The sequence below is a fragment of the Phocoena sinus genome, chromosome 16 (assembly GCF_008692025.1).
Source record: "Phocoena sinus isolate mPhoSin1 chromosome 16, mPhoSin1.pri, whole genome shotgun sequence".
Taxonomy (NCBI): Eukaryota; Metazoa; Chordata; class Mammalia; order Artiodactyla; family Phocoenidae; genus Phocoena; species Phocoena sinus.
The window spans coordinates 6,965,437-7,170,545 of NC_045778.1; the positions used below are offsets into that span (position 1 = coordinate 6,965,437).

The following is a 205,109-nucleotide window of genomic DNA, read 5'->3' on the forward strand; positions in this document are numbered from 1 at the left end:
GTGACTCAGTTACATGTATATATATTCTTTCCCATTGTGGTTTATCACAGGGTATTGAATATAGTTCCCTGTGCTCTACAGCTGGACCTTGTTCTTTATCCATCCCATATACAATAGTTTGCCTCTGCTCATCCCAAACTCCCAATTCTTCCTCCCCACCCCTCCACCCCCTTGGCAACCACAAATCCATCCTGTGTCTGTAACTCTGTTTCTGTTTCGTAGATACGTTCATTTGCGTTGTAATTTAGATTCCACATATAATACAACGGGCTCTTTCCAAATGACTTCTCAGCTGGGATGCTGCACAGCTGTCAGCCCAGACCCTGAATCCGGGAATGGTCAGAGTCAGAACTGAGTGCCCATGAGCGGGACACAGGTGTAGTCCGAGGTTTGGGAAGCAGCCATTGGTTATGGGTGGATGTTGGGGGCGGTGGCTGAAGCCCACCAGTGGACACCAGTCCCCAGCAGGAGGGTCCTGGAGGCGGCAGTCTAGGCCAGAAGCCAAGGTCAGTCATTCCGATAGCCTGCGTGGGTCTGACGGCTGAGCTAATGAATTGTGCAGAACTCCATTCTCATACTGAATGGGTTTTGTTACACTGTCAACCCTGCCTGAGAACTTCACCCAGGCTCATCTGAAAGGGACCTGACGTGGGGGCAGCAAAGGACTTGTGCTGAAATCCTTCCAAGTGTGACCTCTACACTGACCACTGGCACATCTTCTCTGTCATCCACCTCGAATCCCCATCGGGGTTTGTTGTTTGTTTTTAATCCAAGTCTTTACCCTGCCAAGCACTAGGGAAAAGTAGGATTCACCCAGTTAAGAGCTGACAAGAAGGAGTCCCTACATGTGGGCTTGTGACCCTGCAGCCCAGAAGGGCTCACACTCCCCTGGGTCTCCCACGTGCCCACTGAGCCCTGAGGTGGGAGACCAGACCCCAGGGCTGGAAGAACCTTGTTTGGCTCAGAGTCTGAGCAGAGTCCTCTGCGCTGGGGAAGACTTCACACTGAACCACTGCATCTTGTGACTCACAGTACCAGAGGCTGCTCTTAAGAAAGGAAATGATGACGCTTCCAGCCCTCAGAGGAGATCTGCGGTCGCTGTAATCAGAGTAATACTCTGTTCTATTTCAGTGACACAGGGTCACATTTTCCTTTAAACTGAGAAAAGTCACGTCAGGCGTAATCATACCACCTCCCTCCCTCTCTTTCCCATTCTGCCTTCCTTCGCTCCCCGACACGCTCCTCTACCCTTTCCTCTATTTTTACGGATGTGAAATTCACATAACACGCAACGAACCATTTTAAAGGGTATGACTCAGGGGCATTTCGTGCATTCACTGCTGTGTGACCATCATTCTTCTCTGGTTTCAAACCCTTTTCATCACCCCAGAGCGCCCCACAGGCAGTGAGGGGTCACTCCTGTTTCCCCTTCCCCCAGGCCCTGGCAGAAACCACTAACCTGCTTTCTGGACATTTCATATAAAAGGAAGCATACAATATGGGACCCTTTTTTGTCTGGTATCTTTCACTTAATTTTCTATGTTCCAGGTTCATCCAAGTTGTCCAGTATAACAGTACTTCATTCCTTTCTGTGACTGAATAACATTCCATTGTGTGGATATGTCACAACTTGTTTATCTAGTCGTCTATTGATGGGCATTTGGGTGGTTTCCACCTTTTCCCTATTATGAATAATGCTGCTATAAACATTCGTGCACAAGTGTCTGTGTAGACATGCTTTCCTTTCTCTGGGGTGTACACCTAGGAGTAGAATTGCGGGGTCATATAACGCCATGCTTAACATTTTAAGAAACTGCAAAACTGTTTTCCAAAGCGGCTGCACCCGTTTGCATTCCCACTAGCAGAACAGGAGGGTAACTCTTTCATCTGATGAAACAAAACAAAATTAAACCAATTTGCTCATCGTAAAACACTGAGTCCGCTAAGGACATTTAAATAACCAACCACCTTTTGCAATGACTCACCAAGTGTGGAAAGGTAAGCCTGAAACAAATTCACGCAGCTGGTCCACAGCTTTCCCTGAAAGGCAGAACAAGATGCTTTAGAGGGAAAAGACTGCGCACAAGTTGTTTCTCATCGCGTGCCGGCTCCCTGGTCAGCTGCTCTTCTCCACATTTTATTCTGGCCCATCAGCAGGTCAGCTTAGCTGGACGCCCACTGAGCAGAGAACACTCAGCTCGCCAGCTGGTGGGAAGACACATGGGAAAAGATGCCGGAGGTATTCAAGGAGCATATGATAATGCAGACAAGTCTGAACTGACAAGACAAGGGACAGCGTTTTAGAGCTGGCAAGGACTGTGAGATCTCAACTCAAAGTCAGGCACAAGGCTGGAGTTGAGGAGACTGAGCCCTGTCCCCCAACACCCCCCAGGTTCATGGACTTACACCTGGCCAGTCAGCGGCAGGGGATGAGAAGTCAGGCCCTCCACGGTGAGAGCAGCCCCGGTTCACTTTGCCAGGGTTCCCGGGCTTGTCCCACGACGCAAGATGAGGAGGTTGGAAAATGCAGATCCCTCAGTCCCGCCCAGACCAACTGGACCTGGCTCTCTCAGAAGGAGATCTGTGCTTTTAATGGTTCTGATCAGGAAGCTTGGGGAACACGTCACCAACTGCAAATAAAACGATAAGGCCGATTTAGCAGCACCAAAAGTGCCTAGTTTGTGATTTTCGTGTTGATATCGCCTTGCGTTTGAGTGAAAATTGGAAGTTATTATGTTTATTTGATGTGTGGTTTCTGTTCGAGTCTGCCTTAGGCTCTGACGGTCTGACGTTTAGTCAGTCTACGGCATGCGCGCACGGGCACACACACGCGTGTACACGCATGCACACACACACACACACACAGAATGGAGGGTTACCCCACCTCTTTTAACCCAGATTATAACAACTAACCTCACTGCTCCGTACCTTGCTTTGAAAACAAAACTTTAAGTCCCTCATCTAAATCTGATAATAATTACTGAGAAAAATCCTGCATAGTAGGTTTTTAAATCCTGGTTTCACAGATGAAGAAACTGAGATTCTACAGGTCTCAGTTACTTGCTTAAAGTCACGAAACCAGTTACTGGTTCAACTGTGCCTCCCCACCCTCAAAGGTTATGTGGGTGTTCTAACACCCAGTAGCTCAGAAGGTGATCTTATTTGGAGACAGGGTCTTTACAGAAGTAGTCAAGTTAAAATGAGGTCATTAGGGTCTTATAAAGTGGGGAAATTTAGACACAGATACCCACACAGGGAGAACACCACACGAAGGTGAAGGCAGACATCAGGGTGATGTGTCTACGAGCCAAAGAACGCCAAAGACTGCCAGCAAACCACCGGAAGCTAAGGCACAGCCTGGGACAGACTGTTGCTCACAGCCGAGAAGGAGCTAACCCTCACAACACCTAGATCTTGGACTTCTACCCTCAGAACGGTGAGACAATATGTTTCTATTGTTTTAAGCCACCCAGGCTGTGATCTTTTTTTTAATTGCTTTTTTTTTTGTAATTTTATTTTATTTATTTATTTTGGCTGCGTTGGGTCTTGGTTGCTGTGCACGGGCTTTCTCTAGTTGCGGCAAGCAGGAGCTACTCTTCCTTGCGTTGCGCGGGCTTCTCATTGCGGTGGCTTCTCTTGTTGCGGAGCTCGAGCTCTAGGCGTGCGGGCTTCAGTAGTTGCGGCACGCAGGCTCAGCAGTTGTGGCTCGCAGGCTCAGTAGTTGTGGCGCACGGGCTTAGTTGCTCCACGGCATGTGGGATCTTCCTGGACCAGGGCTCGAACCCGTGTCCCCTGCATTGGCAGGCGGATTCTTAACCACTGTGCCACCAGGGAAGCCCCGGCTATGGTCTTTTGATGGCAGCCCCAGCAAACTAATACTCCAAAGAGAGGCAAACCTGGGTCTCTCCACATCTGACTAGAGCGTGCATGACCAACTCAAGAAGCCCGGAGTGTAGCGGGGACAGACGTAAGCAAAAGCACCCGGCAGTTCTATGACAGCTCTGTGCAAAGCCCACGGGAGCACAGGGTAGGCATGTGGGGATAGGAGGCAGGGGTTTTAGAGGCAACTTCCAGCAGGTGGAGTCCAGATGTGGCCTGTGTCAGTTCCAGGGCTATGATCTAGAATGCCGTGCAGCAAGCACACGTTGAGGGCTCATGGATCTCACCATACACACATGGGTCAGCGGTCCCATGGACAGTGGAAAGAGAGGCCTCTAGGAGGCAAACACACAGTGTTCTAGCTCCGTTCTGTCTTTGGACAAGCCACATAGTCTCCAGGGCCTTGGTTATTCCAGCTATAAAACTGAGAACATCATACCTTCCTACCCTAATGGACCAGATGCCCACTTAAGGTCCACTTATGAGGTTTATGTCTGGGAGAGGGTGGCCTGCGAGTAGGGCAGTGGTTCCCAAACTTGGTTCAGTCTGGGGAACTATACAGATTCCAGGCTTCCCTCTCCCAGAGCCTCCGATTCAGAGGTACTACCACAGAATGTACATGAAACAAATGCTCTCCATGCGATCCCAGTGGGCTGCCAGCTGCGGGCACCACTGGGTTAGTGAACACTGCTGTGTAAAACGGGGCCAGCCAAGGTTCAGATATGAGACGAGGCATTTGGAGATGCTGTCATCTAACCTGTAGAGTACTGAGCTAAAGTTGACATCGGAACACAAATGTCAAGTGTGTGGTGATGTCCAAGGCTAGCTCCTCATGAGGAAATGAACGCACTCGGTAGGAGTGAAATGATCCTTGTGTGTGTACCCAAACACGCACATGTGCACAAACACGTGTGTATATATATATATATATATATATATATATATATATATATATATACATACACACGCATACATACCTTGTGCAGTCGAAGGGCCGTGCTACAAAGGAATCTGAGAGTTACCATGAGCAGGTCTGGGGAGATGATGAGAGCTCTGTCGGGGTGGGTGGGGAGGTGGGAAAGGGCTGGGCTGTAACTGCAGGATCCACACCCAGAGCATGAGTTAAAATAAACATTGCTGTACCAGAGCCAGGGAAAATTCAGGGCCTGGGGATGCTAGCAGCGTGAGGGCTGCAAAAGCAGAATCCAGTGAAAGATGTTTAGGAAGATTTTTGTCACCATGAAATGACATGCCAGGCCTGGTGGCTACTTGAGGGGAGTCACGGGGTCAGAGAAGAGGGTCTGATAAGGAGCCCTGCGGAGGCGCATCTGAATGGGGGCCGGGGAGACCTGAGGCAGGTAAATGGGGAGACTGGGTGATTGGGGATGGTGCGGTGGAGAGTGTTGACCTAGAAGTCGGAGTCTGAGGCTGGGCTGGTTGTATAGGGATGTGTTAACAGGGACTGGAAGAAACATTCTGAAGTTTTAATCAAGGGGAAGGAGTGTTTAACATTGTCAGATACAACAGACACACTTAATTTAAAGAAGCTTGTTCTGGGACTTCCCTGCTGGTCCAGGGGTTAAGACTCCGAGCTTCCACTGCAGAGGGCGCGATCCCAAGTCGGGGAACTAAGATCCCACATGCTGCACGGCGTGGCCGAAAAAGAAAGAAAACTAAATAAGCTTGTTTGGGCGTTAACTGACTTGCTAACTCGATCACTAGCAGTCTATCGCATTCACCAAGTAACATATAGGAGTTACAGGAAAGTAGATTTGGGGCTCAATATAAAGGATATCAAACGAAAATATACTCCAAAATAACTCTTTATAAATAGAACCAGCTGACTGATCCCTTCTGGCTGGGGCCTGCCTAGGTTAGGAGTCTGGGGAGCAGAGCTGGGCTGGGCAGTGAATTTACTCTAAGTCATCCAAGTGAGAAAAACCAAGATGTGAACACAGCCTGTAACCTCTGGAGCATTTAACCTTGAAATGTCAGATGACGGAAGCAAGGTTCAGACTTCAAGTCCTAGGGTTCAAGGCAGGTCAGGTCAAAGCAGCACTGGAACCAGGTGGGAAAGCCCAGAGCTGGAAGCCGACCTGAGTCTGGAGCAGAGCAAGATCCAAGGCAGAAGGTCCCAGGTAATCGCCAGCTGGACACGTGCTGTGTGTGATTGGTGGGTAAAAGAAGCTTACGTGTCCTGGCAGGATGGCTACATAATTTGTGAGGCCCAGTGTGAAATGAAAATGCAGGGTTGGGCTTCCCTGGCGGCACAGTGGTTAAGGATCCGCCTGCCGATGCAGGGGACACGGGTTCGAGCCCTGGTCCGGGAAGATCCCACATGCCGCGGAGCAACTAGGCCCGTGAGCCACTGAGCCCGCGCGTCTGGAGCCTGTGCTCCGCAACAAGAGAGGCTGCGACAGTGAGAGGCCCGCGCACCGCGATGAAGAGTGGCCCCCGCTCACCACAACTAGAGAAAGCCCACGCACAGAAACGAAGACCCAACACAGCCAAAAATAAATAAATAAATAAATAAAATTTAAAAACATTAAAAAAGAAAGAAAATGCAGGGTTTCCTTGCTGAAAAACCAAGAATTTCAAGACAGCAAGAGCAGAGCATTAAACCAAGTGCAGGGCCCTTCTGAGTGCGGGTCCTGTGCAACTGTACAGGCCGCTCACCCATGAAGCTGGCCCTGGGCGTGGGTTAGGTGTGGAAGGAAGGCAGTGAGCCCCTGGCTGTGCGTGTTGCAGCTAAGCCCGCAGTGGCAATGCCTGTGCTGGACAAAGCAGCCCAGAGAATGCCCACTAAAGCCATTCCAATGCTAACAGTCTCATCCTACCAGGTAAAAACACCCTGGGAGTCTGTAGATGGTGTCATGTGTTCCAGACAAGTCAGCCAAAAAGGCAAAGCCAAGGTCCCTCAAGGCCCATGTCTAACAATCCAATTGCAGGCTCCAACCCATGTCATTTTCTGCAGCCTGTCCCAGTCAAAGACTACAGCTCGGCTGTAATTGAAACAGGAGAACAAGTACAGTAGCAACGGTTCAAATAGCCCTGGGCAGGTTGGGTTCAGCTCACTGCAGTCATGACTTTCCTAACGTTTTCAATAAATTCTTGGTGCCAGAGATCAAAGGCCTCTCATTCTTTTTGAAGGGTCTATATCCTTTCTGTCACGCACAGTGATGCTGACAGGTGGGAAGAGCAAAAGTGACAATGAGGTAATTGGATTCACGCTCTGATGTTGTAACACTCCTGCCTGAGCATAGATCATGGGGGAAAGTACATTCAATGTTCAATCACACTCGGGAATCTAAGCAAACTATTATCCCTTCTCCTCCTGGAGGAAAAAAGATCTGAAATGTTGAGGTTAGCAGCCCGCAGATATAACTTAGAGGTCACACTTAGAAGTCAGTCTTTTAGCCATATGTGTGTAGACACACACACACACACACACATATGTGTATATATATATATATATATATATCTGCATGTATGTGTTTATGCATATGTATACATGTATATATGGGTATATGTTTGTATATATGTAGATGCATGTATATATATTTATAAATATATACATGTGAACATATATTTATATTTCATATATGAAACAGTGACAAGAGGTATGGCTATGAAACAGCTTCAGTCAGTAATATGTATTTCAGGGAAAAATAATATATTAAAGATGCTATAAACCCAGTTCTGAGAAAATTCTCACTTATATGGGGAAAACTGATTTCTCCCATGTCTGCCAGCAGCTGGGGTTGAAATCACCTAAGTGCAGGTCTCAAGCTTACTCCTTGCCGCCTGGATTTGCCAAGCCATGGGGTTCGTAAAGCATGTTTCTTTCTCATGCAAAGAGCCAGGATCTCAAAGGTTAGGTGGAAGACCACCAACTGGTGAAAAACCACCTCAAAAGATTTTTGAGGCCAAGCTGTCTCGAAGCGCTGCACCGACAGAGTTATAACTTAGTTTTATTTATGCTCTGGTGGTATTTTGACTCCAGAATAAGGACCGGGTGTCTTCACAGTCCATTTTCTGCATAGGTCTGATGATGCACGGTTTAGACAAATCAGATACTGAAACAGAAAGCTGAAGAGCATGAAAGGGATCTTCCAGGGGTTTCCTTGTATTAAACAGAGGGTTGGGACTTCCCTGGTGGCGTAGTGGTTAAGAATCCGCCTGCCAATTCAGGGGACACGGGTTCGAGCCCTGGTCCGGGAAGATCCCACATGCCACGGAGCAACTAAGCCCGTGTGCCACAACTACTGAGCCTGCACTCTAGAGCCCGCGAGCCACAACTACTGAGCCCACGTGCCGCAACTACTGAAGCCCGCTCACCTAGAGCCTGTGCTCCGCAGCAAGAGAAGCCACCGCAATGAGAAGCCCATGCACTGCAACGAAGAGCAGGCCCCGCTCACCGCAACTAGTGAAAGCCTGCGTGCAGCAACGAAGACCCAACGCAGCCAAAAATTAAAAAAAAAAACAGAGGGTTACTCTACAGATAGCAGTATTAATGGTTTTCATAGATATAGCAGCAGTATTTCAGGCCATTTATTATTTTTACTTTAACAATTTGTCAAAGATGTCGATGTGTAAAGAGAAAGACTGAGGGAAACTGCACACACATTTATTTTACTTCACACCAACTGGACACCATTTGGTTTGGTCCTTGTGGCCATAGTTTACAGGTGGCACTCTTTACCAAGAAAGAGGGACTGAAGTTACAGCTATTTTAGGAGAAAATAATTCTTTTTCTAGATAGTCTTAACAAGCAAAGCCTACAAAGTCATGGTATGCATAACTGCATGTTTAAAATGATGCTAGAATAAGAGAAAATCAAGACAGAAAAAAATATGAAGACACATTAAACTTAATTATTGTTTTTCCTGAAAATCAGTCTAGCTGTTTTCATTTCACTCTTCGACTCTGAACTCAATGAAGAAGGCAGTGTTGTTTCCATGTTTGTAAAGTGGTGACTGTTGCTTGCAAAATGGGGCCCTGTTCTCTAAGAGCCTGTAACAGACGACCTCCAAAGGGATGGAAGAATAAATTAACGATGGGGTGGTAAATGCTGGAACAAGAGAATGCTGATAGTTGCACAACACTGTGAATGTACTTAATGCCACTGAACTGCACACCTTCAAATGGTTACAGTGGTCATTTTTATCTTGTGGGTATTTTCTCATAATAAAAAAGTAATCAATGCACCTCCATCAGACACTGATTCAGAAATGAAAATTCAGAAATGAAAAAAGAATCAAAAGCTCAAAGCTGCCCAAGTCCATTATCACATGAGTCTATATACCGTAGTTCATAGATACACAAATGTTATGAGCAAAATCACATCTACTCAAGGAGAAAGAACCGCCGCATACATTGTGGTGAGCCTATCAGGCTGGCATTACATCTGACATCAAATTAGAATAAAAAATCGAAAACAATGACGAGACATTATCAAAAGGAAATCCCCTAGACTGGCAAAGGGATCTGTAGGGGTTGGCAAACCCGTGGCCCCTGGGCTGAATCAAGTCCCATTGCCTGTTTTGGTGTTGCCTGGGAGTTAAGAATGGTTTTCACATTTTCCAGTGGTTGAGAAAAAAAGCAAGAGAAGAGTACTGTTTCATGACACATGAGCATGAAATGAAATACACATTTCAGTGCCCCTAAATAAACCTTTACTGGAACACAGGCCACCCCCGCACCATTCCTTTAGGTACTGTACATGGTGCTTTCGAGCCGTAATGGCAGATGTCAGTAATGGCGACAGAGACCATATGGCCTGTAAAGCCAAAAATATTTTCTACATGACCCTTTGAGCCATTTGCCGGCCCTTGCTCTGGAAGGTGGACAGTACTTCTAGATGAAGGTGGGCCACCCCGGAGGGGACCCACCTCAGGGCCAGACTGGGGGACCCCTTCTTAAAAAAGCCACCCTGCAGAGAAATGTTCATCAAAAGGGGGAATCCAGTTCAGCACCCTAGAAGGGCCTGCTCCATGGGGCTGCAAGGCCAGAGGCATAGCGGATGCTCGGAGAGGATGGGGCCACCGTGGTATCAACAGCCTCACCTGCCCTGTGCTCCAACACACCCTCACCTGCATTTCTTTTTTTTTTTTGAAGTCAAGTTGACTTACAATGTTGTGTTAATTTCTGAGGTACAAAGTGATTCAGTTATACACATATATACAGTTTTTTATATTCTTTTCCATTATGGTTTATCACAGGATATTGAATATAGTTCCCTGTGCTATACAGTAGGACCTTGCTGTTTATCCATCCTATATATAATAGTTTGCATCTGCTAATCCCAAACTCCCAATCCATCCCTCTCCCTCTTCCCCTCCCACAAGTCTTTTCTCTATGTCTGTGAGTCTGTTTTTTTTTCATAGATAGATTCATTTGTGCCATATATTAGATTCCACGTATAAGTCATATCATATGGTATTTGTCTTTCTCTGTCTGGCTTACTTCACTTAGTATGATAATCTCTAGGTCCATCCATGTTGCTGCATGCACTTTTTCTTTTCTTTTCTTTTTTTGTTTTTTTGGTGCACTGTGCAGCTTTCAGGATCTTAGTTCCCCGACCAGGGATTGAACCTGGGGCCGTGGCAATGAAAGCACCAACTCCTAACCACTGGACTGCCAGGGAATTCCCACACCCTCACCCACATTATCTGCTTCCTGCTTTCTTCCCTTTCAAAGCTTCTGTACATGTGTGATAGTCAACATCCCAGGTATAGCAGCCTTAGGAGGAGGAGGGATGGAAGCATAGCTGAGGACCTAGTTGGTGCCCAATATTTAAATATTAGCTCTTTGAATCTTCCCCACAACTCTCCTAGAAAGTGGGCATTATTAGCCCCACTTTGCAAATAATATTAGCTACTATCCCCGCCCTTTTTTTTCCTGAGTGATTGCCATGGTCCCTGGCATTATTCTATGAGCTGTATATAAATTAAATCATTTCATCCTCAGAACAACTCTACGTATAAGTACAAGTATTATACTCATTTTACAACTGAGATCATTGAGGTCAAGGTATATTAAGTAATTTGCCCAGAGTCGCTCAAAAAGAAAACACAGGGTCAGGATTTGGACCCAGGTACCCTGGCATGGAGCTAGGGCCTGAACCGTTCAGCTGGGCCGTCTGCCACTGCAAAAGTGCCAAGAGGTTCTGGATTTTGCTAAGGAAACACAGATGGTAACAGCAGAGCAGGTGGCATTTCAGTTCTTTCTACCGCTTCTTAACTGATCGTAACCCAAGACATGGGAAACCAGAAAACGGCCTTCGTTTGTCAAGAGACCACTACGTTTTACGATTCTAAATCTCCTCTTCCGATGCCTAGCAATGGGGACAGCTGTCGCGGTACTCTTCTTAAAGCAGAACTTGACTGGTAATAAAGTGAAAACCTGTCCTTTTTCTGATCAGGTTGACCTTCCTGATCTGAATTGGAATACAGGCTTTTCAACCAGATCTTTTCAGAACCGAGATTGATTTGCTGAAGGAGAAAAAGAAGAATATCAACTCTGTTACTGTTGTACATAAGACAATGACTACAAGAAGACCAACTTTCTCTGATAGATGAAGTTTATCCAGAGACAGAGAACTTCTTTGGCTCCAAACAGGCTAAGAAGGCTGAAGGAATCTTCGAGGGAAATTTTCTGTGTATGGGACGTCCCTGGTGGCACAGTTAAGAATCCACCTGCCAATGCAGGGGACACAGGTTCGAGCCCCGGTCCGGGAAGATCCCACATGCCGCGGAGCAACAAAGCCCGTGCGCCACAACTACTGAGCCTGCGCTCTAGAGCCCACGAGCCACAACTCCTGAACCCACGCGCCACAGCTACTGAAGCCGGAGCGCCTAGAGCCTGTGCTCCGCAACAAGAGAAGCCACCCAACGAGAAGCCCGTTCACCGCAACGCTTTATAAAAAAAAAAAAAAAAAAAAGTTCGCTGAGGACACCAGCTCAGCACAATGGGTTCCTGCAACTCGTGTCTGCCTAAAATGGATTGCAGCTTGTCAGCAGCTCCTTGGAAGAACCACACGCCTTGGAATGATGGGGAAGACCAGATGCAAAATGCCAGCACGCAGAAGGAAACTTTGTTTCTTGTTTCTGGAAGCGTCAGGGGGGTTGACTCAGCAGGTTAAAGACAGGCTGGCCCCGCAGGTGTCTCCTCCCTGGTTAACAGCACCTCCTCCCCTCCCACCCTGTTCCCACCTGGCACCTGCAGCGGAGACTGAGACGCCCCAGGGCCTTGCCTGGGACAGTGAAGCAGAGAATGAATCGTCAGAGGCATTTTGCAGGTGCAGAAATGCTACCCGGATGCAAACAGGAATATACCGCTAAGGTGACAAGAATGTTGGTGTGAATAACATCCAGGGGGACCCTGCGGTTTGCATTTCTAAAGTGAAAATAAAAGATCAGAAGCCAACAAGGTGGCAATGAGATCCTGTTATGTGCATAAGAGCTGGTATTCATTTCAGCCGGCTGCACTACAAAAAGATGTGAGAGCTACTTTTTGTTTTAAGCTTCAATCATATTCCTTCCACCCTTGTTTCGATTTTGCCAACACTTACTGAACAGCTAATCTGAAACAAGTCCTGTGCCAGCTTCTGGGAGAACAGGATGAATTAGGCACAGTCCCTGACCACAAGGAGTTCAAATCTAGCATCTCCTGCAGACCTCTGAGGGGTCAACCCCGAGTGTTGTACTTGCTGAGTTGTGCTTTTGAGGGGAGAAGCACAGCAGGCTGGGACTCACAGCTGCCACCCCACAGTCCCAGGGTCCCCCTCTGTCCTCTGTTCCCCACCACACTGAGGGTGGAACAGTTTGCACAGCTCTGTAATCTCAGCCACAAAGAGCAGCCCCACCCTTTGTCCCGGTGAAACTCTAGGTTGACCTGTAACTATGGCCACACTGCAACCCGGTGCCATCTGATAAGGACAGAATTCAAAACAGCGCTCACAATTCCTGCCAGCATCAGGCATGAACATCGGCCAACCTACTCGGTCTGGGCTGAGCATCGTGTGCAGGACCCGTGAAATGAAAAGTGGAGGCGAGAACTCAGCCGCCACCTAGAACAAGATGACACGCACTCACACGCACACTGGCATCCGCACGCCCTCTCCCCGGTGCTTTGACCCAAGCACTTAAGTGATTCCATCCCCAATTTCTAGAAAGAGGAGGCAGTGCTGAGCACAGTGCTTTGAAAAATAAACATGAGCAATTCAATAGCTTTGCAGAGAGGAGATCAACAGGGCAGGGCTGGCTTTCCTCTGGTTCTTGCACAGGGACACGCCCAGCTGGAGTTTGTACAAGAGTGATCTCCAGCCCCTGATCCTGGGAGCTGACTGGGAAGGTGTTTAGAAAGTGAAAGCTGCAGGCATCATTTGGCAGAAATGACTGGAACCCAGCCCGTCTTATATCAGCTGTGTTCCAAACACACAGAGAGATGTTCTGAAACTAAGCTAGTTTGGCAATCATTTTAGGGTAGCAAAAGAGAAGGAGGCTGGTTACTAAGAACTTCCCAGAATGCCTGGTGGTCTAGGCCTTGCCATGAGGGCTTTCTGTGCATTGTCTCATGGAATCCTCACCACCACCTTCTGAAGTGATTACTGTTAACATTTCCATTTCACAGAAGGGGAAACCGAGCTTTAGCGAGGTTAAGCCCTTTGCCTAAACGTCACGTATCCCTGCCTCGTGCTTGCCCACCTCCTCCTGCCAGCAGGATTGCCCCTGCTGTTCCCCTGAAGTGGCAGAGGGTGAAGCACAGACCGCCCAGAGGGTCCTAGCCCCGCCCAGAAAGGCCTAGCCCCGCCCAGAGAGCCCTGGCTCCGGCATGCAAGGAGGAGGGCAAAGTGCATTCACGTCTTTGTACTTGGCAACAAAATCTCCCTTCCCCGTTCTTTTCGGACATCGGGTGCATTCAGCTGAGATAACCCTACCCCTCCGTTCCTGGGTGCAAGTTTGAGAGGAACAGGATATCTATAGTTTCGTATTATCTCCCCACAGATTAAGACTAACATCATGTGCTTCTTGGTGTGACGCACTAAGATACGGTTATGAAGCATTTCTGCCAAAACACATCATCTGAACCTCATCATGAGGAACAAGTGAGACAGGCCCAGATGAGGGGCACTCTGCAAACTCTGCAGGAAATGACAGGAGAGACAGAGCCAGGCTGAGCGGCTGTAAGGTGACCCGGTCACCGCAAGCATCACTGGATTCTGGAACAGGGAAGAGCAATTTCTCTAAAGGCCATTACTGGGTCAGTTGGTGAAATCTGAATATGGTGTGTACATTAGATCCTATATTGTATTAATGATAAATTTCCTGACTGCGACGATTGTATTGTGGTTGTATAAGAGAATGTCCTTGTTCTCAGAGGCAAAGGGCAAACTAATACGATTTAACTCTCAGATAATTTAGGAACAATAACAATAATGATAGCATGTACAGATAGAGAGAAACAAAAAGATAAAGCAAATGTGGCAAAATATTAACAATCAGTGGATCTGTGCCATTTGCAACAAGATGGATGAAACTAGAGGGTATTATGCTTAAGTCAGACAGAGAAAGACAAATACTCTATGTTATCACATATATGGAAACTAAAAAATAAAACAAATGAATAATTATAACAAAATCAGACTTACAGATGGAGAAAACAAACTAGTGGTTACCAGTGGGGAGAGGGAAGTGGGGAGGGGCAAGATAGAGGTAGGGGATTAAGGGATATAAACTACTATGTATAAAATAGATAAGCAACAAGGGTATATTGTACAGTATAGGGAAATACAACCATTATTTTGTAGTAACTTAAAAAAAAGAGAAAAATACACCAAAACATTAAGAGTGAAATTGGCTTATGTTTTTGTCTTTTGCTCTTCCTATCAGTGCTAAAAAGTAAAAAAGTAACAATAATAAAGAATAAAAAAGCTAATAATAGAGGGAAAAAAACATAGTATCTTGTAGAACCCATAAGGTGGTTGCTCTTAAAATCCACTAACTGTGTAGGTGGCTGAGAGCAATTAAACAGAAATGAATGACTACAGAAGAGAAAGCAGGTTTGGGGCAGGGAAGTCATTAAGTGCAAAACCCACACAGAGCGCCATGCACATGCCCTAGGAAGACCAGAAACCACTACAGAACATTCTGGAGTTCTTCTAACCTCCTTCCATTTCTAGGTCCTTTCCTGGATTTCACAGTAAATATCCACAGCCAGAACCATCACCGACATGGAATCCCAAAGGGAGACAATTATCCAACAAGCAAAATAGATGGCTCATTCACTTTCGGGTCCTGTCTGTACTGACAGAAGCCACTGGGTGAGAGGTAAGAGTGCTTGACTCTGCCTGTCTGTCTGTCTGTCTCTCTCTCTCCACACACACACACACACACCCCATCACACCGTCACACCGTCACATCATCCAGGGTTCTCCTGGTCTGAATCCCCATAGGCACGGATGTAACAGCACGGTGCTCTCTGCCTGACATGCTAACCACCCGCTACCCTGAGAAGCTCTTCTGTTGGGAATGATACAGTTCCCACAAGTCCCTGTGACAACCACCCCAGAGGTGAGAACAGGAACTCTGCTGTTTCAAGGCGGATAGGCTCAAAGGGCTATCTTTGACCACAGTTGTTCCTTGAGGGATAGAAAAAGCTTAAGTTGGAGGTTATTTATAGAGAGAGAATATTAACAACCCAAAAGTGAATTAGCAATCTGGAAGTCAAAGCTTGGCGAAAGTGATGACCAATAGCTCGCGGCTGGGGAAATTAGATCAAGATATCCACACCTTGAAAGAGGAAAGAGTTGGAAAATCTGAAAACAGTTTCTTGTGGCCCATCAACCAAAACTAGTCCAAACATGATGAGGAACAGGTCAAAGGAAATGAACTCAGGAATTTGGGCCTTTTGGAGGCAACCGACTTAGCTAACTGGAACTGGTTCCTGTTTCCCCTTGGAGCCTGGCAAGGCTGAAGGCGGTGAGTTTCCCACCCAGCCTGCTGGTGCAGCACAGGGGCCAAGCTGGATGGGCCTGGCTGGGGGGGAGCAAAGGGGCTCATATATCCTGCAGAGACGACAAAATTTTGGAAGGGAGGCTTCAGGTGATGAAAGTTTCGAAGCACATGAATGCAGGTTTAAATATTTCTCTCTCTCTGTTTTTTTATTGAAGTATAGTTATTTACAATGTTGTGTTAATTTCTGCTATACAGCAAAGTGACTCAGTTACACAGATGTATTCTTTTTCATGTTCTTTTCCATTATGGTTTATCCCAGGAAATTGAATATAGTTCCCTGTGCTACACAGTAGGACCCTGTTGTTTATTCATTCTACATGTAATAGTTTGTATCTACTAACCCCAAACTCCCAGTCCACGGTTTAAAAGAAGGTTTAAATTATTTTTAGGTGGCTGCCAGTGAAATGTTAAATGTCCTCTGGGACTTGATGTAATTCTCTTTAGTTTAAATCTCACATTATATCCTTGCTGTCCTTTGCCTCCACACTGCCCATTAACTGTGACCTCAACCCAGCCCAAGTTCTTAAGATCATTAAGGTGGACAAACTCATATAAACATCCCGACCAGAGTGAGTAACCGCAGGCCCACCTTCCGAAGGTGCCATTATATATTTATATGAAACGTACAATAACAACCCTTGTGTGTTATTGACCTGCCTGTGTTGAAAGAGAATGTTTTGTTGAGGGGGCTGAGTGCCTGGAAGGAAGTTGCTCAATCTAAGTGAAAACCAAACCATGGCTTTTGTTTCCTCGGGAAATTTGCAGTAACTACTTCTCTATAATTAGTGAGCATGGGTTTGACCAAAGCCGTCACCCAGACCCCGCCTAGCATGTGTAGACATGAGCAGTACACAGGCTGGGGACATCACACTGGTCATCTTTGCCATCCTATAGCCATGGATGTGTTTGAGTCTTGGAAGGAACCACCCAGTCTGGGGGGTTCTCAAATTTTTTTCTAAGTTGGGGTGGGGGGGCTGGATTGGGAGTTTGGGGTTAGCAGATACAAACTATTATATATAGAATGGATAAAGAACAAGGTCCTACTGTAGAGCACAGGGAACTATATTCAATACCCTGTGATAAACCATAATGGAAAAGAATATGAAAAAGAATATATACGTATAACTGAATCACTTTGCTGTACAGCAGAAATTAACACAACATTGTAAATCGACTTTACTTCAATAAAAGAGAAAGAAAAAAAAGAAAATCAAAATTTTTTCTAAGTCTACTATGGATGGAAGGGAAGGGAGGGGAGGAGAATGGGGGAGGGGGAAGAGGAGAAAGATGAGAGTTTGGTTCATAGCAGGGTCACTTCTCTCTGTCGCAGGTTAACAGGTCCACATTCCAAAGGGGTTCCAATGTCGATAAAAGGTAATTAACAACCATAGATTAGTCTTTGCCATTTCACGGATGAGGAAATGAAAGTCCAGAGCGGATGAGGAAATGAAAGTCCAGAGCGGTTAAGTGGCTGGCCTAAGGTTGTGAGTTACAGGAAATGGCCGAGGCTTCTGACTTCAAGTCCAGGGCCCTTTCTCCCTACTGCACACCACCCAGTAACAGCAAGGACAGACCAGTGACAGGGGCTGTGGATAAGTCTCCTGACGGGCAGATTGACAGGGGATCCAGTGATCAATTCTCTATCAATTCCTACTGCACAGGCAGCACTGTGCCGACTTCTGCGAGGCACAGAAAAGGGTTTAAGTCATATCACCTTTTCCACAAGGAGCTTACTCTGTATTTTCAGAGATGTGACAGATGTTCAAAACATGTAAATATCAGTGCAAATCCAGGATGGTGGAGCGCGGAAATCACCACCGTGGGAATCAGAAGAGGGAGAGCGCTCTTCGAGGAAGCCCAGTGGGGAGGCTCCCTGGGGGAGGTGAGCCTGGCGCTGAGCCTTGGAGGAGCGCAGCCCTGGGGACCCCGTGAGGACAGTGTCAGCTGCAGAAATGGAGGGGTCATGAGGATATAAGGGAGTATCCTGGCACTGGGATTTGTTCACACTAGGAAATACCGAGAGAGAAGGCAAAGAGGCAGGAGCCAGGGGGTTGATGCGCACCCAGAACTCGGTGCCGGCAGACAGAGGGAAGATGAGGAGAGACGTTGCTCAGAGCTGCCTGGACCCATCGGCTTCTCCATCCTCTACCCTCCCACCCACTGATCTGCAAGTCACAGTAAGGCAGCATCCCGTCGACGGCCACGGCTGGGTCCTTAGATCAGACTTTTATCACCCCACCTGCTCCTGGTCCTCTCACTGCTGCTCTGGCCCCTTCTAATGGGCCCCAGAATTCTCTTGCTAAAAAGCCAATGCTGGGCTTCCCTGGTGGCGCAGTGGTTGACAGTCTGCCTGCCGATGCTGCGGACACAGGTTCATGCCTCGGTCCTGGAAGATCCCACGTGCCGCGGAGCGGCTGGGCCCGTGAGCCATGGCCGCTGAGCCTGCGCGTCCGGAGCCTGTGCTCCGCAACGGGAGAGGCCACAACAGTGAGAGGCCCGCGTACCGCCAAAAAAAAAAAAAGAAAAAAAAGCCAATGCTACCATGTCCTCACTCTGCTTTAAGACCCAAGGAACCCACTGTCTGTAGGATAAGGCCACACTCCTTTGCAGGGCAGACCAGCCCCTGCATAGTCTGACCACACCTACTTTATGGCCTCTTCCCTCCTGTATCCTTGGCCCCAGGCTGATGTCCTTACAGCCCCTTCCTGTAAACCACATGCAACGCCCTGCACAACTCTCTGAATCCTCCATGCCTTTCTGGCATAGTACCTTATTTTGTAGCTAGTCTTTGATTGTCTTCTAACTTTTCTTTGAAACTCACCTCAAATGCATCACCTCCTCCAGGAAGCCTCCCTTGCTTGATGCTCAGGTTCCTGGCCCTGAGCTCCAATAGCACATCGTTGGGCCTATTCTGTTCCCATTTATTTTTTGTTTGTTTGTTTGTTTTTTGCTTTTCCTTTTTTGGCCTCGCTGTGCACCCATGCAGGATCTTAGTTCCCTTACCAGAGATTGAACCCATGCCCCCTGCAGTGGAAGCACAGAGTCTTAACCACTGGACCACAAGGGAAGTCCCTGTCCCCATTTGTTTAAATATCTACCTCTACAAGGCAGAGCTGGGAACCCAGGGCTGATTCTCATTCTGTTCTGCCCAGGGCCTGATGTGGATCACGGTTCACAGAAAACTGCTTAATAAATGTCTGGTGAATGAATGAATAAGTGGAGGAGTATGAGAGAGGGGTAAAGAAACGAAGGCAGATTTTCAGGTTATTGGGGTTAAATGAGTAGAAGACACCATGGACAGATGTGGTACCACAAAAGGCTCGGGTTTGCCTTGCTGGGGCCACCCCCTCTGTTACTGACACCTCCATTCTCTAAGGCTGGGATTAGGGGTCCAGGAGGGGTATCTCCGGCCCCAAGCTAACTTCAGTGATCACAACAGTGGAGGTCTAACATACTTTAAGAAGATATTTTGATGCTAAAAGCCCAAACATAGCACAGTAAATCAGAAAGAAAAAATAAATTTAGCCATAATCCCATGACCTCAATACAATCACTCTTTTAAATTTTTTTTTAATTTATTCTTACTTATTTACTTTTGGCTGCGTTGGATCTTTGTTGCAGTGGGCGGGCTTCTCACTGCGGTGGCTTCTCTTGTTGTGGAGCATGGGCTCTAGGCGCGCAGGCTTCAGTAGTTATGGCACGTGGGCTCAGTAGTTGTGGCTCGCAGGCTCTAGAGCGCAGGCTCAGTAGTTGTGGTGCACGGGGCTTAGTTGCTCCGTGGCATGTGGGATATTCCCGGACCAGGGCTCGAACTCATGTCCCCTGCATTGGCAGGTGGATTCTTAACTACTGCGTCACCAGGGAAGCCCCAGTCAATTACTCTTATTTTTCACTTTCCCTTCCAGTCTTCTCCCTTATGTCTTGTGATGGTTAGTTTTAGGCATCGTCGTGACAGGGCCAAGGGATGAACTGGTGAAACATTACCCTGGGTGAGTCTGTGAGGGTGTTTTGAAGGAGATTAACATTTAAGTCAGTAGACTGAGTAAAGATCTTTCTCACCCTCGCCGGAGGGCATCATCCAATCCATTGAGGACCAACCTTGATAGAACAAGAAGGCACAGGAAGGGTGAATTCTCTCTCTCTCTGTCTCTCTCTCTCTCTCTCCCCTTGAGCTGGGACATCACCTTCTGCCCTTGGACATCAGGCCTTCAGACTCAGGCTGAGGCTTACACCATTGACCCTCCCTGGTTCTCAGGCCCTCAGATTTGGACTGAACCACACCACCAGCCTTTCCAGGCCTTGCAGATGGCAGACTGCGGGACTTCTCAGCATCCATAATCCCAGGAGCCAATCCCTCATAATAAATCTCTTCCTCAAATCAACACGTTGTACAACTTAAACGATGTCATATGTCACTTATATCTCAATAAAGCTGGAGGAAAATCTCTTTCCATATATCTATACACATCCTATCAATTCTTTTTCTCTGGAGACCTCTGACTGATACATGTCTATCATTGCAGTTGTCATTTTCTTAAATATAATATTGGGTTGGCCCAAAAAGTTTGTTTGGATTTTTCCACAACATCTTACAGAAAAACCCGAATGAACTTTTGTGGCCAACCCAATATGTAAGCAAAGTCAAAATTCCTGAGATGTCTTTGATTTGCTTCCCACTGCTCTGCACGGGATGGGTGCTTAATAAGTCATTTGAGGCAGACTGGCACGTATCTTGAGTAAAAGCTTTTCTCAGAGGCAGTGTCACCCTGGCGTGACTCTTCCAGAAGGAAGCTAGTGAGAACATCTCTCATCACTTCCAGCCTTCTCTTTCCTACCTCAAACCCACTTTTTCCCTTTAAATCTTTTTTTTTTTTTCCAGCTTGTGGGATCTCAGTTCCCTCACCAGGGATGGAACCCAGGTCCTCCACAGTGAAAGCGCAGAGTCCTAACCACTGGACCGCCAGGGAATTCCCTCCCTTTGAATCTTATTTTTATTCCTTCAATCAGTCATTTAGTCAACAAACACAAGTGCCGACTGCAGAGCGGGCCCCCGGCTGGGCCCTGCGCTCAGTGCCGGGTGTGTGTGTGGGGGTTGACTGCCTGCAGCCCCACCGCTCCCTCGAGACCCTGGATCAGTGGCTTGTTATTCAGGACTTATCCAGCTCCCAACTAGGAGTCCAGGTGCACCCAGGCCCCTTCTTTTGTGTGAGCTGCAGAAACAGAATTGTCCAGCTGCCCCGAGAAAACCCACAGTTGAGATTGTGTCAGCAGGCCTCTGTTCTGTTTCTATAAAGGACAGCCTATTAGGTAACAATCCATCCCAAGTGGAAAACATGCCTTCTGTAAGGCCTGAAATGAACTCTTGCCTCATCCCCCTTCAAGCCCACAGTCCTCTCCCTCTGAAACAACGAGGTTGACCAACTACAGGGAGTCTCCAAAATGTCTTTTCTAGCTTTAAAGAAAACAGGGACTCTAGCCTCAGGGAGACAAAAGATGACACTGTGTGAGGGGAGCTCCAAGGAGTGGGGATGAGCCAGAGGGGCCCTCGTCCCAGGTGGGAAACCACCGTTCCCAAACTTCCAACTGCAGGGAACGTCTGGGAGGGTAGGCTCGGGAAGGCCAAGCTGCCGCTGCACGGGGCTCAGAGGAAGGGATTGCTTGGGTGGAGGCGAAACGCTACACCAACTGAGGAGGAATTCATCTCCAATCCTGAGACCGAAAGAACCATGTTCCCTGTGATGGGGTGGGGGGCACCTTGGCCTCCCCATAAACTCATGAACCTAGGATGAGGCAGGAAAGAAAGTCACACTTCTCATTCACCAGCACTCTTACAGGGAGGGTGGCTGAGCAGGGTGTCCTCCAGAACTATGGGCTTTCTGTATGCATGTGGACACACACACACACACACACACACTGTTGTGGGCTGAGCTGAGTCCCCCGATACTCATGTGTTGAAGTCCTCACCCCCAGAACCTCAGAATGTGACTGTATTTGGAGACAGGGCCTTTAAAGAGATGATTTAGGTAAAATGAGGTCATTAGGCTGGGCCCTAATCCAGTATGACTGGTGTCATTACACAGACAGACAGAGGGAAACCATGTGGACACAGCGGGAAGACGGCCGTCTACAAGCCAAGGAGAGAGGCCTCAGGAGAAGCCAACCCTGTCGACACCTTGATCTCGAACTTCCAGCCTCCAAATCTGTGAGACAACAGATGTTGGCTGTTTAAGCTGCTCAGTCTGTGGTGCTGTGTTATGGCAGCCTGAGCAGACTACCACACCGTTCCCACAAATTCACACACACACACACACACTCTCATACAAAAATCACTCACACACGTGTACACAGGCTCACGCAGACCCACACACTTACCCACCATCTGCACAGACACACTCACGAATCCTCACCTCCCAACCCCACACCATCTACACAACTCCGCTCCCTTCACACACTCACACACGCTGCCTGAGGCCAGAGACTCAGGCTGCGTAGCTCAGGCCCACACCGAGGCCAGTTCCCTTCCTCGAATAGTGGGCTTTGCTCTCCATCAAGCTCACTCCTCTCATCCCGGGCCCTTTGCCCGGACTCTGACTTCCTGCATACTGACCCTCCCTGGTGCCTGGCAACGTGCTCTCCTGTCCTGACCTTGGCCTGCACCAGGAGCTGGGAGGCCCAGACTCCGATGAGCACGGCAAGGAGCAAACATTCGGAACCTCAGGATTCTCATCTCCAAAATCAGCGTTTACGCTAGCACAGCAGTCCTCAAAGCGTGGCCCCAAGACCAGCAACATCAGGACCACTGGGAACTTGCTAGGAACGCACACTCTCAGGCCCCATCTGGACCTACTCATCAGAGCCTTCGGGTGGGTGGAGCCCAGAAGTCTGAGTTTTAACACGTCCTTTGGGCAGTTCTGGTGCAAGCCAAGGTTTGAGAACCACTGAACTGGGCGATCTTTAAAATTCCTGCTAGGGAATAAACCTCCCAGACTAAGCATTAAGTGTGGTCATTATGATGGGTGCCTTCAGTGTGCCCAGCCCTGTGCAAACATTAACTCTACAACAACCCTCTAAAATAGGTGTCATTAAACATATTTTCGAGATGAGTGAAATGAGGGCCAGAGAGGTTAAGTAACTAACCAAGGGACACACAGCTGGAGGTGAGCCAGAGGAGGAGTTGCACCAGGGCTCCCTCACTGTGTGGTCCCCACTACTCCACCTGGGCTACCACAGTGACAAGTACCTGGCCTGCTGTCAGTTCTCAGTGGAGGTCACTCACTTTCTGGGGGTCCTATGACCTATGACCTGCTCTTCCCACCTTAACCAACGTTGCCAGCCTCCCTCACCGCTCTACCTGTTACGATACCTTGGGGCTCTCCCCCACCTCCCATCCCCTGTCCAACACTGAGCCCTGCCTTCCTTCTCTTTCCAAGGCAGTGGCTGGCGGGGCATCACAACTGTTCCACGGGTTGACACCATTGTTGGAACCAGCTTGGCTCCTGAAGGAAAGAGGCCAGGCCTAAGTTCAAGACCTGTGATGGCCTGAGAAAACACAGCCTCTCCCCGCACAACGTCCCCCAACAGAAAAACCTCCTGCAGGCAATGTTGAGACTCCCAAGGCCTTGATGCTCACAGTGCAAAAGCCTGGGGGAGAAACAAGGTTTCCCTAGTGTTTCCAGAGGTGAGGCCTGGGGCACGTGGGCACTGAGCAGAAGCAGGGCCCCCCACGGGACTGGTGTGAGCAGGGAAGCCTGGCCGCCCCGAGGCCGCCCTGCCTGGTCCCCTAACACCATCACCCTGGTCGCCTGAGCAGTGCATGGCCAGGCTGCGCCCCACGAGGAGGACAGACGTCTTGTCTGTCTGCACTGCTCTATGCTTAGTTTTTACATATAAGAAGAGCCGAGTCAATATTTGTTGACTGAATGAATGGATTCTTGTTCTATCTACCAGAGTTTACATCAGTGCAGCTTTGTATACACGCGTGTACACGCACACACATGTCCTCACGCTCCGGGGCTGGTGGAGACACCAAGGGGAGCAGAGAGTCAGGAAGCAGGACAGGGCAGCCGGGCAGGGGAGGCTGGTGCGGAGCAGGAGGAAAGCACAGAGGGACAGAGTGGGTGGGAACGGACTGCTGCACAGCTGAGGCCAGTAAAAGGAAAACCCAGAGGCTTCCCTGGGGGAGCCGCGGTTAAGACTCTGTGCTCCCAACGCAGGGGGCCTGGGCATGATCACTTGTCAGGGGATGAGATCCCACATGCATGCTGCAACTAAGAGTTCACATGCCACAACTAAGGAGTCTTCAAGCCACAACTAAGGAGCCCACCTGCTGCAACTAAGACCCGGCTCAACCAAATAAATAAATATTAAAACAAAGCAAGGGGGAGACCTTCAAGATGGCAGAGGAGTAAGACACGGAGATCACCTTCCTCCCCACAGATACATCAGAAATACATCTACACGTGGAACAACTCCTACAGAACACCTACTGGACGCTGGCAGAAGACCTCAGACCTCCCAAAAGGCAAGAAACTCCCCACGTACCTGGGTACGGCAAAAGAAAAAAGAATAAACAGAGACAAAAGAATAGGGACGGGACCTGCACCAGTGGGAGGGAGCCGTGAAGGAGGAAAGGTTTCCACACACTAGGAAGCCCCTTTGCGGGCGGAGACTGTGGGTGGCGGAGGGGGGAAGCTTCGGAGCCGCGGAGGAGAGCACATTAACAGGGATGCGGAGGGCAAAGCGGAGAGATTCCCGCACAGAGGATCCGTGCCGACCGGCACTCACCAGCCCGAGAGGCTTTGCTCACCCGCCGGGGTGGGCGGGGCTGGGAGCTGAGGCTCTGCCTTCGGAGGTTGGATCCCAGGGAGAGGACCAGGGTTGGCGGCATGTACACAGCCTGAAGGGGGCTACTGCACCCCACTTAGCCGGGAGGGAGTCCGGGAAAGTCTGGAGCTGCCGAAGAGGCAAGAGACCATTGTTTCGGGATGCGCGAGGAGAGGGGATTCAGAGTACCACCTAAATGAGCACTAGAGACGGGTGCGAGCCGCGGCTATCAGTGCAGACACAAGAGATGGACATGAAACACTAAGGCTGCTGCTACAGCCACCAAGAAGCCTGTGTGCGAGCACAGATCACTATCCACACCTCCCCTCCCGGGAGACTGTGCAGCCCGCCTCTGCCAGGGTCCCGGGATCCAGGGACAACTTCCCCGGGAGAACACACGGCGCGCCTCAGGCTGGTGCAACGTCTCACTGGCCTCTGCCGCCGCAGGCTCACCCCGCATCTACACCCCTCCCCCGCCAGGGCTGAGTGAGCCAGAGCCCCCGAATCAACTGCTCCTTTAACCCCGTCCTGTCTGAGCGAAGAACAGATGCCCTCCGGCGACCTACACACAGAGGCGGATCCAAATCCAAAGCTGAGCCCCAGGAGCTGTGCAAACAAAGAAGAGAAAGGGAAATCTCTCCCAGCAGCCTCAGGAGCAGCGCATTAAATCTCCACAATCAACTTGATGTACCCTGCATCTCTGGAACACGTGAATACACAATGAATCATCCCAAAACTGAGGTGGTGGGCTCTGGGAGCAACTGTAGACTTGAGGTTTGCTTTCTGCATCTAATTTGTTTCTGGTTTTATGTTTATCTTAGTTTAATATTTAGAGCTTATTATCACTGGTAGATTTGTTTACTGATTTGGTTGCTCTCTTCCTTTTTTTTAATATATAGATATATATATTTTTTTCCTTTTTCTTTTTGTGAGTGTGTATATGTATGCTTATTTGTGTGATTTTGTCTGTATAGCGTTGCTTTTACCATTTTTCCTAGGGTTCTGTCTGCCCTTTTTTTTTTAAATATAGTTTTTAGCTCTTGTTATCATTGGTGGATTAATTTTTTGGTCTTGTTGCTCCCTTTTTTCTTTCTCTTTTTTAAAATTACTTTTTAATATTTTTATTTTTAATAATTTTTAACTTTTTTACAACTTTATTTCTTTTTATTATTTTTTCTTTCTTCTTTCTTTTTTTCTCCCTTTTCTTCTCAGCTGTGTGGCTGGCAGGGTCTTGGTGCTCCAGCCGGGTGTCAGTGCTGTGCCTCTTAGGTGGGAGAGCCAACTTCAGGACACTGGTTCACCAGAGACCTCCCAGCTCCACATAATGTCAAATGGCAAAAGCTCTCCCAGAGATCTCCATCTTAACGCTAAGGCCCAGCTTCACTCAACGACCAGCAAGCTACAGTGCTGGACACCCTATGCCAAACAACTAGCAAGACAGGAATACAACCCCACCCATTAGCAGAGAGGCTGCCTAAAATCATAATAAGGTCAGAGACACCCCAAAACACAGCACCGGATGCAGTCCTGCCCCACAGAAGACAAGATCCAGCCTCATCCACCAGAACACAGGCACTAGTCCCCTCCACCAGGAAGCCTACACAACCCACTGAACCAACCGTGGCCACTAGGGGCAGACACCAAAAACAGCAGGAACTACGAACCTGCAGCCTGCGAAAAGGAGACCCCAAACACAGTAAGATAAGCAAAATAAGAAGACAGAGAAACACACAGCAGATGACAGAGCACGTAAAAACCCACCAGACCAAACAAATGAAGAGGAAATAGGCTGTCTACCTGAAAAAAAATTCAGAATAATGATAGTAAAAATGATCCAAAATCTTGGAAATAAAATGGAGAAAATACAAGAAACGTTTAACAAGGACCTAGAAGAACTAAAGATGAAACAATGATGAGCAGCACAATATATGAAACAATTTTCTAGAAGGGATCAATAGCAGAATAACTGAGGCAAAAGAATGGATAAGTGACCTGGAAGATAAAATAGTAGAAATTACTGTAGAGCATAATAAAGAAAAAAGAATGGAAAGAATTGAGGACAGTCTCAGAGACCTCTGGGACAATATTAAACACACCAACATTAGAATTATAGGATTCCCAGAAGAAGAAGAGAAAAAGAAAGGGACTGAGAAAACATTTGAAGAGATTAAAGTTGAAAACTTCCTTAATATGGGAAAGGAAAGAGTCAGTCAAGTCCAGGAAGCACAGAGAGTCCCCTACAGGATAAATCCAAGGAGAAACATGTCAAGACACATATTAATCAAACTATTAAAAATTAAATACAAAGAAAAAATACTAAAAGCAGCAAGGGAAAAACAACAAATAACATACAAGGGAATCCCCATAAGATGAAGAGCTGATCTTTCAGCAGAAACTCTGCAAGCCAGAAGAGAGTGGCAGGACATATTTAAAGTGATGAAAAGGAAAAACCTACAACCAAGATTACTCTACCCAGCAAGGATCTCATTCAGATTCGACAGAGAACTTAAAATCTTTACAGACAAGCAAAAGCTAAGAGAATTCAGCACCACCAAGCCAGCTTTACAACAAATTGTTAAAGGAACTTCTGTAGGCAGGACAAGAGAAGGAAAAGACCTACAATAACAAATCCCAAACAATTAAGAAAACGGTAATAGGAACATACATATTGATAATTATCTTAAATGTAAATGGATTAAATGCTCCCACCAAAAGACACCGACTCGCTGAATGGATACAAAAACAAGATCTGTATATACACTGTCCACAAGAGACCCACTTCAGACCTAGGGACACATACAGACTGAAAGTGAGGGGATGGAAAAAGATATTCCATGCATATGGAAATCAAAAGAAAGCTGGAGTAGCAATTCTCATATCAGACAAAATAGACTTTAAAATAAAGACTATTAAAAGAGACAAAGAAGGACACTACATAATGATCAAGGGATCGATCCAAGAAGAAGATATAACAATTGTAAATATTTATGCACCCAACATAGGAGCACTTCAATACATAAGGCAAATGCTAACAACCATAAAAGGGGAAATCGACAGTAACACAATCATAGACAGGGACTTTAACACACCACTTTCACCAATGGACAGATCATCCAAAATGAAAATAAATAAACACAAGCTTTAAATGATATATTAAACAAGATGGACTTAATTGATATTTATAGGACATTCCATCCAAAAACAACAGAATACACTTTCTTCTCAAGTGCTCATGGAACACTCTCCAGGATAGATCATATCTTGGGTCACAAATCAAGCCTTGGTAAATTTCAGAAAATTGAAATCATATCAAGTATCTTTTCTGACCACAATGCTATGATACTAGATATCAATTACACGGAAAAATCTGTAAAAAATACAAACACATGAAGGCTAGACAATACACTACTAAATAACCAAGAGATTACTGAAGAAATCAAAGAGTAAATCAAAAAATACGTAGAAACAAATGACAATGAAAACACGATGACCCAAAACCTATGGGATGTAGCAAAAGCAGTTCTAATAGAGAAGTTTATAGCAAGACAATCCTACTTCAAGAAACAAGAAACATCTCAAGTAAACAACCTAACCTTACACCTAAAGCAATTAGGGAAAGAAGAAGAAAAGAACCCCCAAAGTTAGCCAAAGGAAAGAAATCATAAAGATCAGATCAGAAAATAAATGAAAAACAAATGAAGGAAATTATAGCAAATATCAGTAAGACTAAAAGCTGGTTCTTTGAGAAGATAAACAAAATTGATAAACCATTAGCCAGACTCATCAAGAAAAAAAGGGAGAAGACTCAAAACCAACAGATAGAAATGAAAAAGGAGAAGTAACAACTGACAGTGCAGAAGTAGAAAGGATCATGAGAGATTACTACAAGCAACTCTATGCCAATAAAATGGACAACCTGGAAGAAATGGACAAATTCTTAGAAAATCACAACCTTCTGAGACTGAACCAGGAAGAAATAGAAGCTATAAACAAACCAGTCACAAGTACTGAAATTGAGACTGTGATTAAAAATCTTCCAACAAACAAAAGCCTAGGACCAGATAGCTTCACAGGAGAATTCTATCAAACATTTAGAGAAGAGCTAACACCTATCCTTCTCAAACTCTTCCAAATATAGCAGAGGGAGAAACACTCCTAAACTCATTCTATGAGGCCACCATCACCCTGATACCCAAACCAGACAAAGATGTCACAAAGAAAGAAAACTGCAGGCCAATATCACTGATGAACATAGATGCAAAAATCCTCACTAGCAAACAGAATCCAACAGCACATTAAAAGGATCATACACCATGTTCAAGTGGGGTTTATCCCAGGAATGCAAGGATTCTTCAGTATATGCAAAACAATCACTGTGATACACCATGTTAAGAAATTGAAGGAGAGGGCTTCCCTGGTGGCACAGTGGATAAGAGTCCACCTGCTGATGCAGGGGATACGAGTTCATGCCCCGGTCTGGGAAGATCCCACATGCCACGGAGCGGCTGGGCCCGTGAGCTATGGCCGCTGAGCCTGCGCGTCCGGAGCCTGTGCTCTGCAACGGGAGAGGCCACAACAGTGACAGGCCCACGTACTGCAAAAAAAAAAAAAGAAATTGAAGGAGAAAAACCATATTATCATCTCAATAGATGCAGAAAAAGCTTTTGACAAAATTCAACACCCATTTATGATAAAAACCCTCCAGAAAGTAGGCATAGAAGGAACTTACCTCAACATAATAAAGGCCCTATATGACAAACTCACAGCCAACATCGTTCTCAGTGGTGAAAATTAAAAGCATTTCCTCTAAGGTCAGGAACAAGACAAGGTTGTCCACTCTCACCACTATTATTCTACATAGTTTTGGAATTTTTAGCCACAGCAATTAGAGAAGAAAAAGAAATAAATGGAATCCAAGTCAGAAAAGAAGAAGTAAAGCTGTCACTGTTTACAGATGACATGATACTATACATAGAGAATCCTAAAGATGCTACCAGAAAACTCCTAGAGCTAATCAATGAATTTGGTAAAGTAGCAGGATACAAAATTAATGCACAGTAATCTCTTGCATTCCTATACCTTAATGATGAAAAAATCTGAAAGAGAAATTAAGGAAACACTCCCATTTACCATTGCAACAAAAAGAATAAAGCACCTAGGAATAAACCTACCTAAGGAGACAAAAGACCTGTATGCAGAAAACTATAAGACACTGATGAAAGAAATTAAACATGATACAGATAGGTGGAGAGATATACCACGTTCTTGGATTGGAAGAGTCAACACTGTGAAAATGACTTTACTACTCAAAGCAATCTACAGATTCAGTGCAATCCCAATCAAACTACCAATGGCATTTTTCACAGAACTAGAACAAAAAATTTCACAATTTGTATGGAAACACAAAAGACCCCGAATAGCCAAAGCAATCTTGAGAAAGAAAAACGGAGCTGGAGGAATCAGACTCCTGGACTTCAGACTATACTACAAAGCTACAGTAATCAAGACAATATGGTACTGGCACAAAAACAGAAATATAGATCAATGGAACAGGATAGAAAGCCCAGAGATAAACTTACGCACATATGGTCACCTCATCTTTGATAAAGGAGGTAAGAATATACAAATGGAGAAAAGGCAGCCTCTTCAACAAGTGGTGCTGGGAAAACTGGACAGCTACATGTAAAAGAATGAAATTAGAACACTCCCTAACACCATACACAAAAATAAACTAAAAATGGATTAAACACCTAAATGTAAGGCCAGACACTAAAAATCTCTTAGAGGAAAACATAGGCAGAACGCTCTATGACATAAATCACAGCAAGATCCTTTTTGATCCTTTCTGACACCTCCTAGAGGAATGGAAATAAAAACAAAAAGAAACAAATGGGACCTAATGAAACTTCAAAGCTTTTGCACAGCAAAGGAAACCATAAACAAGACCAAAGGACAACCCTCAGAATGGGAGAAAATATTTGCAAATGAAGCAACTGACAAAGGATTCAGCTCCAAAATTTACAAGCAGCTCATGCAGCTCAATAACAAAAAAACCAACAACCCAATCCAAAAATGGGCAGAAGACCTAAATAGACATTTCTCCAAAGAAGATATACAGAATGTCAACAAACACATGAAAGAATGCTCAACATCATTAATCATTAGAGAAATGCAAATCAAAACTACAATGAGATACCATCTCACACCAGTCAGAATGGCCATCATCAAAAAATCTAGATGCTGGAGAGGGTGTGGAGAAAAGGGAACACTCTTGCACTGCTGGTGGGAATGTGAATTGGTTCAGCCACTATGGAGAACCGTATGGAGGTTCCTTAAAAAACTACAAATAGAATTACTATATGACCCAGCAATCCCACTACTGGGCATATACCCTGAGAAAACCAAAATTAAAAAAGAGTCATGTACCAAAATGTTCATTGCAGCTCTATTTACAATAGACCGGAGATGGAAACAACCTAAGTGCCCATCATCGGAGAATGGATAAAGAAGATGTGGCACATATATACAATGGAATATTACTCAGCCTTAAAAAGAAATGAAATTGAGCTATCTGTAATGAGATGGATAGACCTAGAGTCTGTCATACAGAGTGAAGTAAGTCAGAAAGAAAAAGACAAATACCGTCTGCTAACACATATATATGGAATTTAAGAAAAAAAATGTCATGAAGAACCTAGGGGTAAGACAGGAATAAAGACGCAGACCTACTGGAGAACGGACTTGAGGATATGGGGAGGGGGAAGGGTGAGCTTTGACAGGGAGAGAGAGAGTCATGGACATATACACACTAACAAACGTAGTAAGGTAGATAGCTAGTGGGAAGCAGCTGCATGGCACAGGAATATTAGCTCGGTGCTTTGTGACAGCCTGGAGGGGTGGGATAGGGAGAGTGGGAGGGAGGGAGACGCAAGAGGGAAGACATATGGGAACATATGTATATGTATAACTGATTCACTTTGTTATAAAGCAGAAACTAACACATCATTGTAAAGCAATTATACCCCAATAAAGATGTTAAAAAAAATAATAATAATATAAAAAAAATACAAGCCAAAGTTTGAGAGGAAATATTTGCAATTTAAATAAACAGTTAATATCCACAAAAAAAAAAAAAAAAAAAAGAGTCATGTACCACAATGTTCACTGCAGCACTATTTACAATAGCCAGGACATGGAAGCAACCTAAGTGTCCATCAACAGATGAATGGATAAAGAAGATGTGGCACATATATACAATGGAATATTACTCAGCCATAAAAGGAAACGAATTTGGGCTATTTGTAGTGAGGTGGATGGACCTAGTGTCTGTCATACAAAGTGAGGTAAGTCAGAAAGAGAAAAACAAATACCGTATGCTAACACATATATATGGAATCTAAAAAAAAAAAAAGGTCATGAAAAACCTAGGGGCAGTATGGGAATAAAGACTCAGACCTACTAGAGAATGGACTTGAGGACACGGGGAGGGGGAAGGGTAAGCTGGGACAAAGTGAGAGAGTGGCATGGACATATATACACTACCAAACGTAAAATAGATAGCTAGTGGGAAGCAGCAGCATAGCACGGGGAGATCAGCTCGGTGCTTTGTGACCACCTAGAGGGGTGGGATAGAGACGGTGGGAGGGAGGGAGACGCAAGAGGGAAGAGATATGGGGATATATGTATATGTATAGCTGATTCACTTTGTTATAAAGCAGAAACTAACACACCATTGTAAAGCAATTACACTCCAATAAAGATGTTAGAAAAAAACAAAAAACAAAAAAACTGAGCCGAGGCTAAATGAAAAGAATCACAAATTGGAAATTGGGCCTGAGAGCTGATCATGCTTGAGGTCTGCTTACAAAAATGATCATTTGTGTTGAGTACAGAAGGGTCACTGATGAGACCAGAGATGGTCCCACGCCTGTGAACTTTGCTGACAGTCTGGACTCAGACCCAGCCGTCGGGTTGCCTTGTGGGCAGGGCAGGGCAAATCTGGCGGGATCTAGAGGTGCATCGAGGGGGGTTTTGTGGGCTGGACTTGCACCCTAAGTGACGCTAGGTTTGGTCTCACTTACTGTTTGTGGACGAAGCTTTTCATTCAGGGAAACATTCTGCATAATCTTATACCCGGGGTGTCTTGCACAAGATGTCCTTGCAACGTGACCAGGCTGGGGACCCCACGCCTTCTAAGTCCAGGTTAAGACCAAGTCCTGCTACCCGCAACTCCTTCTCTTCCCCTGGGCTTGGCACCTCCGTCTTGATGGATCATCTGGTGAACCCAGGTAATTGCAGGAACCGAGGCCCAGCCCTCAGCTGAATGGGCCTGGCTCGTCTGTTTCCCTGCAGCCACTGTAGTCTTCTTGGACGGTCTGGAACTTGGAATAGGTGGGCCACTGCTGCCTTCTAGGACCTGGAAAGGGCTACAGAGAGCACCTCCCAAACCGAAGGGCACTGCACACGAAGCCGAGCAGCTCCTTTGCAGCATTAACCTCATGTGTGACAAGTGGACACACCGCAAGCCGTCATGCCACCATGGGCAGGTCCCTCAGGGCCTGTCAGGAGGAGACTGAGGCTCGGAAAGATGGAGCGACACGGCCACCAAGAGGGCAAGCCAGGGCTCCAGCTTGTGTCTTGTGGCTCCAGGTCTGTGTTCCTTTTACCCTGCCATAAAGCCCCGGTTATAAATGACGAGCACGGTTCCTGGACAAACTGCTTCACTGGAATTCAATCCTGGAGAAGAAAAATGGCCCCTGCGATGGGTTTACTCGGTCCTGGAAGCTGCGTGGCCTGTGTGATCCAGCCTCGTGAGCAACCCTCCCGCTCATGTTGTGTTCCTGGATTAGGGGTGATTGATGCCAGCTGAGGTTCCCACTGAGGCTCCGTGCAGAGCGAGTAAGATCACAGGTGTTGGGTTCCTCCCACTCAGCACAGCCAGGCAGATACCTTCTTATATCCTTGTGAAGCAAACAACACATTTTATTGTGACAGTACCTTTACTGTGAAGGGGTGAAGGGGGTCAAAAGGTACAAACTACCAGTTATAAGATAAATAAGTCCTGGGACTCTAACATACGGCATAGCGACCACAGTTAATAATACTGTATTGTGTATTTGAAAGTTGCCAAGTAGACCTTAAAAGTCCTCTTCACAAGAGGAAACAAAATTTGTAACAACGTGTGGCGACAGATGTTAACTAGACTTACTGTGGTGAGCGTTTCGCAATATATGCAAACACTGAATCATCATGTTGTACATCTGAAACCAATACAATGTTATATGTCGATTATATCTCAATAAAAATTTTAAAAAATAGCTCTGAAGTCTTGTCAGTAATAATATACAAGCACTGGGTGGATCTTTGAGCAGTAAATGAAGAAAATAATACGGCAAAGGGAGTCTAATCACTAATAAAACCCCTGCTAAAATTCCTAAATCCCTTACATTTTCTAAGGACTTGTTATAATGAGCTGGTAATACATTGCCCCAGGGCAAGAGGTCAGTTTCATCTCTGCTGAAACTCTGGATGAGAAAGTAAATTCTTTAAAAACTAAATGAGTGACCAACAACCTCTAGCTTTTCAAAAGAGGAATTATTCCTCAGTTTAACACTGGAGCTTATCAGCAGCAGGTAAAGCTTAGGAAATCAAAATATTAAAGGACTAAGCTCAGAGCTGGGATGACCGTAAAACCCAGGTGAAAACTGCTAAAATACGGACTTAAACTGGAGGGCAGCTTCTGGCCTTTGAAGGGGGCAAGTCAATGATCTGACCTTCTCTGCAGAGCCACAGGGCTGCTGGTGAGCCGTGAGCGAGGCCCAAGGTGGCCCCTTCCTCCCCAAGTCCTCAGACACCCCAGAGTCCTCCCTGAGACAGTTTGCTTTGTTCAAGCCTACTTTGTTTCATTTTCCACTTTCCCTTTCAGGTCAGAGTCAAGGGAACCCAATATGAAAACTGTTACAAAGCCTTTCAGTGAATTCCAGAGCAGACCTCACACCATACAAAATACCAATTTCCCTTAAGATAAGGGCAGCTGTCTCAAATCCTTTTTGGAATAAGGTGAGGTATAAAATATTTATATTCCCTAAATAGAATTATTTGTCCTAAAATAACATAAGTAGACCTACCTCTGGGCAGAAAGCCTCACGTGCAGACAGGCACGCCTACCTGTTTACACGTAGGGCCACGGTCTCTGCCAAGAAAAATAACCCCCTCTGTGAACAACACGCTGTTCCCTCACTAGGTCCAGTCACCAGAAGAAAGTTCTCAACTGCCAAGGGTCTCCCCAGGCTTGCTTTTAGGTCTCCTGTTGCATTGACTCTCTAGCTCTGTTAGGTGAAGACTGGATGTGGTCCAGGAGGCTGTCGGCAACACGGTGGATCAACCGCACAAGTCGGATTCTGCCTAGACCTGTGGCCCATGTGTTTTCCATTTAGTGACACCCACGCTACCAGCACAGCGGCCAATAGCGCTCACGGCAGTGGTCCAGCCTCCACCCTGCATCCGCAAACCGGCCCTTGGCAGGACTGGGCAGGCCGTTCCCTCCGGGTTTGCATAGTCAGCACCCACTGCAGAGGCAGGGACAGGGGTCTTCTTAGAAACCTGCTCCTGGCCCTACAAAGGCAAAGTGGCCTCTCTTACGATGCTCTTGGGTGGCAGGTGTGGTTCCAGAGAGGGACACTTGCACCTATTCCACTCATCTAAAGAATTAAATCTGTGCGTTCAAATGCTCCAACAAGTCCCACCCACGTACAACTCAGTTAACTACTTCCAACAACTCACTCACAGTGGTCACACCGATTACCGGACTCCCCAGAGCTACCACCGGGAGAAGCTTCAGAGGGCTGTCAGGGACACGGCCACGCCAGCAGATCGTCCAGCCACCTGTCATGGCCTCGGTGCCCAGAGCTGCCATATTTCGTTCCCGACCCCAGCCATTCTGATCAGAGCAGGGGTGGGGGACAGCTGGCCCAAGGGAATAAGACAGAAATGATGGGGAAAGCAACCGAGTGGGAGCCACAGCAGCAGCTGTAAGAGAGGAGAAGGGAGAGCCAGGGGGCAGCAGACAGAGCAAGCTTGGCGGAGAGCCAAGGGCTTTCTAAGCCCATCCGCTCTGGGCACTGCTGACCCAGCTTCCCTTGAGCACCTGCGCTGGTAGCCATTGTCCTGAGGAGACTGAAGCATCTCTGTGTCCTCTGCATCTCCCAGGACACTGGGGACCTGGAAATTCATTACTGTAAGAACCTCCTCCATAGCTGTTGGATGCTCTGGTGTTAAGGGCTGAATTGTGTCCCCCTAAAATCGTCCGCTGAAGTCCTAACCCTCAGAATGGGACCTTATTTGAAGGTACAGTCTTCATAGAGGCCATCAAGTCAAAATGAGGTCATTAGGGTGGATCCTAATCCAGTTTGACTGGTGTCCTTATAAAAAGGGGGAATGTGGACACACACACAGAAAGAATGCCATGTGAACGTGGAGACGGCCGTCTACAAGCCAGAGAGGGAGGCCTGGAATGGACTCTTCCCCAAAGCCCTCAGGAGGGACCAGCCCTGCCCACACCCCTCCATCTCAGACTTCTAGACTCCAGAACTGCGAGACAATAAATGTCTGTTGTTTAAACCAGCCATTCTGTGTGCTCTGCTCTGGCAGCCCCAGGACACTGACACAGCCGGTAGGGTCCTCTGCCTGGCCCAGGGGCCCTAAAACCAGCACAGTCCCACATCTGCAACCACTTCAATTCCAGCCCTTTAATCTCTGGTCCCAAAATGAAACCTTTGCTTTTGTGTTTTATTTTATTTTATTTTAAACATTTTGGGACGACCGTAACGTGCAGTTTTAAAAGTTCGTAAAAATAGTTTTCTATTAAAAGGCAGAGGCTCCTGGCCTCTTGCCTTCCCAGATCTGTTCCACTGCCCAGAGTCAAAGGGCTCTGATCGTTCCAGTAATTAGCTGTCGGGGGCCGGCATGTCTGAGCAGAGTGCTGACTTGTTCTCTGCTCCAGGAGTTCCCTCGCTGAGAGCATCCCTTGGAAAATGCCAGAGAAGGCGAAAGGAGATGTCTTTGTGCGGAAGCAGGACTGCCGTAAATAGTCTGCTGGCTTGCTAATGGGAGTCAGGCGCTTCAGAAGGGGACGCTCAGTCCCCAGAGCTCCTGTGGCTCCTGTCACAGAGCAAGGACAGGACCCAGAGCAGACCCTGAGCTGGCCAGACTGGAGATCGTGACCATCTGTCCTACCAGCACCTCTGTGCCCCTCCCCCAGCGCGGTCCCTGGCTCAGAGAAGACCCTTGACTTGTAAATATCTGACGCTAATGGTTGTTGCAGGGAGAAGTTACCTGACGCTTCTATGTGTCTAGTAATTAGTTGGCAGGGGCTGCTCTTGCTCTTTTTTTTAAATATAAATTATTTTATTTTTGGCTGCGTTGGGTCTTCGTTGCTGTGCGCGGGCTTTCTCCAGTTGCGGCGAGCGGGGGCTACTCTTCGTTGCGGTGCGCGGGCTTCTCGTTGCAGTGGCTTCTCTTGTTGCGGAGCACAGGCTCTAGGTGCGCGGGCTTCAGTAGTTGTGGCTCGCGGGCTTCAGTAGTTGTGGCTCTCCAGCTCTAGAGTGCAGGCTCAGTAGTTGTGGCACACGGGCTTAGTTACTCCGCAGCACGTGGGATCTTCCCGGACCAGGGATCGAACCCGTGCCCCCTGCATTGGCAGGTGGATTCTTAACCACTGCACCACCAGGGAAACTCTCTTGCTCTTTTTTTTAAACAGACTTTATTTTTTTAGTTATTTTGCATTTACAGGAAAAACTGAGTAGAAAGTGCATAATTCTCATATACCCTTCACACACACACACACACACACACACACACACACACACACACACACAGTTTCCCCTGTTATTAACATCTTGCATTCGTAAGTGTGGTACACTTGTTACAATGGATGAGCCAATATTGACACACTGTTCTTAAATAAAGTCCATAATTTACGTTAACGTTCACTCTTGGTGCTGTACATTCTATGGGTTTTGTCCAGTGTATAAGACAGGTATTCACCAACACAATATCATACACAATAGTTTCATAGCTCTAAAACCCCTCTGCACTCTACCTAGTCAGCCTTCCCTCCCTCCCCACCCTGAAACCACTCATCTTTCTACTGCTCCACATTTTTTCCTTTTCCAGAATGTCATATAGCTGGAGTCGTATAGTATGTAGCCTGTCAGATGAGCTTCTTTTACTTAGTAACATGCATTTAAGTTTCCTTCATGTCTTTTCCTGGCTCGATAGCTCATATCTTTTTAGCACTAATATTCCATTGTCTGGATATACCAAAGTTATTGATCCATTCACGCACTGAAGGACATCTTCATTGTTCCCAAGTTTTGTCAGTTATAAATAAAGCTGCTATAAATATTCATGTGCAGGTTTTTGGGTGGACATAAGTTTTCAACTTCTTTGGATAAATACCAAGGAGCATGATTGCTGGATCGTATGGTAAGAGTATATTTAGTTGTGTAAGAAATGACCAAGCTGTCTTCCAAGGTATCTGTTCCATTTTTGCATTCCCACAGCAATTAGTAATAGTTCCTGTTTCCACCTCTTTGCCACCATTTGGTGCTGTCCGTGTTCTGGATTTTGGCCATTCTAACAGATATATAGTGGTGTCTCATCTTTTTTTAAATTAATAATTCCCTAATTATATATACTGCTGAGCATCTTTTCACATGATGTTTGCCACCTGTATATCTTCTTTGTTGAGGTAACTTTAGATCATTCACTTTCTTGCTGTTGAGTTTTAAGAGTTCTCTGTGTATTTCAGATACTAGTCCTTTATCAGATACGTGTTTTGCAAATATCTTCTCCCAGTCTGTGACTTGTCTTCTCATTCTTGTGAGTCTGCTCTCCTTTCAGACGTTCAGGAGGGCCAATGAGGACAGACACCCAGTATCTCCAGGGTGCACTGTGTGTGCCCACACTCACTGGACAGCAGGCTGATGTATGGGGCCACATCTAGGCAGTGGGAGAGAGTTTGGGCTGGAGGAACATGTATTTTGGGTGGGAGTATGTCAGATTCCACTGCACTCGCTCTGTCCATCCATCTGCCATCCACCTGATATGTAAGGTGTGCCTGTTTTATACCCTGCATGATTCTAGGCATTAGGAAAGCAAAGATGAGAAAAACAGAGCCCTCGCCTTCAAAAACCACACAGGCTGGTCTGGAAAGTGGACAAAGAAATAGGTCACTTCAGTGCAGGATGAGAAGTGCCCCATAGAGGGAAAGGTGGGTGCAGTGGAGGTGGAGAAGGCTGTTGGGGGACGGCAATGACAGAGGGAGAAGGAGAATCAGGGTGAAGGTCTCGCCTACTCTGCTGTCTCCAGGGACCCCCAGGGCAGCATGAGGGAGCATCCCCTGCCAGCTGAGCCTTTTGCGGGCGCGTCCAGGAGCTTTCCATCCCCAAAGGGCAAACAGCAGGCCTCTCCACCCTGCACTCTCACTGTCACTGCCGCAGCTTCCTCTTTGTCACTTTCACATGGTCCCCAAACAGGAACTGCTTCAAAGCCCTGAGTAGCTGCGGGTGAAGCTGCCCTGGAGATGGGTAAGGGGCTTTCACACCCCAGGGCGGACAACCGACAGCTCAAGCTTTAGGGCAGCAGCTATGGCTACCCTCATGGTCAGTCGAGCAGAGGATCCTGGGGCAGGGAGGGACAGGTGCGTTCCCTCAGGTGAGCGCATCTTCCTCCCCCACCCCCTCCCCACAAGGCGATCCTCAGGAGGGTGAAATTACCGCACAGTTAGTACAGTTGTGAAGGGGAACCAAGGAACTTCCCATTTGCAAGGTTCTGCAATCAGCAATACGGGGGAAATCTTTCCCCATCTTTCTCTCAACTAGAAGTTCTTTTAGTTGTAAAGGCAATGCATGCTTCTGGTAAAACATTCAGTGACAGCAGAGCACAGTCTATGCTGAAAAGTTAAAACCATTCTCACTAGCCCACCACATCACTCGCCCCAGAGAGGACCATGGTTATCAATTTCTCGTCTCCTTTCAGACCTTCCCTAAGTGCAAAACACACGTCTCTAGTTGCAGGGAAACAGGCAGTCAGATACAGAGTGTTCTGTGACCTCCTTATTCACTTATCTCTACATTTTGGACATTTTCCCGTGTTACTACTGATAACCTGATTCACCTTTTGTTTTTATCAATCCCTTGTCTGTTTTTTAAGGCAAGTGCTATGCCAATGAAAGGCCGTAAAGTAGAACTGGCTGGGGACTGTCAGCCACCTTAGTAGCAAGAAGAGCCCACAGAGTGAAGTGGAAAGAGCATTAGACAGATCCAGCCGGAAATTCCAGCAGGCATGCTGTGTCAACTTTGTAGATTTCTTTACCTCTCTGGGCTCCCATGCCACAGCAATAAAATGCAGATTACGCTTGATTTAGGCTAAGGGTCAGAGTGTAATAGTTGCTCAAGAATTGTAGCTCTTCTCGGGGCTTCCCTGGTGGCACAGTGGTTGAGAATCCACCTGCCAATGCAGGGGACACGGGCTCAAGCCCTGGTCCAGGAAGATCCCATAGGCCGTGGAGCAATGAAGCCCGCGAGCCACAACTACTGAAGCCCATGTGCCCTAGGGCCCACGCGCCCTAGAGCCCGTGCTCCGCAACAAGCCACCGCAACGAGAAGCCCGCGCACCAAAACGAAGAGAACCCCCGCTCGCCGCAACTAGAGAAAGTCCACGCGCAGCAACGAAGACCCAACGCAGCCAAAAATAAATAAATAAAAGAATTGTAGCTCTTCTTAAATACATGGAGAGACATCCCATGTTGATAGATTGGAAGCCTCAATGCTGTTAAGAATTAAGCAATTCTCGGGAATTCCCTGGCGGTCCAGTGGTTGGGACTCCACGCTTTCACTGCCAAGGGCCCGGGTTCAGTCCCTGGTCAGGTAACTAGTCCCCTGAAAGCTGCATGGAGGAACCAAAAAAAAAAAAAAAAAAAAGAATTAAGCAATTCTCTCCAAATTGATCTACAGATGCAACTCCATCCCCAACAAAATCCCATCAGGGCTTTTTTTTTTTCCCCCCCCAGAAAACCTGCAATGGTTCTCACCCTGCAAATTGGAATCACTGAGTTCTGAAAGAGCCGAGGGATGTGGAGGCTCCTAGCTGGGGGCCCTGCGGATTTGCAGCTGGTGTCGGTGGCCTTTCTGGACCCCACGTGCCCTTTGATTCCCAGGAACTCTCCCACTGGTAGGAATCGAGGTGGTGCATCTCACACATGTATTAGTTTCCTAGGGCTGCTGCAACAAACTAAATGGGATTTATGGTCTCACAGTTCTGGAGGCCAGAAGTCCACGGTCAGGGTGTCGACAGGGTTGGTTCCTTCTGAGGGCAGAGGAGGAATCTGCTTCTAGCTTCTGGTGCCTTGAGGGTCATCTATGGTATTTTCTTGCAGATGTATCACCTCAGCAGATACCTCACTTCAGTGTTGGCCTCCCTTTCACGTGGGGTTCTCCCTGTATGTGTGTCTATCTCTGTGTCCAAATTTCTCTTTTTAATAAAGACACCTGCTCATACTGGATTAAGGCCCACCCTAAAAGCAAAGTTGTAGTTATCTGATGCTACCAAGTGTGTCTGGTGCTGCGTCCCCAAAGACTCCTGTGCAGTTGGGTCCTTTGAGCCCCTCAGTGACGGCTTCGTGGAGGGTCCGGTGGACACTGCTGCCCTGGTTAATCACACGCGGAAAAGCCCGATGATTTAGACGTAACTTCACTGCTAACAAACTGTTTCCTCCGCACAATTCTTGTTCACTGTCAAAAGTGAACACTGCAATCGTCTTCAACTGGGAAAAACTCACTGAGCTGGACCCTTGTGATCTGCACATTTTTGGTACATATGTGATTCCTCGAGAGAACGTTTACTTAAAAAACAACTTTATAAAGACAGATAAACCATGATTACCACTGAAGACCAAAGGATGGTCATTATTTTAGAATACCAGGGTTAGTGGTAACTTTTTTCTTGTGTCTATTCTTCAAGTGTTCTGTAATATCATGAAATAACTTGTATTAAAAATTGGAATAACTTATCCTAGATAGAAATACCCATTGCCACCTCTGTCCACAGCTTGTCACAGATGTGGCACATATTTGAAAATCAGGGGAAAGGTTTTACTTTAAGATATTATCTAATGATACACAGACACACCTCTTTTATCGTCCTTCATTTTACTGCACTTCAAAGATACTGTCTTGTTGTGGTTTTTTTACAAATTGAAGGTGTGGGGCAACTCTGCATCAAGCAAGTCTATCGGTGCCATTTTTCCAACAGCATTTGTTCTTTGAGTCTCTGTGTCACATTTTGGTAGTTCTCACAGTATTTCAAATTTTTTCATTATATTTGTTATGATCTGTGATTAGTGATCTTTGATGTTGCTATAACTCACTGAAGGCTCAGATGATGTGTAGCATTTTTTAGCAGTAAAGGTTTTTGTTTTTTTTTTAATTTATTTATTTTTGGCTGCATTGGGTCTTTGTTGCTGCGCGTGGGCTTTCTCCAGCTGTGGTGAGCGGGGGCTACTCTTCGTTGAGGACCGTGGCCATCTCATTGCGGTGGCTTCTCTTCCTGCAGCGCATGGGCTCTAGGACCGCAGGCTTCAGTAGTTGTGGCCCATGGGCTTAGATGCTCCGTGGCACGTGGGATCTTCCCGGACCAGGGATCGAACCCGTGTCCCCTGCATTGGCAGGCGGACCCTTAACAACTGCACCAGTTGGGTGCAGGGAAGCCCAGTAAAGTATTTTTTAACTAAGGTATGTACATTGTTTTTAGACATAATATGATTGCACACTTGATAGACTACAGCATAGTGTAAACAAGACTTCATATGCACTAGGAAACCAAAAAATTGCTTTAGTGAGATATTCGCTTTATTGGGGTGGTCTGGAACCGAACCCACAATATCTCTGAGGTAAGCCTGTCTAAATCTTTCTACTCCAATTGGCTGATATGATTTCATAGTCCAAGATTTACAATGACTTAAGAAAACGAATGTGTTTTATTTTGCTTTCCACGAATCCTTGCTAGCATGTAGATTTCAGATTATCTATGGAAACAGGACTTAGAATTCTTTGTCTCTTTTTTCAGTTTTCAAAAAGGCTCTGGTATCATTGATGGTAATGGGGGTGATGATACATGTCAGAACCTGCCTGTTACTTCAGTTTTACTTTTGTTGTTTTTTCTCCTGGACCCTTGAGGCAGGGGCCAGACTACACACCTGGGCATGGGGACGAGGAAAGGAGGGGAGGAACTCAAGAAAGCCAAGAGAGGCTACTGGCTCCATGCGGAGAATGTCTCAGAGCTGTGCCCTCCGAGGGCAGGAGAGGGCAGGATGAGAGCCGTGAGTGGGTACCAGTCATTCTGGGAGGAAATCATGGGCCAGTCCTGCCCTCTAGCCTTCCTGCAGGGTAGGCAGGGGTATAGTTCATAATTAATGCTCATTCAAGGCCTCAGGGATGGAGTTCTAGGAGTCCCACGCTTTCCTGTCCCCCTTAAAGAGAGGCCCGTTGTTGACAACCCTGTCTGAGATTCCTCAGAGTCCCCTGACCTTTGCACATCCTCTTCTTGTTGTCTGGAATGCCCTCTCTTCCTTTATCTGCTTCGCAAACTCCTCTTTCCCTTCAAGACGCAGCTCAGGTCTGGCCCTCCCAATCCTCCTGTTTATCTCTGAATCCTGCTTCTATCCCCAACATCTGGCACAAAGTAGGTGCTCAAGGAATGCACAGGATGAATGAACTTTCAGGCAAGACGGTTGGATTATAGAGACAACATGGGTTCTGGCACTGGAGAGAGGTCCATTTGCATGTCATACCTGAAATGCACTAATGGTGAGACCTTAAACAAGAGACTTAACCTTCCTGTGCCTCAGTGTAATCACACAGGAAACAAGTATTTACACTGCATTTCCCACAGTTTAGCTAAGGCGAAAGCATTACGTGAATTTTTAAAGTGCTTTGCCAAGGTCAGAAATAACCAACACTTCCTGTGTTCTTGTTGCACACCAGGCACTCTCACCTCCTACCCCAGGGAGCCCCACCGTGACTATGAGATGGGTATTCATACCCTAATTTCAGACAGGTGCAGGGACTTGTCCCAACACGTGGCGGACCCAGGCTTCACCCAGACCCCTCCCACTCCTGGAACGCACATCTGCTTGATGTACCGCAGGAAGGGGCATATCCGGAAACAAGGACCCCAAAGAGCTCATCTCCAACTGGTTATAGCCGAAGGGCCAGCAAACCATCCCTCACTTATGAATTATTCAAGCCCAAACCCGAAACCCCAGTGAACGTTTAAACGCACTAAACGCTGCTGTTTATCTCAAACTTCATAATCAGGTTATGTTTTTCCTCTCCCGAAGGATCCCACTTGCATCTCAATGGCACAGGGGTGTTTCCCACTCAAATCAGGTTATTTCCCGGTAGGACCAAGTGAACCAGGACACAAAGCAGTTTCAAATCTGATCATTTGCTAAGATGTATTCCATGACTGGCAGAGACCAGGCAGCCGCTCTTCCTCTTCTTGTTTTTCCCTTTGAGTGGAAGGAACCAGTTGTTTCTCGAGAGAGGAGAGCCTGCCTGTTGCTTACAGGTTGTGTTGAAGATCCACTCTGTGTGTCAGCCATGCACGGCAGGGTCAATCAAGGGTTCAAGTTCTGCGGCTGTGATGTGCTGCCCAGAGAACGGGATCCTGCTTGCTTTGTGACAATTCACATTTTCCAAATAACAAAACTGGGTAAGGGCCAGGGCAGTGCATGGTTTCAGGGCTTTTACTATCAGTCATCCCCAGCAAATGTCAGTTATCCATTGCTCTGTAACGAGTTCTCCCCAACACTGGGCTGAAAACAATAATCATTTTATTATTATCTCTCATGGTCATAGGTGTGGACTGGGGTCACCTGGGCTGTGCTTGTGGGATTGCTGTCAGCCAGTGGCTTGGGCTGCACTCGTCTGGGGGTGTCTTCTTACCTGCATGTCTGGTAGCTGATGCCTGCTGTCGGCTGGGACCTCAGGATGGGCTGCCAGCCCAGACGTGTGGCCACCCTGTGTAGCCTGAGCTTCCTCGCATCGTGGAGGCTGGGTTCCTAGAGAGAGAATCCAAGAGGACCAGATAGAAGCTGTTCCACCTTGCAGGCCTGGCCTCAGAAATCACACCGTAGTCCCTCTGTAGTCACAGACCCCCCCCGTCCCCCCAATTCAGACAGGCAAAGTGGTCCTGCTTCTCAAAGGGAGGAATGTCAACATCACATCAACACAACATCACATCAACACAACATCACATCAACACAACTCTTTAAGAACACGTGGGATGGGAGATGGTGCCGAGGCCGTCTCGGAAAATATTATCTACAGGGTAGAACCTGGACACGCTTGGCCTCATGATTTCTAGGTCAGTGCTTTAACTCTAGTTCATGCTGCTTTGGGAGGTATGTGGGGTAGTAAAATTGACTACCTATAGATCAAACCCTTCTATATGGTAAAGAAACCACAAAAACAAAACCCCAAAATCCCTGGGATATATTATTTGCAATATCTATGACAAAAGGCTAATTAACTTTAAAATGTATAGGGCCCTTATAAATCAGTAAGATTGTCCCACTATTTTTAAAAACTAAGGACTTGAAGACTCAATTTACAAAAGAAATGAAAACAGGAGTATACATTTAAATAGTTCAACTCAACTAAAAGAATTAGGTTTTAATAAACAACACCCCCGTGGGTATCTTCTAATTGTCAAAGATTAAAAAAAAAAAAAGAGAAGAAAAAAAAAGAACCACCCAAAGGCAAAAACATAGGGAATGGGCCCTTCCAAACACTCCTGCTGGTGGGTGTAAGTTGGTACAAACTTTCTGAGGGGCAGCTGGGCAGTATTTATTAAAAGCCATAAAACTTCAAATAATAGTGAGTTGGAATTTATCCTAGCGAAATGAATAAGGACACTTTGGTACACCTGAAACTAATACAACATTGTAAATCAACTATACTTCAATTTAAAAAAGGTTTAAAAAATAGTGCTGTTTATGTGCACATTTAAGTGGAAAACGAAAATATCTAAAAGTATATTTAGCAGGATCCCACTTTTCTTATGTAATTTTTACAAAATATATATAACAATTTTTAGAACATTTCTGGGATAAGATACCAATGTATGAATGAGATGATTGCTGAATAATGAGATTTCTGGTGATTTCTTTTTCTTGTACCTTATGTTTATTTTCCAGTTTTCTAAATGCAAATGCATTAAATACGAAGAAATAATAAAGTAAAATAAAGTAAAAATAAATTTCCACTTAAAATATTTTGTAAGGGAAAGGTGGGAAGGATGTGAAAGCATGGCCTTTAGAGCAAACCAGATCTGGAGCAGGACTCTGCTCTGATACAAAGTGCATGGTCTTTGCCACGTTTACTTCACTTTGGGCCTCAGTTTCCCGAGATGACCAATGGGAGCAGTAAATTCTACTTCACAAGGTTCTAATGAGGAGGGATCCCATTTCCCATTACATTCAGTAAAGGAAATCTTCTCACTCCAGGATCCCTGCTGAGCACTCTCCCTTCTTTCATCTCTTAAAGGCCTGAATGTTGGAACTCATCACTCAGCACCACTTGGTACCCATGTTGACTAAGCAACGAGACACACTTGTGGGTGAGGACAACGTCTTGTTTGCGAGGGGCCTGTTTTGTCTGGAATTTGCCTTGTATTCTGTGTCATTCTCCACTGAGGTACACCGGGAACCTGGTCCCTGAAGAGAAGGGTACACTCACGTGTACACAGAGGCACACTTAGGAATACTTCTGTGTGTTCCTCGTCACTGTGTATTCCTCATGTCATGTATAGATGTCTATAAATGCTTACTGAAGAGAGATGACAGACTCACAGACAGAGAGAACAGACTTGTGGTTGCCAAGAGGCGGGGGGGGGGCGGGGGGGAGGGAGAGGGATGGACTGGAGGTTTGGGATTAGTAGATGCAAACTATTATATATAGGATGGATAGATAACAAGGTCCTACTGTAGAGCACAAGGAACAATATCCAATCTCCTGGGATAAACCATAATGGAAAAGAATATGAAAAAAAGGATGTCTATATGTATATAACTGAGTCACTTTGCTGTACAGCAGAAATTAGCACAACATTGTAAATCAACTCTACTTCAATTAAAAAAAAAAGACTGGGAGGAAATGCTGGGCTGTTTGGGGGAAATTTGCAATAAAATGTAGAGGCTTGAACACATTTGGGACACTAACATTTAGACTTCCTTTGGTAGCAGGTTAGGCAACTGACTTTTAAGAAAGTTCGTTAGCAGGACGGTGGGAAAGCTTGAACCCCTCTTCTTTCGGGGGAAGTTACGTGAGCGGCCAGGCCTGGGAACCTCAACACCCCGCCCCCATGCCCAGCAGGCATTGAGAGGTGTATCCTGCCCTCTAGTGGTCTCTTCTGGAATTGCCTCCAAGGAGAAACCTTGACGCAATGGGGCTGGAGAGCTCTCACGCTGTCGTCTGGGCCCGTCTACCTTCGCCTGTGCTTCAAGCAACCAGGGCGTCATTCTCAGAGCCTGTTTTTCAAGGCTTTTTGGCCCTTCCATCTCTTAATTGCGTCTTGTTTGAACAAGGGCCCCTTGTAAGGGTTCTTCTCCAAAGTAAGGGGCCCTGCTTTAGGCATCCTGGCTCAAGAGGTAAGGGAGCCGGCAGTGCTGGACCTCAGAGCCATAGCTGGGCAGTGACCGCTCCGCCAGGGGGGCTGGGGCCCTGCCTCCACCTCCTTCCAGCCCTCCTCAACCTGCTTGCTCCAGGATCTGAGAAAAGAATTTTGCAAAACCATGTTTCCTCTTATATTTTTATTCAGAACATTTTTCATCATAGGTTCGCTCAGTTATAGAGAGATATAACTTCAGGTGTATTGTCCATGTTGGTATTTAAAAAAATAAAACTGTTACAACCACTCTACAAATGTACCCAGTGAACCCCAATACAAGAGCATTTCCAATCTACCATCAGCTGCTGAAAAGAGCTGTAAGCCCTTTAGAACGTCCTTCCCATTCCCCATAAAATGTTATTGTCATGTGATGTGTTTTTGTCCTGGAAAGTCTTTTATTGACTACCTTGAACTGAATAACCCAGACCAGAGGGAAGGGAAAGGATGCCGGAGTGAGGCACCCCAGGGGGAGGGGCAGGGCAGCCTGTCAGGTGGTGCGGACCCACACAGCAGGGAGCAGACAGGGCTCCAGGGCCAAGGAGCAAGGCTGAGAGATGTGCAGGGCTGCATCCTCCTCGGACTATTTTCTATTGTCCTCAATTCCCTTGCTTGCTTCCGGAGGGTCTGTCACCCTCAGCGCAGTAGCTGGGGCAGTACTGTGGAAGGAGCTGAGGGGTATGGGGAGGCGGGGTCTGCTCCGTGCACTGCCCTCTCCTCGGAGGCCTTTGAGAAGGAAGACGGCAGTAATGAGCCTGGGAGGCTGCAGGGGGCACATGGGCATCAGCGCCAAGGACAGCAGAGGTCCCCACGGAGCAGAGAGGAACACAGACCCACAGGCTCAGCAGCTGGAGGGCAAAAGACCTAAGACAGCTGGAAATGCCAGAGGCAGGAGGTATAGGCCCCTTCCCAGTACAATCCCTGGCCAGAGAGAGATCAGCTCCTGAGGGAATGTGCCTGAAAGCCCCTCACCTACTTCTGTTACGAGACCATTCATTTCATGCCTTCTGTAGTGTCAGAAATTCTAAATGTTGGGATTTCCCTTGCTGGTCCAGTGGTTAGACTCTGTGCTTCCAGTGCAGGGGGCACGAGTTCGACCCCTGGTCAGGTAACTAAGGTTCCGTATGCCACAAGGCGCGGCCAGAAAAAAAAAAAAAGAAATTCTCAATGTTAACATTTCTATTATCTGAGGCCCAACACCATATGTGCACATAACAGATACTCAATGCGTGGTGGTAGTTTTTAAACTAAAGCCATGAGTGGATAAATGAAATAGTGGAAGTCCTCTTGGGCTTAGTAATCAGACCCCCAACATTTATTCCTCAGGTAAGAAGAGTTAGCTGCTATACGTATTAAAATGAAATGGCTTAATAGAGAAGGAGATTCAATTGGCTTTGAGATTGCTGATCAAAGCAACTATATTTGCACAGTGTGTCTGTCTTTTAAGACCCAACATCTTATTCCCAATGAAAAGCCTTTCTGGATCAGTTTTACCCTTATTATTTCTTTTTTTTTTTTTTCTGGCCACACCGTGCTGCATGTGGGACCTCAGTTCCCCGACCAGGGAATGAACCCGTGCCCCCCTGCAGTGGAAGCACAGTCTTAACCACTGGACCGCCAGGGAAGTCCCATTTTTATTGGCCTCTTAAACTGTGTGTGTGTGTGTGTGTGTGTGTCTGTGCGCGAGCGCACACACGCAGGTAAATCAATCATTGGAAGCATCAAGGTATGGGGTGTCCTTTCTCTCTACACCCTAACCCTCTAGGACTACACCACTGGGACTACATTGGTCCCAGGAGGGCTGTTGTTGGAATGATGGTGAACAAGGTGTGAGACCGAAAAGACTGGCAAGGCCATGCCTGAGGGCAGAGGAGTCCCCACTCTCACCGCCCCCAGAAGAACTCAGAGCAGAGGCTGGGGGAAGGGAGGTCAGGGCCCGGCGGGAGTAGGGGAGTGGCCCCCGAGAAAGGGCAGTGAGGGAGGAGGGCAGCCCACCGACTGCCTTGTCTCCCTCGGGGAGGGGAGAACAGCGCAACTTACCCGGTCTGCAGAAGGGCCGGGGAGCCGCAGCGGTCCAGGCAGTCGGCATGAGGAGGCTGCAGAGTGACCCCCGAGGATCAGGGGACCAAAGACACCCACGGAGGGAGACCCTGGGGCAAGAGAGCCTCAGAGCACAGCAGCACCCCCGGAGGGCCACTCGGAGGGAAAGGCTGGAGGCATCCTAAAGTAGCACATCCACAAGCTCCAGGTGTTACCAAACACAAGTTCGTGTGCCCCATGCATAGTGAGGCTAAATAAACCAAACCCGTGAAGTGAAACAGGAGGGAAGGGGGCAGGGCACAACCTTTAAAAGGATGACATAGCCATTGAGGACACGACAAAAACTGGTTAGAACCGATTAGGCCCAAGATGGTGGAAGATTCGACTTCCGGTAGACCTCGAGCCTCATTATGCACTCATTGTAATATATTAGCATATGATAATCACGCGCGCGCGCGCCATGATAGTTCCGAGGCTGACCATAAAAGGCCAAAAAGTGGGCAGTGGCCCAATTCCCGGAAATCCCTGCCCCTTTTCCAAAACAATTGGAATAATCCTCCCACTTGTTAGCCTATGAAATTACCCAGCCCATAAAAACAAACCACTCCATATTTCGGAGCCGCCCTCGTCTTTTGAGATGGATCGCGTTCTGTCTATGGAATGTGTATCTCTCTAAATAAATCCACTTCTTACGTCTCACTTTGCCTCTTGCTGAATTCCTTCTGAGCTGAGACATAAAGAACCTGAGCTTCATTAAGTCCTGACACCAGGTGTGCGATCTCAATTAAAAGACAGTGGGTTAGAATCCCATCTGAGTTGTGAGGTTTCAGGAGTTTGGAGCAGAGAAAGGTTTAGTGAAGGGCCAAGGAGAACAAATGTCTTGTGCTCAAGAACCCCGAACTCCCCGATGGTTTTGGGGGTGAAGTTTTTAAACAAGCAAAATTTGGGGTGAGGGCTGCAGGGTGTGTGTTCTTTCTTCTGATTGGTTGGTGGTGAGGTAACAGGGTAATGTTCCAGGAATCTTGTGCTCAGCCTGAAGTTACCATCCTCCACCTGGATGAGGGCCTTAATTCCCGCAGAACTCAAAGATATTATGTATATCCCTTGAGGAGGAACCAGGATCCTGCTTTAATGGCTACACTATAGTTTCTTGACTGGTCCTCTTCTGTTTTTGCATTCCTTCCCTTCCCTGATTAGTAATTGTTTGAATCTGCCCTGTGGTACTCGGGAAGGTCTAGGCGGCTGAAGTCTTTATCCTGTAAATAAGAAACTGGGGACAAAAAGGTTTTTGTGCCCAAGAGGACCCCATGGGGTCCTGCTCAGTTTCACAGGGAGCTTAGATTTGGGTCTGGGGGAGAACCTGAGGAAGGATGGGGCAACGATGCTCCTTAATATAACTGAGTTTGACCCCAGAGTGGCTGAGCAATTACTGTAGTGAACTAGAATTCCCCGGAGTGAGGAAATTAAGTTTTCTGCCGTTGCAGGCTCTGCACCTGAAAGTCAAAATGAGCTATAAAATAAATAGGACTTTTGGGTACGTTTTTCTGTACATCTGTATAATTCATACCTGCTAGTTACACTGTAACTAACATGTATCCTAACTGGACACAAGTACACGTGAGGTGTGGTTATAAAAAAGCTTTTTAATTTTTTTTTTAAACTAAACTACAAACATTTAAAAACATACTCAAAAGGAGATCATAGAGTTATGAACTTACGTGTCAGTTAGGGTTTGTGCTCGAAGAATGTCACCTGCCATATCAGTAAACAAAGGGTTTTGCTGCCATCAGTCACTGCAGCCACCCTGGACCATGCACCCTGAGGGGATTCAGGACGGAGAAAACCAGAACACTGGCCCTAAATACTAAAGTGCATATCAAATGAAAAATTTCAAGAAGCCCAGATTCTTGCATCTTTCCATACATGGAAAAGCGCTGAATTCATTAACTTGCGATGTCTGGTTTTCTTTAGTTCTTTAATTAACAGTAATCTTTTGATGTTCCAGCTCCCTGGGGGTTTTTCTGTTTGCTTTTTGTTTTTGCAAAAACTATCCGGCTCCTCCCTTGCCTCTTTGGAGCCGAGCCTCAGAGTGATCTGAGAGGCTGTGAAGTCCTCAGTTAAGTCTGCTGAATAGTACATAATTCTCAGCTTTTAGGCTGTGCAATTTTTTTTCAGTCGCAGTCTCAAAAGCCAGATGTACCCATGTTAGGATAATATGAGGGAAGTTTAAAGTTATGGCTGGGGTGTGAGGAACCTCAGAGGGAACGGAGCAGTCCTAGGGGAAAGTGTCAGGAGGCTGTTACCTCCCTGAGGTCCAGAGACCAGGGAAGAGAGTGGTTCCTGGGACCCTAGCAGACAGCGTGGGAAGGGGGACACCTGGAGAGGGGCAGTGACCTTCGGTGGTCAAGGGGTAAAGATAACCTTCAGCAAGTCGGCAGGGAGAGGGAAATAAACATTTAGATTCACTCTCCTCTCTCCCTCCCTCCCCGCTACGAAACCAGGGGGCAAGGGAGACACAGATATCATCCTTAGATGGACAGGCCTCTTGGGGTCCAGCTAACCAATAATCTTAATTCCATCTGCAAAGCACCTAGATTAGAATCTTGGAATCTTTAGAATTCAGCCAACCACAACAATGATCAGCATTTTGCCAATCTTAGGTAACTCGCCTTTCTTTAAATTACAGTGTATTTTTAGAAAGCAGGTTTATTGAGATTATAATTCATATGCCATACAATTCACCCATGTAAAGTGTACATTCAATTTTTCTTGGTATATTACATTAGTAATTTAAAAAATCGTGGTAGAATATATATTACATAAAATTTGCCATTTTTAAGTGTACGTGTCATTAAGTACACTCACAATGTTGTATAACCATCACCACTATTTATATCCAAAACTTTTTCATTACCCTAAGTAAAAACTCTGAAACCATAAAGCAGTAACCCCCATTCCCCTTGCCCCTAGCACCTGGTAAACTCTAATCTACTTTGAGTCTCTATGAATTTGTCTATTCTAGGTACCTCACATAAGTAGCATCATATATTTGTTCCTTTGTGTCTGGCTTATTTCATTTAGCACAGTGACTCCAAGGTTCATCCATGTTGTAGCATGTGTCAGAACTCCATTACTTTTTTTTTTTTTTTTTTTTTTTGCGGTACACGGGCCTCTCACCGTTGCGGCCTCTCCCCTTGTGGAGCACAGGCTCCGGACGCGCAGGCTCAGCGGCCATGGCTCACGGGCCCAGCCGCTCCACGGCACGTGGGATCCTCCCGAACCGGGGCACGAACCCATGTCCCCTGCATCGGCAGGTGGACTCTCAACCACTGCGCCACCAGGGAAGCCCTCCATTACTTTTTATGGCTGGATATTATTCCCTTGTATGTGTACACTAGATTTTGTTTATCCTTTCATCTAGTGATGGAATCTTGGGTTATTCTCATGTTTTGGCTATTGTGAATAATGCTGCTATGAACATTGGTGTACAAGTATCCGTTCGAGCTCCTGCTTTCAGTTTCTTTGGGTGTATACCTAGGAGTGGAATTGCTGGATCATATGGTAATTGTGTTCAACTTTTTTTTTTTTTTTTTTTTTTTTTTTTTTTGCGGTACGCGGGCCTCTCACTGTTGTGGCCTCTCCCGTTGCGGAGCACAGGCTCCGGACGCGCAGGCTCAGCGGCCATGGCTCATGGGCCCAGCCGCTCCGCGGCATGTGGGATCTTCCCGGACCGGGGCACGAACCCATGTCTGCTGCATCGTCAGGCGGACTGTCAACCACTGCGCTACCAGGGAAGCCCATGTTCAAATTTTTGAGGAACTGCAAAATGGACTTCCTTGGTGGCTGCACCATTTTACGTTCCCACTGGAAATGCACAAGGGTTCCAATTCTCCACATCTTCCTCAACACTGTTATTTTCTGTTTTTGTTTTTGATAGCCATCTGCCACCCTAATGTGTGTGAAGTGATATCTAATTGTGGTTTTGATTGGCTTTCCCCTAAAGGTTAATGATGTTGACCATCTTTTCATGTGCTTATTGGCCATTTGTATATCTTCTTTGAAAAAATGTTTATTCAAATCCTTTGTCCGTTTTTGATTGGGTTGTTTTTGCTATTGTTATTGTTGAGTTATAGTTCTTTACATATTGTGGATATTAACCCTTATCAGATATAGGATTCACAAATAGTTTCTACCCTTTCATGGGTTGGTTATCATTTCACTTCTTTTTTTAAAAAATATTTATTTGTTTATTTATTTATTTGGCTGTGTCAGTTCTTAGTCGCGGCACGCGGGATCTTTGTTGCCGCATGCAAGATCTTTTTAGTTGCAGCATGCGAACTCTTAGTTGTGGCACGTGGGATCTAGTTCCCTGACCAGTGATGGAACCTGGGCCCCCTGCATTGGGAGCACAGAGTCCTAGCCAGTGGACCACCAGGGAAGTCCCTCATTTCACTCCTTTGATGCACAAAAGTTTTGAATTTTGATGAAGACCAATTCATCTTTTTCTCTTGTTGCTTGTGCATTTGGTGTCATATACAAGAAATCATTGCCAAATCCAACATCAGGAAGACTTTTCCCTCTGTGCTGGCCTCCAAACAATTAAAAGCAGCAATCAGAACCCACAAATCTGACTTTTGGAGAGCAGTGTTGTTCTTATTGCTCACCCTGTCCCTAACAAGCTGCACTAGGAACGTGGGCTGCTGTCCCCACAGCTGAGTGTCTTGGGGCTGAGGGGTGGGTGATGGTTGCCACTATTAAGAGGAAATTGACCAAAATGTATCAGCCTTTCATCAAGCTCTCTCCTGGCTGCTGCAAGCATTCTACTATAGACACAGAGTTCCGAAGTACTTTATTCAGAAGGCTCCTGCCAGTTCAACTGCTGTTTTGACAGATGGATAGATTCCTAAACCTTCCTACTCCACCATCTTCCCTGACATCACCTTTACGATTTTATGACCAGAATAAAACACTGGAAGTTTTAGCCCTAACATAAGTTGTACCTGTCAATAAATCCACACTGGCAGGCTGTAACTGATTCCACTATGGTGCCATTTTACAAGCAGGCCCTGACGTACCAGGTCCCTTCTCTACAACAACTTCAGGTCTGAGCACCTTGTTCCTGCTATTTCTGAGCCCCCTACACTCTGTCCAAGTCAACGGTCCATTCTCATCCCCCCAGGGGTCAGCACGGGTGGCACTTGCCATTGGTGGCAGCTTAGAACAGAACGGGGGTCTCACTCCGTGGCCAAGGTCAGGAAGGTATCTTTGTTCTTTCTGGACATGAGGAGGGGAGAAAAACACAGCTCATCTTCAGAACTGAATCAGGAAACCCTATTGCCTGTAGCTAAAATTTTTCTAAAAATGAAAACAATGTTTGGGCTTCCCTGGTGGCGCAGTGTTTGGGAGTCTGCCTGCCGATGCAGGGGACACGGGTTTGTGCCCCGGCCAGGAAGATCCCACATGCCGCGGAGCGGCTGGGCCCGTGAGCCATGGCCACTGAGCCTGCGCGTCTGGAGCCTGTGCTCCGCAACGGGAGAGGCCACAACAGTGAGAGGCCCGCGAACCGCAAAAAAAAAAAAAAAAGAAAAAAGAAAACAATGTTTAAAAGGGTGACTTGATATCCACAATAGAATTAATTTTTAAGTCAAATATCAGCCCCTAAGTTCAGGGACTCACTTGGGAAACAAACCATCCCTTATAACACTGGGGACTAAATAGGTTTTGCAGATTATTAAACGGCTATCTTTCCATTGTGAATCCGCCTCCCGAGATTAAATATCTTCATTCATACAAGATAGAGGGAGATTTTTTTAACAAAAAAAAAAATTTATTTTCTGCACTAATATTTATACAGCTGTAAACTCAAATAATCATCCAATACTTGTACAAATCTGGGGAACAGTTAATAAGCACCTTCAATGGTTTCCACAGTTTAAGAATTTATCATTTACAAAATTTTAGAATGAGTTTAGTAAAATGAATAAGATAGTTATAAACATTATACAAAGTCATGACAAAACATTTGATATAGAGGGCTCAATATGGAATGATAAATATAAAATTAAACTAATTTATGGGGTTGGGCTATATAAAAGACCCATGTGTTCCCCAAACCTTGTGATTCTTGGGGATATGTCCCTCTCAAAACAAACTCCAATTATTCAAGGAAAGGCTCTCTTGATTCAGGTCTCATGTACTGCAGAAAAGGGGGTGGGAGGGGCTGAGTGTCCTGAGGTTTGCAGATAAGAAGAGGGGTCTCTTCCTTAAGGAGAAAAACAGGCATATTCTTCCATGTCAAGTGTATAAGTGTTCTCTGGCAAGGACATACCATTTTTTTCTAAGAGTTTTTCTCATTGCTATTGTTAAATCCCCTCCTCCACCCTTTCTCTTGGGCTTTCCATTCCTGCTCTTGGTCAATCTCTTAGAGATACTTCTGAGTCTTCTCTACTCCCTTACCCCAATCTTTACTGACTCAAATTCCTTAATCTCAGCTTTCAATCCAAAATTTCTATCATTTTAGGACTCTGGGAAGCAGTTGACAAAAAAAACAAGCAAACAAAGGAAAAAACCCACTAGCTATATATAGTCAGGAGAGGTTTTCTAAACAAACTGTAGAAACATACACATGAAATGTGGCAATGGTCCTTTTAATTACACCAATGAGCAATAAATGGTCTGGATCACTAGTATAAATATTCAGTTTGGCCCTCCTGGATTGTGATTTTGCATGAGAATACAGCCAGCAAGGGCCATGGATAGAGGGAGAAACAAAGGAGAAGAAAGCTTATGGTTGATTGTAGATTGGATCTCATGGGTGGAGGCCAGAGGTGAGGGACTATAGGGGGTGTCATCACTGGTACCAGCCCCAGCCTGTGTCTCAGATGGGTCTCCATTAGGAGGCTGGACACAGGTGCCAGCCGTGGGGCTGTGCCACCCCAGAGACCAGATGCTAGGATCCAAGTGCTCTGGTAATCTTTGGTATAATTTAAGGCACATCTATAGAATCCCCATCCTCAAACATCTGACTCTACACATTGAAATTCCTACTACAGGACACTCCTTTGATTTGAGCATTTGACTACCAAAGACTACTGCTGAAATGCCAATAATTTAGCTGGGAGAGGCTTCTCAGTATCATCCACCAAATACCCATGTATCCTTCGGACAGGGTGGGTTTTGACCAAAAAGCAGGGCTTGCTCTCTATAATGTGGGCCTTGGGCAGGATGCAGGTGGTACAGAACTCTGGGGTTAAAAGCCAGGAGTATAAAGAGGGAAATCAGAGCACCAAGACGGAAGTGTGGGAGGGCTAACTCCCTCCTTTGCTTACAGCCTTGCCTAGACAATCCTGGCTGGTGTGTTCAGCAGCTGACGGGATGATGGGTATCTCAGGGTGAGGCTGAGCTCGTAAGGCCACAGGGAAGGGGCAGTTCAGGCCTGGGGAGGTTCTGCTCACCACTGGGGTGTTAAGGTTGGGGAAAGTTTCCAGCACCAGGATGGGGCATATAATCTTCACTCAGGGCTGTATAAACTTGTCTGCGGGTTGGGGTCAGGGAGGTTTTCTGTCTTTGCGTAGGAGTAGAGGCTTTCCCATTCCAGAAGTGCAGGGCATATGTTTTGGGGAACAGTGAGGGCAATGCTGTTGGGGCTCAGGCTGGGTTGGCCCTGGACCTGGTGGCCACTTAGCCACCAGGTCAGACAGTTTTCAGTCTGGACCCTTTCAAGTAGGGTGTTGCTGTGAAATACTTTAGAGAGCGAATGAGGCACTCTTGTCTTCATTTCCGCTCGATACAGTCAACGCCCAGGGTATTGTCAGGGCAACGGCAGGTCCTGCTTCCTGGGGTGGCCAAGCAGAGGTGGGTGCAGCCACCATTGTTCACTGAGCAGTAGTTGTGACCTGGAAAAGGCAGAAGTCAGCTCAACAGCTAAGAGAGTGGCCTCCATACTAGACCCCTTTTTGGTCTCTGGGAGGCCAAGCTTGTAGGGGCTCCTGGGGAACAGGGAAGGCTGCACAGGGCACTCAGCTCAGCTTATGTATCGGCTGTTTCCTCATCATTAAGGATTTGCCAGATGTGCAAAAACCTTGATTCCTGATCTGGGGGCTATGCAGATTTACCATTGAAGCTATTAAACAGATCTCAGGGAGGGTTTTCCAGCTCTGAACAGAACATGGGGTTGGAATTTTAAAGCACAATGTGTTCTTTATCTAGCTTGGCCACTTGACTGGGGGACAGGAGGGAAACCAGGAAGGAGGTTGGGTTAGGGGAGAGAATTTGGAGAGGCAGCCTAGCATAGACTCAAGCCAGGCTGCATAGCTCATCCCTGGTTCTGCCATCGTGAGCATGATAAGTGACCGTGTGACTCTGGGCAAGTGGCTTTCAGTTTCCTTATTTATAAGGTGAGCATAATCATAGTACCTACCTCATAGGGTTGCTACAAGGATTAAGTGAACGAGTGGATACAAAGCACTTAGTATGCTAAGTGACTTAATATATGTGATATACCTAGCTCACAGTAAGTATCACATCCATGTTTGCCTGGTAATTATTATTATTATGAATTACTGTTGTTGCTCTCAGGCCAAATGGATGGATTTTAAAGCAGCAGAGATCCTAACACTGATGTTCCTCCTTGGAACCTGAAGACCACCTACTTTTAGACCCAGCCCCAAGAGTCGATACTTTTCCTCACCCTTATCCTCTATCCACTTCATTCTTTAACATTTTCTATTGATTCATCTTGGCTCACCTACTCAATAATGAAGACCCATGACGGAAGGGACTGTGTCTCACCTGCCACGTGATAAGGGCTATGAGAGGCCACACAGGTAGCAGCCGGAGTGTGGGCTCTGAGCCCCAGAGTGCTTCCAGCCCCCTGACCAGCTACAGCACAGGTGAGTTACCTTCAGGACACTGAGACAGGGCCGTGGTGATGCCATACAGCCGGGTCTGTTTGTGGGGATGGAAGGAATCCGTCTCTCTGGAAATAGCAAGATCCACAGCGACCACGGAATTCCTACAGAGCACCAAAAGATGGGAGGTTAAAATACATCTAAGGTCTTGAACTTTTCTCTAGGGGGCAGCCTCTTTTGTTGTTTGGAGGATAATTTGGAGGCCATAAACAGATTCACTGGCCTTGCTTCCTAGCCATCCCTCCCTCTTCCTAGGATGAGACAAGCGTGCAGTTCTCTGGCTTCTTAAAAAAAAAAAATTGGAAAAGGTCAGCTAGCTCTTCCCTCCGGCTCTAAATTCCAAGCTGGGAAATCGACTTTCGATACAAATGCCCTTGCCACATCTGCTTGCTTGGTTTAACCCCACCTTCCTGCAGGAAGAGCTGGTCAAGAAGCGGCTTTGGGAATACTGCAGTTTAAGAATTAAAATAAAATAGGGGCATGGAGCCCACCAGCCAAGTGACCGAGATCGGCTCCTGGGGAGAGAATAGACATGCTCAGGAAGTCCAAGCCTGCACTTGAAGCTGCCCATCAAGGAGCATCCAGATGATACATGGCATCCCCTGCTTCCCTAGAAGCCCCGCCTCCCATTCCTTGCCCTCCTCTCTGACAACCAAAGGGCGAGGCAGAGGGGGCACCTCTGGAGGCAGGAAGGTCAAGCCAAGAGGCCACTTGGGAAGGGCGTGGCCTCCAGAGAGGGCGGCAGGGCAGGCCCCCCGGCCCCCACGCTCCAGCTGCTGACGTACGTCTTCCAGTCTGTGTAATAGAGATTCTTCCCGAAGCTTGTAACGGCGAAAGGATACTGGAGCCCTTCAAGAACCTTGCGTCTGCTGGGCTGATCGGGCTTCAGGCATTCGGCCCGATGGGTGCCTGTGTGGGGCAAACACAAATCGTCCATTGTTCACACAAGAAATGGGCCCTTTGTGTCCAAAAACGAGAGTAATGAGGGCAAGGGTGAGAGGGAGCGCTACAGGCTCCTATCCTAGAGAACACAAGAGTTGCTCTTCTAAACTGGAAAGTTGTCTGTTCATCCTCCCTGGCCCCTCATTGATCAACACCCCCTCCATCCAGTACCCATACCTGGTTCTGATGGGGAGACAGAAGCTGGAGCAGAGGAAGAGCACCCCGTTCCACCAGTTCCCGGAGACTTAGGAACGATGCCATCTTCCAGCTCCTGCTCAAGCCCCTCCTCCTTGAAGCCTCTCCAAACCTCCCCTCCCTGCATTCAGAGCCCTTAGAATTGCCGAGCTGCACAGCCTCGCATCAATACCCGCATCATGACCAACTTAAGGCTTGGGCTTTCACTTAACTGTGCACGCTTTACTCCCTGCATCCCCCGTGGCACCCGACAGTGTCTAGAACAAAGCAGGAACACAAGAGAGACTTGATGGATGACTGACATTCCTCCCCGACCGAGCATCTTGCCCACATCCCTCGCCTGAGGGACACCCCAAATCTGCCCAGGCAGGAGCACACATCAGGGCTGCATTACTTTATCTTCCTTGGCCTCAAGTCCTGCCTAAGCCCCTGGGGACAAGCGGGAGCTACAAGAATGTTAAGTTGTGACTTGCTTAATAGGTATCAGGACAAAGGACAGGCTCTGGGGGTCAGCAAACTTTTTCTTAAAGGGCCAGTTAGGAACTAGTTTAGGTTTTGTGAGCCAAGAGGCAAAAACCCAGGACATTATATAAGCATTTATATAACCTTTTATTTATTTATTTTACAGTATCAATCTATTTTATTAATGTAAACAAATATTTTACTGAAAATGCCAAGGTTTAGTTTGTCCCCAGTCTGAAAGGTGGGAGTATTTATATCAAATTATTTGGTCTTTGGGAGAAGACTTGACTGTACTGTGAAAATGAATATGACTAGGCTGAATGTGTGATTTGTACTACATTTCTGAGATGTTCAGATTCTTGCGTGTGAGATATAAAATGAGCCTAAGCAGGAGTGTGAGACTAATAAATCTGAGCCAACTAGTCTGTCTGCAAAAAAGTCTATGGATTGAAAAAACTTTTAGATAGCTCTAATGACAACTGAATTAAGTTGTCTTTGTCTTAAATCTGAAACTCTGAAGCATCCTATAATAAGAAATTTTGCATTACCACTTGAGCTTGCCTAAACAGTCTTATAAAAATGAAAATTAAAATACAGTGTTTTGGAGGCCTCGGTGACATCGTATTACGGCGTAGTACTCAGTTAGAAATGACCATGTAGATTATACACTCAGTAAATATGGGTAGAGTCCAGAGCACACGATGGCACTGGTAACTGCAGGCAGGGCCCATCAAACTTTGCTTCCATCTTTTAAAGCATTGTACACAAGTACTATTGGATGTGGAGGAATGAGACACCTTCTTTATATCTTTGAAAGTTCTTTTCCCTTTATTTGGCCCTTCTCTTCCTATGTGAGGTGGGAACTTGCCATGGAGGCCTCCCTGTTTTCCAAGAGGCAATGAGAATGCATGATCCTGGGCTGCTTCTTTAAGGCTCTTCACTGGGGCTTCTTAAAATGCTTGAGGGAAATGAGTAGGAGAGAGGGAGGGATCGATAGGGCATGGTTGATGCAAGATGCTGATAATTTTGTTGGTGGCAAATAGGAAGCTGAAGCTCCACCTACATTTTTCTCTCTCCAAACTCCAGAACTCCACACTCCAGAGGCCCTCCTTTCCACGTGCTGTATATAACCTTTTAAAATGTAACATTTAAAAATGTGAAAACCGGGGCTTCCCTGGTGGTGCCGTGGTTAAGAATCTGGCTGCCGATGCAGGGGACACGGGTTCGAGCCCTGGTCTGGCAAGATCCCACATGCTGCGGAGCAACTAAGCCTGTGTACCAAAACTACTGATCCTGTGCTCTAGAGCCCATGAGCCACAACTACTGAAGCCACAACCACCGAAGCCCGCGCGCCTAGAGCCCGTGCTCTGCAACAAGAGAAGCCACCGCAACGAGAAGCCCACGCACCGCAGCGAAGAGCTGCCGCAACTAGAGAAAACCTGTGCGCAGCAATGAAGACCCGACACGGTCAAAAATAAAAACAAATAAACAAATTAATTTTTTTAAAAATGTGAAAACTGTTTATAGCTCCTGGGTTATACCAAGGAGGTTGGATTTGTCCCAAGGCTGTAGTTTGCTGACCCCTGACCTGGAAGATTAAGAGCTCTCCCTAGACTGTGTCAAGCCTAGAGAAACAATAAATTTCAGAGCAAAGATATGCAGCTATTGTTTGTGCAGGAAAAAAGCAGTTATCTTAAGCTCTCTTCCCCATAACAGATAATCTTGATAGTAAAGGGGGTAACAATAATTGTTTGGTAAAAAACAAGGCACTGTTCCAACCCCAGGAGCCAGGCCTGGGGCTTTCCATCACCTGCATCCACCCAGCAGAGTTGAGATGAGTAGGCGTCAAAGGTCAGCCCGTTGGGCAAACCCAGGTCATCCTGCACAAGGATCCTCCGGTTTGTGCCATCCATGTAGGAAGTTTCGATTTTGGGGCTATCTCTGTTCCAGTCTGTCCAATAAAGATTCCTGGAGGAGGAAAAGGAGGAGAAAGAGGAAGAAAAATATGAAGATGCATGAGAAAAAGTTCACTTAGAAAACACTTAAGACTCACAGACTTGGAGAATGAACTTATGGTTACCAGAGGGGAAGGGTTGAGGGGAGGGATAGTTAGGGAGTTTGGGATTGACATGTACACGCTACTGGTGGCGCAGTGGTTAAGAATCCGCCTGCCAATGCAGGGGACACGGGTTCGAGCCCTGGTCCTGGAGGATCCCACATGCCACAGAGCATCTAAGCCCGTGCGCCACAACTACTGAGCCTGTGCTCTAGTGCCCGCGAGCCACAACTACTGAGCCTGTGCTCTAGAGCCCATGCACCACAACTACTGAGCCTGCATGCCACAACTACTGAAGCCCAGGTGCTTGCAGCCCATGCTCTGCAACAAGAGAAGCCACCACAATGAGAAGCCCGCGCACCGCAACAAAGAATAGCCCCCGCTTGACGCAACTAGAGAAAGCCTGGGTGCAGCAGTGAAAACGCAACGCGGCCAAAAAAAAAAAAAAATAATTAATTAATTTTAAAACAATGGATAACCAGCAAAACCTACTATATGGCAGAGGGAATTCTGTTCAATATTATGTAACAACCTAAATGGGAAAAGAATTTGAAAAAGAATAGATACATGTATATGTATAACTGAATCATTTTGCTGTACACCTGAAACTGACACAACACTGTAAATCAACTCGACTCTAATATAAAATAAAAAGTTAAAAAAATAACAACAAAAAAAAAATTAAAAAAAAAAACTTTAAAAGGGGAATTCCTTGGCGGTCCAGGGGTTAGGACTCCACGCTTTCACTGCTGAGGGCCTGGGTTCCATCCCTGGTTGGGGAACTAAGATCCTGCAAGCTGCAAGGTGCAGCCCAAAAAACTTAAAATAAAATTTAAAAAATAAAGCTCATTACGGAAAAAAAAACACTTATAAAGAACCCATGGTGAAGACATTAGCAGACACTGAGACACAGAATGGCTAAAAAGGATCTGCAGGCATCAAGACATTTTCCTTTGCAAAGACCCTTGGATTTGGCTCTTCACTTGAATCTTTCTGTTACTCACAATTTCACTCCCCTTAAACATAAGTTACATATTATATCTCAGTTACATATTATAAGTTACATATTATATATTATATCTCAGTAAAACTGTTTTAAAAACCCCAGAACGGGCTTCCCTGGTGGCGCAGTGGTTGAGAGTCCGCCTGCCGATGCAGGGGACACGGGTTCGTGCCCCGGTCCGGGAAGATCCCACACGCCGTGGAGCGGCTGGGCCCGTGAGCCATGGCCGCTGAGCCTGCGCGTCCGGAGCCTGCGCTCCGCAACGGGAGAGGCCACAACAGTGAGAGGCCCGCGTACCGCAAATACAAACAACAACAAAAACAAAAAAACCCAGAACACCATAACTGACATAAACACATGGGAATAATTCCCATATGCTGTCACCACACAGGAAGGCACAGCAGACCCAGGGGATGAAGCCCAGGAGCAAGGCTGGCAGAGGCAGTGGTCAGGGCACCTGCTGTCAGGCAGGCGGCTGAGTGGCCACAGAACAAGAGGTGTGGTCTCAAAGGGAAGGAGTCAAAGCGTCAAGGAGACACGGGCCTGTAAGATTTAGAGCTTGCAGTAAGGGAAAGGGAGAAAAAGCACTGATAGGCTGACAAAACCCATAGGGAGGGACTCCAAGGTGTTCATGCTGGGTTGGCCCCCAGGAAGGAGCCCCAGGGGGACATTTATGCTACCTTGATACTCTTCTGGGATCGATACAAGCCAGGTGTTGATTCACATTCAACCCAAGTGGAAATATCCAATTTCTGAGCTGTCAACTTACAAAGGCTCTTGGTAAAAGGTTGGAAAGTGGAACACAGTATCAAGTCCATGATCACACGTAAACATACTGCCATTTCGCCACGGATATCTGTGAGCCACCGACTGTAGACTCACTCATCCTAAACCCATTCATTTCAGGAGAGCAAGGCTGGAGTTACAGCCTAACGTTTGAGAAAATCCACAAGGGCAGATGCAAATAGAAGAGACGCACACACGGATTTACACAAAGATACCCTCTCACGGAATCCGTCACGATGCCTCTGGGATTCACCAAATCAGTCTCAAACAGCACCCGGCGCTGGGTCCCATCCAGCTTTGCAACTTCTATCCGATCCAGGTGAGAATCCGTCCAGAAGATGTTGCGGCCAAGATGGTCAAGAGCAATGCCTTCTGGGCTTCCAAGATCTAGAAGCAAACACCAAACATTCCCGATTTTTTTTTAAAGCAAGTAAGAGGAGGTTTTTCTGATTACTCAGTGCTATTTCACCTGGCATCCAATCCTTGCACCTTGAAAAAACAAATGGGAGTGTTAAATGCTTGTTGTTTAAGATAAGTAACACTTAGTGACAAATTGAAAAATGCTACTCATTCCCTCGATGGACATCCACCCTGTGCACTACATTGGGAGCCAGGCCCATAAAGATGCTGAAGCTGTGGCCCTGCCTTCAAGAAGAAGCCCACAGCCAATCACAGTTCAGACTGAGTTCCAGGTTCTGTGGGAACATGAAGGAGGGGCACTGGACTCAGCGTGGGGAGACCAGGGAAGGATTCCTCGGGAAGATAACACCTCCTAAAGCTGGCTCCTGCAGAAACAACAGGACTTTGGCAGGCAAAGATCCTGGATAAAGGTTTTCCAGGTAGTGGGACCAGCACATAGGTCTAAAGGAAGAATAGACATGGCCTGAAGTAAACCGTATGTCATTTTGCATGGCTGGAGACCCCGAGGGTGGTGGGTGGCCAGAGATGAAGTTAGGATGCCCGTGTTAATGAGCTTAGAGCTTATCCCTTATGCAAAGGGGAGGCACAAGAAGATCTGAAGATGGGAACAGGACAGATTTACCTTATCCATCAATGGGGAAAAAAGGTCATTTCAGAGAAATAATATATGCAAGAAATCACAGCTGTTATTACTTTTATACAAGTATTAGGATTACAAAGAAGGGGTGTCAGGAATTGTGAATAGCACCCAGAAGTCCTACTAGGCTATAAGCAACTGATTTCCAAACCAGGGGTTGCCACAGCCTCAGCTGACTGCAATGGGAACCTTCAGGACCCACCTAACCCAATCAGGAGTTCAAGACTGCAATGGTTTCCTGACTAGAAATACAATCAAGTTAAAAGCTAAAACCCCACCAGGGTTTTACTGGTGTCATCTGGGATTCTTTCCCCTCTGCTGATTATAGAATCGAAGGTCATCTAGTACAGCTGGAAGTGGAAACAGGAAGGGGGAGAGCCGAGGATGGAGCTAACCTGCCCCAGGGGCCTGGAACGAGGAAACCAACCCAGCACTGTTTTTTTTCTTCTTTCTTTCTTTATTTGGTTGCATCGGGTCTTAGTTGTGGCAGGCGGGCTCCTTAGTTGTGGCTTGCAGGCTCCTTAGTTGTGGCAGGTGCAGCACTGTATTCTTTCATCAGTAGAGAAGCAATCCCGACCTTCAGCCCCCTCCACATCGGCTTTCACTAGACCCCTAATACAATCATGACTGTGAATGCTGGCAATGTCTAAGCCCCCTCAAAGGACCCCCACCAGAGGAAGTTTATTAAGAATTAAAAACAGCAGTTTCTAATTTTAAACAAGTTCTTCATTGTTCTAACCAAAAGTAAAGATTTATAAAGTATTAAAATATTTTCCATGTCCCTAGAGGCAAAGAGATGGTGAGACTGAACTCCAAAGGCCCCTTTCAACTTTCAGACAATATCAGAAGAAATCATTCTGGGGTATATTTGGAATGAGTACATCCTGTCTGAGAGGCATGAGCTATTCAACACACACAGAACAGTGGGACCAGGGAAGGCTGTTCAATGAGCGTCTCTTTACAAGTTCCAGGAAGGAACTCCATGTCACGTTGTCTCTTTATAAACAGCCCTGCTCTTGACGTCAAACCCAAGAGCAACCATACCTCCTTCCCCAACCAGGAAAATACTTTATGGGATAAGGGGCCAAAGGAAAGGCCTGGAAAACCTCATCCTTTGCTGTGAGTCAGGGCAAGATGGGAAGACGTCAGGGCAATATATTCCACACTGATTATGTTGAAAGGAAACAGATGACGATACTTATCAAAGATAGTTGGCTAGGACTTTAACCCAAGGAAAGACAGAGAAACCCAGGATTCAGACGTTATGAAATTAAGAAGAAAAGAAAAAGAAAAGATACACACTGCCATTTTCACTCACTAGGAATGTACCAACACATACCATGATGAAGATGTAAGTGGAAGTTTCTTTCTCTCTTTGTGAAATTAAAAAAAAAAATGTATCCCTAGGGATCTTTCTTCTACAAAGATCACATTCTGATTTAATTCTGTGTTTTCACAGTGGGCTTTTGTCTGGAATGTTTCTTACTGAGCTTAAAGCTTTCTTGGATTATCAGTTCCAAAAGCAACAGGAAATAGCAAACGATGACCTACTCCCCTCTTCCACTGGGTTTTGAAGTTAAATCACAGATAATAGCAACAATATTTTTAACAGTGATAAGATGCAAAAAGGCATTTTCAAACTTCTGTTCATTAAAGCAAGCCATGAAAACTAGCAGACATTATTTAAATAGCCGACTGGATTCCAGAAAAGGATTTGAGGTCTCTGTCCAAAGTCAGACATATTTAACTCAACCTCAGTTTAATTCCTGCTACATCATCTCTTCTGAAGGAGCCAAGGAAGGAAAAACATGCCCCAGGGGCTACTCCACAGGCACAGGGACCCTTCCAGAGTACCAATTTCTAGGGAAATGTTAAATTGGAAATTAGAAAATCTACACTTGGCCCCAAGTAAAAAGAAATACCAAAGAGGCTCATATATTTTAAGGATGTATCTTTGACTTGAGTGTTTTGCAGAGGAAACAAGGTGATTTCACACAGCAAATATCATTGGCATGACAATGTCTTTTGACTGAAAATACCTGCAAGTCAGCTCATGAGTCACAGACTTAGTAATGTGTAATATTTGACCTTTTCAGTACAGGAGAATTTTTACAGGCCCTTGGATTTTTGTCATAATGGACTTGAATCTTGATAAAACATATCTACCTAAAATAGCCTTGGCTTGTTGAAGGTAGGCATTAACATTAATAGAGTCCTCGGCTTAAATCAGCATCCATAAGTTAAGGAATTGAGGTTAAGTGTTGAGGGGTAAGCTGTGCCAAAGTGCCATGTGCTTTATCATCAGTGATGCAACAAAAACAGAAATGTCTGTAAGAGTTCAGCCTGATTTTCTGTACTCTTCTGGCAATCTGAGCAAGGTCCAGTGGGGGTGCGGTAGAAGAGAGGAGACCCACCCCACCATGAGATTACAGGTTGAAGTGACAACCCTTCAACTGGAAAACTGTCTTGCGAACAGACTCACTTCTCAGGGACAATATTTGCCAATATGCTCGTGATCCTTCCATCTTTACGATCTATCTGCTTAATGCCTGATGGACCACCCCCCCCCCCCCCCCCCCCCCCCCCCCCGGGCAGACAGTCTGAGAATCGGTTCTAGGCTCAGCAGCCAGAGGGTGAAATGTATATCCAAACTGGATGGTTGAGTTTGGCCTTTATTATTCCTTAAAACTGGCTATGGAAGCTTTCAGAGACAGGCATGGACATTTACCCTGTTTTAATTTTATTTTCCTTAGGCTAGCAACAAATCCCAGCTAAGGTGTTCATGATTTAGTGATGAATCCTCAGAGGACTCTTCAGAGAAGGCTGGAAAGGGCGATGTTTGAGGTTGAGAACCCAGCCCCTCTCAGATTACCATATCCTGTAACCAACCATACACCGCACCCCTCCACTCTCTCCCAAGAGCCACGTGGGCTGCTAGAAGCAAAACCCAAAAAGGAAGACTGACATTTGCTTGCCCACCTTGTCGAATGATGGTGCTTGGCTCTCCACCATGCAGACTGGCTCTCCCAATGGAAGGCTGACTGATGTCGGTCCAGTAAACCATCTTGTCCACACAGTCGAAGGCCAGTCCAATGATGACTTTATCCTGGAAGTGCAGACCAGTGGTGAGAGTGGTCCACCTACTAGTGAGTGATGATGGTGGGATTCTTTCCTGTGCTTAGAGGCATTTAGATACCTTTTGAAATGAATTGTCTTCAAGTCTTTGTCTTTTTTTTATTTTGGCTGTGCCATGCAGCATACAAGATCTTAGTTCCCCGACTAGGGATCAAACCCATGCCCCCTGCAGAGGAAGTGCAGAGTCCTAACCACTGGACCACCAGGGAAGTCCCTCTTTTGTCCATTTTAAAAATTAAATTATTGAGTTGAAGGAGTTCTTTATATATTTCAGATAAAAATCTGTTGTCATACACATATATATGTATGTATGTATATGTATATTTTTTCTTAGTAAATAGCACTTTTTCATTTTCTTGGTGTTTTTGGAGAGCAAAAGTTTTAAATTTGTATTAAGTGCAATTTTATTTTTCTTTATGGCTAATGCTTTTTGTATATCATCTAAGAAATCTTTGCCCAACTGAAGATCATAAAAATTAAATAAAAGACATAAATATTGGAAAGGAAGAGGTAAAATCACTCTATTTTAAGACTATGATTATTTATATAGAAACTCCTGGGAAATCTATAGTAATATTTTAACTAAAAATTGAATCTAGCAAGGTTGCAGGATCCAAGGTCAATGTAAAATTGTATTTCTACATACCAGCAAAAAGTAGAATTTTAAAATAATAATGTTTATAATAGCAGCAAAATATTTAAGAATAAGTATTTTAAAATGTGCAAGATTCTGTACTGAATACTATAAAACATTGTAGAGTGAAATTAAAGTAAGACCCAAATAAATGAAGAGATGTTAGTTTAATGGATCATAAGATTTAATATTGCTAAGATATCCAAAATAGAGTTTAGGATATCCCTAAATAGAGTTAAAGATCCAGTACTACCCATATCAAAATCCCAGCAGGCTTTTCTTTTCTTTTCTTTCCTTTCCTTTTCTTTTCTTTTTGGTAGAAACTTATAAGCTTACTCTAAAATGTACATGGAAATGCAAAGTGAGGCCCTGGGGACCACAGAAGTGTAAGACCAGGATGCTCTTTTACTGGGAGAATCAGGGTTATCAGCAGACACCTGCCCTCCAAAAGTCATGTCATAAAGGAACAGAGATCCTTACCATACACCATATACAAAAATTAGCTCCAAATGAAGCAAAAGTCTAAATGTAAGAGCTAAAAATACAAAACTCTTAGAAGAAAACATAGTTGAAAGCCTCATAACATTGGATTTGGCAATGATTTCTTGGATATGACATCAAAAGCAAAAATAGATAAATTGGATCTTATCCAAATTAAAAGCTTTTGTTCAGTAAAAGACACAGTCAACAAAGTGAAAAGGCAACCAATCCATGGAAGGTGATAAAATATTTGCAAATCATGTAACTGATAAGGGGTTGATAGAATATATAAAGAACTCCTACAACTCAGTAACAATAAGAACAAAACAACCCAATTACAAAATGGGCAAAGGATATGAATAGACATTTTTCCAAAGATATATAAATTGTCCATAAGTATATGACAAGATGCTAACATCACTAATCATTAGAGAAATGCAAATCAAAACCACAATGAGATACCACTTTACATATATTAGGATGGCTACAATTAAGAAACAGAAAATAATAAGTGTTGACAAGGTAGAAGGGAAATTGGAACCTTTGTGCTCTGGTGGTGGGAATGCAAAATGGTGCAGTACTAAGGAAAACCGTATAGTGGTTCCTCAAAAAATTAAAAATGGAATTATCATGTAATTCCAGGTCTTGTTTATATACAAAAGAAGTGAAAGCAAGGACTTGAACAGATATTTGTAAATCCATGTACATAGCAACACTATTCACAATGGCCAAAAGGTGGAAGCAGCCCAAGTTCTCCACTGATGGATGAATGGATAAACAAAATGTGATACATCCATATAATGGAATATAATTCAGCCTTAAAAGGGAAGGAAATTCTGACACATGCTATGATGAACATGGATGAAATTTGAAGATATTATACTAAATAAAGTAAACCAGTTACAAAAGGGCAAATACTGTATGATTCCACGTATAGGAGGTCCCTAGAACAGGCAAATTCATAGAGATAGAAAGTAGAAGGGGATATACATTAACAAACGTAAGGTAGATAGCTAGTGGGAAGCAGCCGCATGGCACAGGGATATCGGCTCAGTGCTTTGTGACCTCCTGGAGGGGTGGGATAGGGAGAGTGGGAGGGAGGGAGACGCAAGAGGGAAGAGATATGGGAATATATATATACGTATAACTGATTCACTTTGTTATAAAGCAGAAACTAACACACCATTGTAAAGCAATTATACCCCAATAAAGATGTTAAAAAAAAAAAAAGAAAGTAGAAGGGGATGCAAAGGGCTGGCAGGGGAGGAGGGAGTTTTTATTGAATGGATCCAGAGTTTCAGTTTGGGATGATGAAAAAGGTTCCGGAGATAGATGGTGATGATGGTTGTACTTAATGCCACAGTGCCATTAGCTACAGTTAAAATAGCTAAATGGTAAAGATAGATAGATACATACATACATACATACATAGAAGAACAGACAGATAGATGACACATAGATAGGAAGGACACAGTGAATATTTATAAGGTTGTTTCAGCACTCTCCCTCCACTGATCCCATCTCAATTTCCTGCTTTTCATAGCCTCATTTGGCATTTAAGCCTCTCCCCTTGGTCTTGGGGGAAAACGACTTTCACACGGAATTTAACCCACTCCCACTACCCGGGAGTGTGTGCTAGTGGATATGAGGAAGAATGATGATTACCCCTTGAGGGATTTGTGCTTCAGTGAGGCAACAGGAAATCACAAAGATCACTTACACATTTGTTCAGCAAATATTTTTCAAGTGCCAAGCACTGTTTGGGATCTGCAAATACCCCTGTGAAACAAACACCTCCACGAAATAGACGGACAATTTCTGATCTTGCTGTGCTTATATTCTTCGTGGGAAGAGATACATCAGACATAGAACATGTACCCTGATATACAATGTTTTGAGTAGTGCTGGGTGCCTGATGAAAGACAAAGCAGGGTAGGTGGAGGCTTCAGTCTGGACAGGGCAGCCAGGACAGGTTTCTCTAAGAGCTGGTGTGCCAGCAGAAATTCAAGTGACATGTGGCAGTGAACCGTGCAAGTGTCTGGAATGAGAGAACTCCAGGCAGGGGGACAGCAAGTGCAAAGGCCCTGAGGTGGGAGTGTGCATGGTGAGTTGAGGACCAGCTAGAAGGCCAGAAGGCTGCAGCCGGTGAGTGAGGGGGCAGTGGTAGGGAACGGGGTGGGAGAGGTAGCCGGAGGCCATGGAAAGAACTGGATTTTTTTCTGGGTGAAGGGAACCCATCAGAGGGTTTTGTGTTGGCGAAGAACATGAATCCAATCACGGCTGCTTTGCAGGAGGTTTTTGAAAAGCATTTTTACCATGGATGGACCTAGAGATTATCATCTCTAGTAAGTTAGTCAGAAAGAGAAAGACAAATACCATATGACATCGTTTATATGTGGAATCTAAAATATGACACAAATGAGCTTATCTATGAAACAGAAACAGACTCACAGACAGAGAACAGGCTTGTGATTGCCAAGGGGGAGGTGATGGGGGTGAAGGAATGAGAGTTTGGGATGAGCAGACATAAACACTTACATGGATAAACAAAAAGGATAAACAACAATGGATAAACAAGGTCCTACTGTAGAGCACAGGGAACTATGTTCAATATCCTATGATAAAACATAATGGAAAAGAACATGAAAAACAATGTATATATATATTTATATGTATAACTGAATCACTTTGCTGTAGAGCAGAAATTAACACAACATTGTAAATCAACTATACTTCAATAACATAAATTTTTTTTTTTTTTTTTTTTTTGCGTTACGCGGGCCTCTCAATGCTGTGGCCTCTCCCGCCGCGGAGCACAGGCTCCGGACGCGCAGGCCCAGCGGCCATGGCTCACGGGCCCAGCCGCTCCGCGGCATGTGGGATCTTCCCGGACCGGGGCACGAACCCGCGTCCCCTGCATTGGCAGGCGGACTCTCAACCACTGCGCCACCAGGGAAGCCCCATAAATTTTTTTAAAAACAAGCATTTTTATTTTGCAGACTTTTTTTGATCATGTTTCCTCCCTGGTCAAAAAGAAGAGGGGGTATGGCAGTATGCAGAGATCCATGCAGGAAGAGAAAATAGGGCAGGTGGGAAAGACAGGGGAGTAGGGAAAGGAAGATGAGAAGAAAGTAACATTTCTACCCGGAATCTTTACGCAGGCTCTGCAACCAGCACTGAGCGGTAATGAGGATTCCTGCTGGACTTTCATCTCTAAGAGCTGGTAGCCCACTCGCTGCTACTTCTTCACTCCTTAGAGGACCCTGACGGCCCCCACTGCCCTGGCAACCCTGAGTCCACAGCCAGAAACCTCCACCAGGTCTCAGGTTTGTTTTCCTGGCAGGAGGTCAGGATCCCAGACAGAAAAGCTCCTCAGAAGTGTCTGACCTCTAACTAATGGACAAAAATTCCCCGACTCACAAAATGCATCTTTGAAGCTTTGAAAAGCTCTGGTTACTTACTGCCTCTGGGCAGACAGGCGCATCTTGAGCTGAGTGGCTGCCGAAAGATGAGTCACGTTGCTAATTTAGCAGGGATGGCAACATCAAACCTGGCAGATGCTCGCAGACAAGAGAGCAAACTCACATGATGCGCCCACCTGAGGGGTCAGATACCAAAGGGGTCTCTCTGGAAGTCCTCCTGTTTCTGCTCCCACCCTTGAGCCTCACGGGGGTGCTTAGGAATACAGTGGCCCCATTTAGCGGTGGACACCCAGGGTCACACAGAATGAAGACGTCCTGGGTCCAGGGGTCCAGCCCTGGTCCCTGGGTTGACTGCACCCCACTCGTTGCTCCAGGCCATTGAAGCAGAAATTGTCACCAAGTGCCATCGGCCAGCACTCACCGGGGCATGAAGCAGCGCCTTGGCTTCCGTCTTGATCATGGTGTTTCCCTCCAGGGGGAAGTGCTCTATCTTCCCGGTCTGGGCGAAGAGTAGGTGGGTCCCAGGTGGCAGGGGGATCACGGCGGTAGGAACTGAGGGTCTGTGGTGAACCGGGGGAGCCACTGTACTCAGACCTGGGTGGTGGGAGATGGCAATGAGTAAGGCCCCCGTGCAGTAGGAATGCACAAACGCACACGTGCGGGCGCGTGCACGGACTCACACACCTGCACCCACACCGGGTCACGTCGCCTCATGGCACCACAAACAGCACCGTTACACGTGCACGTTTAATATCCGAAAGCACAAGGAGCAGAAAGACCTCAGTCAATCAAAGGGCATTTGCGATGAAGATGATGCAGGGCCAGAGCTTAACATTAAAGGTCGACTGGAAAAAAACAATGGCTCAGTCTCCCCCTTAATGGAACTAACCTGGCTATCGGTGCCCCGCTCTGTACACGGGCTGCAGCAGTGAACAAAAACAATGCAACAGTGGCAGCCCTGAAACCCTGGCCACAGGGAGCTCGCACCCCAGCAGGAAGCTGCTGAGTATTTTCATGCTCGAGGAGACCATCTGAGCGGACTAGCCCAACTCACCCCATCCCACGGGGGTGGGAGGGTCTCAGACGCCACAAACGGGAACACAGGCCTTCTGGGCTTTCCAGAACGAAGTGATGGGCAGGGCTAATCCTCCCTCAGACTCGGCCTTGCCTCCTACCTGCTGACCTGGTGACCCAGCACAGCTCCTGGCTCACCTGACAAGAGAACGTCCCAGGAGGGGACAGGCAGCCTGTACTGCAGGTAAGGAACATGCAGTGGCTGTCGGGAAACCTGGGCCCCAGACCTGGCCCTGACACTCGCTTTGTGGACACGTCGTGGACCTTCCTGGGCTCGTCTCCTGCTCTCTGAAGTGAGAGGACGGGACCAGGTCATCACTGAGCTCATTTTCCTTGCTTTTCTCTTGTCCATCTTGCCTGTTATACCCAATCAATGATATAAACCAATCTGGTGGACCTTTTTAATATCTCTGGAATCTATCCCCCCAAACTCACTGCCAGCATCTCAGGTCAGACCCTCGCCATTTCTCACCTGGATTAATTAGAAATACTGCAATTAATTAATTGCACCCGCCTCTCCACCACCAGGGCCTCACTCCTCCCTTTCAGCTCTTCTAAAACTGAAACCTGGTCACATCAGCGCCTGCTCGAAACCCTTCCTGGGCTCCCTCAGGACCAATCCAGACCCCTCAGCGGGGCACCTGATGTCCTTACCTCCATTCTGCTCCCCTTCCACAGGACACAGACCCCCTGGGGGTTTCTTTCCTGCCTCTCCGCCTGTTCCTGCTGCCTGGACCACGGGTCTCCTCAACCCCTTCTCCCCAGCGCAGCTGACTCTGACCCTGCTCTAAACCTTGGTTCTCACAGTACTGCTCTGCAAAGCCTTCCTGGGCTAGCCCGAGACCCCCCCAAGCCACTGTGCTTCCTGGCCCACCTACTCTCTCTTAAGGTTCCTTTCCCTACCCTGCACCTGTTTACCTGTCCTCTGAGGTTCTGGGGCTGGCACTGGGGCTTCCTTCTGTGGGCTGCCAGCACTGACCACACCAATCTGACACTCAGTTAATGCTGGCTGACTGGCGTAATGAAGATTGTGAGTGATCACTTGTCACTTCCTTTTTTCTGGCCGCCCCTCGCAGCATGTGGGATCTTAGTTCCCCGACCAGGGATTGAACCCACGCCCCCCTGCATTGGAAGCGTGGAGTCTTAACCACTGGACCGCTAGGGAAGTCCCTGTGAGTTATCACTGCTTACTCAGCAGCCTCTTAGCAGCTTTGGGAAACTATCTGGTAGGGGATCAGTTTATGATTACTAGCTAAATGGAGATTGGAGAGGCAAGGATTGATTGTATTAGATTTTGGTAATTTGTGACAATTACCATTTTCTACGCCTGTGACAGAATTTCAGAGCTGAGAAGCATCCTAGAGATTATTTTGCTTGAATCCGATGTTGAGGCCGAGGATGCTGAGACTCAGGCAAGTATCTGTCCAGTGTCACAGAGCCTGGCCCCCAGCTCGGCGCCTTCCGTCATGGACTGTCGCAGAACTATGTTGCAGAACCCTTTGCGGCTGTTTGCTCCTGGAGTTCTAAATGGACCGAATACCTAAAGGTCCAGGAGCAACTGTGAAAGAGGCAAGTGTACCAGGAAGAGAACAGTTCCACGCCTGAGTAAGCCCCTCCATGCCTGGGGAGGGGCTCCAATTGGTCTTTCCCATCCCTGCGCTGTGTGCCAGTGCAGAGCCACTGGAATGCTGGGCCACCCACTGCAAGGTTTACCTCGGGGACCCCTGAGCACACATCCTCTCTGCTACCAATTGCAGCCTCAATGCAGCGGGTCCTGCCCATCATTTGCACAGAACAGGTTTGCACAAAACAAGAGGAGGAAAGGCTAAGAGGGAGGAGAGGGAAAGTGGGGAGAGAGATGGTGGGGATGGGCAATGGTGGGGAGATGGAAAAGGGGGCTGCAGAAGGGAGAAAGGGAGGGGGGACGGGCTTCGAGCCAGTGGTGCAGGTCAGGATTTAGGGCAAGCAGAAAGTGCCGAGTGCACCTTTGGCAAGGGTCCCCAGCGATGCTCGCAGGTGCTGAGACTTCCTGTCTCCAGCACTGTCCTCTGACTTACACGGTGGCCTCATCCCGGGCGTGGTCCTGGTGCCCTCCACCTCGCGGCCGTCGCGGTCCACACACCAGCAGTAGCCAGTGCTGCCGTGGCACTGGGTGGGCGCGTAGTATCCGTGCTCATCACACTCGGGAACAAACAGTCCCGGAGGCCGGGGGCGCTGGGGGTCCACCGCCCCGAGGATGTGTTCTCGTTCATGCTGGCATCGGGTTTTCTCCACTTCTGTTAGAGAGGCGAGCAAAAGAGGGGTCATCAGCTCAAGTCCCCATATCCAACTCAGAACCTCAGGAGCTGCCTGTTCACTACTGAGTTTTGTTTCATTAATTTAAAAAAATGTTTAATTTATTTTTATTGAAGTATAGTTGATTTACAATGTTATATTAGTTTCAGGTGTACAACATAGTGATTCAAAATTTTTATAGATTATACTCCATTTAAAGTTATTATAAAATATTGGCTATACTCCCTATGCTATGCAATATATCCTTATAGCTTATTTAAAAAGATTTTTTTAATTTAATTTTTATTTTATATCGGAGAATAGTTGATTTACAATGTTGTTAGTTTCAGGTGTACAGCTAAGTAATTCAATTATACATATACATATGTCCATTCTTCAGATTCTTTTCCCATATAGGTTAATACAGAGTATTGAGCAGAGTTCCCTGTGCTATACAGTAGGTTCTTGTTGATGGTCTATTTTATATATAGTAGTGTGTATATATTAATCCCAAATGTTTTATTAATTTAAAAAAATTTAAACATCATTATTATTTAGTGAATTTAACGGTCAAGAAGAGTATATCTACATTTTCTTTTCCTTCCTAGGCCATGTTTTTTTTCAGTTTTGAAAAACTGAGGCAAACTGACATAACATAAAATCAACTCTTTTTTTTCTGGCAGCACCCCGCGGCTTGTGGGATCTTAGTTCCCCAACCAGGGATCAACCCCAGGCCCTCAGCAGTGAAAGCACCGGGTCCTAACCACTGGGCCGCCAGGGAAGTCCCCAAATCAACCACTTTACAGTGAACAATGCAGTGGCATTAGTACAGTCACAACGCTGAGTGACCGCCTCCTCCCTCTGGCACCAACGCATTTCCTCACCTCAAAAGGAAACCCCAGACCTATTAAATGGTTGTCTCCACTTCCTCCTTCATCCCGGCCCCTGGCAACCACCAGTCTGCATCTGTCTCTATGGATTTACCTATTCCATTTCACATAGATGGAATCATACAATATGCGACCTCTTGGGTCCGGCTGCGTTCACTCAGCAGAATGTTTTCAAGGTTCATCCATGTTGTAGCCATGTAATAGTACTTCATTATTTTTTTTTTTTAAGATTTTTTTGTGGGCGTGCAGTACGCAGGCCTCTCACTGTTGTGGCCTCTCCCGTTGCGGAGCACAGGCTCCGGACGCGCAGGCCCAGCGGCCACGGCCCACGGGCCCAGCCGCTCAGCGGCACACGGAATCCTCCCGGACTGGGGCACGAACCCGCGTCCCCTCCATCGGCAGGCATACTCTCAACCACTGAGCCACCAGGGAAGCCCTAAGATTTTTTATTTATTTATTTTCTTGGCTGCACCACGCGGCATGTGGGATCTTAGTTCCCCGACCAGAGATCGAACCCGCGGCCCCTGCAGTGGAAGCTCAGAGTCTTAGCCACTGGGACCGCCAGGGAAGTCCCAGTACTTCGTTCTTTTTTGTGGCTGAATAATATACTATTGCACGGCTACACCACATTTTGTTTATCCAGTCACCACTCGATGGACAGCACTGACATTTGTTTTAAGAAATTTCAAGTGTTTCTTAAATTTGTCCTCTTTATCATCACCAGCTTCTTGATTACCCACACCGAGTCTGGGTCAAAGATTTGGGGGACCAAAGATCACAGGGCACATTTACCAACATTTGTATGTTTCCTTTTAATTACGTGCTAATGTTTGGCATGAAACATGGCCTTTTGACTGTGTAACTCAGATCCCAAGGCTGGGAAATACTGCTCTATCTTTGGGAAATTGCTGATGAGAAGCTATGAACTGGAGTAAACTCCCATGTTTATAGAGTTGTAAGTGGCAGAGTTGCAGCTGCTTCCACCCTGGCTAGACTCCAGCCACCACAGCATCCAGCCAGGCCAGCGCTGCCATCATCTGTGCGGCAACCGCCACCCAAAGCGATGCCCAGACACTGCCAAGAGCCACTCTTCAGTCAAACTGAACCACGTCTGCCGCCCCTCTCCTGCGGGCCTTTCCATGCGCCGTTCATTGTGTGACTCCCCGCCCAGCCCCGCCTCCTGCCCGGTGAATCCTTCAAGAATCAGCTCAGCCATGTGCTTCTCGGGCCCTCCAAGAGCTCCCAGGATGATCTGGGCTCGCCCGCCCTGTGACTCTCATCACACTGATACTGAGACTCTAAGGCTGTTCCTGGTCTGTCTCCCTGAGCAGATTCTAGCCTCTGAGAAGGTAATGAGGGACTGCATCCCCTTAACCTTGACTTACGAAGCCCCTCCTGGGCTGGAGTGGGGGTGTTGTTACCCATCTGTTACTCATGGGAATAAACCCCAGGCCCTGCCCTCAAGGAGCTCCCAGTCTGGATGGAAGGGAACAAGCAAACACACAGTAACAATCCAATGAGTCAGTGTCTTGACACAAGAGCCCAGGACACAGCACGTACACACAAGAGGTCCTCTCTGTAGGGCTTGGAGAGCAAAGGCGTGCTGGAGTGCGTTTTTTTGATCTTTACTGGAAGATTGTGGTTATATAATCGAGGGCAGGGCTCCACTGACTTTTCCCGCTAAGGAGCAGAGAATAATTATTTTTGGTTATATGGGCCATATGGTCTCTGTCACAACTCAACTCTGTGGATGTGGCATGAAAGCATTCAAGTTTAATACATATTGTAAATGAATGAGTGTGCCAATAAAACTTTATTTACAAACAGTGGGCCAGATTTGGCCTGTGGGTCTGTAGCTGTCAACCCCTGCTCTAGGGCATTGCTAGTTACGTTAGGGAGAAATCTTATATAAATACTCTAAGTAATATATTAATGTGTATTAATAGATTACTGCGTTCATAATATATATATTGTAATAATAGAGTATATAATAATATATTACATATTTCACAGAATTTCGTGTCTGGAAAATGTTTTTGATCCTCAGTTCCACCACTTCTGGCCCTGTCAGCAATGCTGGCTGACCGGCGACGGCAGGAGTAACCAATCCCACGGTATTACTTGAGACGTGAGTAGAATGTGATGAGACAATGTGAACGGCTGGAGTTTTAAGTCTTGCACTCCAGCATTCATCTGTGACTGTATCTACACCAGATGACAGACGGAAAACAGGTCTGTGGGCCACAGATAATTTCGGGGAGTGAGTTAAGCTAACGTGTGTCACCGCTGCCATAACACGTCAGCGAGCAGGGGCCGTCCTAGGCACTGGGCATGTGGGTGCACAGGGCCCGGGGCTGGGCTAGGAATCCAGAGACCCGGGTTCTAGCGTTCATCTGTGACTGTATCACACAAGAGATCCTCTCTGTAGGGCTTGGAGAGCAAAGGCGTGCTGGAGTGCTTTTTCTGATCTTTACTGGAAGTTTGTGGTTATACAATCGAGGGCACGGCTCCACTGACTTTTCCCGCTAAGGGGCAGAGAATAAATATTTTTGCTTATGTGGGCCATATGGTCTCTGTCACAACTCAACTCTGTGGATGTGGCATGACAGCATCCAAGTTTAATACATATAGTAAGTGAATGAGAGTGTGTTCATCCGTGACTGTATCTACACCAGGCCTTCACAGTGCATTCGGTGATGTGTTTCCGATGAATGTTTAAAGTGCCTTTGTGCTGCCAATTCTCATGTCAGCCTGCTGAACGTGGCTGGCCCCTCGATTAGAAACAGTGAGCCTGCCAGAAAAGTGTGTGTTGAACCTGGGAGGGGAAACTGGGTCTGCTTTCTCTTTTGTCCCAGAGGCTAATATAAAAAACAAAAACAAAAGGCCCTACTGTATAGCACAGGGGACTATATACAATATCCCGTGCTAAACCATAATGGAAAAGAATATGAAAAAGAATGTATATATGTGTGTAACTGAGCCACTTTGCTGCACAGCAGAAATTAACACACTGTAAATCAACTACACTTCAATTAAAAAAGTAAAATTAAAAACAACAACAACAAAACGTATTTGTTGTAGGAAGAGCCAAACAAAGATACCAATAAGCCATCTGGTTGATGATAAAAATGTTGGTTTTCTTCACTCTTGGATGTAGGGCTTGTTTACTTCCTCAGTATCTTACATTTGTACAGGGCTTTAGTTTCTGTACAAGCTGTCTATGCTCACACATCGTTCACTTAATTCTCACCATAATCCTATGCAACAGGCAGCTACGGTTTTGACGTCCAATGAGAGAACGGAAGCTCAGACTGGCTTCCCCAGGCCACAGCACTAGCGAGTGGCTCAGATCAAGCTAGAACCCGGGTCTCTGGATTCCTAGCCCAGCCCTGGGCCCTCTGCACCCACATGCCCAGTGCCTAGGACACCCCCCACACACTGAATGTGTTATGGCAACGGTGACACACACAAGTTAGCTTAACACACACCCCAAAATTGTCTGTGGCCCACAGACTTGTTTCCCTTCCATCAACGTATGTATATGGTGCCGCCTTTCCAGCTAGAAAACAGGCTTGGTATTCTGTGTACTGTCAACCAAATGAAACTTTTAAGGGAGGAAGGGGTACCTCCCTTGTACGTGGCTGACAGTTTTGGGTTAGCCAATACACAAAATCTCAAGTGATCTAGGATTTCCAGTGGAGCTGTATCTCAACTGTATCTTAAGTGCTGTATCTTGAACTTATATTAAGGTGGGGGAGACCTCAGTTGTGACTCAGGAAACAGAATTTCAAGTGTGTGTTTGTTTTGGTTTTTGTTTTTTGGCTGTGCTGCGTGGCTTGTGGGATCTCAGCTCCCCGACCAGGGATTGAACCTGCGCCCTCGGCAGTGAAAGCACCGAGTCCTAACCACTGGCCCGCCAGGGAAATTCCCCAAGTGTGTCTATGGAGAGCTGTGATATCACTGTGTTCCCTGGGATGGCTTCTCAGCCTGGCCCACAGCAGCCCCTGTGGGTGCCTCCTGCTCAAGGCTCCAGGCTCCCACAGGGAATGTCTCACTGTGGGTGGGGTGGGGAAGGGCTAATAAAGACACGTCGGCCTTGCTTCTGGTTGATAAAATAACTGAGGCAAGATTCTCTTTGTTCACCTAGTTTAATCTGCTCCGGGAGAGGAAGCATTCGAGACCTGATACTTACCCAGGGAACAGCAGGGAGTCTGGGGTGACTCTTCTCAAATTGGGGACAAAGAGAATGAGAGGAAAAGGAAATAGATGGAGAAGAAGAAAAGCACAGTTTTTGTCTCTTGATTTGCATCCCATTCCCTTGCCTGATTAAACTTCTTCCTAGGTGTTAATTCAAATAAATAACTCTTGTAGCCTCTGATATACTCAGTGGGATGGAGGAACTTGCTGGCGGCGGGGGGGGGGGGGGGGGGGGGTTCTGTTTATTCAACCTCTTCCTGCACAGTCCAGCCCCCTCCGTAAGGGGCCACCTGCTCCCGGTGGCACTGCCACACACACGCATCTTGGGATGAGCTAACGTGGGCGTGGTGAAACCATGCCTGGTCTCTGTTGGGTTTGAGATTTTGGGCTCCTAGCCTCATCTCATTCGCTGCCAAGTGGACCCTTGTTAGTCCAAGATTGCCAAGTTTCCAAGAATGGGAATTTACAAGTAAAAGAACAATACCCATCTGATGTGAGGTTTACTAAGGACACCACCACAATCTCCACCACCGATGACGATGATGATGGTGGTAAAAAATCTCTCTACTTATGAACTCTCTTCAGGTCCCTTCCCAACATTTGCCCCCAATTCTTACAGGACTGGTGAGGAAGGAGAATGCCCAGAAAGGGGGAAATAAACTAGCAATTGGCAAAGGGCAAAAGGGGAGGGGAAGGCAGAAAGGTCATAAAGCATCAGGAAGAGAAAATGCACCTCTAGCCTGTGTGCCGTCTCATCGTGTGAAACTGTGTCTTTGGGTTTTACTCCTGTCTCCTCGCCCCACTCCCTGCATCCTTCCTCTCCTGATACCCCATTAGTGTAGGCCCCTTTTTTTTGGGGGGGGGCCCATTGTGTGGTTTGCAGGATCTTAGTTCCCCGACCGGGGATCGAACCCGTATCCCCCGCAGCGGAAGAGCAGAGTCCTAAAAACTGGGCTGCCAGGAAATTCCCTAGTGTGGGCTTTTTAAATTGGTGTATCTGTCAGATCAGGAACCCCATAGACCCTTGAATCATTTATGTATTTGTTATAAGCATTTACTGAAACCTCTGCGAGCCAGGTGCCCTGCAGGCTGTGGGCATCGTCGCTAGATACGAGGGCCCTGGGAGTTCACAGGACCCCACCAGGGTAACGCATTGTGAGAAGTGGCTGGTAGTGGTCGAACAGGCTGCTTGGGAGCCGAGAGGAGGACCACCTCGGTCAAGGGGTCACCTGACACCGAGGGCAATCAATCTACACCCCTAATACTCTGCGTGGTTGAACCCAGTGGCCTGGGTGTAGGACTCACCTCAAGCTGGAGGTTTTCAGGCCGTGCATGGAGGAGGATAAAGAAGCCAAGAAGTTCAGGATATTGGTGAGGGTGGTGACATGATGCTTCTTGGGGTTACGGTGAGAGGACTTCGAGAAAAAGAAGGGATGGAGAAGCTGACTTGGAAATGAGGCTGTGTGAGGCTACAAGGCAGGGAGGTGGTGGCCAGAGGGGGCCACGGGCCTCAAGACCATAGGAGTTCTCCAGCCTCTGGGCGCCTGGTTTTCGGGATCCTCTACGCCCTGACCTCACCTGAGGCTGCTTAACAGTATCTTGTCCCCACTGTTCCTCCCCATCTCCTGTTCAAATCCTACCCATCTTCCAAGGCCAAATCCTACTTCTCACGCTTTCCCTCACTTCCCTAGCCCACCTGGATCTCCCCTCCCAGCCACTAGTTGCCACTTACAGACCCGCTATAGTTTCAAGCGCTCTCTTTTCCTGCCCAGGGACAGTGTGAGCTCCTCCCGAGCGCAGACATCACTGTTTATGTGCCGAGTACAGTGAAAGGCACATCACAGATGCTTAAGAAATATTTAGCAGTTGATCTTGGCTAGTTAGCCAGGTGCCTTGGGCAAGTTAGGTAGCCTCTCTAAACCCTCATCCACTCAATGAGGTTAATCGTACCCCCAATGACACATACCAGCCAGTGATGGAGAAAACTAAGAGGTGTGGTATCCTGGACACCAAAAGAAGAAAGTGTTTTAGGCGGGAAGGTGAGGTCAACTGTACCAAGCGCTGCTAAGAAACGGGGGCGGGGCTAAGATCTAACAAAGTGAAGGTCATTGCTGACTTTTACAGGAGCAGTTCCAGGGTGGGGAGGGCGGTTGGGGGACGGTAGGGCAAAGCTGGCTGCAGTGGTGAAACCGAGCAGGACCCTGTGTGGCTCCTGGGCACAAAAGCCTTCCTGTGTCCCCCCATTTCTTAATTACAGGAAATAGGCTTCATTCAGCCTCCAAGACCTTCCCTGAGTTCCAAGGGGCAGGTTCAGACCATTGCTAATCAGGGAAGGGAGGGGATGCAGAGACAAGAGAGGAACAGTCAAGAAACAATAGCGCAGCCTTGGGGCAGGGTCCGGGTTCCCCCTCAAGGGATACACAGAACAGTATCTTTTAGCTGTTTTGCAGACACTGAAACCCTCACCAGATGGAAGAAGTTAACTGTTGGCTGCCCACAAGCACATAGACTCCAGACTGGTTGGAACCAGAAGGTTGATGATGCAGACTCCCGCTTACCTCACCACCAACCAATCAGAGGAAGGTCCACGAGCTGATCACACCCTCTTTGAACCATTGCTATAAAACTCCTCACTACTCCCTCCAGGTCAGGACACACAGTATTGAGGGCATTAGCCCGCTGTGTCCCCCTTTGCCTGGCAAAGCAATAAAGCTCTTCTTTTCTACTTCACCCAAAACTCTGTCTCCGAGATATAATTGGGTATCGGGGTACAGAGGCTGGATTTGGCTTCAGTAGTTCAAGAGGGAATGGGAGGCTCTGGGAAGAGGGTAACAGCCTAGTTTTAGAATCTAATTACAGACAGAATAGCTACAAAAGCCATGGGCAACATTTACAATGAAACGAGGTGACCAGGTTGTCCTATAAACCCCCAAACACAAGCAGGGGTCACAAAGCCCCCCTGGTGTCAGTGTCTGTGTAGAGAAAGGAGAGGGAAGTGGCAGGGCATCTAACAGTTCTGGGAACAGGAGAACCCAAAGAGCTAACAGGTGCTCAGCTGGAAAGCGGGCCAATTTGAAAATGGCAGCTGAAACTTTGGAGGGATTTTTCTACTCCAAGGTGGAATGTAAAGCCAACAGCAGCTGGAAGATCTAGCCCCTACTGGGGAGAAAGTGCTGGGAATGGAATCAAAACTAAGGAGGATGAAGATGGCACGTACAAGGAAAGAGAAGGTCCGGCAGGGGAGGGGAGCAGAGCCAGGAAATTGTAATGTAAGCTGAAATATTTTTAAACACTTCACCAAAAGAGCAGAAGAGGAAGCTCTGTGTCACTAGAAAAAGTTATCTGCACCAAGCTTCTTTCAGAAAGTTCAGGAAAACTAAAACTCTCATAAAAATGAACAACAGAAAAGTATGGAAGGCAAATTCAACACAAAGTTACTACAAGGAAAAAGGATATAAAAGGATAGTCAGGAGTACAACAACCCTACAGAGAGTGAAAGCTTGCCAAAACAATGTGCTAACGGATCAAAACTGTAATCGTCTATTGGGTTGGCCAAAAAGTTCGTTAGGGTTTTTCTGTAAGATATTATGAAAAAACCCAAAAGAACCTTTGGCCCGCCCAATATTTCAAGTTAAGCGAAAAGACAGTAGAAAATGATTAAAAAAACAGGAAAGAACAAAATGAATCAGCATTTGAAAAACTCAAAAATGAGGCAACAGAATTCAGGAAAGAAGTAGAAACTTTTAACAAAGAATCATTTCAGGAATGAAGACTCAACTAGACGGAACACAAAGTGAATAAACAGAACAGAGTATGCCTTAGGAGAAACAGAAGGTGGAAGCAAGGAAAACGTTTAAAGAAAAAAAGAAAGGATATCAAACAAATTTAGGAGATTCGGGCGAATACTGGAGACAGGCAAAGAAGGTTCAATACGCAAAATGAAGTCCCTAAAAAATAACCCAAAGCAAAAGGAAAGAGAACAAATACTAAAACTAAAATTCCAGAAAACTTTCCTGAAATTAAAAGATGCGAAATGACAAACTGAAAAAGCACACCGTGTAACTAAGACCCAGAAAAACCAACACCAAGTCATATTCTAGTAAACCTGTTGAACTTTTGAAGGGAACTATGCAAGAGAAAGAAAAAAAAATCCTTTGGGCGTCCAGGTAAGAAGGGGGAAATTATCTTCCGATGATCATTTGCCCTTTGGACAGCCATGCTTTATGTCAGAGGAATATTTGAGATAGTCAGAGAAAGAAAATGAACCAAGGAATACTGTTTTCATGAGCCCTTCCCAAGAAATTTACTAGAGAACAAGCTTCTGACAACCAAATAACTAGAGAGGCATTGACGTAAGGACTGGTAACAAGCAATAAAGAGTGACTTGCTGAACTAAGACCCAATGAGCGTTCGAAGTGAGAGAACATAGGGACTTCCCTGTCGGTCCGGTGGTTAAGACTCCATGCTTCTACTGCAGGGGGTGTGGGTTTGATCCCTGGTTGGTTAACTAAGATCCCACGTGCTGCAGAGCGCAGCCAAAAAACAAAAACAAACAAAGTGAGAGAATATAGTAGGTGTTGGTTACACGTACATGCCCAGGCAATGTAGATATAACTACAAAAATAGGAGGGCACGTGCAAAAAATTTTAATTGTTCTAAGAAATTGTATTGGTGGTATGTAGTATTTGAATTCTCAGCCTGTTATGTGTGTAGTGAAATAAAGTAAATACGGACTTATGGTCTATTCTAATTCTTACATCCACTGTGCCCTTGAGAACCAGAATTCTCAGTGTGGAAGAAAGGAGATATGGATATAATCTAGACGGGGTAAAGGAAAAACGCTGTGGTCATGTACCTGAATTGGAACTATCAACACGGACTCATGAATTCCTAGCTCTGTCTGAACATTTCTACTACTTAGATTGTGGTCCTGCAATGCTATTTCCCACTAAAAGAAGAGCTTCATGGAAAAAAGGCTGGTTCTAGTTCAGAGAGCAAGGAATATATTAAAGACCACAGCAGACCCTCTGTATCTGCAAGGTTCCACATCCTTGGATTCAACCAACTACAGATCGAATATATTAGAAAAAAAATCCCAGAAAGTTCCAAAAAGCAAAATTTGAATTTGCCACACAATTTACATAGCATTTTCGTTGTATTTACAACTATTTACATATCATTTACATTATTTTTACAATTTTTTACATAGCATTTACATTGTATTTATAATTATTTACATACCATTTACATTGTATTAGGTATTGTAAGTAATCTAGAGATGATTTAAAGTATCGGGGAGGATGTGGATAGGTTATATGAAAATACTACACCATTTTATACAAGATATTTGAGCATCTGTGGATTTTACTATCCTCAGGGGTTCTGCAACCAGACCCCCATGGATACAGAGGGTTGACTATACTAGGATCATGTCAAAAGGACCAGAGGCCAAATTGAAGAGGTTCCCATGGGCCAAAGATGGGACTCTGAATCACAATGAGAATAATGATTACAACCAATCGATACCCATGAGTCTATAATGCTATTAAAAAACTAACAATTAATTAGCAAACTTCATTGGCTAATAAGTAATCAATCTGTTATCTTGTCAACCAGTAAGAAAAAAAAAAGGGAAAGATCCAAGCATTTATCCTGCCTTTTCTTTATGAGATGTACCACTGGGCATCCAAAGGGTAGATGAGGGTAAGCATTTCTTTATAAGTAGTCCAACTAATAAATGAAAAAAAAAACCCCACCATGATGATAGAATTAGACTACTGCCATTTTGTTACCCACTAAACATTAATGGACCTAAGCAATGAGCATCAATTCCAACTAATAAAGGAGAAAGAAATGATAGAATTAACATCTTACCATTTGCCACTCCCTGGAAATTAATGGATCTAGGACATAATCATTAATGGCTCCTAACATCACCTGGAGTGAGACAAGCAGACTTTATGCGCTTCTGATGTAAGGTAAGACCACCAATTGTCTTGCCAAAAGGACTGAACCCAAGTCTGATCAAGTCTCTGGACTCAGCTGCCAGTTTGCAGATGACATGGAAAACAGAGGAGCGTGTTGAACTGCCCCAGACTGTGGGAAACTACAGCTCAAAAGTCTTGGGCTCTTCAACAGATAAACTTCAAGGACAAGAAAGGGATGGCAGGGAGAACTAGAGATAGAAAAACGAGCAACTCTAAATCTATAGTGTCTAGGAATGTACATGTACGATGAAACAAGAAATGCAAGGAAGTGATTTCTGTGAAGGTGATGTTGGTGGTTACTTTTGGAGAGAAGGAGAAGGCAATGACTGGAACAGAGCACCTGCAGCAGCTTCTGGGGCTGCTGGTAAAGTTCTATTTCTTGACCTGAGTGGTAGTCACATGGGGGTTCACCTTAGCTATCCATCCTTGAGCTATCCATCTGTTCTATACGACTTTCTGCATCTATGTTTTATCTTACAATAAAACGGTAGAAAAAAGGAGAGAAAATGGGAGAAGAGGAAGTGGAAGTAGAACTCCAGACAACCCTCATGAGGAATTAAACACTATAAAAGGGAGGAGGAATGGGACGGCAGTTGGGGAGGGGTGGAGGCTCAAGGGAAGTCCTCATTTGTGTCTTTTTTTTTTTTTTTTTTTTTTTTTTTGCGGTACACGGGCCTCTCACTGTTGTGGCCTCTCCCGTTGCAGAGCACAGGCTCCGGACGCGCAGGCTCAGCGGCCACAGCTCACTGGCCCAGCCGCTCCGCGGCATGTGGGATCCTCCCGGACCGGGGCACGAACCCGCGTCCCCTGCATCGGCAGGCGGACTCTCAACCACTGCGCCACCAGGGAAGCCCCTCATTTGTGTCTTTTAGATGAGAAATGGCTTCTCTGCAGGCTGACTGGAATTATCCAGTAGAAATGGAAAGAATAACCATCCAGGATGGGGGAGGCTACCGCAGGAATGGCAATTTCATCTCAGACAAACAATAATCTGGCACATTAAATTAATGTTGATTGGAAATATATGATTTGACATTTGGTTAGTATTTAATATGCAAATGTGTTTTGCTTTTATAGTTATAAAAGACGTTGATACCTAGATTTCTCCATAATAATCTAAGCCAACCCTGGAGATCTTAAAAATGTTTTTCTTTCAAAAAGGGTCTTACGCAATTTTGAGAAAAGTTGCTTTAGAAAATTCTTTTCTATAAAGAGTTCAAGAAACCTTTTGTAAACTAAGAAATTATTCAGACCTCATGTTCCTTATTTACAAAATAAAGGAGATGAATTACAGAATTTCTGGAGCCCTTTCCAGCTCTCAGTGGGAAATTCAAGTTTTCTAACAGTGGGTTTGCTTGAAACAAAGTGCAAACTGTAACACAAACAACAGACACAGAGCAAACAAAAGGTACATGTTAAATTCTTCCTCAGTTTTCCTCCCTTTACAATTGTATTATCTTAAATGTTTTCCTCTTTCCATGCAGCCTTACTTTCTGAACTCTTTAATTACCTTTCTGTCTATAAATGGCTATGGATCTGGAAGCAGTAAGCTGGTAAGCGTGCCTGGTGCCAAGTGTAAAGAAAAGTGATCAAGCATCCCCAGGTTTGGTACTTGTCCTTAAAAATTCGGGCTTTACATCTCTAGCCCAGGATTCTTCATACTCCTCTTTCATCCTCTAATAAGCTCTCCTATATTCCAAACCTCTACCCAGTTCCATTCCCCCAGACCTGTCACCTCCTCATATTCCCACACTTAGGTAGTTCCCTTTCATACTGTAGGAGGGTTGGCCTGTGACTAACAGTATCAGCAGAAGTGACAGCATTGTCATTTCCAAGGTTAGGTTACAAAAGACTGTGGCTTCCATAAAAAAAAGAATGAAATCATGCCATTTGTGGCAACATGGATGGACCTAGAGATTATCATACTAAGTGAAATAAGTCAGAGAAAGACAAACATATATCACTTATATGTGGAATCTAAAAAAAAATGATACAAATGAACTTATTTACAAAACAGACTCACAGACATAGAAAACAAATTTATGGTTACCAAAGGGGAAAGGGGTGGGGGAGGGATAAATTAGGAGTTTGGGATTAACAGATACAGACCACTATATATAAAATAGGGAAACAATAAGGACTACTGTATAGCACAGGGAAATATATTCAGTAACCTGTAATAACCTATAATAGGAAAGAATCTGAAAAAGAATATATACATATACATATATATAACTGAATCACTTTGCTCTACACTTGAAACTAATACAACATTGTAAATTAACTATACTTCAATTTAAAAATGCAAAAAAAGAAAAAAATCTTAAAAAATTTTTTTTTGAAAAAGACTGTGGCTTCCATCTTGGGCACACTCCCCTTCCTTACTTGCTCTGGAGGGAGCCAGCCCAGGTCTTAAGCACACTTAGGCAGCTCCGTGGGGAGACCCGTGCTATGAGGAACTGAGGTCCTCCGTCCAACAGCCCATAAGGCCTGCCAACCACCATAGGGATCCTTCAGCCCCAGATGAATCTCAGAGAAGATGGTAGCCCGGCTAAGGTCTTGACAACAACCCCTTGAGATACCTTGAACCCAGATCACCCAGCTAAGCCCCTGAAATCCCTGCCCCACAGAAACTGTGAGATAATATACATTTACTGCTTTAAGCTGCTAACTTTGGGGGATAATTTGTTACACAGAAATAGATAGCTAACATGGCAGCTTTCAAACTTCCTGACCACAACCCATAGAAATGCTTTCCACTCTGCAATTCAGGACACACACGCATGCTTACACATACACACACATGCACACACTCAGCCATGCACTAGACAAGCATTCACAACTATTATTTCATGAAACAATACTTATTCTTACTGCATATATTCGGCATACTCTATTTTCCTGATTATTGTTTTCTTTTTCGTTCCATTCCATTTTAAAGAAAATGGTAATAGTGCCCCACTGAGCTAATTTCACAATCCACACATGCATTTTGGGCAAAGAGTGCAGAAGGACAGTGGGGAACAAATCATCATTTTTTTGGTTTTGTTTATCATTGTCTGATACTGCAGTAGCCATGACCTTAACTGACACACCCCTAAAGCTAGTTTAGTTTTTTATTTTTTTAAACTAGCCCCTCTGTATAGAGTAGGTACCCAAAACTGCTCAATGTCTAATCCCTACACTTCATTATGTTTGGTAATAGGAGTCCAGATAACACTACACTTAATTTTTCATTAATATTTCATTAACTATATAGTCACACAAAATTTAGAAAAATATGATGAAAACCTGTGTTCATATTCCAGCCGGGAAAAAAAAAAACATTAGAAATACAAATGCAGACCTTGTGCAGCCCTTCCCAACCCGAATTCCCTCTCCTACCATAGAAGTAACCTTTATCCTGAAGTTTTTGTTTCTCATTCCCATGCATGCGTTTTATAGTTTTATTGTATGTTTATACATATGCAGGTTTCTTTTCATACAGGCTTATATTTCATATAAATGGGATCATACTGCATATATCCTTTTATGACTATTTTTTTTAATACGTAAGAAGTAAATTTATTGAGAGAGAGACACACTCCGTAGACAGAGTGTGAGCCATCTCAGAAAGTGAGAGTCTTTTATGACTTTTTTATGCCCAACCTGCTGTGGAGATTTATCCATTAACTCTAGTTCACTCAGATTTATTTATTTACTTATTTATTATTTAATGTGTTCATTCATTCATTTATTTATTTGCTGCACCTCGCGGCTCGCATAATCTTAGTTCCGCAACCAGGGACTCAACCAGGGCCCTTGGCAGTGAAAGCGCGGAGTCCTAACCATGGACCGCTAGGCGATTCCCTCTAGTTCACTCATTTTAACTCCTGTATATTATTTCATGGTATGAATTGTACCCAGACTCATTTGTCCATTCCTCCTGCTGGTAGTCACTTAGATTTTTTTTTCTGTTATGAACAATACTCGATGGACACATGTATTTCTAGTGTACATTCTCTCTCGAGCATATAAATAGATGTTGAATTTCTTAAGGAAACTGGGTTAAATACCTAAATAATCCTAGCAAAGAACTCTGATTGGTTTTATCCTTGTCCCATTTTTGTATCCCAGACTACAGGTCTGGCTTTGTTTCTGTTTAGTCAATAGAGCCTCGAAAATGGGGCGAGGTGTCGGGTTAAAAGAACAAAAATAAAAAATGAAACATCTGCTTCCTTTTGAACTGGAGATGTGAAGGAAGCCTAAGGAGATAATGCCTTAGTCATTTTTAATAGCTGCTGGAATGTCTTAACTCAAATTATCATGAACTTTTCTCTGTGTAACCTGCCTATCAGAATCTGTGGGGAGAGCCGTGTCTTTTACCCATAATTTCAGGAACAAAAGGCTGATCCTGCCTGGGTTCATCTAGGCTGGGGATCAGCAAACTTTTTCTGTCAAGGGCCAGGTAGTAAATATTTCAGGCTTTACAGTCTCTACCACAACTACTGACCTCTGTCTTTAAGGAATGAAAACAGCCATAGGCTATTCATAAACTAGAGCATGAGTGTTCCAATAAAACTTTATTTACAAAAACAGGCAGTGGGCCAGATTTGACCTGCAAGTCATAGTTTGTTGAGTCCAGTCCTAAGCAGAAGAAAACAATTTAGACCAGCAATATGTAGTATTGTATATAGAAATTTAAACTTTAATCTGATATTCTTCTCCTTTTAGATGGTCAATTATCCTAAAAACTGGTCACACCCAGTCCTGTTGAGAGTGCCAATAAATAATTATCAATACTATTATACACTGCCGGTAGGAGAGGTGCATCCATTTATATCCTCAACAACTATAAAGAGCTATGAGCCCCAACAGCGGCCACGTACTCCACAGCATACTGGGGACATGAAAATAAAGTACACAGGCACCCTATGCTCAAGGCACTCAAGGCTAGTGAAGGGAGGCAGACATTGAAATGGCTTGTAATTGCTCAAAAAAGTGATGAAATGGAAATTTCCATGTATCTCTTATTGAAACATTGACAGTGGCATAAATATATTTTGCCAGCAACAGCAGCAGCAATTAAAGTAAGTAACAACTCAACTGGCTAACTGCAGTCGGAGGCGTCAGATACATCCTTAATCTCATGACAGGGTACCATGTGATTTCAGGAACTGAATCCAGGCTGGAGTCCATCGGGCTGACCTGGGTTTGAGACTTAGTTCTAGGACTTACTACCCCTGGGACCTTGATTGTGCTTTTATCTCTGCGTTTTAGCATCCTCTATGTAAATGGAAATAGTAATGGTACTTACTTTAAAGAGATGATTACGAACATTACATGAAATAGTGTAGGTAAAGCACCCAGAACACAGTAGGCTTCACGCAAATGGCAGCTAATTATACGTATTCATTCAACAGCATTTGTTGAGTGCCTCCTAAGTTCCAGGATCATTCCAGGTACTGAACTAGGGCTATCATTATCCTCATGATCTAATGAGATACCACGAAAGTCTCAACTTTAGGGCTTCCCCGGTGGCGCAGTGGTTGAGAGTCCGCCTGCCGATGCAGGGGACACGGGTTCGAGCCCTGGTCTGGGAGGATCCCACATGCCGCGGAGCAACTAGGCCCGTGAGCCACAACTACTGAGCCTGCGCGTCTGGAGCTTGTGCTCCGCAACAAGAGAGGCCACGATAGTGAGAGGCCCGCACACTGTGATGAAGAATGGCCCCCGCTTGCCACAACTAGAGAAAGCCCTCGCATAGAAACGAAGACCCAACACAGCAAAAATAAATAAGTTAATTAATAAACTCCTACCCCCAACATCTAAAAAAAAAAAAAAAATTCTCAACTTTAGAAGCTGCACAGTCCAGGTGTAATAGGTGGTACACCCAATTCTGTGGAGTCCTCAGCCTGCCTCTTCCCACAACTGGTGGCCCTTCACCTCCTCCACCCCACCCCAGCGCCATTCCCCGTGACTCTTAGGAATCTGTGATGGTTAATTTTAGGTGTCAACTTGACTGGGCCACAGGGTGCCCAGATATTTGGTCAAATATTACTCTGGGTGTTTCTCTGAGGGTGTTTCTGGCTGAGATTAACCTTTCACTCTGTAGACTGAGTAAAGCAGATGGCCTTCCCTTAGGTGGGTGGGCCTCATCCAATCAGTGGAGGGCCAGAATTGAACACAAAGGTGGACCCTTCCCCGAGTAAGAAGGAATTCTCCCTTCCTGATGACTTATGGATGGAACATGAGCTTCCTCCTGCCTTTGGATTCAGACACTGGCTGGGTCTCCAGCTTGCCAACTACAACCCCTGGGACTTGCCAACGTCTATAGTTGTGTGGGACAATTCCTTCTGATAAATCTCTTTAAATATATTTCTCTCTCTCTCGCTATATACACACACACACACACACACACACACACACACACATCCATTAGTTCTGTTTCTCTGCAGAACCCTAATACAGATAGCTCTTACCCTGTATTGCTCAAGTCACAGGGATGACCAGCCTCCAGGCTGCCAGCACAGTTCTGATCCAGGTGTGGGACCCCCAGAGTTGTGCAGTGTGCAACCCGCATTCTGAATACTGCAGCTGTACTCTGATCGCCCACCTCAACTCTCCACGGAGCCTCCCACGTCCCCACCTCGCCTTCTCTCCCAGGGCCATGTACTCAGTACTCATGGACAAGGTAATGACCCACCAACTCCAAACGTCCCCAACACCTTACCTCCAGGCACGCAATGGAAGCCGTCTCCCTGATAACCAGGTTTGCACTGGCACGTGAAGGACCCTGGAGTGTTGTAGCAGACGGCATCAGGGTGACATCGGCTTAGTTGGCATTCATCCACATCTGCAAGACAGCCACCAAGCCCAGGGATAGTGAGATTCCTTCTAGAATTCCTAGTTTCCAGAATAATATAAGCCACTCGCTCAACTTTTGGGGACTCAGTTTCTGATCTGGGAACAGTGATTTTGGAACTCATCAAACATTAATCATCAAAACACTAACTCCTCAATTTCTATCCAGTGTATTTACAAATGTGTTTCCCTTTGATGTTTTCATGAAAACTCAAGCATGCAAAAGGAAAAACGAGAGGATTTTTTTTCATTATTTCCTTCTCATCATAAACGAGAGCTTCAGAAATGTTTGAGTTTGGAGACAGATGATTAACTGCTTGACAGAAAAATCTCAAAGACCAGAGAAAATTCGCATGTTCAGTAACAAAGAGAAAGTATTTCAGAAATTATAATCTCTTAGAGAAGCTTGGACTTCCCAGAAATACTCCATGGTATAACGTTAAGTAATTTTGCAAACCAGGGGACCGGGGAACGGTGTTCAGTTATTTCACTTAAAATTATCTCTAAGAGCACCCTGGCTGCCAACAATGGACTGATCTGAGGTCTGAATTTTGTGGAACCATTTATTCTCTGCATCTGAAGTCATTTATTCAAAAAGGGGACTTCACATTTTTGGAACACAAGATTAGAGCAGGCCAGGTGAATGACTGTATGTATCTTATTAAATAAAAGGCTGGACTTTAAGCTCCATGTGTGTAAGGATTGTTTGTCTTTTCATGAAAGACAAACAATCTCCTCAGTCCCTAGCAGACAGCAGGTGTTTAATTATTGCCTGAACGAGCAAGTGACATGGAACAGAATGGTACAGGGAGGACAAGTGTCTTCCCCAATGAGAACAGCCCCCCAAAGAAAACACATAATTCAAATTACTAGAGATACAAAATACAGCCCATCTACTCAACAGAGTTGAGAGAAGAATTCTCTCTTTTTTTAAAAAATTTTATTTTATTATTTATTTTTGGCTGTGTTGGGTCTTTGTTGCTGTGCGCGGGCTTTCTCTAGTTGGGGCGAGTGGGGGCTACTCTTCGTTGCAGTGCACGGGCTTCTCATCACGGTGGCTTCTCTTGTTGCGGAGCATGGGCTCTAGGCGCGGGGCTCAGTAGTTGTGGCACATGGGCTCAGTAGTTGTGGCTCACGGGCTCTAGAGCACAGGCTCAGTAGTTGTGGCGCACGGGCTTAGTTGCTCTGCAGCATGTGGGATCTTCCCGGACCAGGGATCGAACACGTATCCCCTGCATTGGCAGGCAGATTCTTAACCACGGCGCCACCAGGGAAGCCCGAGAAGAATTCTCTTGAATTTGGAGTTGAGTCAGTAATTAGCATGTGGTAAGTATCACCCAGGGAATTTTTTCAGGTTACACAGGGAGGAAAGTCAGAGTGACCACGTACCTTGGCAGGCTCTGCCATCCCCAGAGAAGCCTGGCAGACAGGAGCAGGTGTAGGAGGAGCCTCCCAAATAGATGCACTGGGCCCGCTGAGAGATGTCACAGTCATGAAGGCCAGTCTCACAGTAGTTGATGGGGCGCTGGTCCACGACAGCTTCAGACAAAAGGTTGACACGCAATGTTTGGAAGAGTCCCCTGAGCAGTCCCAGGGCCCTTCCAAGCAGAGTAGTCCACTAAGGTGGACCATGCCTGGACCCCAGACCTCCAGACATCTCTTCAGGTTCATCCCTGCTCCCCGCTGGATGGTACCCCTGGCTCTCCTCCTGTTTCCTCCCACCTGGATCCCACCTCTGATAAGTCTTCACAGCCTGCCACTGCAGGGGGTCAACCGGCCGACTCTCGACCTCAGCTTCGCCCCAGGGCTCTGTCTCAGGCCACTCTCCACACCTGGTCCCCGAAACCCAACTTTCCCTTCATCTGGATGTGGAGGTGGAATCTGCAGGTAGACACGCTTCCCGCGGCACCTCTGTTGGTGGAGCGTTTGGAGCTGAGGATCTGAGACTTCCACGGTATCTTTGCCCTCGGCTCACTGGGCGGGTGGAATATTCACTACGAATGCCAAAGTCACCCACGTCCCACCAAGGAAGGTGAAATAAACTTTCCCAGGGAAGTGAGACAGGGATGGTAGAATGACTGTGGGCCTCTGGGGTGGGCAGCCCTGGGTTTCTACTAGGTGCATGAGTCCACCATATGGCTTTGGGTAAATCATATAACTTCTCGGAGCCACAATTTCTTCCTCTGTAGAACAGTTATGACTTCCAGCTTGCCAAGCATGGGGAGGCCCAGTAGATGGGACTATTATTTTCTAAAGGGTCCTGATGACAAGACTCAGAGAATGAGATTGTAGGAAGTAGGCATGTGACATAGAGGCTAGAAAATCATACCCCATCTTGTGCTGTTGCCTCAAGATGAAAGTCAAGGACTAAGGTCTAGGGGGTGATTTCCAACAGCTGGTTCAGATACTCTGGGGTTTGTAAGGCACTTTAACTTCTGGTCTTAAAGCTCTAAGGCCCAGGTCAAAGTCCTGGCCCTCACGATGCCAGAACAGAACACTTTCTTCCTGCAAGGAGGCCCTCAGGGTTTAGATTATCCTGGATACAGGAGGACTCCTCAACTTTATCCTCAATGAGTCCTCCCAAGATTAATTCCAGTTCATCCTGCCTCAAGTGCTTCGGCAGAGAGAGCGCCAAGCACTGTCAGGGGACAGGTAAAGAAGAGGATCCTCTTCAAAGGTCTGCGCCCATGAGAGGTTAGCAAAGTACCGTATTGGTGGATGGAGGCCCAGCCTGTGGACTCAGCTGTTTAGACTCCTGAAGTTGGACTGTTAACTAACTCCCATGGGACAGGGACCATGGAACCAAGTCTGTGGGCCAAAGGGTTACTGGATTTTAAATTGCTACAAGTGGTCCAAATTTCTTTCCACACAACAGTAGCCCAGATTACACTGAACCAAACCAAGGACACACTGTTTCCTTGGGCCACTCCTGTCTTCTCTCACTTTTCATCGTTTCTAACATTCTTCGTCTCTCCAGGGTCCTCTTTCCCCCAACTCCTTCGGCTCACAAAGTGTGAAAGGGACACTCTCGGAGAAGTGGGACCAAAAAAAATGTAGGGGAAATATACCCAGACAGAACAACCAGGAAAGGAGTCTCACTTCTCTTCCATAAAATATTCATGTCATTAGAGTGCATAAGTGACCATTTTACACATTGTGTTCGCTCCAGCCTCACTGTGCCCCACCCTTGGTAACAGGGGAGAACCTTGCTGCAACATGGGTAGGTCCTAATGTCCCCTGCCCTGCCATTACCTTCACCTTTGCTTCTTTTTTTTGGCCAAGCCGCTTGGCTTACAGGATCTCAGTTCCCCGACCAGGAACTGAGCCCCGGGCCCACGGCAGTGAAAGTGCAGAGTCCTAACCACTGGACCGCCAGGGAATTCCCACACCTATGCTTCTATAATCCTCAATCCCTTCCTAGAAAAGGGTAGTTTATAATTTAATTTTTTTTAATTTATTAATTTATTTATTTTTGGCTGCGTTGGGTCTTCATTGCTTTCCCTAGGCTTTCTCTAGTTGCGGTAAGCAGGGGTTACTCTTCGTTGCGGTGCGCGGGCTTCTCATTGTGGTGTCTTCTCTTGTTGTGGAGCACGGGCTCTAGGTGTGCGGGCTGCAATAGCTGTGGCTCGCGGGCTTAGTAGTTGGGGTGCACGGGCTTAGTTGCTCTGTGGCATGTGGGATCTTCCCGGACCAGGGTTCTAACCCATGTCCCCTGCATTGGCAGGTGGATTCTTAACCACTGCGCCAGCAGGGATGCCCCTATAATTTAATTTTTTAAATCACGTTTTCCTTTATGTAAGACCATTTTTCACGCCAGAGCAATTTTCTTCTGAGGGAAGCTTTAGAACTTTACAACTCCAAACAATTTAGTTCTACCTTTTTCATTTTCAAAGTATACAAAGCATTTTTTTTCTTTTTCTTTCTTTATTTTTTTAACATCTTTATTGGAGTAGAATTGCTTTACAGTGGTGTGTTAGTTTCTGCTGTATAACAAAGTGAATCGGCTATACGTATACATATACCCCCATATCCCCTCCCTCTTGAGTCTCCCTCCCACCCTCCCTATCCCACCCCTCTAGGTGGTCACAAAGCACCGAGCTGATCTCCCTGTGCTATGCGGCTGCTTCCCACTAGCTATCTATTTTACATTTGGCAGTGTATATTTTTAAGCAAAATATACAACAACACGAAGGAGACCTTTTCACTGATTTACACAAGAGCGGCCACCAGCACATCCAGCTGTGCTTCCCTCAAAGGCTCCTAACCCCGCAGGCTGGCAATCTCCTACAATTCTCACACTGCCTGTCAACTAGCAGGGGTACAGGGTGGGAGGGAGGGGAAAGTTTTGGAGAGGACAGAAAATCAGGCTCAAAATGGGATTTAAAACCGGTATGGAGGTTCCTTAAAAAACTAAAAATAGAATTCCCACATGACCCAGCAATCCCATTACTGGGCATATACCCAGAGAAAACCATAATTCAAAAGGAGACATGCACCCCAATGTTCATTGCAGCACTACTTACAATAGCCAGGTCATGGAAGCAACCTAAGTGCCCATCAATAGATGAATAGATAAAGAAGATGTGGCACATATATACAATGGAATATTACTCAGCCATAAAAAGGAACGAAATTGGGTCATTTGTAGAGACGTGGATGGATCTAGAGACTGTCATACAGAGTGAAGTAAGTCAGAAAGAGAAAAACAAATAACGTATATTAACGCATATATGTGGAACCTAGAAAAATGGTACAGATGAACCGGTTTGCAGGGCAGAAAGTGAGACACAGATGTAGAGCACAAACATATGGACACCAAGGGGGGAAAGTGGCGGGGTGGGTGGAGGTGGTGGTGGGATGAATTGGGAGACTGGATTGACATATATACACTACTATGTATAAAACAGATTAACTAGTGAAAACCTACTGTATAGCACAGGGAATTCTACTCAGTGCTCTGCGGTGACCTAAATGGGAAGGAAATCCAAAAAAGAGGGGATATATGTATACGTATAGCTGATTCACTTTGCTGTACAGCAAAAAACACATTGTAAAGCAACTATACTCCCATAAAAGTTAATTTTAAAAAATTAATTATAATTACATGGTCAGTTGGGGGTTTTACTTTTCTAGCTCCTGCATTTCTGAAGAGAACCCTGGACTGTGACCTGGCATGGGCAGAGCCGAGGAACTGCCCTGAGATGCTGCCACCCAATGTGACATTGGTCCCCGAGAGACACCTGCAAGGCTGGCTGGGGCCAGGAAATGAGACAACGCGGAGAAGGGAGGTGATGCCAAGAAGGAAGGACAAAACGAGGGAAAGAAGCCACGTGTTACAAGGAGAGAAAAGGGCGGGGAATAAAGAGCCTTTAGGAGAGTGGTTTCACAGCCTCTAGTTACTTTAAGTTCTGAGAAAAAGATCACAAAGATGAATGATTCACAATAATTTTTCCTAGCAACATGACAAGAGAGGGAGGGGGAGAACAGGAATGCTGGGTGAGCCAGGCTCAGCCTTTAGCCTAAGCCCAGCCCTGTTCCCCCGACCGATGGGCAGGTGCATGGTGCCGTGTACTGTACAACTCGGGGTCCCAACCTGCCCATGCTCCGTACAGGCCACGTATCACAGGGGGCAACTGTATCTACACATAAAGGTGATTTGCAGGCCAGCTGAGGCTCTTTTCCTTTGTGTCAGCATACTTTGCACATTCCAATTAACTAAAAGTTTGCACCCAGTGGAAAAGAGAAAGTCACAGGCTTGCAGAACATGACAAAGATGGAAATCCACAAAGCAGCCCCTCCCCTAATGGATACCCATCCTCATGGAAAGACAGTCACCTCTGGCCATCCACACACCCTGCATGAGCGCCCAGCCCCTCACAGCTGTCAGGACACAGAGCCGGCCTCCTAAACCATCCAGATTCTTTCCTCATCCTTCCCTGCTCTGACCTGACAGACATCCGTCCCAGCCTGGGCTTCGACCCAGGACATAGCTTTAACAAGGAATTCCGGGAGAGTGAAACTGACCAGTAAATTATCCAGTGAGGAGCCAGACTCTGTGCGTGAATGCATTCAGGCAGACTTGGTTTCAGGCAGTGAGCCATCTCTCTATGAGGTAAGTCTCAAAGGAGCCAATTAAAAGAGGCAAAAAGCCAAGTGGGATGGAATTGCACAGGGGGCCACAGGCAGGGGGAGAATCAGGAAACCTAGATGCCAGGTCTTGGTGGAACTTAATGATCTTCAGGTGGTTTTCACACTTGCTTCTGAGAGGCGGGAATCCATTATTCAAACAAAATCTTACTCAGAAATTGATATACAGGAAAGTGAAATAGTCCTTGCCTCCCCACTGGCAGATCCGGGGGCATCTCCAAGGGCTCCACGGGACACAGGAAGCCCATGATGCAGTCTAATCACCTCATTTTACAGGTGAGGAACTGAGGCCCAGAGAGGTTGTCTTCCTCAAAATCAAATGCCTAGGAGTAGACGTTTGCCCACCACCTGTCCTGCACCCCACCCTAGCCCTTCCGTGAGGGTGGATCCCAGGAATGGCTGGAGACAGAAACTGAGGACACAACATGCCTCACACACGTCTGCCCCAGGACTGTCCACGTCACCACCCAAGGGGTAAAGGATCCACCACCAAAGCTTGAGCCGAAATGTAATGCAAATGGTGCTGCCACAAAAAATAGATCTTTGAATCTCCTTCATCTCAAAAAGCAGAGAAGGAAGTCAGGCCAAATTCACAGAAATTGTTGTTCTTTATGGAAAAAAAAAGAAGAAGTAACTTTAGCAGAGCTGAAATCTCAGCTCTGTGCAAAGGGGACTGGCTGTCTCTCAGTTCACAGATGTTTGGGTCATACTCAAAATATGAGAACGGCCTGTTCCCTCCGCCCTCAAGACACCATCTCACCCTAGGACCTTGGCGGCCTCATCTGAATTTCAAGACAGAGCAAACAGAAAGCATGCTAGGGTTTAGTAAACAGCAAGGAAAGGAAAAGGAGATGGTTCACTGATGCAGTAAAAGAGGAATCTGTTTTAAATTGGGAAGAAATGTTGAGTTCAGATGGCCCCTTTAGCATGCTGCCCTCCAGACCTGGAAATCTCCAAGAATCTTTGAACTTGAAATTCTTGGAAACAACAGGTCGAAGTGCAGCAGTCGGAAAAAGTGGGGAAAGTTAAACAATCTGGCTCTTTGGAGTTGGCCCATCACCATCATCAGCAACCTAAAGTATAATTAGCCTAATTAATAGGCTTAACTTCTAACTTTGATAGGCTATGAAGTTATGCTAGTACCCGTGGCTTGTAAAATGGAAATACGTAAATAGAAAGGCTCCAAGTGGAGTTTTAGATGTAAATCAGGAATTCAATCTAAGGCAAGTAACGACACAAATGCCTATAAGGTGTTCCCTCCACGTGAATCCCAAGGCCACTAATTATAAGGAGAAACATGTCTAATTGTTTGAATAGCTATTAAAAGAATAATGGAAAGAATTAAAAGGAATTTTATAAGGAGGGAAAGGTATTACCAGCGTAGACAGGCAACACTGCTTATTCCTTGTACCTGTGACTCTCCAGGCAGTCGGAGGGAAGGAATGAAGTCTGATTCACCTTTGTAAACTGTCCTCCCCAACAGTACAGGGAATCTTCCATCTCAGCCAGGACAACTACCTGGGGCAATACCATTCACACAGGTGCTGACATACGTCATGTGAATTACTCGTGTTGAAAAGTCACCCACAGAACTTACCCACACACGTTCCCTCCTCTGAAAACCGGTAACCCTCCACACACTCGCATCGGAAAGTTCCTGGGTGGTTATTGCAGATTGCGTGGCTCCCACACACCGAGGGCTGCTCTGAACATTCGTCAATATCTACGGCAAAAAACATGTTTTTAAGACTTATTTATTGATTTATTTATTTTTGGCCTCGCCACTCAGCTTGGGGGATCTTAGCTCCCCGACCAGGGATCGAACCCAGGCCCCCTGCAGTGTAAGCGCCAAGTCTTAACCACTGGACTGTCAGGGAATTCCTCCCAAATTTTTGTTTGAATGCAGACTCTTAAAAAAAAAAAACAAAACACCTTTTCAAACACCACTAAACATAATAAAATAGAAAGCATTTTGGCATGCAAATGGATCCACTTTAAAACACACCTTTTTATATTCCAAAAATGATGTCAAAGAAATCTTTTTTTCTGTGCATAATTTGAGAGTGATCCCAAGGCCCGCCTCCTAAATAAATGTGGACTCCCCGCTCCCCGCCCAACCTGCCCTGCCTTTTGGAGTTAGTTGCTGAGCCTGGTGCCCACTAACATCAGATGGGCAAATACGTGTTAGAAAGACGTGCAGACAAGTCTCCAGACTCTGAATAAGGTTCCTAAACTACAAAACGTAATTAAATATGCTCTTGTTCAAAAATATTTCCTTTCTCCAACGATAATGACAAAGCAAAGTGGGACCGTTTAAAGCCTAATTGTGACTCTTGGAACGTTATCCTGAGCTTAATGCACTAACAGGAAAACCATTAACTCATAAGATTGTGAGCGATGCTCTCCCACAGGACAACACTGTGGCCATCGCGTGGGGTGACTGGAACAAAGGAACGTATGCTCCGGAGCTGGACACAGCTAGGTTCAAATCCTGCCTCCTTTCCTTAGCAGCTTGTGTGGTCCCGGTCAAGTTGCCTCACTACTCTGCCTCAGTTTCCCCATTGGTGAGTACTCACGCTACTATTCATCTTGAGGGGTTCTACTGAAGATTACAGAAAATGGATGTAAGCCTAGCCTGCTTGAGAAATGTACCTATTGGGACTTCCCGGGCCATCCGGCGGTTAAGACTCCGTGCTCCCAATTCAGGGGGCACGGGTTTGATCCCTGGTTGGGAAACTAAGCTCCTGCATGCCACGGGGTGCGGCCAAAAAATAAGAAGAAATTAAAAAAAAAAAAAAGAAATGTACCTATTATTATTATCCTACACTACCAGCCACAGGGGTGTTCCGATTCTAGGAACATAGCCCTCAGATGGCCACTGGCATTGGAGGCCAGTCTGTGGCTACCACTACAGGAAGGCTGGTTGGCCCAGATAAGAAATCAAGCTACTCTGTCATCACCTGGGTCACCTGTCCACTGATGGATTGAAATAAATACGGTCACACAAGATCCTTCTGTGCCAACCTCACTCTCAGAGTGCACAGGTACTTCTGGCATTTTTAGAACTCTTGGAGATGCGTGTGAGGAAGATTTTAGAGTGGCTGAGACCACACAACCCCCTCCCCCTCTCAGCTGCCCCTCCTCAATTCCATCATGTGCATCTTCCTCATGCCCCACCTCCGATGGCCAGTCCAGCCGGTCTCTTCACTGGTGAGGCAAAAGCCCTGCTGGCTTTTTGGACTACATTGCACAAGACAGGCATTTTTGCCACTTCAGCCCCGTAGCTGGACCTATACTCAGAAAAAAACCCAAACCAAATGGCATTCAGCTTTTGAAACTACACTGCAATATAAGTTTCTGTGACGTGTTTAAGATACAAGACCTTGGGGCTTCCTTGGTGGCGCAGTGGTTAAGAATCCGCCTGCCAATGCAGGGGACACGGGTTCGAGCCCTGGATCTTCCTGATCCCACATGCCACGGAGCAACAAAGCCCGTGAGCCACAACTACTGAGCCCATGTGCCACAACTACTGAAGCTTGTGTGCCTAGAGTCCGTGCTCTGCAACAAGAGAAGCCACCGCGGTGAGAAGCCCACGCACCGCAACAAAGAGTAGCCCCTGCTCGCTGCAACAAGAAAAAAGCCCACACGCAGCAAGGAAGAACCAACACAGCCAATAATTAATTAATTTTTAAAAAGATACAAGATCTCATATCACTTATATGTGGAATCTAAAATTTGGCACAAATGAACCTATCTACAAAACAGAAACAGACTCACAGCCATAGACAACAGAATTGTGGTTGCCAAGGGGGAGTGGGGGAGGGGGAAGGAGAGGGATGGACTGGGAGTTTGGGGTTAGTAGATGCAAACTATTACGTTTAGAATGGATAAACAACAAGGTCCTACTGTATAGCACAGGGAACTATATTCAGTATCCTGCGATAAACCATAATGAAAAAGAATATAAAAAAAGAACGTATATATGTGTATAACTGAGTCACTTTGCTGTACAGCAGAACTTAACACAACACTGTAAATCAACTATACTGCAGTTAAAAAAAAAGATCTCAGACCAGAATGCAGCTCCAGGCACAGCTGGAAGGTTACAGAACAAAGCCCCTCCCAAGGCAGCCTCTTAACGAGCTGGAGCTGGGATGGGGGTGGAGGGATATTCAGCAAGTGTGGACTTTCCAGCTCCATCCACCAGCTGCTGCTTCAACAACACGGGCGAAAAAGATCATTCTGATTCACTGTGTTCTGCACTACAGCTCTCAGAGGACACTACAGGCCAGATGTCTGGACACGCTGTGCAAACTGCAGGGATCCACGGCTGAGGCTCAACTACCAAAGCACAAGAGCACAGAGCAGCAGTTTTCAATCAAAGGGACAGAACGCAATCACCAGGGGAAATTTTCCAAGCTTCATTCCACCCCTAGAAGGTTTATGGAAAGGGAAACTGCGTGTTTCTAGAAAGCTTCTTAGGTGATTGGAAGGACGCTCATCCTGCACACCGTACCTGGAGAACCACGGCAAACAGGACCTGGGGGCCCGTGGGATGAGGGAGGGGATGGTCCCCTAGCACTACCCCCACCTCCACGCAGGTCTACACATAAAATCCAAGCTAGGCCACTCCTTTTCTTTTAGAGCAAAACCCTAGCCATCTCCCTGCTATTACTTCACGGTCCTTACCGTTTGGAAATTCTTCCTAATGCCTAATTTAAACCCTCCCTTCTGTAATTGGAGGCTAGGACTCTAATCCATTCTTTAGTAGAAACAGTGAACTAGTGATAACTGTTCCTTATAAAAGATCACAATATCTGCTTGAAGATTATTGTTCTTATTAGTCATGATCTGGTCAACGTCTTCACTGGGAAGAGGCTTCCTTTCACATAAATCATTCCCTAACCCAACAGGAAAATCCTGGATTATTCTTGTAATCGCTGCTTCCTTTTTGACTTTTTTTCAGAGTGGCTACTTTTCAACAACTCTTAAGTTTCTCTAAAATGTGTCCTTTTCATAAACACCAGGCTCTCACTGGAGAAGAGCCTCGGGATTTATTTGTTAAATGCCTTGAGCGCACTCAATGAGAGACTGTGCAAAACCCTCTCTTACAGCCTCCCAACTGAGAAATATAGGGAAGCCATTCTGTCAGGCACCAGAGCTCTTGTGATTCAACTGGAAATCTCCAAATTAGCTCGCAGGGTCACTCTGCAGTGTCTAATCAAGCCCAGCCTTACTTTGAATGTCATCTATCATTATATCAACGCTACACACACTGAATGAAAAAGGCTCACCCTCATTCTCTTCAGAGGCACTTTCCAGGTCAAAATAATATGTGAAGTGATCTGCTTAATGCAATTTCCTATCAACAGCCCAGTGTCTCAATGCATTAACACTACGAGGCTTATTCTCGTGACCCAGAACAGAAAGTAGCCTGACTAGGAATATACCCACATTCCATGGTGCAAATCTGCCAGGGCAAAAGGAAGTGCGCACAAACACCTGTCTTCCTGGGCCAACACATCGGAGGGGTTTCCACGATAGCAACAGATTCCATCCATAAAGCAGGGCTGGTTGTGCCTTGGGAAAATGAAGCAAGCAGTCCCACCACAAGCTCAGGCACCAAAAGCAGAATTAGCCAGAGGTTACGGGTCAGCAGGTTGGGGTAGCTCCACGTTTTACTAATACAGTAATTCCCCTACATACGAATGAGTTCCATTCCAAGAGTGCGTTTGTAAGTCCAATTTGTTCGTAAGTCCAACAAACTTAGCCTAGGTACGCAACTACCAAAAGCATCTATATACCGCTGATTTTACGCATGCTTCCGGACATCTGGCTTTGAAATAAAGATACTGTACTACCATACTCTATACAGTACTGTACAGTAAAGTACACAAAAGCACAACCACTTATAGAGGATGCACGCACGTGACAGTGTACACCAGACACGTGAACTAACTTACATGACGGGACACGCGAACGCACATTTGCAGCTTTGAAGGTTCGCAACCTGAAGGCTTGTATGTAGGGGACGTGCTGTATTCAGTTGGCTTATGAAGCTGAAGCACAGCTACATAAAGACTAAGGAGGTATAGGCTTCCGCTGGAGAAATGGGGGCACCTCATCCCTTCGTGGTGTCCATCACCATCACCATCACCATGGCCTGGGAGGTCTCTGCTCACACACACACAGTACCACAGTTTCAAAGTGGCCTGAGCCAATTTAGCCATTCAAGACTGTTGGGCTCTTTGGGGAAACACCGGGGCAACTCTGATGATCAGAGGTGAGTAGGAACTATGTCCCCTGCCCAGTGGTACGTTACAAGGGAAGCGAGTCTCAGATTGAATTCTACCACACGGACCAAGTCCTCAGCGAGCTGGCTAAACAGTGGTACAAGCTGTTCCCGGAAGCCCAGTCCCTGCTCTCCATCCTTTCAGACGTTCCAATGAGCACCTCACATAAATTTCACTCTGAAGTAACTGCAGCAATACCCCAGCAGCAGGATCTGCTAACCTTCACGTGAAATCAGCACACTAAAGCTGCCATTCACTGGAGGCATCCAATGGATTCAATTCAACGGATTCCGGACCCAAGGCATCGTTCCCAAATCCCAAGGCTGCTGGGCTCCCCAGATTCTTATGCCCCAGTCATTCAAGGGGGCTGCTCATCATTCTGGCCAAAGAGACATGTGCACACCCCCCATTTCACTAGGGAAGCTTACTTCTAGCACTCCTTGCATTTGCTGGTGAGCCCCTGTGGCAGGTTTAGGAAGCTCCGACATTCTTACCCTAGTTGCCTCTGCTGTATGGACTCTTCATGGAGTCAGGAGTCAACTAACTGCCTTTTGACGGTGGATTAAAATTTAGTAACAAACATAAATATCAATCTGTCTACGTGAAAGTATTTAAAGTGAAATTATAAGCAATAAAATAAGTACAATGAAGACAGTATAATACACGCACTGGAGTCAGAGACTCAAGGTCCAACGTTCCAATGTCCCTGGCTCATCTGTAAAAATAGGAATAGACCTCCCAGCCATTAGGATGGCCGCTATCCAAAAAAACAAAACAAGTGTTGGCAAGAATGCGGAGAAATTGCAGCCCTTGTGCACTGGCGATGGGATATAAAATGGTGCAGCTGCTGGGGAAGACATATGACGGTTCTTCGAAAAAAAATCACACACAGAATTGATGTGACCCAGCAATTCCACTTCTGGGTATATCCCCAAAAGAGTTGAAAGCAGGGTCTCAAACAGATATTTGTACCCCATGTGCATAGCAGCATAATTCATGACAGAAAAAGAATTGAAGCAAAAAAAAAAAAAAAAAAAAAAAAAAAAAAGAATTTAAACAACCCAAGTGCCTATAGACAAATGAATGGATTGAAAAGAAAAAGGAGTATGCGTATGCCATGGAATATTTCACAGCCTTCAAAAGAAGGGAAATTCTGACCCAGGCTACAACATGGATGAACCTTGGGGCCACTATGCTAAGTGAAAGAAGCCAGATACAGCAAAGGACAAATACTGTATGATTCCACTTACACGAGTTACCTAGAATCATCAGATTTGTAGTGGTTGCCAGGGGCTGGCGGTGGAGGGGAGGGATGGGAAGTTGTTATTTAATGGGAATAGAGTTTCCGTTTTGCACATGAAAAGAGTTGTGGAGATGGATGGTGGTGATGGTCACACAACAATGTAAATGTACTTAATGCTGCTGAACCGTACACTTAAAAATAGTCAGAATGATCAGTTTTATATTATGTGCATTTTACCACAATTAAAACTAATGTTTAAAAGACAGAAATGAAAGAATCTATCTCATTAGAGTTGCTGAATTAAATCAGTTAGGGTTTGTGAAGCACCTAACACAACAACGCCTGGGTACATCGCAGCTGGAGTCATATTACGTGTGTTATAAACAGCGCTGACTTCCCCCTCCTTCAAGCCCATGTATTCTCGACGTGAAGTGGAGTGTGGCCTTATAAATTCTACTCTGCTGCTTAGAGTCAGGGCATCTGACCAGATGAAGGAAGGGCCAGGACCCCTAACATCACGGAGGGAACACAGAGCGTGACCATCAGTGTTTATCTCACCGGTGCTGCCTCTTCCTCGCCCCTCTGCTGTACAGGATCTGTTTCTGCAGCCCCCCACCCCACTGCCCACCACCACCAAGTCAGAGTGGACGACTGTACCGTAGCAGGTCTGTCCGTCTCCCCGGAAGCCGATGGAACACTCGCAGGTGAACTGGGTCCCGGGGCCGGGGCGACAGGCTGCATTGCTGTCACACCCATGAGTGCCGATGTAGCAAGGATTCTGAAGGGCATCAGGGGAGCCGTCTGTGAAGGCAGAGACATTGAAACCCAGTGACGATTCAGAAACTCTTATTCCTCCAGAAACCCCAGAAAGTAAGGCAGGACTGATGACCAGAAAACCCGCCGACTCCTGAGTCACCTGGGGGTCACCTGAGGCGGGCTCAGCAAACTACATCCCTTTGGACATTTGTCTGTTTTTGTAAATAAAGTTTTACTGGAAACCAGCCACACCCATTCACTTGCATACGGTCCTTTTGTGCTACAGTCACAGAACTGAGAGAGACTGCACGGCTGGCAAAGCCTGAAATATTTATTGATACTGTCTGGCCTTTTAAGAAAAAAATACGCCAACCCCTGATGCCTGGAGCTACAGCTGTCAAAGGAAGGGGACAGACACCTGCCCTCCTGCTTTATGGAGCTGAGGACAAACTCGACTAGCTGGAGAAGTGACCTGGGTACAGAGGGAGAATCGAAAATAACTGAAAAAGAGAAAGACCTTCACACCTAGACCCCAAATATACAGAACCCCTAGGGCTTAAAGATTTGGATGATGTGAGACCTGACACTGGGCTGTCCCACTAGCTGCAGCTCCTTCCACGCAGCCAGAAGCACCCCAAGACTAGACCCCGCCTCTCGCAATGGGCAGAAAGCTCGTTGTAGGCTCCGTGCCTGACTTTCAGCAGATTTGATTAGGATTTCCCCAGGCCCTGAGCACACAGTGAGTATCAGAGTGTTTTAAATGCCTGGCCATCCATAGGCACATGACAAGATGCTCAACATCGCTAATTATTAGAGAAATGCAAATCAAAACTACAGTGAGGTATCACCTCACACCGGTCAGAATGGCCATCATCAAAATATCTACAAACAAATGCTGGAGAGAGTGTGGAGAAAAGGGAACCCTCTTACACTGTTGGTGGGAAGGTAAATTGATACAGCCACTATGGAGAACAGTATGGAGGCTCCTCAAAAAACTAAAAATAGAACTACCATATGGTCCAGCAATCCCACTCCTGAGCATATATCCAGACAATTCAAAAAGATACATGCACTCCTAGCAGGACTATTCACAATGGCCAAGACATGGAAACAACCTGTGACATGGAAACAACAACAAGTGAACTCATCTAGGAAACAGACATAGACTCACAGACATAGAGAACAGACTTGTGGTTGCCAAGGGTGTGGGGGAAGGACAGGGATGGATTGGGAGTTTGGGGTTAGAAGATGCAAACTGGGGCTTCCCTGGTGGCACAGCGGTTGAGAGTCCGCCTGCCGATGCAGGCGACACGGGTTCGTGCCCCGGTCTGGGAGGATCCCACATGCCGCGGAGCGGCTGGGCCCGTGAGCCATGGCCGCTGAGCCTGTGCTCCTCAATGGGAGAGGCCACAACGGTGAGAGGCCCACGTACTGCAAAAAAAAAAAAAAAAAAAAAAAAGAAGATGCAAACTGTTATATATAGAATGGATAAAGAACAAGGTCCTGTTGTATAGCACAGGGAACTATAGTCAATATCCTGCAATAAATCATAATGGAAAAGAATAAAAAATAAAATAAAAATAAATGCCCGGCCATAGGCAGCTGCAGCCCTTGGATGGTCTACTCTTCAAGGTAACTCAAGGATTATCATTCTTCTCTACCCCAAATGGAATAATGAGGAGGCCTTAGGTTAGCAGAACAGAGACAGGTAGGTTTTCTAAGAATCATAAATGACAAGACATTTATTTCTGCCGGGAGCTATTTCAGCATAACTTTCTTCTTCTTACTGAGAGTAAGAGACAAAAAACAACATGTCAAAAGCACCGAGAGAGCCGTGCAGGCAGACCCACACAACGCCCAGTCTGAGCTGCCACCTCTTACCCCTCACAGGACCAATAGAGTTGCTCAGAGCATAGCGCAAGATCCTCTCCTCCTGGTTGTACAGGACAAACACGCTGTCCACTGAGAGCTGCTGGGTGCTGGGCAGGGCCGGCTGCGAGTCGTCGTGGACGCACTCCTGGAAGGTGATGGTCTGGCGCCACTGGTAAGTGTGGACGTGAGAAGGGGCAGCGCCATCCCGCTCGGGTTCCGTCACTGTGTACTCCCGGGTGGAGGATGATGTGATCACTGGATGCGGGAGGGAAGCAGGGAGACAAGGCAGGGACACAAAGGAGAGATCTTGAGGATACAAGAGGCTTAGTCAAGGGCTCTAAAACCATCAGCAGTATTCTCTGCCTATACTGCTACTAGATGAGAGATCGGACGGAACAGGATACGTAAAACTATTTATTTCAGCACTGGGACTCATTCTGCCACCTAGATTTCCCATACTATTATTGATGTTATTTGCATTAGAAATAGTTACTGCTTTTTCTCATCAAGTGCTTCTCTATAAGTTCCTAAGTCACCCAGAACCAACCCAGAGTTTAAGGCTCTGATGGAAAGAGCACGGGCTTGGAGGGAGAGACACCTGAACTCACACCTTGCCCCTTCGCTCACAAGGTGTGTGATCATAGGCCAGTTACTAACTTCTTTACCCTCTGTTTCCTTTCCGACATGGGCTGGGGTGAGGATGAGATAATGTATGTAAAATTTCTGGGATCAAGCAGGCTAATACCCTTATTAAGACACACCACCGTTTACGGAGCATTTACCACGCGACTAGCAGAGTGCTAACTGCTTTTTATGGGTTATCTCACTTAGGATTCAATAAATAGAGGCTGCTATAAATAACCCTAGATTAAACGGTTCTCTGATATATAAAAATGAGACACTAATAGGTTTCAGTAGCCAATTTCTATAAATTACTAAAGAGCCGTGAGCAGATCTCAATAGAGACGGGAAAGTCTTCCCCACTTAGAAGACAGCTCGCTTTTCACCCATACAATGAAAATCTCAACTTCCTATTTTAAAAAAAAGTATAGAAGACTCTTTATATCTGTGTGCTCTGTGGTAGTTCATAATCAAAGCCAGAGGATACATAAAAGATTAGTGTAAGCTGCCTCCTGTCCAGCTCCCACGTGCTGGGCTGCCAGAAACACCATCTGGTCGTAGCCTGACTTGCAGACCGGGGTGCTGCGGCTCCTTGCACCTCCTACTCACCCACTCGTTTTCCCCAGGAGAGCCGGAGAAAGCCACAGAGCCATGGGAATTGGTACGACCATTCTGGATGGCCATTTAATAAGGGCCTTTAAAGAGTCTCCATTGTTTGACTCGGCACTTCTATTTCTAGGAATTCGGTCAGAAAAGAATCAGAAATGTGGTCAAGATTTATGATGAAGGTGATTATTTCAACTCATTTTGAGAAGGAAAAATTGGAAATAACCTAAGCTTTAGAAAAGAGAATGGTTTACATTGATAGCCATACAACAGAATGGTAGAGATTCATTAAAAAGTGTTTGCAAAGCCTAGAATGAAACTATCAAGTATTCATAATTTGATGCTAACTGGAAAAGTGAAGATACAATAATGCGGTATGACTGAAATTATGTAAATAGAAACTATATACTTGACTGTAGAGTATACAGTAGTATTACATCAATGTTAAATTTCCTGATTTTGATGAGCGTACTGGGACCGTGTGAGAGGATGTTCTTGTCCTGAGGAAGAACACGTGAAATATTTAGGGAATGATGGATCACGGTGCCTACAACTTACTCTCCAAAAAAACCCCATATATATATATGTATGTACGCGAGAGAGAATGATAAACAAATGTAGCAAAATGTTAACAACTGGCGAGGCTGGGTAAATGATATGTGGAAACTGCTATTTTCAACTTTTCTGTAAATTTGAAACTTAAAAAGTACATACAGATGTATATTATAATAAAATTATACTGTTTTGAAATTATATAATATGGTGAGATTTTATGTTGGGGTATTATTTGTGTTGGTATATATACATATGTTGGGATATTTTTTACATGGAAGGAAAAGGCTGAAAGGAAACACACTTAATCTAATAATAATTGTGTCCTGGTTTTACATCTGTAAGTTATGCTTATTTTCTTTTCTGCCCTCAATTCTCTCCAATGAGTGTACACGATGTCTATTAGAGAAAAGGTGATTTGTATAAGGTACCCCCTGCACTTCCCTCTCCGAAGGCCAGGAGATAGCATAAGCTCAGGGCTGGAGCCTGTGGGTGACGCTGGCCCAGGACACGGCGCTGGCCCGGGACGCGGCGCTGCGGCTCACCCTGGTGGGAGTAGTGGTAGAGCTCCGTGTAGGGCTCGATGTGCACCGAGGAGCCGAAGGTGATCTGCGGCACTCGGCCCTCCAGCTCCGTGTCGATGGTCAGGTGTCCGTGCTCGTCAATACCGCTGAACTGCTGCTTAATGAACAACTTGTCCGGGTGCCCCACAAAGGTCACCTCAGCCTGGCGGGTGAATTCGCCCCCTGCAAGGCAAGGTCAGTCTGTCACGTTGCTGTCAGGGAAGCCACCCTCATGCCCACCCTGGGCTCACGGCTGGGGACAGGCTCACACCTCCTCTGCAGATGCTTTAGTTTGATTAGTAGAAATGGGGCTGCTGACACCAAGGACAGAGCTGGGACATCCATATGGCCCAACTGAGTCACGCGCAAGAAACAGAAGCTGCTTGCCAGCTGCAAACCAGCATCTGAGATGGGTGGGCTCATGGCTTGTGCTGGAAAAAGCAGGGGATAGGAGTTGGACTCCCAGCTGTGCTGGGTACTGGTTGGGTGAGCCTGAACAAGTTACTTAACCTCACGGGAGCCTCCATTTCCTGATGATGAAAAAGGGATACAATCTGTCTTGGGGAAATTAGATAAGTACGTTAAAACGTTCTCTGCCAAACATCGTGCGCTCCAGGACGTCGGCTGTGGGAATGACTACTGTAAGAGCTAAGCCCTGGTCAGGATGGGCCACTTGTTCAGGGCAAACTATCACCAGACCCAGAAACCATCCTAGGAGCACATACTAAGGTGCTGGCTCAGGATCTCCCCTTGGTCTGGGCAGGGAGGCAGCCCCCGACAAGCAGGAAAAGATACCCCCCCTTCTTCCAGCTTCCTCCCTTTGCCACCTTTGCAGACTCCTGATAGCAGAGCTGACAGCTATTTCATGATATGTGAAAAGTACATGAAATTTACATTTCAGTGCCCATGAAGAATTTCATTGCAACACAGACATGATCATTCATTTGCATATTATCTTTGGTGCTTTCGCTCGACGACAACAAAGTTGAAGACAGTCCGCTACATACGGATGAGTTCTGTTCCGAGAGCACATGCGTTAAGTCCAATATGTTCATAAGTCCAACAATGTTAGCCTAGGTACCCAACTAACACAATCCACTATCTAGGACTGTACTGTAATAGGTTTACAATACTTTTCACACAAATAATACATAAAAAACAAATAAACACAAAAATAAAGAAAACATTTTTAATCTTACAGTACCGTACCTTTAAAAGTACAGTAGTACCAGCTACATCGCTGCTGCTTTTACGCTTGCTTCCAGACATCCTGGGCTTGAAATGAAGATACTGTATTACCGTACTCTATACAGTACTGTACAGTGAAGTACACAAAAGCACAACCCCTTGTAGAGGATGCACTCACGTGACAATGTACGCCAGACATGTGAACTAACTTACGTGACTGGACATGCAAACGTAGGTTCGCATCTTTGAAAGTTCGCAACTTGAAGGTTCGTATGTAGGGGACTTACTGTAGCTGCAACGCAGCCCGAATAGCCTAAAACATTTAGGCAAAGCTTAAAATATTTACTAAATGGCCCTTTGCAGAAAAAGTTGGACAACTCCTGCATTATAGCCCCCAGGTCCCAGGCAGATTTCCAGCTGATAACACAGGGGCAGTTAAGAAGGACCATTGTAGTAACAAAGATTTGCTGTTGTAGGGAATTTGTAAAGACTCCCTCAGCCTCCCTGAAGTTGATGTAAGTTACAAAGGACCATCCATTTACGTCAACCCATATTCAAGGCAACACCAATATGAAATGCTGTGCAGCCAAGGAGTAGGATCTGTGGATCTGGCCACAAAGCTCAACTACGTCTGCAAAGGGAAGAGCATGTGTTTGCAAGAGAGCCTGAACATCGTTATGATACTCAGGGTACACATGCCTGTGGGAGAGGGAGAAAAAACATTGGGCCATAAATAAGGTATCTTATACCCTTTTCAAATATATATCCTCTCCTTTCTTAAAACGTCCACATTTCAGGAAGTTAGGTATTTATGTTCTGTAACTTTGGGAGGGGTGTCTGTGCAAAGCCTACAGACGCTGCTCTCAGCTGTGTTTTCACGGTAAAGCCGTGGCTGAAGCTACAGTGAGGCTAGGGGTGTTGGAGAAGGCAGGTCTAGGTAGTCAGAGGCGGCGGCTATGTACCTGTGCCCCAGGAACAGCAGGCTCCAGGTCCTGGGAGCGGCCAGAGATGAAGGATACAGACTCCTCCAGCCAAGCAGTTCCAGGAAAGGGCCTCCAGCACAGGGGGACCAGCCTCAGCACAGCATGGGAGAGGCCACCACTGCTCCAGGGAAGCATCCTCCTCCGCTCCCACCCACCGACAATCTGCCCACATGTCCCCTAAAGACTGAACTTTCCCCGACGGGACACGGTCTCTAAGCAGCTCCAAGGAAACTCAGCTTTCCTAAGACTCGTGAGGACTATGCTTATCAGGCTGACTTTACCAGCTAGAAATGACAGGTTCCTTTTCTCCAAGCAGATACTGAGGAAATGTCAAATGTCAGTTTCATATTAGTTGGGAATTTGGAGGCAGGCTGGATAAATACAAGAACCCCCATACTTTGGGTTGTGAGGATATAGGAGCAAACATCACTTGCTCTGCCTAAATCTAAATCTCCACCCTGAAATCGCTCCCTGATCAAAATGCAATTCTAGACAGTCTTAGTTAATGTATATTAATTGAAAAACTTCTTGATAATTTTACCTCAACACCTTATTTCCAGAGCCACAAAATGCTTATCGGTAAGTTACTTGCAGACATGGAGTTCCCTTTCCATTCACCCCAGCCCGTTAATTTTAAGGTCTGATGTCAGTTACCTGTGATGCTAAACCCATTCTTGAATCCATCTTGCTCCACGGCAAACATCCATCCAATGATGCCTCCAATAGGGGCCAGAGGAAGCAGAGAGTACCCGATGGTCTCAGGAATGGTGCTGATGGCTGTGTAGGAGCGCCCATGGTTCATTACCACGTAGGAGTGGAGGTCCGTGTTCTCAAAGACAATGGGAACTTGGCTGTTCCCCACAAAGACCTTCCCTTTCACCTTGCCGTTAACTCTCTGGGGGGTACCTGAGTGAGAAACAAAGAAAGCAGGCAGCCCTTCAGAATAGAATAGTATGTCTGGTAGGCTCTGTACCTATAAAAGCAAAGAGCCAAACAGTGCTAGGGTAAAGGGCTTTGGGGTAAGGGAAAGCAGCTCTTCCTCCCAAAAAGGCAGTTCCTATGGCTGTGTCTATGAGCCTTACAAATTCCAATTTTCTTCCTCTCTTCCACGCTGATGGATAATGGACAGCAGAAAAGTGAGACCCATTGTTTGATGGAGGAAGGTCTGAGGCAAATAAAACGATCTCATAACAGTATCATGGGTGGTCTAGAACTAGGTGACACAAATGTCTCACTTTTGAGAGTATCAGGGACAGAATTAGTCATTTCACTGGGACAGTAGGGCTAAACTGGATGGGACATTTGGTTGCCTGATCTGTAACACATCTTAAAGAGCATCTCCGGCTCAAACACAGGACTGCCAGTCTGAGTCCTGGACCTTCACTCAAGCCAAGCCAGACAGAAGTGGCCACAGCGGATATCGAAGGCCCCACAAATACGCCCTCTGACCCAGAACCAGCTTGTGGGCTGGGGTGTGTCTATTGTTGATTGCTCCATTTAGCCAACTGGGAAAGATGTGAAACTTACTATGGCATATTTAAAAGCTTTCTTCATAAATTGCTAAATAGTATATGTATAGGACACCATTTTTGAAAATCACATTAATGATAAAAGTTAGCATACACTTAGGGGCAAATATCTGAAGAGATGTACACAAAACTGCTACCAGTGGCTAACTCAGGGCCATATGGTGAACTTTCATTTTCTATACTATATATCTCTATAATGTTCAAATATTTATAACTTGCATATATTACTGTTTAATCAGGAAAAGATAAGCTCTCAAGAAATTAAGTTGTTCTTGTATTTGAATAAGAAAATTGAAGGTTACCACATGGCCCAGCAATTCCAGCTCCTAGGTATATACCAGGAGAACAGAAAACATATGTCCACACAAAAACTTGTACACGGATGTTCTTAGCAGCATTATTCACGACAGCCAAAAAGGGAAAGCACCCAAATGTTCATCAATTGATGAATGGATAAACAGAATGTGGTATATCCATGAAATGCCTATTATTTCGCTAGAAAAAAGGAATGAGGTACCCGATACATGCTAAAACATGGATGCACCTTGGAAACATCATGCTAAGTGAAAGAAGCCAAACACAAAGGTCCCACGTTGCAAGATTCCATTTATATGAAATATCCAGAACAGGAAAACCTGTGTTGACAGACAGTAGATTAGTTGTTGACAGAGACTGGGGATGAGGATAAATTGAGGGTGACTGCTAAGAGATCCAGGGTTTCCTTCTGGAGCGATGAAAATGCTCTAAAATTAGAGGCAGTAGTTGCACCACTTAGTTAATATACTAAAAAGAACCAAATGGTATACTTTAAGTGACTGTGTTACTTACATCTTTAAAAAAAAAAAAAAACTGAAGCAAGAGGTAAGTAAGTCACCTTGGACTGTTCAGGTTTGATGTAGAAATTCTATCACTCACTGATTGTACATATCGTGTTTCTCTTCCTAGATTATAAATGTCTAGAGACAAGACTTTCCCACCCAACTCCCTGGCTCCGTCTTAGCAGAGGTTTCTGTGCACAGTTAAGTTCTCAGTAAAGTTTGTAGAATAACCTGAGACAAACGAGCCCTCATCTGAGCATGGTCACCAGTGTTCTGAAGGCTTTCTGCTGTGTTCAGTATGCCTTAGCTGCTAAACGGGGTCACTGAGGGACTCCCCTAGCGGTCCAGAAGTTAAGACTCCACGCTCCCACTGCAGCGGGCATGGGTTCCATCCCTGGCCGGGGAACTAAGAGTCTGCATGCCATGCGGTGCGGCCCCCAAAAATAAAATAAAATAAAATAAAATATAAAATAAACAGGTTCACTGACAAGCCAAGGCAGACTCGACACAGAGTATTTCTGCAAACAAACTATGTCATTACACTGGGGGATGCTGTGAAGTTAGAAGACTAATATCAAAAAATGCCTCCCCCAAACAATTACAGAAACAAGCAGGAAAGCCAGGGGGAAGGAAACCAAATTTTTTTTCCACCAAACTTGGAGCTAGAAAACTATTTCAAAAGTAGCAAGACTCCAAAAGAATATTTAAACCACAAAACTATGACGGGGCGTGTACAGAAGGTGAAAAAACGTAGCCGAGCAATCTGTCACATCTGAGCTTCCTGCCAAATGCAACCTATCGGCATTTTCAGTCTGATATCCGGCACAGAAAGAGCTAATACGATTTTTGCTCTTTGAGAAGAAAGGTTCACTGTAGACTGTGGAAGCTGCTCCCAGGGTGAGAGAAATATAAAAGCCAAGCCTAAAACAAAGCAGCAAAGGTACACCATCCCTGGGGCGGTGGGCTTTGGAAGCAAACAGACAACACATTTATAAACGTTAAAAACATCCCGCCAAATTGATACGCAACGTATCCAAAATTTTCTTTCGTTGCTGCAGATAGCATTTAACCATCTAACTGTGACCTAGGAGGGAACTTTTTTATTTTAGCAAATTAAAATAACTGATTTCACTTTAGCTATGGCAGGGGATCTGAAAAAACAGAAAAGCATTCCTCCAACTGAGTTTTATTCAGTTGTATTGTGTGAAGCAGTTGAGGTTCCTCATTAAACACGCGAGGAAAATGACAGGTGACAAGTGAGGTGACTTGGCATCTGAAGGAACAAATGTTCAGTATGGTCGGTTTGGGTTTTGTTTAATTCTGGTTTATGGCCTCAGGTTCCCATAGGTCTCCCTCTCGAAGTAAACTCTTATCCGGACCCTCTAGACTTTTGCAGAGAAGATTCTTCTGACCCTCTGAGAATGTCAAGACTGGTTGGTCCTTTTCCGGGGGCAGAGCTCAGAACTGATGCCAGCCCACTGACGCCAGCTGAGTCCCTTTTGGAGTGGGCCCACAATGGGTCTGGGCTCCAGAGTTAGCTGTGATGCACCTGTTATGCTCCTCTATCACCACGTTGGGATTCCAGGGGCATGAGGACAGGTCTTTACCCGCTACATACTTTGGTTTCCACCAGCCCACTGTGGCCTTGCTGGAGTTGAACCACCATAAGGATGGTCTGAGTGATGCCAAAAGAAAAGGTTTGAAAGAAGTGGAGGAAAATGGGGGGCACTGACAATTCGTGGTCCAGGCTGCATAATTTCAACACTTCAGCCTTTGTCTCACGCTATAGGGACAGTTGTGAAGATGGGCTCCCAATGGCCGTCATTTCAGAGATGGAGAAACAGCATAGGAAAGAAAGAGACCTCCCCTTATTAGAAAAAAAGGACACTCCCCAGGACCACACCCCCAGTAGAAAAATACAGGCAAGAACGGGGAATGAGAGATCAACTATCATTGCCCGACTGAAAATACCACCCCCGTTTAGAGATCTAGGTAAAGGAACGATTTCAAAACAAGCACCAAGGGGCTTCCCTGGTGGCGCAGTGGTTGAGAGTCCGCCTGCCGATGCAGGGGACGCGGGTTCGTGCCCCGGTCTGGGAAGATCCCACATGCCGCGGAGCGGCTGCGCCCGTGAGCCATGGCCGCTGAGCCTGCGCGTCCGGAGCCTGTGCTCCGCATAAGGGAGAGGCCACGACAGTGAGAAGCCCGAGTACCACAAAAAAAAAAAAACCAAAAAAACAAGCACCAAAATAAAAACTCCACTCCTCCCCCTTTCTCCCCCTTCAAAGGGAACAGACAGAAGCAAAGTACCTTCTGCAACACACTGCCGGCCGTTCCCCGTGTAGCCGGAAACACAGCTGCAACAGAAGCCGGTGGCAAAGTCCCTGCACTCTGCATGCACAGAGCACTGGTGTCTGTTGTTGGCACACGTCTGGCGGGAATCTGTGTTGTAGCTGAAAACTGCTTGGAGAGAACACAGCACACCTGTAAGCGCTTCACAGGCTCTGGACCAGGAGGCTTTCTGACCCTACGCCCTCAGCTGTGCAAGACTTGACATCTGCTCAGGCAATTCAGACCCAGGGCTCTCTACCTGTAGCCACTTAAATAGTATAGTGGTTCTATTATTCAAACCACCCAAGCAAGTGGGTCTAAAGGGAGTTTGAGAAATCACAAGGGTGAATTCTTTAAAAATGCTATAATCCAATGTCCTCAGTATCACGGAATCAATATTAGGTGACTGCCACCCAATGTCAACCTTAATATGGCATCCATCTAATGTCGTCAGATCCGCTTCACATTTTGGGCAGGAGGGACCTTAAAATTTTTTTAAATTATCTTTTATTGTGGTAAAATATCTATAACATAAAGTGCCATTTTAACAAGCTTAAAGTATTTTTTAAAAATTCTGACCCTTGGGCTTCCCTGGTGGTGCAGTGGTTGAGAGTCCGCCTGCCGATGCAGGGGACGCGGGTTCGTGCCCCGGTCCGGGAAGATCCCACATGCCGTGGAGCGGCTGCGCCCGTGAGCCATGGCCGCTGAGCCTGCGCGTCCGGAGCCTGTGCTCCGCAGCGGGAGAGGCCACAACAGGGAGAGGCCCACGTACCGCAAAAAAAAAAAAAAAAAATTGACCCTTTCTTCTCACCAGGGGATAAATCCTGAGCTCTTGAGTCAAAAGCTAGTTAGAAATAATTCCTCAGTCATACCCGGTCTAGAAGCCTCTGACCCAAGAAACAAGAAGAATTCCTCCCTATTTTAAATGTCTCCCTCCCAGGTTCATTTTATTGGATGATGAACTAGCTCATTAAACTCAAAAATCCAGGGCAAATTAATTTGGGATGAAGTTCAAAAACACAAAAGGGGATGAACTTTTATAGGGGATAATGACCCACTTTATAAATGACTGTTATGAGTGAAGAGAAAAGTAAAGTTTAACTCCAGGAAGATTCCATGAGTCCTACATACCCAGAAGGGAATTTCCTGTATTTATAAAGATGGCGTTTGGAGCTGAAAATACTTGGGCCCTGAGCTGAACGCATGTGATGCTACTGATTGCTTAAGCCCAGCTCCCAGTGGGTCTGTTACGGTCGACGTATCTTTGGGTGACTATTCAAATCACACCAGGAATGCACTGCTGGCTACAGAAGACTGACCTTTCTAATAAAAACAGTGAAATAACTGGGATCGAGGGCAGAAAAACATCTCTTTTAAACACAGTTGGGGTTCAAATCCAGGCTTTTCTTTTTACTAGTACCAAGGAATATACAACCATAAGTTGCTGGGGCTAGCTATGCTCTCATTCAAGTGATGACTTCACAAATGAGAATTTCAGAGACATGTATGTGGGGTGAAAGCAGGATGAGACTCAAAACTCGCCCTGAAGGTAAACATATGTGCCGGTAAACATATGCAATCCATCTTGGGGCGACCACTCTGAGGCCCAGCTATAAGAGCTGAGTGCGACGTGCTAGGTGTCAGCATCACCCCAGGAAATCCAGGGTGCCATGTGTATAAAGGGAGCCCTGAGACATGAACTACGTACTCATCATGTCACTAAGGGCAGCTTCTCCGTTTCTGTGCCTCAGAGGTAAGTAAGCACACTACCCCCGGCCACCAGATACTGTCCATGCTTTGGGATACTCGATAAGAACATCCGACTATTGCTACGAGACAAATCACAAGTAAGGAGAAATAAAAATGGGTGAATAATGTGGAACTGAGTAGATGTTTTGAGGGCCTTATGATAACTTCATAGCTGAAGCAGTTGTGCGTCACAGTAAACATCATTTAAAGGCTTGGACCGTCCCCTTGATAGGAATCTTAATGGATTATAGGTCAACCTAAAGGGCAAAAAAATAATGAACATAGTCTAGTTCAAATGTTTTTTATAAGACAAATCAAAGCATGCTGGGGTTCCAGTGGTTTTCCCTGAGAATGTAGCAAAAATCTGATATAATACGGTTGATTACAGGATATTGTACTTTAAAACCATCCTCAAAAAGGGGATCTGCTTATTTTGTGGTTTTAAACGTTCACAAACTAACTCTGATACTGAGAGGGCCCGGGAGGAAAAATCATCAACCATCCTCCTTCCAAAACCAAGAGGAAATAAATTTCAAAGATAAACCGTGTCAATAGCCAAAAGAGCTTCTAAAATGTTTTTTCAGGTGGGTGAATATACTACTGATCTCAGAAGTCACAAATAAGGAAGGAAATCTGACTATCAAAATAATTCGAAAGCACTTTTCTCTTTAAAACAGAAAAAAAAAAAAAAAAAGAAAGAATAATAGAAGACTTGAAAGAGGACATGTTCTACAGTCTCCATAACCCCAGCCCTAATGGCCAGATCCCTTGGGGTCTCTGAAGCCTTCGGGCCCATCGACCGATGTTCTGCAGCTGTAAGTTCCACCCCTCCTTCCCCAGGCGCTCATCCTTACAAACCACCAAATAATGCGCACAGCTGACACCCTGCCAGCAATGCTCCCCTGTCTGGAAACCCAAGTATCCAAGAAGGTACCACCTGCAACATAAATGGCCTTACCAACTCCTGTTTCCTCAACTTCATCCACATCTATGACCTGTGGTTGCTGCTGGGGAAACCTCTCTGCTGGCAGCTGGAAAGATCTGGTCCTCTCCGTGGGAGGTCCAGGGGGTCTCTCAGTAGCCAGGCGGCGGGGGGGCAGGTCACTGGGCACGTTGTATGTGCCAGTGTCTCCCCTTCTCCGGGCCTCATAGGGGAAGGATGTGGTGCCCGTGTCCTCCAGGCTCAGAGGTGTCACCGAGTCATAATCCTCTTCATCATACTCTGCTCCATCGTCCAATCCCAGGTTCACGTCTGAGGGCACCACGCCACTGGCCGTGGCCGGACTCCCAATCTCAAACACCCAGATGCCCTGCTGCCCAGAGTTGCTGCTCCTAGGGGGAAGGACAGGCTTCTTGGAAACAGGCCAGCAACCCACAAACAGCCCCCAGCAACCAAGCAGAAGGAGCCCTGGGGATCCGTGTCAATCTGAAACCCAACGCCTGCTTCTGCCCACAGCCTCGGTAGAGGATGAGAGAGCAGATGCAGTCCTGCCTCGTCATCACTGAGCTGAGACCATCCAGGGGGATATGCTGAGGCTGTATCCAATGGGCACAACCCTAGCAAAGGCTTAGTCTTGGCCACTCGAGAGGCACGCTTCAGGGACATTTTCAGGCCTTAAAATGCAATTTATAGGAATCACTGGTCATGTGCTTTACCATATAAGCAACCTGTTGACCGGAGTCATCCATTTTCTCAGTTATTCTCTTTCCAGGGCATGGTGTGATATGATAAGAAATATGTATTTGGTCCTTGTCTCTGGTTCCGGCATACAATCCCTAAAATCCCTGTTATCTCTGGAGTGATAAGAGTGTCTTTTTGTATGCTAATGAGATGGCTGGTGGCTGGGGACCCTGGGTAGCTTCAGGATGGGGGCTGGTCACTAGGAAGAATAAGGCTTGGGGCTTCCCTGGTGGCGCAGTGGTTGAGAGTCCGCCTGCCGATGCAGGGGACACGGGTTCATGCCCTGGTCTGGGAAGATCCCACATGCCGCGGAGCAACTGGGCCCGTGAGCCACAATTACTGAGCCTGCGCGTCTGGAGCCTGTGCTCCGCAACAAGAGAGGCCGCGATAGTGAGAGGCCCGCATACCGCAAAAAAAAAAAAAGAATAAGGCTTGATTACAGGGCTGGAATTTTCTTCCCCACGCCCTGCCTTCCAGGGAGGGGGGTGAGGAGTGGGGTTGGAGAATAGGTTAATCACCAATGGCCAATGGTTTACTCAATCATGCCTATGTAATAAAAATTCCTAAGTGATGAGATTGACAGAACTTTGGGGCTGGTGAACACATCAAGGGGCTAGGAGGGTGGTGAGCCCAGAGGAGACACGGAAGCCCCTCACCCACTCTTCCTCCCATACCTTGCCCTATGCATCTCTTCTATTTGTCTGTTCCTGAGTGTATCCTTTATAACACACTGGTCATAGTAAGGAAAGTGCTTTCCTGAGTTCTGTGAGCCATTCTAGCAAATTATCGAACTTGAGCAGGGGTTCATGGAGATCCCCGATTTATAGCTGGTTGATCAGAAGTGCAGGTGGCAACCCAGGACTTGTAGGGATGTCTGAAGTGGGGGCAGTTTTGTGGGACTGAGCCCTTAACCTGTGAGGTATGTGCTGACTCCAAGCAGTTAGTGTCAGAACTGAATCGAATTACAGGACACCTAGCTGGTGTCTGAAGAGTTGGAGAATTGGTTGGGGGAAAAACCCCACAAATTTGGTGTCAGAAGAGTTATGAGTGAAAATAGTACAGAGTTGGTTTATTAGAAATCCCAACACTGTTAGCTGTGGAACCTTGGACAGGTCTCAGTTTACCTTTTTATGTTAAAAGTGTGTAGTGAAATACAAATGATATTGAGAATCTAAAGGCATTTTATAGTTATAAAATACAATAGAATAACCCTAATCTCTACTTCTTGCACCACCATTTTTACTGTTCTTCTGTGTGTGATTGGAAGTGTTCCTATAAGAAATTATGTAAAATGACCAGCTCGTACAATGGACAGAAGGGACATACACTACTTAGTAGAGAATACTGAGCAAAAGACTGGGGTTAGACAGGGAATGAGGAGTCAAGAAAGTCCTGCAGAAATTGGACGTCTAATCAGTCTGTCTGCTTGGGACTCAAATAAAGGCAGTGCTATGCAGGAGCTTGCTTGAACCAGCTGGTAAAAAATTAAAGTATATAAACTTACAATTAAATGATCTGTATTAAAATGAGAGGCAATCAAAAAGATACATATACCCCAGTGTTCATTGCAGCACTGTTTACAATAGCCAGGACATGGAAGCAACCTAAATGTCCATCGACAGATGAATGCATAAAGAAGACGTGCTACATATATACAATGGAATATTACTCAGTCATGAAAAAGAACGAAATACCGCCATTTGCAGTGACATGGACGGACCTAGAGATTGTCATACTGAGTGAAGTAAGTAAGTCAGAGAAAGACAAATATCATGTGATATTGCTTATATGTGGAATCTAAAAAAAAAAATAGTAATAAATGAACCTACTTGCAAAACAGAAATAGAGTCACAGAGGTAGAAAACAAACTTATGGTTACCAAGGGGGAAGGGCAGGGAAAAATTGGGAGATTGGGATTGACATATACACACTACTATATATAAAAGAGATAACTAATAAGAACCTACTATATAGCACAGGGAACTCTACTCAATACTCTGTAATGACCTATATGGGAATAGAATCTAAAAAAGAGTGGATATATATATGTATAATTGATTCACTCTGCTGTACAGCAGAAACTAACACAACATTGTAAATCAACTACAATAAAAATTAAAAGAAATAAAAGCAGAGGGAATAAATACTTGAAACTCATATTAGCTATGTTCTTCAAGTTATTTGAATCTACTGCACCTCTATGGTGAGAATACTATATAATGGTTCACGTTTTCTCAACCCCAGGTTGAGCGACATGATGTGAGCAGCTGTAAACGGGCCATGGTAGGAGTATTTACACCACGGAAATAGGCAAATGCTATAAATGAAGGCTTCCCCAACCCACCTAAAGCCAGTTGCTAAGCATTTACCAGCACACCATTAAAGTGTAGAGGAGTTTTAGACTCAACTGGCAATATGAAATTGGGAGGGGTTTTCTCAGCCTTGGGGTCATAGCAGGACATAGTTTTGAATAACTTGTATTTCTAACTTTATACGTATAGAAGAGATGGTAAAACTATCTCAAATGAGAATGATATCTAAAAACCTGGATACCTGTTCACTCTAAGAGTATATTCCCTTGAGTTCATCAGAAAAACAAAGTACTCCATAATATTAAAATTATATATAAAATTTAAATCCATGGGAACATTTTCAGGTAATGTTCTATATTGCCCATTACGTTATTCTTAATAAAACAGTCTTATAGACTGTTTTAAATAGTTATAGACTGTTTTAAATAGTCTTATAGACTTATAGACTAATGATAGTCTTATTAAGGGGAGAATCTACTGAAGAACAACAAAAAAAGCATACTTGGCCAAGTTTCCAATTGATTCTCTGTCATTAGCAAATACATTATAAGCTCCGTCACTCTTCCATATGAATCCTACTAAACCTTGGCTGAAAGCAACCACTGCGGGAACTTGGTTCTCATCCTTCTTTGAGAATGTCGTATAGAACTGCAGACCATCTTCAGGATAAAGGAAAATGGCGTAGGTGCTGGAATCAGAGGAGGCCAGAACAGCTTGGAATGTGTTTCTCTGTGAAGATGAGTTAAAATTCAGTTACTCAGGAAAATATCTACAGATCTTAAGATGTGCTCTTCACCAGATCGTATCTAAAAAATACAGAGATGGCAGTATTTACACCTTATTCTAAAGAAATACTTTTGTAGGACCAAGTATGCCAGGATAATTCCACTTAAATATCTCTAAAGCTATGTCAACATGAAATTTTCTAATTAATCAATGAATACTTTCTGCATAACCATGACCCTAAGGTTAATGAAAAACTATAGATGGCACCTCCAGGTAGTGGCCTAAATCTCATGCAACTTAGCAAATTCTTACCCACAGAATTTGTTTCCACAGCCATTAAACATATTCAACCACATTCATTATTTAGCTGACTGAGCCCAAGCACCATGCAGTAAGAAAGAAAATGAGCTTTGAGAGAAAACAAATCTGGATCCAAATCCTGCTCTACTCCTCACTGACTGTGTGACCTTGGGCATGTTACCTAACCTCTCTGAACCTTGATCTGTGAATCTGTAAGATGGAGATAAAGCCACCTATGGCACAGAAATGTTAGGAGGACTACGTGAGCTAGCATAGGAAGGGCCAGGCACAGAGAACATATTCCTAATGTTAGTACCTCTCCTACACACCAGGCATTGTCCTGAGCACTGTGAAGACGAATAAAAGTACGTGATCGCCGCACTTGAGAATTTATAGTCTAGGTGGGAAAACTGACATGTGAACAAAACATTGCCAAACTGGAGGATAGATTCTGTAATGGAGTTGTGTGCAGGCGAAGTGCCCGATGCTGGGAGGAGTGGGGGCAAAGGAGGCGGAAAGAACAAGCAGGAGCTAGACACGTGTAGTGAGGGTCAGGGAGAGGCCATCGCAAGCAGAGAGCACAGCTAGTGCAAGAGACTGTGGGTAAAACAAACAAGCAAAAAGCCTCAGCAGGGAATTGCAAATAATCTGGTACAGCTGCTGCAAGAGGGTGCAGAGAAGTAAGAGTGAGGGGAGATTTGGCCCGTGAAGCAGGCAAGAGCTCTGTACAAGGGGCTGGGCAGGTATCACTCAAGTGAAAAGGATGCACACTCGAGAAATTGAAGGTTTTAAACGGTTTTCAAGTACAGCACTCAGGCAGATACAGGTGGCAAAGCAAAACGTGTCAGACAGACTTCTCCAAAGTGTGCTCTATGGGATGCAATATGTCTTATTTGGGAGGGAAAAGGGTATGGCCAAAAGGTTTGGGGACGACTAAATTAAACAAAATTAAGCAGGTTTCTGTACTATAGGACTTTCCAGAGTGAGTCACCATGAGGGAGATATAGTTTTAGCGCTTCCCAAACTTATTTGGTCTGAGGAGTCCTCTTCCTCAAGGAATGTCTGTGGGACCAGTATTCTGTGGTACACACTTTGGGAACCACCAGCTGGGAATATCCCCCATCTAAAGGGAGTGCTTTTGGACCTTTCAAGTTGCTCTCTACCCTGTAATGCTGTAAAAATTAAACAATGGCGGAGCAAATTTATTTTTCCAAGGAGAAATCAAAGCATGTCCTAAAGAGTCACCTCAGATCTAGAGATGGCTTCTTCAAATACTCCCCCCTTCCTTCAAGGGCAAGTCCAAGCTCTACACACTCTAACACCTTTCCCAACCACTGCATCCACAGAGACTCCCATCCCTGGTTATGATGAAACTTGTTTCCTGAACCACCCACATGGTACAAATGGGTTTTGTCCCCCCAACTAGAGTCTGGGTCTGGTCTTTATTTCTTCACATCTCTTGAGACTGCTTTATTAGTTTAACCTATCACTTCATACTAATAAATTCTCTATTTATCTAGAAGCCACCTCCCACTATCCACCACCCAACGTAAGAGCAGCTAGGGCTGTAATTTATCAGCCCTGTTCTTGCCATGTGGCAATCTTCTCAGGAATTGGCTTTCTTTACATCTAATCGTCATTACAGCATAGATTTAAGTAGCCCTGCAGATAAGGTTTTGGAAGTTTCAGACCTGCAATAAACAGCTTACTAGATTTTGCTTTGGATGTCTGTCCAATCTTTATCAATCGCATGGGCGTGGCGGACATCAGAGTAGCACAAACCAGAAGACCAAAGTGTACAAAGCCAACATATTAGGCTATTTGCCCTTGTGCCTGGCTGGGTGCTTACCTTGCCTTCCTGGGCAGGGTCCTTGCTGGGCCCTTGGTAGGGAGCCACGGATTCCCAAGTGACAACCACCACGCTACTGGGCTTGAAAGAGACTTCCGGGAACCCTCTCTGGACACACTCGGCTGCCAACTGAGTGACAGAGGGAGATAAGTCTTCCCGATAGTAAACCTTCCCAAGGCCATCTGTCGTGTCCAAGTCCGCCAGGAAAGGGGCGACTGCTCCGAAGGTCGGTGGGAATAGCCCAGGATGGGATTCTTCGGCTGGGGGCTCACTCATGGCAATAATGCCATTTGTGGTAATCTGTACAAAACCAAACATCATTAAAAGGAGTGTAGAAACTCACAATCAAAAATTGGGAGCAACCCAAATACCCATCAGCAAGAGAACAGGTAAATAAATTCTGGCCATTTCATACAATAGAATACTAAACAGTAATTTTTTTAAATACACAAAACAACACGAGTGAATCTCACAAATATTAAGCCAAGCAAAAGAATCCAGACACAGTATATGATTTCACTTATGTGAGATTCAAGAGGAAAACAGTGTAGTTCCGTTAACTGCAATTAATCTCAAATGTACACAATAGTTGCACTTGTAGAGTACGTAAAGATAAAATTATCTCAGCTCTTTTTTTCCTTGAAAAAAGAAAGAAAGGAAAGAAAAAAAAAAAAAAAGATGTGCAGAAACGACATCTTCTTCAGGGAGACTGAGCTCCTGTTCACAGAATGCTGTCATAGTGTATCAAACATGACAGTGTGTCAAATACAAAAAAATTGGAGAAAGACATGATCCAGGACTGTAAAACTCAGCATTCTTTTCCTAGGGAGGACGGCCTGGTAGAAGGAACAGGGGCAAGAATCACAGGACCTGACTCTGGCATAGTCAGCAGACCTTGGGCAAGGGTCTTAAACTTCACATCTCAGGCTTCCCATGTGTGTGGTTTGTGGCACACGAAGGACCATTCAAACATAAGTCATCATCAAAGACTGTGTTCATTTACTCAACAGAGTAATCATTACAAACCAGGGCTGTGCTAAGCACTGTGGGTCCACAAATAAGTAGAACCCAGGCTCTGCCTTCAAGGCACCCACAATCCAGAAAGACATGGAGACGGACTTACACAAACAGATGATAAGACAATAAGCAAACAAGTGTCAAGAAGTAAACGTGAATGGGCCACGATGGTGGCGTTATTTTGAACAGATTAATGAATTAGATCAATAGCTAACATTTATTGAACGTTTACCATGTCCCAGACCTCTTATTAACATCTAATCCTCAGAAGAACCCCATAAAACTAGCTATTACTATTATCCACATTTTTCTGAGGTGGAAAATGAGGTAAGTTAATCAATTTGTCCGAAGTTACCAATAAGAGGCCTCACCGGGATTTGAACCCAAGGAGCCCGACCTCAAAGTCGGCCCTCTTGATCACTACATGTACAGCCTTCTTGAAACCAGTTAGCACTTCTTGAAACCAGTTTATAGTCTATGAAAAGATTTCACTGTTCTTATCCAGCTAAAACCCACATCTCCTGGGAAAATGGGGAAGGAACTACAGCCCCCTAGCAGTGGGCGTGCTTGGGCCTCCTGCAAAGCCATGCTTAGAATGAGGCTTTGAGCCCTTCCCACATCCTTGTTAGTGCACAGTTCACTGGTGACAGAGAACACCACACCAGTGATCTTTTTACTTCTGGAGTCTATGAATTAAAAACAAAAAAATCCCTAATCCAATGGGAGCGACTTTGTCTATGGCCCTAGTTTGAGCTTCAAGAGGCTACAGACTGGAAGAACACAGCAGCAAAGGGAGTTATAATTGTTCAGGAGTTCATGAGAAGGCCTGTGGGTTTTCCAGGTCACTTACTTATCCTTCCCACGGCCTTATCCTTCAGTCACTTCAGACCTCATTCCTAGAGAAGGGGGCAGCGGCCGACAAGAAGGAAAGGAACTTAAGACCAAACTCTACAACATGCCAAGAACCAGGTAAAAAGCTTCGATGTGATGGAGCCAATTTGGGCCCCGAGAAGGGAAAGGAACAGGTTTGAGAGTTAAGTGTGTACCTAGCAAGATCCTTCCTTTTTACCAAGTGTCACTGTCTGTTAACTGTTCAGGTGACGTATTTTCCATCATCACCTGGCACCAGCAATGATTTTCTAGAATGCACGGACAGGCCGCAGAGAAGGGAGTCAGGGAAAGAGCCTCGTCCAGCTGGTCTCCTGCCCTCTTCGCCTCCACCCCATCCAAACATCTCCCAGCACAAACATCCTGATTGGGCTGCCGTGTGGGAGCGTGGGAAACGGCTCACTTTCTCAAGCCACCAGAAGTTGGCAGTTACCAGTTGCCAGTGGGAAGTGATCACATGGAAGCCACATACAGACAACTTGGTTTTAAAAAGCTGTTTTCCAGTGAAATTTAAATCAGGCCAACAATTTTGAACATGTTCCCGGTGCCTTACATTATTGAGAATCTGGGCACAGGAATTTCTATTTTCACAAGGAATGCTTTAAGGAATTGAGTTTTTAGACAAGAAGCATGATGCCCTGCCTGCAAATGCTTTGGACGAAGACCAGATAACCCTCCTTAGTATTAGTAGGAAAATTATTTTTCAGGCAGTTTTATGGCACATTCAACTCACTTGTCTATGATAATGAAGAAAGATGTCATATACAGAACACCCGGAAGTTTCATTTGATTCCTAAACTTCTTAGTAAACGTTTTCAGTTTTGTTTTTGTTTTTCTCCAAATGTAACAATTAATGGCCAACTTGAACGATATTCCTTTACATTCGGGTGCCAGGCTTATTTCACAAATCTGTCCAGCTCTTGATACTCCTACTGGCCTAGTTCCTTTTCTCCGTCTTCTTCAAGTCGAGCAATTCAATAGAAGGGCAGGCGCACAAAGGGAGGGGTCTAAAAGGCACTTAGGAGGCCAGGAGGACAGACCTGGGTACCACTGAGACAGGCTAGGACCTGGGACCCTCTACCGGGGGGCTTGCACTTGGACCTGGACAGACGTCTCCTCCAGCAAGAGAATACAAAGGCACTATAGGGGACTAAAAATAACTGTGTGCATGCGCAGTTGGGACAAATTATGAACAATACGATACAAAAAGGCCACAAACCAATCGCCACTTCTGAGGCCCCTGGAGCAAAAGCAGGGTATTGCGCATGCCCCCTGCACACAGCACCACCAAGGGGGTGGGTAGGCCACCTAAGCCACCCCTCAGGCCCGACCCACCAATCCGCTCCCTCCCTCACCCCATTTAAGGGACCAGCTCACCGCGTCCCCCTAGGAGAACAAGCAAGGGCGCCTGTTTCTTGTTTTTACCCCTCAAGCTGCAGCACAAGTCCCAGTAAAGCCTTGCCTGAGTTTCTTGTCTGGTTTCTTATCAATTTCTATTGATTAAAGAATCCAAGGACCGGGCTTCCCTGGTGGCGCAGTGGTTGGGAGTCCGCCTGTTGATGCTGGGGACAAGGGTTCGTGCCCCGGTCCGGGAAGATCCCACATTCCGCGGAGGGGCTGGGCCCGTGAGCCATGGCCGCTGAGCCTGCGCGTCCGGAGGCTGTGCTCCGCAACGGGAGAGGCCACAACAGTGAGAGGCCCGCGTACCGCAAAAAAAAAAAAAGAATCGAAGGACCCAGGTCGGTAACACCATCTCCAAAGGGACTAGGCTGGGCACCACAGAGAAAGTCACGCAGCCGCCTGTCCAGCTGCCCAGGGCTGTCGCCATAACAGCTCTTCACCCAGTTGCTTAAGCCAGGAAACCTGGCACGCGGCCTTGATTCCTTGCTCCTTCTCATCCCATGTCCTGTGTGTCCGGCCTCCAAAGTATACGGCACTTTCTCCATCCCTGCGACCACCAACATCCCTCTTCCCCACCTCTTGCACCCATATAACGGGCTCTTTCTCGCCTCTTCCAGGGCTCAGCTGAAGTAATTAACACCTTCTAAGGGAGCCTCCTCCATCCATGCAGTGTCGGCTCCCCTGGCTGGCCCCTCCTCCTCCCTTCCCTCACGCCTGGCCCCCATTTATATCTCCGCCTCCTATTTGTGTCCTTCCGGGCACAGACCACAGATTGTAGAGATCTCACTGACTCATCTGCCAGCTCTGGACGCTCTCCCCACCGCCACAGTACATCCCTTGCGGTCCAGGACCAGGTCCGTCTTAGTCTGTGCCATAGCTACAGAGCTTATCCCCTGCCTGGCACACTGAGCTCCCTCCCTCCCCGACTACCTCCAGGAAGTGCACAGGGGAGGTCCATAGGGATAAAGCCTCCCACCAAGACTGTGTTTTTGTTTTTGCGGTACGCGGACCTCTCACTGTTGTGGCCTCTCCCGTTGCGGAGCACAGGCTCCGGACGCGCAGGCTCAGCGGCCATGGCTCACGGGCCCAGCCGCTCCGCGGCATGTGGGATCTTCCCGGACCGGGGCACGAACCCGTGTCCGCTGCATCGGCAGGCGGGCTCTCAACCACTGCGCCACCAGGGAAGCCCCCAAGGCTGTTTGAGAAATACTGCCCCGTGAGCTTCGAGAAGGGCCACAGCATTATGTGTCCGCGGTTCTTCCGCTAGGGTGCGACACTATTTACTAAAACACTTTGCATAAATGTGAACCGATAACTCAAGTCTGAGCAAGTCTCTGGATGTAACTACCACTTTACAGGAAATACGGGGGACAGAAGCACACTTAGAGGATAGCATAGGGATGTGACCAGCAACATCCAGAATATGGGACATCCTGAAGGACAAACACCCAGTTTCTTTAATAAATGCATGGAAAAAAGGTGAGGGGAACCTGTAGATTTCAGAAGTCGTGAGGTACCTATCGACTAGATGTGATGTGTGGTCTTCACCTGGATCCTGATTTAAACCAGTCAACTGAGAGGCCAAATAAAATATTTTATGAACCTATGTGATATTGGATGACATTAAGGAAATACTGTTAACTTTTTAGGTGTGATCATGATTTTGCAGGGTTTTTTTGTTTCTGTTTTTATTTTTGGCTGCGTTGGGTCTTTGTTGCTGCGCGCGGGCTTTCTCTAGCTGCCGCGAGCGGGGTCTCCTCTTCGCTGCGGTGCGCGGGCTTCTCATTGCAGTAGCTTCTCTTGTTGCGGAGCACCAGGCTCTAGACACGCGGGCTTCAGTAGTTGTGGCACGTGGGCTCAGTAGTTGTGGCACAGGGGCTTCGTTGGTCCGTGGCATGTGGGATCTTCCCGGACCAGGGCTCGAACCCATATCCCCTGCATTGGTAGGTGTAGTCTTAACCACTGCACCACCAGGGAAGTCCCCGTTTTGTTTTTAAAAAGTCACTTTTTTAGAGATACATTCTGAAATATTTACAATGAAATAAAATGTTTAGGATTTGTTTAAAAACAATTCAGTTTAGGTAAGAGGGGAGAATATTAAGAATAGGTGGGGATATAGGTGAAACTAGACACACCATAAATGGATACATGTTGAAGCTGAGTGATTCATGAGACTGCATCATAATATTCTATTTGTGCATATGTTTAAAATTTTCAAAATGAACTTTAAAAAATAGATAATGAAGTGATGAATCTAAAGTTTAAAGTCTCTAAAGAAAGGCAGTTAACTTTTATAGCTAAGCCCACATGAATGCTCTCTGTGAGAAGGAGGGCCCTTGTTCACTGTCTGAATTCCTCCTTCCCCAGACTTCCCCAGGTCCACCCCTTCCCTCACAACCCCTGCCTCTCCTCTACCGGAGATTTTCAGGAATGTTAGTTGCACTGGGCACGCTAGATTGTGTTAATGAGTAGAAGGTGCTGGTGAAAGCAGGTTTAGTAATTAACAGGAACCCAAAGTTGCAGACGCTTGAGGCACCAGGTGCAGGGCCCGGAGTCCAGAAAGAAACGATTATTAAACATAAGTATTATACAGCAGTCACCAGTATTATTTTCTGTTCACCACTTGTGCCAGCTGAAAAATTACGTGGATTATAGGACCAGGTTTTAGTTTTGATATGAATGTTGGTGAGGAAAAGTCTAGAATAGAAATAGATGCGCTGGAGTTTTTTTTTTTAATTGTTTACACTTCTCCAAACTCACCATGGTGTTTCACCTACTTAACACTGCGTGCTTTTGCGTTTAGGGTCCCCTCGGCCTTGAAGACCCTCACTCAGCTCCTGTCTGTGGCAAAGTCCCATTTCTCCCTGTGAAGCCCTCCTGCCCTCCCCAAGCAGGGTTTATTTTAGCACCAGCTCCTTTACATCTGCACCTCTCTCTATCTTTGGGCCATTTACAGGCCCAAAATGGAGTCGCTTATGCTAAGCCCCACATCACCAAACTGAGACTTAATTATAGTTTCCACTCTATATGGAATCTTAAACCAGTCAATCAGAAACCACCTGATCAGCACTAGTGAGGTCATCTGCTGGGTAGACCCCTGCCCTCCCCTAAAGAAAAGTAACTTTGCAATACTAGGACCTGCTTTTTTTGGCCAGATAACTTCCCTGTTCCCACTCCCTCCTGCCTATAAAAGTCTTTCATTTTGCATAGCTCCTCGGAGCTCCTTTCTATCTGCTAGATTGGATGCTGCCCGATTCAAATCGATTTTTGCTCAAATAAATGCTTAAAAATTTTAATACGCCCCAGTTTATCTTTTAACAGTTCGCAATTAGCACCTTGGAGTCCTGACTTAGGAGCCCTGAGTCCCAGTGGCACCAGCACATTCCTTGCTGTGAATTACGTAATAGGGAAGAACAAATCTAACTCTATATTGGATCTGTTTCTTTCCTTTTAACCTTGAAGCAATTATACTCCAATAAAGATCTATTATTAAAAAAACAAAACAAGGAGCTTCCCTGGTGGCGCAGTGGTTGAGAGTCCGCCTGCCAATGCAGGGGACACGGGTTCGTGCCCCGGTCCGGGAAGATACCACGTGCCGCGGAGCTGCTGGGCCCGTGAGCCATGGCCGCTGAGCCTGCGCGTCCGGAGCCTGTGCTCCGCAACGGGAGAGGCCACAGCAGTGAGAGGCCCGCGTACCGGAAAAATAAATAAAAACAAAACAAAACAAAACAAAACAAAACAAAACAAAAAAGAATGTTGCCTGTAGCCTGAAATATACAGGACAGCCCACTCTCAAGGCTTTGAACTTTAAAGGTATAACACTTCTCCATTCATATAGAGATAAAAAGTTGCAGAACAGAGAATAACATTTGTCCTGTTGGACGTTTATAGGAACATTGTCACCAGACCTACAGGGACAGCTGCAAGAACAAAGGATTCTGGCACCAGGAAGTGGGCGCCAACCAGCCACACCCCCTTGCCTTTTGGTATAAAAGAAGCCCGAACCCTAACTCAGCGAAGATGGTTCTTTGGGACGCTAGTCCCCCATCTTCTCAGTCGGCTGGCTTTCCAAATAAAGTCACTATTCCTTGTCCCAACACCTCTCTCGATTTATTGGCCTGTCATTCAGCGAGCAGTATGAGCTTGGACTTGGTAACTATAACATGGCAAAACTCTTGTGAATTTTTTTTTTTTTTTTTGGCCACACTGCACGGCTTGCAGGGTCTTAGTTTCCCAACCAGAGAGCGAACCCACGCCCCCTGCAATGGAAGCCCAGAGTCCTAACCACTGCACCGCCAGGGAAGTTCCAAAACTCCTATGAATTGAATGCATTCCTGAGAAAGCCTGTCTGTATTATTGAGGGCTAAAGTAATAATGATGATGATGATGATGATGATGTTATATTATTGTCTTAAGGTAACTCTAACCAAAAATTGCCTCGCTGAGGTTTTTGGTAGCGTAATAATACATCGCTTCTTTATTGAAAAACAGCTACCTCCAGCACACTGACCAATGTAAATACCGCCCTGAATCTTGCTGACAGTTCACACTGGGAAAAAGAAGCTCCTTCAGCAAAGTTAATGCTCAGCTCAGCGCGTTACTAGCGCAACTTAACAGCCCTGTACAGAACACACCTATTCACTCACCCCAAGGAACACACCAAACAACAGGCTCTTCAACCAGCTGCACCATCAATTACATCACAAAACGCCCCTGGGTGAAAATGCAAGCCTCACAGGGCTAACAGTTGGAGCCACTCACTTACAATTGTTTCAACTCAGCTGACAGTAAGAAGAGGCGACAGAGCACTAACTCATGATGAGGAAGTGGCCCCCACTTTAAAAAAAAGCACTTCCAATCTCCTGTGCATCTTTAAAGTGAACTCACAGGCAAATGAAGCCCTGGAGAAAGTCTAAATGCAGATACTCCATACATTAAAATTATGTGTTAGATTCCTTACATTCAAGCAAACGCTGAGGAAGTGAAACAACAGCCATCTTTTTTGACTTCAATGAGCCTGGTAGCAGGCCCCAGGGCAGAATGCTTTTCCCCTGCAACCCTGAGGGGAAAGCCTTCTTTAAAACAGATGTGGTTAAGAATACTTGAGGTAAGCACAAATAAGAAACAAATGGGCTCCTTTTAGAAATGCAAAGAGCAGTACTGGGAAGACAATGAAATTGCTTGCAGTTGCAAAAGCAAACTCCATGGGTGGGAAGAAGCAGGAACCTAAGGTAAAATAATTTAGGCCAAAGAAGGAAAGGGAGGCAAACACTTACTGCTAGGTTTGAGGCCCTTTACTAAAGCTGTTTGCATTTTTTTTAATTTAATACAACCACCCCTCTTTTCAGGTGTATGAAACAGACAAGGAAATGACAAGAGACTTAATTTAGCTTCATGTCACACGGCCAGCAAGTGATGGGACTAAGATTTGAACCCACATCTGGTCGAGTCCATTACCGGTGCTCTTTCTGTTATACTCAGCCACCTAGTTTAGAGAAATAGGGAGCAAAAGTCCTGGAAGTTGCAAAGCTTCATGGGATGGCTCCACAGATAGAGACTGGGCAGCTAGAAAAACCTAGAAAATGAAAAGGGCCTAAGAAAAGAAAAACTTGAGAAAGAAGTCCCTGAAATTAGCCTGAACTAATGACACAATCAAGGTGGAGGTTAACTGATTCCAGCCTAGAGCCCAGAGGGGACCCGGGGCCTGCCCCACTTGAGTGGTACTTGACAGTTTACAAAGCATTTTTACTCCAGTTATTGTAGTGAACCTAGTAAAGCATGCATTAATATCATCTTCTTCATTTGAGAAAAAAATGAGTTTCCGTTTATAGGACTTGCCTAAGATCATACACCAGAAATGCGAGAACGAAACTCTTGAGTCTAAATTGCAAATATTTTCTATTAACTCCACAGAACCAGAGAAATGACTCTGGCTTGAATTAGAAATAGAAGCAAAAGGATTAGCAGATAAAAACAAGGGGCAACCTGGTAGTAATAGTTAAAAGATGAGTCAGTGTTTTAAACTTAATCCAGTTAAGGTCTAATGAGAGACTCAGGATAAGTTACCCATCTCTTCTGCAGGAAATTTCTACCTGAGATTATCTGCCAACATTTAAAAATGGTTGGGAGTGGGTTTCCCTGGTGGTGCAGTGGTTGAGAGTTCGCCTGCCGATGCAGGGGACACGGGTTCGTGCCCTGGTCCGGGAGGATCCCACGTGCCACGGAGCGGCTGGGCCCGTGAGCCATGGCCGCTGAGCCTGCGCGTCCGGAGCCTGTGCTCTGCAACGGGAGAGGCCACAACAGTGAGAGGCCCGTGTACCGCAAAAAAAAAAAAGAAGAGGTGGAAGTGTCCTTCAGCATTCCAGAACAGCAGGTGATCAGGAAAGGCAAGAGAAGGGCCTTGTCCAAACCCTCAGTCTCTGGGGAGAAGTGTGCCCCTCCTTAACATCTTGGATAGAGATATCAGAAGTTCACCTGTGCTGACTAGGGCACCAGGACTCCCTGAATTTGGATTATACCAATCCCTTAATTTCAACACCAGCCCCTTAACTGGAACATCAGAAATTATAGGGAAAGAATTAAGCACTTATCTGCCTTTCCAGAACAAACCATGTCAGTGTAACCCAAAAGCCCCAGTTGATGAGGGAAAGCTCTTCTTTACAGAAGTATGCCAGCTAATAAATGTAGAAAGAATGCTAGGAACCAACAAGTAAACAACAAGACAAAATAAGACACAATTTGGCAACCGTTAATTTAATAATTGATTCAGGCAAAGATCGTCAATGGTTGCTATAGACATTAAGTGAAAGGTTGGTGGGCAAGGGGACAGCTGCATAAGGCCAAACAAAGTAACACCCCATAGCCTGCTCTCTGCTTACAAGGGGGAAAATGTAACACGACAGACATGATCTAGCTGTCATCACCTTAACATGAGCAGCTAGCAGAGGAACAACCAGACATCACTTGCCTCCTGATATTATACACTATGACATATATGGCTTCATTCATGAAGTATTCTTGTTAAATAATGTTTAACCTACTCAACAATAAAAATACAGATAACCCAATTTAAAAATAAGCAAAGGATGTGAACATACATTTCTCCAAAGAAGATATGCAAATAGCCAATAAGCATGAAAAGATGCTCAACATCACTATCATCAGGGAAATGCAAATCAAAACCACAATGAGATACCCCTTCACACCCACCAGGATGGCTAAAATCAAAAAGTCAGATAATAACAAGTGTTGATGATGACGTGGAGAAATCGAAACCCTCATACATTGCTGGTGGGAATGTAAAATGGTGCAGTCCCTTTGAAAAACGATTTGATAGTTCCTCAAAATGTTAAACATAGAGTTACCATATGACCTAGCAATTCCACTCCTAGGTATATACCCAAGAGACCTGAAAGCTGATGTCCACATGAAAACTGGGACACGGACATTCATAGCAGCATTATTCATAATAGCCAGAAAGGAGAAACAACCTGAATATCCATGAACTCATGGAAGGAAAAATAAAACCATGGAATATTATTCAGTCATAGAAGAACTAGGAACTGCTAAGTACTGCAAAGTGGAGGAGGCTTGAAAATGTCATGCTCAGTGAAAGAAGCCAGTCACAAAAGGTCACATGTTGTATGATTCTATTTACGTGAAACGTCCAGAGCAGACAAGTCCATAGAGACAGACAGTAGATTAGTGGTTTCCAGGGACCGGGGCAGTGGGGAGGTGGGGGAGATGGGGAAGGACTGCTGAAGGATACTGGGTTTGTTTAGGGGGTGAGCAAAATATTCTGGAGTTAGACAGTGGTGATGGTTGCACAAGTCCCTGGGTATACAAAAAACACTGAACTGTACACTTTAAAGGGGTGAATTTTAGGGTAGGTAAATTATATCTCATAACACTGTTATTTAGAAAATCGAGGAGGTGTAGAAAACAAAGGGGAATGTGTACATACATATGTTTGTACATTTGAGACTCTCTCTGCAAAGAGATAAAAAATTCATGAATAGTGATTGTCTCTGGGGAGAGAACAATGATGGGCCTGGAGGCCAGGGTAGGAAGGAAACTTCCCTTAACACTGTTTTTACAAGTTTTGTTAACCATTTGCATTGTCTTACTATTCCCCAAATTAATTTAAAAATAAAATTCTACGTGTTTTCTAAAGAAAACAATGTTTAACCTGAATATTTTCAAAATTACCAGTTTTCAGAAAATACAGAGATGGAATAACAGGCTAGACTACATTACAAAGAAACAGTCAAATGCAGAAGGTGGGACATTCTACAGGACATTAAGCTGTGACTCTTAAATAAAGTGAGAAATAAAAAGGGGGAGCGTATTGGTCAAAATTAAAAGAGACTAGCGACTTCCCTGGTGGTGCAGTGGATAAGACTCTGTGCTCCCAATGCAGGGGGCCTGGGTTCGATCCCTGGTCAGGAAACTAGATCCCACATGCATGGCGCAACTAAGAGTTGGCGTGCTACAACTAAGGAGCCGACGAGCCGCAACTAAGGAGGCCCAGTGCAACCAAATAAATAAATAAAATAAAAAATTAAAAGAGACTAAAGAGCCAAATGTAATGCTTGTCATCCTTTGGGCCCCAGTCTGAATGAGTCTAGCTATAAAGGACAGCTTTGGGGATATTGGAGAGATTTGATATGTACTGGGCATAAACTGATAACAGGAAATTATTATTGATTTTGTTTAGTTTGATAATAGTATGCTGGTTAGGTAGGGAAATGCTGTTACTGTCTTAGGAATGCATAGTAAAATATTTAGTGATGAAATGTCATGATGACTGTAATTTATTGTTACTTTGGATACATGACTAAAGAGAAATTAAACAAATAGGGAAAATGCTAACAACAGTTACCTTTATGTAATGTGTCTATGGGTGTTCATGATACTAATTTCTCCCCTTTTGTGTGTGTGTGTGTGAAAACATTTCTAATTAAAAATTAAAGGGACTTCCCTGGTTGTCCAGTGGTTAGGACTCCACACTTCCACTGCAGGGGGCACGGGTGTGATCCCTGGTTGAGGAATTAAGATCCCACGTGCAGCACGGCCAAAAAAAAAAAAATTTAAGAAAAAAATTTACCTGAGGACAAAGCACTTAAGAAACCTGCTCCTTAAGGGATAAGAACCAACTTTTTTCACAAGCAATGCAATGGGGAGTGATGTGATGCAGTGTGAGTCCCGTGAGAGCAGGGATCATGTGTGATATCACTCATTGTGTGACGCAGCCTCACACACCTGGCCCCAAAGTCTGTACATTACAGTGCTGAGAGACTGTCAAATGAATAAATGAATGAAGGAGGGGAAGGAGTCGGTATCCAAGGTGGCATAGTATAAAGACCGCAGAACTAGGGGTGGGAAGATCTGAGTTCAAGGTCTACCTCGACCCGAGCTGAGTGTATTTTGACAAGGCCCTTAGCTGCATGTGTCAGTGTTCTCTCTAATAGGGGGCTCATCCTATCACCTGCCTGAGCAACCTCACAGGGCTGCTGCGTGTCTCAGATGAGATAACACATGAGCAAGCCTCATTGCACTCACCTGCAAATAGCTCTAGAACCCACAACCCGTGTCCACACACCACCGTCACCCTCCCCTGGACCCTGGCAACAGGTCTCTAGCTGTGGAATTCACTCTTCCTCCTCCACACCTCCCCTAAAAGTCCTTTACCCACAGGCAGCATCATTTTTTAAAACCTTTTTATAATTAGTCTACTTTTTTTTTTTTTTTTCCCAGTACGCGGGCCTCTCACTGCTGTGGCCTCTCCCGTTGCAGAGCACAGGCTCCGGACGTGCAGGCTCAGTGGCCATGGCTCACGGGCCCAGCTGCTCCACAGCATGTGGTATCTTCCTGGACCGGGGCACGAACCCGTGTCCCCTGCATCGGCAGGCGGACTCTCAACCACTGCGCCACCACGGAAGCCCTAATTAGACTACTTTTAAGGGAGAATTTAAGGGAGAATTTTCAAACACACACAGAAGAATCACCAAAATTATCCACACACTCTAGTTCTTGCTTTATCTATTCCTTCCACACATGTGCATATTTATTTTTTCTTTTTTGAAGTATTTTAAATGAAATCCCAGGCATCAAATTATTTCACCTGTCCATATTTCCATATGTATCTCTCCTAGAAAAGCAGTTTGTCTCCAACATGTGTTTTACGGCCACTTTGTTTCCATGTTTCCATCAGGATCCAACAAAATCCTTACCTTACATTTGGTTAGCTTGTCTCTTAAGCCTCTTTTAATCTATGCAGTTCTCCCTCCTTTTTCTCCCATGCCATTTATTTGTTGAGGAAATGGAAACCTTTTACAAATAAATCATGTGGGGGGGGATAAATCAGGAGTTTGGGATTGACATATACACACTACTGTATTTAGAATAGATAACCCACAAGGACCTATTGTATAGCTCAGGGAACTCTACTCAATATTCTGTAATAACCTAAAATGGGAAAAGAATTTGAAAAAGAATAGATACATGTATATATATAACTGAATCACTTTGCTGTACACCTGAAACGAATGCAACATTGTAAATCAACTATATTACAGTATAAAATAAAAATTAAAAAAAAATCATGTCACTCATCTAGCTTGAATCTCTAATGGCATCCCACTGCTTCACAGAATAAAGTAATGAATACCTAGCGTTCATTCATACCTTCATTCATTCAACAGACCATAACAGAGCACCCACCATGTGCCCCAGACCCTACTCCTGGTGTGTACCTGGGAGACAGCGGTGAATAAGGCAGGTCAGACGCTGCCCTCAAAGGGTTCAGACTCTAACGGGAAAGATGAGCAACACACAAGTAAACAAATAAACTAGTTTTAGGTGGCTATACATGCTAGATGAAATCAAGACAGAATGCAACAAAACAACACGCACGGGCGTCTGCATGTGAGCAGAGACCTGTGTGACGGGACGGTGCAGAGGGGAGAGGAGTGTCTACACCTGGGTGGGACAAGCTGGCTGTGGCCGAGGAATAGAAAGTGGCTAGTGAGGCTGGAGCCCAACACGTGAGGACAGCCAGGGTAATAAGGGATGACGGTGGAGAGCCAGCGTGACTGTACCGTCACCACACGTGGTGAGAAGCTGGATGTCGTTAAGTGCAAAGGGAAACACCTGGAGGGCTCTGAGCTGCAATGTCCGGGTCTGACTTAGCTCCCCCGGTTCTTGCACCACCGCCCTCACTCACGCTGGCTTTCATTCTGTCCTGAAGACATGCCAAGCTCCTCCTCTCTACAAGCTCCTGGTCTCACACTCAGTAAAGAGGCACCATTCTGCCCTTTTCACATGGCTAACCCCCTACCCATGCTTTAGTTCCAGGTGGAGAAGGTCTAGCTCAGTTTCACCACAATATATGATCTTCTTCCTCATTGCACTTATCACAGTGTCGTTACTAGTTTAATGTCTGTCTTCCTCACTAGACTGTAAAGAGCAGAAACAACACTGCTCTGGTTTCTATCTCCAAAGCCTAGCACTGGTCCTGGCATGTTAGGCAACAAATTAAATATTTGTTGAATGACTAGATGATATACCTCAACATTGCACTGCATTATATGAGAAATAACAGCCAGTGTCCTGTACATAGTAAAGGTATATATTCAACACCTGGTCACTTGATCAGAGAATACCAAAGATCCACCACAAAACGAACCTTAGAGATAATCTTATCAAACCTCTTTGTTTTATAATAAGAGAGGTCTGGAATAATAAGAGGGTGAGATATGAAGTGACTGGACCTCAATTATAAGTTGGTTAATCAACCTGATTCATCAATTTCACTTTAGCCCCCATTAGAAATTAATACTCTATCAAGTATTCTGTGGCTCAGCGGCCACAGAATAGACCACAGGGCACCTTTGGGCAAATTAGAAGCAAGTACCCCTTCCTCTGAATGGCCCCAGGCCCATGCTGAGGTTCAGGGCTTGGTGAGTGGCCTGAGGGCTGGACTTTAGCCGGTTTGTCCCCTCAGTCAGAGCCTTGTGCTGCAAACCACCTGCATAACCATGGGTGGTGGCCCCGGACTTAACGATAAACTTCCTATGTGCCAGTAAGTGTGGCAGGTCCACGAGTGATGTCAAGAGGAATACGACACAATCTCAGGGAGCCAGGCCGGCCTGCAGCTCAAGACTAGGACGGGGCTGCATGTACCCTCCCATCAAACCTGCGCCTCCCCAAAAAAGTCACGGGACCATGTCGAATATGGAGAAACACCTATTTAACTTGTAGTTTGCTGTCAGAGAACTTAACAACAATGCCAAGAAATATGAGAGAGAAGAAAAGGCTGGAAAGGCCAAGATTAAAAAGGCCGTTTAGAAGAGCAATCCAGAAGTGGCAAGAACACACACTGAAAATGCAATCCACCAGAGGAAACAAGCAATTAATTTCTGGAGTGTGAGCACTGGGGCTCCTGCTGTGGCAGCAGGAGTTCAGACTACGGGCAAGGTGACAAAGTTCACGGCCGTTGGTTGGCTCTGCGGATGCTACATGGAGGGGTATGAACCTCCATGAAAAGATGTTTGTCCTGATGGACACGTGTAAACACCAACTGGAAATGCTGATAGTTCAAACGCAACAAAGGGAAGACACGATGAGTCACTCCACAACCCTAACAATATACCACAAAACCAAGTGGATATGTTGCTTCAAGAAATGGCAGATGAAACTGGCCTTGATGTCAAATGCAACTACCACGGGGTCAGTAGGTTCTATAGGCACAAGTGTTGCTTCAATGGAACAGGATGAACTCTAAGAGACCTGCTTGTCTGCATGATCAAGAAAGAGTAAGTTACAGGGCTTCCCTGGTGGCGCAGTGATTGAGAGTCCGCCTGCCAATGCAGGGGACGCGGGTTCGTGCCCCGGTCCGGGAAGATCCCACATGCGGCAGATCGGCTGGGCCCGTGAACCATGGCTGCTGAGCCTGCGCATCCGGAGCCTGTGCTCCGCAACGGGAGAGGCCACAACAGTGAGAAGCCTGCGTACCGCAAAAAAAAAAAAAAAAAAAAAATCTAGCACGAGGGACTTCCCTGGCGGTCTAGTGGTTAAGACTTCGCCTTCCAATGCAGGGGGTGCAGGTTCGATCCCTGGTCAGGGAAATAAGATCCCACATGCCGCGCGGTGCGGCCTTAATAAATAAATAATTTTTTAAAAAAGAATTCCTTGGTAAGGTTGGTGGAATAAAGCAACATTTTCTTTCTTTCTTTCTTTCTTTTTTTTGCCGCGCCTTCCCGATCAGGGATTGAACCTATATACCCCCTGCAATGGAAATGTTGAGCCTTAACCACTGGACCACCAGGGAAGTCCCTGAAGCAAGTTTTGAAGAAAGTCAGTGGCCTGTATTGGCAGAGAAGGTAGGGTAAAAATAGGAAGAACATTAGAAGATCTTAAGAGTTAAATTTACCTTACTTAAGGAAAGATTCCTATATGTAAGTGGTATAATGAAAATCAGTTTGTGGAAGATGTATGTGGTGTGTGTGTGTGTGAGAGAGAGAGACAGACAGACAGACAGTCATGAGGAAGGGAGATGAGGAGATGCATCAGGAGAGCAGTATACAATCTTTTTGCTTCCAAGGATATCCTTTTATTATTTTTTCATAGCCATAAAGAATTTTATTTCCCAAACTGAACTTATTAAACAATAACTAATTCATTTCTCCATGTTTATGAATCAAGACATGAATAACATCATATGTAATCAAATCATGTACTAGATTTAAACACTGGCCCACTCCCCTCTCGTTACCCAGGATGGGGTCCAAAGAATGACTGGTTTCATCACTGGGACTGTGCTGATTTACAAATAAAGAGATTACTCCACGTGGAGAATCAGATCTTATCATGCAATGGCCCACAGGATCAAGTTAGGAAACCAAGATGGCCCCTCGTTCCACCATGGAATATTCCCCAGCAATACCCTCTGCTCTCAAATTAAGGCAGAGGCATACGATGTCTAGATACCATCAAATCAGCAGCTCTTGAACATTTTGGTCTCAGGATCCCTTTATATTCTTAAAAATTATTAAAGAACCCCTAGAATCTCATGTTTATATAGGTTATATTGATCAATACTTATCATACAAGAAATTAAAATTGAGAAAAATTTAAGTATTTATAATACTTAAATAATAATGAACTCATTACATGTTAACATAATTTTAAAGAAAATAAAACCCAAAAGTACCTAGGGAGAGAAGTGTCATTGTTGTACATTTGTGCAAATCAATTTGATGTCTGGCTTAATGGAAGATAGCTGGATTCTCCTACCTTCTACACTCAATCTGTTGTGATAAATATCACAACACATGTAGATATCACATATCCTGTAGCCTCTAGTGAGCTCCACTATATACACATGAGAGCATGGGAGTATAAAAAGCAAACAACGTTTTCCTATTACCAGGAAAAGAGTTTTGACCTTGTGAATTTCTTGAAAAAGTCTCCAGGACGCCCAGGAGTCCCCAGACCGCACTGTTAAAACTGATGAGTTGGGTCATCACTAATCGTACCCTTTCCAAGGGCTCCAAACCCAGCTCTCAGCTTGTTCCCTGCTTTCCTACTTCCCCTCGTAAACCAGTGTCAAGGCTTCCATTCACCTTCCAACCTAACTGCTCTTTTGAAGGTCTACAAGCTCCAGGGCATCTCCATGTTCTGGTCCCCTTGTTGGTCTCTAACACCACCGAGTCAAACCTGGACTAATGCCTTTTCACTCAAGTCAGCTCTGCCAACCATCTCATCATTCGCTCCCGCCTCAAGATCAAGAACCTCTCCCTCCCTGCCTTCTCCTCCGCATTCCATGTGTGACTGGTCAGAAATCTTGCTGATGCATCCATCTTAGATCAACTCAGGTTCACCGGCTCCTCTCCTTGCCCCATTCCTGTACGCTCTAATTCCTGCATATCTGATAAATCAGTAACTTATGGGACTGGTTTTCCTGCTCCCAAACTCTTCTTGTCCATTTGTTCATGCTGTCTTGCAAACCACTGCCAGACTTATCTTACTAAAGACGGGCATGCCTTGTGACCAGCTACAGACAGTATAACCCAGCAACCACTAACCTTCCAGGAGCCGTCTTTCATGACCCTCCATGTAATGTATTGCGTCGTTTGGCTCCACATCTTCAGCTCTCCCTGTATCCATGCCTGTTACCACCACAGCGCGGCGGGGGGGGGGGGGGGGGGGGAATGACCTTGCCTCACCCATTGACCCTGGGCTCAGCCATGAGACTTGCTTTAGTCCCTGAGATGTTAGGAGGCATGACCCAAGGGAAGGCTTGGAAAAGCACTATGCATTTCCACTTACTCTTTTATGCTTCTGACATCTCCATGAAAAAGGACATGCTTAAGCTGGCCCTCTGAAGCAGCACCATCCAATAGAATCTTTAGTGGTGATGGATACATTCAACAGCAGCGTTGTCCAATCTAGTGGCCACTAGCCACTAGTGAGGGTGTTGAACATTTGAAATGTGGCTAGTGTGACTCAAAAGCTGAAATTTTAATATTATTTCATTTTAATTAATTTAAAATAGCTATACATGGCTAATGACCGTATTAGGCAAAACAGCTGTGGAGGTTGAGACACCTCCCTCCCCCACCACCTCCAGAGCAGAACCAGATCATCCCAGTTGCTCCTGCTGAAGCCACCTTAAATCAGCCCACCACCTGCAGATTCCAGATACATGAGCAACAAGTGCTTATAGTTATATGCCACTGACGTTTTTGTGGCTGTTTGTTACACAGCAAGAGCTAACTGATACATTTATCCCCTGACGCCACTGCCTATCCCAGACTGAACCCTCCTATGCCCACAAAAACACTCTGCTCCAGTGGGGTCATATTCCTCACTTTCCCAGCATATGCCAAGCTTGTTCCCATCCTCATGCATTTACCCCTGCAGTACCTCCCACCATGAATGGCCTCTCCATTTCCCCCTCCGCCTACTGAAAATGGACCTGTCTTTCAAGTCTTAAATGTAACCTCCTCTGTAAAATCTTTCCTCATTACTCTAACTCACAGCACTCCCTTGGGTCCATCACATGTTTTAGGTCTGATGCTTGAAAGCATTATGAGTCAGACACAGATTTGGGCTGAAATCCTACTTTGGTCTTTTTTTTGGTTTTTGGGGGGTTTTTTTTTGCGGTACGCGGGCCTCTCACTGTTGTGGCCTCTCCCGTTGCGGAGCACAGGCTCCGGACGCGCAGGCTCAGCGGCCATGGCTCACGGGCCCAGCCGCTCCGTGGCATGTGGGATCCTCCCGGACCGGGGTACGAACCCGTGTCCCCTGCATCGGCAGGAGGACTCTCAACCACTGCGCCACCAGGGAAGCCCTAGTTTGGGTATTTTTAACTGATGCGATGGCCTTGGGTAATTACTAATTATTGTTATTATTTCTTCATCCGAAGAAAAGGGGGCACGGTGTTTTGAGGATTAAATAATATAAAACTAGCAAGTTCCTGACACATGTAGATATACTCATCCAATAATCACTTTCCTTCTCAGTGGGTTTCCTTTGATTTTCTTAATCTAATGCCCAGAACAGTACAGACCATCTAGTTCATGCTCACACTTCCTGTCAATTCACCCTTTCACTCAGGGCCATGTGAGGGTTTCCATCAGCTCAAAACAGCATCTACAAAACTACAAATAGTGGCGGGTGCTGTGATGTGGCACCAGATCCTCATTCAGCTCCTGGGAATGCAGTCCTCGGCCCTCCTCTTCGATAACTGCCTCTGTGGAAAAAACTGCCTCACCCGAGGGTCACACCCGGGTCCAGGGCAGCCCTTATGGAATCACTGATCACTGTAAGGACATGGAGGTCCATCCCTCTCAGGAGACTTGAGAGAGCTCTGAAAGGCCATCCCACCCCCAGAGCTCCCAGGGGACTGGCTGGATGCCCTTGCTGGCCTGCATGCACTGCAGCTCCACTACTCCGCTCAATCTTTCTTCACTGCCCTCCCTTCTACAATTGTGGATCTGCGAAGCTCACCTTAATGAAATAACCTACCTGCTAATCTCCATCTCAGAGTCCTTCCTGGGAACCCAACCTGAAGCACAGAAATAAGATGCAAAGAGAGCTCTGGGAGTCTTTCTCACTGAAATGCAGATTAAAAACCCGGATTGGCTCAGAAGGTGTGGACTGACAGGAATCACTTTTTTTTTTTTTTTTTTTTTTGCGGTATGCGGGCCTCTCACTGCTGTGGCCTCTCCCGTTGCGGAGCACAGGCTCCGGACGCGCAGGCTCAGCGGCCATGGCTCACGGGCCCAGCCACTCCACGGCATGTGGGATCTTCCCGGACCGGGGCACGAACCCGTGTCCCCTGCATCGGCAGGTGGACTCTCAACCACTGCGCCACCAGGGAAGCCCCAGGAATCACTTTTTAGCAATCGATTTTCTAGGTCTTTAGAACGTAATGTGGTTAGTCTGATGCCACGAGTAAAGAAGGGCGGAGGGCCCTAATTTAACATAGGGGTTCATGAATAGAATTCAGTGGGTCTGTTAAGCTAGAGAGAAAAAGAAATTTCATTTTAATTTTCAGTAACCCGTAACTGGTATTTAGCATTTCCTTCCATTATAAATGTAGGCAACAAAACACAGTAGTGTTTAGCACTTAATGACCTTGCCACTAACAGAAGTCACAGATATTCTCCTATCACATTATAGTCACAGTAGGTGTCTCTGAATATTGTTTACAGTCCCCATGACCTTGAAAGTTCCGGCATTAGCTGATCGTACACTGGATCCACTGTTACACCTTGCTATTTAATACGGTTTAGAAGGAAAAAACCGCATATATTACTTAATACAATTTAAAAAAATATTTAACTCATTTTTTCAACAGAATTGATCTCCTTGGCAATCCTGTGGATTTCATCTTATGCATTTTAAAAACCTAAGACAGGGTTTTACAGGCTACAGCAGACCGTGCAAGGAGGTCAGGGCAGTCCAACCAACAAGGGGACACCCTCTGTCGGTGGAGACTTCGAGGACTCATTCTTTTTGGGCAAAGCCGACAAGCTCCACGTGGGTGCCTGTACCGGGCGAGATCTGCCCCGGCCAGAAGACGAGCACAGCCATTTCACCGGCAGGACAAGCTCCAGCCGCTGATGGCGTTGTTCCCTCCACTTCTGGAATGCACACAGCTTTATATGAAATCCACATGGTGCGCGGCGGCGGCAGGCGGGCGGCACGAAAGGACTTTACCAAGTTGACAGCGTCCCCGAGCCCGGCCAGTTCAGAGAAGGATCCAGAGAGCGAAAGGTCCCTGTCCCGCTCCCCATCTGGCCCGCCCTCCCCCCGCCCCCCATGGTGACAGTGCTCGGCTACAGGAAATTGGATCACCGGGGCGCCCTTTCCAGCCCGTAACTCTGGACTGAGAGCAGAATCATTGCCAAGGCATATCCGGAGTCCACACACACAAATGCAGGGGCTGTCGGCTACATTCCCGGGGCGGCCGAGCCCGGTTGGCGGTCTTTTCCTGCCCCGGCACCTACGGCAGTCGCAGGGCCCGCGCGCCGGCTGCAACCCAGCTCTGGCCTTTTGCCCCGCGCCCGCGCCTGGTCCCAACCGCACCGGGTCCTGTCCCCAAAAGGCAGGGGACAATGGCGAGACGCGGACCGACTTCTCGGAGGTGATGCGGTCCACAGCCGCCGGGGTGGAAACGCCGCCCGGGTCCCGGGGTCCGGGGTCGCGGTGTCCCGGAGTCGGGCAGGGCGCGCGCAGGGCGGCGCAGACGGGACGAGCTCCCCAGACCCGAGTGCACCTCGGACGACAGTGACCAGGCGGCGAGGAGGTGTCGGCGGGCCGGGCGGAGGCGGGAGCCCCCTTGGGCTTGGAGACCGAGCGCCGCACCCCGCGCCCCGGTGGCCTGCGGGTCTAGGTCCCCGCCCACGACGCTCACGTCCGTCCGGCTCCGCGGGCGCCCCCGGCCCGCCCGGGCCTTCCTTCCGACGCCGCGTCAGCCCCCCGCGCCCTCCCAGACAACTGCCCCCATCTCCCGCCCGGGGTCGCACTCACGTAGACCGAGTTGAGGTCGGATTTGTCGAAGAAGCGGAGCGCAGTGCTCAGCTCCAGGGCTGGGGAGACGCGGTCGTCCCCGGCCTCCAGCTCCAGGTCCCCCTGCCCGGGGCCGAAGGGAAAGAGCTCCTGGCGGCTCAGGCAGCCCCCGGGCCCCGCCAGCAGCAGCTGCAGTAGCAGCGCCCGCGTCCACGAAGCTCCGCTCCGGCGGACCGCGGCCAACATGTTCCCGGACTGCCGTCCCGCAAACCGAGGGGCTCTGCGGCCGGAGGCTGAGGAAGGCGGAGATGTAACCGGACGCCCCTCGGCAGCCCCTCAGCGTATCCCGCCTCCCGAGGTTCCCACCCCGGGAAACAGGGGAGGGAACCGAGGGAAGATGGGGAGGGCCCCGCCCCGTCCACAGGGCGCGCCGCGGAGGCTGCCCAATGGCCGCGAGGGGGAGGGCGAGGGGCGACACCTAATCCCCCAGCCGTTCTGCCCGGGTAGCCCTCCTTCCCCGCGGGGTGATGGTCGCTGGTGGCCGCTATTCCCGAAACCAGCCCAGTTCCCACCGAACGGCCCCTCCGGGAGTAAGAGCAGAGGGCCGGGCTCTGCACCATTATCCTCGGCCCAGGGCTAAGTCGTGGAGATCGGGCGACGCGGAAATGCCCTGGATTCGGGGACACAGTCCACCCCAACACTGCTTGGTGGCGTCCGGAGGTCGGACATGGTCAGACTGGTAGGAAGAGGGAGGAGTAGGTGCTGAGGATCAGCAAGAAGGGATCGGGCCAGGAGCATGGCCATTTACTCATCCCTCCATTCTTTCAGCTTTATTGAGTGTGGGAGCCTATGCTTGGTAATGGGAACTTCGGCCAGAAGTCGGGTCCAACCCCCAAAGTCATGAGTGTATAACAGTGTTAGGCGGGGTGGAGTCCCCAAGTGATAAAGGACATCGGGAATGGAATAGCTGGTCAAGGACAGCATCTTTGGGGATATGGAAATGAAACCAGGTCTTCCGGAAGGCATAGAATTTCACCAGGGGGCTGCAGGAGGAACTTTCTAGAAGCTGGAGGGCTGAGCTGTGGGTGGATTCAAGGTGCCATCCCCCGGTGGAGAATTCGGGAAAGGAATTCCCGAATTCCAGTTCGAAGTAAGTTTAATACTAAACCTAGGAATTTGAACTCGCTCTAACCCTCACAGGAGAACTATTGAGAGTTCTTGACAAAGGGAGATAAGCGACATAAGTGGTATCCGAAATAATCCGTTGGTCATTAATTTGGCACTAGTTTGAAAGAAGAGACACAGAGGTCATCAGAGGATCGCTGAAAGAAAAAAAAAAATAGGGATGAGGAAAGAAAAGTGGAAACCGAGAAGAAATGAATCTAAAAGGCATTACAGTGAAAGAAGGAATAAGACCTGATTATAAATTTGATATGGGGGATGGGGGGAGAGGAGAAGAGTTTAAATTGGGTGGAAGGTTTTGAGCCTGGAGGATTGCAAAACATGTGTTGCCTTTTGAAATCAGGAAATGGGAGCTGGGAAGTTGGGAGTTGGGTATGTGTTTGATGTCAGACCTGTTAACCTGGAGGGGTCAACAGGGTATCCCCCATTGCCTGTTGCCCACTAAAATTAAGGACCTGGCACCCAGTTTGGGAGAATTCTCCCAATAAACAGCAAGTTCTGTATAATGTTTAAGGAGCATGAGTCCAGTAGAAAATATGAAGAAAAAGCCAACGAAATACACCATCGTTTTGCAATCACAATACCCCTAGGAGACAGAAACCATCCCCACTTTACAGAAGAGAGACAGGGACCCAGAGAGGTTTAAATCACTTTGCTAAGGTCACACAGCTGCAAGCCTGCCCGGGACCCAGGGTGGTCTGGTTCCCCCTTCACCACTACACCAAGTAGAGTCATTATTGCTACATTTGTTTCTCTTGATGTTAAAGAGCACCTAACGCTGCCTGCCTGCAGTCTGCTGCCAGATCCAGCGGCTTTTCTTTCAGTTCCCTCCCAGAATTGCAGCGCCCGGAGCCTGAAGCCTCCGTCCTGCCCCAGAAGGACTTCCTGCTCTACCCCATGCCATCCGTAGCCTCAGCTGCTGCACCGCCCGTCTCTGGGCTTCTGGGCCCCAGCTCTGCCCCTTCCAACGGAGAGAACTCCATACAGAGGCTCTTCTTTCTTCCTCTGTGCTCACCTGCACAGGCCCCAGTTTTCCCAGTGTGTGCTCAGCCAGCACCATCCGGCCCGTCCCTCAGACTCACCCCCTTCCAAACCCCCATCCCACCTTCTGTCTCACATCAGAGCTGGCTCTGAAGCCGCTGCCTGTCCCTGGAATGCTCTCACCCCCTCTCCCGAATTCTCTGCCTTTTTAGTACTCAGACAGCTTCTGAAACTCCTATTGGTCGGTGGAATTTTCCTCGGCTAATACAGAGCAAGAGCTGTTCTCCACTCAGCGGGTAGCTTGGAGTCCAGTCTGGCTGAGGCCTGGGCTCTGCCATTTACTAGCCCTATGAACTTGGGCAGGTTTCTATATCCTCCTCATTTGCATGGGATGTTCATTCCCACAAACAAAGAATTGTTATGGAAATGAAATAAGATGATCCATGAAATGCTTCTAGCACAGAATCGGAGCATAAAGGAAGTACTCAGTTAATATTAAGCCATCATTATTATCTAAATGTATGTTTTTCATGACTCTTATTATTTCCACAATTAATAAGAATCCGCTTTGTGTCAAATACTGTAGTAGGAATTCGAAATACGAAGACCATTAACTCATAATCCCTTTTGTAAGCAGCTCATAGTCTATTGGGAAAGACAGACACAACATTAACACAGTGGGATGTTTAACAGAGACACAGAGAACAACAGCGGATGCTCCTTGTTGAATGGCTGCTTCTGCTAGATGCTTTATGGAGCATCGAATTTAATACTAATAACAATTGCACAAGCTAGTAGCTTTATAGTAGATGTAGGGAAAATGAGATCTGCAAAAGTTAATGCGCCCAGTTTCACACAGTGGAAGAGCCAGGATTTGAACCCCAGTGTATCTGAAACCAAAGTTGATACTCTTTCTACCACACCCTCCTGCCTTTCTGTAGAAGGAGAGCTTTCTCCCTCAATTTCCATCCACAAAACATATTTGCTCCCTTGTTTATACACAATGTTCACGCTCTGTTTATGTATGCTTCTGTTCCCTAATTTCATTAGTATAGTCTTGCTTAAGTTAGTTTGGTATATACTGTAAACTATCTGTCATTTCCTATTTATAGCCCTGCACTCACCACACGTGGCCTGGTGCTCAGGGGACACGACATCTATGCTGTGCCTCCCGTTAGGACAATGTGGGCCAGGTGCCAGCCACTCCTTTAGAACTTATAGTTTCAACATTTAGTGTGTAATCATAATCTTCATCATAGAATAGTTAATTTCATATTTTGCTCTGGTCATTTTCTAAATGTGTTTAATACCTAGATGTTTTTCTCTAGTTGTTTTATGCGGGGTTTTTTTCCCCCAGATATAAGCTCTTTGGGGCGAGGATCAGTTATTCTGTTTCTTTTCCAAAGTTCACAGAGCTTAGCACGATGCTGCATGCACGTTAATAAAAGTCAACAGTTTGGGGCTTCCCTGGTGGCGCAGTGGTTGAGAGTCCGCCTGCCGATGCAGGGGACACGGGTTCGTGCCCCGGTCCGGGAAGATCCCACATGCCGCGGAGCGGCTGGGCCCGTGAACCGTGGCCGCTGAGCCTGCTCATCCGGAACCTGTGCTCCACAACGGGAGAGGCCACAACAGTGAGAGGCCCGCGTACCGCAAAAAAAAAAAAAAAAAAAAAAGTCAACAGTTTGAGAATTCAATAGTATTTTTAAGAATCATTTGAGGGACTTCCCTGGCGGTCCAGTGGTTAAGACTTCACCTTCCAATGCAGAGGGTGCGGGTTAGATCCCTGGTTGGGAAACTAAGATGCCACAGGGCAACTAAGCCTGCGTGCCACAACTACTGAGCCCGCGCATCTCAACTAGAGAGCCCGCGTGCAGCAAACTACAGAGCCCACACGCTCTGGAGCTCGTGCGCCACAACCAGGAAAGAGAAAACCCGCACGCCACAACTAGAGAGAAGCCAACACATAGCAACGAAGATCCCAAGTGCCACAACTAAGACCCGACGCAGCAAAAAAAAAAAAAAAAAAACATTTGATATCTGCAGTAGCAATATGCACCCACAACTAAATAACTATGCCAGTTGTTTGTGTTTTTTTCTTTAAGTTAAACCCTACTTTTGAGACACGTACTCTTTCATTGACTGCTGTGATGGGATAAGGCAAGAAGACAAAATTTAGGAAGCAGGCTATACCTATAAGAAGCCAAGGTAACTTTTCTATTTGGCTTATTTCAGACAAATGTCCAGGCAACTGAGTGGAAGAACAGCTCAGTTGTCTATTTCACTGAAGGAGACGTCTGTTATAATCTCACTCTCCTGTGAGGTTTGGCTACTGACCACATATGGCTATATTTATTCCTTTATTTACCAGATGTCATGTAGAGTTCAGCGTATCAGTGTTTGTTTCAATTCCAGGGGAATTCACTTAACTCATGAATAAGGTGATTGCTATTTTAAACAACTTAAGCTCAACTGTTATAAGGATATCCTAAGTTAAGTGACCATCCCTACCAAAGGATGAGAATCAAGCAGGATTTGGTGCTCAATTTATTGTATTCTCAAAGGAGATTTGGATAAAAAGTACTCGGGGGAAACACATTATGTCCATCGATGTGTTTGGTTTGGAAGATACCACAGTTTTCAGGATAAAGTTTAATCCTCCTATTGCTACATCCTGTTTTCATCCGGATCGTTTGCTGGTTCATTAACATCAGACCTCCAGCATAACCTGCCTTTTGTTGTTGTTTTAATATTTTATTTTGATTTATGTAATTTGCAGACTTACATAAATGTTGCAAGAGAAATACAAAAAGTTCTCATATACCCTTCACCCAGATTTCTTCTTAAAGTTTTACCGTAATTGCTTTAATTCTGTCTCCTTTCTCTCTCTCTCTCTCTATAGATAAATAGATAGATATACACACACACATTTTTTATCTAGACTATTTGAGGATACGTTTTAAACATGATGTCTCTTTACCTCTGAATACTTTAGTGTATATTTCCTAAAAACTGGAACATTCTCTTACATAGCCACAATACAGTTGTCAAAATAAGGACATTAACACTGGAGTTAACTTTGATCAGTTGATTAAAGTGGTGTCTGCCAGATTTCTCCACTTGTTTTTTTCCTAAAGTAAAATTAATTAGTAATGTTTCCTTAAGCACCAGAATTATTACTCTTATTATTAATAAAGACTTATTATCTTTCCCATTTTCAGGGTTTGTAAAGCATCTGCATATATTTAATTCCATTTCCAATCACTGTTTTTCAAATTTTTCACTTCATACCATTTTGCTTCTATATTTTTATCCCTCCAAAATAATTTGTCAGAGTATTTTTATAACTATGTCATGTTCCAAGACAATGTTCATCCCAAGATAGTACTACAGAAAACTTAGGAGATTAATCCAAAAGCTTATATTTATGGCTTCTCAGCTGCAGTTCACAATTTTCATATTCCAATAATGGATTTTCATGTTAATCACCTTTATGATTTTTTCTAGCTTTATTGAGATATAACTGACAAAACTGTATACATTTAAGCTGTGCAATGTGATGATTTGATATACATACACATTGTGAAATAATTACCATAATCATGTAATAAACACATCTATCACAATTATCATAATTAACACAGCTGCCACTTCACATAGTTAGCATTTTGTGTGTGTGTGGTGAGAACACTTAAAATCAACTGTTTTAGCAAATTTCAGGTCTACAACACAGTATTGAATATAGATAGTCACCATGCTGTACATTATATCCCCAGAACTTACTCATCTTTTAACTGAAAATGTGTCACCTTTGACCAACGTCTCCCCATTTCCTCCACTTTCCGGCCCCTGGCAACCACCATTCTACTCTCTGTTTCTATGAGAGAATAGCAAATATTTTTAATATTGCATGTTTCATTGAAAACAGTAGTGACTTGTGATAGATGACACTCATGGCCTAAAATTGTTAAATATCAATCTGAGTCAAGTGCAAGTAAAGGTATTAGTTCTTCTTAATTTTCTTTTGTTAATAAATCTTCATAAGGGCCCATTTCCCTGTGGTAAACTTTATTGTAACGAAATTAACATGAAATTTGCATAATGAACTAAATTCAGCATAAATTGTGAGGATTGACGGATTATAATGTAGTTCACTGTAGCTGACTGTACTCAGTCACAGCAAGAAGGTCGTTAGACCACGAGGACTCATTACTTTGTGTTAGCTAATTAGATGAAAAATAATTACAAAAGTATGTTTGTGAAAAATGTCCTTGTTGGAATTGGATTAAGCAATCATCGCCATTCAGCCTCTGGTTCTACGTTTGATGCTGAGACAAGCTAACCACTGAACAAAGTGAGTGGGGAACAGATTTTTCTAAAAAAAAAAAAACTGTAACATGTTTCCATATGACATCAAGTATACTTACGGAAATAAAGTAAAAAAAAAAATACGTTGAACTAGAAGTTCTTTGAACAATCTAGTTCTGTGGTATGGGCTACATGTCATTTCCTTAGTGCTTAGATGCTGTGCTTAGAATCGGTACCTCCTGGGCATTGTAATTTCTTCTCTGGATAGTTTATCTTTCTACAAAATGGACAACTGCCTTCATGGAATTATTTTAGAGGGTACAAAAAACTCCTCCAATTCCCATTTACCCACTGGTTTTAATTTTGTTTGTTGAACTTGAGGTTTTCCTTCCAATTAAAATCAGAGGCCACTCAGGCTGGTGCAACGTCACGCCGGCCTCTGCCGCCGCAGGCTCACCCGGCACTCCGTACCCTTCCCTCCCCCTGGCCTGAGTGAGCCAGAGCCCCCGAAGCAGCTGCTCCTTTAACCCCGTCCTGTCTGAGCGAAGAACACATGCCCTCAGGTGACCTACACGCAGAGGCGGGGCCAAATCCAAAGCTGAACCCCGGGAGCTGTGCGAACAAAGAAGAGAAAGGGAAATTTCGCCCAGCAGCCTCAGGAGCAGCGGATTAAATCTCCACAGTCAACTTGATGTACCCTGCATCTCTGGAATACCTGAGTAGACAACGAATCATCCCAAATTGAGGAGGTGGACTTTGGGAGCAACGATATATATATTTTTCCCCCTTTTTCTCTTTTTGTGAGTGTGTATGTACATGCTTCTGTGTGTGATTTTGTCTGTATAGCTTTGCTTTTACCGTTTGTCCGAGGGTTCTGTCTGTCCGTTTTTTTGTTTGTTTGTTTTAGTATACTTTTCAGCACTTGTTATCATTGGTGGATTTGTTTTTTGTTTTGGTGGTTCTCTTCTTTCTTTCTTTTTTTTAATTACTTTAAAAATTTTTTAGTAATTATTTCTTGTATTTTATTTTAATAACTTTTTAATTTAATTTTATCTTTTTCTTTCTTTCTTTCTTCCTTCCTTCTTTCTTTCTTTCTTTCTTTCTTCCTTCTTTCTTTCTTTCTTTCCTTCTTTCTTTCTTCCTTCCTTCCTTCCTCCCTTCTTTTCTTTCTTTCTTTCTTTCTTTCTCCCTTTTATTCTGAGCTGTGTGGATGACAGGCTCTTGGTGCTCCAGCCAGGCATCAGGGCTGTGCCTCTGAGGTGGGAGAGCCAAGTTCAGGACATTGGTCCACCAGAGACCTCCAAGCTCCATGTAATATCAAACGGTGAAAACCTCCCAGAGATCTCCATCTCAACGCCAAGACCCAGCTCCACTCAATGACCAGCAAGCTACAGTGCTGGATACCCTATGCCAAACAACTAGCAAACACGAACACAACCCCACCCGTTAGCACAGAGGCTGCCTAAAATCATAATAAGGCCACAGACACCCAAAAACACACCACCAGACGTGGACCTGCCCACCAGAAAGACAACATCCAGCCTCATCCACCAGAACACAAGCACTAGTCCCCTCCACCAGGAAGCCTACACAACCCACTGAACAAACCCTAGCCACTGGGGGCAGACACCAAAACCAACGGGAACTACAAACAGCAGCCTGTGAAAAGGAGACCCCAAACACAGTAAGTTAAGCGAAATGGGAAGACAAAGAAACACACAGCAAATGAAGGAGCAAGATAAAAACCCACCAGACCTAACAAATGAAGAGGAAATAGGCAGCCTACCTGAAAAAGAATTCAGAATAATGATAGTAAAGATGATGCAAAATCTTGGAAATAGAATAAATACAAGAAACCTTTAACAAGGACTTAGAAGAACTAAAGAGCAAACAAACAATCATGAACAACACAATAAATGAAATTAAAAATTCTCTAGAAGGGATCAATAGCAGAATAACTGAGGCAGAAGAATGGATAAGTGACCTGGGAGATAAAATAGTGGAAATAACTACTGCAGAGCAGAATAAAGAAAAAGAATGGAAAGAATTGAGGACAGTCTCAGAGACCTCTGGGACAACATTAAACACACCAACATTAGAAGTATAGGATTCCCAGAAGAATAAGAAAAAGAAAGAGACTGAGAGAACATTTGAAGAGATTATAGTTGAAAACTTCCTTAATATGGGTAAGGGAAATAATTAATCGGAGAAACATACCAAGACACATATTAATCAAACTATCAGAAATTAAAGACAAAGAAAACATATTAAAAGCAGCAAGGGAAAAACAACAAATAACACACAAGGGGATTCCCATAAGGTTAACAGCTGATCTTTCAGCAGAAACTCTGCAAGCCAGAAGAGAACGGCAGGACATATTTAAAGTGATGAAAGTGAAAAGCCTACAACCAAGATGACTATCCAGCAAGGATCTCATTCAGATTTGATGGAGAAATTAAAACCTTTACAGACAAGCAAAAGCTGAGAGAGTTCAGCACCACCAAACCAGCTTTACAACAAATGCTAAAGGAACTTCTCTAGGCAGGAACACTAAGAGAAGGAAAAGACCTACATAACAAACCCAAAACAATTAAGAAAATGGTAATAGAAACATACATATCAATAATTACCCTAAATGTAAATGGATTAAATGCTCCAACCAAAAGACATAGGCTGGCTGAATGGTACAAAACAAGACCTGTATATATGCTGTCTACAAGATATGAACTTCAGACCTAGGGACACATACAGACTGAAAGTGAGGGGGTGGAAAAAGATATTCCATGCAAATGGAAATCAAAAGAAAGCTGGAGTAGCAATTCTCATATCAGACAAAATAGACTTTAAAACAAAGACTATTACAAGAAACGAACAAGGACACTACATAATGATGAAGGGATCAATCCAAGAAGAAGAGATAACAATTGTAAATATTTATGCACCCAGCATAGGAGCACCTCAATACATAAGGCAAATGCTAACAGCCATAAAAGGGGAAATCGACAGTAACACAGTCATAGTAGGGGGACTTTAACCACTCACTTTCACCAATAGACAGATCATCCAAAATGAAAATAAATAAGGAAACTCAAGCTTTAAATGATACATTAAACAAGGTGGACTTAATTAATATTTAGAGGACATTCCATCCAAAAACAACAAAATATACTTTCTTCTCCAGTGCTCATGGAACACTCTCCAGGATAGATCATATCGTGGATCACAAGTCAAGCCTTGGTAAATTTAAGAAATTGAAATTGTATCAAGTATCTTTCTGACCACAGTGCTATGAGACTAGATATCAATTACAGAAAAAATCTCTAAAAAAATACAAGCACATGGAGGCTAAACAATACAATACTTAATAACCAAGAGATGACTGAAGAAATCAAAGAGGAAATCAAAAACTACGTAGAAACAAATGACAATGAAAACACGATGACCCAAAACCTATGGGATGCAGCAAAAGCAGTTCTAAGAGGGAAGTTTATAGCAATACAATCCTACTTTAAAAAACAAGAAACATCTCAAATAAACAACCTAACCTTACACCTAAAGCAATTAGAGAAAGAAGAACAAAAAAACCCCAAAGTTAGCAGAAGGATAGAAATCATAAAGATCAGATCAGAAATAAATGAAAAAGATATGAAGGAAATGATAGCAAAGATCAATAACATTAAAAGCTGGTTCTTTGAGAAGATAAACAAAATTGATAAACCATTAGCCAGACTCATCAAGAAAAAAAAGGGAGAAGACTCAAATCAACAGAATTAGAAATGAAAAAGGAGAAGTAAAAACTGACACTGCAGAAATACAAAGGATCATGAGAGATTACTAAAAGCAACTCTATGCCAATAGAATGGACAACCTGGAAGAAATGGACAAATTCTTAGAAATGCACAACCTTCTGAGACTGAACCAGGGAGAAATAGAAAATATGAAACAGACCAATCACAAGCACTGAAATTGAAACTGTGATTAAAAATCTTCCAACAAACAAAAGCCCAGGACTAGATGGCTTCACAGGCAAATTCTATCAAACATTTAGAGAAGAGCTAACACTTTTCCTTCTCAAACTCTTCCAAAATATAGCACAGGGAGGAACACTCCCAAATTCATTCTACAAGGCCACCATCACCCTGATACCAAAACCAGACAAAGATGTCACAAAAAAAGAGAACTACAGACCAATGTCACTGATGAAAATAGATGCAAAAATCCTCAACAAGATACTAGCAAACAGAATCCAACAGCACTTTAAAAGGATCATACACCATGATCAAGTGGGGCTTATTCCAGGAATGCAAGGATTCTTCAATATATGCAAATCAATCAATGTGATACACCATATTAACAAATTGAAGGAGAAAAACCATATGATCATCTCAATAGATGCAGAGAAAGCTTTTGACAAAATTCAACACCCATTTATGATAAAACCCTCCAGAAAGTAGGCACAGAGGGAACTTACCTCAACATAATAAAGGCCATATATGACAAACCCACAGCCAACATCATCCTCAATGGTGAAAAACTGAAACCATTTCCACTAAGATCAGGAAAAAGACAAGGTTGTCCACTCTCACCACTATTAATCAACATAGTTTTGGAATTTTTAGCCACAGCAATCAGAGAAGAAAAAGAAATAAACGGAATCCAAATTGGAAAAGAAGAATTAAAGCTGTCACTGTTTGAAGGTGACATGATACTATACATAGAGAATCCCACAGATGCTACCAGAAAACTCCTAGAGCTAGTCTGTGAATTTGGTAAAGTAGCAGGATACAAAATTAATGCACAGAAATCACTTGCATTCCTATACACTAATGATGAAAAATCTGAAAGTGAAATTAAGAAAACACTCCCATTTACCATTGCAACAAAAAAATAAAATATCTAGGAATAAACCTACCTCAGGAGACAAAAGACCTGTATGCAGAAAATTATAAGACACTGATTAAAGAAATTAAAGATGATACAAAGAGATGGAGAGATATACCATGTTCTTGGACCGGAAGAATCAACACTGTGAAAATGACTATACTACCCAAAGCAACCTACAGATTCAATGCAATCCCTATCAAGCTACCACTGGCATTTTTCACAGAACTAGAACAAAAAATTTCACAATTTGTATGGAAACACAAAAGACCCCGAATAGCCAAAGCAATCTTGAGAAAGAAAAAACGGAGCTGGAGGAATCAGACTCCTGGACTTCAGACTATACTACAAAGCTACAGTAATCAAGACAATATGGTACTGGCACAAAAACAGAAATATAGATCAATGGAACAGGATAGAAAGCCCAGAGATAAACTTACGCACATATGGTCACCTCATCTTTGATAAAGGAGGCAAGAATATACAAATGGAGAAAAGGCAGCCTCTTCAACAAGTGGTGCTGGGAAAACTGGACAGCTACATGTAAAAGAATGAAATTAGAACACTCCCTAACACCATACACAAAAATAAACTAAAAATGGATTAAACACCTAAATGTAAGGCCAGACACTAAAAATCTCTTAGAGGAAAACATAGGCAGAACGCTCTATGACATAAATCACAGCAAGATCCTTTTTGATCCTTTCTGACACCTCCTAGAGGAATGGAAATAAAAACAAAAAGAAACAAATGGGACCTAATGAAACTTCAAAGCTTTTGCACAGCAAAGGAAACCATAAACAAGACCAAAGGACAACCTCAGAATGGGAGAAAATATTTGCAAATGAAGCAACTGACAAAGAACTAATCTCTAAAATAAACAAGCAGCTCATGCAGCTCAATATTTAAAAACAAACAACCCAATCCAAAAATGGGCAGAAGACCTAAATAGACGTTTCTCCAAAGAAGATATACAGATTGCCAACAAACACATGAAAGCATGCTCAACATCATGAATCATTAGAGAAAGGCAAATCAAAACTACAATGCGATATCATCTCACACCAGTCAGAATGGCCATCATCAACAAATCTACAAACAATAAATGCTGGAAAGGGTGTGGAGAAAAGGGAACCCTCTTACACTGTTGGTGGGAATGTAAATTGATACAGCCACTATGGAGAACAGTATGGAGTTTCCTTAAAAAAACTAAAAGTAGAACTACCACACGGTCCAGCAATCCCACTACTGGGCATACACCCTGAGAAAACCATAATTCAAAAAGAGTCATGTACTACAGTGTTTATTGCAGCACTATTTACAATAGCCAGGACATGGAAGCAACCTAAGTGTCCATCGATAGATGAATGGATAAAGAAGATGTGGCACATATATACAATGGAATATTACTCAGCCATAAAAAGAAACGAAATTGAGTTATTTGTAGTGAGGTGGTTGGACCTAGAGTCTGTCATACAGAGTGAAGTAAGTCAGAAAAGAGAAATAAATACTGTATGCGAACACATATATATGGAATCTAAAAACAAAAAAGGTCATGAAGAACCTAGGGGCAAGACGGGAACAAAGACGCAGACCTACTGGAGAATGGACTTGAGGACACGGGGAGGGGGAGGGTAATCTGGGACAAAGTGAGAGAGTGGTAGTGTATATATGTCCATATATACACTACCAAATGTAAATTTGATAGCTAGTGGGAAGCAGTCACATAGCACAGGGAGATCAGCTCGGTGCTTTGTGACCAGCTAGAAGGGTGGGATAGGGAGGGTGGGAGGGAGGGAGACGCAAGAGGGAAGAGATATGGGAACATATGTATATGTATAACTGATTCACTTTGTTATAAAGCAGAAAGTAACACACCATTGTAAAGCAATTATACTCCAATAAAAACGTTAAAAATAAAATCAGAGACCACCTACGTTTGTGAAGTTTTTTTGTTTTTTTTTTTTTTTTTTTGCGGTACGCGGGCCTCTCACTGTTGTGGCCTCTCCCGTTGTGGCCTCTCCCACTGCTGTGGCCTCTCCCGTTGCGAAGCACAGGCTCCGGACGCGCAGGCTCAGCGGCCATGGCTCACGGGCCCAGCCGCTCCGCGGCACGCGGGATCCTCCCAGACCGGGGCACAAACCCCCGTCCCCTGCACCGGCAGGCAGGCTCCCAACCACTGCGCCACCAGGGAAGCCCCGTTTGTGAGTTTTGAAAAGCATGTTTTGACGTAACAGAATTTCAAGGGGCTAAAAGAGGTATGAGAGGGCACCATCGAGGACCAAAAAATAATAGTCTGGAAGAACCAGAGTGCTTAAGGCACAGTTGGCCTGTTTCATAGGCCTACTGAGATCAGCCAGGTGTATCCATTCAAGTACTGAGGACAGGGCTTACTTTTTTTGTGTGTGTGTGGTACGCGGGCCTCTCACTGTTGTGGCCTCTTCCGTTGCGGAGCACAGGCTCCGGACGCGCAGGCTCAGCGGCCGTGGCTCACAGGCCTAGCCACTCCGCAGCATGTGGGATCTTCCCATACCGGGGCATGAACCCGTGGCCCCTGCATCGGCAGGCGGACTCTCAACCACTGCGCCACCAGGGAAGCCCAGGGCATACCTTTTGATGGGTTCATTGATGCCAAGTAACTTTATCTAGCATTTATAGTTACACTTTTAATAAACTATACTGATCACTTATTCATCAATTAATATTTACTGAGCACCTACTATGTACCTGACACTGTTGTAACAGTGCTGTGAATAAAAATAAATTAGGAAAAAAATTAGGATAAGTATTTACATGGGTGGGTGTCAGAGGTAGTTTTATTTAGGGTGATCAGGGAAGTCCTCTTCAAGGAAATACCTTTGAAGCCGAGGCCTGAGGAAGTGAGGGAGTGAGCCACATGTGTGCAGGGTGAAGGAGCATTCCAGGCGAATGTCTGGACAGGGTTGTGCTGCGGTGCAGGGGACCGCAAATTGCAAGTTCCTCAGCAAGAATGGGCCCCCTCTCATCAAAGAATAGCGAGCGGCTAAAGGTAGGTAGAGCTGGCCCTCCGCACCCACCGACACATCACGCTGTGGCCCCGCTTTACTGAGTCCGACGGGGTATTACGCAGCCCCACTCCTGAGGGATGCAGTCACCTCCTTTAGGTGACTTGGCCAAGAGCCACATTGCAGCCTGAGTGTCTTCCCACTCATCCTCCTGTTTTCTCCCTCTCCTTTCACAGGTGTGAGACCTGCACTGAGTCTACAGTGGTTCCCCAGGCCGAAGAAAATGGATGAGGTTTGGGGACTGGCTCACTCACCACCTGGTGGGCAAAAAGGATGGTTACATCTGTGCCATTTACAAAGTATGTATCATATATGTGATGTCATCTAATCATTACAGCAGCCTTGTGTCTGTTCCACTTTACCCGTGAGGAAACTGGGACTCAGAGTATTTAAATGGTTTCCCAAGGTCTCAACGGCTAATAAATATTATAGGTGAGGCTAATGTGCCTCCTTCTAACTCCAAACACAATACTCTTTCCACCCATGTAATGATACTCAAGTGTTTGTGTAAACATTTTTAAGGCAACATAAGACTCAAATACAAGTATTTTTTTTGGATTCGAATCTGTTCAAATATGCCAGTATTCTACACAGGGCTGCCACTAGAGTATACATGCATCACTTTGTCCCACAGCATGTGGGGTCTTAGTTCCCCGACCACAAATGAAGCCACACCCCCTGCAGCGGAAGCGTGGAGTCTTAACCACTGGACGGCCAGGGAAGTCCCATACACTTAGATTCACTTTTTTCCAGTTAACATGGTAATGTCATGATTTTCCATGTTGTGACATAGCTTTCATAATTATTACTTTACAAACATTGCATTTATTTGAGCTTAATTCATCTGACCATCTCCCATCTGTTAGCATTTAGGCTGTTTCCATTTTTTTTTTTTTTTTTTGGCTGCTGTTAAAAAACATCTGCAGTGAATATTGCTCTTTCTCTCTGGGGATTATTTCTTCAAATCTTCTACCCCAAATAGGATTACTGGGTCAAAGGATGAGAACATTTTTATGGCCCTTGATAATGTATTGCCGCTGTTGGGAGTGAGGGGTAAGGCGAGTTGAGAGGTAGAATGTGGACAAAATCACCACCAACACTAGAGAAGCAAGACGTGTGTCTTTTAACCTTTCTACAGAATCAGCTCAAATCTACCTCCTGCAAAAATCCTTCCCAGACCCCTCCCCAAGAGAATCCATCTCTCCCTTTCCTGCACCCTATTAGATCAATGATTGTAGCAACATCTCCTCTTGGCTGAGAACTCTTTAATTTACAAAGTATATCTACAATCTCATGTAATCTGCAGGGGTATTTTAACTCTCATTTTACAGATGAGGAAACTGAGAGTCAGAGTAAATACCTTGCTCAAGAACACTCAATTAGCAAAAGGCAATGCTAGGTTTTCAAAGGCAGGGCTCTTCCCTTTACAGAGCTGTAAAAGAACAACTCAGATCAATAGTGAACTTTTTGTCTTTGTCCGAAGAGGTTGCCAGGTTGCCGTGGGACAGCAAGGTGTGGGGGGAAGGGGCTGGAGAGATGGAGAAACATTGATCAAAGCTGAGGATCTGCTGACTGTCGCGATTGCGCCGTCTCTCCAGCCTCCATTCAGGAAAATTCTCATCACTCCATTTAATTCTCATTACAAACAATCCACTCCTTATGCACAAAGTTATAAGAAAAAAGAAAATTTAAACCAGACAATGGAAACAGATCAAGAGGGAACATTTCAACCCTCTCTTCCTTCTTTTTTTAAAATTTACTTTATTGAAATATAGTTGATTTACTATATATATATATATATATATATATATATATATATATACACATTCTTTTTCATATTCTTTTCCATTATGGTTTATCACAGGATATTGAATATAGTTCCCTGTGCTATACAGTAGGACTTGGTTGTTTAACCCTCTCTTCATTCTAATGCTAGGAAGAAACATACAGCAGTTTGACCCATGTCCTACTAATGGTTGAGTGGCCCAGTGGGAAAAGACCTGGCCTAGAAACTGTGCATGCCAATGAAATTGAAAACCAACAGCTTCTGTGATATGAATGGTTTTGTTAAAAGTATCTTCCATATTTACCTTGTGAGAGGCTTCTGGGGAGTTCTTCTTCCTTCCTTCATCTGCTGCCTGGGATGCAGATGTGTGGACTGGAGCTCAGCAGTCAACTTGAATCACGAGGCCACCCAGGGAGGGGGCTGCAGTGAGCTGCAAGGGTCCCCGAGGATGCATGGAGCTGCCCCACTGCCTGAAATGCTGGCCTCTGGACTTCTATCATGTGAGAAAGGAATCACAGGGAAGGGCCAAGTGCAACACCGTTAGGGGACCAATCACAGAAAGAGAGGCCCTGTCTACAGGGTAGAAGAACCCCAACCTCTCACAGCAGATGGTGCAAGCTTCCCCTGCAGGGTCCATTCTGATTCTCCACTTTTCCAGTGCTTGCACGTTGAATCCTGACTCGGCTGTGACAGGAACTCTTTACAGGATCTGGTCCAGAGTGAGGGCTGGGAGCCCCGGGGGAGAGAGGAATCCATACCTATACTGTGACTGATGATCTAGTGCAGGAGCCTGCCCGGAGGAGTGCTTCTGGGTCTGCAATTAAAATGAAAATTCTAAAAAGACATAAATCTTACATTTGTAATGATTAGATTGGATGGACATAAAATTACTCTGTCAGGGCTTCCCTGGTGGCGCAGTGGATGAGAGTCTGCCTGCCAATGCAGGGGACATGGGTTCATGCCCCGGTCCAGGAAGATTCCACATGCCACAGAGCGGCTGGGCCAGTGAGCCATGGCCGCTGAGCCTGCGCGTCCGGAGCCTGTGCTCCGCAACGGGAGAGGCCACAACAGTGAGAGGCCCGCGTACGGAAAAAAAAAAAAATTACTCTGTCAAATTGCTATAAAATTTCCAATCACAGTTGCTCTCAGGTTCTGTACTTGTCTCATTGGGGACCGGTAACAATCCACAGACCAGCGCTGGGTAGGATGGACCTTTTAAACCTATACCCAAAAGGGATATGTGTGCATAATATGTATATTAATAGAAATGTTTAGTCTAGATAGAGTGAATAATTCTACATTAGGTAATTTTTATGCTGCACCGTCCTACAATATAGGTAAGTAATTTGGAAATGTTACCACTGGTTAGTTGTCACTAATTTGTTGGAGACAATGAAGTGAGTGGAAGGCACTTCACTGGAGGTCTAAGACCCCCATAGCTAACCACATTGTTGGGCCACTGAATCAACCAGCCCTGCCCCCTGGATTTCTGGTCTTGTGAGATAATGTAAATTACCTTTGGGCTCAAGCCATATTGAGGGGTTTCAGTGACTTGTAGGCAAAAAGTCCTAAAAATTCCAGATGCAGGGGCTTCCCTGGTGGTCCAGTGGTTAAGACGCTGAGCTTCCACTGCAGGGGGTTCGACCCTTGGTCAGGGAACTAAGATCCCGCATGCTGCACAGCATGGCCAAAAAAAAAAGGAATAAAAATTCCAGATGCTGACCCTCAATCCATAAGGTGATCTTTAAAGAAAGCGGCTCAGCCCTTGATCTGTAGCACTCAATGCCTGCTTATGGTCTCTCCTGAAGACTAGTTTACTGTTTAACCGTCAGCAAAGCCTGGTTGAAAGTCAAAGTTTTAAGGCTGGTTGTTTGAAACATGTAGTCTACTCATCCTTCTGATGACCCTGGAACATTCTGGAACATCAGAAAGATGCACACCTTGATCAGGTTATTTGGCCCCATATAGAGTTGCTCACACTGTCTTGTGCCTTGGCTCATGTAAAGTTGCTCCTGGCTCACAAAGGGGGATCCTAGAAGAGACAGCTGCAGGAAATACTCTCATTTATCACTTGTAGATTGTTGAGGACCTTGCTTGTAATGTTATCCAGAGTCTCAGATTGTCTTCAAATCCAAGTGCCAGGAGAAACTTCACCCTCCCTAAAAGACTGCTATGAGTTTTCCCCTGAGGAGTTAACTGACTGATTTTCTCTTTTGGTTTGTCTGCTCATGGAACTCTCGGAGTAAAATGTAAGGTTCACCTTTACTAGCTGTGCAGACCCTATGGTCTGTATTAACTCCTTTATCATTTCCACAACTTTCTTTTTTTTTTTTTTTTTTTGGCCACACTGTGTGGCATGTGAGATCTTATTTCCCTGACCAGGGATTGAACCCGTGTCCCCTGCAGTGGAAGCACAGATTCTTAACCACTGGACCACCAGGGAAGTCCCTCATTTCTCCCATCTTGATCTTCTGCTTCCATCTATATTAATCTGTTCTCAATTTTTAAAATTTGTTGTCATTTTAATTGTACATACCCTCAAATCCTTTACGGAAAGATACAAGAGGGTGTGAGATCAACACATACCAGCTGATCCACTTTTCAACGTCTGACTACAGATTAAATCAGATGAATATGAAACTCAAGGGTAGGCGTGAAAGAAAAAGTAATTCATAAGCACAGGTCAGCCTGAAGGGTGTGTGCAAAGGCCAAGGAATGATTTTTGGTCATGAGAGTAGAAGGGAAAATAGATGTCAGGTGACAACTTGAGCAGGTCCTCTATCAAAGGATTGGAGTCCATCTGATGTGCAAATAGATTTGTTGCCTTTAATCAAAGTTGCAGCTTTTCTCCACACCACTCTGGTGTTTTGAATCATTCCTCCCTGGTGAAGAGATACAAGCCCAGTGGTTCTCAAAATGTGGGGCCAGCAGTAGCATTTGGGAACTTGTTGAAGTGCACATTCTCAGGGTCCCACCAAGACCTACTGAGTCAGAAACCCAGGGGATGGGCCCCATATCTGTGTTTTAACAAGCCCTCCAGGGGATTCTGGTGCTGATAGTTTGAGACCCACTGCACAAGACTGTCAGATCCTGGTCAGCTGGCATTTATATGATTGTTTCTGAATTCTCATTAGAGAGCTTGGCATAAGGCCTCGCATCCATTAGTTGGTCCATGAATGTCTTTGGACCAAATGGAACAGACACTTTTCTTCGCTCTGGTTGTGCCTCCAGACCCTGTGGGGAGAAGCGAGGTACGTACCACCCTTCTGTGAGGCCCTGGTCTCACACTCTTCTCATTTTCTTCCCTTCTTCTCCCTCTCCTTCCACTTCTTTCCCTTTCTACTATTCCCTTTTTGTTCTTCCCTTTACTTTGTCCTGTATATACCTTCTGTTTCCTCTGACATCCTCTAACAAACAAGAGAGACACCCACGTTCTCCCCTTCGATCCACGTAATTCCAAAAATCAAATTCCTCCTAAATACAGCCACGTAGTTCCTATTTGAGTTCTTTATTTTTTTACTTTTTACCTTTTTTAAAATTTTATTTATTTTGGCTGCGTTGGGTCTTTGTTGCTGTGCGCAGGCTTTCTCTAGTTGCAGCTAGCGGGGGCTACTCTTCGTTGCGGTACACGGGCTTCTCATTGTGGTGGCTTCTCTTGTTGCAGAGCATGGGCTCTAGGCGCGCAGGCTTAGTTGCTCCGTGGCATGTGGGATCTTCCCAGACCAGGGCTTGAACCTGTGTCCCCTGCATTGGCAGGCAGATTCTTAACCACTGCGCCACCAGGGAAGCCCTACTTTTTAATTGAAGTATAGTTGATTTACATTGTTGTGTTAATTTCTGCTACACAGCAAAGTGATTCCATTATACATACACATTTTTTAATATTTTTTCCATTATAGTTTATGACAGGATATTGAATATAGTTCCCTGTGCTATACAGTAGGACCTTGTGGTTTATCCACTCTATATATAATAGTTTGCATCTGCTCATCCCAAACTCCCACTCCATCCCTCCCCCTCCCCAACTTGTGGCAACCACAAGTCTGTTCTCTATTCAGTTCTTTAATTAAAAGTAAAACGGTGGTCATTTATTCATTCATTCATTCGTTCCTTCTTTCAGCATCTACTATGTTCTGGGCATTGTTTTAGGCTGGGGTAGGTGAACATTTTCTGTAAAGGGCCATATAGTAAATATTGATACTTTAGGCTTTGTGGGTCAAGAGATAATGTCCTCAAATCTTGAAGCAACTGTCTCTCTGAAAAGCTAATAGTGGGTTTTTGTTGTTGTTGTTTTGTTTTGGGGTTTTTTTTTTAACATTTTAAAATATAAAACATTTCTGAACTTGCTGGTTATACTAAAACGAGGGTAGGTGGGATTTGGCCTAGTGGCTATTGTTTGTTGACCCCTAGATTTAGGCATTGGCGATACAGCATTGAATGAAAGCGACGAACGTTCCTTCTGTCATGGAACTTACATGCTAGTTGAGGGAGGAAAAACAAATATGATTAGTAAATTATCCCATATGTAAAAAGGGCCAAGTGCTATGGAGAAAATAGAGATGAGTTGGGGTTTGGGGAATGTGGTGGTGGAAGGGAAGTGTGAATTTTAAATGAGGTGGTCAGGGAAAGCCTCACTGAAAAGGTGGCAATTGAGTAAAGACTACAAGGAAGCCAAGGAAGGAGCTATGAGTGTTCCAGGCAGAGGGAACAGTCAGTGCAAAGGTCCTGCAGCAGGAACCAGCCTGGTATGTGTGGCAGTCGACCTGGCTGGAGCCAGGGTGAGAGAGGGGAGTGGTAGGTGAGGTCAGTGTGTAGACTCACGTGCTGTGTGTGTGCATGCACTTGGGGGGTGCTTGTGTGATGTTTGCGGAATGAGGAGAGGAGAAGCTGCCGAAAGGGCCACTACCTGGTCTCTGAACTCTGTCTCATTTCCTGAGCCTGATTCCAGTCTATCTTCCCAATTAAACCAGAAAGCATCTGCTATGAGCCCCTCCCCAGGGTCATTTGCCTGACCCTCTACAGTCTGTGCCATGGTTTGACCCAGGCCTGCCACTTCTCCTGGCCAGTGGGGAAGAGCCAGAGGTAGGGATATACGCTGATCAGCAGGGCATCCAGTTTAAGGGGGAGTTGAAAACTCACTAGAACATTCAGGTAACCTCTCAGATTGGAAACGAAGGGAAAAACTAAAGGATTTCCTATTAGAGATGAAAGGACCGAATGGGAGGGGGTGGGATGTTCTGGGTGGTTGTTTTTCAGGATCTGTAATGGAGGAGGGAAAATGAACCACTTCCTGGAAAGGAAAGACTCCCACACACCCACCCCCAGCCTAAGTACCAAGAGGAAGGGAACGCAGGTGGCTGTCTCTGTTTTAGGGCATCCCCTGGCAAATCCAGGTCAGCTGGGACTTGGATTGACTGAATTCAGGCTGAAAAGGGTGCTTTCTACGATGAAATACAAACAGAAATGGACTTTGGGAGCTGAGACCTCATTACCTTTTTTTTTTTAATTTCATTTTATGTTGGAGCATAGTTGATCAACAATGTTGTGTTAATTTCAGGTGTACAGAAAAGTGATTCAGTTATACATATACATGTATCCATTCTTATTCTTTTTCTTTTTCTTTTTTTTTTTTTGGAAGCTCAGCTCAGTACTCTGTGATGAGCTAGATGGGTGGGATAGGGTGGGGAGGGAGGTCCAAGGTCCAAGAGGGAGGGGAATATATGTATACATACAGCTGATTCACTTCATTGTACAGCAGAAACTAACACAACATTGTAACGCAATTATACTCCAAAAAAAAAAAAAAGATAGGTTAGTGTTTTGGGAAAGGGATAAAATAATTGGATTGAATACAACCTTGTGAGGGAAGGTACCATAACACTTGTGAGATGTTACTCTTTTTCAAATTCTTTTCCCATTTAGGTTATTACAGAATATTGAGCAGAGTCCCCTGTGCTATATAGTAGGTCCTTGTTGGTTATCTATTTAATTTAATTAATTAATTTATTTATTTTTGGCTGCACTGTGTCTTGTTGCTGCTTGCGGGCTTTCTCTAGTTGCAGTGAGTGGGGTTACTCTTCGTTGCGGTGCGCGGGCTTCTCATCGCAGTGGCTTCCCTTGTTGAGGAGCACCGGCTCTGGACACACGGGCTTCAGTAGTTGTGGCATGCAGGCTCAGTAGTTGTGGAGCATGGGCTTCGTTGCTCTGCGGCATGTGGGATCTTTCTGGGCCAGGGATCGAACCTGTGTCCCTTGCATTGGCAGGCGGATTCTTAACCACTGTGCCACCAGGGAAGTCCCCAAAAAGAGTCTTTTTAATTGAATATGGTTGACTATGAAACATCCATTTTATATAAAGAATATAGGAATGTATACGTGACTACATATGTGTGATTATATAGTTTGTAATTATAATACATGTAATTTTTAACAGTTTTACCATGGACTAATGAAAGCTTTGTCACAGAACAAAGCTGACCCCAGGCCCCTGCTTGGGAGCCACGGCCGATGCAGGAGGTGCAGGATCAGTGATGGGGCCCCTGAGGCCCTCCCTGGCCCCCTCACGCCCCACCTCATTCTTCATGCTCTGGCCACTCCACACCCCTTGCAGTTTCCTGAGCTTCACTCCTTCTCCCCTCTTTTAGAAGATAGACTCTATCACTCATGCCTTAGAATAGTATCACTTTCAGACTTCTGTCACTGTTAGTCTTTTTTCCTTACCAGACCCTGAATTCCTTGTTCACCTCTAGGTCCTCTCACAGGAGGAAACACATAGTAGGTGCTCATGAAATACTCACCAAACTGAACTGATTATGAGCAGAAACTGTGTTGTTCAAAGCAAAGTTTCCTTAATGAGAACAATTCAGACAGGAGCCAGCTGGATAACAAAACCACCTCCATGGGGGTGTAAACATCAAACACTGCATGGGAGACTGAGTCATTGGTCCCTGTGTCCAGGAAGGTCCTGGGGAAAATGATAGGTGTAGATGGGTTTAAAACAAATATAATTTAAAATGTCCATCCTCTGATTCACTTCTGCTGAAAACTGAAACTAACACAATATTGTAAATCAACTATGCTCCAATAAAAATTTTAAAAAACAAAAATAAAAAATAAAATGATTAAAAAAAATTTTTTAATTAAAAAAATAAAATAAAATGATAGCTTTCAGCATGGAGTCTTCGTTGGTCCAGATAACCTTATTCCACAGATACTGTTGAGGAGAAAATACAGCTGATTATTATATTGTTTTTTAAAAAAAAGCGCAAATGTATAAAACAGCCATTTTGAAGCTGTAACTAATACATCATCTTTGGTACACATTGTACTGTGGGTGGATTTTTTTTTCAACCTAAAACTTGTTCAAATATTATATTCTATAAGTAGTCTAACTGTGGTGCAAAATACCCTTTTAACTAAAACCTGTCAGCTTGGCTCTCCCATAGGGTTCTGTGTAATGCACAAGAATTTCCTCTCTGCCACGAAGCCCTGCAGATAAATAAATGGACAGAAACCCTTGAGTCCATTTATCCTGGGTGAGTGTACAGACCTACTATCCATATAGTTTACACGGTTTATTTATGTCTGGTAACTGTGTGGACCTAATAGCTTTCGTTCAAGTTAGAAGATCTGAAACTAAAACCATCAGCAATCTACTCATTTCAGCCCAAATATGGTGACATTTTGGTTCAGAACACATACCCAACGGGGCTGTCCTGCAGCCCAGGGAGGTTTAGGAAAGTCAAGTACTTTTCTTCTTCCAGGAACTCGAGTGCTAAATATTTACAAACGTAAAGAGAGACAGTGCTCCTGAGACCCTCTCAGGGCAGGAGTGTTTGACTGAGAGGGTTTTTTTCCTTCCTAAGTTTACACCGAAGATAGATTATGGCAAAACAAATGATGAAAAATGAAAAGCGTGTTGAACTGGTTGTTTGGACAACATCGCACCAGCTGACTTGTTTGGCTCATCTACGGGACAATTCAGTCCCATTCTGCTCGTCTTAGCATCCAATCCACCCTTTACTACTGTCCTGTTACAGCATCAGGGCTTTCCACCTGCATCCCTGCTCTCTCTGAGGCTGAGGGGACCATTAGCCCCAGAAATGAATTATCTTCTTTTTTGAGTTTTATTTTAAGCAAATGTTACCTCTCTCCATTGTGTTTACTTTCCCCTTAAATGTCTAGACCTAAAAAAATTTCCTTTTCTAAATTATGAAAGTAGTGCATGACTGTTAGAAAAACTTCAAACGTTCAGCCATGTACAGTGTCGAAAGGAAAGTTTCTCCTTTCCCCTCCCTGCATCCCATACTCCAGAGGTCATTGGGGATTTCTATTAGGACATGGTCTCTGGAGTCAGACTACCTGGGTGCAACTCTGTCACTCTCCTTGGAAGACCTCGGGAAGTTCCTCGACCTCCTCGTGCTTCAGTCTTCTCATCTGTAGAATGGGGAGAATTATGGTACTCACCTCATAGGGCTACTGTGAGGATTAAACAAGTTATCACATGCAAAGTGGCTGGAGCAGAGCTTAGCACTTAATAAGCACTAGGTGTGTGTTAATTATCATTATTAGTAGTGGTGATACTATAAACACATACCGTATTACTTAGAATATAGGATTAGCTGCTGTAACAGAGGCCCCAAACTACAGTAGCTCAAACAAGACAGATGTTTCTTTCTCTTTCTAGAAGTGTTTGGAGGAGTGGGACAGGGCAGGTAGTTGCCTCTGTTCCATGAAGTTTCATCCTCTAGCAGGGGTCCTTGACTGCATCAAAGCCTTATCTCTGGGGTCCAGCTGCAGGAAGGGGACAGAGGAAGTGAACCACTAACTTCCTCTAGAAGGATGTGACCATTTGGTTGCACACATCACTTCTGCTCACATCCCACTGGCCAGAATTTAGGCTCTCTGCTAAACCTGGCTAAAAGGGAGGCTTTGGCCGCCCACTTAAGTGTAGGATTGGCTACACTGCCCCCTGGCGTCTTCATACCCACCCAAGATAATGCAGTCTTTAGCTGCCCACTTAAAATAGACAGGAGTGGGGGGAGACCAGAATTCTATTACTAAATGAAATAAAGAAGGGATACTGACAAACAGCTAGCAATCTCTGTCCCACACATTCTTTCTCTAATGGTATCATTCCAGACATACTGCTTTACACACAGATTTTCTATTAGGCAATATATTGGGTTGGTCCCCCTATGTCAGTATAAACATATCTAGTTTATGCTGTCTGTCAGCTCGCATGTATTCCAAGGAATGGAAGTCCTGTAATTCACTGAGCCAAGCCTTAGCGGTGGGCACTGAGGTCATTTTCAATCTTTGCTCTTACAAACAAAGGTCTAGTGTGCATCCTTCCACATAGATATTTTTTGCAATTAAAAAAAAATTAATTAATTAATTTATTTTTTGCTACGTGGGGTCTTCGTTACTGCACGCGGGCTTTCTCTAGTTGTGGCAAGCGGGGGCTACTCTTCCTTGAGGTGTGCAGGTTTCTCATTGTGGTGGCTTTTCTTGTTGTAGAGCACGGGCTCTAGGCGCACAGGCCTCAGTAGTTGTGGCATGCGGGCTCAGTAGTCGTGGCGCACAAGCTTAGTTGCTCCGTGGCATTTGGGATCTTCCCGGACCAGGGCTCGAACCCGTGTGCCCTGCATTGGCAGACGGATTCTTAACCACTGCGCCACCAGAGAAGTCCTGCAATTTTTTTTGCTAGCACTTCCGTATCATAGGTTTATAGAAGTGGGTTGCTAAGGAAAAGAGCATGTGCAATTAAAATTTTTTCCATACTGTGAAATTCCACTCTAGAAATACTGTATCTCTTTGTGCTCCCCCAACAATATAGGAGAGTCTTTGTGTCATTCTATCTACAGAGGGGAAATCTCCCCTTTGGAGAGACAACAATCTCCATCTAAAGACCTTGGAGATAGGGTATGTAGCCACAATGGCCCTCCCCACCCATCAAATGATTATCTTGATTTACAGTTGGTCCCGTCTGGTGGTATGGAAAAAGGAAAAAAGGAAGGACAGGAGGCAGAAACTTGACATTCATTGAAGACTGGGTATTATTATCCTTACTTTCTAAGTATGAAAATAGAGGCAGAGAGCAGTTGTATACTTTGCCCAGTTCCTTTACCTGGCAAGACCTTATTCCCTTCTCTTTTCTGTCTTTTTGGAAGCTTTCCTCATTCATTCTTCTCTTAGGTACTACTTACATATAATACAATTCACCAACTTTGAGTACACAGTTGGCAAGTTTGTTGTTGGTTTTTCTTTTTGGCCGCGAGGCATGCAGTTTCTTAGCTCCCCACCAGCGATTTAACCTGTGTCCCCACCGGCATTGGAAGCACAGTGGAGTGTTAAACTCTGGGCCGCCAGGGAACTCCCCACAATTGGCAAGTTTTAACAAATGGATCCTATTGTAACCACCATCACAATCATGATGGCTCCCTCCCCCGAGCCCCGTTGTGTTCCGTTACAGTCAATCCCTTTCCTCCACCCAGCCCTGGAAACCACCAGTCTGCTTTCTGTTGCTAGAATTTCATAAAAATGGAACTATATAGTATGTGATCTTTTGTGTCTGGCATCTTTCACTTAGCCTACTGCTTTTTATTTTTTTAATTTATTTTTTTATTTTTGGCTGCGTTGGGTCTTTGTTGCTGCACTCGGGTTTTCTCTAGTTGCGGCGAGCGGCGGTGGTGGGGGGGGCACCCTTCGTTGCGGTGCGCAGGCTTCTCACTGCGGTGGCTTCTCTTGTTGTGGAACACAGGCTCTCGGCGCGCGGGCTCTAGAGTGCAGGCTCAGTAGTTGTGGCACATGGGCTTCGTTGCTGTGTGAAATGTGGGATCATCCCGGACCAGGGCTCGAGCCCGTGTCCCCTGCACTGGCAGGTGGATTCTCAACCACTGTGTCACCAGGGATGCCCCCTACTGCTTTTTAGATTCATCCACGCTGTTACAAATATCCGTAGTTTCTTCTTTTTAACTGTTGAGTATCATTCTATCGTATGGATATACAAAAGTTTGTTCATTCACCAGTTGATGGAAAGCTGGGTTGTTTCCAGTTTTTAGCTATTACAAATAAAGCTACTATGCATGTTTCTTCCCAGTTTTACGTGAACATATGCTTTACTTTCTCTTGGGACAATACCCAGGAGTAGGATTCCTGGGCTGCTTGTAGGTGTATATTGAACTTAAGAAGAAACTTCCAAACTGTTTTTCAAAGCGGGTGTATCATGGTGCATTCCCACCAGCAATGGATGAGAGTTCCGGTTGCTCCACATCCTCGCCAGTCCTTGATATGATTGGTCTTTTTCATTTTAGTCATTCTCAGTCGATTTCAATGGCTTCCTAACCTGTCCTTGATACCCCCTGACTCCCTGCAGACCCAGGAAGTATGGCCTCTCTGCCTTTCCTCTGGAGGATGGTATTGAACACAACCCCCTCACACTGACAGAGCTGGAAGGCACAGTCCAGGTGAAGTGAGTGAAAAGTTACTTGCCGGAAGGGGGAACTTTAGAAAGAAGGAACCAGGAAGCTAGGGAACCAAAGGCCAAGAGGCTGACCAGAAGGGAAAATACGTGTGAATTAGCAAGGGGAGGGGCTAGAGAGAGCTAATTATCAGAAAGAAGTGAAAATGGGAATAGGGACAGGATAAAAGAGAGTTCTGGAGACTTCCCTTGCAGTCCAGTGGTTAAGACTCAGTGCTTCCAATGCAGGGGGTGCAGGTTCGATCCCTGGTCGGGGAACTAGGATCCCATGTGCCATGGGGTGTGGCCAAAAATTTTTTTAAAAAGAGAGCTCCATTTTGAAAAAAAGTGTTGTGACGCTGAGTTATGTGAGATGATGCAGAGATATAGCAATGATAGTGTCTGAGAGCACGGACTCTGAGGCAGGCTGCCTAGGTTCAAATCCTGGCTCCACAACTTGCTTGCTGTGCCACCTTGGGCAAGTTACTTAACTTCTCTGTCTCCTCATTTTTTTAATTGGCTAAAAATAGCACCTACCTCATGGTTGTTGAAAGTGAAACCGCACAACTCAGGATGGGACTTGAACCCAGCCAAAACCCAGATTGAGACTTGAACCCACTGTCTTTTATTGAGATCACACACCTGGTCTCGGGACTTAATGAAGCTCAGGTTCTTTATGTCTCGTGGCAGAAAGAATACAGTGAGAGACAAAGTGATAGGTAAGAAGTGGATTGCTCTACCCTTCCCTCCTGTTTCACAAGGATGGAGCTATTATCAATACATGTAAAGTACTTAAAATAATGTCTGGGTCCATTTTAAGAATGAGGGATGGGTTTGCTATTCTTTCTCCATCATCCTCATCCCTTGTCACTATGGACCTAGAAGTCAACTAAACTGGATTTGATTCGCACCCCAAGATTTCCTTGCACGGTACCCAAAATAACTGTTCAGTTGATACTCAGAGTCTGTGTACCCTCAGCAGAGTGGGGGACACGAGCCACCCTAGGGCAAGCACCCCAGCCTTTGATTCTGGGACACAGTTCTCTAACCCATGGAGGGAGCTCTGAGGAACATCTTTTGCAGATTTGCACTGGGATGCCATTTCATCACGGTGAGGGGAGAATTTGACAGTCAGTGGGTCCGGAGAGGTAGAGCTCCACACTAACCTGACAGTGGGAGCAACTATTAAGAGTTCCCACTCAGTCAAACTCCGAACATGTCGTTATACTGATTAAGTATACATAAATAGAGCTTCTTGCCTGCCCTAGACATGTATGGCATTGTCACAAAACGAGACAAGCTTTAACGTGTCTTTTGCAATGCCAAAGATGGTAAAGCAGCTGCATTACATTCTCACGGACCTCCAATACTTCCTTCCTTCCTGACTAGAGTATTTAACTCGCTTCTCAAAGTACTGACTGGCTGGAAGGCAGCACGGGACATCTGGTCTGCCTGCCCTGCCCATGTAATGCGTTCAGCAGACCGGTCCTCTACATGGGGCCTTGCACAACCTCCATCCTATAAGCAAAGACAAAGATGGGCAGAGAAATGGCAAGTGAAGATTTTTTTATTCATAAGGAAGGGAGAAGAAAGAAAAGTGCCAACTGAAACCGAATTGCAGCCCCTTAAAGTGAGGTTTGGGGGGCTCCTGCAGCCTTTTTGTAAGTTTCTTCTTGTAAGTATCTGCCTTACCTGTCTTTGTGAGCTGCCCAGCAGAAAGCAAGAGCCCAGTGGGTGGGTTCTGGGTGATCTCTTCTCCCCTGGCAGTGCTGCTTCTGGGAGACCTCTCTCTTCCATCTGCAGCTATCCCGGCATCCTTGCTGGGGGCCTTTCTTCCGCCCCCTCTGCACGCTGGTGTCCTCTGAGTTCTCTCCTCTTCCTACTTGAAGGCCTTTTCCTAAATGATTTCATGTCCTGTACTGGCTTAAACTTCCTCTTCTATGCTGTGCATCCCCCAGATTTCCAACTCCAGCTCAAATCTCTCTACTGAATGCCCGATGGACATTTCCATTGCTGTCCCATGGACATCTGCAATTCAACATTTCCAAAACTGGAACTCAAAATTCTCTCCCCCGAGTGTGCTCTTCTACCTGGATTCCTCACCTGGGTCCAGGACACCACTTTTGCCCTACTTGCTCTGTCTAGAAGCCTGTCTCCTTCAACTTCTCAATTTTCATCTCCCTCCACCCCATGTCAAATCAGTAGTAATCATTATAGCTAATATTTAATGGGCACATTCTGTGTGCCAGACATTATACTAACATTTTCATCTGATACACCAATTATACGAGGTAGGTACTCTTATTAGCAGTGCTTTATAGATGAGGAGATTGAAGGACAGATTGATTGCTCAAGGTCACAGGGCTAATAGACAGCTGGGCTGACACTGGAATCTGTTTAATTCCAAAGCTTGAGCTCTTCATCACCACCCCGCACCTTGATCACTCGTCCTAAACACTTCTCACCTCTGCATCCTTCTCTCCATCTCCTGGGCTGCCCTTTTTTGTGCTTGCATCATGTCTCACATGGACCAATGTCGCCCCCTATTAATGCTCCACCTTTGAGCCTGCACCTCCGTGTTGTTCGCACAGTGAGATCTAAAACCTTTCAAGGGTTTGCCACCACCTATAAGAGAAAGCCTGACCTCTAAAGCATGGCCAGAAGAAAACACATTCCTTTGCCGAGATTCTCAGCATTGTCTCTCTGCTTGCCCACACGTATCCTGTACTTCCATCTGCTCCATGATGGGTCATGATCTTTCACTTTCTAGGGACTTTGCCTAAGTTATTTTCTCTCCGGGACCTCTTTCTACTTTCTGTGAATTCTACTTGTCCCTTAAAACTCAGCCCAGCTGGCAACTTCGTTGTGACGACATCTGTGATTCTGTGATGTATAATAAGAAATATCTGTTTGGTCTTCGTCCCGATCCAGTTCCTGGCACAAAGCCCCTAAAACCTTGGAATTTCTTAAGTGATAAGAGAATTCAAAGAAGTGTCTTTTGTATTCAGCAAAAGCCCCTTTCAACCACAACTGCGTTTATGTTAATGAGGTCACTTTTGGAAAGTCCCTCAGGATAAGGGCTGGTTGCCAGGGTACCACTCAGTGATCAGAGAGTTGGAACTTTCAGCCCCCAAACCTCCAGGGAGAGGAGAGGGGCTGGAGGTTGACTCAATCACTGACTGACCAATGATTTATCAATCATGCCTACGTAATGAAGTCTCCGTAAAAAATCCTAAAGGATGGTGTTCAGAGAGTTTCTGGGTAGGTGCACTCACAGAGGTGCTGGGAAGGGTCCCAGAGAGGGCACGGAAGCTCTGCGTCCCTTCCCCCATACCTAGCCCTGTGCATCTCTTCCTTCAGGCTGTTCCTGAGTTGTATTTTTTAAATTATAAACCAGTAATCTAAAAACAAAACAAACCAGAAAATAAAAAAGCAAAAAACAAAACAAAACAACCCCCAGTAATCCAGTAGGCAAACTGCTTTCCTGGGTTCTGTGAGCCATTCTAGCCAATTACTGAACCCAAAGAGGGGGTCGTGGGAACCCTCAACTTATAGTCGGTCAGAAGCACAGGTAACAACCTGGACTTGAGGTTGGTGTCTGGAGTGAAGGCAGGGGTACGGTCTTATGGGACTGAGCCCATAAACTGTGGGATCTGATGCCATCTCCCGGAGATAGTGTCAGAATTGAGTTGAATTGTAGGACACCCTGCAGGTGTTGGAGAATTATTTGGTGTAAGAAAATCCCCCTCATATTTGGTAGCCAGAAGTATTGAGAGGAGAGTGGTAAGTAGGAGAGAAACACAGTGAGTTTTCCCCTTTCAATATCCCAGTTCTCCTAGGCAGGACTAAATGTTGTTTCCCCTGTGCCCATGTTATTTTATTTTATTTCTTAATAAGCAGTAGTAATCATTCCTTTATCTGTGTGTTACTTACCCTAGAGTTGCCACTTCTCTTCTCAAGCGGATTCATTGCCACTGTTGCAAGTAGATTCTTAATCACTGGCCAATGAGTCATTCAATAAACCCTACCTGAGCTCCTTCACTTAAATCTCAGACACTGTACTAAGCGCAAGTGATGGAAAATGAGTGAGAGAGAGATCTGGGCATTGAGGAGCCCTGGGTTCGTGTTAAATACACTTTCAGGATATAGCTTATCCCATAGGGCTGGGACCAGGTTCTAATCACTCATGCATTTCCAATGCCTAAGATAAGGCGTGCTCAGGGCAAGTATTAAATAAATGTCAGATGAATGAACGAACCTGAGTTCTATTTCTGATCCAGTTTATGGATTGAAAACAGAAGTGAGGAGAGAATAAAATCTCTGTTGAGAGACCGACCTCCTGTTCTCCAACTAACATCCACAGAGGATTCCAAGAGAACCCCAAAGCCTACAGCACTGCACTGGCAGCAATGGGTCCCCACATGCTCTGTTTAAGGGCCCCTGTCTTGAGGCCCAGATAAAATCATTGTTATCGTGCTGTCAATGGGTAGAACTTTTACAGGCAGAAGAAGGTAGGATTTTGCTTTCCTCCTAATGATAGAACCTTTATTATTGACCTGAGTGAAGCCTTTAACATCAAAATGGAAACTGCAGTTCACTTTTGAACACCTGAAATCATTTCCTTGCTTCTCATGTTCTAAACACTCAAAAGGAATTACTCACAGTTGTTTGTGGGAAATTCCCACCAAGGTTGTTAACAGTCATCTCAGAGGGAGGAGGGGGGATAAGGGGCGTGAGGGTGACAGCAGAGGTCACTGGCAGGGTGTCCCCTAGTTCGAGAGTTCCTGCAGCCCAGATGTACAAACTCCACCATGGACCAAATTCAGTGACCACCATCCCATCTCCAGGAAGGACTGGAGACCCCAGGAAACATAGAAATAGCTACCAGGCCTGTAATTCACCACCAGGCCCCTTGGTTCCAGAATCAAGGCAAAGCTGCCCCATTGGCCCAAACCAATGACACTGTACAGCTCCCCCCTCCCCACCCCGGCTTCGCACAGCCTGGTCCCAGCAAAGCCAAAACCAAGCCCATAGTGTGGAAAAGTGGAGAGAGCCGGTCCTTTGCCACCGTCAGTTTTGGAGAAAATCTTCATGAATTTCAGCCTTATCAGTACCTGTGTGATTTGATCCTGGAGATTTAATGTGGATCCCCTGGGAAAACTGAGGGGTGGACAGGGATTGGAGGGCCGCCTTTGTTAACGTGGGCATGACTGCTTCTGATCTCACACCACCCCTCACACCTACACTCCCATTTTCAGGCCCCGGTTTGGACACCTGAGCGCTCCCCGGCGCCCTCCCACCCCGTCCAACCCCGCCCCCCAACGCTGGCCCCGCAAAAGGGAACCTCTGAGGTCTCCTGGCACGTGCTGTCTTACGATAATGACCGCTGCCTGCTTTCTATCGGGGTCATTTGTACCCCTGGACAAACGGACAGCACGGGACCCAGCCCTGCTTCGGGTTCCGGCAGCAGCAGCAGCTGGTAGGTGCTCGCGTGGCTGTGAATCGCTCCCACGCAGCTCAGGTGTTCTCAGCGGGTCCTCGGATGGTTTCCTCCCTCCTTCCTTCCCTCCCTCCCTCCCCCAGTTCAGCTCCACGGAGGGCCGGCTCAGGCTGCCCGCGGTTGAGGGGGCAGTGCGAGCAGGTCACCCAGGCTTTGTGCAGGCGGCCCCGTCTCCACTCCACACCGTGTGAGCCCCCGGGCCCCCCCAAGGCGTTGGCCGGTCGGGCTCCGCAGAGATAACTTGCCCAGAGCAGCCGCGAAGGAAGCACCCGGCAGGTCCAACTCCGGCCCGGGACAGCAGCGCGCGAAGCTCTCCAGCCAAGTCGCTGCCGGGGGCGGCTCGTTGCTGCATGCAGATGGCGCCTCTTTCCTTGATTCCGTTCTGCTGCGGTTACCTGGTTTTAGAAGTTGCTGGAAGTACGTTTCTTTCCCCTGAGAGAGCGAGCTGTGCTGGCTTTGCACCTAGAATCAGGTCTCAGTTTCTCCAGGTCAGTGGCTTTGCACAGCCTTTGCTTTTCCCATTCTCCCTTCTCTAGTCGTTGCTATTCTACTGGGTATTAGTATTTTAGGGCAGGGTGGGAGGGAAGAGTCAGTAGAGTTAAAATTCGATCTGATTGCAGATTTGATCAATGTTTTAGTAGGGGAGAAGTTAGTATTTAACTAATGTTTTATTAGATTTATGTTTTCCGTGTTTCTTCTTACAAGAGATTTTCAAAATCGACCGCGTATCAGAGAACAAAGTACACAATTTCTATTTTGTCAATTTTATTCAATTCACGCATGGCATGTAAGAACAGCAGCTCCCAGAAGATGGCGCCAAAGTCTGCCTTTTCTCCACTTTCCTCCTGCGCTTCCCTGCTTCACGGCTTCACAGTCGGCAGGGTTCACCCGCAAAACAGTGAAGTTTCCTTATCAGCACAGACCATTTCTGGCGAAGGTCCACAGCAGAAAATCCTCCGTAAGACGTTTAGGGGGGAAAATAGTCCCAAGGGTTGTAGCCTTGGCTGGTGTATCTGGCAACTTCCAGTATTCCAAACTGTAGAACATTTCACAGGTGGGAAACAATGGAAAATGTCTTGGGTTTGGAGCCAAGGTCAAGCTCTTTCACTTATTGACTACCTGGCCCCGACTACTTGAGCTGCATTCTCCATCTTTCTTTAATGGGACTAAAATCCTACTTAGTTACAGAGCAGTTATGAAGCTCAGATGGGTTGGGTTTGTGCAGAATGCTACAAAAATCATAATGGAGTTTACCAACTTAACAGAGGCAACCTGTAAAATCTGTAAAATGATGATGATGGTGCCTATCTCATCCCAGTTTTATGAGGAATACATAAAATAATGCATATTTATTTTTTCAGTTATTTGATCATATTTATTGATGGTTCCTATATAATAGACACTGTACTAGCTGGGCAGTCATAGAGAAGTTATAAAAACCCTTTGTAGGGCTTCCCTGGTGGCGCAGTGGTTGGGGGTCCGCCTGCCGATGGAGGGGACACGGGTTCGTGCCCCGGTCCCGGAGGATCCCACATCCCACATGCCGCGGAGTGGCTGGGCCCGTGAGCCATGGCCGCTGAGCCTGCGCATCTGGAGCCTGTGCTCCGCAACGGGAGAGGCCACAGCAGTGAGAGGCCCGCGTACAGCAAAAAAAAAAAGAAACCCAAAAAACCCTTTGTAGATTATAAAGCTTTTATGTAAAAAGTCCTTTGTAAATTAGAAGGCAACATACATTTTTTTCCCCTCAACTTTCTTCATCTTTTCCAATCTGGACACACCCACATTTGCACTAAAACACACCTGCAACTAACATTATACTCTGATGCCTTTGTTTAAACTATAATACATGGCAGCCATCACAGACAATGGCATGGAAATAAAACTATGACAAGAAAATGTCCTCAAAATATTTTGGTGACTGAAAAAAGAGTAATAACAAAATTCATACAAAATTATCTATACATATATGAATCTGGGAGAGTATACATTAAAATAGTCACAGTAGCTTTCTCTGGGTGGTAAGATTGATGATTTTGACTTTCCTTTCTTGCTCAAACGTAAGTTTTACTTCTTCTACAAAAAATTACCTATGTAATTTTTAAGTTAAAAATAAAACATTTTAATTTAGCTATTTATCTTTTTTTTTTTTTTTTTGTGGTACACGGGCCTCTCACTGTTGTGGCCTCTCCCATTGTGGAGCATAGGCTCCGGACGCGCAGGCTCAGTGGCCACGGCTCACGGGCCCAGCCGCTTCGCGGCATGTGGGATCCTCCTGGACTGGGGCACGAACCCATGTCCCCTGCATCGGCAGGCGGACTTTCAACCACTGCGCCACCAGGGAAGCCCTCTTTATCTTTTTAAATTTTATTTATTTTGGCTGCATTGGGTCTTCATTGCTGCGCGGGCTTTCTCTAGTTGTGGTGAGCAGGAGCTACCCTTCGTTCCAGTGCTCCGGCTTCTCATTGCGGTGGCTTCTCTTGTTGTGGAGCATGGGCTCTAGGTGCACAGGCTTCAGTAGTTGTGGCTTGCAGGCTCAGTAGTTGTGGCACACAGGCTTAGTTGCTCTGTGGCATGTGGGATCTTCCCAGACCAGGAATCAAACTCGTGTCCCCTTCACTGGCAGGTGGATTCTTAACCACTGGGCCACCAGGGAAGTCCCTAGCTATACATCTTATAGAATCCTAAATGTGGGTTTGAAAGGGGCCATGGAGAGCATTATAGATGAGGAAATTGAGGTTCAGGGAGATGGACTGGTGGGACTTCCTTCTCTAAATTGGACATTTTTTTCCTTCCTCTCTTTCCAAATGTGTTTGCAAAGCTTTTGATTTTTAGCCTAAACGCATATGCTCTGTAATTAGATTCTCATCTTTAATTATATTTCTGACTTTTTGATGTATCTACTTACTCTAGCATGGTAGTTTTTCTTTGACTTGTTCTTTTTTTTAACGTTCAACTCACTGCTTGGTTTCTTTGACTTTTCTCTTTGAAAGATGCCTGAAGTAAATAAGCATTTTAGCCCCATCAGTGGTCTCTTTAATCATATTCTTCTCACATTTGCCTTTTGGTCTCTACCAACTAATTTCCTCAGAAATTTCCAAGGGTGAATCATAATTCCTCAAAGACATCAGTCCTGGAGTCAGAACATTTTTTTTTTTAATTTGATGTAGATTGAAGTAAGAGTCTTTCAGACAGAGTGTACAGTATTCTTTAACACAAAGGCTTTTGCCTTCTGGGCCTCAGTGTTTCCATCTGCCAAATGGATGTTTTCCCACCTCACTTGATGACTATTACTTATGGGAAACATCTTGGAAAATCAGAAGCCCCTCCAGCCTCAGCAGACAGACACTTGACTCCTTAGATTGCATGTGAGTGAATGGATCTGGGGCCAGAGATTGTGATAGAAGCCAGAGCAACAGAGCCGGCCCCCCAAGACGTGGAGCTTTGGACTGTACAAGGGGAAAGCCCAGCAAGGCAGAGTCTAATGTTAGATCAAGTGAATTTGACTCTTTTTTTTTTAATTGAAGTATAGTTGATGTACAATATCGTATAAGTTACAGGTGTACCATATAGTGATTCAGAATTTGAAAAGGTTGTACTCCATTTGGAGTTATTATAAAATATTGGCTCTATTCCCCGTGTTGTATATTATATCCTTGCAGCCTATTTTGTACCTAACAGTTTGTACCTCCTACTCCCCTGCCTCTATATTATGCCTCCCCGCTCCCCACTGATCACCACTAGTTTGCTCTCTGTATCTGTGAGTCTGTTGCTTTTTTGTTACATTCACTAGTATGTTGTATTTTTTAGATTCCACATGTAAGTGATGTCATACAGTATTTGTCTTTCTCTGATTTATTTCAGTTACCATAATACCCTTCAAGTTCATCCATGTCGATGCAAATGGCAAAATTTCATTATCTTTTTATGGCTGAGTAGTATTAATTTAACTCTTTTTCTAAATGAAGTCCTTTCTGTGACTGATGTCCTACACTCAATTATCCTGCTCAGGACCCCTATGGGTACAGTTTGATTGGCCCCTTATCTGTGGCCCCTTAGAGCAGTGCCAATCATGAGGCTTATAACACACACACACACACACACACACACAGTGAATTCACATAAGTTTCCACGTTCTCTGAGAGTCCAGAGTAAGCAGTCCAGTAGAAATATAATTCAAGCCTCAAAGTTTCACCCCATATGTAATTTAAAGTTTTTTGGGGCAGCTTCATTTTTAAAAAGTAAGAAAGAAATGTGACAATAATTTTAAGAATATAGTTTATTTAACCCAATATATCCTAAATATTATCATTTCCATATGTAATCCATAGTCCAACTTACTACTGAGATATTTTACATAAACAAAATTTGCACAGAATGCTATAGTTTTCTGTAAACTGTTTTTTTAACCTTTTAAAAAATTGTAGTAAAATATACATAACATAAGCTTTACCATTTTCACCATTTTTGGTTTCGTGGCGTTCAGTACATTCACATTGTTATGCAACCATCACCATCATCCATCTCCAGAAAGTTTTCATCATCTCCTCTGAAAGCTGGTGAATCCACAGTCTCATAACACATGTTACTGGTCAGGTAAGGAAACCAAGGCCTGCTTCCTCTCCCCTCATCTCCCTTCCCTTTTTCTCCGTCACACTTGCAGCCTAGCTTCTGCCCACAACTGCCCTAAAACTGGTCCCATTAGGCTGTCAGCCCTTCCTGGTGGCCGAATCTCACGGGCTGCCTCCTGATCCTGTCTGGCTTCTGGTCTGCATCACTGGGCAATCCTGTTTTCCAGTCCGTCCTGCACATTTCCTCCTCCGGATTTTCTATAACACCCTCTCCCTGGGGTTTCGTCTCACCTTTTGGGTCTTCTGACATCTCCTCCTCCTGGCTCAGGAACTCATCCCTACTCCCTAGGCCATTGCAAGAACAGCCTAGCTGGTTTTTGCTGCCTCTGGGCTTGCTGGAGTGGCTCCTCTCCTGCCACCTGCTGAGTGTCCCAGAGGAGAGGCAGGCGGGGAGGGGGCAGGGGCATGTCGCTCTGTCCTCCCCAGGCTGAGGGGCTCTGTCCACCTCCTGATGGATCTCAGCCCACAAGAGCTTGCTAATTCATAATGAGCTCACACAAGAAAGGCAGAGCAGTGGAGCTGAAAGAGATCTTGTCTACATCAGGATACTTAGTTCTGTGTTTTTTCTAGATCCACCACTAACTGGCCATGTGACTCTGTAAGGCCCAGGAGCCTTATTCATATGTAAAACGAAGGGTATTTAGATCTCTTTCAACTCAAAAGCTCAGAAAGAGGAAACATTGCGTTTAAAGGCTGTTCCAGGCTTTTAAGGATCAGTGGATCCACATTTTCCAAGGTATCAAAGCGATGGCTGAATCCTCTCACTGGGCTAGTAATCACAGCCTCCCCTGCACTCACCCGTGACCATGACCTGCTGCCAGATGACTGCTCCTTATATAAATGCCCCAGTCATTTGAGGAGCTTCCCTGGAAGAAAGAACTGTAGTTGCACTCTTGGTTTTCACTATTTTCATGCGTTATGAGTTGAAGTAAATGACATATTTGATTAATCTGTGTGAGAGAAACCTTGCTCAGAGTTCTCTGAAAGATGGCTGTACTGAAGGAGATGTAGCCCTGAGCTACTACCCAGGAGGAAAGGAGGATGGGGGAGGAGGAGGGAGGAAGAAGACGAAGAGTGGGAGGAAGAAGACGAAGAGTAGGAGGAAGAGGAAGGAGGGGGAGGGGGAAGAAGGGGAGGAGAAGGGAGGGGGATGGAGGGGGAGAAAGAGAGAGAGACTGATTTCCCTTTGCAAACCCAGATCACGGTTTCCACAAACCCCACCTATCAGTTACTCGAGGCCGTAAATCAGGGGACACAGATCTGGACCGATGCCTGTAGCTCCCAAGCTGATTCTTCACCAGGAGGCTGAGCTGGTGGCTGCAGCAGACAATGGAAATTCACCAAGTGCTGCCCGTGGAGAGGGTCCACCTCCAGGTCCTAGATGACTGAGTCAAGGGCGTTTCACTCTCCAAAGTCCTGCATATATCTTACTTCATTTACAGTACAACCACATAAGGGGTAAAAACCATAAGATTTAGTTTCCAGGTTAGGAAACTGAGGGTCAGAGAGAAAAACTAACTTTCCGACGTCACCCAGCTGGCGCAGGGAGGATCCGGGATTCAAAGTCGCTCCTGACCCCAGGACCTCGCCCTGCCTCTCTGCATAACCAGATCCGCGCACCTCAATTCCCCACCCCTCAGGCCTTACCCACATCTCCATCCATTGAACAAATCACACCCAGTGTGATTGGCTAATTCCCTCATTCTTCCTTCCCCAGTCCCCCCCTACTCTCTAAACCTCTCTGATTGTTTCACAGATTACTTTCACCTCTGCAGCCAGATGGTACGGTTCTTGAGGTCTAGGAACATGTTTCCTACTTTGTTTTTCCTCCCAAATTACCCAGTGCCAAGCTGAGCACAGTACTACACGTGGGGTAGGTGATGGGCCAGCAGAGCCCCCATCAAAGACATTCTGTTCCCTGGCCACCCAGACTCAAGTGTCAGCCCTGGTTATTCTCTCTCTCTCTCTCTGTCTGTCTCTCTGTCTGTCTCTCTGTCTGTCTGTCTCTCTCTCTCTCTCTCCATTTCTCTATAAATTTATTGTTTTTTGTTGAAGGTGTTATATAAACCAGAGTTCTAAGCCACCTCTTTTTGAGTTATTTTCCCATATACATATATGAGACAAACATGTTAATAAACATGATTTTTTAACTCTATGCACATTTACTATTTTTAATTAATTTTTATTGGAGTATAGTTGATTTACAATGTTGTGTTAGTTTCTGCTACACAGAAAAGTGAATCAGTTATACAGATATCCACTCTTTTTTAGATTCTTTTCCCACATAGGTCATTACAGAGTATTGAGTAGAGTTCCCTGTGCTATACAGCAGGTCCTTGTTATTCATCTATTTTATATACTATAGTGTGTATATGTCAATCCCAATCTCGCAATTTATCCCGCCCCCCCGCAACCCCTTTCCCCCCTGGTAACCATAGGTCTAATACACTTGTTTTGCTTTGTCTTGTTAATCTGTCTTTGTATTACACAGCATCATCTGCGGACCTATGAAGGGTAGAAGAAAGGTTTTTTCCTGCCCTATGTTATGTCCTGATTGTTTTTTCCCTTTGGCTGTTTACCTGACAAGCTCCTGGTTGTCCCAAGTAGCTCACGGGGTCCCCCTATCGACCTCAGAGGGGCTGGGATCTGTGTCCAGGGGTCAATGGGGGGGGACATCCTGGTCAGTGACAATCTGGTTTTAAGGAAGGGGCTTTTAGTGTGTCAATAGACAGTGACACTTAATACGCCCAAACAGGTTTACTGGGAGAATATTTTTTCCAGGTAGAAAAAGTCAGTTTTATTTTGTACTTATTAGTAACTTATGAATATTTAACACAATGGCATTGGACATAGGTATATTCTGTTGTTTTCTTATGGCATTTCTTTACTTTCTTTTATAAAATTTACTATAATGTGTAATTATATGCTCATTTGAGAATCTACTTGTTTTCCACTAGAATGTAAGCCCCCAAAAGTCAGGGACCATGTGCATTTAATTCACCAGAGACTCAAAACGTATTTGTTGAATGATTGATAATAGTAATGTCCACTGTCCTCATTTTCTAAGGACCAACCATGTGTGTAGTGAAGAGGGTCCCAAATTAGGAATCAGAGAACTAGGCCCTGGTTTAGGCTTAGTGACCCTCTGGCTGAGTGGTCATGTCCACACCCTCTCCTGGCCTCATTGTTTTACTTGCAAAACAAGGCTAGCAATGTCTACTCTTACATATTCTCAGAGGCTGTTCAGTGAAGACAGTGGGATAATTTTAGACTTACTGTGTTGTCAAAGTTAAAGCCTGATTGTTTTTTTTTGGTCACACTGTGCCTGGCTTGTGGGAATCTTAGTTCTCTGACCAGGAATTGAACCCAGGCCCCCAGCAGTGAAAGCACTGGACGACCAGGGAATTCCCCGGGCACTTGTTTCACTGTCTTTTTTTTTAAACTTCATTTTTGTGAATAGGCCATACAGATACATGGTTCAAAAAAATATCAAAATATACAAAAAGGTATAAAGTGACAATCCACCTTCACTCCTCTGTCCCCACCCGCCTAGTTCCCCCACTGCTAACGCTACCATGTGTCTCTTTTGTCGCGTTCCAGAGCTTCTTTATCCACATATGAGCAAACACGGAAAGATTTTCCCCACAGTAACAAGTCTTACACCTACAAATTTCCCAACTACCTTGCTCTGGGCCCAATACGGAGTGAATTCTGCAATCAATACCTGTTGATGAATTTGACTAATGGGTATCGTAACGAAAAATTGGACAAGAAGGAACGTGACTTCACGATATGCATTAAAGATGGATGGACAGGGCTTCCCTGGTGCCGCAGTGGTTGAGAATCTGCCTGCCAATGCAGGGGACACAGGTTCGAGCCCTGGTCTGGGAAGATCCCACATGCCGCGGAGTAACTAGGCCCGTGAGCCACAACTACTGAGCCTGCGTGTCTGGAGCCTGTGCTCCGCAACAAGAGAAGCCGCGACAGTGAGAGGCCCGCGCACCGCGATGAAGAGTGGCCCCCGCTCGCCACAACTAGAGAAAGCCCTTGCGCAGAAACGAAGACCCAACACAGCCAAAGATAATAAATAAACAAATTAAAAAAAAAAAAGATGGACACACATGCTGACCCGGACTGTTCCAGGTCACTGCCTGCATCTTTCCTGCTCCTATTCAATACCAACCCTGACATCTGGGCCTTGGTTTTGTTCAGCTTTTTTTTTTTTTAATGGAGGTAGCAGTTTATTGGGACATCTCAACTCGTGGGTTGTTACAAGGACAAAATGTGTGACGTCACGGAAAAGGTCTTAGAGTTTGGCACAAAGACAAAACCCAGGGACCACTAGAAATTATTATCACTCTCACCTCCTATCCACAACTCACCTCAGATGACCGGTTAGTTCTGCGTCATCGGCTGAATTCGTCTCCCTGAAATTCAGATGTTGAGGCCCTAACCACCCCCGTACCTCAGAAAGTGACTAATTTGGAGATATGGTCTTTAGACAGGTAATTATGATAAAGGAAGGTCATTAAATTATCCAGTCTGGCTGGTGTCCCTATAAGAAGAGGAGGTTAGGACACCGACACCCAGAGGGAGGACCATGTGAAGACACAGGGAGAAGACGGCCGTCAAAGAGCCAGGGAGAGAGGCCTCAGAAGAAACCAACCCCGCCAATACCTTGATCTGGTACTTTCAGCCTCCAGAACTGTGGGACAATGGATTTCTATTGTTTAAGCCGCCAACTCTGTGGGACTTTGTGAGGTAGCCCGTACAAATGAAGACACCTTGTTTAGCCCTTCATTTCCCAAACATATGAAAGTAGAGAAGACTTGTGTTTTGTTTTTAGAGCCAGGCCTCTGCCATCACGAGGACACAAAGGTGCACCAGACACCTGTGAAGGCGTTTCCACCCACAAGTGGGGCAGAAGAAGTGCGCACACCAGGGCAGGCCGCTCAGCACCTGCTCCAGGAGCTCTGAGACATGCCTGGGGGTGGAAGTGCCCTCCTGGCCAGCTCCTTGAAGGGCTGTGTACAGAGCTGCATGACAGCCATGGCCTTGCCTGAGAAGCAGAGACCCTGCAGGAGGAGAGACAGAGCAGATGCCTGTCTGGAGTCCTGCCTTCAACCCAGCCCCTCTGAGACCAGCCCCACCGCTGCCTGCCCTGAGCTTTGACTCCCTGAGCTCACCTCCTTGTGCTTAAGTTAACGGAGATGTGTGCAAAGTTTACAGCTCAGAGGGTGCTGGCAAACACAGTCTCTAAAGAATAAGATCCCCAGGACTTTCCCTGGCAGTCCAGGGGTTGACTCCACACTTCCACTACAGAGGCATGGGTTCAATCCCTAGTCGGGGAACTAAGATCCCACATGCTGCCTGGCCAGTGGCTGCTGGCCGGGCTCCAGCCTCCCTCTCCCTGCAGCCCTGGTGGTGCAGAGATGCTCCAGGCGCCCCAGACAGGCTTCCCACCAGAACAGCCGCCCTCACTGCGCAGTGCCTGCTGACAGCCAACAAGCCTCCCGCTCCAGTGACACAGCTCAGATTCTCCACCAGAAGCTAAGCCTCCCTCTGCTGGGCTCCCAGTGTCACATGGGTGTGTAAGTGTGTCTGTCTTGGGTTCCTCGAGACCTATGCCTGTGTCGTGTTGCATCAGCATCCGTGGGGATGTCTGCGTGCTCTCTTCTGTCCCTGGTGGTTTGTCTCTCACTCCCTGGAGTCCGGTCAAGCTTACAGACAGCAACCCCGGGCCAGCATCGAGTCTCTGTGCAATGGCAGAATCAGGTGGAATCCAGACCTGGACAAAGCCCGTAAAGAAGCTTGTGGTTACGATGCCTTTGCAGAGCAGTCACTGGGCAGCTCGTACTGAAGCGGAACCGAGCTGGCTGCCCGCTGACCTGGGCTCGCTGCCCTTGCTGGGCTGACCAGAGTCCAGCTCCTGGCTGTACATTAAAGAACAGGGGATGTTACAGTTCATAAAGTCACCAACTCCAGAGGTCAATGCCGTGGCCACACAGCCCGTGGAATCGGCCGTGGTCTCACCCTGGGTTGGCGGGGGTGGGTCATCCGTGTGCTCTCTGGGCAGCCTTATGTGGTGGCTCAGAGCTAGACCTGGGGCTTCCCGGGCTGGCTTTGCCCTCTGTGTGCTGTGTGCCTTTAAGGAAGCCCCCTAACCTCTCTGAGCCTTTCATCACTCATTAGCCAGAGAGAACCATGTTACAAATTAATAGGGGCATGCTTAGGAATGCATGAAATACTAGGCGTGAAAGTGTTTCATTCGAACACCTTAAAAGTGTTTGTGCGCATGGATACCAAGGGGGGAGGGGCGGTAGTGGTGGTGTGATGAATTGGGAGATTGGGATTGACATTTATACACTAATATGTATAAAATAGAGAACTAATAAGAACCTGCTGGATAAAATAAATAAATAAATAAAATTTAGGGAGTTAAAAAAAAAAAAAGTGTTTGTGGTTGTTTGGTTGGTTTGGTTTTCCTCGAGCCTATGAAATTCCATCTTTAGCCCTCCCCACCCCACCTCCTCATGTTCTGACCTCCTCAGGATAATCCCAGAGCTGCCTGCTGTCCCCTGTTACAGCCATCACGACCTGTGATATCTGACTCCTCTACTCTGCTGTCTACCAAACCTGTCTTTTTCTGTTCACACTCCTAGTTCCCTTGTTTCCTGAGCTAACTCTAGACACTTCCTTCTTCTTCCATCCTGACCTCGTGACTCTCAGTCCTGGAGCAGGGGGATGACACATCTCCTAAGTGACTGCTCATCTCAGGGCCACCCGCTGCTGAGCCACTTTTGTTACAACGGGAAACCAGACAAGAGAAGGCGGACAGGCCAGCGAACCCCCCTCACTGCCAAGGTGAAGATGGCTCCTGGTCTACCACCACCATCACTAAACGGTCACCAGCAGCACCTCTCACCACTCCCAATGGGTGGGCTCTTCCAGATCCAGGTCTAAGTGCTCCTATGCGTTATTTCATTTCGCGTTCACAACAGCCTTAGTCTGGATGGAAAGAGCCATGGTTATCAGCAAGGCTGTGTTTAAATAATGAGGGACAGCACGTGGCCATCCCAGGCAGAGCCCAGAGTGATCCATTTCTTGCCACAGCAGCTTGGCACCAGGTGTGCCAGTGGCCTGCCTCCTGCTCAAGGGCCCCGCATCTCCAGCTTGGGCACCTACTCAGCTCACTGTGCGCCCTGGGCTGGTGGGGCCCTCCTGATGGGATTAGTGCCCTTATCAGAAGAGACAGTGGAGGGCTCACTGTCTCTCCACCGTGTGAGGACACAGAGAAGACGACCACGTAGAAACCAGAAGGAGAGCCTCTCCAGAACCTCACCACGCTGGCACACCCTGACCTTGGACTTTCCAGCCTCCAGAACTGAGCAATAAATTTCTGTCATTTAAGCCTCCTGTCTGTGGTACCCTGTTATGACAGCCCTCACAAACTAATATCGTTAGTTTCCTTATTCTCAGTCCGAGATAAGATATCAAACGTGACTACTGTTGCAGCTATTATCCCAGGTGCTGTTTTCACGTTTCGAGAGCACAATTAACAAACACTTTGTAATGGATCTGCTTCTGGATGCTCTGGGACCAAGTTTAAATTCTCTGTCTACTCTAGAAAGGTTGGCTGAAACGGAGCAGGACATTATGGTCCTTCCCCCCCCCCCCGCCCCCCGATGTCCCCCACCTGCCTTTTGTGTGTGGAAAAACTTCAGCCAAAGAATAAGGTTAATCAGAGAAGTGAGAAAATGCAAAAGCAAAGAAAAGCAATCAGACAGGACAAAATAATAATAGTTTAGTCAGTAAGCGAAGTCAAGGACTTTTAGTGCCTCCTCAAGGGCTACAGATAATATTCTGAGCCGTATCCTGTGAGCTGTCTTATAGATACTGAAACCGCCACCAGGTGGAAGAAGTTAACTACGTGATGACCAGACTGTAGCCATGACATAAGTTGCCACAATTCCAAGAATTGGCCTCAAGGAAATGGGAGCAAACCGACCCTGGAACTGAAGATTAACTGTACCTAAAACAGCCAAGATGATGCTGAGCGGACCTCCGCAGGACCAACTTCAAGATGAGCGTCAGAGCTGACTGTGCCGTTCTGCATGGAGCCCCCTCCCTCTGTCTATACAAGCTCTTGCCCCCCAGTTGGCGGGGGTGGGAAGTCGGCCTTCCGGACAAGCGTCCCCTCCCCCCGCCCCTCCCCCCCGCCAGTTGCCGGCCTCCAAAATAAAGCAAACTTTTCTTTCCACCAACCTTGCCTCTTTATTAGCTTTTGACTGGCGAGCAGCCAGACCCAGGACCCCACTTTCGCCTACACGTCCATTCCCAGGGATCTCTGAGATCCTACCAGTCCAGACCAGCAGGACCCCCAGAGCCTGGCCCTCCCACCTGGTCTGCTTTCCCTGCCTCCCCTTTCCCTGGCCTCCAGACAGAGGATGCAGGAGGCTGCTCCCTGGCACCGTGGGCAGGGAACTCGTTCTTCCCTTTCTAAACACAAAGCAATCTCTATGCACTGCCTCACAGAGGAAAACTGCAAATGAGGCTCTGGGTGTGGCGAGTCCAGGCTGCAGGAGCTGGTAGGCATTTTTTCTTAGGGAAGCCTTTGTTTTCCCTTTCAGCAGACTGGCCTGAAATACGGAGGCACCTCAAAACTCTTAATCTACCACGACCCGGAATTCACAATAAACTGGGTAAGGAGTGTCACCAACTCAAAGACTCCTTAAGATGGATCACCCCACAAGAAAACTTGAGATGCCCTGAAAGCTATGGATCATAAGTGAAAAAAAGCTCACTGAGGTTTTCCCAAGCTGACAACAATCCTAAAAATCCCCATGACTAACAATAACGAGTTCTGAGCCTGAAACTCTCCTGAGCTTCAATAATAAGTGTTTGATCAGTCGTGCTGGAGAAAAGATTTCTCTGTCTATTCTCTCTACAGAAAATTAATTGCAGGATCACTCTTACACGAAGAGAAGTATGAAGACCAAAGAATTTTAGGGAAAAGGGAATTTAGAGATGCCTCAGACAATGAATAAGTAAAAATATCGCACGACTCTCCTGGATTTTGTGGTGTTTGTAGGACTGGCCAGCTTCTTTAAATGTGTGATGTGTTATTCTAAAGAAATGATTCATTTTGGTACCTAGTTTTGTATTTGTAGTTCTGTTTTTCTTTTCCTAAAGAGGGCCTCTAACAATGAAGAAGAAGCTTCAGGACTCACAGAATTGGATGTGGTGTAGCCCCTTGAACTGCTTTCTCAGAAGGATTTTCAACACACCTCTCACCTTCATCCTTTTGGTCCTGCTCTGGGGGGTAATCAGTCAGCCTACCTTCATGGTTCACTGGACCTAGACGTTCCGACCACTCTCAGTGGCTGACCACGTGTGTGCCAGGGAGACCGACGGTGCCATCATAATGGCTCATTCCTCTGAGGTGCACACACCCCTGAAAATAAGATGTGGTCGTTCTCAGACCTTGAGACACAGTGAAGTTCCATGGCTAGAATCAATGTTCTCTTGGGCTCTAGCTACTTGAAGTACTATTTCTGGAGATGAAAATGGGAACCTATAAGAAGAACATGGAGCAATAGCCAGCAGCTTAAATGCTTTTTCAAGAATTCCTGGAAAGGACTTCCCTGGCAGTCCAGTGGTTAAGACTCCACTCTTGCAATGCAGGGGACAGGGGTTCGATCCCTGGTTGGGGAACTAAAATCCCACATGCTTCGTGGCCAAAATGAAACAAACAAACAAACAAAACTCCTGGAAAGAACTGGATCTAGTTTCCTGCCCAGAAACTTGAGCAAACCACTGACAATACTTTCCCTGGAGCAGAGTATGAGGTGAATGTGCTTTGGGGGATTTGTTGGTAGGAAACATTCCATTCTGTTTTCGGGTAAATAGGTAATATTCCATGCTCTTGACCACTGCGGGCTTCAATTTACACTAAGTTCTCTTTTTACCCCAGATCCCCTTAATACCAAAATTTTAATGAGGTTATTGAATCATGAAAAGAGCACATCTGAGCAACCCTAGGAGGGCTGCGCCATCTGCCTGTTTGCTTAGACAGCATTAAGGATTGTCGTAGATTTAGAGTTTGCTGTAAATAATCCCATACCTGACCGAATTGAAATCTGATGTGTTTATTATGGGTGTGTGGGGGGGTGAAATCTGTGTTGAAATCCAACACAGATTTATGGTGATAGTTGCCCCACAAGGTGAAGTTACTAAAAATCACTGAATTGTACACTTGAAATGGGTGAATTATATAATCCGACAAAGTTGTTTTAAAACTCTGATATGCTTCATGGTCTACATTTAGGAATTACAAAAATGAGATCAATGAAAATAGATATGTAAATCATATTTCACAAAACATAAGATGTATTTGTTGAAACAGGAACTTTCCCACAAGAATCATTTTAGCTTGCAAAACCCTTATCACTTATACTATCTCACCCCTTGAATCTCTTAGCATTCCTGAAACCTTTGACACCCTTAGCTTTCAAAGTTTAAGATTGCAATTTAGACAAAAAAAAAAACACAAAAAAACCCACAAGCGATGTTGACTTTGTCCTGAATCGCTGAGAACAAAAACTATAGGCAGCGAATCAGTTGCTCATTCAATAATGAATCAAACACCCCTAAATATGTGTTGATCACGGAAATGAAGAGATTGTCATGTTTTTCTGTCACTTTACATTTGGCAAAGCAGGACACATCACTTGGAGCTAAAACAAAACCAAACCAATAAAACCAGTCTTGTTAGGAGTGGAATCTGGAGGCTGAAAGCCACATGACACAAAGTTTTCAGGGGTCGAATGTAAAAAATGTAAAGAAGCAATAATTCTGTGGCTACTGTAACAGCTGAACAGTTTCATCTCACAACGTACATCCATTCATGCAAATAAGCATAGTTTCTGTTGTCCTGGGAGCTTGCCCTCCTTAGTTGACTGAGACTCCTGGTTTGTGTGTCCCTTTTAGGGGCCTTTCGTATCCTAGATTGAGCAGGCTGTGGTTAGTTCTGTTGTTTCTAACTATCCTACATTTCTCTAGCTGGAATCAGCAGTACCCAGGAGTGCTCTTTTCCAGGAAAATACCAGCAAGGATTTGTTTATCGAAATGAGCTACTTACCACCTTGGAAATTCTAGTTCTCTGAAGTGGAACACAGACAGACACGCTTAACCTGGCGTGGAGCCTGGGTGGAGGTGTGGTAAAGGTCTGGAGGCTGGGCATGCTGGGGTCAGTAGGCTTGGGGCAGCCACACAGCTGGGGGTTCCTGGCTACCTGAGCGCTCAGTCAGGACAGGAATTTCAGAGCTGGGAGAGATGCCTAGTGATAGCTGCATCTCAGTGACCAGCCAAGGGGCAAAACAGAAATTCCTTCTTTGGCCTGCCTTCTTCTCATCCCTTAAATATTTGAAAGAATTTCTGAGGGTAGCTGGCAGATAACTTAAAAAAAGATAATTTCTTGCAAATGTTATATCCCTTTTCCAAAAATTTACCTCTAAACTTTTAACTATGTGCATATAATCATCTGGGGAAATCTATAACAGTATGGGAAGCTATTAGTCACCATTTTGTCTCCCCAGCATCTGAACCCCCTTCCTACATTGGGGAATTTCCTACTCTAGGAAGTAGAAGCACCCACCATGGAAGCTGAAGATGCTAGATTCTCACATTCCCAGCCGCTATTGCTGCTGGGATGTGGGCACATGGTCTAGTCTCAGCCAATTAGATGGCTCTGCCCCAGACTTTGAATTGGAAGCTCTTGATTCAAAGCAGCATGAACTACAGACTCTATTGCAGAGAGAGATTCACTCACCCAACACCCTTTACCACCCTTTACCTTTTCCTAGCCTGCCTCTACCATCCAGGCTGGTCATGCATTCCTAACTTCTTTTGTATCTCTAGATGGTTATGTGGCACACTTCTGGCTGGAAAGATACAGATGGAGGTTTGTCTTGAGATTTCTGGAAAACTTTTGCCTTCCTGATACAGGAATCACCCTTTCTGTCTTCTCTCAATTTCTGCCTTGAATGTATATGCAATATCTAGGGCTGCAGCAGCCATCTTGCAACCACAAGGGAACAACTCTGAAGATTAAAGCCAGTACACTAAGGGTGGTTAAGCACACCGAAAGAGCCAGGATCCCTGGCAGATTTTTTAGATAGCTGAATCTATGTTTACAACTACTAATTCCTAGATAAATGAGAAAAATAAGCACTTATGTTTAACCTATTATTAGCCAGGATTTCTATTGTTTGCAACTGTCTTCACTCCTAACTAACTGATATAGGCAATTTCCAGTGTCCAGCATTGGGGAGGTCTGTGCTACAAAACTACCACATCCGAGCCAGGGGTGGCAGCAGGAGTGTTGTTACAGAACCAGTTCTGCAGCACTATTTTGGGTGTCATTCTTTCTTAGCCTCCAAACTCCTCCAGAACGCCTGAGGATTTCGTGAGCTACATAAAGTACCTTTTTTTTTTTTTTTTTTTGCGGTACGCGGGCCTCTCACCGTTGTGGCCTCTCCCATTGCGGAGCACAGGCTCTGGACGCGCAGGCCCAGCGGCCATGGCCCACGGGCCCAGCCGCTCCGCGGCACGTGAGATCCTCCCGGACCGGGGCACAAACCCGTGTCCCCTGCATCGGCAGGCGGGCTCCCAACCACTGCGCCACCAGGGAAGCCCATAAAGTACCTTTTAATACATTCTTTTTCTGCTTAAATTTACCAAAGTTTAATAATAATAATAAAAGATGAGGTCATTGGGGGGTCCTAATCCAATATGACAGAGTCTGTATAAAAAGAGGAAATTTGGGCACAGAGAACACCATGTGAAGTCGAAGGCAGAGACTGGGGTAAAAGAAATTAAACAAAATTTATTTCCTTTGCTTGCAATCAAGAATCCCGAGAAATACAGAAACTGACAATCAGGAGAGGTGGCAGCCAAATACCCTCAGGGAATAGGGGAGTATTTGAGATTGATTGTCTGGTCTGGTTGGATCCAAGGACAGTGAAAATTCAAGTAGTATTAAGAAAATTCACGGCACACTGTCACTTGTAGTGGCTTGCATGAAGGCCACCCAGCACAGTGACGGTCCCACCGAAGTTAAGGCATTGAGAAACCAAGTGGTTACTGCCAGAGAACAGCATGAAAGGCACAATGGATTCAAAAGCTGTGGGGTGGAGTGGTTGATGCTAAGGCAGGGAAGCTTAAGAAGTGATTGGCAGAGTCTTAAATTCTAGTTCAAGGCAGTCTGAAAACCAGGGACTTTCACTGACTATGCTAAAAGCATATCTTGTCTTTTGCAACCACAACTAAACCAAAAGGGAGATTCTCTCGGTTCCTGATTTACAATATCTGTTAAAGTCACCACCTCCTCTTTTCTCTCACGGATAGTTAGGGGACCGACTGGAAAGGGTGCGAACTGGGAGATTCTGAATGGGGACGGGTGGCCTGAGGACTCAGAACACACAGCTTCCGAAGTAACCCTTCCTCTGTACAAAGAGGCTCTTCCTCACTTCCTTGATGACCTAGTATAATCTAGCCTGAGGAAGTCATTTTGTAAACGGAATTCTAGGCCCTTTGGACCTCCCCTTTTCTCAGTGTCTTCAGACCAAAACCAGAGCTAGGTACCAACATATCCCTCATGTTGTAAAGCCAGACCTGGCTGGAGGAGGTTGATACACCAAAGTAATTGCACAGTTTTGCTCTTTTTATCGGTAAAACACATAGGAATTAATTCTGAGGGTGCTAAACCAGGGAGGGAAGAACAGAATGTTTCCTTTCCAAGAGATTCCAGCTCAATGGGCTTCCTGGAGCGGGAAGAGTGGTTCTGTTTGCTTCTTTTTTTTTTTTTTTTAATTTGTATATTTATTTTTGGCTGCATTGGGTCTTCACTGCTGCGTGCGGGCTTTCTCTAGTTGCGGCGAGCGGGGGCTACTCTTCGTTGCGGTGCGCGGGCTTCTCATTGTGGTGGCTTCTCTTGTTGCGGAGCACGGGCTCTAGGCACACAGGCTTCAGTAGTTGTGGCTTGTGGGCTCTAGAGCACAGGATCAGCAGTTGTGACATACAGGCTTAGTTGCTCCGCAGCCTGTGGGATCTTCCCGGACCAGGGATCGAACTTGTGTCCCCTGCATTGGCAGGCGGATTCTTAACCACTGCGCCACCAGGGAAGCCCCCTAACTGTTTGCTTCTTGCTATGAAACCTGGTAATCCGTACCAAGAGTAGTTGAGATGCCTGCATTTCTTTGGCATCATGTAAGAGCAGGGATCCAAGGAAGTGGGAAGGTTGGTGTGAATATACTGTGTATGACCCACCCACCAATCCCCTAACTGTGTCCCCTGAAAGGGACCGGAAGATACTCCCTTCATCAAGGCATTGAGAAATACGTTTGGTGAAGGAAAGGCCACCACCTCTCAAAAGCACTGTCATGGCTATTTTATGTACATCAGGGATGCTGTTGGGAGCTGCTGGAGTTAAACAGACTCTGTCATGTTTGCCAGGATCCCAGGCGCCAGAGGCCAGCAGTGGCACAACCAACAGAAGAGGCAAGGTCATCTTGGTAGAAGACATGGTGACCATGACCATTCACAGGGTCAGCCTGGGACTCAGAACTGTCTGCGCGTCAGATGTCTTTGGCAGAAACAAATTGATCATGGGCCCCTAGAACCAAATAGATGAGCAGCGCTCTATGGCCCTATATGATTCATATGACAGAAGCAAACCAAAACTCTCTGGGTCTGATTTAAGTCATCAACAGACAACATTATACCCATATCCAATGCTTAGACCTGAACTTGAATGCTACAGAAGTGGCAAATTCCTGCAACATCCCAATTGTACTGTCCGACTGATCTAGAAGTTGGACGGGTCCGGGATAGTGACAATGGGTTATCATAAACTTCATAAGTTGGTGACGTCAATACAGCAAACCATACAGCCCCTGGAGGAAAGTGCTTTTTTCTCATTCCCAGTGAGCAAAAAAAACCTCCAAATGCTGCTTTATCTCATCTGGCAAGGATGACTACCCATCTTGCTTTTGACGGCAACTTGATTATGCCAATGTGGTTTTTAGAAATCTTAATCACCTCCATCATCTTTAGGACACAGTGACTACTACACTGATGATATGTTTTGACAATCTGAAGAGCAGGAATAGTAGCTATTCTAGATAACGTTAGTAAGAAACATGCAAATTGTCGTGTGGGAAATATCTCTCACTAATCTACAGAGGCTTGTGACCTTAGGGAAGCTTTTCGGAAGGTCCAGTGGTCTAGGTTGAGATGTCTCCTCCAAAGTGAAGGATGAACTGTTGCACCTTATGCCACTTCCTACAAGAAAGAGGGATACAATGCTTGATGGCCCTCTTTATGGAAGCAACATTTGTCCCGTTCGCCTGTGCTTCTCAGACTGGGTGGCTCAATGGGTGCTAATTTTGAGGAGAGGCCCAGAGGCAGAAGAGACTTTCCATGTGGCTCAGGCTGTGGTGCAATCTGTCCTGCCACCTACGGCTCCGTGGATCCAGTTGGTGCTCCAACGGCAGATTGGAGAGATGTATGGTGCTTGTGACAAGCCGTGTTAGGAGAATCACAGTGTCAGCTATTAGCGTTTGGAGCAAACACACACCTTCTTTGTCAAACAGCTACTTTCCTTGGCTTGCTACTGCACCATTGAAGAGATTGAATGCGTGATCCATGCAGTCTGAGCTGTCCCTCTTGAGCTGGATGTTATTTTGATCTGTTAAGCCACCAAGTCAGGTTCAGCAAAAGACCCAACTACACTGGAGAGTCTCAGTATTCAGGAGGACAGGTTAACATGCCCCATGGATGTAAGTCAACTTCTCTCCCCAGCTGGCCCACTGCTTATTCAATGGATTTATGGACACAGTGACCGTGCAGGCAGAGACTGAGACCGCCCATATTTTTAATAATCCAGACTTCCCCTATCGAGGCTAACCTGGCTCCTTACCAGCATTTACTAACCAATTATGAGTTCTCCCTAAAGGTACCAGATTAAGCCACCTGGAAGCAGATTATATAGGTTGGACTTCTTTATTCATGGAGGGGATCAGCAATTTGTCCTCACTGGAATAGACAATGCTCCGGAACTTGGATTTACTTTTTTTGCCCAGCTATCATCCTTGGGCTTTCCAAATGCCTTGTTCATCATCATGGTATCCTATACAGTATCACTGCTGACCAAGGTCTCACTTTACACCAGAAAAAGAAATGCAGTGGGTTAATTTCTGTCCCTCAGTAGCAGCTGGGCTTCTAGAATAGTGGAATGATTAATTGTTGACTTAGTTATAGCGCCTGCTGAAAGACACATCTGTAAAGACAGTATGACTGTCCTATAGCACATAGAGTATCTTCTGAACTCAAGGCCAGTGTATGGTGTTGCTTCTCCTGAAGCCAGGATACATGGCTATAGATCCAAGAGGATGGCATCTCTCATGAATACACCCAATGACCCACTTGCAAATTTTTTTGTTTCTGTTCCCTTTACCCCTGGGCTTTGCTAGTTTGAAGGTCTTAGCAATCAGCAAGGAATTTTTCCACCAGGGGAAGTCAATCATAGTTCCCTTAAGATTGAAACTGAGACCCGGGCTATTTCAGACTCCCTGCGCCAGTGGGTAAGAGCACAAAAAGAGCGTGATGGTAGTGACAATCAGGGGATGCAAGGTTGCTGTTATATGATGGGCAAAAGAGGCCAATATGGGACTTCCCTGGTGGCGCAGTGGTTAAGAATCCTCCTGCCAATGCAGGGGACATGGGTTCGAGCCCTGGTCCAGGAAGATCCCACATGCCGCGGAGCAACAAAGCCCGTGCACCACAACTACTGAGCCCAAGTGACACAACTACTGAAGCCCTTGCACCTAGAGCCCACGCTCCGCAACAAGAGAAGCCACCGAAATGAGAAGCCTGTGCACCACATCGAAGAGTAGCCCCCGCTCACTGAAACTAGAGAAAGCCCGTGCGCAGCAATGAAGACCCAATACAGCCAAAACTAAATAAATAAATAAATTTATTAAAAAAAATAAAAGAGGCCAATAG

At 45.6% G+C, this 205,109-nt stretch overlaps 1 protein-coding gene, 1 long non-coding RNA gene and 1 pseudogene across 4 annotated transcripts; 1 reads left to right on the forward strand and 2 right to left on the reverse strand.

The window, feature by feature from the left end:
• Positions 1-1,395: 1,395 nt before the first annotated feature.
• Positions 1,396-18,780, reverse strand: LOC116741183. Its single transcript, XR_004346068.1, has 4 exons — positions 18,718-18,780; positions 2,407-2,630; positions 1,986-2,040; positions 1,396-1,887 (listed from the first exon to the last, which is right to left on the reverse strand). It is a non-coding gene; the product is annotated as an uncharacterized LOC116741183 (long non-coding RNA).
• A 36,512-nt stretch (positions 18,781-55,292) lies between these two features.
• NID1 (nidogen 1) lies at positions 55,293-150,651 on the reverse strand. Of its 3 annotated transcripts, none has more exons than XM_032608237.1 (20): positions 150,300-150,650; positions 127,953-128,252; positions 125,580-125,806; positions 122,043-122,416; positions 119,315-119,464; positions 115,312-115,563; positions 112,469-112,669; positions 110,154-110,399; positions 108,174-108,317; positions 101,578-101,703; positions 95,223-95,372; positions 93,703-93,825; positions 75,700-75,918; positions 72,990-73,162; positions 67,877-68,003; positions 64,056-64,227; positions 61,806-61,963; positions 59,182-59,305; positions 58,388-58,500; positions 55,293-57,382 (listed from the first exon to the last, which is right to left on the reverse strand). In XM_032608237.1, exons 1-20 carry the CDS (start codon positions 150,522-150,524, stop codon positions 57,261-57,263), a joined length of 3,726 nt encoding a protein of 1,241 aa, XP_032464128.1. In that variant the 5' UTR covers positions 150,525-150,650; the 3' UTR covers positions 55,293-57,260. The 3 variants fall into 3 exon arrangements, with proteins under 3 accessions (XP_032464128.1, XP_032464127.1, XP_032464129.1); XM_032608236.1 differs by having other exon boundaries at positions 119,315-119,467; XM_032608238.1 differs by lacking the exon at positions 93,703-93,825 and having other exon boundaries at positions 150,300-150,651.
• On the forward strand, positions 143,484-144,042 carry LOC116741539 (annotated as a pseudogene).
• Positions 150,652-205,109: the final 54,458 nt, after the last annotated feature.

What these genes read in the sequence shown, in the direction of transcription:
- NID1 (XM_032608236.1), bottom strand. Translation starts at nt 150,524, where the DNA reads ATGTTGGCCGCGGTCCGCCGGAGCGGAGCTTCGTGGACGCGGGCGCTG. An exon ending in AGGCGCTGCTTCATGCCCCG is followed by an intron (nt 68,004 to 72,989) that starts GTGAGTGCTGGC and finishes CTGCACTTCCAG; the next exon opens with GATAAAGTCATCATTGGACT. An exon ending in AAGCACCATCATTCGACAAG is followed by an intron (nt 64,228 to 67,876) that starts GTGGGCAAGCAA and finishes GTTTGCTTCTAG; the next exon opens with ATCTTGGAAGCCCAGAAGGC.